Source organism: Argiope bruennichi, chromosome 10, assembly GCF_947563725.1.
Source record: "Argiope bruennichi chromosome 10, qqArgBrue1.1, whole genome shotgun sequence".
Classification (NCBI taxonomy): Eukaryota; Metazoa; Arthropoda; class Arachnida; order Araneae; family Araneidae; genus Argiope; species Argiope bruennichi.
The window spans coordinates 68,477,176-68,694,378 of record NC_079160.1 but is presented as its reverse complement, the minus strand read 5'-3'; the positions used below and the strand labels follow the sequence as shown (position 1 = coordinate 68,694,378).

Sequence of the window (217,203 nt, the reverse complement as noted above, 5' to 3'; positions counted from 1 at the left end):
AATTTAATTTTTTTTTGTAAAATGCACTGTATACATAGCATATCTCTGACGAACTGATGGTTGATATTCGATCTCAAAAGCCGAGGGTATTTTCTGACTGCGAAAAAAGCATATATCAAAGAATGAGCAGCAGAGAAATAGTAGGAATAGAATAAATAAGGTTGTTTTGAACTGGATACATTTCACCCTACTTATTTATTTCAATTGTATTAATGAAAAAGAGAAATGAAGCCAGTTTAGTAGACCTTGATTGACATCTTTCTTCTATCAAAATAGACTCGTCTGATACTTCGCACTCTTTACGTCAAGCCAGCTCTTTCGTCAGAGATAGGTTATAATAAACAGAAGTATTTACTAATGCATATGCTCCATAAAGTGGAAAAGCTTTAAAAAGGTCCATTTCTTAATTAGTTTATCTTCTTCATAAGCGTTTCACGTTTACGGTAAAAAGAAATATCAGCTGTATCTTAGTTTTTCTAATCGTCTTAAGAAAATCGAGTAAATAACGTCCTTCAGCTGTTCAATATTTCGTGATGTTTATCGACAGAATAAATAACTCAGACCGTCTTCTCTTGGATTTGCAAAGGCAAACCAGTAAGATTAAGGCTCCTGTTCCGATTGGATTAGTCAATTAATTAATTCTCTTAATGGATCTTCCTAGAGAATACCTGTACAATTTCCCCAACCTCTGAATCGTTTTATGAGGGAGAACTGGAATTCTCACATGCAACTGTTGACTATGGAAAATGACAATGTGTTTTTTAAAAAAAAAAGACAGAGAGAAAGATTTATTTTGAATTTTATCTATGAGAAAGAAATTTATTTTTACTTTTTCGTATATGAAAAAAGAAAAGATTTTTTTCAATCCAAATTACCGTCAAAAAATTCAAAATTAGAATGGCCGAACAAGAAGATTCTACTTTAAAATTTAAAATTATACGGTTTTTTTTTTGCAGTAAATATCAGATATTTTAAACCTGTCTTAGTACAGAAGAAGCAATTCTTGGAATAATATCTACCTATGAATAACTATGAAACTTTATATCAGGTATTAATTTATTCAAATTTGGAACAAAGTTAATTAAAGGAAAGTCTGTCCGTCCATCCACGAGCATGAAGACACAAAATTGTATCGATTTAGATAAATGAACAAGAATTATAAAAATGAATTTCCGTATATGATATTATTACAAGAATTGTAAGCTATGTCAAATTTTGGATGAAAATATTGTCTGACCGTCTATCTGTTCACACATACATGAACATTATAGCTCCAAAACATGTCAATGTGTGTGTGCGCGTGCGTGTGTGTAGACGGAGTAATTTAGTATATTATCTTAAAACACCAAAATTGCAGATCTATGCCTAATTTTCATCTGTGTCAAAAGATAAATGATCTATTTTTTTGCATGAGAACATCATAAATAAAATAACACAAGATAAATGAAATTTGGTATGCGATTTTGATTTAGAAATTGCAAATTTACAACAAAATTAGATTTCAGTAGTTCAAAGAGAGGAAGCGAAAAAGCCATTCTTTTCATTATACTTCTTCTCTTCATTATATGTAAATATAAGAGAAATACGAGTAAAGACCGCGTATAAAGTCTTAAAAAATAATTAACTAGATCTTTTAGGCTGTAATGCATCATGTTCTGCGCCAATTGCATTTAAAATTCCATTGGCATCTGCTGGTAAAAAAAGGGCGTAACACCACATTGCTGAATAAGGCAATGTTTTGTTATATTTTAGATGACATGCACGATTTGTTTGCCATGTGACTATGACGTTGTATAATTCTACTATGCAATAACGACATAGGATTTAAATACCTCAAACGTATGCAAAATAAAAAGAAAAAGATTTTTCTATGAATAAATAATAAGTATTTTCTATTTTGTACGCAATTTATAAATAATGCACCAGTCTATAAACATTATCGTATTAAAATTGCTATTTAATAGACTTAGATGAGATGATATCTAGTTGGACTATTCTGAGAGTAGGAGTTTCTATACCCGTTATTCTCTCACAAATGAAATGTACACAAAGAACGCATTGTAGTAATTGTCAAAAAATTCGACCTCTATACTTTATGAATCTCTTCTTGTCAGTTCTTTCTGGGTCAGCAAAAAAATAAGGTCTGTTTGTTTGCTAGTTCATCTTTCTGTGAAAATGAATTTTCGATAATCTTTAGAGAGCTAAAAAAATGAAATAGGATATAGTCTCATTTGGCATCTATCTTGTAAATGATCATATGGTGCCTTTCAATATCCAACTTTTTATTTCGGAAAATATTAACTGTCCGCATGAATATGTATATATGTATTCTTTTTAAAGGAAAAAAAATAAAAAAGAGAAAGGATTAATTTCTATCATATCAATTAAGCAAAAACATTTTTTGTTTTATAACTTCATCACTATTGGTTTTCTTAAGTAGCCATTTCAGAAGAAAGTCTTTTTATCCATTAACCCAACTTTAATTTTACTTTGCCTACGTGACATGATTTTCCTTATAAAAGTTTCAAAACATGGGATTAGAATATTAAGGGGCCATAGAATCTTTAACAGCTAAAACAGACCTCGAAAGTTAGTCAAATGCGACTCTTCCTAACGTAATAAAAAATTCTTCAATTTAATAGATTTTTTACCACAGTTTAGTAAGACATTTAATCCTATAATTATGAATTTTTAAGTCAGTGAAATAATTTTCATTAATTAAAATAATTGTGTAAAAACACATTCTGTATAATTATAGAAAACAGAATTTGCTTGTGCACAAAGTTTTCTTAGAAAATAATCAACTTATATTAACAAATTTTGCACCAATTTACTCTCAAAGAACATAATTTGATAATTATGCAAAGTGATAAATATTTTAATAGATTTATTGGAGTTAGTTTAACTTTTATGTTGTTAAAACATAATAAGGATTTAAAAAAATACTTTTTTAGCATAATAACAAGCACTGAAGAGAAAGTATACATAATAATACTTTGGTTTTTGCAGGATTTTTTAACTTATTTGAGTATAAGTATATTTGGAACATTCCATATTGATACGATCAACCATTTTAGTTTAATCCTGCGTGCAAGCTCAGAAAATGTAGTATTGTGAAAAATGACTTTAAAGTAAACATTTCTGAGTAAAAAGTCAATATTAACCTTCACGTTTTTGACTATATCTTTTAAACTAATTAACGTACACCTATGTGCGATACTAAAAATTGGTCAGAAGGTTTTCGTTTATCAAATGAAAACATAAAAAAGTTTCAAGAACTTAAAGACTTAAAGGTCCTGTAGTCACTTAAAAAAATTATAAAACGGATGAATAAACGATGAAAACAGAAGATCAGCTATTTATAATATGAATAATAAATTATCCTTTAAAAATTCATCATCTTTTATAACTCTTAGTAAGTCATTTTTTGAAATCTCTATACTAACTGAGATGTATAATCACTTATTAGAAGTGAAATTTGTAATTACTAAAAGTTGTCGAATATAATGGTATTAAAAAAACAGACACTGATAGAACAATGGTTATCCTTCATTTCTCAAAGGAACATGAAAACTCATTCATTAAATCTGTTAGTTACTCCGATTCTACTGAATGGAGACTCGTGTAAGAACGGAAGACGTTTCTTGTTGAGAGACGTACCAAGGATAGATCTGTTATCGTTTCTCATCCTACAGATTTTCTTTGTCATTTTCCATCGACGCGAAAAGCTAAATAATGGCGGACAAGTTGTATTTTGCCTTTTTTAGCTCGGAAATTCAAAAGTGATATCCCATTTCGAGGACTTTAGTTCCTGTCGCAGACCTTGATGCAGCTGCTTCTGAGTACATGTGATCACAGACTGATCATTTAAGCCAATGAAAAATGGCACTTTTGTCTTAAGAATTTTTCTTAGTAAAAGTTTTTTTCCATTGAACTTAATACTTACACATTAATTTGGCAAGTTAGGCAATAACTGATTCTTCGTGGAATTCTAAAACGTCTGTCTGGCTGTAAAACTGTAAGAAACTAGTGGCAAATGTGTAATGTATATTAAGCCGAATGATTTATATCTCTGTATAATGCTTCAAATATTATTAAATCTTATTCTCGAAGTTAATTCAGTACTGGCATCAAAATAACTACGAGTCAGTAAATACTTTTTTATATTTAATCTAAAAATTTTATTTCACTTATTTGTCATTCTCAGTTGTTTATTGTACTTTCAATTTAGAATAATTAGTTAGGCAATTCCATATGATTACCAGAAAAAAAAAGCATTAAAGAAACTCAATTAAAAAAAAAAGGCTAAGCAATTAAATTAAATTTATCAGTAAAACTTTCCTTTTTTACTAATCTGCGATTTTTATTTATTAGCTAGTATATATAGTATATACTAAGCTATTCTATTTATATTTTATAAATGCTATTTATTCAGTAGCATATTATTCGTAAATTGCCATATACAAGATGAAAAAAATATTTTAAAACGCTGTTCAAGACAGACAACTGGATTTGTAGTTGTGAAATTTGATAAATATTTACTTATTGGGAAGTAAATTAAAATTATAAATTGGTAATTCCCATATGATTTCCAGAAAAAAAAAGCATTAAAGAAACTCAATTAAAAAAAAGGCTAGCAATTAAATTAAATTCATCAGTAAAACTTTCCTTTTTTACTAATCTGCAATTTTTATTTATTAGCTAGTATATATAGTATATACTAAGCTATTCTATTTATATTTTATAGATGCTATTTATTCAGTAGCATATTATTCGTAAATTGCCATACACAAGATGAAAAAAATATTTTAAAACGCTGTTCAAGACAGATAATTGGATTTGTAGTTGTGAAATTTGATAAATATTTACTTATAGGGAAGTAAATTAAAATTATAAATTGGTAATTCCCATATGATTTCCAGAAAAAAAAAGCATTAAAGAAACTCAATTAAAAAAAAAAGGCTAAGCAATTAAATTAAATTCATCAGTAAAACTTTCCTTTTTTACTAATCTGCGATTTTTATTTATTAGCTAGTATATATAGTATATACTAAGCTATTCTATTTATATTTTATAGATGCTATTTATTCAGTAGCATATTATTCGTAAATTGCCATATACAAGATGAAAAAATATTTTAAAATGCTGTTCAAGACAGACAATTGGATTTGTAGTTGTGAAATTTGATAAATATTTACTTATTGATCAAAAGAAAAGGGGTTTCAAAGTTTTTATTATAATTTTAAATTAAAAAAATTTAAAATTTAAATTAAAATATAATTTTAAATTATTTCGAAGCATGTTATCCACGTAATCAATTTTATACCATTTAAAAAAATAAGACAAAATATATTTCTACCTCTAATGTTAATTTGTTTAAAATATTTGAAAAGATATTCTACAACAATTCATGCAATAGTATTAAGAGCAGTTTTTTGTGCTGATGTTATTACTGCTTTATAATTAAAAATTAATTTAAATAACTAAAGATTCTGAAGCATTATCATGCTACAATGCTTCGGACATGAGATTCATTTTTTATTACGTGAGAACATGATATTGTTTTGGTTTGAGGTTTTTGAAGCCACAAAGTACACGGGGAGAAAACTGACGATTTATCGCTTTTGAGGCACCAATTTTATGCTTTTAGGGTTATTAGAAAATGATAAAGACATTGTCATATTTGGAGACTTATCACCAACAAAAAGTTACATTTTGGAATATCCGCCATATACCCGATTCTCCTGTCTGACCAATAAAGGGCAGGGTCGTAAGAAGTTATCGCCAGAAGAAGCCCAGAGAAAAAAATGGGAATGAACGCAAAACAGCGAGGGGAGGGAGAGAAAAAAAAAAACCACTCGTTTTTTAAATATCGACGTATGCGTAATCTATTAGTCACATATCTGTTTAAAACTGGTTTAAACTGGTTCTCCACGAAAATAAACTCTGGTCTCGAGGGAAAAAAATTAGAACTCGATTGATTTTGAAGTGGTTAAAAACCCTCGCCTTTCTAAATGTTGCTGATTGCGAAATATCAGTCATGTGAGAACATGATGTTTTTCTGTCGAATTCATACCATGTGACTTAAAAACAATAATGTTTTAACATGATAACTTGAAATTTGAGCGGATTTCATTTTTTTAAAAGAAAGGATGAAACGAATAATACCTTTTAATTTATCAATTATTTTGAAATGCTGCAATCTAGAACTAGAATAACAGTTTTATATTTTTAATTCCACCTAGAAATGATATTCAGCCTCTAAACCAAAATAGGATGTCCGAATTCGACTTCAAATTAAGGAAAAACAGTCAAGATCTTTTAAATTACCAGCGTGGTGTTACTTTATTCCATTTTTTCACAAGAAAAGCATTTTTTCGTTCCATAAAATAAAAGTCTGGAAAAATTCTGTATTTGTTCCAGTTTTCTATTTAGTTTAATTCGATTAACATCCCATTTTGAAGAAATTTTATGGCTGTCTTGTGACTGACCTCTTAATTATAAATTATGGTTAGATAACCAGGACATGATGAGGTAGCATATTTTCTAAACTTTTTTTGTCTCTATAGAATAAGAAAAACAATTTGTGATCATAACAATGAGAAATAGGCCCAAAAGTAGCAAATAAAATAAATATGCGATATAATAGAGGCTATCAAATTTTATTAAAAAGGAAAAGGTATAAAATTACATTGATAGAGTTACTCAAATTTAATAGCGAAACATCTCTTTTTTATTAACCTCATTAAAAGAAAATATTCGCACATTTGTTAGTTAATTTTCTTTAGTTTTGGCTCAAAATTTTTTATATTATTTTGCAAATATTTCCACAGGTGTAATCATTTCAAAGTAAACAGCTTTAACAAAGTAAGAAAAGAATTAAAATCAGCAGGAATGTACTCTCCTCGATATTCTTTCATGAGCTGTCTGCAGAGGAGTAATAGAACGATTCGCATTCCAAATTAAAATTGTAATAGTTGCATTATTATTGAAAAGACGAAAATCAAATAGTTATTAGTGTTATTAGGATTTTAAAAATTGTAGCGGTTTCATAACTATACTACCTTCTCTTTTGATACAACAGATGGCTTTACCTTAAAAACATCAAGGTATATTTCCTATGATCCTTCTTGGGGGTCATTATTAGACTGCACCTCAGTGAATATCGTGTATTTTCGTCTTCATGTTTGTTTTGTCCTGTAAAATGTGGAACTTAGAAGATAATTATACAACTGTTCCTGAAACTCGTCTATTATTTTCATCTATCTCATAATGAAGTGACAGAGAATCTCATCGCGCTACAAAATGAATTTTTCCCTTTTATTTTGATTTTCGCTTTTAAATATAAAATTTCGCAAAACATATTTTATTGAAATTCTTATGTCAAAGATATCCACCTTTTGTCTATTGGTAATATTGCCAGCCAGGTAATTTTACCATTTTGTTATTTTATTTCCTTGTTTATTTCAATTAAGCAATAATAAATTCAAAATTTTATTACATTTCTATAAAAACAATTCCTTTATTTCAATTTGAAATGCTTCGAATTGTCAAATATAATTCCAAAAATGTCAAAAATTTTTTTCAAAAAGGTATAATAAATTCAGATTATCAATAAGTTTAAAGTCATCGAAAAACAAATGAGATAGAGGCGAAAAAATTATATATAAAAACGTACTTGAACTTCAAAGAATAAGAGTATGAGGGTTTTACAAACTGTAAGGTGCTTATTTCTTAGCACCTAGATCTTATTGTTGCAAGAAACACAAATATTTTTGGAAAATTCATCACATTTTCTGAAAAGCATTAAAAATTCTTTGAAATTCAATAGCACGTCATATTTCTTCAATTTAATAACTACACAATAAATGAGCACGAAATAAGAACGCTCTGAGGCAAAGAAACACTTTTTTATTCATCCACAAAATGCTATTAAACTAATTCTGCTTGGCTACATGTTATGACGTTTCTTTATTTTCTTTTGGTTTGATGAAATATTAAAATAAAGCTCAACCTGAGAAGAAACAGTATTAGCAGCACTTTTCGTATTACTTTCAGATGCCTTACTTCTACAGATCAGTTATATCAATGTCCCTTTTTAAAGCAACACTAAAATTACTTTCAGACTGACCTCGTAGCATTGAGCGTTGGCCAGATGACGAGGGCGACACCTGAACGGGCATGCCCCTCGTCAAGCTTACGCACCATTGACCAGGCATTACGAACATTTAGTTCCGACGGATTTGGAGTGCGCCAGGTCCGCTTACACGACAGCTTTCCGTGGAATCGGGTCTCGAGCCTTAAGTCCTTCGGTTCCGAAGCTGAGACCTTACCAGCAAGCCACAACGATCCCTTAATTTTGCATTAACGTTAGCTTTGTGCTATCTCTTAAGTGTATGATGAGAAAAACGTCTGCATTTTGAATCTTTTCTAAATGACTAATTGGTCCCAAAATTTTCATGCAGGTGTGGAATTTTAATACTCAAGAAATAAATCAAAATTCATTTATATAGCTTGTTACATTTTAGACTGATCGTCTTCCTAAGCTTGCTGGTAGTCAGACGGACAGATTTTCTTATTTTTATTTCATCCAAAATTTGATGAATGACTATTATTTGAAGCAAAAGACGCATATCAAATTTCCTTCCTCAAGATTTTTCCATTTTTGAGTTACAATTTTTACAAACAAAAATAATTTAAAATTTTGTTTTCATAGAAATCTAAAATCAGTATATTCATTAGAATATCTGAATCTAAATGCTTGAGTATGAGTACAATGGTTTTTTTAAAAATATATTTTTTGCATACTTTAGTACTCGACAAATTAGATTAAAATAGCTAATTGTTTGTGAAAAATTTCAACTTCTCTCTATTTTTTGAATCGGGAGGGGGGGGGATACTCTGGAAACTTTGTAATGCTGCTGAAATTTTGTGATCAATTTTTGTAAATTTTGTGAATTATCTTCAAATTAAATATTCATTGAGAATTCACTTTATATCGACGTAAATTATTTACATGTTAACAGTTAGCATTTTATTTAAAATACCCTTTAGCCCTAAAACGGAAAATTAATGTTATAAATATGATGAGCAATTTCAAGAAAAGTACTATAACTTATTAACTAAGTACTATATTTTAAATCAACCAAATAAACTTAAATCAACTTTTAAATTCAAAGTCAATGAAAATAAGTATTTACCAAACTTTAAAAAAATTGAATTCTTTTTGAACATAAGCAAGATTTAAATTACATGAAATTGAAGAAATTATCGAAATCTTCTTGGCGATTATAGGAAAATCTACACAAACATAATATACGTAATAATCCCTTATCCTTAAAGTTAAAGTCAGGGTGGCATTTAAGCTTATTGCTGTACCGCCAAGCACGTCCTTTATTCATAAATCTTCAGGCCTGCGTCAATTAATTTTTATCTTAGCATAATCTTCCGAATGTACATCTACCAAGTATTAACTTCAACAGAATCTTCCGATTTACCTATCAAGTTTCTTGTAAAACCTTTTTTTTTTTCTTTCAAATTTTTCTTTTTTTTTTCTAATTTTCAGTATCAAATTAGAACCTTTTTTTACCAAAGGTTCTAATTTGATACTGAACCCAAACAAGTTTGAAATTCCGATTTGATTTCGTTTTGAAAATTCAGTCAGTTTTCTTGATATGTTATTGCCAGTTGATAAGCCGGAATTGCAAAATCTTAATCTTATGCCTCTTTGTTTATTTCTACAAATACTGTGTGAAGACGTATGCATTTAATAACATTTGGCCGTGCAGGAAAAGATGACTGGATAATAAAATAATGAAAATAATTTATTCTTTTAATGATAAATTCTTTAAATTGAACAAAATGTTGCAGAAAATTTACATTTCAATATTAAACATTTTAAAATAAACCATCAAAAAATAAATCAGAGTCAAATTTTTAACAAATTAAAACAGGGAATTATAATATATCATCTGCATGAACATACACTTCATAATAATAAAATTTTCTCTTCTTCCGACATGAACATAATAATAATGAATAAAATGTTGTTATGATTCGACAAACTAAAATTAAAAAAAAAATCAGAAAAGTCATTCAGTTACTTCAAATCCATTTAATTAGAACAAGAATATTCTGGATTTTAGAGAAAAAAAAATATAAGTTCTCTGATGAGGATATTTACGGAAAATTATGAAAATATGCTTGAATTTACCTTTTAACCTATTTTCTTACTTATGGTTGAATTCACCCTTAAATAAATAAAAAGAAATTCGAATTTTAAATTAATTTACAGTGAGTTTATAAATGGAAAATTTCTCTCTAAATTCTCAGGCTCGCGTTTTCCTGGTAGATAAAGTAATATTGTGGAAACTAGTTGCCTTCACTTCAATGAACGGAGATACCTCCTAATGGAAGAGTTATATCATGACTAGGGATTGCAATACCGAACCAAAATTTCAATACCGGTATTCGGTATTTTTTAGATCTTAATACCGGGATACCGGTTTTAATACCGGTATTAGAAATTTTAGAAAAAGAAAGAAAACAAGGTGTTTCTTTGTTTTATTTGCCAGTTTTATAAGAGAGTGTAAATATCACAAAAAATAATATGGAACTTATAAATTATAACAGTATATAAAGAATCACAAAAAAGTAAAGGAATAACTTATTTATTTAAATCACAAAAAAAGTGTAAATATCACTATTCAGTCTTATCACTATATATATCACTATACAGTCAATTACAAGTTTTTGAAATGTGATCTTAAAAAACATGAGGCATCAATTGTACTGTCATTAAAGCTGAAAAGTAATTTTATGCAGAAATTACCAGCTGTCGAAAACGCGCTTTCGGCATCTACGCTAGTTGGTGATACTGTTAGCAATACGCGATATACTTTTTCCATGCATTTACCTCTAAATCCCTCATCTTCAAATGAATAGATTTCTCGTCGGATGGTTTTGGATATAGCTGATTTCTGTATTGTATTTTAGTTCGTTGAAATTTTTTTATTTAATGCTAATTCTAATTTTTGTTCAAGAGACAATTACTTTTCACTATCGACATTAGTGTCATCATAATCTTCGATAACTGAACCGAATTCTTCTGAATGTGGATAGGTTGGTGAGTAAAAAATTGTAAGAAAATTACTTATAAACTAAATCATATTTGAATTGATTATTTTCTTTTCTTCTTTTTCATTTTCATTTTTAAAATCCTTATAATTATGTAAATACCATAAGACATTTTCTATTTCGGTATGCCTTTCTTCTGTGCGATTTTTCAATGTAATATATAATTCTTCAGATAGTGATGTGTGCTGTTCTTTCATGATTGCAACATGAAATTTATTGTTGCATTAGCTGTTAATAAATTAAAATCTCTCCGACATAATGCCTCTATAGTCAGTTTTATTGGAAGTAGAGCTGATATAGTTCTGGATATTAAGTCGAATTCACTGTCTGAAAAATTAATTTGCAGGTTTATTGCTTTTTGGATTGGATTTCTAAATTTCAAAAACCGTTCCATCATTAGGAGTAAACTGTTCCAACGTATTTTAGAATCTATTATTAACATATATTCTGTTTTATTTTCAGTTAGTATATATTTTTGTAATATGGCATTTTTTGTAGAAGAAAGTTTAAATATCTTAACAATTTTTCGAACTTTATAAATTATAGGAAGCCATTCTTGATGGCTTAATATTTCATCCTCATTAACAATATCAACTTCCACAATTACATTGTCATTATCTTCATTGTCAATATCACTCTCACTTTTACTCTCTTCAATGTCGGAATCCGAAGTTTCTATATCCACAATATTTTAATTCTTCTGTTCTTTTTTCTTTTTTTTTGGTATAATACATCTATTACTCCTAATTGAATTCCATGAGCATAGCACAATTGCTGATTTGCATCAATCAACTTTCCAAATTTTTTCATAACTGTTGCTCCATCAGTCGTTATGGATACAATATCTTCTTTCAGGGATAATCCATGTTTCGCTAATTTAGATTTAAGCAATTAATTAAGCCATTAATGAGCTAATCAATTTCGCCAGTTAGGGAGACAAAAACAAAAACGTATACTATTTTGCTATGTTGGCGATCCCTGAACATATAGTGGAGACAATTTAAAAAATTTCTAATAAATACCGAAAAACCGGTATTTAAACTTGTGAATACCGGTATTACGAAATTGTAAAATGGCTCAAAATACCGGTATTCGGTATACCGGTATTGCAATCCCTAATCATGACTGGTGAATACAGTGATGTCTAAGCAGTCACATGTATGTCTCCAACTTCAATTCCCTCGTTCCGTTGTTGGATTACTTTTATTTACACTCATGTCCAAAATTAAGGTCTCAAAAATGTTTTTCAAAGTAATTCTAAATGGCTACCAGTAAAATTTAAATAAATTATATTTTATATATTGTGAAGGACTGGTAACACGATATTAACCTTTGTTGTGGGAAAAAAAATGTTGTTTAGCATTAGTTTTTGCGGAACTACTGAAATTAGAACGTTTAGGCATCAGGGAGTTTAGTCTGTAATTTTGTGAATATTGCATTAAAACAAAAAAATTAACCTGTTTCCAGTGAGAATGACTTCCCATAATCGTTTAGACGATTCCTTGAGATGGAGAGCCGTTGGCAGGCTTGAAGCTGAGCAGTCTCAAGCGGAGGTGGCTCGATGGTTACAAGTGGCACCGAAAGTGGTATCCAGGTTGTGGAATCATTTCCAAACAAGTGGTACTGTAACCAAGAAGGCCGGCCAATGCCGTCACAGAGAAACGATGCCTGCACAGGATCCCTATTTGGCATTAAGCGTACGACTGCATAAATTGACAACGGCTCCTCAACTTGCTTGTGACCTTGCTGCTGCGTGTGGAATAAGAATTTCCAGACAAACAGTATACAGACGTCTAGCAGAGAGGGCCCTTTATGCCCGGCGACCAGTTTAATGCGTTCCTTTGACTGCATCCAACAGAGAAACCCGGTTGTTGTGGTGCCAAACACATCAGTCATGGGCAAAGCAAGAATGGGGGCGTGTTCTTTCCAGTGATAAGTCGAGATTTACCATACAGAGTGACACTCGTTGAATCTTCATCTGGAGAGAGCGAGGAGCTCGCTATCATCCCTCCTATGTTAAAGAAATCGACAGATTTGGTGGCAGAGAAATCCTTGTCTGGGGTGGCATAATGTTGGGCAGTCGTACACCACTGCACCTCTTCGATGCGGGTACTGTCAATGCACATCGTTATAGGGATGAGATCCTTGAAGCCTATGTGAGGTTGTTCCGGAGTGCTTTCGGCCCAGAATTCATGTTTATGGGCGATAACGCGCGTCCACACAGAGCCCAGATCGTTGATGATTTTCTTGAGAAAGAGGATATTCGACGTATGGACTGGCCATCGACGTCTCCAGATCTTAATCCTATTGAACATGTTTGGGATGGTCTCGGAAGAGCCATTGCACAGCGTAACCCCCCCTCCTAATACCCTCCAAGAGTTAAAAGCCGCGCTTTTGGAAGAATGTGTTTTGTTGCCCCAAGAATTTATTTACACCCTCATAAACAGTATGAAAGCTCGTTGTGAAGCCTGTATAGCAGTGCATGGTGGTCACACTACATTTTAGACAGGCGTTTCCCGAGATAAATGCTTTGTTTCTGATTCTTAATGTAACACTTTTTGATATACTCTGTTTCTTAATTCCCAATTAAAATCTTTTCCATGTTGTTATGAGTCTATGTTTTTTCTTAAATTGTAGTGTACCTCTGTGCCAAATTCCGTGGCAACACAGTGAATAGTTTTTCATTTTTCGCAATATTAAAGTCTCATTTTGAAGTAACGTAAAGGCTATTTTGGGACGGAACTAGTCATTTTTAACTGCGGTAAGATTAATTGTTACGGTAACAATTATTCAGATCACTTCATATGTCAAAGCAAGATGGGGATAGTTCAAATCCATTTCCAAATATCATACGTTTTGTAAAACTTTTCATTCCATTACTTTATGATTTTGCACCAGGAGAATTACGATCGTAATAACACTTAAGCTCCATTAAAGAGAAATCGTTGATTTTGTTTCCCCAAACCCATAAAACTCATCCATCTGTTCTCACCACCATTTTTACTTTCCCGTGTACGTAAAGCATACTAACCATCAAAAAATTCGAACTCGAGATTTTGAGAATCTCCGCGTTTTAGATCTCTCTGTGTTCGAAAAACCTATTTTTGGAAAATGTCCATTTGTCTGTCTGTGACAACAATAACTCAAAAACACTTTGAGCTAGATGTTTGAAGTTCGTATACGTCCTTTACACCAAATTTGCAGATTTCTAATAAATAACACGATAATTACAAAACGAAAAGAGCTAAACAGTTAAGATTCGGAACACAGCTGTAACATCTGTAGATTAGACACTTATCAAATTTTGAGCCAGTTCTAATAACTGATTGACGGTCTGTCGGTCTGTGCTTTCAGAAACATGTAAACGCTATAATTCAAAAACGTAATGACTTAAATATATCAAATTTGGTATGGGATTTTGTGAAAACAAATGCAGTTTTGTGTCAAATCTTTGTTCCAATCGAAAAAATGGGATTTCCGGATACTATTAACGGCCTGGCAAGGATTAATCGGCCAAAAACTTTCATAATAGATTCAGTACAAATGCTAAATTCACACCAAAAGTTGATATCTCGTTACTTTTGTACGTCATTGCCATGCAAGGCGTTCTCTGGCATGACAAGTTTATTGGAGAGTATGCGAGAAAGTTTTGGTGAGACCACTTCCGTCGGTTTGTTTTATTGTTCGTTTACGTGCTTTACATCATATACTCAAAGATTAAAAAAATAACCTCAAGAGCAGGGAGTGTGCAATATTTGACATTTTACATTATTGCCTTCAAAAGTTATTTCGGGCTAATTTCTTGCAATTTAGGGATAAAAAGTTTTACACTCATTCTATGTACATTTATTTTAAAGTATATCATTAAAATGTAGATGAAAAATGGAGGCAGTCTTTTTAATTCAACAAATGTGTGATTGACTAAAATGGTCTGTAAATAATAGAATTTTCATGTCATTGAATTGTCATTAGCATTCATTTAAATTACTGAGCTACATAAAATACAAGGACAATGTCTCTGAAGTTATTAATAATTTCCTAATTAAAGATAATGAAACTAATTACAGCATATTACTTCGCCTATTTGTTCTATAGATGGTGCTTTCATCTTTACTTCAGTATTTTTATACAACATTTTAAATCAATTTAAGACTAATCTAAAAGCAATTATTTATTGCAACAAACATATATTATACGAATTAGGATCTTGAAAACAGAAGGAAGCGATTTATCCATGGAATAAAATAAAAATATTAGTTAAATAATGAGCTTTTTAACTTCAGAAAAAGAATACGTAATTATTCACTGTGAAAATATATTCACATTTTTTCTATTCATTCTTACAATGCGTTTCACCTTCGTATTCCCATGAATATACTTAGAGCATAATGATTTATAGCAGTATTCGTGAATGACTATTCTTGGAAGCCCTGAAAGATAATCGGTAATTTGTCATGTCATTTAGAGTAATCAGAGCCCAACATCAAATCTCAGAATTTCAAAGAGAGAAAATTACAGTTAATAAAATGATTTGATAATTTACGAAGATTCATAATTAAATAAATGGAGTCCATTTATCTGACGTGATGTACTTCAAAATATCATGCCAATTTAATTTTCTAGTCGCCGCTTATTGTTGCTGAGAAGCTCTGTCTAAGGCAAGAGTAATTAGATGCAAGTGTTTATTTTTGACTTTTTTTGTGACTTCGTATGAGTTGGTTTAATTCAAGGAAATAATTTTTTACGATGACTTACAGTGAGTGCAACACTGTAAATAAATGAAAAGAAACAAGATTCGTCAAGCAAAAGACAGAAATTCTAAGACTAACATCTGTTCTTTTGAATTCATTTATCATGATACTAATTGTTTGTGACAGAAGATGATTGCGTATGATTATAATTGACTATAAATAATTTAATTTGAACGACATATCTGAATAACAATAATTAAATTTACATTTATGAAAATGGTTATAACTAATTGAGGAAGTATTTGTATTTCAGTAACTCTATACTGCGCAGTGATATTTATATTTGCTTTTTCCCTATTTCTAACTAATTTTAATACATTTTAAATAATTTAATAAATGACTAATAAAATAAATTTCTTGATTTGAACAATGTAAGTTTTTCAATGAAGAAATTTAATTTTGATCAAACATTAATATTTTTATTTGATCAATTCAATTAAATCTTGAATTACGTCTCTGTTATTACTTACTTTTTATCTATACAAATTTACATAAATGTAAGACAATATGTTTCAAACATTTACACAAAAATAAGATTTATTTAAAATAAAATGTCGTAGATTTTAAGGATATGCAAGTTTAGTCATGACTATTTCTCCGAAAATTCCTGGTTTTTTTTCCCATAAACGTATTAATCTCATCTTTTTATTATACTGAAACGGGCAGTCATAGAAAAATAAAAAGTATAAATACATACTTTTTATTTCACATTTTAAAAATTTAAATTATTATTTATTTTTGAAATACCTTTGATTAAAATGTATTCGCCATTAAAATGTTTCTCTAAAGAGTGTAGAGTTAATGATAGAAGGTGTGATTGTTTCGATGATAGGATTGGTTAACTCGAGATCCTGAAAATAAGAGATTTCAAAAATATTTTGATTTATTTAAAATAAAAATCCTTAAAGACAATTCTCTTGGAAATGGAATTTTAAATAATTGTAAATTTGAACCTCGATCAGGTGACGAAAACGATGCGAGTTATCACCATTTTAATTACGGAACATGCCTCATACGGGAGATATTGAATAGTGACTGGTGATGGACATTAGACTAAACCAACCAGCATTCCGGCTTTTAATCTGTTTAGATGATTGTCATTCAATTTATTAGCGATGCTTCGGCAGGGCGAAAGTAACTTTTTTGCGGTCTCAAACAAATTAAATCCCCATTAAATTTTAAAATGCTTTATATATACTTTAAAACTTTATTAATTCTTTTGAATGTTAAACTTTTACTCAGCATATCTCAGCTTGTTTCTTCTTATGGAAGATCAAGTCACATTTTGAATTTTAATTCTAGTCAATAGTCAAATCGAAGGCAATTAAATCCGCTCATATACTGTTAAAAAATATCAAAATGCAATAGTTCCCTTATCGAAAACTAGTGACTAATTTTTAATCCATTGGAGATCAACGAATAATTTTAGTACGAAATTTTTTTTAAATCACACAAAAAATAAGATTTTATATTGTTTGTATCAATAAATATAATAATAAAAAATTTAGGAACTCAAATCAAATATGGTTATATCAGTCATGTTTAGGAAAAAAAAAATATTTATACTCTAACTATACTGAAAAAACAACAACAACCATTATTTTATGATTAAAACTGATCAAGTTATAGCTGTTTAATTTAAATGAGAACGATATGTAAAGTTTTTTTAAAGAATCATTGGAAAAAGTAACCACAAAAATTCATACTTTCAACTTATAAACGATCGCATAAGATCGTTAATAATAATTTTCAATGATCAGTTTTAATAATAATTTTATATGATCAGTTTTAGTCGAAAAATAATGATTTTTTCGTTTGAAATATTATAGTATCAAGAATATTTTATTAAATATAATTGATAGTGCCGGAGGACTGTATAAAAAACAAGATTCCGTAACATTTTAAAAAATATATTTATTCAAAAAATAATTTTTCCTATCATTAAAAGAATTTTTCCATTCGGAGCTATTTGTCTATTTTTTTTTTTTTTTAAGTTTAGAAATTAGCTACAGGGTTACTAAAAGAAGGAATATCCCTATATACATAGAAGAGCAAATGCTTATTGAAAATTTTGAATATCTAAGCGAATACATTAAAATCTTTTCAGTGAGAAGTATTAATTTCATTAATTATTATCGTAACTTTAATTCCATTTATTGTTGAATTTCTTTCTACAAATTGTTATAATAGCATCTAATTGTTCTAACTCTTACCATGGTTTTAATTCTGTTTTCTATTGATTTTGTCATATCTTCTTTACTTTCTATCAGACTCTGTGATGATGATGATGTCGTGTCCGTGTTACAACGGAAAAAGGAGAGCAGCAGCTTCTGAGAGTGAAGATCCCTGGATACCCGAATGCAGAAGTCTGACTTCTAGTAGCTCAAATGAAGATGACACTCGCTAGCACAACCCCTTTTTACAGGGGGTATAATCATGCACCTCACAGATAGAACATAGGGTGAAGAGCAATCATGTCCAACCAGAGATCGAACTCGTAACGGCCAGACCTCCGGGGAAGATACTCAACCCCCTGGCCAGAATACCGGCCTTAGATTCTATGAGATTTAAAGATATAATAAAACATTTTATAAATGCCAAAAAAAAAAGATAATGTTATTAGTGAAAACTTTCTAAAGGGAATAATTTTTTGGTAAAAAATAAGCCTTTCCTATAAAAACCCAGGTCATATATGCGCTATAAATTTATTCGGAATTCCAGATTTGTGAAAATGTAAATTCATTTTCAAATTCAAATTTTAATTATATAGACGATATTATGATAGAGAATGTTTAGATTTTTTAAAATTTTTATTAGTTAATTTTTAATTGCTAAATTTTAGCAACTTTAGTTTGAATTACTAAATTTTTAGGTTTAAGGATTTTAGATTTATATAATAGAAAATTTTCACTAACAACATTGCTTTCTCTTCATTTATAAAATTAAATTAATTTATTAATTAAATTTTGAAATTGTTATATTTTTAAATCTTATGTTAACGGAAGGTAAAGAGAATATGAAAAACAAAAAGACTGAAGGGCCTCGTAATTTAGGTGTTCTGTGGGAAATTATTGAATAAAAGTGCATGTTAGATTTTAAATTGGAAAATCTTTCATCAAATTCTATTGCTAAATATTTTAAGAATAACTTATTCAAAAACTGCGAAGCTAATCAAAATTTTTTACATTCTTCAAATTTCTGTCCGCATTCTAATATCAATTCATATGTACTCTCTCGGTTTGTTTCGAGCACTTAAAGGCTTATTTGAAAATGCAACGTTGTGAAAATATGTAGCAAAACATAAATCAATTTCTAATCTCCATATGCGCAAAGCGTAAAACAGACATGTGTCTGTCTGTTTGAAGTCTTCCGAAACGGTGAACAGCAATAACATTTAGACATGCCATTCTTGTATCTATTTCTAGGTTAACTATTATTTTCAGCTTACACGCTGAATTGATTAAAGATATTTTATTTAATAAAAAATTAAGTCGAACTACGACAGTTTTGTTCAATTTTATGACAGTAATTTCTGAAATTATTACTGCAGGAAAATGATTTATAGACAGTCTTAAAGAGAAAGTAATTATGACTCGATTCATTCTTATCATTGGTATTGTATTATGATGATACGATAATAATAATTCAAATATATTTGCTGCATTTTTTATTTAATTTTAATTAATTTTCTGAAAATTCATTTTAAACACAGCTTTTACCCATGTTTTCATTTAATGTAATAAATTTTCTGAAAATTATTGCAGAAAATTTACTATATATAATTAGTTTGATTTTTTCATCACTCAATCTTACAATTGTTAAGGTTACAATCCGAAATATTAGCTTCTCTGAACATTAACTGAAGGGAAGAATTTTTTTTCTTTCACTTTTCTTTTCATAACAATTGAGCAAATTTGTGCATATAAATTGAAAAAACTTTCTATTTGGAGACACAGTTGCACAATGACGTTAATTTCATTACACTCTCTATAAGATGTTCCATATCATTTTTAAATGATTTCAGTGATATCTAAGGGTACTTAAGGATATCATGTGTCCGTTCCTACTCATGGGAGAGAATTAGCCAGAAAATAAAAGAATAAAATTTGATGTTTTTCTGATAAGGCGAGCAAGCACGAAAAAAAGAGAGCGGGAACGATAATTTGGATATAAGTATTATGGATGAAAGAATTATTGATGTTCAACAGAAACTCAAAGGCTGCGAAATCAATGGCAGATGGTTCAAAGCAAATAAACAGAAAGAAGAGAGGGATTTAGTAATTGGATGATGGGTCAGAAGATCCAAGATAATCTGCATTGTTAATTTGCATTAATTTATGAGTGCAACACTAATTTGTATCAAAATCTGTATTATTAATTTATATCACAATTAGCCTCAGAATATTTTCCATCAGAATCAAAATTGAGTATATCATCTAGTGATTTATAAAAAATATATATGCATTTTTTTTTTATTTCGCCAGCGTATCTGTTTAAACATGAATGCATCTATCCCATTCATATTCATATATGAATCAAGAACATAATTACCGTAAACAGAGAAAAGTTTCCACAGTAATGCTCTGCAAATGGCTGTTAAAAATTTCAATACGATATATTTGGCACTGCGATGTTATCTGCAATTGCGTATAAATATTTTTATTGCATTTTAGAGTTTTTATCAAAATATAGTATGTTCTTTAATTAATTTAAAATTTTAATCAGATATAATTTTTAAATCGTTGCAGATAGAGCCGAAAACTTTTTTATTGAAAAGAACGTGAAGAAATATTTACGTGGATAATGTTATCAAAAATAGGAATTACTGCAACTTATTCGAGAAGTCGTGTGAAATAGAGTCAATGATTTTCCCTTTAAGCTAGAAAATGAGCTAATTATAGAAGTTTTGAGGCTAATAAGGTTTTTATGTAAACTGGCTTGTTTTATGTTTTTATGTATTCACGTAAACAAAATCCTACATATGACCCCAACGTAATTATAAAATCTTTAGAATAAGAAAAGAAACATTTGAACATATATCTGGAAAGTTTTTGCCATTGCCCTATGAAGGATCGCATTTTTAAAATATTATCTTTTAAATACTTTCAGATATTTTGTTCAGTGCAAAAAAATTGAAGACATTTATCTGCATCAACACAAGGAATTTGAGTTCGAAATTTTTAATTAATTAAGATTCGCAATGAACTTATACAAGTAGTTTAGTTAAAATTCAACATAATTCACTGTCTGATGTTAATCATTATTTCGTAGTCGTTATAGAGCCTTATGAGAATTTTTTTCATGTTGCGAGATATGTTTAAGAGTAAAAACAAACAGATCAACAACATATAGTGATTGCAATTTTTAAGAAATTCATAAATTACATCACACCATATAAATTAAAATAGCTATTTTATATAATTAATACACTGAAACACAGTATTAGTGTACTAAATGCACGAAGCGATGCTATAATTTTGTATATTATATCAGCATTTTTTTATGTTGAATATTTGACACCTTTTGTCGCTGTTCATGATGAATTCCTTTTTTTTTATGGCTCACAACTCTGGCATTTTCTTTCTCAATAAATCAAAAGTGACCACGATCGGCAAAGTATATGTAGAATTTTTTCCCTGTATGCATAAAACAATTAACAAAAGCTGTTACAGAATAACTTATTTTTCACTATACATCTGTTACAATACATAGCAATAGAGACGAAATGTGACAAGAATAGCAGAAGCAACGTGAACAAGGCATAACCAAAATTATTAATAAAAATAATATATTAATTAATTTCCTATTATAAAATAAAATGAACATTTAATTGAATAGAATTAAAATTATTTATTCAATTCTGCCATAAATAAGTAGATATTTTTTGATTAGTAAGAAAAACCTAAAACGAATGCTTCATTCTATGGAATTATAAGAGTTTTTAAAAAAATTTACTGTAGAAAATTAAAGAAAAGTGTGTGTTTTTTTACTATTTATATACAAAATCTACTTTATGCTAATAATAAACTCGCATTCTTTAAGCAATGTTCTTTTTTTGAATACTTTCAGGTCTAATATTTTTCCCTTAAAGCAACTACTCTTGATACACGCGCCCAGAACTTCATTCAACTTTCCTTCGACTGACAGTTTATTGCTTATCATCTTCATCATTGTTTGTCAACATTTTGATGTTTTTCAAACAGTCAGCATAATTATTATAATTATACGATAAGTAGTTTCTCCTCGTTGAACGGACAGAAAGTACCTTCTGCGTCGCCTCTAGGCGGAGAGTGAGATGTGAAACAACCTCGGCGGCGATGAAATGATCGTAAGAGGAAAGTGTGAAATCCGACGTCACGGGAAGAAAAAAGTTTTTATTCGTTGATCGGTTTCCGAGAGATTAAGGGTTGCAAAGGATCTTTGGCGAATGCCAAATATCGCCAAACATACTCTGGCAACTATTTTGGCATTTTCCGTTTCCCTTCCGGTTTAGTAGTTAGTTCTGTAGTATGAATGTGAACTGCTGACGATAATCTAGAATTGCTACGTTTGGTGTAGCTAGCTCTTATGTATATTTAAGAGCATTTTGGTTGGAGAGAAATACGTATGCCGTTTTAGATTATCTTGATAGATCCTCTTGAGGCTATAAATTTTAATTTTTATTGTAGAGTTTGTAAAATTGTAAATCGTAATTCAAATTGGAGTTAGTTAAGTAAAATAATTAATGATGGCACGTAAATTTTAACATCTCTTTTTTCCTCTGCTCCATTCTATTTGAAGGAAATTTTGAAAAGGATAAAAAAAGTACTTTGTATAAAAAATAGCATTCGATGAAAATTTGTTGAATTACGATTTTATATTTCTTTCTTCTAATTTATCATGAATTGATTTTTTTCGTATGTATATAATCAAATTTTTTAATACCAAAAAGTTTTTTTCGAATGAAGAAACTATTAAAACTTAGAAGAAAATAATGAATTGATTATTTTATACAGTAAACTGGAATTCTACAGCTACAAATTATTAATTAAAACTATAGTATTTTAAATACCAGGTATATAAATAAATTTATGTAAAATGAATATTTTTCAGCCTAATCGATGCCATTACAAATTTATGAGATTATTACACGCACAACAAGGCCAAATAAACACTTAAACCCTAAAGTGCTAAAGAAAATCATTACAAAATATGAAAGTGAAAAAATATATATATTTCTCTTGCATATCAAGATGCCCCTTTGTCTTGCTTTTGGAGACAAACAAGAAAGAGAAGAAAAAAATTGATCGAGATAAATTAATTCGACTTGTTTGTATTTCCAGTAAAATGGATTTTGAAATTCAATTCAGGCAAATTCAAATTTTGTTATTAAAGATGCAATTCTATGTACTTATATTTAAAAACCAGTCTGTAATCCCTGTCGATACCGTTATTTTATGAACTGGAAATCGTTACTATAGTATATTAAGATAAATCTGTCAATTTAAAACTTCATTACTAGAATAATAGAAGGAAAGTAATTTTTGTAATTTACTGTAGTGAATATAAATTACTTCTAAATAAAAGTAATTTTTTTTACTGTGCGTCTTTTCGATTGTCATCTCTTATAAAATGACTTGAAAAAATGGCGATGAGTCCAAATTGGATATTCCATTCTTAAATTGGAATTTAAGATTCATGTATATGTATTAATAGTATTTGATAGATTTGTGAAATCGATAAAATAATTAGCCGAGGAATATGATAATACTTTCAAAATTCAATCAACCAAAGATGTTCTTGAGATAACTTAGTTGAATCAAAGAGATAAAAAGAATTTTATTGATACTTCCATTCTAGGTAAAAATGTTTGAAATTGAGGCGAAGTTGTTTTCATTTTAATAGATTAGCTTAAAAGGTGGCACTATCAGGTAGTTGCCCATTAGTTGAAATAAAGTTGTTCTTAACTATCATGCTTTAACTATTCATTCTAAAAATTCGCTTTACTATTTTTGTGATACATTTTTAAAATTAATAATTATTGAGTTATTAATATTTAAAAGAAACCCTTTAAAAACTTGATAATAATTTCCGCATCTAAATTCCTTTTTCTTATTTCTAATTGAGATTAAAATAATCTTCATATTATCAATACTCAAATTATTGTTACGAGCAGACAATATGAAATTGCTTTTGTGAATTAGAATAGAAATCACTAGTTTTAGATTTCTTAATACAAATTTGGAAAACAGAAGTGCTGCGTCAACATTGCGATATATTTTGGATTACACGCAATCAATTCATATACTTGATTTTTGATCTTCTCTAACATCTTGTATTTTTGGTTTATGGTTCTACTAACTTTTTTTTCATGAAGGGTAGTAGCTCAATTTTCTAGAAACTTAAATTTTTTTATCATGCATTAGCAACATATAATATGGAATCAATGCTCATTACATCACTATCATATGATAAATGTAACTGTCTAATGTCTAAATATACTATATCATACGCAATTCTCTTTCAAGATATTCAATGGATGTCAGACTTAATAAATGAGACCAATTTAAATTGTTTCACTCGAGCTAGGAGAACCTCTGTTACTCATATACAGGTGGTTATCAAAATAATGGAAAGACCTATGAATAAAAGTGACATTTTTGAATGCGCTTCGTAAGCATTAAAATATAGTAATAACCACTAGTTTTTTTTATAAATAGCAATGTATATATTTTCGTAGTATATGTTAGCTTTATTGAAGTTCTGTAATTCTTGGATTTTTTTCAAGATGTCGGACCTCTATGATTTTCAAAGAGGCCAAATTGTAGGAGCTCATCTAGCTGGAGCAAGTGTGACTGAAACAACCCAACTTTTAGGCGTTTCCAGAGGTACGGTGTCTAAAGTCATGACAGCTACACACAGCGTGGCAAGACAAGCTCGGCAAAGCAAAATAGTGGGCGGAAAGAGAAGCTCAGTGAAAGAGACAGACGGTAGAAGCGGATTGTAATGTCTGAAAAACGAACAACTGCAGGTAAAAGTGATCGCAGACCTCAATACCCATCTGGATTCTCCAATATCAGTGATTACAGTTAGAAGGCACCTTCATAAACAGAACATTTATCGTAGAGCAGCTATTCTCAAGCCACTTGTCACAGATGTTAATGGTAAACGTCGTCTACAGTCGTGTCACACTCACAAAACCTGGTCGATTAATAAGTGAAGAAAATAATATGGTATGACGAATCGTGTTTCACACTTTTCTCTGCAACAGGACTAGTGCAAGTTTGGAGGACACCTGCACAAGCGTATGATCGCGATTGTCTTCTTCCAACTGTCAAGCATGGAGGTGGATCTGTCATGATATGGGCAGCCATGTCGTGGTTTTCTCCTGGACCAATCGTAACCCTGAAAGGAAGTACAGAGAAATGTTAGTTGACAAGGTCCATCTTTTGATGTAAACTTTGTTTCCTGCAAGACATGGAATTTTCCGGGATGATAATGTACCGACCCTTGCAGCGATACTTGTCTAATCATGGTTTGATGAACATGAGGATGAAGTTAAATACCCGCCTTGGCCCGCACAGTCACCTGAAATCAATATAATTGAACCATTATGATCTATTTTAGAGCCTTCAATACGGAATCGATACCCTCCACTGGCATCTCTCCCAAAACCTTCACAATATCTCCAGGAAGAATGATACAATATTCCTATAAACATTATTCAACATTTGTATGAATCTCAACCTAAGCAAATCCAAGCTGTATTACATGCCAAAGGTGGTCCTACACCATACTAATAAAGGATTCTTTACAAATCGAAGGTGTTTCCATTATTTTGATAACCACTTGTATATGCACAACCTTAGGAAAAGAAATCAAAAGCTGAAAATATTTTAAAACTCACCTACTTGAAATCTCCTTTATTCATAATTTAGAAAAGCATCGTATCATAAGTCCTTAAAACCGAGCATGAAATAAAGGCAATTCAATCCTTTGATGGATTTTTTGACAATGATTATTGTTTTGTTATTGAGAATTCTACATAATACAAATCCAGAAGGCAGAATTAATCATTCATCAATTATGAGGCATTCAGATTCATATAAAGACAATAAATAAATAAAATATCAGACGATTGTTTTAAATTGTCTCATTTTTCAAAATTAAAGCGTTTTGATTTGTTGATGTGACCAATGATTATTGTATTTTTATTAAGAATTCTGCATGGTAAAAACCCAGGTGGCAGAATCAATCATTCATCAGTTTTGAGGCATTCAAATTGATATGAAGACGAAAAAAATTAGACGGTTGTTTTGAATCGTTTCATTTTTCGTATTGAAACTGTTTTGATTTGTTGATGTGACACATGAAAATTCGATAATATTAATTCAAAGGGTAAATTTTGTCGAAAGTGTCGATATTACCCACATGTGACAATTTAATAATGCATAATTTGAAAAAAAAATAATGAAAAAAATCTAAAATGAATTTTAAAAATAATATGTGGATCTAAACAAACAAATAAAGAAATATTTTGAAAAGATATGATTAAATCAATAAAACATTAAATTTTTTTGATGATAACAATGTAATTATGAATGAAAATAATGAATGCTTATTGAAAAATGCATCATTAATTCAGCCATCGGGCATAACCTCGAAAAACATTTCTGTAAAGCAGTTGTAAGATATTTAGTGTTATTACTACAGTATTGCACTAATTAGAGTGCAAACGGAAATAGTGCCGAAAGCGATGCATAAATTAAAGCGTTTATTTCAAGAAAACTACTTTGCAGATCGTAACGATAAAGTTTATTGATTGTAATTGGAATTTTATGCTAAACAAATTCAATTATAACGGCAACAGTGCTTAAGAAGACATATTTAATTATATATTTTTTGAAAATTATTATATTTAGAAATTAATCAAATTTGATTGATAGAAAATACCAGCAATTTGGGTTCTTCTTTTTATCGACGAGATTTAAGTGATAGATTTATGCTTATTATATTAATAATGACAGCCAATCGTGTATTTCAAATCAAATTGAGATACTTTCAATCTTTAGAGTATGAAAGCGATTAAACAGCTCAACCACACTACGTCCTCATATGCTTTTACATAACGATTTCATAAATATATCATTTCAGAAATATTTTAATTTATGATTAGATGCCATGTAAACAATGTTTTACATTGTCTTCGATAAATATTGATAATTTTATATTCAATGAGACCAATTAAAAAGATAACATTGACAGGTAATTTGTCATAATTTAGCCGTAGTGAAGTATCCAAAATTTCAGTTCCCTTTAGTGGATTGTTAACACTGTTCGTTTGTTCGTTTATTATTTTTTTTTTTTTTGGAATTTTGAAGCGTGTGGAAAATAAATGTTACGACAATAACTTTGGGAACTAATACTTGATGTAAATGGAAAGTAAATAAATACAATAATTTAAAAAAAAATCATAATATTTTATTCTACTTGAATGACAACAAGTATAACGAAATAATATTTATAAATAATTTTTTTATAGCACAGTGAAGATAATTTAGAGAAACGTACTTCTTTTTGTCAATCGACCTGCATCGTGCAACATATATGATGAAAAATTCGTTCATACTGCTTTGCAAGATATGTTATTAAATTTAGAACTAATAAATTGGTCCTATAATTACATTTTGATAAACAAAGGATTATTAAGAAAGCAATTTTCAAAATTTTAAATCGATATTTAAAAAAAATCAATCGAAAATTCTAAATTTTTACTCGATACCTTGAATATGTTATCGGACAAAAACCTTATTTTTACACCTTTTAAAATTCAAAAATTAACTTTTCTATTATACAAACTATATGTTAATTGTATGTTATATAAATATGTAATAATATGCTCTCTAGTTTTTATAAATTTTCCAAATTTTTTTTCAGAAATAATACTTTTTATGGTTTTAATTGCTAGATTTATGCTCATGCACGGTACGCGTAAAAAGAAAAAATTAAAAATCATGATGAAAATAGTAATGAACAGATCCAGCCTAAAACATCATCATGCAGTGATGTGTCGGGCCAGAAATTTTAATCTCTTTCAATTTTTAATCATAAGCTGTAATTAACCTCCACTTGTTTATTTAATATAAGAAGATTGGAAGAAGGTTCAACATTCCCGAATTTCTGATTTGGGACTTTTTGAAGGATTTTCTCTAAAATAAGGCCTAAATCTGTGAATAAGTAAAATTCCATAATGCCAAACTTCCTAATTCGAATGACGAAATAATGCACGTACAACACTGCGAATATGCATGTATACGAACAGGAATGCAGACAACCTTTTCATTAAAAGATTTGTTTTAATTTTAATACAGATGTATTGGTGTAAAGGCTATATTCTAAATTTCGCCATCCCCCCCAAACTGTTTGAGTTAATGTTTTCACAACTGCACAGAAAAAAGGCTAAAGTCCCTTAGCCTATCTTAACCTGAATCATTTTTTGGATTTTTATTAAGTAAAAAAAGGATAGTATTCCTGAACTTAGGGAAGTCTAAAATGAAGAATTAATAAAAAAATGGTAGAATTTTTGAATATTTGCATTACTTTGTAAGAATTTGGCATTACAAGAAAGAAAAAAAGTGTTTTTATTATAATGAATGCTAAACTGATATACAAGAGCAGTTTATACTTGTCGTTTTATATTTAGGATTATTGGTAATTTTTAAAATAGTTTCATATAGTCCTTTTCACTTGTTATCTTAAATGTGGTTTTTCCATATACTATGAAAATAATTCGACTTGAAATTAAAGCTTCTATATCTCCATAAAAGTTACGATAATTTTGTAATCGCAAGCAATTAATCTAAAATTTTACCACATTTACATTAGTGCAGGTAATGTATTTTGAGCAAATATATTTTCTAATTTTTAAACTTAATGCACATTTAAAAACAATCAATTTTCCAAAACTTCTTCAAAAATAAATTTCTAAATCTTACAGATCCTAGATTTTTTTTTTAATACTAGTTCTTTCCTGTATAAGGCGCATTTTTCTGTGCACTTGGGTAAATCAAAATTTTTAATTTAGTATTCATATTTTGAATACTAAAATACTTTAAAAAAAATTTTGGAAGTAAATGATTTTTTACGTCTTTTATGAACGTACTTATATTGAAGGATTTTACAAAAGTTTTAAACAATGAACGATCAGCCTTTGTAAATTATTTTTGATTTAAGAGTACTTTGAAAGTTTTTATTTAGTTTTCCATTTTGAAAAGTGTAGCATAAAACTAGAAAAACTATCATCCGGCAATTATGGGATGTATAGAAATATTGATAAATGAAATTATTAAACTTTATAATAATTAATAGTAGATTGAGAAACAAAATAGTATGTCAGAGCATTTGAACTTGAACTATCAAATTTGGCACATTTATAATTTGGGGAGAGGAAATATACACATTGGAAAGAAGTTTTTAAAATTTTTATTAATTAAAAATTAAGCGTTTTTTTTTGTGATAATTTCTGAAATATTACAGCACAAAAAGGATTATTCCATTACTTCAAATCCAAAAAATATTTTTACAATTATATCAATTATTTACCATATAATTTGTAGTGATTGGATTTTGAAGCGTTAAGAAAATAAACGTTCATAGATGGCGCTAGGCAATTAGCGCGAGTGTAATTCAAAGAGTGAGGTCATTCGAGTGTTGGCTCTTGGAGGAGAAGGAGTTACTGAGCAGAGTAACTCGAAAGAATCTGAAATAAATCTGTTAAGTTTTCTATTTGCCTATTTATTGAAAGCACTCACGAACCAGCCACGACATAATTTATTTCTATTTTTAATCAACCTTCAAAAATATTTTTAGCGCATTTTGCAATATATTTCATTGTTGAAATAAAACTGAAATTGTTATCGTACTAATGTTTCTTCCTGTTTTTATCATCATTGATGGTGCATACGAAATTAAACTTACTTTTCCATTTTGAATAGGCATTTATTTAAAATATGTGTTTGATATACTCTTTGAAACTAAGGATTAGATAACTTTGAATATAAGCTTCATAACTAAGGAGTGATGAAATTTTTTAAAGTGGTCTATTTTCCACATTAAAGTGCAAAGTGCAATGAATCTAAAAAAGATATAGAGAGCAAATTAGGGAAATAAAGAGGTCAAAGAACAGAGTCGTGTATGGCTTCTAAAATACTACGAGTTATATATGTAAAAAATGTGAGGTTACAAATATAAAAAAATAATAGAAAATTATATATAATAGAAAATAGAAATAGAAATAAAAGAAAATTATAAATAAGTGAAAAAAAATCTTTTTTAATACATACATAGATGCACAAAATATTTAATTGATATTTTTAGCAATTAGTTAGCTCCGCGAATCAATTAATCGCTAAAGATAGCTAATAAAAATAAATATAGAGAAAGATAATAAACAAAAAAATATCAAAAATGAATAGCGAACAGACTTTTTTGTTGCATAAATTGCATATATATTCCTTAAAATGAATAAACCTAAACTCACTGCGCCCTAATGATAGCCCCATTCATTTTTAATAATTAAGAAGTTTTTTTTAAAGTTAGTATTAATTATAAATTATTTTTATAGTTATTTTATAGACAATTATCGGGAAGAGATCGAATTTGCCGGTTAGAAAAACTATGAAAAGTGATTCATGTCACATACTAATCAAACTGGCACTGGTTTTTATTTCTTCTCAAAATTTTATTCTTTTAGGAATTAAATTAATTATTCTAAAAATCATATTTGTTATATTCCAGTATTTTAATATTTAGTCATATCCAGATAAGAATTCTTAAGTCCTTATCAAGTCCTATAAAATAAATAACATACAACCGCCAAACAGAAAGCGATTACTTGCCAATTCTTGCAACCGTGAACTTTCTCCTCCCTTATCGTTCCACTCGACGTCCCTGAGTGTAATTTCTAGAGTAAGCGCTGTATTTAAAAATAAATAAGAAAAATCTAACACCTCTTTTCCCACTCGCAGGCTGAGCGTTTCCCCCATACTTGACGTCACTTCCGTTTTTTCACATGCTGCTGATTTCAAACGCAAACACAGACTCTTAACTTCAGTCGCAATCTCAGCCTTTCCTCAAGTCACATCAACCTAATCATGCCCCGGTCCAAGAAGTATTTTCTGTTGTTTTGGGGGCTTCTGGAAACATGGGTTTTCAGCGGGAGCATTTTGGGGTGGTCGGCACTGCACTATATGCTGAAGCAAGAAGGTGTGTACGGACACTTGTGCAGACCTATAGAGGTACCCTCATTAAATGTTTCGTCGGCATCTTTGACAGCCCCTGCTCTGACCCCTGTTGAAGAGATGGAAGAGGCTGTTTTACCCTCTGTGCAGGTAAGTGTGTTATTTATTATATGTACATATATAACAATGTGTTTGTTGTAATTTCGTAATTATAGAATTAAGGTACAAATTCATAAAAAAATAATAATAGTATTTATGTACTATATGTGGAAGTATTTTTACTATTTTTAAAAGTTATCGTCTTTCTTAGCTTTTTCAAAGGGATTTAATTTCTGCCGTTTTTAATTTATATTTTTCAATACGATAGAGGTAGCAAATTAAAAATCGCTTACCAACACTTCCGTGTAATGAGATTACAGAGTTGTAGATGTATATATTAATTTGTTTCCTGATATTTCAGAAAAAAATATTACATTCATTGGTACCTCTGAATATAATATTAAGAAGAACTTTTAAAAGATCTTATCAGATAGATCTTATATAAAAGATTTTATACTTATAGCAAAGTTGCTAGTGAATGCTCATTTTTAGTACTATAAACTAGGCGCATGATTTTATTTTTGCATGTATTTTAATTTCAGTAAGATCTAACTGTCGTATTAATTTAAACATGACAAAATAGCACATTAAATCTTTTTTTCTTAAATTCCTAAAGAATGTTATGAAAACACTTCAAAATAAATTTATTTTGGTTAAGGTTTCTTTTTTAATTTACTTAATTTAAGCTTTTCGTATCGTTTAATTAAAAATATGAGGCACAATTTTTTTAAGTAATAAAATGTTAAACTTATTTCATACTATACTGAGAGATTATTAAGTTTCCTTTTATAAATCTTATTATAAAGCTCCAGACAGCTTTTACTCTGACTTTTTCTAATATAATTTGTATTTTACCTGAATTTAAGCAGTTCGATATGAGTAATATTAAACAATTATGATTAACATTTCGAAATATGCATTTTTATGCATTTATTAACGTGGATATTTCGGAAAACATCATCTTTTAATCATTCTCATGAATAATCATTTTCTCTCACAATTTTAAAGAACATATCAAAATTCAATTTGATAATGATTTATTAATTAAAAAATAATAAGGAAAAGTTTCGTACATCTCCAAAAATAAATAAAATTTTATCTCCAAAAATAAAAAATAAAAAAAATTAGCCAGTTTAAAATTTTTTAAAAATAATATTTATACATTGTGGGACTTGCAGATAGTTTGAAAAAAATAGTTAATATTTAATGAAATGAAATTATAAAAGGAAAGAAATGACAAATTCATTATATTTTAGAAAGATGATCACTTCGTGTCTCAATAAGATTAAGTATTTTGAATTTATATTTTAAATATTTTATTTGATATTTATGGGTTGATTATTTTAAAGAGTTACAATTATTTTACCAGATATTAAAAAAGTTTCATGATTGCAGTGGGTTTTTTTTATCTCAGAGTGACGTAATTCAAAAAATTATGATTTAAAATTAATTTTCTCTAAGAATTTACAAGGTTAAATAAAGGTCTCACAAATCATTAAAAATATAAACAATGCCTATTTCCAAAATATTAAAAATTTCTGATATATAACGATTTTTTTTTTTTACAAATGTCGATTAAAATTTTTTTTATTTTAGACACCTAGGAAGACGTTTTTACTTTCAATTAAAAATATTTGATCATTTAACTACATTTACAAAATTAATTCCAAGAGGACAGGATTTATAATATTTTGATTTGTTAAATTATTTATCGATCCTAATCGAGTCCAATTGCTTTTGCCAGGTATCGAGTATTTACTCTCACTTACATATTCAGGGGAAATATTCTAGAGTAAGAAATAAGTCAAAATTTTAATTTCTATATTAATAGCTGATAAAATACTTATAGTGCATAACATGCAACTCTATAATATTTTATAAGTAAGAACAGTGTCATTTTTCATTTTTCCACTCCATATTTCCTATTTAATGTTAACTGAAAATTTATTATGAAGATTAATTTATTATGAAGTCATAACGTAAATAAAAAAACTGAAATTATCTTTGAAAGAATACACATGAAGTTTATACTTTTTTTTTCGTATTTCAAATAACTTATCTTCATTTTCTAATTATTAGACGCCTTTACCAGGAATATTGATTATATTTAATTTCAATTAAATCACTTAGATATATTTTCATGTCTTTCATTTCGCCGATTGTACATAAACTTTTCTGATGGAAACTAGTCCCATGATATCATACCGCTATTAAGACCGTAAATATGCGGAGTAATCATTGAAAAAAACCTCATATAATTTCTAAATTTCACGGGTTTTTTTTATTGCCTTGTACATTACACATATATAAAATAGAATCATTCTTCTTTAGCTTTCAACAACGGAAGAGAAAATCAAGCGATTAAATATTTGATGAAACAATGAAAACTGTTTGAAGTTCAGGGCAACAATCTATTGTTGGAAATTAGATAAAAAATATTTTTTATTACTTATATAAAAAAGACAATTTTTTAGATTTTGAAGTGGTAAAAAAATTTATTTGGATGAAATAATATTTTCGGAAGTTATTGCCGAAAAATTAGAAAATTCAGCTTAATTTTTAATCAATTAAACTTGTAATTAAATTTTTTTTAAAAAAATCGTTTTTATTTCAAATAGTATGGCTTGTAGAGTGCTATCCTACATCCTTATTACTAATAGAGATTGCAATTAAAAATTATTAAGCTTGAATTAAAAAATAAAAATGGACTGAATCATTAAATATCCTGAATACATTAGTATCTGAATACATTAAAATCCTCAAATAAAATTTCTGTATACTTTATGTATCCTCAATTGTAATTATAAGTTTGATATCTATATAAAGTGCATTAAAATTTCTAACAACAGTGTTTCTTCGTTTTGCGTTTATTTACTCAATGAATTGTTAAAGTAAAGTTATTCTATCTGTCGAAATCTTAAAGAACGCTTAGCTTATGAAAACGATTCATTAGTTTTCTTGCATGAAAAAAAATTATATAAACGGTATTGACAAATGGAGATTAATTTTCCACACACAATAATTTGCTTCTAATTTTCACAATCACCATCTGCAATTATTTGTTCACAAATACAGACCATGTTTGTTTACGTTATATAAGCAGTAATGAAATAAAGTCAGACTTGCAAACTCTAAGGTCAGAGTAATTAATGCTTCAATTATGACATTCTAGTAAGAAATACACTCAAGCCGTTTATTTAGATATGTTTTTTATGAACGAATAACTTCTCTAAATACATTATTGTTGTTTAAAGATATTAGACCATTTTTATTTTTTAATAGCTTTGTAATTGCTATGAGGGAACGTGATGGTCATTTCTGAAGGAAAACACGATAGACTGCTAATGCTATTCCCACCAAGACGCGTCGACAGGAAATATCTTTGTGAAGGATTTGTTAATAGCTGCTTTTGTGTGCTTCAAACAAATAAACCACAGGAAACCTTTTCATAATTAACTTTATAATAACTTAAAGTCGTTAGAACATTGAAATAAATAGTGAATAGATAGAAAACATTGAAATAAACAAATTTCATAATAAATGACGGATACAACATTATTAATATAAGTTAAAACGTATCGAGCTGATAGTTTTAAGTTCAAAGATATAACCGGTTGGTAGTGGTTTAGTATTTAAATATACTGGTAATCTAGTTTTGGTGGGAAAAAGGCGCAATATTTCTGCAGCGAACACTTAGATATTGATGATATTTTATCATTTGATTGTCTTTCACGTTTATGCTGACTGATCTAATTAAAGTAGTCTCTTTTTTCTGTGCATTTCATACTTAAAAGAGTTCTTTCCTACAAAGCTACATATTTTCATATATTTTATAATGCTGGTGTTGATATTTGTTGAAGGTTATTGTCACAATAATAGTCTTTATCATTGATTTGGCATCATTTGTAAAGGTCACTAATACTTGATTAATTTCTTTTTTACGATTTTAGCTATATCCAGTCCAGGAAGTCGCATGTATCAATTAATATCAAATAAAAGAAACCATTCATGAAGTAAATAGTAGGACTTCTTATAATTTCGAAATGAATACTGCCTTTAATATGGATGCAATAGACAATAAACTGCTAGTTTAGTACTTCAATGGAGTTCGCGAATCTTATTTGGAAATCGCTGATTGAATTAGACATTAAAAGTTATGTATAATTGTTTTAAGTTAAAAGAATATGTTGCTTTCACTCCTTTTCACTTGTTAATGATTTTTTTTTTTTGCTACTCCTTTTTGTAGTAGAAGGAACTGTACCTGAAATGAATTTTTGAGAAAGCTGGTAATTTGTCACACTTAGCAGGCATGGATAAGTGCAGGCCATGTCACTAAGGCCATGCACTTAGATGACATGGATATCCAAAACGTTTTGTCGCTGTTTTTATGGAAACTGGATAATCGTTAATCATTTTTGCTAGGTCTTATGCCGCCTTCATAAAAAATTAATAATTGCAATTTCTTTCCGATGATTTAGATATAACATAGTTTTTTTTCTGAGAATCAGCAAGATTATGGAAAACGATATTCTCATCAAAGAGCTATTGATTTGTCACTGGAACAATTAGCGGTTTTTAATACTTATTTAGACACCTAAATAAGAATTATAATTATCTTTAGATGCAGTTAAAATTTAAAACAAATGAATAGATTTCTCAGAAGCGTACATCTAAATTGGTTTATTAATTTTTTTTTTTATCTATTTTCATATTTATTTTGTGTTTCGCCCTTTCATTTATTTGTTGAGACTATAAAATTGTATCTGGTGGATTTGTGGAAAGGCATATTAGAGAACTTTGAAAGACCACTGAATTTAGAAGGAAACGAAGAAAGCCAAGTTTATTAAAAAAAATATACAATTAGCCTAGCTGTGAAATAAACCAGTCTTTTAAAAAATAAAATTTCTATGAATTATAAAATATTGCTGTAATATTTACTAGAATAATGTGTTTTAGATAAAACATTTCTATCGATTTCATTACATTTACCTATTATAATTTTTATCAATACGTAGTGTCTGCTTAAATAATAATTTTTATTAATGTAAATGTAGTGCAGTAATAGGCAGTAATAAATAAATAAAACATATTAATTTTCAAATTTCAAACTAAGTTACTAAAATAAAAAAATAACCCAAAATAAATCATTAACATAATTTTAAGAAAAAAAAACTGCTTTGAAATTTCAAACTAAATCGACCAATTTACTGAAAGAAATTTTATATTGTGCATCATTTTGAACGCATAACGATTTAAACATTTCTATGGGTTTCCTGGAATAAGGTTCCCTATTTAAGTATTTTGTTTTATCGATGAGAAATTTCTAAACCATGGTTTCGGTTTCATCTGATTACTATAATGTCTATTCTTAATATTCTACATTGCATAAAACTCGATAAATTTTAAAAACTTTGCAACTTTCTCAATTTTGATTGCGTTGTCGTTTCATTTATTTCAAAATACGTGTCAAACTTATCAAGGAATATCAATTTAAAAAATCTAAAATAAGTCATTTTGCATAATTTGACAAGTATCATTAAAAGATATATGGATTTTATAAAAGTTTGTGAAATATAATGTTCTTAAACATTGCACTTATATAATTTTTTTAGTGAAGTTGTTGATAAAATTATTTAAAAACCACATTTTTGTTTTAAAATTTATTGATTATATTTATACTTTTTGCAACATTGATATTCAATATGCGCTTAATTTTCGCGACAAACAGTATCAAAAAATTATTTTCCTAAGTTACAATCGAATTTTAGTTTCACTTTGCTATTTAATGTAAATTTGCAAAATATATCCATATTTCATTATTTTATATTATAAATTCATTTTATTTTATAAAATTCTTACACTCTAAAATAAATAAAACGGAATTAAAAAAGTCATTAAAAATGTTCGAAAATTTGTTTATACTATCATCAAAATCAAATAAATATCTAGCATCATAAAAATAAAAAAGTATATAATTTTTCCTCAATGAATCGTATGCAAGCGATTTTTATTTCAAGTCTTCTTTTCTTCAACAAAAATAATTATTCAAATATCTGCGGTATGAATTACGTATTTATTCCTTCCATTAATATAGAAATTCGTACGAATAAAAAAAAATCCCATTAAGTAAGAAGTTTGTTGAAATTAGATCAACCGTTTAAATTTAAAAGAAATAAAACAAAAAGAATGAAAGAAGTAGCATTGCTGAATAGCTTTTGAAACGGAAAGAATATGAAATATTGCTCACTTCCGCAATTACAACCGCAAGCGATGACTTCGAAATGAATAATATATATTTGGAAATAACGGCGTAATTCTGGAGGAAAAGTGATATGTTAACAGGTTCGACCTTGAGCTCTGTCTAGTAAGAAAAAGAGTAAATGTGTTCAATTTAGGAACGAATCAAATTCTGCATAGAATCTATTCAATTATATGCGGATTTAAAACTGCTGATTATTGCTTAATTTGTAAAGAATTGTTTGGTTTGTATCAGGTGGAGCAGTATTTGGATATAAAGTTTATTTTAATGTTAATTTACGATTGTCCTTATTTTCATTGTTATGTATTTTTCTATGAAATGTAAGAATGGTTTAAGTATTTTTGTGAGCTGGAATAAATTGAAATGTTTGCTAATAATTATACATTATGTAAATCAAAGCGATTTTTTTCTTTCATTGTACCTTCTAATCACTAGTAATTAAAAATGAAACAAGATTTCTAGTTTAAACGAAATGATAGTTTAGAGTTTCATTAAAATAACACGTTAGATTAATTTTCGATAAGTGTTTAATTCATAAATTCAATTTTTTTTATTAATTCGTTCGTGATTTGGATTGAGTTTCTGGAATTAATAATAATTTTTCTATCTCTTTTTTAAAATTAAGCTTGCAATTATCTTTTTTTCTGGAATGAATGCATTTCTTTTTCTAGTCTAGATATAAATATCACGTATTTTACTGCTTCGCAAAAATAAAAAAGGCCAGAGTGCAGTTCGCTAAAGGAAGAATGACCTATGAGTTATATATAGTATTTGTACACGATTTACATGTATATTCAAAAAATAATATATTATTTTTTTAAATGGAGGTCTACAAGCATCCGCTGAAAATTACTTTAATATATAGGCAATAAATATGATTTTTTTTTTTTGTAAATTGGAATAATTTACTTATTTCTTCAAAATTTCCATGCGAAATAAAAAATAAAATAAATAAATAAAAAACGAACTGCTAAAAATAACATTATCCAATTATTATTTTTGATGGAGTATGAGAATTTATGAAAACTGGTCATAAATTAGTCATAAAACTTACTAGTCATAAATAACTGTAATTATTCAACCAGAAATGTTTTCTTTATATTGGTTATGTACTTTTCAAAAACGCGTGGTGTTTATGATGTGGTATTATTCATAGGTGTGGTGTTCATTTAAAATTTACAAAATAAAATCAGGATTTTTCTTTTTAAAAAAATGAGAAACATGATTTTTTGTCGATGCACAGTTATTTAAATTCTTTTTTCATAGTACAATGAAAACCTAAAACTTTCTGGTTTAAAGAAAAAAAATATAAAGGAAAAATATGATATAAATTTGACAGATATAAAAAAAGGTATCAGCAAATTAATAAAAAAAAATCAAAGGTGCAAAAATCTAAAACGAATAATTTACATAAACAGTATTTCTAGTTTCTCTGATGTGTTAATTTTTAAACATGTAAAAGAATTAATTGTCATTGTAGTTATCGGAAAAGTAAACAAAACACTTTAGCATTGAAGATCATGTTCTTTCTGTTAATTTTTTAGGCATGGTTTCTCACCATGTTCTATGCAATTTGTTCAAGGAGCTCAAGCATTGTATTTCAGAATTGTTTAAGGGTTTTATTTTTTGGGCTTAATTCTTGTTATTAGAAAGATAATGTTGCAGAATACCCTCTCTAAAAATCGTAAAAGCAGCTTTATCTGTTTACATGATTCGAATCAGTGACAATGCATAGAGAGGTAAAATTTATGGTATAGGATTTTAAATATAACCCCCCCCCCCCAAAAAAAAAAATTAGTTTTTATTTGAACAGTTCGAAGTTTGACTAAAGTATTTAAAATATTATATCGAAGAAAACGCAAACTTAGAAAAATTCCTTTCGACCAGCTGAAAGGCAAAAGTAGATTCCTTTACATCTAAGTTACTGTCTGGTAACATAAATTGTTGAAGTTAGAAACAGTCAATATTAGCTCTTGAAAATCACTTTTCAGCTCCTAATTTCTAAGATATTTAAGTTATCGAAATACTTTAAATACAAAAGTTGTTCATCTTGATGAGACGCTAATTTGGCTATCAGAATTTATTTTTCTATCTTCAATATTAAGAAAGTTATAGCGAAAGGAAAATTTCTACCCCTGACCATCATTATAACACTCTGTGAGTTAGATGGGCCATTTACGAACTCGTCCCAGATTTTTAATGAAGGATGGTTTTACTTTTGAGCGAAGGGTGGTTTAAGGCTTTAGGGACCATGATCGGTGAAGAACGGGTGAAATTCTCGCGAAGTCTTGTCATGAGAACCATTGTGTAGATAATCTTCTTATATGAATCTACCAAAAAAATAATTTGGAATTTTTTTTTTCTAAAAAGCAGACAAAAAAAAATTGCGCTCACATTCTCGTTTTAAAGATAACGATTATAATGAAATACATTCAAATGAATTCAGACGCGGAGTAATACTTCTGGAGTTTTCTAATGTTGATCGTTTTTGCATGATGTTTTAAATATAATTTTCTGCTCCATAATTTCTGTTTAATTAGTTCTCTTCAAGATATTAATCTTTGATCTATTTGCAATTAATCAATTTCGAAATAAGGTAAGGTAATAAGCTCAGAAAGCATCTCCTTCATTTTTAAATATAGAAAAAAATGAAGGAAAAAGGACAATATTTTTGAAATAAGTGATAAAAGATCTTTATGCCTAAAAGTTTCAAATAGATATAAAAATTTATATGATTGGTCATTCTGGTTACATGGCAGTATAATTTGGTGTGCCGGCGTCCTGGCCTAAGGTTAGCGCGTCTCTGATCTGGGTGCCCCGGATTCGAGTTCGGGCATGGTTGTTTTCTACCCTGTGTTCTATCTGTGAGGTATGAGAAAGAGCCCTTCTGTAGAAGGGGTTGTGCAAGTGAGTATGTGAGTGTCATCTTCATATGAGATAAAGTCAGACTTCTGCCCTCGGTGCTCAGCGTCTATACCCTCAGAAGCTAATGCACCCCTCTTTCTCCGGTCTCTTCTCTTGGTTTGAATTGGTGTTCAGTCCAAGGGAGATAAGCAACAACAGCAACATAATTTTGAGTAATGCAATCTTACATCTTTATTGCTATAAATGCACCCTTATCATATTGATAGTTATTGCAGTATATAGTCTTTATCAAAGTGTAAACCAGTATTTAATTATAGCTTTGCAAAATTAGTCTTTCATTTTATTAAAATATTTTTGATTTGATACTTTATTCTATATACTGACTGAAAGATATGCAACAGATATGTTTGTTTCATTACACTTTTTCGAAATAGATTCGGTTCATTCGCAAAAATGGCCAATTGGTAAGAATAGTTTGTTACATGATTTCTAAGATTTTTTTGTTCAAGTTTTGTATTCCCGCATGTGGTTTGAAGTCATTGGCGGCTCATCCATTGAAGATACACAGCTCTAATATTTCTGTTGAAATTATTATTGTTTTTTAATATTGAATCTTCGTCCTTTATTAATCTTCGTCTCTAAATTACTTACTTTTTCACTCCGAGAGTCGATGTTCAAAAGAATTTGAAAACATACAAACAATAAGAACGTTAAGGGAAGACAGAAAATGAATAAAAGAAACGGTGGGGAAATTATTTCGGGGCTAGTCGCTGGCTGCCCAGGAAATTTCACTGCATGCATAATTCATTATTAATTTGAAGACCAAAAGGGATATTTTTGCCCTTTGAATTTAGAGGTATCAGAGCTGTAGTCTGAGCAAACCCGGCTTAAAGTGAAAGCAATGTTTTTTTTTTTTTTTTCACTCCGATGCTGAGTTCGCTTTTTTCTCTTCATTGCTTCGTCTTCTCTTTTTCCCCTGCTTTCTCTCAATGTATGCCTATGAATTTCTGTTTTTCTTCTGTCTGCCTCGACCTAAAACGTATTTGGTTTATTGAATAATTCTTTGGAAATAAAGATACTCTAAAATGTTATTCAGATGAAACTTTTTATATTGATTTCAACCACTACATGTGGAAAACAACGGATGTTGGAGGTTCAACCAAAAATTATATTTTCACAGCTTTTACTGAATGCACAATTCAGTATAAATATATAGGTCATTACATGCCAAATATTGTCCAAAAGTCTTTAAGAGGATAACTCAGTACGAGCGAAAACTTTGCTGCCAAATTTATTTTAAACATAATTGGCTATGAGGCTGTAATGCAAGAAAAAAGAATTATTTTATTTTACTTGTCTATTTTATAATGAGAATAATGCATGGAATGTTGATTTGAACCATATTACTGAAAAATTTTCTAAAAAATGAAAATTCTGAAGAATATTTTATAAATTTAATAGATATAGCGAAGTTCGGTAACAACACATTTTATACCTGGCTTCAAAATTTAAACAACTAATACTATTTATGCATAAAATATAGCAATTCTTAAAAATGCGATTTCTTGAAGAATATACACAGGGTGTCTCAAAAATCTTGACCGAGGCTTTTATTCGTTAAATATTGATCATGGACATATAATGTAAATTACAAAGTTGTGTGAAAAAAGGTGCAAAATGTTATGAAATCGATTAAAATTTTCAGGGGATTAAATTTTTAAAAATGCAAAATTTAAATTTTTATACGGACCCCATAGAAAAAAATTCCCAGTAAGTAAAATGTGCCTCATCCTCTAAAAAGGTCAATAGTGTCAACTTGTTCAAAATATTTTCCATCTATGCCAATACAGAGCTGCATTCGCCTGATGACACTTCTGTCCACTCTATCAAGTTCTTGTTCGGTGATGTCACGACAACCCTCTAAAGTGCGTTGTTACAATTCTGCTTTATTTAAGGGAGGTGAAAAATAAACCGCTGTACGTAAACGACCCAACAAAAAAATCCATAGATGTTGAATCAGGTGATCTAGGGGGAAATTCGACTGGACCATGCAAGCCGATCCACTTATCTGGAAACTTGCTATTTAACCAGTGTTTCACAACTGTAGTATGGTGAGCTGGAGATCTATTCTTTTGGAACCAAACATGTGGAAGTACTGTTAGAAGAAGATCCCCCATAAAATAAGGAATAACCACATTCAGAATCTCATTAACATATCTGTCTCCCGTCAACGTACCATCACATAGTATGGGTCCAAGCAAGCAGTTTTTGAAAATATCACACCATGCATTCACAGAAAATTGCCTCTGATGATGAATAGCCTGTACCACGAATGGTTTTGCTTCTGACCAAAAGTGCTCATTTTGAGGATTTATACATCCATCTTTTTAAAACAGCATTCGTCTGTCCAAATTATGTTTTTCAGGAAAGAGGGATTAGCATCTTCCTGATTAAAAGTCCAATTACAAAAGTCTAGACGACGTTGATAATCTGTTGGCTCCTGCCCTGCACACCATGATTGCTAAAAGGATGCCACCTCTTCCTTCTCAGTATTCTCCACACTACTGTGCGTGATAGATTTCATTTCTGAAGCAGCAATACGAACAATGCTATGTGGATGACTGCAAAAGTAAGCCAAAATATAAATTTCTTCATCAGTTGAGTGAACTAGGGGCCTACTTCGTCCATCTACAGGATATACGTTTCCTCTTTCATGCATTCGTTGCACTAATCGGGAAATAAATCTCTCAGAGCGATGTCAGGAATTGAGATATTTACACCGAAATTCAGTGCAGTTTCGCTAGCATTGTGATTGCATAACTGAAAAGCATTAGGATTTTAAAAAGTCCTTCATTGCTGTATTGTGACATACTGTTTGTACAGGCTAATTGCACTCTTAAAATATAGCAGAAGTGTGAAATATTTATGTTTAAAAATCCTTTTTAAAAAGTCCTTCATTGCTGTATTGTGACATACTGTTTACAGGCTAATTGCACTCTTAAAATATAGCAGAAGTGTGAAATATTTATGTGCAAGTTATTCTTACGTAAGCTATGCTATTGATCAACGACAGTGCACAAATAACAAAATATAATGAAGCGTCTGTTGAGATTATGGGACGCACCAATCAGAGGCATATATTTGCATATGCAAACATTTCTAAATTTATTACAAGTTCATTGACTGTGCTATTTTTCTCTAATTCATGATATAAAATTTTATAGTATTTTTCAGGAAGCATAAATTTTAAAATTTGTATTTAAAACTAAAGATATAAAGCATATTTTATTTCCTTATGATGCATTCCAGCGTCGCGTCATCTGCACTGAAGCTGTAAACATTTTCATTTTCATTTGCGATTAATCCTTCACCAACTTTGTTTTAACATATCTTTGAGAGTTTTCATGATAAAATTCTGAAATTTTCCTTATGAAATGACCTTATTAGAGAATGGGGCACATTTTACTCATTGGGAATTTTTTTTGTACGGGGTCTGTATAAAAATTTAAATTTTATATTTTTTAAAGTTTAATCCCCTGAAAATTTTAATTTATTTTATAACATTTTGCCCTTTTTTTACGCAACTTTGTAATTTACAGTATATGTCTATATTTAAGGAATAAAAGCCACGGTCAAGATTTTTGAGACAGCCTGTATATATTTTTTTGGCATTCGTTATTACTGAGACGATGAGACATCACTGCTTGATGCTTTTACTTTGAAAGAAGAGTCAACAAGAAATACACGGGAAAAATTCATTATTAAAAGTGCCTAATTGACAATTATGCGTATGTTAACAGACAGAGTTTTTTTAATTCCCCCCACACACACCATGGTCATTTTTCTTTGCAAAAATTTAGATCGCATTAAAAACGATAGCCAGTGTAGGCAGTAACATGCAATGTCTAGACTTTTAGTTTTGATGGAATTAATGAAATTGGTTAAACAATGGAACCTCGTTTAACGCCTGCAAGTAAACGAAAGTTTCTTTCTCATAGGAATCCATATGAAATAGTACAATGCATTCCATTTCGAAAAAATTGGCAAGTAAATTTATAATAATGTAAGTTATTATTTATATAATGCATGCTTCTTTGGAAGAAAATTGTCATACGCTATTTGTTTTTGACTACGCTTCAACATTTGACGAAAATGCGATGCAGTATTTTAACCAAATGAATTTGTTTCGCGCTTATCTATTTGCCTTATTAGGGTGCTGTTTCTCAATATATGATGTAATTCTATGCTTTCAGCATGTTCTTTACTTTTCTGGACGATTGTTATTTTGTTGAGTTATTATCGCCTTCCGACTAAATCTCTCCTGGGGCTTTTTGCTGTGGCACAGAATGCTCCTTCGTAAGTTCTACTGATGTTATGGGCTCATCGAAGTTGCTTCTACCCATCTTTAATCATGTAATCTTGGCCAGAGACCCCATCTCGTCAATTATGGGTCGACAGGCACTTATTGAAACATTCCAGAGTCGTGTTTGACAAAGCTATCTGGCCAAAACTTCTTCTATGTAGGTACAAAGGTTCTCTTCAAACAAATGCTCAATACAAATTTATGCTCAATACAGTTTTAATGAACAGAAATTAATAATTTTTACACAGATAGTAACTTCTGAGTTTTTATTCTTTTACTCTTTACTCTGATCATCAAAGGAAGCTTAATGTTTGCTTAATGTTGTTAAGCTCTTTTGGTTATTACTAAAATGAAAATGCATTAAAAGGAATTCTGAAAGGGTTTAAGTTCGTAGGATTAATAATTTTGCATTTAGAACTGTTATGAAGAGACTTACACTCTCGATTTTCGAAATTTATATATTCTTATAACGTTATCCTGAAATGAAACATAAATCTGCTATGCACGCATTTTCATGAGACACGTAGTGCAATAAAAACTTGGAAAATTGAAATAAAAATCTAAACATCAATTTATTCTTCAACCACGTAGCATTATGGCCTTGGTTCTTTTATAGGTCATTTTTATGCATTTTAGTATTGGAAAATGGCATTAGCCCACAAATTAATTATGTATATTTATTAAAGAAAAGCCACCAAATACCAAAATAACAAAACCAAATAGTTAAATTTTTTTGTTATATAACTTTGAATTTTAAAAATCTATTTGCATTTTAAGTCGAATTATGAATCAGCCAATTTGGCATTTCTAAATGATAATTTAAGAAACCAAGAGTTTCCACAAATTAGTATGCAAAGAATTTTTATTGAGTTTAAATTGGTTAATTTAGATGTGAACGGAAGCCTTATAAATGTAGATTTATTTAAAATTCTATTTTCATTATTATTTTCTCAAGGTTATTCCAGCTTGCCAATAAGTTCATTTCCATTCCAAATTCTCATTTCTAATTTGCTTGAAAAAATAAATTAAAAATGATTTCATTAAACTAAGAATGCTGGATTGGACATGAAATTGAATACCAGATCAGAATCTGATTATTTACGAGATCGTTTAATTGACATCGATTCCGAATAAGTTAAAAAAATCAGAAATAAAGAAATATATTCTGTAGTTCTCAATAGGTGATGTTTGTTTCGATCATACAGACACTTGACTTTCAGTAAGCCGTACGAACAGTAGCTTACTGAATGCAAATTATTCAACTCCAAATCGAGTAGTTGATGAATTTGATTGGTAACATATCTATGCTTTTGCAATTTCATAGTCTAAGTTCAATTTGTTTTTTCTGTAGACGGTTAATGAAAAAATAATTATTTTAAGGGAGAACAAATTCAATCAAGGCGAAAAAAAAAAACCACATCTTTAAGTCAAGAAAAGGGAAAGTCTGTTTAATTTTCGAATTCTATGAAATTCCAATGCACTCTTAAACAAGCTATTTTTAGTTTATTTGCATTGAAATGATTATTTTATGTACAGAATAATAATTCAAAAAATGTTTTTATCGTCTTCTACTTTATTTTTTAAATTAAAAATGAGAAAATTCTGTTGCATCCGAAAATATGTTTTTTTATCATCTTGTAACTTCTTGAAAAATTATAGATTATTCGATTATTAAAAACTGCAAATTTTTTTTCCAATAAGTTATTATCGGTTTTTATTAAAAATTTAATTAAATATTTTGAATTGCAATTTAAATCTAAAGCTAGGCTTCAGGCATGAAATATGAAAATAACTATTTGCAGGTGTGAATTTAAATCTCCATTGGCCATTGAAATCAAATTTTGATTCTATTTTTAAATAAGACATTTAAAAGCATTTTTCAAGTTAAAGAAACCTTTTTTTTATCATCATTAATTTTATAAGCTCTCTTAGTGGGAAAATTCTAATGCCTCATACTCGAGGATAATTTTTCGTGCTCGGAAACAGAATGGAATTGTCCCTTGTATTTGAAAGTCTAGTCACAAATTACCTTTCAACCCTAGATTTCAACTATGGGCCTGGAACCACTCAAGTGAGGGCTTTGTTGAAAGATTTCAACCCCTTTGGAAAATTTGAGTCAAGTCCGAGCTCAGAGGATTAATGAACTAACAAGTCTGGAATTGGAAAGTAGCTTTAATAATGACATAATTATTTTGTACAAAAATTATATCACAATTGAAAGAGCAAAGTTTTGAATATATATATTTCTTAAGTGCATTATTTTTAAAACATAATATCTTAAAAATCATGTGTTTATTTATATACTTTATGATTGTTTTAATTGCGGAAGAATATTCACATGACAGTATTATTTAGAATTTCTTATAAATTAAAATTTCAAATTAAATTTCTTATAAATTAAAAATTAATTAAATTTCTTATAAATTAAAATTTTAAATTAAATTTCTTATAAAAAATTAATTAAATTTCTTATACATTAAAATTCATATTTTCTATATTTAGAATAAAATTTATTTTCATATATTTTCATTATGGTATGCAAGAATTAAATAAAATGTCTCATTATGAATTTTTCAGTATTGTGTTTAAAGAATTTCCAAATATTTCCCGGTATCCGGTATTTACAATTATTTGAAAGCAGTCCATTCATGATTTTGTCGGAGGGGCGAATTTGGGCGGGATCGGATTCATAAGGTTAAAATATCATAAATCTTATTTAAATCTTGTTCTCATGTCTTAGCTATTTTAAATTCGGTTTTCTAAATAAATCTTTGAAAGATCATACTTAATAGGATCAATTCTATAGTATAATTAGAGATTCACTCACCGAACTTCGCAGAAATAATTCTTTGACGGCGTCAATATTATTTGCTGGCGGAACACTGCAGATGTACAAAATCAATAATTTTTTAATTAATAGAAAATTAAATATTTGTTTAGTTGTTACAAAACCGTTGTTAAAACTTTCCTTGTGCTTCACAGTATTTATAAGAAAAATTGGAGAAAAAGCATTCAATAATTTTTATTTCTATTGGGAACCAAACAATTAGGTTTCCAGTTTTATTCACAGAGATAGATACATATATGAAACAATCGTAAACATGTAAAGCTGTAAAATTGTTTTACATTAAAAATTTCGTTTCATGCTTTAGATATGGCGAAAACAAATGCTGAAAAAATTTCTGATGCCACTATTATGAGATTTATATGTTAAAACGTCTTTAGAATTAAAAAAATGAGCAGAATTTGTTAAAAGATTTTTTTTTATCGTTAACTCAAAGTTCGAAAACGTAGCTATAAAACTGCAACAAATATATCCTTAACAATATTAACATAACAGGCAGAGAGACAGAAAAAATATTAATTATCCTTAAAGCAAGTTATTTGTTCCTTGCTTTTTAAAGTTTAAATATTTCTAATTAGAATGGCAAATTTTAACGTTACATAAATAATTATGAATGGAAATAAATATATAAAACTTAAGAAAAAAAGACATTAATTATCTAATCCGAAAAACATTTAGTTAATATCATCGAAAACAACATGATTTTCGACGACGGAAAGAGTTGTTATTTGCATTTTAAATGTTTCTAATTAGAATGGCAAATTTCATAAAATAATTATGAATGGAAATAAAAATTTGTAACTTACCAAAAAAAGACTTTTATTATTTAATCTAAAAAACATTTATTTAATGCCGTCGAAAACAACATGATTTTCGACGACAGAAAGAGTTGTCGTTCTTTGCATATTTAAATATTTTTAATTAGAACGGCAAATTTCGCGTTACAGAAATAATTATGAATAGAAATAAAAATATATAACTTACGAAAAAAATATTTTTATTATTTAATCCGAATAACTTTTATTTAATATCGTCGAAAAGAAAGAGTTGTTGTTCTTTGTATTTTAAATATTTTTAATTAGGATGGCAAATTTCATGTTACATAAATAATTATGAATAGAAATAAAAATATGTAACTTACGAAAAAAAAAAGACTTTTATAATCTAATTCGAAAAACATTTATTTAATGGCATCGAAAACAACATGATTTTCGACGATATAAAGAGATAGGCGACAATCCTTTTTAAGATGGAAATTAATGATACCTAAACAGTACGCTAAGAAGTTAACTAAGAGAAATAAGATAAAATTTTAAAACAGTATTGTAAATGGAAACATTGCTTTTAATTTTAAACACTACTATATTATTATGTATTAAACTCTACTTTTATTACTACTTTATTACGAACTCTTGGCCTGTGATATGAATTAAATAAAGTCTCACAATGCAATATGTAATAAATTAGAAGAAAAAAATTCATATTCTTAGAAATCATCAATGAACGGGAAAAAGTGATTCCGTCACGCTAAGTTTAATAACATTGCTGCTATTCCTTATTATTTTTTCATGTGGAAGAAGACTGGCTTCCGCTTTCTTAGACAATGCATCATTAAAAACAACAAATAGATTTTTCTTCTGTAGGGGAGAAAGAGAGATGAACGTGCAGCTAAAGCGCCCGGCAATAATTTATAAGGTCAAACAGCTATGAGGTATTCTTATGCTTCATAGTTGTTTGACCGTGTTCTCGAGTAGAGAATCTTAAGAACTCTCTCAGCTCTTGTTGGAAGTTGCTGTGAATAAATACAACTGTCATAAATTTCAATAACCTATAAGGAAGTTTAAAGACCAGGACGATAAAGATATGGAACTGAATGATGCATGTACTTGAAATGATTATGCCATCAATGGTTTAAATACTCGATGGGGATATGTGAATTTGTTGTTCACTAAAAAGAAAGAAAAGAACATATCTAAAGTGCTTGAAAATACGGTATTGCATCTGATTTTTTTAATATACAGTGTAAGCGTATTCTCCCATTTTTCAAAACATCAATTTTGCCTTTTTCTTGTAGAACTAGAGTTTGTAATGTCGGTAGTTTTAACATTAATCCTGTTCGTAATTAGTATAAACCTTTTTATTGATGTGCACGAGTCCATGAACAACCATTGAACAATTTGATAATTCACCTTTGATGCAGAAAAAAAAATTAAAACAAGAGATGGAATGCTTAGAGTAGAAAATTAAAAGAGGGGTGGGGCTATATTTAAATAACGAACTTTAGCAATTAACTATATGACTCCGGCTAATGTAAGAAATCCAGCACCTCAAAAGCTAAGATAATTTTTCGTACACGATAACAAAATGGAATCGTTCCTTCCGTATGAACTGGTCATGAATTACCTTTCAACTAAGATTTCAAGTATGCTCCCGTAAACATCCGAAGCAGTTCTTAACACTTTCAACACTACCGACGAGATATCTCATCTTTCAGATACTTTCAATTACAGGTTTCTGTGGGCTAAAATTTGTTTCTTATGCCAGTTTAGATAGGTTGAACTTTCTTCTTCAAATGTGTATTAGAAAGTTCAACCTATCTAAACTTGCAAAAGAGACAAATTTTAGCCCACAGAAATCTGTAATTGAAAGTATCTGAAAGATGAGATATCTCGTCGGTAGCGTTGAAAGTGTTAATTGAACGGGATGATTTCGGGCGAATCTGCTCTCATGGGATTAATGAATCAACAAGTCTGGAATTTGAAAGCTGCCTTAATATGGCATGATTATTTTGTCCAAAAATTAGATCGTAATATGAAAGATCAAAGTTTTGAATAGATATATTGTTTACTTGCTTTATTAAAAAATATAATGGCATATAAATCGTGTGTTTAATTATACATTTCATAATAGTTTTAATTAAGAAAAAAAATCCCATAAAATATTATTTGGAATTCTTATAAAATGGATGAATTTTTATTATATATTTTATAATCAGAATAAAATTTATTTTCATATACTTTTATCAAGGTAACCAAGCATCAAATGAAATGTTCTTAATACGAGTTTTTTTATATTATATTTAAAGAATACCGAAAGATTTATGAGTACTTCAATTACGTTTGAAAATTTTATTGAATGACCAGTAACAGGAAAAGTCGATAAAATTGCAATTACTATGCACGACGACGAAGTATATGGTGAGAATGTATTATAAACAGCAAAATGTTTGAATTACCGTTCTGCGGTAACTCAGCATATTGCACGTCATGGACAATATTGTTCAACATTATATAATATTATACGATATTGTATAATACTTTACAATACTGAACTTATTCAACATAATATTATATTGTGATATATTCTTAGCTTCACTATTCTAATGAATATGAATGTTTTATACAGGGTGTTCATTAATTATTGTCGGAGTTTCCGTATCTCATAATTTTCGAATAAAAAATATTACGCAATAACCGATTACGTATTCGTCAATTAAACTCAAAGAATTTTACGTGGCAACAATGCGATCTTAGCGCATTTGCAGTCTGTGTAATTATGACGTTATAAATAAAAATGGAGACCGTGCAAGAAAAAGCAATGTGTATATTGTGGTTTTTCGAAACTAAATCAGTCATAACTACTCAACGTCGCTTCAGGACCACGTACAAGATAGATTCTCCTTCGGATAATTCTATCAGGCGCTAGTTAACACAATTTCAGGAAACTGGTAGCGTTCTACACCGAAAGGGAGCGGGAAGATCGAGCACTTCGCAGGAAAATGTTGATCGCATTCAAGAAGCGTTTACTCGCAGTCCACGAAAATCAACGAGACAAGCAGCTGTGCAATTACATATGCCGCATACGACGATATGGAACGTTCTCCATAACCGCCTTCATTTGAATGCCTACAAAGTGCAAATTGTGCAAGCTTTTCACCCGAATGATATGCCGCGTCGTTTTGAGTTCGCTGAACAAATTTTGACTCGATTTGAGGATGATGAAAATGACCTTCGCAAATGGTTCTTCAGTGACCCATCCACTTTTCATGTGTCAGAAAAAGTGAATAAACATAACTGTAGAATATGGAATTCGGAGAATCCGCACGATTATCGAGAATTGGAAAGAGATAGCCCAATGTTTGGTGCACTTTGTCACATACTGAAGTTACTGGACCTTTCTTCTTTGCTGAAACAACAATAAACTCCGTGACATACCTTGACATGCTGGAGATGTATGCGGTTCCTCAGATGCAGCAACATCAGCCAGATGTGATATTTCAACAGGATGGTGCACCCCCACATTGGGGCATGATTGTACGTGACTTTTTAGACGAGAACTTTCCCGACAGGTTGTGTGGAAGAGGTGGACCAATCCCATGGCCTCCGAGATCACCAGATATAACACCGCTGGACTTCTTTCTATGGGGGTTTGTCAAGAACATTGTATACATGACCCCTGTGCCCTCCCTTGATGAACTGAAGCGCAGAATTGTTACTGCGATCCAAAATGTTATCCCACAAATGCTGGAGAACACTTGGAGGGAAATCGAATTTCGTCTCGATGTGTTACGAGCCACAAAGGGCAGCCATGTTCAAATTCATTAATCTTTTTAATATCATTAATAAAATTCTTTGAGTTGTAATTTACGAATACATAATCGCCTTCAGCTGAATGCCTACAAAGTGCAAATTGTGCGAGCTTTACACTTTAATATCATTAATAAAATTCTTTAAGTTGTAATTTACGAATACGTAATCGGTTTTTGAGTAATATTTTTTATTCGAAATTTATGAGGTACGGAAACCCCGACAATAATTAATGAACACCCTGTATTTTTCTGAGAGTGAAAAAAGTGTTTTTGGAACTGCGTCTATTTCTCTGTGAAAACAGCACAGTAACGGAATAGACATAAAATTTGATATTCGATCTTTACATAATAATTGCAGAATTTTTTTAGAATCAAATTTTGGATGAAATTCTTTTTAACGAAGGATTTTTACTTGTCCTTACTCATCTGAGTAAGTCAGAAATGAGGATATTTAGAAGAGTGAATATCATTATAAATGGAATTAAGTATTTATGTCTAATTTTCTTCTAAATTCATCAAAGATTAACGAACTGGTTATCAGACTTCCTTAAGAATCATCACAAATAAATAAAATCTGGTATATATTCTTGGCACTAAAATTGTAGACCTGTTTCAAAATTGGATCCATTTGGCTAAGCTCTTTATATACTAACAGTATTTACTGCTTAAATCTTGCCGAATCTTCGTAATACGACTATTTTTTCTTTCAGCCAACAATAAATATCAACTAAAAGTAAAAATTAAAAATCTTTAGTTATTAATTAAATTAAGTTATTTTAATTAATTTCAAAAAGTTTTTTCTTCTTTTCTGAGTTTGTTCTGCACCAAAATTTATCTAATGATGCAAAAATAAGACTGGAAATCTGTTGAAAAAATAATTTGGAAATAAAAGATTAATCGAAGTCTAAAACGTACATTGGATTCTCATGAATGCATTAGGAAGTTAAACGCAAAATCCTTTGCATTTTATTAGCAAAAGAGAAAATTCACTGAAGAAAACTCGTATTGTTTTTTTTTCTTATAATTTATTTTAGAATAATTCGAATTACGATAAGACTCTTTGTTTAATCCGCTTAGACTGACTTCGTAGTTATTTTTAAAAAAATCCCCCGTCTGCTTTGAATCGGCAGTTTTTGATTGAATTTTCCCAAATTCTTTTTCAAAAGAAATAAGTGATCAAGTTTTATTTCATGTCATCGTGAAGATTGGATTTTGAAACAGACCATTTTAAGCATTATCGCAAGAAAGATACGAATTTAATCGCAGTAAATTCTGGAAATGCCAAAATATTTAGCAATATTTATTGTAAGATACAGTTTCTTCACGTCATTATCGCAATGTCTGATTAAATACTTATTTATATTTATCTGATAAAAATATTGTAAGAAAGAAATTGCTTTTAAATATTATATTATGATTATTTAATATAGTAAATGCAGAAATATCACTATTAGTTTCAAACTACTTTATCTGTGGCTGTTAAATTTGAATAAATATTTCATTATAAATGGAAGTAAAATGTAAATTTTTTCACACCTTGAGTACTATTAATACATATAAAAGCCGTCCCAAAATAAACGCAAGACTTGAATTTGCCACCATTCGCGCAGTAAAGTGTTGGAAACCCTATTAAAAAAACCATTTTAACCATAAGGTTAGTAAAAATGGTTCCTTACACGACAACGACGTATTAAAAAATTATGAAAATCTGGCTGCCATGGTACGAAAATTTGAGAATTGGTCCCTACATCATGTGATTTAACACCCTTGAATTTCCTTTTATGGAGTTATTTGAAATCAAAGGCCTATGACAAGAAGCCCACAAGCACGCGTGCATTGAAACAGGAAATTCAACGCTACATCGTCGAAATTCAGTCACATTTATGCAAAATAGTCATGGAAAATTTCGACAAAAGAGTACATACGTGCCAGCAAAGCCGTGGAAGCCTTATATGTTATTCTATACATAACCCTATCCTGTGTACTTTAAGATTCAATACAAAAATAATAATTTAAACAAAAAAAACCTGTGTTTTTTATTTAATTCAAATCTTGCGTTAACACAAATTATATTAACAAATCTTGCGTTGCTTCGCGTCTATCGTGTAACACTCCATTTTTACTAACTCTAAATTATCAACTGTAAAATGGTTTTTTTAATAGGGTTGCCAAAACTTTACTGCGCGATTGGGGGAAAATTTAAATCTTACGTTAATTTTGGGACACCCTTTAGTATCTATTTATATTATAGATTCTATTTATCTAAAGTACTGAATACATATATTTTTATTTAATCTTAGAAACACTTTAAGGAAGGAATACTTTAGAAATACTGAGTTATAAGGAAGGTGAATCAATGAAGATTTCATAACAATTATTTAAATGTTCAGTTTCTTATACATATTGTTTGAAAAAGGAACATTATAACAGGCATTAATACTGGTTTACTAATTTGAATCCAAAATAGTTGAAAACATGAAAAGAGAGATATTTAAATAGGATTTATTTTAACTTAATGCGATTGAAAAATATTTTTATCACGGAAACTGTTTTGAGGTTTTCTATCATTCGAAAAAAATTTCGAAGCGAGACAACTTGCTTTTAGCCTTTGATGGATACTGAAATTCATCTTTGAATATAGTTGATTCCTATTAGACGATGAGAATATATAATTAAATTACCTCTCACAATGTTTAGCTAAATTTGTATAGAAAAAAATGTTTAAGATAATTTTAAAAAAGGATTTAAGACTTGCTGAAAAAAATTAACTTACTACAATATTTATAAAAATTTTGAACAACCCTCAATTTTTCGAGAAATTGGGAGATATTAAAATTGTTTGATGCAGCAAGTTTTCTCATTTTAAACAAAAGGAAGTTGCAGACTGTAAAATGAGTTAGCGTATTAAAGTATTTTATACAAAATAATATTTTTTAATTAAAAATAATATAATATTTAAAAAGTGTTTCCTTACAGGCACATTGGAATTTTAAACAACACTTTCCCTCATTTTTTTTATTAGCAATATAAAATTTTTATAGGACAATAAATTTTACAATATCTTTTTGAAGTTTGAGATGTCAATTATTTTGCTAATATTTTTATAGTTTATATTTATTATAAAAATAATAATATCAACAATTATTTTTAAATAATTTATTTTGAATGCACTATTTTTATTACACAGATATTCTTACTAATAAAATATATATTTAGTTTATTTTAATTAGCTTTTTAATCTGTGGTTTCATTAATTTCTGGTCCTAAAAATGATGCATATTCTTCATTCTACGAGCTTGTTTTATAGAATTTACTTTTCTTTAATTGTAGAGTTGCATTTGAAACTAGTTATCCTTGATTCGTTAATTTCGGATTTTATATTTGCAGGATTTTGAAGCGGAAAATTATTGAGGAATGATTGAAGTAGAAAAAATATGTTATGAATATTCAATAGTTCGTGAAATCGCATTCGAACACAACATCAAACTAAAAAGAAAAATTGAAGCTATATGCGATATTGATTTCTAAGTATTTATTATTAAGCAACTATGAATCATAAAAAAAAAAATTCTATTCAGAGATACAAATATGAAATCATTATTCAGTTTCGAATATAAATGCATAATTTTCTATTAAATTTCTGAGATTTTCAAAAAATAGTAATAAAATCTAATATTCTTTTAAGCCTAAAGCTTATTAAAACATTTAAAAAGTAAATAATAATAATAGAAATAATTGGTATTTTTAGAAAAGAGCAACTTAATATTTTCTTCTAGCTCTACGAAAATATATGCATGAGCATTCGATAGATAACAATATGTTCAATCTTAACATATTATTAATTGAGATATAAATATTGTTTAAATTTAGATCGCGTAAATTTTTTATATTTATATTACCGAAATATTGTTTATACTAAATACTGATCGTTTCAGTATTCTGAGACGGCCACTTTTCGATGATTCTATCTCATTAAGGGGAGAGACGAGGAAGGATGAGCGCATTTCCGGAATTCTTTGACTTTGATTTTCGCCCTAATAGATACTTTCTTGTTCAATTTTTTTTTCACGTATATGTGAATATCGTGTCGTTTCTGACCGTTTTATTTTAATTCAGTCTGCGAGTAATCCGAGTTTATTTTATTGTTAAATGCAAACATCCTTTCCTTTCATCTTTTATCTCAGCCCTATTTTGACGCATTAAACCCATCCTAACGCATTTGCAAAACCTCGGAGGGTTTTAGAATCCGATGTCAAACAATATTATATTGAAATCGATTTTAAATTATAAAACAAACGGATTTTTTTTCTAATAAAATCAAGTTTTAGCTACAGTTTTAAAAATAATTTAGAAATATTTAATATTTTCCACCAGTTCTACGAAAATATATACAGGATCATTTGATAGATAATAATATGCTCTATCAAAATGCATTATTAATTGGGGATATAAATCTTGTTTAAATTTACATCGCGTAAATCTTTTTTATATCGCATAAATCTGGTTAGTATTTATGTTGAAATTTATTTTTAATTATAGAACAAATTGACTTTTTTCTGAAAAAAAAATCAAGTTTTAAGTTACAGTTTAAACATTATAAATAAGTTTTCGGATTTTTGCAATGTGTTTCAATGCACTCTTATTGATTGGATTTATGCAGAAACGTAGTCTTTATATTGAAATTTAAAATTCAACAAAGTAAAAGCTGGTTGTTATATAATAAAATAATCAATAAAAATCTTTCATAAGCGCCCTTTGAAAAAATATTTGCACAGACGGGTATGTGCAATTTTGTATATAAACAATAGTTATCTCGATATCTTGATAAAATAGTGAATGGGTTAGGCTGTATACGAAAGATCTGTTGATAAAACTAAGTTTTGGGAAATGAATACAGTGCTTCAATTGTATGACGGAAGTCTAAAAAAAATCACAACTCTGTAGTATTTATAGATAAAGAGAAAGAAAAACAGGCTGAAATCGTACCTCTGAACTGCTGTAACGAGTCTGCCTTTTCACAGAAAAGTGCTTTTTTTAGTTGTTTTTTACACGTCCTTTAATCGTCTATTGATTCTAAAATAAAAACCTTCAATCGCTTTTTCTAGTAATTTTTACCATGGTTTTCAAATTAATATCAATGCGCTGTTTCCAAGAAAAGAATAAAATTTTTAGGTAAATATCATATTTTAAGCAAAAGGGAATTTACATTTGTATATATTATTATAATGTTCAGTCTTAGAAATAAATGCGGATAGATATGGAAATTTTAAACTATAGTCAGATGAAGGCAATAATATGTAAATTAGTTGTCTACTTTACAAATTTTTGCAAGTGATAAGCTTGATCTACCAGGAAAATGGTGGGAAAGGTTTCTAGCCATTTACCAGCAATTTGAAGATTATTTAAACTTTTGTTGGCATTGTCCTCTTAAGAACAAATTGGCTGATTAATGAGTATAACAACCAGTCACAATAATCCTTGTTTATACGGCTTAGTTCTGTGGCAATGGGTGACTATCTGTAATTAAAATAATATTCTTATATATCCCTTTAATTCCTAGGATCATTCGGGTTCATGCACCTCAGAGCATCAGAACAGACTCACCTAAGTTTCTTGATCTCTTGAAAATTCAACTTCTTCAAAAAAAGCAAATATACAAAAGTAGACCACTTAGCTGTCATTATTAAGCAAATGTTATGACATCCTTTGATATTTCTGAGAAAACCTCTCTGATTCCCAAACCCTTCTAGGCGAGCAACACTAACGAACAAAGCACACATATGTGGTATTCGTGGTATTCAATCAACCACACAGTACGAAAGAAAGAGAAATTTCACAGTAATATTCAGGTATATTGGGAACCAGCCGACGTTTAGGTATTTTCAGTTGTGATAGAGATATACAAGATATTTCCGAAGAATCAGCCTTCTCGAAATTGAAAATTTCACTACTGCGTGATCGCAGTACCAAAAGATAATAAAAATATTTTGAAGCTAGTCAAGTGAGAAAAGACGATTTGATCAATCACCTTTGTAAGAGTTTGGAAGTCTTTTTCAACGAGAGCATTTAACTTAGAGCTTAAAAGAGAGCTTATTTTAATAGAAATGTATTAATACTTTAATTATAACTAATTAAATTTTAACGAAGTATTATATGTGAAAATTGTGAACGTAACTACAGACAATATTTCGAAAATTTAATTCGAGTTTCAATGGATGCATTTTTCTTGAATACTCATAGTTTATATGTTCTTTTTGTGCTACAGTTTGCAAAACTTGCTGCATGTCAAGCAATGTTGCGGAACTCAAATGCCAGCATAGATCAAATAAATAAAATCCAGATTTAAGTGAATTGTAATTTTTTTAAAAACAAACGTTTTTTTTTTTTTTTTCAAAAACACAATGTACAAAAAGAACAAGGACAACTGTAAAATTTGAATTTTCTAAGTCCTGTTGTTATGATAATGCCGGTAAATTATGTTCGTGCTAATTATTTTGCTCATATCGAATTATTCAACTTTCGATGAAGAAAATTTGATTAATCGAAATAATTACATGGAATCGGATCAGAACATGTAATCAAAGATAAACATAATCAAATATTTTCGCCAACAACAAACTGGATAAGTATTAGTATTTTTTTAAAGAGTAATTTGGAATTTCGAGTTAAAATTCTGAAATTTCAAAATCCCGAAATTATGTAATATTTTTTAATTTTATGTTTATGGTAATTGTTTGGGAGATGGAAAATTATTTTATTTTTTATTAATGTTAATGTTAATGGCCATCCAAAACCCGACAATTGATTCACAATAATTTGACACAGAACAGCTTTGTCTAAAACAAAATTGATAGTTAAATAATTATAATTTCCATTTCGTATCAGCTTTGAAAATGGTGTCAATATAAGATGACTGATAGTTTTTCATAATCCTAATGAAAATATGCCTGAACATCAGGTGGAAAGTAATATTTATATAATCGTTTATGTAATAATTGCAAGAAGGAAATAAGAAAGAAATCTTTCGGGAATGAGGATGTGTTATTCAATTAAATCATATCCTCAAAATAATGTAAATAATGTTTAACTATTCACATTCAAAATATTGATAAAAAAAGCTATAGATGGTATATTTTTGAAAAATATTAAATGTATTGTAGCCACGAAATAACTTTTTCTATTTTTTTCATGAATGAATTCAAATATTTTGAACAAACGATTTTTTAATTAATTAAATATAATATTTTCATTTTTTTTACTTTGATATTTATTTACTATAAGCACACCATGCATGTATATAGCAATGCAATTCTTTAAAAATCACTGAATCAAATTTTTTCAAATTTCGCATAATGCAGAATTTAGGACCATTTTTAAGCTCCAACCTCAGCTTAAACGTAAACATAAAAAAATAGGTCAAAATGGGATTGTTTCGTTTTTATTCATTTTGAAAAAAAGCATTGTTCTTTGATTAGTAGCTGTGAAAAACGATGGAAAATGTGATTTCAAATTTCCATTCTTCGACTGCAGATTTTGCGAGTTACCGGAAAGAATTACTTTTTCCTATCAAAGAGTCAACCAATAATAATAATAATGAAAAATAAAAATTAATTAATTAATTAACTAAACGAATGACCAGTTTATTGCGTCCAATAATATGGGTATTTATTGTGATATGTGCAAAATATTCTTTATTACAAGAAGTCCATGCACACACACCTCCTTAAGATGGTGCATTCTATCATTGCTGCCTCTCCATCTTTACCTTTAGGAGAAGCGCGAATCTGCATACTAAATCGAGCTGCTCCTTATTCCTTGAAGTATTCCATTCCCCTATCCTGAATTTAGATTACATGGGTGAGAAATATTGAAAACTAGCCGCTTTTCACGACTGTTTCGATCACTGGGAATTTTGGTTATGTTTAGTAAGCATCTTATGTATAATTTAATATTAACAATTCTCTCAATAGAGAATTTTTAAGTAGTAAATTGTGACAGCCATTAAAATCATATTAAGGCGTGTTATTTTAAAAGCCATACACTTATTCTGTTTAATATGTAAATGAACCTTAATAATGGTGCCATTAAAAGGTAATTGATTAGGTAATCAGGATTCTAATTCCGATTTGTCATTTTTGCTATGCCAACTTCCATTATCGATTCCGTATGTAAAAATTTGAGATAATAAAAAAAAATTATTTCTTCTTTTAATTTATACCGCACTGAGATCTATTAAATATAAATTTTTGTTCCCTATATATTAGGATGCATTAGTATTAATTTATTTCGGAAAGATAACAAAAAATCTATTAACACAAAATTCAAAGAACATAACACAAAAACTGAAAAATGTTACTCCAGTTTAACAACAAAAACGAAGGATCCCAGTATAATTAAAAATAATTTATACGATGTTCCACAGCAAATGAAAAATAAAATTTAAAAAATTCTAATATAAGAACTAAATTATATTTTTAAGAAAATATGAAAAAAAAGCAATTATTTTAATTTCTTGCTTTTATTTCATTATGTTCGTATTGCTTTTATTCCATAAAACTGTTCTTAACATAATAAATAGAATTATCATTTAACATTGTAATAAAGTAAACCACTTCATTTTTGTCGGTGAAAAGGAACTGACGAATTGATTTCATTGATTCAGTTTCAATGAAATAGCAAGCATTAGTCATAACTATTGTCAATATGATATACCAAAACAAATACTTTCCAAGGGGGAAAAACCACAAAATAAAATGCATCTCATTTTTATTTATTAGATTCGTAATATCTCTCCTACTTTCCGATATCTGATGTTGATCACTGGCTCGTGTCAAATAAAATAGAATTCGAAATAGAGATATTTTATTTGAAGTTTTCTGAAAAGTGGTGAATTTTTGTGTCTATTCATTATCAACATTACATTAACTGTAGACTAATATTATTGTTAACATGAAGGAACAAAAAGAGTACATCATTTAATTCTTTTCTTTCATTCAAGTACAAGTACACTGTTCGATGCATGCATTTTTGTATGATCTGATATGCATCTATTTAACATTTCCGTAAATGACTTCTATTCAGTCACAATAATTGTATTCGCATAAGAGAATAATTTTATTGTAGACTAGCCGCCTTTGGCGACCAGCCGGTTCGCCAATCTTAATGTTCGTTAAAATTTTAATAATTAACTATTTTATGCAATTTCTACTTTAATAGCTTCTTCATCAAAATATTTTAAAACTTCAAATTTTGATTATCATATAATTCATTCATAATATTATAAAGGCCTTCAGTCATAACGTAATGTGTATCTCTCTCATTTTCTGTTAGCACCCGTAGAATTTATGCTTTAAATTAAAGTGGAAAGAATTTATCTTCAATTAATATAATAATATTTTTTACTGAAACAAAGCATTTTTTTATAATCTGATTACTGAAAATAGAGTCACTCAGCGTTTAAACTTTATGGGCACTAAAGAATATTTTTTTAAATTTATGTAATATCTCAAGAGTTGGTCAACAAAATTTTCTTAGATTCATTATGAGCAGATCGATTCATTAACAATGTTTAAATTTAAATGCATCAAACACTAAGAAAATAAAACGAATCGTTTAAAATAAACGGTTGAAAACAGGTTTTAAAAAAACTACTTAAAAAACGTTGTACTTAAAACTATAAGCATATACATGTTGTCATGGCAACAATCAGAACAGAATGCGCATGCGTGAATTTTCTTCGCCGGTTACGTAACGCAAATACGTGATTTTTTCTACGCCAGTTGGGGTAACGCTATGCGGATTAGAAATTTTTAATTTCCTTTATTCTGTTTTATTTTAATTCAAAAGTACTTCAGAATGAATCTGAAAGATTGATTCATTAACAATGTTTAATTTTAAATGCATCAAACATTAAGAAAATAAGCAGAACCGATTGAAATAATCCGACGAAAAATTTTAACCCTAGCCTCATTACTGTTGGGAGAAAAAAACAACGGAAGCCTTTCTCGTTTGGCGCTGGGGATAATGGAAGATTTTTTTGGCGGAAAAGTTGGCGGTGGGGAAAATGGAAGATTCTTTTGGCGGGAAAGTTAGTTTTTAATTAATAATTAAAATTCTAATTAAAATTTCAAAAAAAGGGACCCCAGGTGCACATTCCCGACCTCTAAGGTATACATGTACCAAATTTGATAGCTGTATGTCAAATGACCTGGCCTGTAGAGAGCCAACACACACACACACACACACACACACATTGAGCTTTATTATAAGTATAGATAAGCTTCTTCCGACTAGGTAATTGGATCTGAGTTTGTGGTAGGAAAGTTCTATGTTTCATTAATTTTCTGCTCAAAAATAGTTGACATTGACATTGTCAAAAAAGTCTTAGATTGTTTTTCTATTGGTACAAATTAATGCAAAGTGAATTGTAAATTGTCCTTGGATAGATAAATATACAGTTAATAAAAAAATTCTAATAAAAATGCATTAAATAGTATTCTCTATACTAGAAATTAAATTCAACAATTATGTGTTTCTCTATATTTTAAATGGAATATCAATATAAAGGCTTATAAGGTACAGAAAATATTGAATAAAGATAGCTATATGATTTATTTCATTTAAATTAGTTTAAGGGATATTAAAGAATAATAAGCGATAATAAAGAAAAATATTTTAGTTTAATTTTTTCATAAACCATTTTTAATAGCATAAAATAATATTAAAATTTAACTCTCAGGAAGAATGAAAAAGAAATTTTACAAGTTCTTATGCCTGCTTATCCGTATTAAATCCATTTGAAAACAAAGTTTTAAAGCTATTTCTTATATTATGACTTCGTAGTTTTGAATCATGTTCAGATAATGAGGGTTACATAAGGGCTTTCACTTTCACCTCCAAATTTCCACACCACACTTATGACGCACGGCGTCGGATGTAGCTTACACATTCATATATATCTATGTTAGATCATTAATGGAATCAGGTTTCGAACCTTGAGCCGGCTGCCAGAATATAACCACTAGGCCTTCACGAACTCAAGAATTTATGAAATGCAATCTTCAGATAACTCCTACAGTTTAAATAATGACATTTTGAAAACTAATCAAAGTCACAATAGACCCCACTATAATGAATAAATTATCATAAAGAATAAGGAGAGCAACCTTCAGAGTAAGTACATTGAACAACTAAATTGACTTGCCGTTACAATACGGGCACACCCATCAATTACTCACTACTAATTCTGTTTTAAGTGTTTTATTCTGAACTGGATATTAATTTTACTGTAACAATCGTCATCTCAAAAATGTTTAGGCATTTTGATATTCTTTTGATTGAGGGGAAAAGATTTCCACAACATTCTGGTATGCTTTCCTTCAAGGTCAAATTGCGTAGAATAGTGTCACATTTTTAATTGATCAGTTGCTTGTTACTTGAGCCTTTCACCTCATTATTTATTTACGATTGATAGTTTTGATGGAAAAAAAATCTAAGAAAACTGTCTTAATCAACTCTGTTATTGACAGAGGTTTGGTCTTTTTTATTCACTTCAGGATACATCATATGGGCTATGACATGTGAACACTGATGGATATCGTAGATGTAATGTAATTTCGTTGATGTGTGACTTCATGCTTGAATGCGTTGGTTTTGTTACCTTAATAAAGTTTCCGTTTAGTTCTTTGTTATAGAAACATTTTGATAGTTTTTATTTGTTTTGAATTTTTTGTGGTATTTCTTTTCATTAGAAAATAGAATTAAATAAAAAAATGTTGGAAAAAGTTTGTCTGTAAAAGCTTATTACACAGGATGATTAACTGGTAGTGGAATTTTCCAGGCTTGAAACTACTTAAAATATATTAATTCAAACATGCCTTTTATATTCGAATTTATAGTAATAATTAATATAACATAGAGACAAAAAAGATGCAACAGAATTAAAACATACATTTATAATGAATGTTATAATACCAATAAATAATTAGCAACAATAATGGGTAGCTTATCCTTTAATTTCTTAAAATTGCTCTTAACGAATTATACGATCAGGCACTGAAAATAAATTAACTTTAATATATTCTTAAAAGACAATATTGAACCTTAAGAAATAAAAAAAGCAAAAAAGAGGACATAATAATTACATTGTTATACCGATTGTTTATTAAAACATATTTGAATAAATTTAAGGACAATTTAAAACATCTTTGATAAGAAATTTATTTCAAAGGTCCTACAAATGCGTAATGTTCTAAAAAAACTGTATATAATAAGAAATTTAAGAAATTCATGTAGTTTTTAAGATTTATGATTCAGAAACGAATATATTTGATATTCATTTTGTAGTTTAGAGCATATAAAAGATTAAAACATTATATCTGAAACGAGTGAAGGTTTAGAAAAGAAATTCCTACAAAAGTTTTAGGAAAACTTCGCATAGATTTGTCCGACTGATATACTAGACAAATCTATGACTAAGGATATTGCCCTAAAACCATTTTTTCACCAATTTAAAATAAAAAAAAATCTCTCTTCAGCGATATCAATTTTATCAAAATTAAATGTTTTCAAATTTTAATAAATTTTTCAAAATATTTTTAAAGATATTTTACAACAACACTTTTCATTGATTATTAGTGAATTTATACTCACCCACGCTGTGAAAGTATTGAATACATTTTTTATGTGGATGTTATTCCTGTTATATGATTAAAAATCATTTATTTTTAAAATAAAGCAAAGATATATGAATTAAATCTTTATTATTAACCTAGAAGATTATGATAAGATGTTTGAATTTGCTTAATTTTTTAAGTCTCTTATTTGTTCCTTATTTAGTATTAAAAAGTATATAATCCAAGTTCATGAAAGAAAATCATTCACTCATATTCATTATAGCCAAATAAAAAACAATTTTTGACTGCTTAACACTTTTTATAGTATAGATTGTTTGAATAATAATTTGCATTAATTGTTTTGTGAAAACATATTTTAACAATATTATTTAAGTTTTCTTTTTGCAATTTTACTGTGCACTCGTATTTCATTCTGAAGATAGAGACGATCTTCTTATGAAATAGAATTTTTAAATAATCAAACAAGATTGGCGATTTCAGAAAAAATATTTTTCTAAAAAGAAAAAAAAAATCAAATATTCCTCATTATTCAGAGATTTCTCCCTCTCAAAATTCCATTCCAAACTAATTTTAATCGCTTCAACTCACCAAAATTAGAAATTTTAAACTATTTGCTAAACTGGACTATTACCAGTCTTATAATTAAAAACTGTATAAGTGATTATTTTCCTGAAATATTATCTTACCGAAATTTTTAGACGAAATGCAATTAAAAAAATTTTTGAATTCATTTTGACTAAAAATAAACAGAAAAGACATTTTGTAAAATTGCATTTTAAATCAGTCTATCTGCTTGTGAATACTATTATTCAAAAACTTAACAAGATTGACAAATGAAAGACTGAACAAGATGCAAGTGATACATGATCCTTATGACTACATTTTATATCTGTTATCTTGGACAAAATCTGAGCATGATTGACGAATGAAAGTTGAACAAGATAGACATGGTACATGATCCTTATGACTGCATTTTATATCTCAATGTTGTTTTGAACAAAATCTGAGCATGATTGACGAATGAAAGATGAACAAGATAGACATGGTACATGATCCTTAGGTTTAAGTTTTATATCTGCATATAATTTTGGACAGAATCTGTCAAATAATAAATTCTCTGTCCGATGTAAATAAATGCTATTAGCTTCAACGAGCGATGAGCTAGACTGATGAAATTCGATATTTGATCATGCCAGGTAAACTGTAGATCTGCATCAGATTTTAGTGCCAATCAAGTTTGGTAAAATTCTAAAATGCATACTCAATTCTCTACGAATTTCAGCATAAAACGTGCCAGACTTTGTTAAGTGCATCATAAAGTTGAAGAGAAACAATCCTCTCAGATTTGTTATGTATTGTGTGATTACTGCTTGACGATAATTTCGTATAAGTAATATTCTGTTAAGGGAGCTATTTAAATTTAAAATCTTTCTGTATTATTTTAATCTGCTATTTTGATTAATGTGCGATCAAAATAACATTAAAACAATGCATAAATGTTTCTAAAAAAGAAGAATTCTCTTTGAGGAAATGGCTATTTCTCGCTGTTTAAGATTATCATTTGACCTGAATTACACGGTAAATAACATCGGCAACCATGACAATATCATTTTGATCTGATACTGATTCAAAGTTTTTGCTGTCATCATGCTTTCCATTTATACATTCAACCTCTAATACCAAGCCAAAAGTGTGTTGAAATGGATACGGTGCATTGGCTTCTAAAATTTTTCGATGCGAGTACATCTTTAATATTTGAAATAATATATTATATAACAAATAGTTTACGAAGGATGTTTTTAAAGCTAAGTGGTGTAAATTATTATTTGGAATCAATTTGTAAAGGTGTTAACTTGTCAATGTTCCGCGAATCCGCAGTTCAGGAGCGGCTTTCTTCACGCGCGCTTCGCAATTGAGCTCTTACGAAAACTTAGCGGCAATTTGACCCAGTGGTGCAAAGCTGTGACTGCTTTTATTTTAAGTCGTTGTGGTGTTGCTCTTGACATGGGATTTCATACTCCAATTATTGTTCAGCAGGTTCAGCTATTGCGGTGAATGTCAACTAAATAAGGAAACTTCTCATTTTGTTTACAAATTGACAGGTTGTTGTCAAAACTGTGAATCAGTAGAGGATCGATTTTTGCTTGAAAAGAAAATGTTTAGACAAGTAAAAGTTTTCTTTATGTTTTCTAATGCTGGTTGCATAAAATAGTTTCGTAGCATGTCACGGAGTTTTTTATTCTTTTATCTGGGAATTTTTATCAGGCTTAGAGTTATTTTTGTTAGAAAACCTTAAGAAATTCGAACATAATATTGGCGAAATCGAAGGAATTTCCATGTGTCCATGAATATTGTTACTTCGGATTTTCCCTTCCTAGTTATTAATCAACGAAGGAAATATTACGTGGATAAAACATTGACGTCCTTCATTATAAATGATACACTATGAAGCTATTATGTATCACCAGAAGAAAAATATTTGTTTTTCTGTATCAAAAGTTTTGTATATTTAGCCAATAGTCGCATCAAGCGTCCAGCTAATTAAACGGAAGTATTGATTATATTTGATTTTAGATTAACCGCTTAGATATAATTTCAAGTCTATGATTTCCTCAAACTAACCGATATTAAAAAGTTTTGTTTTGATTATTTTATTTAAATTCTCTTTATTTTGTAAACAAACCTTTTTAGTGGAGAACAGTTCCATGACATCATAGCGCTGTTAAAAAGTAAATATTGGATTAATCTATTTTCCAAATTTCAGGATATTGTTAATTCACTTTTCTTTCTCTCTCACTTTTTTTTTCTTCTTCTCTTGTAAACTACACAGATATTAAACAGAATTCTTTTTTATTAGCTTTCCACAATAGAATAAAATCACATGTTAAATATTTGATGAAATAATGAAAATGGTTTGAATTTCACAGCAATAATATAATGTATTGTTGGATATTTAGAAAAATAATATATTTCAAAACTTATCATAATTCAGTAAAAAGTCGCGCTACTGTTATTGATATCACTAAAAAGGACATTTTTTAAACTTTGAAATGATGTAAAATTTAATTTTTATGAGATTATATTTTTTTTTGCGTTATAGCAGAAAACAGCAAATTTAGCTTAATTTTTAATTAATTAAAATTCTGTTTAAAATTTAATCTCCCAAATGAACATTTCTATCTTCGAAGGTATAACTCTAGTTCAAATGGCCTGACTTGCAAAGCGCCAATACACACACACACACACGCACGCACACACGCACACGCACGCACACACACACACACACACACACACACACACACACACACACACACACACACACACACACACACACACACACACTTATCTTTATTATTAACTTAGATAAAACAAATTATCGCTTAAGATGAAAGTATCTAATTTTATGAGTTTGATTAGAAATTCAAAAAAAATGTTGATTATATTTAAATGAATTAATAATTTTATTAATAATAATATTAATTATTTCGAATTCTTATATTAAAATTTCTCTCGAATTCCCTTTTATTGTGTACAAATAAATATTAACATTCAAATCATTACTCTTTTTAACATTTAAAAACTAATTGTTATTAAAAGTTGTCAAACAGCATTAAAATAGTCCCAAAATGTTTGTTAAATTAGCATTTGCAAAAAAATAGCTCACTCATTATGAACATATTAATACATTTTTGGTCATTTGAAAGAAACTAGTCTAGAAATGTAAAGTTAATTATATTCAAGGTCTGTACAATTTACTGTCTCATGTCATTCTTTTCAAGTGAGTTTTCTTAAAATCTCAACGTGAATCCCTATGAACTAGAGATATATGTTTTGAAAAAGTAACTATACCCTGGGAAGTTTAACTGCGGAACAAATGAAAAAAATCGACGTGAAAAGTGTTTAAGCTTTTTAATGAATTCATGTCAATGTAGGTGTTTTTAACGTGCGTCTTTATAAATATTTGAAAATGAATTAGAGATATACAGGATGATTCAAAACTTATCGTTCAAATTTCGTGGGGAAGTTGGGAATATGTCATTAAACTGATTTCATATAGAAAATTATGTCCGCAAACCTCATCTGCCTGGACAGATTGAACAAGTGAAGTGAACACAGGGAAATAGTACAGTAAAGTAGTAACGAACGTGACCTTTATTCCAACAAGATAAAGTACATTCGTTACCAGTAGGTGCTCAAAATAGCGACCATTTACACGAACACAGGATTCACAGCGCTGTTGCATTGACCGCCGGTTTTTGAACATTTTCAAAAAGGTCTGGCATATCACGAACAATGCCTGCGGCGGTCACTATTTGTGCAACAAGGTACATTTTACTGTCGACGGGGGTCTCGTACATATGGTCTTTAATGTCCTGGCACAAAAAGAAATCCATGGGCGATAAATCAAGTGACCTGGTTGGCCAAGTGATCGGTCCATCTCTGCCACTGAGCTCAAAATACTAGGTAATTCTATTCAGGTCACTTCAGGTAATCACGTGCAGCATTTGTGCTAACGTCTGGAGTTCTGTCATGTTGATACCACATATTGTAGGTATAGTCCGTGATATGCCAGGTGTTTTTGAAAACGTTCGGTGGTCGATGCAAGGGGTGCTGTGAATCCAGTGTTCGCGTAAATGGTCGCAATTTTCTGAACCTACTGTGAAGCACCTAATGATAATGAAAGTACTTTTCTTTGTTGGAATAAAGATCACATTCGCTACCACTTAACTTTACTGTTTCCTTGTGTTCATTTATCCATTTTGTCCATGCAAATGAAGTTTGCGGACATACTTTTCTATGTGAAATAGATTTCCTTAGATATTCCCTACTTGCCCATGAAATTTAAACGATAAGTTTTGAATCACCCTGTATATTTTGAAAAATTACTTTAGATATTGTAAAACTTCTTTATAGGGTAAATTATGGTAAATAATAAATCATAAGTGTATTTAGACTTATTTTTTAAGTAAAATTCTCAGCGCATGCATTATTTACAAAATGTTTCTCTCTGGTTCATATAGATGCAATTTTAGAATTTTAAAAGACTCATAGAAAATAACACGTAGTGATACAATATAAATTCATCGACATGATTTCTTGAGATATGTCAACACAGACCAGATTTCTCGAATTTTATCAACACAGACCAGATTTTTCGAATTTTATAAACACAGACCAATTCTGAACAGCTGATCTTTCAAATGCATCTTTGAGGATTTGTTTATGTTTGACGGAGTTGGAAAAAAAGTGTTTTGTTAAAGTAAAGTTCACGGACTTTCTTAGGATTTTATGACCATGCAGGTGAAAAAAGGATTTACTAATTGAAACAAATTTCCGTTTTTTCTCGTAATGTCTTTCATGCACTGAAGCCTTCTTAGGATTATACAACCATATAATCTTGTTATCTAATTACTCTAAAACTAAGTCTCTGAAACGTTCTATTTTTTTTAACAAAACCCAATTATTTATCATAACGATAATATAAATAAACAGACGAGATAAATTTGAAAAAATTCATCTACAATGATTCTTTATTAACTATCCAAATTTAAAAAACAGATCTTAAATAAATTTTTTTCCAAACATTTTGAAAGCTTATTTTTGCTTTATGATGTAATCTCGCTTGCATTTTAGAACAACAACAACAAAAAAAAATGTTACATCATCAAAAATTGCAAAAAGAGCTCTTAAGTAATTAAATGTAATGACGCATCAAATAAAATCTAGTCTGTCTTGCATGTCAAAAAAATTATTTGTTTCTAGGATACTGTCATTTTTTATTGAAATAAATATACTGAAAAGAAAGTAGGGCCCGCAAATAATATCTCTTAAAAGATTGTATTGTAATCAAAATAATTTGAATATTTTAAAATGAGGCTGCTTATGCAAGTTTTATTCGTTAATGTTCAAAGTTAAGAAATCTGCATATTTTTTGAGTTTCTTTTAAAGCACTGAACTATAAGCAAATGATATACTTTTAAACAATGATGCTAATCTTTAGTGTTACATATGCAGGTGTATATACGTGTGGCAGGTCTTCATATGAATATACCTCATAATAGGATATGACAATTTCCGCGTTTTTTCTTACACAAAACTAGGCGAATTATAATTACTTTTTGAGTTTTCGTAACAGTAAAAAAAAAACAAAAAAAAAAAAACCCGAATAATTACTAACGATTGGAAAATGGTATGAGGTATAAAATCGTCGAGATATCGAAAGCTGACTTAATTGCAGATCCTTGGTCAATGTCATATCTAACTTAAGGAAAAGCTAAGGATAAAAGAGACTTAGAAAAACTAGCTGTAAGAGGGATGATTTAGATAAAGATGCTACAAGGATCATTAAAGATTGCTATTTGTATATTACAGTGAAATTTGACAATTTTAGTTATTATTTTACGTCCAACATGAAGCAACATTAGACTATTTTAGAACTGACTTCACACGTTTGAGCAGTGACGAAACGACAAAGGCGACATCTAAACCACGTTCCGTTTCCCGAAATTCCACTCGTCATAAGAATATTGATATCAGATTTTGAGGAATTTGAACGCACTAAGCCTGATAATATGGTGCAATTAAGTGAATCTCGGAAGCATATGTCCCGAAGTCAAAGCCTTACCATCAGAACACCATAGTCCTGAAACATGGCAGGAATTCTTCTGATTCCATCCTTTATTGATCAGAATAAGGCATGTCAAGAGCTATTATTTCTAGAAGGCGACATGAGAGAAATCTGCTTAAAGACTTGCGAATCGTTCACTTATGCGTACAATTATTTTACACGGAATTTGGTAAGGTTTAGATGAAACCAACTTTGGAGCTGAGATTAATGGAGGGCAGTTATATTCACAAATGTGTCTCTTTTTAGCCTAACTGCTAATTTCCAATATATATTCTTGTAAGGAGAATCAGTATCCTGCAACATGTTTTCGAAAATAAGAGATAGAAACCAATGTAGCATTGTCAGTTTAAAGATCTAGAAGGTGTCATGTTGAATGGATTCTCCTTTTCATAAGTATTTTACTCACGCCGCCTATTTGAACTATTTTTTTGTTTAATTATTATTAATAGCTATACTTTATTATTAAATTAACAAAATTTATAATTCTGTCATGTTTCTTCTCCCCCTTTTTTTTTTGTCATTTTATGCTCCTTTTAAAATGGTGTGCCATCACATACTACGAATTACTGCTGTAAGACAAAAAATTATGAAATAATTTTAAATAAGACAAAATAAGTGCCATTCATTTTAAATAATTATATAACGTGGAAGATTGTACATCATTAAAACTAAAATAAATGGTCCATTAATTGTAATTCAACGCAGTTCTCAACGAGAAGCCATCTGGACATTTTTTTACTCATAAATCATATCAAGTCATTTAAAAATGATGGAATAAATTAATTTATTATAATTCTCAACTCAGATGAAGTTAATGTTTCTATCTATTTAGAGATAGATGTATTTAGCAAAGTTATTTTATTTAAAGAAAAGTTTCCATTGCCTGATTTATATCTTGATGACAGCTTATTTTCGTGTCTTTAAAGAGTGACGATTTATGTCCTTATATTTTGATGTCTTAATACCCTTAAACCATTTCGAAAATAAATTATTAATCATGATATCACTGCATAGTAATTCCCCGTAAAATGTAAACTTTTTGGAGCAAAACTCGTCATGAAATAATTGTTCTTTAAAAATTGCTATTTATTCTTCTAAATAACCACGTCTAATATTGGCAGTTGACCATGTTTAGGATTGTTTATTTCTCTGCATTTCAAGAACATGATTATGGTACCGTTTGAATATTCCGTAACTTTATCATTAAGAAACAAAGTAAAAAGCGTTTACACCCACTGCATGAAAAATATACATTTTCAATGATAAATCCTTGTAATAAATTTAAATAATTCAACATTAAATTCACGATTTGCCCTTCGATTTTTTTCTCTATTTATATCTTTGTTGTGATCTATCATTTTTATTTTCTTTGATTACTTGTTAAATCATTTTACGAATTATAAAGAAACGGCACCGATGACTTTTTCACCTATTATGTTTTACTTTTGTGTTGCCCTTTCATTTTAGCAACTAATAGGTCTAAGGTTTCGTTTTTCTTAATTTTCTTAGATTAAAAGATAATTCATATGGTCGAATTACCGGTAGAAAATGTCTGTGCATTGTTGAAATGTCCTTCGCCATTGTTCAAAACATTAATAAAAACGTTGTAGGTTTTTTTATAGTCATTGTAAATTGCTACCAAAGGATCAAAGGAAGTTAGTTCATAAAAAAAAGCTACCGCCTTGAGTTTAAAATCTTACGTGCTTAGTATATATTATAATCATTGTTTATTCTGCAGGTTCATAACCATACTTGCATAAATAAACAGTTACCTCACAATAAAATAAAAGAAATATTTCTAATGTCATTTAGAATAAAATTACAATCCATCTTCATGAGTCATTTATGTAAACAAAACCTTGTTCTTAAATAATGTATTAAGTAATATGTAACGTATTTTAAAGAGAGAATGCATAGACATTTAAAGTATATCCAAACTTATTTCAATTTTGAATTGAAATGTTTCAAATTATTTTTTTACAACTTTAATTCTGCAAGAATAGGACAAAAATTCATTCAGATTTATTTATTACGAAATTCTCTATTTACATAAAAGAACTGTAAAGTTTTACGAAAATTCATCATATATCAAAATTTTTTGAAATAATGTCCAATGTTTTTCAAACATAGGATTACGTTTTTTCATAGAAAAAAACACGAAGTTCTCATTTTTAACATGATTATTACATTATAAAGAAATACGAATAAAATTTTATTGTTTCAAAATGCATAGTAAACAAATAAATGCTAGCAGGAATCTATTAAAATAAGAGTTTCATAATCGCTTTTATCGCATCATAAAAAATAATAACAATATCGATGATTAACTGGAATAGAACTTTATAAAATCTAATATTTAATATAAAATATTTTAATTTAAAAATTATATGTTTATTATTAGAAAAGCGCATTTATTTGTGTTGTTAATTAATTTTAAACAGATTTTTATTTTTTTCCCCATGACGTTTACAATACATAGTCAAAACAACCGATTTGATAAAAGATATTTGCAATTTTTCTTATATTGTAAGCATTTGATATGATTTAAATATTTTAATTTCCGCTTTCAAATATTAAAACAGAAATTTTTTTAGTGGGAAATAGTTAATTTTCTGTTCACGAAATGTGTGCAAATATTTTCATCTGAACAGTGCCAGGTATGTGAGCACTAATGATAAAAAAATTGTGTTACTAGCAATTTTAATGGTAAAATATTCAGATGAAACAACACAGATTTTGTCTCAAATAACGTTTATACTCATTGTTCATAAATTTTTGAATTAGTTACCATTTCTGAAGCTAATATAGGATTGCAAAGTTTTAGAAAAAAATAAAAAATTTAAAAAAATTCTTAAATATAAAATTATAATATTTTGATTAAGACATTTTGCATCTTTAGTTAATAACGCAGCAATAAAACTATATAAACTATATATATCTATATTTTATTGTTTTATTTCATGCAGAAATTAAAATTCTATATTTTTTAATATTTTTAAATTTATCAACAAGTCGTTTTCTTCTTATTAAATTGTAATAATGAGTAAATGGCTATATTATAATTTTGCTGAGCGAAATTTAAGAATTCTAATATGAAAAACTGAGTTAAAATTTGTTTAAAATAAATTATAATACTTAAAAGAATATTGTCCTGAATTTTCTTTGAAATTATTTTGATTTTTATCTAATCATTTTAAAAAACAATAATATTATATATTAGTTTTTTATGTTCGAAAAACTTTAGGAGACAAAAAATAAATAAATAAATAAAGGGGTATAATAAATTAAATCACTGGATTTTTAATTTTTAAAAAGATTAATCCGTCACTCCGATTCTCAATAAAAGCATTTTCCAATACTTGAATACATGCAATTTATATATCTTTCCAGATTATGCAAATATAATATGAATTACATCATCTAATATAATTATCTACAGTTACTTATCAAGATAGATGCACGTGATGCTTATTCTTAAAGAGCACAGCATTCAAAGAGCCATTAAGTAGATTTAAATTTCAGTAAAAAAAGCCAAAATCGGGATAAGATTGTAGAATATTAATGCCGCACACTGACCTTCAAAAAAGCATTTTAAGTTCATTACAGTTCTGTTGTAGCCAACTAACGTGTTCCACTTCTTCTCTGGTCGATTCGCTTGAATACCTACATAACTACCGCTAAATGGTGGTCAGGGTCAGTGAATGAAATCAGCTACTTCTATGAACCGTCTGATGATCATTATTTTATGACAGATTCCGATATTTGGTATTTCTGTGTGGTAAATGGTTTTAACTGTTATCAGGTCTGGGTATAAGTATATATTTTCTGAGGTCCACACTTTAGGCCTATAACAATTTGAAAATAATTACTGCTAATAATGTGTAGCCCGACATTGTTTGAACAATGTTCTTTGGAAGGCCACGTGTTACGAAGTCATGTAATCCGTTCAGGACTCTAAGGTCAAGGATCATCCTTTGATGTTATCACTCGGTATTTGATTACGTGTTGAAAGGGCCGCGTGTGTTAATGGATTCTTAAAAGATAATGTCTTTCAACCAGAGCTATCGGTCAAGAATGGAGCCGTAATCTTTCCGCCCAGAAGTTGGTTGAATTAAACCTTTATGGGAATGAATTCCTGTATTTGACTTTCTAAATTTCTCTGTTTATGTTTCTTTTTAAAGATAAAGGAAGGAAATCTGGAGCGTTTCATTTCAGTTGGGAAGACTGAAAGGTCAAATTTAAGACAAAATTGTCTTTAATTTAAAAACAGGAAAAAAGATGTGTGATTAAACTGTTGAGAGATGTACAAGAAAGAGGGAAAACAAGCAACAATGTTCAAATTTTAATTTGGCAATAAATGAAAAATATGCAAATTTCGCATCATGATTTCTGTTTATTTTTCTAATATTCCAAGTGTTATCCTTCCCAAAGAATTAATGTAAACATTTTTGATATCGTGATTTTTCCCAAAAAACAAAGGTTTTGTTGTAATTTCAAGTTTTAGCTCTAAATTCATAAAGGTAATATTATCGCAGTCGTGCCGTTCATTAGAAAGCACTTCAAAGAAAAAGGTAGAGATAGATTTCTACATACAAAAATTAGATATAAATAGAGTCTTTAGAGCGATTAAAATAATCTGAGAATATTTAGTCTTTATATTTTGAGAAACGAATTTATACAGTAATGAGAATCTGATCCTAATAATATTTTTTGCTTTTTTATTTTACGCTTAGTTAAAAGAAAACAATCAAACTACGAATAATTTGGTAAAAGTTACATATAAAATGGCCATAGAGATTCAAACCATAAACAAGAGCATGAAATCATTTAATTACAATTGATAAAGACATATACTTATTAAAATTTATAAAAATACAAAAAAAATTATCGATCTATTAGTAATCGATTGTGATATATTGATACAATGTTTAAGCTGTATTACTTAAAATTATGTGAAAATTTCTAATCACAGTTAGTTCATTTTCACAAATTGTAAATCTGTAATTAAAGACTTTACATAGATATTATATTATAACTCAAAAAACGGTTGTTAACGATTGATTTCTGATGAAAGCTTAGTTTATAATAGCGTTACATAAAATTCAAAAATCAATCAGTTGGAACAAATATCCAATTTATAGGCTTACTGTATCTATCGTCATCCGTAGAATTCAGAATTTTTCGTAAGATGTTGGACGATCTTAATGAACCATGTCACTTTTTCCCTCCGTGCAGGAAGCTTAAGAGTTTTTATTCATTGCTCTGGTGATCGCGATAACACGTGTTCCGCAAATTTGATGAGTTGTTTGTGTAGTGCCAGTAGATAGTAATTGAATGAACTGTAGATGTTGATCCTTTAAGTCACGGCGAATTAAGTGTACAACAAATCAACCGCATATTTCTCCCTAATTATTTGAATGCATCATAATAAGACGTAGTTGAAAATCTTATGTGATTAAAATCCTCAAATTTTCTCTACCAACGGAATTATTAATCTATATTTAGTAATAATTTTTCAAAATTAATATTACTCTTATAAAATATTACCTTTAATTTCAATGGACTGATATCTGATTTTAATCAAAAGAAAGCAGAAAGATGAATAAATGCATTCTTCTCATTTTTTCACGTATGTTTTTGATGGCGATAATACCCCCTACTATTTTCGCAAATGTCAGCATTAATAGCAATTTTTAAAAATATTATGAATATTTCTTTAAAAATATTAAAAATATTATGAAAATTTTTATGGATGAAAACTAAAGAACACCATAGTGAGAAATCCATCCGAGTAGATATTCAATTTGCACTTGCTCACCCGCAATAAAATTCAAGGTATTCTGTTATTTCCCCCCGTAAAAGGGAAATTTGGTGCACGGAACTTCGGAGTATAAGCATATGGAGATAAATTAATTGTCGGCAAGACTATTCTGTAAAGAATTTTGCAATAAAATTGCGTAATTGTTTTGCAATAAAATCATGTACACAAATAATTTCGTTTTGCCAAAATGTCTTTCTTCTTGATTAAGTTCAAACCTTTGTCTCCAACTCTCTTCATACTTTCATTCCTGGTTGCAACTTTGAAACTGGAGGGTTTAAGGCTCAAGAACCGATTTCTCAGAAGGTTTGGTACATGAAGGATATGTGGAAATGAAAAATTCCGTCTATTGATTTGTGTTTGGATTTTGGCACGATCACCTAAAATATACCTAATGATTAAAAGTTACGATTAAAATTCCATAACAAAAGTGTAATTCTTCGTTATATTGAGTTACTCTCAACTGTTAAGGGTACAGTCCACATTGTCAAATCTCTATACTAGTACTTAGTCACTGATGAATTGACATACATGGCATTCTCCATTCTGGATGGCAAATAAACAGGCTGTTTTTTTTTAAATCTTTAGGTCCATAAGCAAAATGCCCATTCTCGATGTCTACACAGGCTTGACCAAACAACGTTCTCCATTGATCGATAGTGATTTTTTATTTGTAAAATGACAAAACAATTATTTGTCGGTATTGTTTTTCTCATTCATTCTCCTGCGAACTTTCTCATCCCTTAATTAGTGATTAGAAAAATTCTTAATGTCCCAGAAAGAATACCATTTGAACAATACCAAACTCTTTTCATACACTTATCAGACTATTTGCTTTCTTTGACTTACGAACTAATCTTCCTCGCGTTAAGTTTGGTCGGTTTCTTCGAGATAGTTAAGGATACCATTAGTTACAGAATTTTATCTTTATGATGTCGCAACCTGTTTCAAATCTGTTTATCATTTCAGATTCTATGTATTAAAAATAATTTATCTTTAGTTTCTAAGGCTGGTATCATAAGGGACTTTCTTAGTCGTCTAAGGACAAGAAGACAAATATTTACCAAATAGTAACTAGTAATATGCAATTTAAGAAGTAATAATAATTAATGTAAATGTTTAAATCCAAATTTAATTGAAAATTGTCTTTTAATTAAATTACTTTTACTGACAATGGCCAAGGAGCTATTATTATACACAAACTAAATCGATTAAGAAATTCGGACATTTTACAAAAACAGCATAATCGAATTTGCGTAATGAATACAAAAGGTTGAATAATTTTTTTAAAGATAAAATACTGAGGGTATAAAAAAAACCTTTTTGAACATAAAAAAAAGGATTATTAGCATCTTTCAGAGTTTCAAAAATTGTTCTAATCGATAATTTACAGTTTCAACGATTGCTTGCTGAGATTACTTAGTTTTAATGATCTCTCATTACAAAGTTGTTTGGAAATTTATGCCCTTCAGATTTAAAAAAAATATGTGTTTATAGTCATAACAAGAATCATTAGCCTCTTTATTCCGCATTGGCAAGTTTGAACTTGTTAAAAAAATGTTTCTAATGTGAAAGTTTTCTGAATAAGAAATAGACTCAAATGTAGTGTTTGTTAGTTAAACGTCTTCAAAAATTCAAATTTCTCTCCGAAATATATTCGGATGTTAAAAGTGCACACAATAAAGTGGTTTTTAAAAATTTTAATTATAGTTAATTAAATATTGATATTTTTCTGCGTTAATTCTCGAATATATTACAGCAAAAAAAAAAAACCCACCTGTGATTTTAAATTTAAGATATTACTTTTTTAAAGATATCAATTTTTAGCCACTGATTTTTTTCTATTTTTTTTATTTACTTCAGAAAAATAAGCATATTTCATATAAAAAATGAAATTTAACCTGCACATATATAAGGCGTGTTACCATCAAATCTCAAATCAATCGATTAAGTTAATTGTATTTACACAATAGATAATTCTTTTTAATTGCAATAAATATCGTTTCAGTTGAGAACTTATCAAATTCCATTTGTCCTTACAAAGTAAAAACAAACAAACCAAAAAAAAAAAAAAAACAGCACCTTTTAAGGGTATGGTTATTTTTTCTGGCGAAAGTTTTCGCTTATGATAATGAAATTTTCCTGCTGACCTCTAGGAAAAAAAGGTTGTATATTTTTTTCAAAGGCTTTAACTATCCTTTTTTCCGCGGCGTCTAGAGTTTATTTATTTATTTCCAAGCTGAAAATTATCATTTGTAAAGGTGTTCGTTCTAAGGAGACTTCTTTTCCACTACCAAATAATATTCAACCAAAGAACTTTCTAAATAATCCTGAAAGATTATTTAGAAATGGCTTCAAGATCGGTTTTGAAAGTAGTAGCTTTTTTTATACTTAACATTATTTGAATAAGGTTGCTGCTCCTGACGCATCAAAGTGTTTTGATGAACGTAAGTAACCCCATTTTTTTCATTTTTCATTCATTCCACAAATGTTTGAAGAATCTTTCAAAAATTTGAAATATTACTCCATATTTGACACTCTGCAAATATTCCATATTTATCACCTATTGGCCATTTGTTAATAAAAATGGTCCAGGGAATGAAATTTGGGTTGTTTATAAATGAAAATAAAGCTCAAAACTTATCCTATTAGTTCATATAAATATCATAAAAAATAAAAATGGCACCATTGAAGAGATGATGTTTCACCGAAGGTGACGGTTTCGAAAAGCGCAAATAAATAGCGCAATCGCACAAATAAATAGTGACTATATCTAGATTCGCTTTTCTGTTTGTAAAGCATATGCATTTTAAAATTTAAATTAATTTATAATTATTTTTATATTTTAAATTTTTATCAAATTGAATAGCACAATCGCTCGCACATGTATCATTTTATTACCATGTATCATTTTATTACTTTTTCCCATAAAAGTATGGCCCAGAAAATTTCACATATTAGACTTTTTGAAATGTATTTACTTACTTTTTTTAAACATATTAACTTATTATACGTCTTAATTTTGAAAGGAAAACAACCTGAAATTCCTTTTGAAGGCTATCGTGCATTTTAGAGGAAATAATAACTATCAGTATATAGCTTTTGCTTTTATGTATGTTTAGTCCATTACATTAAAAGTTTAATTAATTTTTCAAAATTATTTTATGTATGAAATTAAACTTTCCATATCAGGTATTATGATGAAACAAAGATCAGCAAGATTCGTGCTTGTTTCAAAATCATTACCGTTTCTTTTAAGAACAATAAAATATATCTGCAAGAAAAAATACCTTAAAGAAATTCCCTTCAAGAAATTCATCTTTGAGAAAATCGGTTGGATGATACTGAAGTGAAAGAAATTATGAATATGTATATAATGATAGAGTGACTCAAGATTCATTAAAATCATTAACTCACATTTAAATACATCCTCAAGAAACTTATCCTCCAGATCGCATGTTAGAATGCCACACAAATAAGTGTGAAAATGATAAATGAGACGAAATGCTAGCGTGACTTCTGATTGATTGGAGCATGGCATACCACCCAAGGGAGGATTTCAGCACCTACGATTATAGTTTTATATTTCTTATCTGATTTGCCTTGAAGATCTATTACTTTTACCAATAGAACTTTTAAGAAATAGCCATTTATTTATTATCAAATAACCTTACAATACAATGTGGCCTGGGGCTTTGTAATATGAGTGCTACCTTTGATATCCTGACAATTGGCTTATCTGGTAGATAGACGTTATCAAGTAAGCGTGAAATTTATTCGAGATGCGTTATTTATTCTTAGATCTAAGAGGCTGATAATAAGAAAAATAGTAATTTTTGCAAATAGGGAACGTTGATTTTGTATATTAAGTAATTGTATAAGTATGCAACATTAGAAATAAACATTCGTAGAGTTAAGATTATAAATAAGATTCAAAATTGTGCACGTTAAAATTAAGACCAATTATTATATCTCGATATTTCAGCTATTATAAAGGCAAAAAATAAGTTTAAATTTCTTTCTTATGATGAAATTTTGTTTGTTGCAAATACTTATTAATCTTTATATTGGATATTCACTCTAAAATTATGCAATAAATGACTTCTAAACCTTTAAAGGCAGGCTTGCCCCTCCAACTGGAAAAATGTTTTAAAAGTTGAGAAAAAGTTTTAAGTTATGCTATTTGGATTATTTTGAAAGAATATAAATTTTTAAAAGCACAAGGCTCTCTTAACTATAATTGATAGAATATTCTCAACAAAGTAAAATTTTAAATAAAAAATTTTCCGCAATAGTGAGACAAAAACTGATAAAGTTTTGAAACTTTAAATACTATTATTTTAGATGATTTTAGATAATTTCATTTACCTATTCGATTAAGATACAACAGTCAAAGGAAGACGGCTTTTAGGCGGCTGTGTTTCAGAAAAAGGAGTAAATGAAAGTTTCATAACTTAGAAACATTTTTGTTTAAAATGTCAATATATCACAAATATGTAACTAAAAGTACTAATTGTACAAAAATTTAGACTTCATAATTTTTTAGTAGTACATTTATTGACTCAAACAACAATGTAATTCTTTATGTCAGCTAGTCTCTAATTTTTAAGAAATTAACTATTGGACAATGAAAAATGGATAAACTATATAAAGCTTTAAATTATATCACGTAAGACTGAGAGAAATCTACTGACCTAAAGTCACATATAACGTAATTTTAGAAAATTTGAAAAAATGAGCCCATTGGATTTTCTCAGAGCTAAAAAATAGATATTTGCATAAATTGTGCGGAAATGTATGCAATAAACATTTATCATTCTTTAAATTAAAGAATTACAAACATTCTTTAAGCAACATTCAGAAAAGGGGCAAGCATTTTACATCAGAATAGGGGAGAAGTCCTGAGTTATTAAAAAGTTGCCATTTAGGTTAGGAAACGATCCAATATCATGCAATAGTTTAGTTTGATTTATTTATATTTTAATTTTAAAGTTTACTCTTAAGTATATAGTGTGATAGTGTATATGCAAAATATGCATTAAGGATTTTCGTAACGCACTTGTAAATAAAAGTGGTAACAAAAATAATGTAAAATATTTTTTATAATATATGATTGAAAATATTTATTAAATTTTACGAATATTAAGAAAGAATTGTATTGAAATAAAATTGGTATCGCTGTAAATATTATGTTTTCGATTTAAAAAAAGCACGAAATTAATTTTGTGCGATAATATACTTTGAAGTTTTGAAAGGAAAAGATTATTTAATAATTCACATTAGCTCAAAAGTCCTACACAATTCTGTTCATTGTGCTTTGCATTTCCCATCAACATCTTTATACATTTTAACGATGACCAGAAACGGCCCATGCGACAGTGACTGCTCTCACAACCGATGGTATTTTGTTAGAATTGGATTTTCAAACTGATCCATCATTGGAATAAGTGCTTAAACGTGAATAGCAGTTATCTCGAAAAGTAGTAAATTGAAAATATTTTCATTTCCGTTTCATATTGTCAATAACTGCATTTTTTATTACTGTATTCAAAATTACTTATTGATTATTCTGTATTACTGTATTCAAAATTAATTATTACTTACTTATTGATTCACCCACGTATCTAAATTTGGACGAAAACCATCAACGAGGTGAACATTTATCGCTCTCAGTAAAATTAAAAATATAACGACATTGATAAACAAAATTTAGTATACTGTCTTATTACTAAAATTGTAGAGCTGTATCATGATTTCAATTCATCAAATATAAACAAGTTAAATGCGTGAAAATGCGAAATTCAATAAGGAAAGTGGAGATACTATATCTTTTCTTATCCACCTTGCCCCGGTTCCAATTTCGGGAGAATAAAGCAATTCTGGCCTTGCCCAATGACGAAATTTTTATTTTGGCTGGAGTTGATACCATTATTAGAGACCATATGAAAAAGCATAAGGAAAAACCAATTTTGCTGGTTAACAAAGAAGTAATAATTAAATTAAAGAGAGCGGGAAATAGCCGGCAACTAATTTTTTTAACAATTTGTCATCAGTTAAAGTTGTTAAAGATATTTCTGAATAATTTTGTTAAAAATTATATAAAAATTTCTTAAAATGTTTTTCTAGAATTTTTCTTATAAAATTGATAATGGCAGAAACATAGACAATATTCCAGAAGCAAAGATATTTAATTTTTTATTTGAGGAAATTTTTCACCTTTGAATGATGGATTATTTATCAATTGCGCCTGCCTAACCATAATTGCTTAAAATTCCTTAAATATATTTAGAAATGCAATAATCGAATAAATGCTTGAGAAAATAAACATTTGAAATAAAGTACATTTTCAATTATCACAAAAAAATTAAATGTATTTTTTTACATTAAATAAGTCTTGAAGTTCATAGGAAAAAATACAATTCCTCCCGCAACAAATAACAAGCGGAACTGTAATATCATTTTCTCTCTAGAATATGAAGGAACATGCAAAACAGGTCAAGGAAGAGAATAAATGGAATTCAGATGTTTCTGTGCTTTATTCTTTAGAAATAGATATTAAAAGAAAAACAAATTTTTATGTTGTTTTTTTTTCATATATAGTCTATATAATGAAACGAGATCATGGTAACCATTTCATAAATGAACAAAAATTTACTTTTATTAACTTATGTCTTGTTGTAGAAAACTGTAGATAGTTTCTCAGTATTTAATAATGCAAGTAAAAGTTTCACAATGGAGCATTTTGCATTTCATTAAAATTAAATTTACATATGCAACAGTGAGTAACTTCCTGCTACTAATATGTAAATAACTGACGCATAATTTCTGATTTCATGTTGTTCTACTTTACTGAATGACAGTGAATGTATTCTGAAAAATGATGTTTTACGAAATGTTTAAAACAATAGCATTAAAATATAGTTTTTTTTGCCTAAACTTAATGTTAGTTGAAACAAAACTCAAATGATATTTGTATCATTCAGAAGAGTATTCATGAATTTTTTTTTATCCTTTTTTTTACATTTATATAATTAACAATAAAATTTTTATGTGTATTTTATTACTTAAATTGTTTTGCATCAAAATTTTTTAAAATATAAATATTGGCTAGAATTTTATTTCTAAGATATTTTTATACAATATAAATTTTTAAAAACATCAAATTAATTTTTATGTTAATAGTATCAAATATTCATTTATCAAATAATCATCAATCACTAAATACTAAAAATATTTTTGCCGAGTTTTGTAGTGAAACCATGTTAAACCAAGATTAAATATTGTATTTATTATACTTACTATTGTTTGAGTTCATTTTTGAAAGTATATATTTTTTAAAATCTGAATTATAAAAAACCATTAGGAAAATCCTATTGGATATCCGTTCTATAAAAAAAACAAAAACAATTATATCTATTTTTAGTTCCAACAGCTTTTTTTTAATTATCTTCATTTTTCTAAAGTTGTGTTGCTTGCAAATAAAGTTAATGTTTGTAAGCCTCCTTGTTCATAAGAATACAATTTTTATATTAATAACATTTTTTATCATTGAAAATAAAAGTCATTCCGAAAGCGTTATTGTTAAATTTACTTACTGGCAAAAATTTTCTTGACACATTATAATCCTGTTCTTAATATTTTTAAAATATATATTTTGTGGAGGAAGATCATCTAATTAATCATGAATAATCAAATTTTATCTTAAGGTGCCTAAAAGGAACTTTTGGTATGGATGGATCTTCCTTTCTTTGTATTTATATTTTGAAATTCTACTAAAAACCGAAAATAAATAATAATAATAAAAAAAATAACAATAATCTCTCACAACATGCATACAAATTTTTCATGAATAATTGGAAATATTTTAAAGTTGCTAGTTATGCCCAAAATTGGCTTTAGTATATACCTAAAGGTAAAATTGAAACATATAAATAAATAATATTCTAAGAATATGCATGCGAAGTTTTTAAAACGCATTCTATCAAGTAAATTATTAAGCTTCATAGCAAGTGCTATATTTAATTCTAAATGGAGTTGTAAGAAGAATACTGAAATACTGATGTATTACCCATAATATGAGTATCCAACTTAATTTAAATCTTCCTACCGAAAAATATCAGTTTTAATTAAAGCGGTGAAAATTATTTGTATTCATCCTATGAGTCACAGATTGCGATTATAACTTCCTAGAGTTTTTCCAAACTAAAACCTTTATCCATATCTTACATTCTTCTGAAATGCCAGTTGCCGAAAATTACAATCCTAGAAGTAATATTTTTATGACAAAAAGAAAAGACTTTATATTCGTTCATTACCAATAACAATCTTTCACCGCAAAAACTATGAATGAATGAAATTCCCTGAAATATCCCGCATGACCTCTCATAAATAATAATTTGTGATACATCGCGTGAGCAAGGTTTTCGATTGTAATCAAGATCTAACTTTCTTCCGTTCGCTAACGGTTTCAGCAGTCCAATTAAACTAATTATTCACGTTCACGTTTCATTCCAAGGATCACCTTCAAAAATATTATTTTCCCAAGGTCAAAGTGGAGTGTGAAAACATTGTTTAGATTAAACATGGTCTGAAAACAAAATCAAAACGTTTCCCTCTTTACTACTGTTTTTTTTTTTTATTATTATTATTTTTATATGTCGATAGTTTAAGGTTGGTACCCGTTTTTTCACCCATTTTTATTGATCACTACCTCTGTTTAATGATGAAGGAGTGGACGGTTTATATAAGACAATAAGGAATTTCCTTCAGAAATTGCCTTGAGATATTATGCGTAGGAGATTAATGCGATAAAGTAAACTCTTGCTGGTTTTGACTTCAATATTACACATTTTTCTATTTAAAAATGAGTAAGAAACAGATTGAAGATATATCTCAAGGATTCATGAATCATAACTAAAAGTCTTTTAGATGAATGATAAAAAGAGAGATTCGAAGATAGAGATAAAAGATAATTCATCGATTTTAATGCTGATCTGTATTAATTTATATATAAGGCAAAAATATTTCATTAATTAAATATCAGAATGAAACAAAGTTTTTGATAATAGTGGTAATTTTCATATTTTAAATGAACCAATTTCATTAAATGCTTTTTAATTAACATGGCAAAAGTTATCACATAGATCGTTTTAAAAATTTCTTTTTTAGCAGCATAAAGCAAGTTTTGTACAAGAATATCACAGATTGTATTAAAAATCTTTGCAGATGATAATATTTTAGAAATAATTTTTGTGTTTCCTTTAATTCCATGGTTTATCTTCCAAAGTATTATTTTTCCAAAAGTCAGACTGAGGGATAGAAAGTTTTTCTCAAAAGATAAAGAGTAATAAAGAGAAGAAAAATAACCGTGTAGAATAACCGTGATAAATGATATTATGCGTGCTTCAATTGCTATTCGTGTTTGGCGTCAAAAATTTCGCTGCTTGATATTATCATCTGATTGTATGATTTCATTCAATGTGTTTTCATAACACGCGAAAGCTAATTATTATTCTTGAGTTTATCCTTTGATATATCTGATTGATGTGTCTTCTAGAATGGCCAAAATCCGATCTTTGCCCGAGGTTCGAGTTATCAGCATGTACTAATGATTATAATAAATATATCTAAGTGAAAATTTCATCAGCTTTATTCTTATCTATACTCAGTACTCACTTGTTCTACAATATCTGCCCTGTGTATGTTTTAAACAGCATGTTGTTTTATTTTAATATTATCTATGTACAGTTTGCATTCCAATCACATTTAGAAGTAGCTTTTGTTGATAGCATAGCGTCTGTATATTATTATAGAAAAAGTGAGTCAAAGCACTAAAGATATTTTTTATTAAATAATTTTTTGTAAGGCATCTTCGTGTTATTTTGCAGAAGACTGATGATTGACAGATATTTGTTTTGAAACTTTATATCAAAAATTATTCATAAGCAGAATTACTTTACATATTTTTGAACGTTTAAATGTCTTATTATAGTATGAACAAAAATATGACTTTTTAGGATATGTTTCTTCGAAACGCCACCTTAAGCCATTGTCTTGACTTTCTTGATTATTAAAATCAAAAACAAAATAAAAAAGAGATATATCTTGTGTAACGTTTAGAAATATACTACAACGAAAATAAAGAAACCATTATGTTATGCGATGAAAAAATTAGGAGAGTCTAACTATTTTGAAAATAGTTCTCAAGGGATTCGCTCGGGCATTTTCATTTTTGAGTAAAAATTCTTTAGGTTTTGCTATTATTTGTCTTCCATCAAGAAAACATTAATTAATTTTTAGACAGTTATGTAATCAATACTTTTTCAGTGTTTTCCGGAGGGGATAGAAAGAGTACGTAAATGATCGATTCGCCGACTCAAAAACAGGTTCTTGCTTTTCCGAAGGATATAGCAATGGTGGTATGGCAGTTTTTCGTCTTTATCTCCATGACGGACCAAAAAATCTTAAAATATGGGTTGGCATATAGGTCGATAATCTCTGTTTTCTAACTGAATTTACAATTGGTTTATTATTCACGGCAACCAATTATTTGGATCCAGTAGAAGGTTTTATGCCGAAATGCATAATTTTTTATAAATGAATGCTTTTTTAGAATTATAGTACTTTTATAAGGAAGGTTTAAATGAAAAGTACGTTTTTGAATAAGGAAAAAAAATGTTAAGGAGAATCTTGGAAAGTATTTAGACAGTCTTAAATATCGTATACATTACGTTAAAATAATTAAGCGGATTATTATGTGTAATAGTCACTTACTGAGGAATATTATAAGTAACTTTTTGTGATTTCATAAATACCATACCTAATGTTGCTTATGATATCAGCATAGTAAATTACTTACTTTTTAATTCCAAGTATAAAAAATATCTACTATACTTTTAATATAGGTTAAAACTATGTTAGTTGTTGAAAACATATTTCAAATAATAATGTTTAATATCGGCTGGGAAATGTTAATTCATTTTTATGATCATGCCATTAACAGTTCTTGAACTCATTATAAAATATGTTTAATATTGAAAAAAAATCTCAAATGCTATTAGGAGCAGAATATCCGATTAATTTGTTTACTTACATTGACTTTTTTGCTTTGTTTTGGATATATATTTCGTGATAAATGATTTATGTGATGACAGTACACTAATACTAAGGATTTCGGTAGATGTTATCAGGGATAATACGTATTCATTGGTTTGTTGTGATACTAAAAATAAAATTCAAATAAACCAGTTTTTCAAAAATGTGATGCATAATGAATCTTAAGTGATTAAATGTCCAAATAATTAATTTCCGTTTAAATAAGATTTCTTTGTAGAACAATAATTTATTTTTGAAAGTAATAATTATTAGCATATTGCGCTTTATTTTGAAATTGTTTGATAATTTTGTACATATAAGTAGTTGTTTGATAATTCTATAAAAATATTAAGAAACTGATTTCTTTTCATTTCTTTATATTTAAATAATTCTTTTAATGTTTCTAAAATAAAAATTAATTCTTGACCCAGTTTATTAAAATTTCTTCAAATTACTAATTCCTTAAATTAAACACGGAAAATTTTTGCAATATTAAAAGAAAACATGAAATCTACTCGATAAATAATTTATGAATTACTTTGAAGAAATAGTGACTTTTCCCTTCCCGCCACTGGTTGGATGCATTTTTATATATATTTCTCTCAACTAAGGAGAGACAGTAGAGAATCAGATTCTCTCACAAGTAGATAAGGTAGGTATCAAATTAACATATTTATTCTCTTGCTGAATTGCACCAGCAGGGATATTCATCAACGTACCATATATAATTTCTGATTATTTATAATAGCCTTAAAAGGGAACACTTCTGATAATTTGGAAACAATAGAAATGCTCACATCTGTCAGAGAGATCAGTCATTTGCATGACTGACAACGTGAGATAATTCAAAGTTATTTATTAACTGCTTCTACCTTTTCACAAATAATCATTTAAATTATTTAGAATATAAAACGCAGATTTTCCGAATCATGAACACAAATCCTAGTGGCCTAATTTATGTCAACACTAATCTTATAAGGAGTCAATGAATTTGTGCATTATAATTGTATTTTATTGCAAAATACTTTCACAAAAAATTATTATTCACGTTATATAAGAAATTTATATTTTCTAAATTAGGAGATGTTATTAAGTGTTCTACTATAAACAAATTGACGAAAGGTTTATTTATTTATGTATTCTACTATAAAAAAATAAATAGTCACATGAATAGCATGTCATTGTCGTTATTTTGTCATAATACTTGGAACTTCAAATTTAAATAAATTAAAAAAAGAAAGAAATATTATTAAAAAAATGGAAGTATTTTTAATTACTTTCGTAAAAGTTTTAGTTGTATTCATGATGTGAAATTTTAATAAATATTTGCTTAGCTCTCTTTTGCTTCAAATCTTAGAGATTATAAGAGTAAGAGAAATAAGAGTCAATGGAGATGTTTTTGCATGTTTTTGTTATTTTTTTTTGTCACAAAAACCACCCAGCTTACAATTTCAAAGGCGCATATAAAGAATTTTTTTCGTATTTTTGAGCCAAATTTAAACAAAAACATTTTTGAATTCTAAGTTTTCATTATTAAGCATTCAAAAAAAATGTTTGTTAGTTTTATCTCTCTTTTTTATTAAATTGGGAAGAAGTGTGAAATTAAGTATTGAATATTTTATAAAAGCATTTAGTAAACCACTATTGTTGTTTTAAATTTTAGAAGTATTGTTTCCTTGAAACATTTCAAATTAAGATGGCCTTTAATAGTATTATGACATGCAATAAATAAAATACAAGTAGGCATATTCTCATTCGGCTGTATTCTATTTCTGCGACGCAGAAATTCTCATTTGTGATTTCACATTTGATCTACTAATTTTTTAAAATAATACTAATTAAAAATACGTTAAAACTCGATATTTTATTCTTTTACTTTAAGAATTTTGGATGATAATCTCACTGAATTTGAGCATAGACATAATTTTGAAGATAAAACATGAAGATGTTTTCATTATATTTCTAATTTTGCTATTAGCTTTATTTTCCAACTTTCATTAGTCATATTTATAATTTTCCTTGTTTGCTTATTTACACTGTGGTTAATTTAGTAATTACTGTAAAAAATATTTGATTTTAACAGATTCTTTTCTTCTCCATTTTTCAGATCCGTCTGGCACACGAAGTGGGCTGCGTTGCTCAGGACAAAGTTTTAAACCTGGCTTATACGATAGGCATCTTCTGCGTGGGTTTTAGTGCCTTTATCTGGGGATTCCTTATCGACAGACTAGGACTACGAATTATTAGACTGTTACTCAAGTACTTCTACTTTTTCTATTAGGCGCATATTTTTTTAACGTTTAAGACTTTTAATATTATTGCAATTTGTTTACAAAATATTTATCAAACTTTTATTTTAAAAGAGTGCAAATAAATTTTCAATAAAGTTTTTAAACATCTAAGAAAAATCTACTGGAAAATAATACTCTTTAATCACGATGATCATCTTAAAACATTTTTAAGATATCCTTAGATCACACATATTATTCAAATGCGCCATTTTCTTAAACTTGGTAACAATTTTTCAAACTCTTATAAGTTTATAGACGTACTAGCCGCCTTTGGCGACCAGCCGGTTCGCCAATTTTAATGCTCGTTAAAATTTTAATAATTAACTATTTTATGTAATTCCTACTTTAATAGCTTCTTCATCAAATATTTTAAAGCTTCAAATTTTGATAGTCATGTAATTCACTCATAATAATATAACGTCCTTCAGCCATAACATAATATGTATCTCTCTAATTTTCTGTAAGTTCCGGTAGAATTTATGCTTAAAATTAAAATGGAAATGACTAAACTGCAATTAATATAATAATATTTTTTACTGAAACAAAGCATTTTTTTTAATAATATGATTACTGATAATAGAGTCACTGAGCGTTTAAACTTTATGGGCACTAAAGAATATCTTTCTTAAGTTATGTAATATCTCAAGAATTTGCCAACAAAATTTTCTCAGATTCATCATGAACAGATCGATTCATTAACAATGTTTAATTTTAAATGCATCAAACTTTAAGAAAGTAAAATGAATCGTTTAAAATAATCGGTCGAAAACAGGTTTAAAAAACTACTTAAAAAACGATGTACTTAAAACTATAAGCATATACAAAAAATATATATAACTAACATAAATACAATTTAATTACAAAAGCATGCAACTAACCTAAAAATAATTTAAATCATTGAGAACAGGTTAAAAAAATCTACTTAAAAAACGATGTACTTAAAACTATAAGCATATACAAAAAATATATAACTAACATAAATACAATTTACTTACAAAAGCATACAACTAACCTAAAAATAATTTAAATCATCCGTTGGTAACGGTTGTCATGGCAACAATCAGAATGCGCATGCGTGAATTTTCTTCGCCAGCTCCGGTAACGCAAATGCGTGAATTTTTCTACGCCAGTTGCGGTAACGCTATGCAGATTATACATTTTTAATTTCCTTTATTCTGTGTTATTTTAATTCAACACTACTTCAGAAGGAATCTGAAACATGGATTAATTAACAATGTTTAATTTTAAATGCATAAAACATTAAGAAAATAAACAGAATCGTTTGAAATAATCCGCCGAAAAATCTTAACCCTAGCCTCATTACTGTTGGGAGAAAAAAACATTGAATCCTTACTCATTTGGCGGTGGGGAAAATGGAAGATTTTTTTGGCGGGAAAGTTAGTTTTTAATTAATAATTAAAATTCTAATTAAAATTTCAAAAAAGGGACCCCAGGTGCACATTCCCGATCTCTAAGGTATACATGTACCAAATTTGATAGCTGTATGTCAAATGACCTGGCCTGTAGAGCACCAACACACACACACACACACACACACACACACACACACACACACACACACACACACACACACACACACACACACACACACACACACATTGAGCTTTATTATAAGTATAGATAAGTAACTGTAAACCTATTTAATCGGAAATTTATTATAATCACATTTATAAGTTAACTACTAATTAGTTTATTCAAATACATTTTACGCATTAATTCTTTTAATAGCGATTTCAAGTAGCTGCTAAATGCAGTTATCAAATATTGCAAAAACTATTGAGTTCAAAAGTTCTCTCACAATTAACAGCGGGAGTGTTCTCTCAAAAGTTTCTTGCTTAATCTATCTAATAAAGATTTTATCTCCCTCATCCCGAATACATTTTGAAACTCGGATAAGGCCGCGAATGCTTTGCATGGTAATGGCGAATAGCTACAAAATATTGATCTTTGCAGTGAATTTACAGAATCTGTCGTGTAAACCCCTGGGGAGATTTTTTTTTTCGATTAATTACTGGCAAGCAGTTAATAAAGCTGAAAATAAAATTTGTGTTTTAGACGAGTTTTTTTCATCCGATTGAAAGCAAAATTTTACGCAGAATATTATTTATAGCTACGCAGAATATTATTTATAGCTATGAAAGCGACAAAAAGTCAATCCCTTGTTTGATTGGTTTCCGAATTTGACAGGTACTTTCTATACTTTACAGGTATACTATACAGGCATCTATACTTCGATGTTAAATATGTATTCCAAGTTTCATCGATTTAGCTCCCTTCATAGTTTGTAATTTTCGTGTTAACTTGTATTTGGACAACTAGATAGGCACATTTAGTATGAATGGAGTACGCCTAAAATTTTACACAAATGTACAAATTGGGTGTAAAGGCAATATATTAATTTTATCCGTCTAGCTCAAAAAGCCTTTGGAGTTATCTTTGTCACAAATGGATAGACATAGTGTCAAAATTGTGTTTTTCGAACAGAGGGAGATAATGCATGGAAATAATATTAAGTTCGAATAGTTTAATGATTACAATACTTTCTCAATACTTCGTATTGTTAACTAAAAAAACTGTCATTATTACGTGTTTTATTTTTAATATGCTTTTCATAAAATAAATTACATCCAATTCCAATAACATACACGTTAATAAAATTAGTAAAATTTGTAGTGGTAAAAATGTAAATGATAGCAAAGTACTAATATAATATCCTAAATGTTGTCCATTAAAATTAAATAATGAGTCATAATTTATTCTGTTGAATGTTATATCATAGAAAATATATAGATTCATTTGGTAAATATAATTAATTAGCAACTTATGAAGATATCTTACATTTAAAGAATTCTTTTATGATTATTTATTAGTTGTAGCTAAACGTTATCACCGTATTAATAGCTTTTGCGGCAGTCTAATTTTCAGCCGCGTAAAAAGAAAATGCTCATGAATAAATATCTAATAAATTAAGTGTTAATTAACAGGTAGCTTATGAGAAACCGATTATCCAATTATGGATCACAAATCATGATAATTTTGTGTGTTACTAATATTTCTTCAATTGATTTAGAGGTTAAAATGACATTCTAGCTAAATTTATGCTCCGTAAAACAAAAATAATGATTCTTCTTAATTAAGATTCATCATATTTTGTAGTCCACGTTAAATTAATTTTTCTTGCTTAATCAGAATGTCCATTTAACTTATTTTTATTGAGTAATTATTCAAGGAATGGAGACGTTAAGCTAACAACGCTCAATGTACTAGGGAATATATGCTTCAATTTTGCTTAAGGAGCGAAAAGCAAATTCTTATATTTTACTTTATTTCTAAAGCATATTCCAACCCGATTCTGACAATGAATAATTTATTCAGGTTTTAAAATATAAAAAAATTTCAAATCAATAGTATTCTTTCGCGTATTTTAATGTTTATACACTACTTTTAAAGCTTTTTTATGCAATAAAATGCTTGTGAAATTATATGGGATTAAAATAAACCATCAATCAGTTTTTGTGATGATATTCTTTCCGTTCACTCACCCTGAATATATTTGAGTTACATGAATGTGATTATTATTATTTAAAATGAAATCTTGATTAAAAGTCAGACATTCATTCGAAGTTATTATATTAACTTCCATGAGAAAAAACTTCAAATTTACCGGTTAGTGGAATTGACAGTTCGCGAAACAAGATATAAATTTGTTCAAGGTCAATTTCTCTAAACACTATGCATGGGTGTGATGTTGATTTAAATAAAACATACTCTTAAGATAATCAAATATTTTTTTATCACATTTGATATTTGCAATGTATTTATTTTTTTGTTTGTGTTCGAACAACATACCGAAGAACTTCACTGACAAATCCAGATTGCCGGATGATAAATTTCAGTGAAACTTTTTACTATTGCTTTAAATATTGTTCTGTTTATGAAATTCATGCACAATTAAATAATAATGCAGAATACGTAGGTGGTGCTGTAAATTATTACTCGACAACTTTTAAAGACTCGTGAATAAACGCACTTTTTTCCCTAATTTAATATTTTAGTTATTATACGTTTTTTTTTTCTGTTAGATCTCAAATTGATTTTGTATGAAAATTTAATTGTTGACTTCGCACTATAAGCATTTTTTAAAGATTTAAATGTTTCTTTATTTCCAATTTTTACAAAATAATTTTTAAAATATTTATACTTCTTTTCTTTTTTTAATATTTTTACATTTCGCATAACATAAAAGACTTTAAATATCAGATCTCATCAATTTGAGTAAATATTTATGTTGACAATTATAAAATAAAACTGATACTGTTTCGATTTGTTATGGATTATAGGTATTAAATTTATGACAATAAAGACGACAAAAAATGGAACTGACAATGAAGGATGAAAAGTTAAAAGATTTAAAATTTTAATGGCAGATGGTAGTAATTAAAATAAGAAGAACAGACATAGTAAATAAATGAAATGTATCGAGCTGAAAATATTTCCAGTGAAATTAAACAAAGTTAGTTGAAATTAAACAAATATTAAAATATTTCAATTTAAAAATCACAAATGAGATCAAATGATCAGCCTTTAAGAAAACTGAAAAAAAAAACTGATTAAATATATTTCTTTTGAGATTTTAAAATGAGGGTCATTGAGTAAGCATTAAAATAATAATTAAATGATAAAGAAAATTTTGGTTTCTGCCTATCTTTCTGCTGCTTCCTTCTAATTGATTCCTTTCTCAAGAAAGCTTCACTTAAATTTATTTTCCAAGTCCTTCTGAACTAAAGCATAGTCATATTTTAATCAGAAATATTTGCATGACAAAAAATAATATACTGAGAAAGAAATTCAGAAAATTTATTTATTCTAACAAGGATATAAATGCTATTTCATAAATGATTTGCGCCTAAGTAAATTCCTTTTTCATAAAATTTAGATGTGATCAAAAGATTGCTAACTGACTTTAAGAAAGTGAGTAAAAGAACTTAATACAAAATTTTTAACTATTCTACTGGAAAGGAATAGTTCTATCCTACGCATATATTTTTAAAAATTGAAGCATTATAAAGGAAATCTTGCAAATTTTGAAATAACAATATCGCAAGGCTATGTGAAAAAAACCCCCAAAAGCATTAACTATCTTTTTGAGAACTGTATTTAATTTATTTTATGCATTTTAAGAAATAGTTAAGTTGGGAAACTCCTCCATGCCTAGAAAGTATTTAATGTCATTTACAAGGATAATGTTCACTAAATCTGGCACAAATTCTTACATATCCCTTCATTCCCTTCATTCTTACATTTGAACAGAGTGACAACGATGTAAAATAAAAATTGCGTTTATAAGAAATTTACATTTGCGTTCGCGAACTGCAACAGCAAATGTAGAAATTTCATCTGTTTTCGCAATTTTTCGTTTCGCATCAAATCGTAAACACTTCAAATCCTTAACGTGTAACGGTTTTAGCGATCAGCTTTGAATTTATGGCTCATTTATTTCGATTAAGGGGCCAGTAAAGACACGTGTCAATTGCATACGTTTAAAAAGTCAAGAATACTTATATAACATCTCCACGTGTAGAATTTTGTACATAGTCCTTCTTATTTCTTAATTACCAATAGCAATAAAATGGAATAAAAATATACTTTAAGGTTATTAGCAAAGTATTTCAGCTAACAAGTTAATCTGATTTTCTTTGAACTGCACTTAACACAATTCTCGAAATACCCTTCTTGCTTCTGCCCACTAAATTTGAAATATTTCCAACTTGATTACATTTATCTGAATGCGACCTTAGCTCTTCTTTAAGCAGCAAAATATTTGGAAACAAAAACTTATTCAAATATTTAAAAGATATTAGAGCTTTTGAGGTTTCTTTTTATAAATACCTCATAAAACTTTTTTTTTAATTTATTTATTTGGAAACTATTCTCAAAACATTTTTTAAATTGATATGTTTGCGACCTTTGAAAACTGTTTAATTCTGCATAAATCCATGAACGTAAAATTTGTAGAGCATTCAAAAATCCGTCAACGCAGGAAAAACTTGTACCAGTTTGAGAATTAAGACTTCAGAAATGCACATATTTGCTGACCGACAATTCGACATTGAATATACTTAATTTGGATAAAGATGAAATTAAAAAAAATATTTAAAACCAAAAGTTTAAATGTTTAATATTCTGAATCAAAACAAACTAACTTTTTTTTAAGTTATTATCCTTAGGAAATGAATATTAATGAAAATGTGTAAATCAATGATTTTCTCAAACTGAACTGAAAATGGTTGCTTAAATAGTTATTAAATGTCTATAGATATAAAGGAATAAGGATTCTGTGATGAAACTTTGATTGCATGACTTTTAATCTTATATTTATGATTTTCTGAAGAAAGATCTTTGTTGTAAAGAAGGTTTTCGAATAATTGTACAATTAGGCAATACAGAGAAATAAATAAGATTTGTTAATGTACGGATTAATATTTAAAAGCTTTGAGGACTTTTAAAAAAGATAAATATTTATCATTTCATAATGATTGATATTTTTTATCTTTCCTTTCGTTTTATTAATCTTTTAATTCCTTTTCCAGCTGTCTAATTACAACGGGAACTATTCTTCTTTCTGTAACAACCAAAGGTAAGTAAACTTTGTATTACAGCTTTTCTTTACTGTATGTTTAAAGATATACGTGAAATTTTAAATAAAATTATTTTAGTTTCGCTTAGGGGTTTAACTTAAATAACTAATAAATTTTTATGCGAGAAAATTTGATCTCTAATTTTATCCTAAACGATCCTGCTTTTTTCTAAAAAAAATAGCCAGTTATTTTAAATTTGAAATGATAAAAAAAATGTATAACATTGATACTAGTTTCTTTGAATACTATTCGTGTCCAAATGTTCTGTTTCCAGAAAAATAAATTCCAGAAATTTAAAGTAAAACAGACTATATTAAAATAATAGCGTAGCCTTTTTCTATTTTGGTATGCTATTAATTTTGAAATAGTAGTTAGTAATTATTTACTAACAATTGAATTTTTAACCATTGAGCTTTTTAAACATACCTGAGATAAAAAGTACAATAAAAAATCTAGTGAAATGTATTGTTTTACATAAATGTTCAATTTTTTTCGCGATTTCGCCTTTTCTATTGATAGTATATATCACATCATGCAACTTAAATTTTCTGAGTTTGCATTGGTTAATTATTGTCAAAGTCGTCTTTTACGATTAAATTATTTACTGCATTCGATGACACACAAGAAAAATTTGATCGTGCTAACACAGACCAATTTATTTGAATCTAAAGCAAAGCAAAATAATTAAATCAATCAAAACAAAATTTTTAAAAATCCGAAAATTATATTCTGAATCACGTAGAATATATTTATAACAAAATATCAAATTATGCACTAATAAACATTATAGGAGGATATTTATAATTTTTATAGATATTCATTTTCGTATGAACTTTAAATCAATATCTAGAATTATCAATGCTACTATTTTTTCTTTAGGGCAACATTAATTGATAATTGCATTGCGTTATACTGCTTTGTAAATATGTTCAATATATAACCACTAATTGTTGTCAGAAAAAAACTTTTTATCATAAACATTCGCCGCCTATTATAAGATAGTTTTAGAAAGCCATTTTCATTTTTCTTTTGATACTGAATTTTAAGTCTTACTTAGAATAACCTTGTTTTTATCGTTTCTATAAAATAGAAAAAATATGTGAATGTCAAAAAAAGCTACATAGTAGCACGAATGTTATTAATGCGCTATATGCATTGGTTCTAAATTGAAAGATTGTCTGTATGTCTAAATTGAAAGATTTAAACTCTGTTGCTGTAAAAAAAAAGAAATTTCTAAGCCATTACTAATATGCAAATAAAATAACGCAAACAAACTATTCAAATTTAGTTGGTTAATATTACTTGTAAAGTTTAAGTTTCATTTTGTTCGAATAAATTTTCAAATATTTCAGTATGTTGATTTAAGACTGCATTTGCAAATTATAACAGATGAAATGGAAATTAAAGAAATTATGGAAAAAAAGCACTTTTTTCTTTGTTTTTGAAATCATTGAAAACATTTCTCAACATTTTTTTTTAAATTTGTGTTCTATATTATAATTTTATTCTAATTATTACTTTATTTCATTTTAATTTAAATTTTAAATTGATTTTAATAAATAAATTATTTTTCTGATTTTTTTTAAATAAGTTGCTTTATTATATAGAAAAAATGTTTTTTTTTTGTTACGGAACCTTTGAAGAAATAATCAATATCTCTGAATTGAAGGAAGAAAGCGAAATAAAAAAAAATATTGATATAGAAATTGCACTACATTGGAACCAAAACAAGAATAACGGATTTACTAAAAATTTAAATATTTATAAAATAGATTATATTATTATAGATTATATAATCAATTAAATTTATATATTTCCGAATTATATTATTATAAATCAATATTTATGCTTTCATTTATTTATTTTTTACACTTTGTAAAAGCCTTTTAATTCTTAAATGGGAGATTACGAAAAACCAACAGTTATGGAAATTCAGAATCAGTTATAAATTTCACGAATAAGCGCGAAAAGTTTGAGTGGACGGTAATGCAATCATATTATTCTTTTATTTGGATAAAGTGATTGTATTTTCATTTACTGAGCTTCTATAACCATAATGTGAAAATATTCTGCATGAGTAAGACTCAAGCACCGTTTCTTTAGGTGAATAATTTGATGTTTATCTTTTTCTCTAAATTGAAATACTATTAGTATGAAAATGTAAGCAGCAGCATGACTTTCAAAATAACACAAAAAGCCAAAAAATGTGGGGAAAAAACCCGTGTAAAACATCTTTGAAAATGTGAAAAGAACTTTTTCTTATTTAAGGAAAATAAATGTAAACATTTATAATGTGCGATTATTTCTACATCATTTTATACTGAATTGTACAAAATTATAAAATTTTTTAACTGTTATCAACTATTTTATGTACCGATTAAATAAACGTTTTCTATAGCTTTATAATACTAATTTTTAACTAAACTAAATTTAGCAACAATATGGTCCTTTTAATTGCTTAATAAATTTAGTTAATCTATAATCGTTTTAATTATTCAATGAATTTAGCTATTCTGTTATCTTTTAACAATTAAATAAATTTAGTTGTCCTTTATTTTTGCTTTGTTAATATTGTGATAAATTAACAGAAACAGAATTTCAATCATTAGAAAAATATTTTAATACACATATCTATTTATATTTTATACAATTCAATTTCTTTTTTATTCCATTTAAATGCTGCTTTTTAGAATTTATTGTTTTGAATATTTAAAACAGAATCTGAAAATGGTTTTTATTTTGAAACAGATTAATTCCTATGATCCTGAATTAACATTAATATATTTTTAGACATGATATATATTCGTATTCCGTGTGAAATTTATTTGAAATAATCATTACTTTTCTTATCCAAGAATATTTAAAATGTAAAATAAATTTCTCTTGTTTTGTACCGGAAGAAATGTAAACAGAGTATAACGGAAATTCGACAGGAAGAGATTCCTTCTTCCGGAAACTATTTCTGTGTAGCAAAGTTAGAGATAGTCGAGGTGTCCATATCTTATTAAACGGAGGTTAAAAAAAGCAACACTTTCGTAAATATCCTGAAAACAAGGAAGAAAAAATAAGTTATTAAGTTTTTTTATGTTAATTTTTATGATTCTAATTATATGTTATCATCCATGCGGTATATTCTTGGATTTAAATATTGAAACATTAAAATTCACAGAAATGAAGGACAAATCTTTGAAATAAAAATATAAAATACCTCAAGTTGATATCATTGACAAAATAAAATGCACCTTACTCCTAATTGAGGACTTATTATTAGCATTAAATTTTATACAGTTGCTTTTACTTATAATTTTAAGTCATATCGTGAGGTATTTGAAGTTCAACCTGTAAGAACAATAAAACTCTGTCATGAATATTTCAATTCATTTGTTTTAATGTTAAAAATTAATTATTGATTAATTTCTAACTTATCAGTATTAAATTACATATTGATCAGTTAAAAAATAAATTTTGTCAGTTGGATATTTTAATTTATGGCTGCCTTTGCTAGTGCACAACTAAAATTAATACGAAAGTTGTCACAATATTTATAAATTTAACTGTAAAAATCAATAAAGCTTACATTTAGTTGTTTAGTTTTTCGACATATAGGTGGCATTGAATATTGTCACAAGAATAAAATACTGAAAATTTGCTTGCAGTTTTTCTGTTGTATTTTGATCATATTATTTTTTAAATTGCTAACAGTTTATAAAATTGATTTTAAGCTAAAAATGCTCTATACTGTATGCAAGATTTCCGTCAAAATTTATACCAGAATTATTAATCCATAGAAAGTAAAATATTTGTATCCGCTTGTCCAATAAAATCTAATTCAAGATACTGCAATTCCTTAAACGAACAAGACAGCTAAACTAAAACTTAGCTAAGGGATTAACGAATTTTGACTACTATAATTATTACAGAATTTTTATATAAGACACATAATAACAGTTATTATTGATGACATAGAGTTTGAAAGAAATAGTAATAGTGCAAACAATTATTGAAATGAATTAGTGTATAGCCAACGTAGCTTCTAAAACTGAAGAAAATGAAGAATTTTTTTCTAAAATAAGGGATATTTTGGAATTTATTTAATAGATATATTAGAAAATAACTCATAATTATTTTAAATCATAGACATTTAAGAAATTTCATTTATGAAATTTCTTAACAAACAAAATGTTGTGTATTTAAAATAAAAATACATTTTATAGGCATGTGCTTAAACCTTCCTTGAAAATTTTCAGAAGTTATTACAAATTGTTTCCTTCTTTATTTATTATAAAATTTCGATGAAATAATAAGGATTATAAATAATTAAATAATTAAAATGTAACATTTTAAAATATTGATTTACATATTTATAAATTTTGTTATTCTTTCATTTTTAATTAATATTAAAGATATCTTTCTTAATATTTTCGTAAAGTAGCAAAAATAAAGTAAAATATATCGGAGAATTTGAAACAAATAATTGAATCTTTCAAAAAATATCCGAATAAATCCATATAATATTTATATTGCTCAGAGAAAAAAAAGTTTTCTTTGCTTATTTATTTTGTCCATTGATTCATTCCTTTTTATCAAACTCTTAAAAGTAAAAACAAATGCTTTATTATTTATTTATCTTGGAATTTTTTTCAAGTAATTCCAGCTGTATTGCGAAATATGTGTTGCATCTTTGTTCTTCAGACCTACTTGTGGTAAACATAGCACAAGATCTCATGGTATTGAAACAGCTTTAAACCAAACATTTCAGTCTCTTTTTTAATTCGATTTTTCCTATTCTTTTTTATTCCCATTTGGTGTTATAATAAAATAATTTTAAAAAGTATTAAAAAAACGTCGTGTAGTATATCGAAATGACACTATTTTCTGAAATGTTCTTTTAAAATTTTAAAGTCCTAATGGTAACAAATGTTGTTTTTTCTTCTTCTTAGAAAAAGAACCTATTCACCTATTCTTGTTTCTAAATATGTTATCGTGACACTGTAGAGTGCAATATGTATGTATCTCACGAGGAGGCTAGAGACGCAGGATTAAAATGTTATACTTGTGAATACATGAAATTTGGTTTACTGATACAACAAAAACCAAATATGTTTAATATTTCTACCAAATTCATCAGAAGATATGAAAAAATCGAGATTGATTTATTGCTGTACATTTGCGAATCTGACTATTATAAGGTATATTAAATTAGGGCAATGTGACTTACTCTATTATGCCTTGATGTAGCCAAATATTATCACAATTTTAAATGAAAAGAATGTATTTTTTTAATTGCACTCGATTTGCTAAATTTTCCTCACAGTTTGACATTGTAAAATGACTATAGTTATAAAATTGATGCATTAAATTCGATTTAATTTTAAATCATTTTTGCTCAAATGTCATATATTCCACCTGAAAAATAATGCTCTTTCGGATCCGTTTGATTTAAAAATGAGTATCTCTTTCGGTGTTATTAGACCTATTCTCTGTAAATGTTATCCGCAAATATTTTACAGATAATATTGCTCCGAATGTAAGATTTCCGATGGCAGAAGGAAATAGGCAATTTTTTTATAGTATAACACAAGCTGCACATATTATTCTTTCCATTTTTGTTTTGAATGTAATGTAAATACATTTACAGGCTAAATGCTTGATTAAGAAATATAATTTTTGTTTCGTAGATTAAAAATAATTTTTTTCAAGGATTTGATATGCATATTATTCATTCTTTGCATTTCGTTATGAATAAGCCTTCGAGTTTCAGGACGAGTTTGTGGTTTATCTTAACTTACAAAATTATTTTGCTTTATAGACTGAAAGAATTTTTATCTTTTGATTTAACATTCTATTTATATTTTATTGTAATTTGGCTTTATAGACTGAAAGAATTTTTATCTTTTGATTTAACATTCTATTTATATTTTATTGTAATTTGGCTTTATAGAAAATGCATTTTTAATTAATCGATACGATTGTCGCGTAGTTCCATGCAAAATTCAAGGACAATTGAAAGTCAAATTTCAAGGATTCCATCTTAGAAAGGAAAACTAGACTGCCCAGATTTGAATATGTATTTTATTTAATAAATTTTTTTTATTAACATTGCTCATTCTAATCGAATTTAGAATATTATTTCTTTTAAACCCAGCGATATTTCCATATAGAGAAAAGGAATTAGACCTTGGGCCCAATATTATTTAAACAAGGTCATTTTTTTCTGTATAAGAAATTAATACATTTACTGGAGTTTAATTAATAATATGATGCGATAAATAGAAACTTTTATTTTTTCAAAAACTGTGATACTTAAAATGCCTTTTAGTAATGGAATTTTTTTATAAACAGAGCTGATTCTAATCGAGGATATTTTTAGAATATAAACTGCTTTTGAAAAAAGTATACTCTTCACGTTTAATAAAGAAAATTAGGCCTTGAGAATATTATTTAAGTGAGGTCATTGTTTCTGTTTAATACTTCCCGAAGGACAAATGATGATACGATATTGAAGATTTGATGTTGAAGTTTTTATATTTTTCCGGAAACGTAATGCATTAAAATGTATTTTAATGAAACAAGTCTTTATCAGCAATACTGAGAATATTTTGAGAATACTAATTCGTTTAACTTTCTCGTTCAGACAAAAAGAATCAAACCTTGGGAATAATATCATTTAAATGAGGCCATTGTTTTCTGTATAAGAAATATATCTGCGTATTGAAAGTTAATTAATGAGGCGGTACCGGAAAAAGAAAAGTTTTATTTTTTTTCAACTTCGTACTGTTATTATTTATTAATTTTTAATTTTGCTGTTCATTATTAAGACTTATTAACTAGTGCTTATTGGAAGATGATTTAGCATGATAATGTCTTTAAGCTTGCATTAAAGTCTGTTAATTATCGAAATTGTAATTGTAATCTGTTAACTGTAGCTGTTGTAATCTGTTAATTACCGAACGCATGATACATGACACAGAAATCATCCAAATACTCTAATTGGTAGTTTATTAGCGTTAAAACTGCCAAATTTGGCTGTCACTTAGTTTTTGGGTAATAAATCATACTTTCCACAATTTTTATTTCATGAAAATTAAATGAATTTTTTCCTCGTCTACTGTAAGGTACACTATTGCATAAAAACCATTTTTACATGAATTTAAAATTTTAAAAAATGTTTACAGGGAAATTAATTTTAATTACACAATATTTTATCGTTACATATTTTTCAATATTCACTGTACAATGGCTAATGCAAAAATGATCTCTTATTCATTCGATTCTGAAATGCTCAATAATATGATTAACTTTGACGTCGTCTTCAAAGTACAATTTTTAATGAAGAAATTGATAATTTTGAATATTTCTATATCAAATTTAATGTAAGTGTATCAAACTTTAAATTATTTTGTAATAATTTTGGAATTTAGAAATCTTATTGTATATTGCTGTTTCTAAAATTAGTTACATATAGAATTTCAATAGCTGTCGTAATTAGATGAAGACATGACAAATGACTCAAGCCAATAATATCTTTTTGCTACAAATATTTCTGGCTAGAAGCTTATTATTATTATAAATATTCTGGAAGAACTAAAATACAAAGGACACCTTACATCACATAATTCGAAATTCTGAGTAATAACTCATTTCCCTGAAATCTTTTGACAGCATTCTTCTATATTCTTCCCAAATCTTATTTTTCTATTCTTCTTGCAACTGACAGAATTATTGGAAATGTATATTGATTGAGTAGATGTTTATTAGTTACGAGGTTTCAATGTCAGCATCAACGTTTTAATTGTTTGACTAGTTTTTATGCGATAACAATAATATTTAAAATAACCATAAATAGATGTGTAAAAGCTACTTTGTTCTTTTCTTACATTTATTGAAGGTCAAAGCTTATTTCGAAGAAGATAATTTTATGTGAGGCTAGAGTGATTACATAAATGTCACGGTTTGGTAAGAGCACATCCGTGGTCTTTTAGCCAAGGAAAGTTAAATTAATGATTTGTCCTTTTCAAAATCTTCTGACCTTTTCTCTTTAAACAAAAGTTCCGGACGTTGGGAAAAGCCAACGATTTTCCTTTCAAAGAAATCGTTACCGTATGCAGAAAGATATGACATTTAAATTTTTATCGATTGCTGATCTAGAAATTTATGTGTAAGATTCTAAAAGTCCATAATTGATTATCTCATGCAAACATTAAAGAGATAGTTGATTTAACAGACGGTTTCTATTAGTTATTATGCTTTATTTTGTACATTTTAGAATAATTTTTTTAGCAAAAAAGCAATGTAAAAATATCTGAGAAGGATATATATAATAAAGTTAAATGCTACATATAATGTGGTTAAATTTTCCTTATAAAAATGAATTAAAATATATTGCATAAAGGAAGAGAATAACTGAAATATTTTTATAATTCAATCCATTAATTGCACATTTTTGAGACAATGATTCAATAAATATGTTTTTCCACCTGCAATTTTGCATATGAGATATAATTTCCATACTCTACGACTTAATTTAAGATTAGGAGGTATATTTACTTAAAGTTATTGCTATTAAAAATTACTAAAGATTATTACTTATTAAGAAATTATTTAAAATCATTTAAATTTAATTATGCATATTTTAAATTTTCTTTTTTCAAGATGTATAGATTTTTTCCAGGTCGTTCAGAAACGAGGAGTTTGAAATTGTTTTAAAATATGAATATGTCTGTTTTTTAAAATATATTCTTCGTCATTGATATATATTTCATAGTAATCGATTTTGGCACCCAGCTGGTTTACCGGTAATTTAGGCTGCACTTATTTCCAATTAAATATATATTATTATGCAGAATAATTCGTAATTCAATCAAGAAAATATTTTTAAACATCATATTGAGACAGTAATTAAAGAAGCATTAAATTTAATAGACTAACATTAGCATGTTCATTTTAACATTATCTTGTTAATTAATATGTTCATTTTGTAAACGAATGATTCTTACAGTCAAATTTCATGATATTATAGCACATTAAGTAACTGCCCAGAGCATTTATTTTTTAAATTTCAGATTACTGTAACTTCGCGTTCTTCATCATCATGTAAACTACACAGATGTTAAACATTTTTTCATTTTTGCTAGATTACAAAGTAGAAGATTGAATGAAACAATGGAAATGATTTGAATTTACGAGCAATAATGTAATGTTTTTTTTAAAAAAATACCAAAATTCAGGGAACATTTGCTAGATTATTTAATTAATATTAGTTAAAAGAAATTTGTTTAAAATTTTGTAATGTGTAAAATTTATTTTTTGTAATAATATTTTCAGTGGTGATAGGAGGAAAACGCCAAAATTAGGTTTAATTTTTAATTAATCAATAGTTTGATTGAATTTTTTAAAAAATTCGTTTCAGTGTGTACAATCCTACTTCACATATTCAGATCGAATTTGGTAGGTATGTGTTTAACGGTCTAACCTGTATAGTACCAGGATACATATACACACACAGACACACAATCTCTTTTATAAATAACAATACTCTCTTTAGACTAAAACAATGTAGATTTTTTTTTTTTTACATCCATAGAGAGATTTATTAAAAGAAAAGCTTATATGCTCTAGCTATGTTTCAAAATGTCAAATGAGATGTAAAATGTGTTTTTGTTTTGAAAATGCATATTAAATTTTTATAAAGAAAAGATAAATAACCATACTTTGCATAAGTATAGGGCTAACATGCATACTACACAAATTTTGTATTTATTAAAAAGAGATCTTTCTAATAGAAATTTTTGCTTTATTTATAATTAAAATATAAATTTGTGTTTACAAATTTCCTTATTTGTCGCGTGTCATAAATTTAAAATAAAGTACTACCTCATAACAGCATATATGGAAAAAAATAACAGAATAAATGAACTATAATAGTTACCACTTTTCTGCGTTTGCAATAAATTTAACTATAAAGTGGTGGGAAAAAAGATAGGGTCAGCAAGAAAAAAAAAATTGTAAATTTTAAACTACTTGTTGTCATATATTATAATTTTTAAAAGAATAAAAGTATAAATAAATGCAATATTTAAAGTTATTTTGGATAACATTTGATTTTAATTCATTGCATTTTCACTCATGTTTAACTTTTACTCAGAAGGAAAATAAAATAGGATCAGTTACAAATTTGGTTCACAAAACAGTTAATTATTCAGAAATTTGACTTTTTTGTGTGTGATATCTATCAATCGAGATAACAAGTCTTTCTAAAAGTTGTTTCGGTATTTTTTGACACAAAGCTTCGATCGCATACTGTAACTCATATATATTGGAGTAACAACGCACGCCTGTATAATTATCACGAGTCATTACGCCCCACCAATTTTCTGTAAGTTTCAAGACGGGGCTTTTTGTTGGCCAGTCTAATAATCATTCTACTTCATTTGCTTGAAACCAAACTTAGTAGATGATGACACTTAGATAGGGGCATTATTTTGTCGAAAGATATAATGCCCACTTGTAATGAAAGGGGTTTCTGGAAATAATTTTTCAGCAAGCATGCTTTAATATACTTCAGAGTTAGTTTTTGATTCCAAAAAGGTTGTCGGAGTTGTTCCGTTACGAGCAAATCTTCCCCAAACCAAGACACTACCACCTCCGAATTGGCGTTTAGAAAACATAGTTGTTCACGACATACATCATGCCAATAATATCGGAAATCATTATGTCCGTACAAATTAAATTTCATTTCATCTGAGAAAATTACATCATTCCATTTATTTCCAAGGACAATATGCTGTTCTATTAGTGGAGGCTATTTTCTTATTTTGATATATTTTAAACTTGAAGATTTTAAAAGTAAATTATGTCCAGTTCTATCGAACAAAACAGGCACAATACCTTTTTAATTTGAGTAGAAGATTGGTATTGAGAAAGGGCTCGAATAATTATGGCTCTTTTTGATATACTGAAATGATTTTTCTACTAGATCATTTATATATAGCATAGTGGTCAGAATCCTTTAATAAGTTATTCATAACACTTTTGGGGATATTTAATCGTTTTGCAATATCTCTGGAATACAAACCATATTCTCTGAAAATAAGAATTTCACATCGTTCTTCTTATCAGAACATTTTTTTCATCTTCCCATAGATGAGAAAGTAATGATTTCATCAAAAATGCTTTTAGCCGAAAACAGGAATAACATTAATAAGTTAGTATTTCTTTTAAACATAAGAGAAATCAGATAACCCAATATAACAACGGAGAACAAAGAATAAATTTTATCAATAGAATAATTAAAATTTTACTGTCGGGACATATGATGAAAATAAACAACAAATAAAAATTAGCAATAAAAATATAAGTTACAAAATTTTTAATAATCTTATAACTTATTCAGAATAACACAAAAAAACTGAGCGATCCTATTTTTGTTTCTGAGTTTCACTCTGTAAAAATATTTTAAAAAAATGATCAAAATATAAAACATTAAAAAGGTCACTAACTTTTACTAAAAAATAACTTGTTTTTGCTATATATTTAACTTTTAAAAGATTTCGTATTATAAAATTTAGCAAAGATCGAAAAATTATAGCAGACCTATCGTTTTTTTCACCAATATAGTTATGCTTTTACACTTGTCAGCACAGATATAAGGATATTTTTTAAATTTCTGAAGAGAGAATGTAGAAATATGTGAGTAGTGGAGAGTTAAAGCAATAACCTAAAATGTTATATAAGAATTTTGTTTACCTTCTGAAAAATTCTTGAAACATTTTCTTTTATGCGATGCGTGCATGACATTTATTTCATTTATAATGATTACCTTCACTTCTGGCGTTTTAACACTGGCAAGTGTTCACCAAAGAGAAAACAGTAACAGGTTTTTAGAAATAACCCATTTCTTTTTATATGTTTTGTGATGCCTGATGCCAGTCTTAAATTGTATATTTTGTTGGTCATTAGACTGCTAATAGCCCTAATTTTGGTTCATAAATACTCATTTTGTATGCAGCGCAAGTATTATGTCACTTAACAACAGATGCTTCTTTTTTCTTTGGGGGGGGGGGGGCATTTGATCTTGCGTACTACTCAGAATTCTGCATGTGTGTGTGTGATTTATCTTTTTTTTATAAGGCATGTTAGTTGATGGGTAATTTATAAAAAAAAAATTCCTCTAATCGAGAGGAAGTAATCATTTAATAAAGTAAATGATATTAATATACAATTAATAAGAAAATGAAACCTTTCAATAACATTAAAAATTAACAAACCAAATGCATTCTGTTATTATAAAAAGGATGTTTTCTTTGAAATCTGTTTACATGTTTTATAACTTCTATGAAAAGATATTTTCTTTTCATTTGGATTTATTAAAAAACTTTTTTAGGTATTTCTAAGCCATATTACTCAGTCTTTGTTGAAAGTAAATCTTTTATGTCAAATTTCTTCTTTTAGAACCTACATTAAAAGGCAATTACTTAGATCTGTTTTCAAGCTTAAACTATGAAAAATAATAAATCACTGATTCTTGCTCCTGACATTTTAATAATCTTTTTAAATTTTCGGGAGAGAGCATTTTATGAAAATAAATGCTTCACAATATAAATTCTTATTTTCGATCAATTTTAGAAATAATGCAATTTTATTTTAAATACTAGGTCGAATTAAATTTAGAGTTTTATTTTAGAAAATTGTTCAAACGAGAATAATTTAAAATAAGATATGGTAATTTGTTAAAAAATATTTTCAAATAAAATACTAAAGGCATGAACAAATTTATGTTAATAAATTTAAAGAGTTATAAACATGATTTCAAAGTTTAAAATCATTCATTTTAAGAATAGTATCATATTTTTATGTTATAATACTGAAGAGAAATGTTATTTATTGAATTGTTCTGAAAACTTAGGAAGAGATTCCTAAATGAGAATTCATGTTCATTAATTAATGAACAACAAATTAATGAGTTAATATCCAATCAACATAAAAAATTGAAAACTGGATAAAATTTAAAAGAATGTATTTCACTTTATTTCCCATAACTTTTTTACTTAATTTTTAAAATAATTTTGAATTTAATAGCATACTAACTTGATTACATTACTTTGATCATTTTTAAATACAATTTGTTAGATTCTTTTCTTCTACCAGCGTATTAGTTAAAAATACACCACTTACGCTCTAAATTAACTGTGGAATTTTGTTTTAAAATTTAGTACACTTTCTTTTGTTGACTTTTCAATTATGTTTTCTAAAATTATCACTATTCATAACAATGAAATAATTAAATTTTTCAGAAACATCTTACCTTGTATTTCCTGCTTTAACTTTGATGTGTCTTGCTGGTGTTCCTCTTCGGTTGGCAAATATGCAGGTAAGAATTTTTTTAAATTTCAAAACACTGTTATAATAAATATACTCAGATATTCCAGTTCAATTTTTTTTCTTTCTCTTTACATGGACGCTTGTAATTCATATATTATTCTTTTCAGAGACCATACTTATTTTTGTTTTGTAAAACAACTACATTTCCCTTTTCAGGACTTTTCAGCATGTCATATTTATTTCAGTCATAAAAAAATTGAAAAGAAATTTTGTTGACGAGAATTTTTAAAAAGTTCTATCAAATTATTCTTCAATAGATTTGATAACAATAATTTTTGATGTATTTCTTTGGAACAGAGGCCACATAAAATAATAAACTGCAAAATTCCATTTCTATCAATAATGCCATTCGTAACTAAATAAACTTGCACGACACAAATAAGTAGATAAATCGTCTGAAGTAAACAAATTAATTTAAATGAAAAAGAAGAATAAATAAATACAAATATAAAAACATAAATATTATTTGAAATTACTTATAAGGTATTATAAAATAAAATAACTAAATAAATGGATAAGTAATGTAATAGTTAAATTCATATTATGTCTTCATTTGCAATATTAAAACATTAATTTCTTAATATAAGACTAAATAAAAAAAATTATCGTCTGCAATGCTATTGAACTATTAATTTATTTACATTCAAAACTCATACTTTTAATTAGAAGCACATTTACGTAAGTAATTATTATTCTGTTTTTACTTCGTTTAAGATAATTTATCGTCTGCTATGCAGCTTTTTAATATTTAAATTCTGGATGGATTCTAAATATTTTGTTTTGAGTTCATTGAATTCAAATTATTAACATTTTAATCGGAATTTTTATTAATTCAGATAATTTTATTCCATAAACAAATGAGTTTATTTGCAATTTCGTTTATTATTATTTGATAAATTATCATCAGCAATCGCATCTGTTTTCTAAATTGATATTTACTAGCATTTATATTCAGAAATGTATTTCCGTAAGTAATTAAAATTCTATTTTCATTACGATTAAGATAAAATCTTGTCTGTTGCACAACTTTGTTTTATATTTAAAATCTGAATGTATTTCAAATATTCTTTTTTGTGGTCATTATATTGGAAATTATTAATATTTTAATCATATAGGCAGTTTTTAGTTTAAATAATTTTATATCGCAGGCAAATATTTTTTTTTTTTTTTGCATCTTCATTATGTTCTAAAATATGAGATGATTTTTACTTTTGTTATCATTATTAAATACTCGTTTATTCTAATTTTTCAGATAAGTAATTTATTCTTTCATTCATTTTTTGCTCTTCCTTTAACTATGATTCTTATTTGTTTCGTCAAATATGATTCTTATTTTTTTTTATTACCTGCATTTTTTTTATGAATATGTGTTGTGTAATTTCTGAAATTGTAGGGCAAATTTAAAAATTAAAATTCCCCTAAAAGTTACTGAATCTATTCATTTAATTTTACTGTACTTTTTAAAATGCTGCAAATATGGTTTTAAAAAAAGTTTATCTTGCTTGTAACACACATTAAAATGGAATCTTTATATATTTGGTTTTTTTAAACGATACTTTACAGCTGTTTCAAAACAAAGTATAAAGGCTAGAAATTTTAAACGATGAAATCGCAATATATTCTGCATAATCTTGATGAATTCAAAAATAAAATATATTTTTCATATAAATTTTTTTCATAAAAAATGATTTTTGAGTGCCTTATACTATTTTATGATTGTAAATGTTAATTAAATATATATGCCCCCACCCCACAAAATAAACTGTACTCTGTTCAATCTATCTCAGAGCTTTATAAAAATTCATTTTGTTTCAAACAAATATTTTAACATGAATTTTTAGAAAATTATGCGCATTAATTTATATTTGAATCTATACATGTTTTAAATGCAATTCTTACAATTTAAGTTTAAAATTTTCACTTTTACCAGTGCTTCAAAATATGTCGCAAAATATACAGAAACGTATGGGAAACATATAGAAACAATATTTGAATATATATATATATATATATATATATATATATATATATATATATATATATATATATATATATATGTATATATTACATTTATCCAGCTATACTATGTTAACTAGTCATGAGATTTTCATTTTGAAACTCTGTCATTCCATGTTATGTTACAGTTATTTAAAATCAGTAACAGTCCATGATGCAATTTACTATTTAACAATACATTGTCTTACGTTTTTATATGATTTCGTTATCATGTGCAACGATGTGTGTTTCGTTATATTCTGCAAGACACACAATTAATTCCTAGCAAAATTGATATAGAACATCACATCATGATTGACGGGCATTATGTGATTGTGTATGGATTTTTAAATCAAAGGTAAATCCCTTTATGATCTGAAAATAATATAAACAGTGCTACAATAAAATGCCAATTTTAAACTAATTAAAAATAATGAAAAGAAATAAAATCTGAAATGTAGTACGTAAAATTCATTAATGTAAAATGACATGGCTTGTTGGCATTCTTATACTGTTAATTAGGTTTTCACAGAAAGTTTGTACCGTGGAATGTGAAGTAATACTTCATTTTTAATTTCTATCCTTCTATTTTAAATTAATAAACATCAGAGATAACTTTAATTTATCACAAAATTGTTTCTCATGGGGATGCTTATGTGTTGTCTTTTCCTTTTTAACTAGCAGGAAATATTACGTAAGAGAGGACAACAGAGAGATTCTATTTACATACCCTTTATATTAAAATAAAATTACGAAAAATTTCTGTTACAACACAGTAAAATAAAAAAAAAATGAAAAATCTTAAAACTTTGGGCGATTATTAGTGGGGGCTTTTTTCCTACTTTTATTTTAAAAAACCTGCCATTTTGGAAACTTTTTCAATTTTTACTATTAGTTCACACTCTCTCTATATATATTTATATATCTTGTTCAAATTTTCAATCGTTAATAAAATACTTTTTATTCATCCACTCAAGTTCAAATACATTTTTGTAAACTTGTAGTGGATGACACTTCATGTTAATACAGTTCTTCAAATATTAATTCATTAAATTTAATTCATTTTTAATACTTTAAATAGAATTTTAGCAGTTTTTAATGAGCGTTGAACTCAACAGGCAGTAGCTCAATCGGTAAAGTGCAAGGATTTCAGTATTTTTCGCGTGAAGGTGAAGAATGCGAGTTCAATTTTTGCAAAAGTAGGAATTGGCATAATTTTTTTTTATATTACTTATTATAATTTGTGATTGAAGTTCATTAATGAGCTAAATGACTGCATTTAAAGCATCTCATTTCCGCTTTTGTTATCCAGTTTCCCAGAAGTATTCCCACCAAAGCTCCGCAATATAGGCATTTGTCTCATCTTTCTTTATCAATTCTTAGCTAATAACATAAATTTCTGGTTATAAGCCGTATGTAACCTGAATTCGAGTGGCATTTACTACTTTGCTTTTCTTTATTAGAATACTAAGATAAATACAGTTCACTTATTACTTATCGGTCAAGACATGACATACCAACATATTAATGATCTTAAACAACTGCAGAAAACTCAAAAAACGACAAAGTAAGGACATTTATCATCAAACTGGTAGTTTCTAAAGGACCAAAATTAAGAAATATTTTATGTTTCTTCCTTTTATTTTTAGCCATAGACTATTTCAGTTGATGCTAAATGCGCCAAAATAAAATAAAATATATACATTTATTAATTTGTATTCAAGTTGAGATATTAACAACATTGTATAGCACTATGCAAACTTTTCCGAAATTCTAGACAGGTCATCCTTTTGAATTTTACTTTTTTTAAAAATATTAAAACTGAGTTTTAACACTGAATACAAAAAGATGCGTGTTAAGTAAATAAATTAAGTATATCTATTATTTTAATGTAAAAAAATATTAAAAAAGTTCTAACATTTTGAGAAAATTCCTGTAAATGTATAAAAGATAAATTTTTCTGACTGAGATACGTTAAAAAGGGAGTGAAATATGAAAAGTCTTGAGGCTGAAGTTTTCATATAAGAGATTATATCATATAAGAGAGCCGAAAAATGAATTTAAATTTTTTATGCTTAATAGATTTGTGAAAATTCTTACTTAAGGAATTTTTTTCTATCTTTGAGTCTATCTTTAACAAAAATATTCAAAAGAATCAAGCACTTGGCTCAAGAAAATTAGCTACTAGCGTCAGTAATTTTTTTTTACACACATAATTCTCAGAAACAGTTGATACGTACCAGCGATGATCTGGAACAGAGTGGACCAAACTACTGTTTACAAGCAAAAGCAAAATTTATTTAAAATCGGGTGAACTAAAATGAAGAAATTCAATGACATCAAGAGTCAAATATGTGATGAAGATCGTTTAGTTAAAAATAATACTGAAAAATTATTTTTAGATTATAGTTTTTAAAATTTATTGTTTATAAAATTTTTATTTCTGTATGATAAAAAAATTAAAAGAATTTATATAATTTTCATCATTATGTTAAATCAATTATTAGCATATCAAATGCAGTAGTATATTATTCCAGCCATCATTCCGAACACTAAACCTATTAGTATCTTAGGTAACCTTACAAATCATGAACACACATTAAATTCATTATCTCGCAACATTGTTTCGCTCATTGCCTAACACTCTTCCCCAAGTCCAAACCTAACGTGAACTTGGACTTCTCTACCCACATTTGCATCATCAGATCAAGTTGATGGAACCAAGGACGAAAAATTCCCCTCGAGACCCCTGAAGAGACTCGGTCATTTCTTAAGAGCTACGCACGAAGGAATGACCATGACATAGCTCTGCGCTGGACTGGAACAGTAAAAGCTTTCGAAACGCATCTCAGCTATTTTCCAATTAGTTTTGATCCCTTGGTGACAAAGGTTCTTTACAGAGTAAACTGGTATGGAAACGATCGATTAACATGGTTGGTGTTTTGTAAAAAAAGTTGTTATTACTTCTATTTATATTGAGAGATAGGGTGAGAGTTTGCTATGCACCAGTGGCGATGGGATTTCAACTAAGATTTATTTTATTTGTAAATGGTTTAGAGAGCATGATGATAAAGATGTATAAAACAGAGATTTATGGTCCTAATTTTAATCAGAAGTTTACACTACTGAAATTAAATGATGTGATTATTCATAAAGATATACAGAAGACGTGACAGAATGATATAAAAAAGAATATGTAATTATTTATGAAGATATACAGATTAGTAAATTTTATACACTATTTCATATGTGCATGGATCAAACTAGACAATGAGAAATTGATCCTTTAGATATTTAATTCAATGAATTGCGTTTCCAAAGATTTTTCACCTTTCGTTGCATAACTTTTTCTATTTTGAACATTGCTATTTTTTATCTCTTTAAAAAAAGTATTTATCGTCTTGAAGAAGGAAGATTTTTAGATAAGAAACCTTAACTAAATAATGCATGCTTTCTAACATGCCTTATTTTAAAAAAACCCATAAAAATTGAAATTAAATGTATAAATTATATTTCCCCTAATCTTCGCAGGTTTACTTAATTTTCAATGAACTATTTGTATTTTCAAATTGAACCCTTAATGTATTTATCTTATTTGTTTTACACATATTAGCATACTTTAATTAAAAAATTATGCATCGTTACATTTAAGAAATGCTTATCACCCAATTTTATTAACCAGTTAATTAATGAAATCTTTCTCATTAAATTTCAAAGTGTCTGCACTGATTTTTACAAATAATTATGACATTAAAATTTCAACTGCATTTCAACAAAAGTGATATTTTTAAAAGTCTTCTGTTAAAAAATGGATTCCTAGTATTCTTTTAACAATTTAAAATTGGAAAACGCACCAACTTTGTGCAACATAATAGAATGAATGAATGCAGTCGAAAACCATTTAGTTTCATAGGCATTTTAATTTTAAACTACTATACCTAATATTTAGTAAAGAGTATTAAATTCGCTTCGAAGTATACTGATACATATAAATGCTTAAATTATTCTATTGTATGCACTAATGCTTAAGAAACAGAATCATTTAATTGAATGATGCTATGCAAGTAACATATGCAGCACGCACACACATATGATCACATCAAAACAAGTGGACTAAAAGAAGGATTCTTTCAAACAATATTGGTCTTATTTTAGACACAAACGGAAATAAGTTTTTAGCTCCCAAGCTTCCCATCATCCTTGCGATTTGTTTTTTTCTTCTTGCGATCAATTTAAATATTTTGTCGTAAATCATTTCATATTCCAGACGAACGGAATGTTGATAAACATGTTTTAGATGATAACAGCAATAGTTAGCAATACAAACAATAGCCAAGCATTAGATAAAAAAGAGCACCGTAAAGTTTTAAAAATGTCAAAAATTGAAAGAAACAACTTCTAATTGAAAAATTTATTATGGAAGCATATCTTTAGATATTTAAGAATTTTATTTAGTGAATGTTTAATCAAAATAGGTTGAATTTGACTTTATAATGTCATATACTGGAAAACTAAATAATTTTGCCATAATGGTGAAATAATTCACTGGTATTTTTATTTATAAAAATAAAGTACAAAATATTTTATGCATTTTTTTTTAAACTTCATATTTGGTTTTTGATAACCAATAAAAATTCTTACCTAAACTTGCCTATATATTAAAACTTCGTAAATTTTACCCATACCAACCCGCATATATATCTGCTGCATATTCAACATGGTGACGATCACTTATGTTTATGCAGGTATTTAGTAGTGATTTAGGAAATTATGTATTTATCATTCTCTAGCAATTTTTAATAATTGCTACATGAGTTGCTTCATCTGCTGTTCAGAATTTTCAAAACGTTGTTTGAATCTAAAAATACCAACCATGAGATAAGCAAAATTAATAGTAACCATTTTAAAGACTTATTTAACAATAATTTTGTATCTTTCTAAAAAATGCTTTTGTTTCCTTTCAATAATTTTAAAGCTGTATTAGTAAAATAAACAGAAAAATCTTATACAGGAACCACTGACTTTCCTTTATACAATGATTACTAAGCAGTACCAACAATAATTTATGAAAATGTTGATGGCATTAAATATTTCAGTGACTAATATGTTTCCAAAGAAAAATTTAGAAATCTTTTTTCAATATAGGATTCTTAGTCTTCATTTTTTTCAGAAGTAATCAAACCATCCCTCAAAGATAAATTTTAAATACATCTCCGATATATCTGGTTCATTTATTTGATTTATAGGACATATATTACTATCCCTTTTTGATTTATTTATGAAGAGATAAAAGTTATTTGAAAGCCTCAAAATTTATGACTCGTTTTATGAATCAAAATAATTTCCCAATTGTCCACTGCTGCATATTTTGTTGCAATTATGTTCATAAAGTATAGAAGTATCCTCATTGCTCATTCTATTGTAAAATTGGGTTTTTTCAAATTTTTCTTTTTATCTGCTAAATAAAAATTTGTTCCGCATGAATCTGTATGCATAACGTATAAACTGCAATCAAGTAAGTCTTTTTCTTTCAACAAGTGGTCATTGAAACTTGATTTTTTTTCTCTTCCCCTTTTAGATAGCAAATCTGTTTCCTGCCCGAAGGTCAACAGTGATAACCCTATACAGTGGAGCATTTACTGCGTCAGCGTCTATATTTATATTCACAAAGGTAAGTTTTCCATTCATTTCATAAATGTATTGTTCTATAAAAATATGTAATTGATTTATACTTTTTAGACTAACGGTCTAATTTCGCAAATTAAAATTACAGTATTAAAAATAATGGTATTATCATTACAAGACTCCCTTGTAGTTTTATTAAAGTTTAATTTGACATAAAGCAAGAGTTTAAAATCATTTAATTCATTGAAGATGATAAGAAAAAAAAATTGAATAAAAATTTGAACCTCTAATCTGAAATATCGTGATAGCGTCTAAAGCTCGATTCGTCTGTTTTTAATTTTATTTTTAAATTTTTCTCTTAATTATATAGTAGCGATAATATGCATATAAAATGTGTTTAATATCATTGCAATGCTCATGAGTGATTATATATGAAATGGGATAGTTCTAGGATTAATAATCTGCTAATCGATCGCTTTGTATGGTTATTTTAATTGTGTATGCCCTGTCACACAGCTTAAATACACTATGCCAACCTAAAATATAATCATGCTAATAATTCAATAATGAAATTAAAAATTTCTTGAATCTAAGCACAGATTGGGTTTTCTTAAGACACAGAACAAAAACAAGTTACAAGCCTTCCTCAAGAAAATAACACAGGCAACGGAAGTATCATCTCTGTTAAAGAAGTCATTTTTCAGATTACTAAATTACGCAATATTACATGAATTATATTGTTACATAAATTTTTGTAACCTAGTTAACACGAACTCTTTAACTTTTACTTTTGATATATTCTCAAATCTGGAATTTTTCATTCTTCTCATTACCATTTTGGTAAGTATTCACTTCATGTTTTTGTAAATATCCGACTACGAATATTTCAAGAAAACAGTTTTAAGGTTTTGTAAGCAATGTCGAGTGAATAAACCGAGACGCATTTTAATTGTCAGTTATAGTAGCTAATGTTTTTTTCAAGTAGAAAATATTCAGGGCTATTTTATGTTATGATATTAAAAAAAGTTTTTTTCTGATATTTTTGGAGTATATATGAACCTTCAAGATTTTCAGTCCGTTTGCTGCCTGAGCTGCCTTGCACGAAAAATTGACCAGAATTAAAAAAAAAAAAAAGAACAGATGAAGCAGTGAACTCAACTCTATGAAAACCACCACTCACATAATAAGATATGCATTCACTTGAGTTATAAACATTTTTTACTTCTTTATCAAAAGAAAAAAAAAAGAAAAAAGAAATGTAATCTCAGTACTTAAATTCAATTTTTTAAAATAAACTTAATCAAATTCCTTAATAACTAAACTAATTTTGAATTACAGGATAACTAAAAAACAAACTAAAATAAAATTTTAATTGAAACTAAAATATGAGCCCTGCTACATATTTAGGAATATCATGTATTTTAGTAAGTACAACTGGCAACAACCAATTAAATACGTCGTTAATAGATAGATTAGTTCCTTTTGACGCCTCATCGTGATTATCTTGCCTTTAATAACCTAAAAGCTATTACACGGCGTCATAAATAAAAAAAATAATGAAGAGAATGTTTTTTTTTTTTCTTTTTGAGGATCTTTATTGTCTCAACTTGTTGTTAAAACCATTCATTTCTCAATACTTTTTCCTTTTATTATTTTATTTATCAATTATGTTTCATCTTTTCTATGTTTAGTAAAATTTAGAGGCTTATAAAAAAACAAATTATTCTTTATAATCAAAATTGTTGTCTGGTGGTCAAGCAAAATTTTAAATATTTGACTGTAATTTACGTAGTCAATGATTTTTAATTTTGAGTTAGTCACTTTTACAAATAATAGCATTTTCAATATGTAGTTCATATCATAAGTCGCATATTATACTGCTGAATTACATAATAATGATTAAAAATTATTTTATAAAATCATTTTTATTCTTATTAAGCTTTTAAAAGTTTGTAGAATGATAAGATTCAACTTCTAGACAACCCCTATCCATATATGATGCTAGTTCTGAAAATGAAAATTTCATTTGGTAATTTTGATATTTTTTTCATCGCAGCTACAAATTAATTTTGGTAGAAAAATAAAGACAAATAAACAAAATGCAGGATAAGTGACTGCATGCAGACAGCAGGATAAAAACAGATTTTTAAAAAAAAATGTCTACCTTTAAAAAAAAAGAAATTGTCTTATTTTTTAATTAATAAATTGAAAATGACTTATTATTAGATTAGTTCTAAAACATTTGAAAAGTTGTTTTTTATATGGGTTAAAATGATTCTTATAATAGTTATGAGAATACAAAATTATTTTATGAATTTCAATTTAAGCAGATTTCTATTTTTTATGAAGAAATCATTTAATTTAAGAAACAATAAAAAAAAGTGATTGAATTTTTTTCATAGGATATCATCTACAGATCGGCATACTCTCTCTATATGAAGTGTACGACGAAAACAATTAGTCAACACGCTAAAGATGACAAATTATTAAAATTAGATTAACGTAATTTGACATTATTTACTTCTATAGCAGCGAATTCTTCCTAAAAGAGTTTTCAAATGTTTAGTTAGAATTTTAATTAAAAATGAATTTAAAAAAATGTATCGTTTTTCTTCAGTAACTTAGTAACGTGTTATTACACAAAAAACCATTTTACAGCTCTTAAAAAATGTTTTCCATGAAATTGCTTTTTTTCGAGTAGTTTTTTCTCCTTTATTTCAATACACTTTCAAAAAATATTTTTTAAGTATATTTTATAAGATATTTTTTAATGTTTTACTTACTACGTATACAACAATATTAAATATAATTTTGTGTGCAGGTTTTCGTTGTATTATAATTAAGAATAATTTTTTAAAAATAACATAAAAACAGAAAAGACTTAAACATTATCGGGATGCGATAGTTTAGAATAGGGGTTTGAATCTATTAAAACTGATCCTTTCAACACACGATATATCTCTCTATTCTTATCTTATCCTATGTATAATGTCCTTCAAGAAATTCAATTTCTACTGTGTTGGTATTCTAGCAACAGAGCAAAGTTGTTAAATCCAAGGAATTATTTATGTATTCGTAATTATCAAGTAATTTATAGCATTATTGAGTATATAAAACTGCAAATAATATTTTGCGGTTTAATTTTTTTAAATTTATTTTTTTACTTTCTTATGTAATTTTCTTAAAACTGCTTAAAATAAATTCTCATCGTCCTTTGTCATTTTCATACGGGGTAATGTTTTAATTTTAGAGCCGAACACTTTTTCCTTGCAAAAATGACATAGTTGTTGAATTTGTTTTATAGAAAGGAATCAATATTTTCTCATTCATAACTGTTTCTGATATTTTACTTATAATCTGTTTACGAAACTATAAAAGTAAACAAGTATTGAAATATCATTGTCACAAAGCATTTGACCTTTCTTGTATATTTCATTAAGATTTTATTATACCTTAAACTGTTATTAGTCTCCATAAAAATATCATGAAAGTGCATCTGGACCAGCATATAAATTATCAAAACAGTTGGGAAAGAACCGCCGTGAACTCGTGTGAAAGAAGTAATAAAATTTAGCAACGTATCTCGAAAGGACACAAAATATGTGTCTTGAGTAAATGCAAACGGCACTTATGCACGTGGAAAGTATTGTTTTTCAATCACCTTATTTTAAGCTGAGTTTTATTTATCATACATATTTAACATTATTACATCATTATACGAAGAATATTATATTCTAATTAGAGTAATATCAGAGAAAATTTTTAATGCTTATTTCTGATTTCCTTATTATTGTTTTTGACTGATTTAATCAAACTATAAAAATGCATTAAACTATAAATATGCATTTTTCTTTTTTTGATTCGTACTTTCCCAAAACATATTTCTAATAGCTTACATTTTTGAATATCGATTATTTAAGAATCAGTATGGTAGCAAACAGTAATAAGAGTTGTTAGATAATATTTTTAATTATTTGACCCACATGCAAGACACATTTATTAAAACAATATATCATTTTATAAATCAATATGACATATATTAAAATGGCATGAAATTTAAAAAATTCACTTGGAATATATCTCACTTCTTGTTCAATGAAGAACAGTGATTCAGATATTATCCTCAACATTTTATGCTTTACAGAAATATTACAGAACGAATCTTCAGAAACATACAGAGTGACCTTTTCTAATCTTGACCAGACCTATAACATTATATCACTATTAAAAATATAAATGTATCTTCTAATCATTTATCATTTAATTTTCGTTTTATTTTAACTACTCTTTTTCATTCATCTTGTAAATCGGTAAATATTAAACAAAATCATTCTTCTTTAGCTCTCAACAATGGTAGAAAATTACTCAATTAATTATTTGATTAAATAATGAAAACGGTTTGAATGTCAAGTAACAATGTAACTTATTGTTGAAAATTAGGGAAAAAAAATATTTAAAAAAATTGCTAAAAGTCAGGAAATATCTGTACTACAATTAAATTGGTATCGTTGTAAAGATAATTTTTGAATTTTAATATGAGGTAAAAATTATTTTTGTGCTCTAATAATTTCGAGAATTATAGTGAAAAAGCACTATAATTCTGTTTAATTTTTAATTAAATAAAATACCATTTAAAATTTCAAAGATATGCACTCAAATAATGAAGGGCTTCGATATATACATTCCTTCTTACTATCCCAGTATATATATTCCAAATTTGATAAATGTTGGTCATACAGTCAGGTTTGTTGAGCAACCAACACACACACACACACACACACACACACACACACACACACACACACACACACACACACACACACACACACACACACACACACACACACACACTCTATAATATTAGTAGAGATGAATGGCATATTTAAATATTTTATTTCAGATTATGAAATGTGGAGTTTATGTTTGTGTATAGTTTTATAAAAGTTCTTTCTATTTTATCAATTACACCTACCATTATTGTTACTTAATGACTAAAGTTAATTTCTGTTATAGAAATTTCAAATATATTTATAAAGCTACATTTAGAATCACTTTCTAATGATTGTTTCTTCAGGAGTCAAAATAAATAATTGCCTTTTCTTATTAGTTATGAATAATTGATTTATTTTTAATTGATTTACGATCTGAATCATATCTTAAACGGTCAAAACTTCGACCATCGGCCTACTAGTTGTAAAAATGTGGCCGATATGTTAATGATCTTACATGTGTCCATGAGTCCGGCATTTCTAAAAATGATGTCTTTGTCAATACATCCGGAAATTAACATTGTAGCTATAAATGTGTTGGTATAAATTATAAGGCTGACCTTGTATAAAATGTATCGAGGTCATAAAATCTGAAATAATTATCAGAAATTGACCTCGTCCAAAGTGTACATTTGGAGGTAAAAACCGCATAATGCAATCAGGAATGAAGGACGACGACAGGTGTTGACAAATAAATAGTGATCAAACGAATACTTCATCGGATAAATTAAATAAAATAAACAAACATACCGTGTCTGGATTGAAAACGCTTTAATCACATTCTGAGATTAGGGAGTTGCATTGAACAGAAGCTGATTAATATTCTAGATTTGTCGTGAAAAAGAAATCTGGTTCCGCAAAGGAAAAGAAGGATTTAATATTTGCTGATCTTTTCTTCTAAGTCTACGTGAAGGCTTTTTCGACATATAATCGGATACAGTGATACTCATAAAATTGTAGAGTGAAGCAAATCTGGTTTATCAGTAGTGGAATGATAATTCTTGTAAATTGAAGTCTACAAGTCTAAGATTGCATACATGTCTTACGATGTCGATGTGTCGCTGTCAATCAGTGTGATCTTGTAGAAAAGCTGTTGTTAACATTTTAAATGTTAAAAAAAATTATCTTTATTATTTATTTTTAATTTCGTTTCCAGGACATTTTATAATAAATGAAAACATTTATATTTTTTGTAATTCTATTTTTTAATCTTCAAAAATATTAATTAAAATACCACTTTCTTTTATGACATAATGAGGTAGTGAATGCGAATGCTAGCAATTTCTAAGTCAAAACAGCTTATCTGAAATAATCAAAGTTAAAATATTTGGATTTTTGAATCCTATTTCACTCATTTTGAGCATAACACAATAAGTGCCTTGTACAAGTACAAAAATTAAATATAAGTATTTTTTGTTGTTGTTTTAACTCAGCCCATTTAATTTATCTCTTTCACCTAAAATTCTCAAAATTAACATACCCTAACAGAAAATATTCCAAATACTTTGAAAGGACACATTTAAATACTTATGTTCTTGAAAATATCTTATTAAGAAAACCTTATTAAATATAAAATATACTGACATCAAATTAATGTTGTTAAATTATATGAATTAATATTGCTTTCCAGATGCAAGTTATAAGTATGTCATCGGAATCTATGATAAATATAAACTTCCTTTTTAAAACTGTTTCAACGGAAAAATTTCTTCATATTCATTTCCAGAATTCATAAATTTTATCTGAGTCGGTAACAAGAAATATGATGGCATTCACAGCTATTTTGCTCGAAACTTTGTGAGAATCAAATTGTAATGAATTTACACATTCATATCTGTCCATTTCGTTATTATAATATGTGATGATTATTTTATTAATTTCTTCTTGTAAGTGAAAGCAAAGGACACTCATCGTGAGTTGCTTGGTGAGAGATTAAAATAAGTCTGAGAAATTAACTCGAAAAAGGATTCCAGTGGTTTCCCTTTTTTGTATATTTGAAATTTTCAATAATATCTGAAGAAATTGTTAATTTTTTGTTAGAAAAATTAATTTTAATTGCCAATATATCAATCTTTTTTTTATTCATTCTGATAATGCTTTAATGCTTGCATACAGCAAAGGCTTTAAAGTTCTGACTTATGGAAGGTAAACCACTTGAACTGGTACCTGGTGGAATTTTCACACATATTTATTATACTATGAATAATTGAGGCTGTCAAACGTAATAGAAGGAATGGAATGCGAAAGCAATATTTTTTTCTAATTTGCGAAAATCGAATTAGCCAAGAATGTGAAAATCTAATCAACTAAAATTCAAACTTTCCCAATTGCTTAGTAAACTGTTTTATTTATTTTCTTATCTTCTTATTATTACTGGGAATTGATGAATCATGGTAAATTTCAAACGATTGAACAGTTTAAAAATTCACTTTTTTATTATGATAATGTTTGTAGATTGGCATATAATTAATAAATTGTGGCATGCGTTTTGAAAATATCGTACAAGGCAGACTGTTGAGTTGATCTAGTGATGCCAAATTTGGCGCGTGATTACTTCTTAGGAAGAAGGCCCTCTATAGGAACGAGTTTCTCAAAATTTAATTTAATTTTTTAATTGAAAACTAATTAGAATTTTAGAGTAATTAATCTTATTAAATTGTTAATTTTAAGTTTAATATTATTCAAAAAATTGTTTTGTTTCCTCACTGAGTATATAAATGTACACAAACAATCTTTGTACAATTTTAAAATTCAAAAAAATTAGTTTTCCAGGGATATCAATTTTTCCCAAATTTTAATAAGGCTTTAAAAAGTTTTCAAATTTATTTCGCAACAATTTTTTTATTGTTTCAGATTTTGAATGTATATGCTTTGTGATTGTGATAAATACCTTTCTGAGTACATTCTGTGTACATTATGGCTATTAAGTAATTAATAATAAATTAAACCCGCAGGTGTACTCTCCCAGAAGCTTTTTCGAGTACTCTGCAATAAGGGTCTTATGCCCCTACTTTCGAATAAAACTGGGGACCATGAGGGAGGCCGCGAATAACTTGCATGGTTTTGGTGACGAAATATTGATCTTTGGCATGGATGTAGATTTTTTTTTTCAGAATCTATCGAGAGAATAAGTATTTTGTAAACACTTCTTGCCGGTTCATTGACACTAAAATTTGACACAAATTACAGTTACTGCCACCAGACAACATACCAAATTTTATTTATTTAAGTCATTGCGTTTATTATTTATACCTTTTGTATTCATGCCGAAGTACAAATCAAAAGATGGTCAACAGTTTGACAGAGTTGGTTTAAAATTTGATAAATATCGATATTTTAAATGCTTGATCTGTGTGCCAAATTTTACTTACCTAGCTTTTTTTTTGTTTTATAACTATTAAATTAACCTGCGCTTTAATAGCCAGCAAGACAGATTTCCTATAAATGGATTTCTTTCAAAATTTAATATAAATCTACATATGTGATCGTAATTCCATATACTAAATTTCATCCGTATAGCTCAAAACGGTTTTGAGTTATCGTATTTATAGACAGACAGACAGATATGATGCCAAAAAAAATTTCAGACTCAAGAAGATATGAACCGTGCGATTCATCAAAAAACCAAATTCAAATTTTTTGACATTTACAAATATTTCTTTTAGAGTTCGCACATGAGAAAGTAAAAAGAATGTATGAATTAATTATATTTTATTTTAATATTTCGAATCAAAAGTTTGAGTCTTTTTTAAAACTAAAATAATAATGTTTTATGTTGTCATTCTTTTAGGATGTATAAATCTTTATTAATAGAATGAAACGGCCAATACAACCAAGCTAAACGAATATTAAACTGGTCAACCAGCTGAAGATAAAATGAGAATCAAACCTAAAATTTTTTTTGATTCCATATTTCGCACTAGAAATTCCTATCTCCTCTAAGCGTTTCCAGATTATATATTTTTTAACAATGTCATTAATCAGTTAACAACATTTGTTAATCATATTATTAGGTCTGAATAAAATAATTTATTTTTCTTTGTTTCTTTAGTACGGTTATGATGCGGGTATGGACTGGGAATGGGTCTGCTACGTCTTGGTGGCTTTCAGTGTCAGCATGCTTCCTATCACCCTGTTCTGTCTCCCTGTGGATCGGATACGGGATGATAGTGAGAAAAGTCGAGAATCCATCTTCAAGAGGGTCGGAGATATCGCCGTCATAACGACGGGGCAAGTTGGAAAATTCAATGCCATTCCGGGTAAGCGGGGGTGCTGACTTACCTCCATTCTGCATTTCTATTCTATTCAATTTGAAAAACAAGCAGTTCAGTAAAATGCTGTCCGAAAATATTTTTAGAAAAAAAGAAAGGGGAAAAAAATGAAAGAATTTTTTTTTTCTAACAGAAGTATTTTTAGAATTATCGTGCGTCATACTGACACGGAATATAAAGATGAAAGCACGCCTTGTATCGTAAATAACTATCTTTGCGGACAAAGTAAATGATGAAAGAAAAGTTATTTCATTGAGTTTTGAAAATTGATATACGTCTTCAACTTTTATCAATACTGAATAGTTATAAAATCAATGAATAATTTGTAACAAAAATGATATATTTTGTTAAAAAGCTCTTTATAGACGTACAATGTTCTTTCAAAGTGAAAATACTGGCTTGCTGCCTTTAAAATAAAAAAAAAATTGGCCCACATATAGAAGAATCATTATTCATCTCCCTTTTGTATTTTATTATAATACTTATTAAGGTAACAACTTATGAATAAAATTTGAAGTAGAATCAAAGGCAGATTTGTCCTATTTATGTAGGATATATAATTTGGAATGTTATATATTTTATCTTAAAAAAGACTGTAATATTATTTTAAAACCGTCACAATCCACAAACTATCATTTTATTTTTCACAAAAATATTATCATTTTATTTTTGTTTTGCCATTTGAAAAAAGAATAGTGTAGAGCAATGGTTTTTTTATTGTCTCTGAAAACCACTTACCATAATTTGCAGCTTTTGAACTATTAATTTTACAAAGACGAGTACCATCTCTCTTTATTTAAAAAAATATATAATTTACATTTTTACAACTTTTTTTTTTAAAGTGAGGGAACATGTGATATTAGGAAAATAAAGTATTATTGAAATATAGCAAATTAAAAAAGCTTCTTGTTTTACTATTTAGAATTCTATATAATGTTTAACTCACAAAATTTCCCTTATTCTCTCAAAATTTCCCTTCTTTTCTTTATTAAAGATAAGGATATTCAAAAATCAGAAGGTGAACTTCTTTATAATGAAAATTGCTAACACACTTGAAAGAATTCCCCTTGAGATTTAACATACGATACTTTATATAACAACACCCTATGTAAAATTAACTTCCACATTACTTTTACCATTTAATAAATAAAAGGAAAGAAAACTGAAACACTTCGAGTGAAAAAAAAATTATAAACAGCTACTTTTGATTTTAAAGATACAAGTTTAACTTCCTGTGATATTATTGACCTTAATTTACTTTGCTGTGGTTTGGAAAATTTTCTTATCTCTTACTCGAACAAGATTTCCAAGGGAAAACAAGTCAAATTGCGTGAGTTATTGCGGATGTGAAAATGTTCCATTTAGTTTGAAACATTTTGTTTCTTCAAAATTCAGTTGTCTCGTGACGTAGATTACCTTGAATTAAATGTTTTACTTCTCAGATAAAAAACATTCAAGCAAAAGCTGAAGATAAAAACTTATTCGCAATCGAATGGTTAACTGTCTAACTGCATTTATTGCATCAAAATTATTTAAGGGCGCGTTTTATTACTTCTTTTATTTCTTTTGTATTCATCGAGTTATACAATCAAACTGAAAACCAAATCAAGCAGATAAAATTGCATTTTTTTGTTAATTTTTATATTTTATAAAAATTTAAGCATAAATTTTTTATTATAACAAACATTCAAATAAAACTGTAACAATAGAAAATATTTTAAACTGCATTAAATTTTTTTCATTTATTACAATTTATTATAAAAATCAGATTTACATGTATTCAAAAGTAACATTTTTTTAAAAAAATGAATAATTTCAAAGAATAATAAATCAATGCTACAGGAAGGTGCGTTGAATTGGATGTTTAAAGACAGTGCATGAATTTTATAATAAAAAATCTAAATCAATAGAATTTGTTGAACTTTTTAGGCTCCACACTTAATTGTGCATTAATAAGAAACATTTATCTAATTATGCTAATAGTTTACATTCATAATATTATTCAAAGAAATGAAAGGAATAACGAGGTTTGTAAGGGCAAAAATTTGAAATTAAGAACAATATATAAATAGTTAGATACGTTAAGTGCTAAATTCTGAATTTAACCTAAACAAATAGACTTTTTTTTTGTTTCTTAAGCAGATAGAAAAATATTAAAGCAGAATTCAGATACAGAAGATTTATTCTTTCAAACAAAATTAACATCAAAAGGATCCTATGCTTTAATTATTAAAACTATGAAGATGGTACCTTTAAAATTAATGTGAATAAATCATTTTTTTCAGTACTAAATACCTTTATTATGAATGGGATCATACATTTTGAAATGTGTTTTTGTGGTCAATCAGTTGTTTCATTCTCTTATATTTGTTTTAGTTTCGCCATTGAGTGTAAAGAAAACATTTGAAGGATTAGAACCAGTACCTCAAATGAAGGGTAATTATGATACATATAATTGTATCCTTGCTTAAGATGGCAATTTTTTCTTATATGAAAGTGCTAAAACTTTACTGATGTGTGTTTAAACGTTATTTTAATTGTTGTAAATTTTTTATATCATTTATAAAGTTTTTTAAAATTTTGTTATTAATTGTAGAAATAATAAAAAACTAATTTCCTTGTTTAGAAAATTAAGACCAAATTTTAAATCCGATACTTCTAAGTATAATATTAAAGAATTTATAATAATTTTAATGTAAATATACATATAGCAATATTCTAACGACTGCAGTAAGACAAATTACTTTATATACATACAAATAGATGGTGGACATTTTCTGCATTCTCCGTTTTTTATCCTCCTCCTCTATATTTTTCGAACTTATTCTAGAAAATATTGAAAATGTAAAACGGCAACAATCTAAAAAATTTTATATTTTTTTCTATAAAGTAAGCAAAGTCAGATTGATTTTGTTTTGAATACGTAGACTAATAACTTTTAATCAGATATATAGAGAATTTTTTTTCTGATTTTATAACTGATGACATAGTTCTTGGAAGTTTTATAAATAAATCATTGTTCCTAAGTAAAAGAAACATGTTAAAATAGTTTTAATTCAGAAATTTAGTTTTTCATCGAATTAAATGGAATAATTTTTTCTTTCGATATAAATATAATAGAAATTTTCTACTATTACATTGAGTTCCTGAATAAATTTTACATCATTTGCTTTGTTTAAGAACAAAACAAAATTTTAGAATATAAAAATTAGAATATGAAGTCTAAAAACATTAAAATTTCAAAACCTTGCTAGAATTTTTGTAGTAATTGCCTGTACCACAAAGTTTATAAATATTTTATATTTTTATAATTATTCAGTTCTTTAAATTTTCAAAAAAATAAACAAGAGAAATATTCAAAAATACTTGACATCAGACTCTAATCTTTGAGGGAATTAAAACTTTCGGAATAATGTGAAAAAATATTTCACGTAACATCTCATCATCGTGCTGCCATCTGCAATTGAAAGTGTAAACTAACTCAAAATTTTGAGTTGTGTCGCCATCTATCGGAAAGAATTGAACAAATTAATTGATTTGGATAAAAAATAAAATAAAAATGAATAATAATTGGAAATATTATTTAAAATTTAGAAATATTAACTGATGCCCTAAACTGAATAAAAACTATTTATATAAAAAAAGTATTGAACAATTAATGCTGTTTTTGTAATTAATTATTGATGCATAATTCGCTTTCTTAAATTTTTGTACAAATGTGCCAATATGCGCGATTAACATATTTAGAAAATGGAATACTACCCTTTTATTACTTCTATGGGATTCCGCTTTCTCTTTGTATTATTTTGAAAAGTTTCTATAACCTTTTTACTACGTTTAGTCATGCAGAACAATAACGAAAAAGACTTGTCGTCAGCATTGAGCGAGGAGCAGCTTCCCTTCAAAACAGCTCTTACGTCATTCTCCTTCTCTCTACATCAATATTGGTTTTCTTGGCTACTACTGGCAACTCTCAATTATTCTGGCTCCCTTCATCTTTGGATGGAAAGAATAAGTTCGGATGTACATATTGGTAAGCTTTCAAACGATTCAGTTGGTACTAACGGAGTATTTATGCCAGTTGCTCATAAAATGGAACGTTTTCCATATTTTACATTAAAAAATCAATTCATAATTTTACAAGTAATTGAAAAACAATTAATAATTTTTAATGGCATTCAATACAAGCAGTAATCACTTTTTAATTTGGAATTTCAGTTAGTAAAGGACAATTTTAACAGAATTGGTCAATTGAACAATTAATTCTTACGATTTTTACAGGTATTTTCTGTGAAAATTGCGAAGTCATAACATTTCATTAAAATAACCTTTATATTTTTTATTAGATATCTGAATTCAAAAAGTCTTGTGACATTAGTTATTCTTCAGTTTTATAATCATATTATGAATAAACTGGAATATAAGTGTCTATGGAAACTTCTGATTAAATAATAATTCTATAAACTTTCCTAAAATTATGTAAAACTCAGATATTATTTTAAGAAGAATCTTTAGAACTTTTAAGCATCTTTTAATTGTTATATCATTTGCAAAGACCTTTTTAAAGCTCCATATCAAATTAATGCGAATAGTTTTTCAAATAATATTTTGTAAGTACCAAATGTAATTTTTGAACCATAAAATCGCCATGATATTACGTTGAAAGATAATATTTGCTTTTAGATACTGAATATTTATTCTTATTTCTCAACTTCATCATTTTATATTTGCAATTTTTTTAAAGTGTCAATATATTTTTTTTCTTACAACTGACCTTTGATTTACATTTTTTTTCATTTCTCTTAGTGAGTTTATATACACAGATATATGGACTTTGCCAAGTTTCATCCCTTATTTTAGCACCCATAGCAGGCATTGTGATGGACAGAACGTTGAATTCGGCTTCACAAGGTATTTCTTGTAACAATGCAAAAAAAAAAAAAAAAAAAAAATATTTTACTTCCTAGAATTTTACAAATTTTATGTTTTTTATAATAATATATTTTTGCAGTTTAAAAATATGTTTTTAAATATTATAAGTACTCTATCCATGCAAGGTTTACATTTATATCTGCTTACTGGAAAATAAGTTTTGAACAAAGAAAGCTGGAATTGTGAAAGAAATGTCTATATATTTATGCCCCGTCATCTGAAATTTATCTCATCATGAATCCTGAATATAAGGGCGATAATTGGATGGCAGAGAATTGATTTCGAAAATTTGGATTACAGAGGAAAGATGTCAATAGCAAGAGCTTAGAGTGTTATCGCTTAAGTTTAAAATAAAGCTGTAAAACCATCAATGATACTAAAATTAGTTCAAAAAATTTGAAATGCACATCCAATCACCATCGACACTATATCATGAAAAGATGGCGTCCCGGTCTAGGGGTTGCGCGTCTTTCCTGTGATCTGGGCATCCCGATTCGGACATGATTGTTCTGCCCTGTGTTCAATATATGAGGTGTGTGAAAGAGCCCTCCTATAAAAAGGGTTTGTGCAAGTAAATGTTATACAAGGGGGATAAGCAACAACAACAACAACAACGAGTGATGATTTAAAACGACAGAAAATTTTTTAAACACCCAGCATATTAGCAAAAAATTTCGTTCAACAGAAGTGGATTCTGAAAAATAAAAATATTGTAAATAATTACCTGAAATAATATTCTTTTATTTCAAGTAATTATTTACAATAATAGCACTTGCAATCAATCGATCTGCTTGTATATATAGTTCCTATGATTGGTTGAATAATATATTTATTATTAGCTGGATTAAATAGCATTATTTTTAACCATACACACGCTATTGATTTTTAGTAATCGATTTAAATATTGTATTTGTCATTTCCAAACTTTTTCAAGGGAATATTTTTGTTAATGCAACATATAATACAGCGTTGCAAAAATCATATAACATTCATGTTAATGTCTTTTCTGGTGTCTTTGTTTATGAATGGTGGAAATTAACCATATTTGGTCTCTAATTATTTGTTTTAATACACAATAATATTCATATTTAAAAACATGACATGAAAAAATAATTTCTTTATAATTAATATTATCTTTTTATCTTCTTTCATAGCATGTAATTTTCTATATTAAAAAGACGTAATTTAAATTTGATGAATTTTTAGAATCTCAGAGTCTTAGGATGAATCAAGAGATGATTAATATTTAGAATTTATCGATAAAAATTCATTTCTCTTACATATTAGGAAAATTAAATGCTACTTAGAGAAAGAAAATTATCTCAAATATAATATTATTTGTTAATAATAAAAAATAAAAAAAAAGCTAGATGCAGTTGAAAAAATTTCTTTCAAATTTATTAAAACCACCACCCTATTATCTGAGGAGTTACTGGAAATTTTGGAAGAAAGAAAAAATAATTTTTAATAATTATCGACATCTCACTGAAGAGAAAAAATGAAGAGATAAAACATCTAGTCCTAAAAATCGTACAATCATTTGTGATATTATATTATTACTAATAATTTGGGATAATTTATTTAATAACTTTGCTATTCGCGTGCGCATAAACCAGATTTCTAAAATAAAGGTATTGTTCTAAGGTATACTTAAATATGCGTTGAAAAAGTTTTTAAATTTTGAATAGAATTTCAAAAGTGTTTTAAAAAAAGATTCCTTTGCAATAATATGTCTTGACTTTATTTAGGAAAGTTGTTAAAATTTCCATAGATTTAAAAATCTATAAATTATAATCGCTCATTAAAATTAGAAATATACTTAAAATTTCAGGAAACAAATATCATTTGCTTTTCAATAATTAACTATCCATTAAATGTTGTAGCTATAGGTCCAATATTCTGCCATATTGAACTTTTGGCATTATTTTTAAACATGCATGCCACAATACGTAAATCGCAACATGTGATTTTTAGGTAATACGCCAGTTAATAAACAATATCATTTTAAAACATTATTACAAATTGATAAAAAAATAACATAAGCTTTTTTCCTTTTTTTTTCAGAACCTGATTTTAATAAAAGAAAATTGATTAAACTTCGATCAGGATTCTGGCCAATGCTGTTTACAACTATAGCCCAAGCCATTGTGCAGTTTTGCAAATTCTTTGAGAATGATACATCTGTTTATATTTCTATAGCGTTCACTACCATTCTGAGATCTTTCCATGTAGCAGTAGCCACAGCATATTTGAGGATAAGGTCAGCATTTATTATTTATATATTATTTATTCAGTTTATATTATTATTTCATTTTATAAAATAAAATGTACTTCTATAGCAAATATATCATGATAAACAAATATATATGGGTTTCTTTTCCAGGGAATTATAAGTTTTTCAGACATTTTATTCCCATGAATTATATTTGGTTCCAGAAATCCTCGGAAACAATTGCGTGGATACGTAATTGTGTAAATGTCTTTAAAAATGTTATTTTTACTGGAACAAAAGTTGAACGAAAAAATATCAAATTTTTACATCTTTCATCATTTTTGAAGTATTTAAAATTAAAAATGAAAGAGAAAAATATTGATGAAAGTGAGGAGCTAACTGATGATTTAAGGATGTCGTTAGATTTAGAATTTTAAGGTAGTATGGCAACAAATATTATGTTTCATATTAATCACTCATAAAAAATTCTATGGTTAATATTGATGAACTTTATGAAAGATAAAGGATATTGTAAAGTTATTCAGAATATCATTTCTAAAAAATGACGTTTTGCAAAATTAAGTTCAAGCAGAATTTGAACTATAAAAAAATAATTTGTTCAGATACAAAACATGCCGGGATAATTTATTAGCAATACTTGAAAGATATTTAGATATTAAATTAGCAAATTCAAAAGAATCAATTTGATATTAAAGAGCAGCAAAATTTCCATAATGCAAGTTTGACTTTATTTGTATTAAGCTCGATGGCAATAAGAATTATCATTAAAAAACTATGCAATCGAAACAAGACTCTGCTAACTGTTTAAAAAGTGTTTGGTTTTATTATTCGAAAAATGAATTAACAATACTCAAAATCTGCTAAAAATATGAAATGTTCTCTGGTCCAAAGAAATAATGAGAAATGCAATATTAGTTAAGTTAAATTATTGCAGTTCCTAAATTTTGGACAATGTATGACACGGTTGTATACATTGTTGGGATTTTTAGTGTTTATCAAGTAAAAACTTTTTGACTCAATCAGCTAAAATAATTATGGCAAGGTAGTAGAAGAGAGCATGGGAACTTTGGAAGAGAAATCATTAAAGTTGAAAGAATAAGCTAAAGCAAAGGTTCAACCAGTAAGAATTCTAGTTTAAATAAGACGACAAAGCACAAATTACAATGATTTCGACCAAGAGAAAAATCAGCCTCAAATATTATAAAATTGAGTTGGGTTTTGAAAGTAATTCCTCAAACATCAGCAGAAGCGGAAAGCATTTTCTTTTGCAATTTTGTTCATAAAAAATTAAAAGCTAAATAAAAAATGATTTCTCCGTTTTCTTATATCATACTTAATAAAAGAATAATTAACATATTTCATTTGTACATTGTAACACTATATATACAGGAGTATAAATTTTGAGATTTATGAATATCTTTTTTTTTGTTTTTTTTTTTGCATAATTTCTAAAGATTTCAGTTAAAAATAATCTTTTTTTTTTCTTTTCAAATTTTGATATATTCTTGAAAAGGGTAAAAGGGCCGGAAATCAGAAAATCTTAATTTATTTAAGAAAGTTCTTTGTAACCATTTAACCACTAGATGACAGCACTACTGATTTTGGAAACGAATAATTTGATTATCAAATGCTCTACAGATATTGAAGTAACAATTAGTTTAATTAAATTTTATTTCTATGTTCTAAATAACTGTTAGGAATAAGAAAACAGTATTAAATTATCTCATTATGATAAAAAGGAGAGATCAGTTCATTCCTACCATTTGCTCACGGTAGTAACGTTCGCTGCCCATTAATGTTAATATAAACAGCAAGTAAACGATTTAATTTTAGAATTAGTCTTTATTTATTGTTTTGCATTCCCACTTCAGTATTTGTCATCTAGAATTTCAAGGTATTTAAAAATTGCTTAGCAGAATTTTCTTAATGGATTATTGTTATTTGTGAAATATTACACATTTATAGTTTTAAATTATACATACATACATACATACATACACACACACACACACACACACACACACACACACATATATATATATATATATATATATATATATATATATATATATTTATACCGTACAAAATCCAAGTGCACCAAACATCTACAGTTTGACAATTTACATTTATGCAGAGAGAAATTTACATTTTTTGACGTTTCATTGTACATATGAAGTAAAAATGTTAACAATATTGCTTATTTTTTTTAATGGGCAGATTTCCAGCTAGTCATTTTAACAGACTGCTAGGAATCATGAGTACAACAGCTGCAGTCGGCTCCCTACTGCAGTTCCCACTCTATGTTTGGGAGTCCAGGTCTACCGAGGATGTTTTCCAGGTGAGTAGATTAATGTTAACTACAGTTTCTTAAATTGAGCATCGATAACTCAAGAGAGGTCACAAAAATTTTCTGATGATATTTTTTTTTTTTTGATTATTTAACATTTTTAGGTAAATATGGTTTAAAAAAATTATTTGCTTCAAACTTGAAAAATAAATGTATTAAAATAAATATTATTATTGCTGAATACATAATTTTTTCAAACATCCTATCATAAAGTTTGCTCTTTGGCCCAATTGTACGGAAATGAGTCTCTAATTTTTTCCCTTTTGAAAAGAGATGTAAAATTTTTTAAAATTTTAATATATCCAAACTGTTACTACATAAATATTCCAGTAACTCATTTATCTTGCGATTAATATAACTAAAAGGATTTTATTTTAGAAATACAAATATAAAATTAAATAATTTTTCTTTCGAAGAATCCATTTTTAATGTACCAGTTTAAGAGAGAGATAAAGAAACAGAAATTTAAGTAACTGAGCAATAACTGAAAGAGGTTTTTCAGTTTTGTACTAAAGATTTTGAGAGGAACTAACTTTTATGAATAAATTCATTAAATAGAAGTTAATAATTTATTAAATTTCAAATTTGAGAGGAAACAGAAGTTACCATTACTTTTAAAAACTAGTTAAAAAAACTCTGCAAAACAAACTAATCCGATTTTATGTAGATTCCCTTAAAACCTCTCTGGCAGGGACAGTTTTTATTACATATTTAGTCTGCTTGTTCTTTCAATATAATACAGTAATCTGTTCAGGCTTGCAGCTATAGGGAGTCAGAATTTCGCTTGTAGCCGTTTAATGCTTCAAATCAATTTTTTGCTAAATTAAAGTTTCTCGAGAGTGGTAACTTCAATATCTAAAGATTTTTAACAGAGAAAAATGTATTAAGTTTCAAACAAAAAATGTTAAGACAGCATTCACATGAAAATTATTTTTTGCAAATAACAAATTTTAAGCATTATTATGATACTGTGTTTAAGCCTCGGTAATATTTTTGCAATATTCCGTTTTCTTAGAATTAACGATTTTCTAGATTTAATAAAAGTATAAATTTATAATGTTTCATTTTAAGAAAATATTATTATTATTAAAAATATCCTTTCGTGTATAATGTTACTCAAATACATTGATCTTTTAAGCAGTATATGAAAAATGATTATTTGTTTTACTTGACTTCTTGTTTTGTTTTTTAATAGGTGAACCTGTTTAATTGCATAGCACTGATGCTCTGCTTTGTTCATCCTTTGCATCTTCTCATCACACCCTTACAGAAGAAGTTTATAAGGAAGGAACGAGAAATAATCCTCGAGGCCAAAACCAACTCCTAGTCCCTGAAACAAAAGTTCCCGGAACAAAAAAACTATCCCACTGCCTGCACGCACCTTTTCTAATGTTTAGGTGTGTTGTTGCGGAGGTGCATGTACTAAGCGGTTCTATACTTCTGGTAGAATCTAAAGTAAAATGAATGAAGGTGCCAAAAGTGAACTGTTATTTCAAAACTCCCAGAAAAAGAATCCTTACTTATGAAGAAAATTCAACTGCATTTCATTGACGGTGACTTGTGGAAAGTTGAGATATGATTCCTATTCTACATCTCGAACTATTTATATAATCCTCTTTGAAAGATTGTAAAGAGAAAGGTTTTAGATGTCCTTTTGGCATTGCTATTATTCTGAAATATATGCTTTGAAGAAACAATACAATTGTTTGGAATCAGGAGAAATATGCATCAAACAGAGATAGGGTGAATAAGAGATTGCATAGTAAAATTATTATCTAATTTTAAAGTATGATATCAAGGAACCTGTTTAAATTCTTTTTTTTTTCGTCTAAGTTCCAAAAACTTGTATTGCTTTTCCTAGTTTTTGTTTACGCACTTATTTTAACGAATTCTAGTATCAAAACAATTGTATTGCATGCTGTTTAGTCGTGTTTAAAATAAATAAAATTCATCTAAAAATCATATCATGCAAATATTTTTTTTTGTTACTTTATAAATTATTCATATATGTTCATCCAGATAACAGTGCAATTACTTCTGAAAAAAAATTGTAACCCAAATTTATATATCCTAAAAATAATGGAATACTTTTGAAGTCCATTAGCAAAAGTGTTTATCATTATGTAAAATTGATATTGACAAGACAAAAAAAAAACCCCTCAGTATTATTATACATCGTTATTAAATTCAGGAATAATATCATTAAATATTAAAATAAAAATTGTATTTCCAATTAAATAAATCTGTTTAAAAATTTATTTTATTGAAATGACTTTTGCTCCAACGGTTTAAGAACAAGATTTTTCTAATGTCGGCAAAACTTTGGAAAACATTTTTATTTTTCGTTTCTTTTCTTTATTATTTATAATTCAAAATTTTAAAGAGAAGGAAATCTATCATAACTTTCACCAAATAATTCGTAGAATTAGGAGACTGCGGTTGTCTAATTGCATTATATTTTGGAAAATATTTTTAAAATATATTTGAAAATTCTAAATTCGCTGCAACAAAATGGTTAAAAATATAACAAATAAATCGTTTTAAATTAGTGAAAATCCTATTTTTCTCAGTTGCCAACATTTTACTCAAAAAAAGTAAACTTATTACAGCTCGAAATTGCCATTGTTTTATAATTTCTGAAGTAGTTGTTCACATTTGAAAGTGTTTAGCAATTAAAAAATCTTCAAATTTTCAAACATATTGAATTTATAAAGAAATATGCATCAAATAGAAGAAATTAAAGATAAAAATTAAAGAAAAAAATATACATTCATTTTAAATCTTCCCAAAATTCAAAAGTATAATTTCTATACCTGTATTATTAATGTTTTTAGTGTTATGAAATATGCCTATAGATTATATCATATTAGGACAGTAATATAAAAGTTTTTCACCTTTAGATTTCAGTCGTTTCCAATCAGATTATATTGTTGATATTTAAATCAAACAGAAAAAAATAATAAAATTTGAAAATAATAACACAAAATTCAAGAAATATTTACATTCCTATGATGGCAGCTATGTTAAACTATTTTCATTCACAATGTATAATATAAAAGACAGTAAGTTATTATTTCCTGAACAAGTAAAATTCGTTGAAATAAGTGCGTAAGTGTCAAAAAGTTTGTGTTGCTAAAAGCAAATTGTATATACATATATATATTTTAAAAAATGTATTTGTTTTGTTTTAGTTATTAAATCACAGCTTAATAATTTTTAGTAAGAATAATTATATTAATATAAATGATGCATTAAAGTATTCATATTTTCAAATTATAATTTCAAAAAAAATTTCGTAGAAGATTATCTATAAATATTTATTTGTGAATATTTTTTATATTACTTAGAATTTCTTATTTAAATTAAGATGTTTTACTGATACATATTTATAGTAAAAAGTATTGTTTGTTACTTTCATTCATATATTTAATAAAATATTCTTATATGTGACAGTCATAACGACAAAAATGTAAATTTCTACTTGAGATATTTTTGATAATCTTTTAAAGATGCCAATTCATAATTTCATTAATAAATAATTTATTAAATTTATGAATTAATATGAATGAACTAAGTGTTAAATTTATTATGAATTCCTCTTGTACTTTTTATATAATTATTTCCTTTCTTTTGTAAATATTCAATTGTTTTTCATATTAGTTAAATCTCTTTACAGCCAGTTAAACTTTTGACTTCCAGTTAATTTTTTTATTGAACTTTGCAAAGTATAAGTTTAGCCAAATTTTAAAATTCATTTATATTTTGTTTGAATTTTATACATTTATTTTAAGCAAGTATTCACTGATCGATTAATTTTAGTGAAGTTTTAAAGAACTGTTATCTATACAATTTCAAAAGTTTCCATTACACATAATTCGCACATAATTAATACATTTTTAAGCTTAAAGGAAGTAATAACATTCTACGTCAAAGCAAATCACATAAAAATAATAGATTTTATTCATACTTTGCTTCTTAATTAAAAGAAATTTGTTAATTTTTCTTTTCCTGATTTGAGGAAATTTTTTCTTGCAAAAATACCTGTACAAAACGGAGTAGGAAAAATTTCTAAGGAAGTTAGTTGATTAGAAGAAAAATATAAAAATGAGATTTTAGGTTTGACAACATTTTATTATCTAATTTTCAATAATTAAAAAAATATCTTTTATAGTAATTATATAATTCTGATTGTACTTTATAAATTTTGGGTTTTAATGCTAGTAATAATTTATTTATTATATATATAAAAGTTCGATTAAATAATTCCTTAAAATATATAAGGTTTACATGCAGATTTTTATAATATATTACTTATTTAAAAAATAAAAAATGATGCCTGTTGGCAAAATTATGAATTATAAAATTATAACTATTAAAAAGAAATTATAACTTTTAGATTAGAAGAGAATGCAAAATTTAAACATAAATTTTTTCTTCCTTGGATTTTTTTGTAAAGAAATTTTGTCTGGATGGAATTTATTCTTGTGTTTTAATTCATTTTTACAGTTTGAATTTCAAAGCAAATGTAAGTAAATAAATACATATAAATAAACATAAATCAAACATTTTCATATGAACTTTTCTAGTAATTTTCATTAACCTTTTTTGCATAAAATTTGAAAAGGAAAATCCTGAAATATTACATATTAGCCCAAGACATTAATGTTCTGTAATTTCATCAAATTTTAAGAAAAAGATTACCCAGGAAAAATTTACATAATTCTGATTTTTATTTTTTATATCCTAAATTTTTCTAACATGGGATTTTTTTTTTTATCTTTGGGTAAATATAAGTATAAATAATTAAAATGCGAATGATGAAAAAAAATTACTTTTAAGAAGAATCTTGCACGCTAATGAAATAAAATATTTTTCTTTTTCTTTACTACATTTTCTAAATAAATATTTACAATTTATTTTTGAAAATGAAATATAATAATTTTTAATCATATTTATTTTTGAGAAATAAATTAAATATTTTCTTAATTATAATTGTTTTACTGTGCCGACCTAATGAATATTAAGGTTTGGTCTGTATTGCATCCAGTGAATGCCTTTAATTATATACTATTTGTGATAATACAGAAGAATGTACAGATTTAGTCAAATATTAGAAATAAAGCTTTATAACTTGTAGCAGATGTCTTATTTCTTTTACGCACATCAACATTTCAAAATGAAAAATTATTTATTATCCAGAGGGGTTGATATGTCAGCGAACAAAATCCATTCAAAGAAATTATTTCTAAATTGATCCTCGACTGACCATTGATTTCTATAAAGATTAGAATATTCCGTTTAGGCGATTTTCCACGTAATAAATATAGTTGATTCTCAACTATCTGACTTTAATATGGGTAGGTCAAAGATAAAAGGACGACAGGCAAAAGAACCATAAACATTTGCCATTTCACTTTTTGCCCAATCCATACCATTAGAAGCAATTACTTTTATTCCCAAAATCCACTCTTATTCATATAAATGGATTATAACAGAGCGCTTTGAAAATATGTGAATCACTTTTTGCTTTTTTAAAAAAATTCATTGCAGACAAAAGTAGTACAAAAATAAAAATACTGAATGCCTTTTAAGTTAAATTTTATAATTTCTACTTGTAAAAACAAAAACTTTAAAGATTGTATCAGATCATGCTCAATGTATAGTTTGAATATATAAATCGTTGTATAAAATAATTAGACTTTAACTTAAAAATGACCTAACTCTTACTAAAATTATTTAAACTTTCTATTTGTTGATAAACGATTACTCTAACGTAAAGATGTAAGACTACAATGAAAGAAGCAATACTGATAAATTTTAACCTTAAAAAAATAAACGATTTAACAAAGGGAATTATTTCACATTTTATAATGTAAAATGATTAACATGATGATGTTTTACGGTAAATGATTAACGTGCTAATGTTAATCATTACATATTAATGTTTAATTTGTAAATTATGTGACGAGAAAACTGAAAAAGGTCTTTTATTAATTGTTTGTATTTTATAAATGTAATATTTTGAAATGATTTTTTTAAAAAAAATCTGTCATATCATGATTCTTAGGAAATGATCAAGATATTTTTAATTAAGTTATTAATTTTTTTAAAATTCAAATTTAATTAAAAAATTAAAATTAACAAATGGGTAACAATAGATGAATGACTAACTTTAGGTATCCTTAAAATATTTAGAATCGATTATCCACATAAATTAATTCGACTCTTGATAGAAAAGAAATGCTTATATAAAACTTATTAGAAAGCAAATATTCTGAAAAATGCTTCATCAAGCAAAGAAGATACGTTTCTGAAAATGTTACAAATACATTCAAAATTAAACTCTACCGTTTTAGATGTAATATGCCAAAAATGCATTTGCACTATTTTTGTGATAAACCGTAATAAACAGACTGTAATAATCTTGCATAATCCATAGCGAAATGACGAATTAAAGAAGATTATGCATAACAGAATTGAATCATAACCTTGAAGGAAATAGTAAAGTTTCCTCACCAAATCCAAAAGGGGTTCAAGTTTCCTGGATTCAAAACAGCTTATCTGTTTCTTTTTTATGCATTTTTTAAAGCATTTTTTTCAAGAAACCCCGCAAATGTTCGTCCATTATTGGATGGGAAAGTGATATCCAACAATCTGTAAGGAAACAGGAAATGTTAGAGAATTACAAAAAATTAAGAGGCTTACTTGGAAAGGGAAATGGCAAGCGAGGTGCTAATTTCTGGTTTTTATTATAAATAGGAAAAGTGATTATTTTGCTGTAAATAAATGTTTATTTTTGTAGCTGAAGGAAAATGCTTTGGTTTATTTCGCTTATTAATACTGTGCAATGATTATCGTAAATAATGTCTTCAAATGTCTTAAGAATTAAAGTATTTAATGATCTTAGTGTCACTTACCTTTGCTATTTTTTTACCAGAATTAGTAGCAACTAACAGAAATTTTATCTATTTTTAAGAGTTCGGGTTCATACGTTACTTTGTACACACATTTTTCCGTTATCAAATTATATCTGTAGATTCTGTATATTTTTTTTTATTTTTTATTTTTACAAGAATTTTTAATTCTTATATCATATCTTTTATGAAAGGTTCTAATTCCAGCTAAATATTTATCAACTTAAATTTCTATTACTCCTACACTTTATATGAGTTTTAAACACAAATTATTTATTCAATACTAATAAAAATGATACTTTTTGAAAAGACGCCATTGAACTATTCTATAATGAATTAATGCATATTTTTTTCATAAAATATAATTCCTCATATAATTCCTCCTATTAAACTTACTAAAACTCAGATGAACGACTTAATAAAATAATTAATAAGTGTTTTACCAAATGTACTAAAATGAATCAGAGAAAATGTTCAGCAAGTACACACTGAATTGATATTACATTGCGTAACAATTTATACAATGATTTTCAAGGAATATTTACCATTTTTTAGAAGATTTACTTACATTTTTATATAAAAAGTTATTAATGTATTTCAAAGAAAGCTAATCTATAAGAAATTTAAGTAAAATAAAATTTCTTTTGACGATACCAAATTACTCGCAGGTATATGTATTACCATTAAACCCTCTAATACAGAGATTAAAAAATATTTAATTGCACCTTGAATCATAACAAAAGTACACTGCAAATAACAAATGTAAAAATCCATTAAATTTCCCTCAAAAACCAAGATTCAACGAAATATCTAAAAATCATTATAAACTAGCTGCCTTTGGCGGCCACTTGCTTATCTGGAATATTAGTTTTCGCGATGTTAAAATATTTATATGTAATGAATTTATATAAAATTTCGCATTAATACTACATAAAACTGAAAAACATAAAATTAATGGAATCAATGCATTGCAAATTAACATGTTTATATATTTACAGAATAAAATCGAAAATGATAATTCTACTTCCAAGTTACTGTCAAAATAATTACATATTTTTAATAATTTTTCTAGTTTTTAAGACAGTTAAAAATATTTTTTTTAAATAATATTTTTGAAAGATGCAGTAGAATAGCTTCAAAAAGTATATTGATTTCTGGTGGCTTTTGGATTAATTTTTAATTTTGGTTTATTTTTATCTAAAATTTTAAAGAATTTTTGGATTTTGAATAATTAACAGTGATTTTCTTCTTGTCTTAACGAACATGTTTACTAAATTTCGTCAAGATCATTAGAAAACTGTAGATTTAAAAAAATACATGGAACATCCATTTTTAAATTTGTAGATGAAACTTCTTAAAATGATTTTGTTACAATAGATTAATCATTTTGTATCAAAGCTTGTTCTTGCCATGATGCAATGGCAATAAGCTTTTCTTGAATCCAATTATTGGATTAATTTATCATAATATCTGATTAATATTTATATTTGTCATTAATATTTCTATTATTGTAATTGATATAAAATAATTTGCTTTATTCAGCAATATTTCATAAGTGAATCTAATAATAGATTCATCTCTATGAATAATAAATGAGAAATATATGTATCTACAATGATGTTCTACAAGAAAACTATATAAAAATTTAGCATTAATAAACTTTGGACGGTATAAAATGTCCGTCTTAGAGCGATTTAAAAAATAATTATAATTTAATGAACAAAAAATTAAGCAAAATTTCTGTCCGCGATAACTTTTAAAAATCTCATAGTTCAGATTTTGTCTATAAATTTGTATTATATAAAATTTATTAAGAAAAGGCTCTTTTTTATAATTAAATTTAGATGTCATGCAAATTTCCCCAAAAATCTGGCAATTTATAAACAAAATTTTAGCATAATTTTCAACAATGCATATTATTATTGCTAAACAATTCAAACCATTTTTATTATTAATTAAATATCTGATAGCTTTATTTTCTTCCTTTGTTGAAAATTAAGGAAAGAAGATACAGAAAATTATCTGCGAAGTTTTCACTAGGAGTCAGAAAGTGAAATTGCATCACTCCAAATGACTACGTACAATTTGAAATAGATTAACCAGGCACTTAATGGCATTTTGATATCATGGGACATGACTTTTCAAAAGCAAACATCATTTGTTGAGAGAAGCATGAACAGAAGTTCTGCATATTATATTTATGTTAAATTAAAATCAACCAATATTCCTGAGAGACTGAAAGTGGCCAATAATAAATATATTAAATATATGAAGGTATATATATCATACATATATATAAATAATATAGGTATACATCTATATAGATTATAGAAGATATATATATATATATAGATATATCTATATACCTATATACATATATATAGGTTATATACATATATATGGATTATATAGGTATATAGATTACATATATCATATGCAATCCTTCCAATTTTAAATAAAAATTCCTATTATTTATAATTTTGTACATATTATCAATGTATTTTAGATTATGGGTTTTCTATTAAAATCACTGCCCCAATAGTGAGTGCATTAAGCAATAAATGTAATTAATTTTGCTCACTTTTTGGACATTTTCCTTATACAAAACCCTTCTTCCGTTGCCATACTCGACTCATTAATCTAAATTGCAAGAAATAGTGACCTATATTTTGCGTAAAGACCGGTCACTTCTATTTCCTTAAATACTGACAAAGTGCCTCGGGTCTATCTTGTTCTTCTGCTCTATTATTGCTATCACATCTGGCAGAAGCTTCCTTCTTTTCCAAGTTGCAACAGCTCTTGTGATAATCATTAATGTGACTGGTTTTATGCTAAATTTAAGTTCCTTGTTAAAGTATTAGATTGTTAACGATGATGACATGTAAAGGGAAAGTGGCACGTATGTGAGATATAGGAAGCAGAGAATAGTCATGTGTTTCTGATAGTGAATGATATTTGGCATAAAAAATATTAGAAATTATATAAGAAATCTGAAAAAAAAATTATAAAAATTGTGGACTATGTTCATATAATATGAATAAATTTTAATACTAATAGTTCATTAACGACCAGTTTTTCCACTAAAATATTGATTTACTTGATTTAATTTAATTTAAATTAAAGTTCTTAAGCATAGTTTGATGATTATCTCAGCAAAATATGAGTTAACCTGTTGAAGTTGAATATCAAGATATATCTGTGTCATGAAAAACTTAAATATATGGATAATATTTTTGAATTTGTGAGTTGTATTTTATGATAATGTAATCTCAATTTCTGATACTTCATGTAAATTGCTCAAATAATTATCAAAATCTTTCTTCGTTAGCTTCCAACAATAAAAGAAAATCCACATGATTAAATATCTTAGGAAACAATGAAAGCTATTTGAATCTCATTGCAATGTTGAAATCTATCGCTGAAAAACATGCAAAAAATATTTTTAACAAATCTCAAAATGCAGAAAAAAAATTGTATGGAAATTTGTGTCATTAAAACGATTTTTTTTATTTTAAAACAATACAAAAATCAAATTTTTACTATAATACTTCCAAAAGTATTTGGAAGTATCTCGCTTAATTTTTAATTACTCTGAGATGTACATTTTCAACTTCTTAAGTATATTTTCTTAAGTATATGAATTTTGTAGCTCCAGGCCTAATGCTGTTTACTGGCTCTTACTATAAACGTTTCCAATTATAAGTATAGATAAGAGAAAAAAAGTTAATTTTTTTATTAATGGATCCTTTTTAGAAATGGTAATATTTTATAATTTTCTTCATTAAATTTTCACTACTAAAGAGAAATGAAAAATAATATTTAAAAATACAATAATTTTTAAAAAAAGTTTTTAAAAATAAAGAATTAAAACGCATCTAGACTGAAAAAAAATGAAAATTTTCTTCATGTATATATATTTATGGAATTTTGTGGTGAAGTAATAATACAGCCGCAATTTCTCTGAATATAAATATATTAATTAATTAAAGTTTGGTATCATGGATTTGTCTAATTTTGTGAGATTTAAATTTTTACTTTCGAATCAATATTTTATCAACACTATCCTTTCTTACTAAATTTAAGTTATTTTAGATAATAAATGAAGAAAGGAATCCTTACTGTTTCAATTTCCTTCAGGAAGTCAGGTTCTCGTTGAGCTTTTTTTCCAACTTCTGTCTGCCAACAGTAATGGTAAGATTCTCCAAAAGTTCTTAATACCCTGCTGACAATATTAGAGAACACCTCAATCCATGTTTAAACATTTACATATTCCGAAATCGTAATATTGTTCGCATACTATCAGACAAAATTGTGCAGAACGAAAATCCTTACTCTGAGTGCGTAAAAGTTGTCCAAAGAATCATACTTTTGCAACTCATAATTTTTGAGAAAAATGAGAAATAAAAAATATAGCATGACGTTCGATGAAAGAAATATAATTTTTCGTATAATTAGAAAAACAGTGGTACTTAGATATAACATGACACTTATATAATTAGTTGTTCAAAATGATAAAAGCACATTTTAAGGCATTTGCGTTATGCCATGCAAAGGTTAACTTCATGCAATTAAATATCGTATGAGACAAAATGTAGAAGAGCAACTATTTCATTTTCTGAAATAACAGTGGTTTCATGAACCAATTAGATATCTTCATAACGACAGTCACGAATTTTGCGAAACATTTTACAACAATATAATCCTAGCATTACAACAAAACAATTCTAGCATTAGTGGATCATAGACTGGTTAACATATTCAAAAGTAATAGGTTTGTTACAAAACTAGATTCATCTTCAAAAATTCTTGCTAACAAGCCCTCATAAGGTGAATGAGACATTGTTCAACCAACTTCTGATCAAGTCTTTCAAGAAAAAAAATCCGATCGGAACAAATTGGGCAAAAACATGTATAGGTGAATGATTTAAAAATATAAGAACATCGAGACAAAGAATCTTGGCTCTGTTATTTTCAAACAAATAACCGGAAAATGGGGCCAATTGTGGCTGACATCACAAGAACTATCAAAGAAAAGCAGAGAGGCCATGCAAATAATAGGGTAAAAAATATTGTGAGAAAATCTGACATTGTGCGGCATGGCACAACTTCGAAATTTTTAACTATACAAACGAATCTATTATTATTAATTATCACATTCACTAATTACATTTCTACCATGGCAGAATGGCAGAAAACGTGTTTAGCTACACCAACTTACATTGAATACATCTTTAATTAAATAGATTGGATCGCAATGACCATCTACTTTAGGCCAAGCATCACACTGTAGCAAGTATAAATAACGATACATGTTTATAATATGAATATATAATTCAATGTAAAGTTGATTTATTTCAGCATGACTGCTTCTACTTTTGAAATTTGTTAAAACTCTTTTGAATCGTCCATAACTTCACACGACCAAAACAATGAAATGTCGCGTCATTGGTTCATAGAATATCTTCCAATATCCACCTTCCTATTGGACTTCAACAATCTACTTCATGCCAGCTTCATCAGATTAGATACTCCTCGGTAAACATTATAATTATATACAAATCACCTCTCGCACAGCTTTGAATTTAAGTCGATAACGAGTGACGATGCTCCGCGCCGTAGATGCCGCAAAATATTAATTTTAACATTTAACTAATCATCCTATATTTGTGAAGGAAGATTAATATTTTCTTTTAAAAAGTAGGCTTTCCGTCTGAAATAATATTTAAATGCAGATAACTTTCGCATCATAAACCATTTCCAAATTATGAATGAAATATTTATTGCCATGGAATTCCAATAAGAACTTACAAATCTTAAAAATAGACTTTAAAACGTTAAGATGATGATGAAAATAAAGAAAATGGACGAAGTTGCCTGTGTAATAATGGCATCTGTGATTTGTCAATTTATTTCAGATGAACAGCCTTTGGAAATCGCTTAGTCTGATGATAAAATTTTTCATGTTTAATTTCAATGAAATTCTTTTGCCTGGGCTCATGATTCCTTCAAAAAAGTTTTCACCAAATTGAGAAAAACATTAAATACTTGTTATTATAATGGCCTTATACTTTTTTCTTTATTGTGCATATGAGGTCAAATTAATGCCAACTTCTGAAGCCCATGGAGTCCATGGAGTTCTAATGGAGTTAAATTCTTCGTCATCACAAAGTCATTCACTATTTCATTGTTTAGATTGTTTATCCTCTGATTGCATATTGCATTTTTCGGTATTATAAGTTTAAATTTTCATTTCAGGGATAAATGAGAACATAATAAGCAGAATCTATCTTCCTAAGGTTTCAATAGTGGATGGAAATCATGTGATTAAATAGTTTAAAGAAATAATGACACCGGTTTGAATTTCGTTGTAACAATAAAAATATTATAAAAAATTTGCAATATATATATATTTTTAGGTTTGTTAAAATTCAGGTCAGAAACTGCATAACAGCTAAAATTGGTGTAAATAAAGAGACATTGTCTGAAATTTTAAAATTGCATTAAAATAGTTTTCATGTGTTTTCAGAAATTATTACGCTAAGTTCTGACATTTTTTTTATTTAAAATTAATTAAAGTTTCAAAAATGGGCTCTGAAGTGTACACTCTTGTCCTCTAAAATAAATTTGTGAAAAATTTCACACTTTTTCTTCCTAGTCGGAACTAGCAAATCTGAAGTACCATTAATTTGATGATGTTATTGTTCTTCATTTGCTTCCATGAAGTTTTAGGTTTAAGATATTATACAAATATTCTATTCTGCTGTTTTTTATGTTTTCGAATTTGGGTATTCACATAAGAAGTAACAGAAATATCAACAGAGAAGTCAGTCTGCTAATGGATTGAATTCAAAATCTTTTAATACAATATCTATAATTTTAGTGGTAAAATTATTTGCCAGATGTCGACTATCTTTTTTTTATTATTTTTTTTTTACTTATTTTGATTTTTTTTTTTGCACATGAAAGTACATATAATTACAGACATGAGGACAAATTAAGTTTTCTTAACACATTTTGTTCAAAATTTGATAGAAATATATAATTCGGATGTTTGGACTCCATATTAAATTTCATTTGTTGCATTTATGTGTTATCGTGTTTACAAGCAAACATACATATATTTTTTTTTTCGTTTCAGATCGGTTTAATACATGAAGACCCCCAAAATCTTAACCCTAATTTTTTTAAGTCTTTACAATACTTTCTTCTCGTACATTTCGAATGAGAGAAACTTTTAAAAAATTCGAGGATTTAAATTATTATTCCACTATTAACTACACATATTCTTCTATAATCTTGTCTAATAAATCTAATAAAATGTCTATAACTTGAGAGGAAGTAAATGAGAAAATGAGACATCATTACTTCTTTCTCCAAAATCTCAATAATTGCTTTTGCGACATCATCCTTTAGGGAACAACGAAAAACAAATTATATCACTAGTCCATTTCAAAATATGTCTTCTAAACATCTTTGCGTTTTCAAGTTACTTCCGTCATTTCAGCAATCCAAGAGGTTTGTAAAGCAGAGAATTTTCTAAAACAAAGACAATTGCATTTTTGTTACATTCTGCATCTTCACGAGAGACTGAAGTTGGCAAATCAAGCCAAGTTAGTCGCTGATAAGGTATACCAAATAGTAGATTGCTTCGACTACGATGAAATTCGACCTACTTCTTCAGAAGGAAGTATCTTCTGAATTTCGAGAACAAGTAATATAATGAATGATCTTTTACTGTTGTCAATAATTGTCAGGTTTAAGTTTTTTTCTTCTTCTCTATCCCCTGGGAGGGCTGAAGACAGGCACTGTTACAAAAGAGTCTCTGATTGTGTAAACCAAAGAAAATGCGCTATTAATTCCTAAGGCTTTTAAAGAATAACGAAAGTCTCACAGACTATTATTTTAATGGATTTTTAAACCAAAATCTGATTAAAAATGAAAATGTATACCGTACATCTGATCATATGTGTACATTTTATTATTCTTTATGTTATATATGACCATGAATGAGATTGAAAGGAGGCGTACATATAAAAAGGAGTTTTTTTTTAAACTATCGTCAGTCGAACTAGTTTTTTAAACTATAGCTTCTAAATCTTAAATGCCGCTGTGTTTTGCTGAAGAGTCTATTTCAGGTTAGATGGGTCTTAGATTTAAGATTTGATTCCTGAGAAGATCCATTATACGATTCCTTCCCTAAAAATTATCACCTTGAAAATTTTAGGCTATCCAATATTTACACCCTTTTTACATTTTGATCGCTGTAACATTTGAAATATTATTTATCATAAAATGCAGGAGGCTATGAAATAGCTTTCCTACTTGAAGATATGTTGCTTGTAGTTTATGCAAAAAATATGGAAACAAAAGTCACCAAAAAGTGATATTTTGACTCTTTCAGAATGCAAACTTCGCAATAAACGTACAGAAAATAGATTATGTAAAATTTCATTGATTTTTGAGTGTTAAAAGGCATATACATTATAGAAATAATATGACAGATAGCATGAAACTCATAGAAACTAATCTTTTATTAATCAACATTAAAATCTTCAGGGAACGTTTTCGTGCTGATCTCCTTTAGTAAAAGTCCAACCTTGTCATCCAATTCAAACATCAGTCCAATTTTTTTCGGTATTCAGAATTTACACAGTGTGAAATTTAGTTTCATTTTGTGCATTAGTTTTACCTGCAGATGTCTCAATCACAAGCTTTTACTAATAATCGTATAAATATAACTTTACAACTGTATTTGGAGATGATTCAAGATATTTTGATAGATTTTTTTTTTGCAATCTTTTGAATTGCGATTTCATTTCATTTGCCTTGTTAAGTTTTTGCCAATTACATTTTTGTCTTACTTTTGTCATTCATTTTAGATTAACAAATATCTATTTATATAATATGTATAAAGTCATTAACGATATTTTAAAACATTTTTATATCTACATGCTCAGGGCCGTGATTTCCTTTTAATATTTTATTTTTAGATGAGAACTTATCTCTAAAAAAGTTTCAATAGTCTACAATCTCGGATTCCTCTGAATCTAGTAATTTTAGATAGCAAAAAAGCTTACAACCATCGATTAACATTTTTTTTTTATTTACAATATCAAAAGAAACATCTGTATCTATTATTTTTCGTTCTCGTTAGTAAATTATTGGAATATTCAGATTCGAAAAAACTTCATCAAGCATTCAAATTCAAGATAAACTTTTAGTCCACGTTATCAAATGAAAAATTAAACATTCTTTTCATACAGTTCAGAATTATATGCGCATTAGACCCATTAGACCCATGATAGAAGAATCTCCATATATATGCTGAGTTAGCAGTTCTTCAATGTTTGTTTTACACACTTTTGTAGAATTCCAATTCGAACATTGTATTATTATTCCAATAATATCTCTTGCTAATTTATATGATTTGCTTTCACAAACTCTTCAGACTGTACTTTTAAATTTAAGAATATATGATTTTATATAAATTTAAATTAATTAAGAGATATCTGCGATCTGTGGCGTCTTTTTTCTACATGTGTCGAGCACTGCTTCATTTCTTCTTTCTTCAACCGCATTTATATTTTTGACATCTGAATTACGTGCATGTCATTGGATAAATTTTTGAAGATAGACCAGGAATACAGAAATAAGTCATTTTGACAATTCAACGTTAAAATCGAAATGAAAAGGCGGTGATTGCTACAGTGAGCTCATTGTCAATAAATTAAATGAAAAAAAGTATATTTCAAATCAAATATATAGAACAAAACTGGTTATATAGCAACATATTTACAACAGCCAAATAGCACAGCTGCACGAATAACAACAATTTTAAAGACAAGTTCATAGAACATTTAAACTAAACCTACAAAGGATTTTTGATATTTTGTCTTTTTTGCTATCATCAGGTTTATCAGGCTGCGTACGAATTGTTGCATTCATAAAACTATGTTATTTAACTATTTATCCTTTACTAAATTTACTAAATTAACTTTTTTATCCTTTTACTTGTTTTAATTCAAAAGATAAAAATTTACCGTAGACCTGACCTAGGCATAGCGCGTCTTCCCCGTGATCTCGGCGAGTTTCGGTTCGGGCATGGTTGTTCCCTATCCTGTGAGGTGTGTGAAAGAGCTCCCTTGTAAAAGTTGTTGCGCAAGCGAATGTGTGGCATTTTCATATGAGCTAGAAGTCAGACTTCTGTCCTCGGGTGCTCAGGGACCTTGGCCCTGAGAAAATACTGCTCATTCGGCTTAAATCGCTGACAGTTCGTCAGCGGGCTTGTAAAGTGACATAAGTAACAACAACAACAGATAACAATTTAATTGGGTTGACTGCATTTTGCGATTCCTGCTCCTTTTTTACTATAAAAATTACTTGTTTCTGTATATTTAATCAATTCTTAAAGTTTGTTCTAAGATGTAAAAAAACTATTTATATTTGGATTGCGCCTATTTTAAAGATAGTACTGACTTTTACATAATTAGGTTACAGTATAGCCATGCATGACTATTGCTCCAGAGGTTCTAACGGGATTTTAAAAAGAATTAAAAACCACACACAAGTTTATACTGAAAATGATAAAAGCGTTTTGCATTCTTATTTCAAAAATCCTTCACGTGTCATAAGCACAATGCAATAATGACACGTGAATCCTAGTACGATTTTTGCCTACTACGATTTACTAAGATTTTTGCCTTAAAAAATTGAGAAAATACCAATGAAATTTTTGTAATATCTCATACAAAAAAAGTGTCAATATTTAGTTGCATGTCTTTTGGCTTTTATAATTGCCTCTAAACGTCGTGGAACCGATTTGATCAACTTTTGGGAAAAAATCTGACATCTGAAGACAGTTTACCCCATTCTTTTTGCAATACTTGTTTTAAATGGGTTTTGTTTCTAATTTTGTATTTTTGGACTGCTGTTTAGAGTGTGACTCATAGATATTCAATGACATTGATGTCGGGGTACTGTGATTGTGTGTCTAATTGCTGTTTACAATGACACCACATTTGACGTTGCGTGCAGTTGTTTGGGATCGTTGTCCTGCTGGAAAATGAAATTTCCATCTAAACCCAAATTTTTAGCACTTTATATTGCTGCGAAACATATTCAAATAAACCATATGGTTTATCAAACTTGCTGCAGAAACTTCTCAAGTCATAGGCAGAATCTTAAATGATGATTAATTAGACAAGCTGGAAGTCGAGTTGTTAGAAAGAAACCGATCACCAGCTTACAAAATCAGAAAAAGCGTTTGGAATTTGAAAATCTAGTCAGTTGAATACCAATAACTTTTGAAAGAAAGTAATTTTCAGTGATGAAAGTAAATTCAAAATTTGTGGCAGTGACAGCCGGCACATTGTATGGAGAAAGCCCTTGGATCCAAAATATTTACGTCCTACAGTTAAACATAGTATTGACTCCGCAATGGTTTAAACTTCCAGTTTTCTAGGAAATCTAATTTTTATAGATGGCATTATGAACCATAAAGTTTACTTGGATGTACTTCGCAAGAATCTAAAGGAAAGTTCTAAAAATTTGTTTTTAGATGGAAATTTCATTTTCCAGCAGGACAACGATCCCAAACACACTGCACGCAACGTCAAAATTTGGTGCCTTTTTCATTGTAAGCAGCATTTACACACACTACCACAGTCCCCCGACGTCAATGTCATTGAATATCTGTGGGCCACACTCTAAACAGCAGTCCAAAAACACAAAATTAGAAACAGAACCCATTTAAAACAAGTGTTGCAAGAAGAATAAGGTAAAATGTCTTTAGATAACATCCAAAAATTGGTCAAATCGGTTCCACTACGTTTAGAGGCAATTATAGCCTCTAAAGACTTGCAAAAGACATGCAACTAAATATTGGCACTTTCTTTGTATGCGAGATATTACAAAAATTTCATTGGTGTACTCTCAATTTTTTGAGGCAAAAATCTGCGGATGCTTATTTAAAATGCTTCTGAAACTTTTCCATTAAAAAGTTTTTCGTTCATTTTTCTTTAATTTTACTTTAAATTGAACCATTTGTTATGTGTAACAATAAAAACATGTTTGCACTTCTCGGTACTTTGTTATTTATATTGAAAGTCGGATTCGTCAAGTAAAAATAAGGTGTAGTCTCAATTGTTTGAGCCACTATATTTCTTAAATTAATACAATTCCCCTTTTTATTTATTCTGTGCATTATAGCATCATAAAAAGAATTAATAATTAATTAATTAACGTTTTTTCTGCTACTATATTCTTAACAATTTTGTGAACAGAATACATAATAAATTAACTAATATATTTTCTGATACTATATTCTTATTATTAAAAGAATGCATCTTGAATGAATTTATTTTATCGAGGGAAAATTTCTTATAAGAATAGTTATAAATAGGATGAAAAAGAAGAAGAAATCGTCTGCAAAACATAAAGTTATTGATGCAGTAAAAGTATAACCGAAATAATTTATTTCCTTTATTGGATTGGCAACGTTGCTATTAACTTTTCATTTATTTTTTAAAAATCGTTTGTTCTTTTTTAATCTTATATTCGCAATAAATTAATGTTGAATTCTGATTTTTATTAGTGACAAAATCTTGTTTAGCAAGCAGACATTAATTGTTTAAGAAGTTTAATTAAAGTCCTAAATGGTTCTTTTTTGTATCTGAATTTATCATATTTATATTTCATTTATTTATATTTTATTTCATTATTTTATATTTATTCATTTATTTATATTCATTATATTTATATTTTATTTTTAAATTGTGAGTAATTGTAATTATTTCTTCTCATTTTTAATGTTTAGTATTGTAGAATATTTGATTTTCCTGTTCTTTGCTGCAATATGTAAATGAAAAGTTTTTGAATTTTTTTATTGAATTTCTTTTAGAAAATTAGAAATTTATGTGCAAAATTTGAGATCAAATATTTTTACTTAAAATTTTTTTTTTCATCAGCGGTTAGTTCCAGATTTCGGTTATTACTTAGTTAAATTTTCTGCTGAAAAAATTAAACACTTGAATGGATGTCAACAATAAAATTTTTATGACATTTTATAATTTAGATTGATTTTATTTACTTAATGTAATTCTTTTCATTTAAAAAAAAAATATGAAAGAAAACTAGGTTGTTGTTTTTTTAATTTTGAACTAGGAAATTTTTTTCTTGAACTTGATTTTTCCTAGATAGAACTTCATCTTTTCGATAAATAAGCACTCTAACTTACTTTTTTGGAATTATTCTGAATATAGTTTCTTTATAGACATCTTCTTTTGCTTTCAAAAGTTATCCATCAATTGAAATTAATATTAAGATATTTAAATAATAAATCATTTTTCATGATATTTAAACAAATTTTTTTTAGTTGCCAATTTTTCTTCAAATTTTTCAGAGTGTATTTACAAACCCATTTAGTTTGTTTTAAAGCTGTTTCTCTTTTTGAAATTCTAAGTAATTATTAGAAAATGTGGTCACAATTTGTTTCTTTTTGTTCTTGCTTTCCCAACTTTATATTCAAAATTTTTATCAATTAGTATATTATTGATTCTAGTAATATGACTCCATTCTAAAATGTTTAATAATTAAATTAAAAATCATGTACATTGATTGCTATTATTTTATGCATTGGCTTTTAACATATAGCCACAGCTTTAATTTACTATCTAGTATTCTTTCATTAATTAATTGGGATAAAATGACTCTACTTTCACAGCTATCTTTTCAGAGAGAAATAATACGAAAGAAGTTTATCTTTTGAAATAAAAGATTAATTTGTTTGTTAATAATTCATATGCTTATTTTGAACAAATTCATAATAAATTTACATTCTGATTTAAAGCACCAAATTATTTTTGCATTCATAATAAGATAAAGTTTTTACTTTTTGATTTAATTAAATTGAAGTTAAATTTGAAAGATTGATTAAGAATTCCTCCTCAAATTTGATATCTATAAAATAATAAAAATCTTGCAAATTTACGAGGCTTTATTTAAAGACGGTATTATCCTTCAAATAAGATTTAATTTACAGTTCCATGGTAAATTAAAAATATCAAGAAAATTTTTTTAAAAATCAAATTACAACTTGCACAGTAAAAACTACAGCTAATTAAATGAATAAATATTTTTGAAAAGTGAAAGGGATAAATAAATAATTTTTTTAGTTTATTTGGCCGTAGTTGGAAATATAAAAGATTCAGTTCAGTATTTTCACAAAATTTTGTATCATATCTCATAATATTTCATTTAAAAATAATATAAATAAAATAAAATGTAATCAGACTACTTATAATCATCTTCAAATTTGAATATAATCATTTAAAAAGAATTAATTTTCCTCTAAGACAGTTAAGAAGTCTAAGTTTCAGAGAGACTTGCCTGGTTTAAAAAGGCCTAATAGTTATAAAAAACCATTGCCATTTCTATCTTATCTGCTTTAACTTCAAGCATAGGTGAAAATGTAAATTAAAAATAAAAATCTGATTTTTTCCAAAATCCCCGAAAATAACTATTAAAATATATGTATATAAATAAATATTTATTTTAACTTATTCTTCAGTTGGTTAATAAATAAATTGGACGATAATATTTTATTTTAAAAACAATGTTTACTTCCAACTTAAATTAAATATTTTTATTTCTAAAATTCATTACTATTTATCACGAATGTTTCATTCAAAAAGTTTGTCTATTTGCTATTGTATTCAAATATCCAATTCAAACGAAATTTAAATGCTGTTAAGAAATATTTATCTCTTAAGAATAGAAACGGTAAGTGACACAAAAGTTGTAATCCGGATGTCATCTCAAGCATGTCCTGACATTTATTTTAACTCCTACATAAAAAAATAACCAATAGAATCACGAAACCAGTAAGCACCAGTAAAACGTAAAATGGAACGAAAATTAGCCTTAAATATTTTTGGTAAGTTGGTTTCATCTTCAGGCCTTACACGTTTTCAAACGATAAATAAAAGAAAACGCCCGTCAGTGTTTGGGAAGTGGAACTGTGGCCTAGAACTGCGGGCAATCATTCGGTAAGGAGGAAAACGAGGTAGCTAGCCTACGACGGAAACAGTGAAAGTCCTTTTTTTTTTCATAAGTGAAAGTGATAGAAAAGACCCTGAGGCTTTACGGAAGGCATCCATCTCGTTTTTTGTTTTTTTTATCGTCTATTTTCTCAGTTGCCTTTCTGTGTTTCTCTACGGTGCACGTGTTTCACTCAGTTGTCATTTCCTAGTTGGATCCGATCTCTTTTCTATCAGCTCATGAAGAAGATTCATTAGTATTATCACAACTAAGTATTCGTTAGGTTGGTATATTCAAGGACGTTACAAGTTTTCTCAAAAATATGGTGGATTATCTTTAAAAACCAATTTGATAATTTTATTACGATCACGTGATTTCAATACTGTTTTATTGTCACCGCCGTGGAACTTATCACATGATTTAATTACAAATATAGTGCACCTTATTTTATGTCAATATAAAAATGATTCATCATTGTCAAATTTATCTCAGTGTCATATCATGTTTTATATTGGCTCAAAGTGGTTAGATTGCAAATTTTGAGTTGAACTAAATGGTAACAATTAGGTGCCATAACAGATTCCCTTCACTAACTTATTTCTGTGTGAAATTAATTTGGCTATTGTTGATTTGAACAGACGATGATATTTGGTTTTGAACCTCATATGATGGTTGCCCACAAGAAGATAATCCTTCAATGGGGAGCAGTGTTTCTACTTGTGGCACTAAAAATTCACATTGCATCTTCAAAATCATTAACAGACAATGGACTTCATCCGCAAGAACTGAACAATATTTCATCAACTCCATCTCATAATAATTCATTTGCAGCTGAAACAGTGCCAACATTCAAACTTTCCGGTACATCAGAAATTCCTGTGGAGAATTATAATTTGAGTTATACAAGCAGAAGCTATTTGTCAAAGCTGGAGAGTGAAGTTTTGCCAAACGCCAATATCAATAATTCATTTTCTTTTATTCCTAAGAAGAAAGAATTCGAAGCTGAACATTTTCATTTTAACTCATCGGTTTCATTCAACAGGACCTTGAATGTTGAATCTATTGGTGACATTGATCAATATTTAGAAAGCCAAAATGATGTAAAACAAGCATCGAACTTTTCTACATTGTACCCCTTCTCTAATTCCACCACCGGTGTTCCTGCAGAACTCCTTGATGATGATATCTTAGATATTAAACCTCCAGTTGTGGACAAAATCGACAATTCTAATATCACGGTAGTGAAAGAAGAAATTGAACACTTTGGTGAAAATATAAAAAGACTCAAAGAAAATGTTCATAGTATCAAAGATAACCTCAGGAAGATTTTATTCGAAGCTGACTCATCTGCCAATCAAAACTCAGGAGAAAATCATACTGTGCCATATACTTTAAACAATCGAAGTTCTCTGATTCTCCAAAGTGATGAAGTTAATTCAAGAACAAGCAATGAACTTCATAATTCAACTTCTGCTGTGCCAAAAATGATCAACGGTAGTTCTCCAATTTTGAAACCTCACCGTAGCAGCAGCACAACTACTTTGGATTCAAAGTTACCCAATAATAGCAAAACTAGTCACATGGATTCTTATTCTGGACTTGCTAATCATAGGCGTGAAAGAATTTCCAGTAAACCTGGATCACTGGAATTCAGTAAAATATCTGCAGTGGCTTCGAATATAAGTGAAGTTAGCCGTAGAGTGGGCGCGTTCTTACAAGAACATTATTGGGATTCAAAATCTGGAAATAAAGATCAGCAGCAAGAAGAGATGATTTCTAGAGGTAAGAAAATATTTAATGATATTCTTTATATGATATTTAACATGATTTGAAACAAAATGTTTTTATTGTAAGCTAATTCAAGCAAAAAAGAAAATGATTTTTGGAATTTTTGTTGTAAATCTTTTTTCTAAAGATTTCAAATTTTTGTATACATTTTTAATCAACAAATTTTTTTTGCCAACTTTAAAAGATATTCTTATATAAAAATGCAATAATTTAAAAATGCAATATAATAGATTGAAATATATAAATAAATATGATGATTAATGAAATATTAAAATATAAATATATGCAAATGTAGAATTAAAATGTGACATTTAAAAAAATCAAATGCAGTTGTTGATAGACATAAAAACATAAAATATCATGAATGATATTTCGTTAAAATTATTATTTAATGAAACGTATTGTATCTCTCCATGCTTGATTTTCTCTCATTCTTCTTTTCTTTTGTATAAATGTGAATCAATTTTGTTTTGGAATACATGCATAAATTTTTTATTTTTTTCCAGAATATTATATAAAATCGTTTGCATTATTCTTGTAAAGAAAAATTTCTGAATAATTTAATATATCAAACAAAATTTCGAAGAGACTAATCTTGTTAAAAATGCATAAAGTAAATTTTTATTTGGTAAATTAAAACTGATTCGAATTTTTTAAAACCGCGTGCATAAGAATTATAAGATTGCGATAGAATGAATGCTAACAGATTAATGCAATTATCCGGACTTTGGATAGACCCTGAAATGTTTCTTGACATCTGACGTGGGAAGTTGTAATCCTTTTTTAAATTGCTTCAAAGAAGGCAAGATAATTTTTTAATCTAAAAGAAAAATGCGCTTCTTGTTTAGGCTAGCATTCTTACAATTATGTTATTGAAGTTGTGAGAACGATGTGTCATGTTCATGAGTTTGTTCACTATCAATTTTATTTTTTCAATTGAAATTTATCGATAAAAAGGTGAAAGACAACTCAAATCTTGCTTAAGTTAAATAAATGACAAACGGAATAAAAAATATTAATAATTATTTATTGATCCAAATTGAATTTATGATATATCTTCTTTCATTTTCAATTCTTTCATCACGATTTCAATAATTTTCTGCCAATAGTGGTTTAAAAAATACTTTTCTTTCTAATTTCGAAGTTAATTTTCATATGTTTCTGCCTTTCAAGTTTCTGTTTTTTATTGTTAGACCCGTTATTTGTATTTAGTTGTATCAGAAGCATGACTTATTACGAATATAAAACATCAATACAAATTTAGTTTTCATCTTCAACACCACTTAAAACTCTTTTGCTTTCGTGAGAAGTCTGATTTCTTATAAAGATTTACAAAATTATTAGGAGGTAATGAATGGTATAGTTTTTTTCATTCTTTAAACTATTAAATATATTCTTTCTTATCATTATCATCACGTGTACATGTAACGTAACCTGTTAGCATTCAAATTATTTTTTGCTATCATCTGTTTATTTTTTAATTTAAGGTTTGAGGAACTGTTGCATGCTCTTTAATTTTGATTGAAGTTTTCGAAATATAGGAGCTATTCCAATGTTCTTTGAAACGAAAGTCCTGTCATATTTAAATAAATATTAAATTTGGAATATTAATGTGAAAATATTATGTAAAATTCGTATAAAATTTAAAAATGTATTCTCGGGGAATTATTGTCCGAGTTAAACAACAGTAAAATGATAGTTAAGCAATGAAGAAAGTAAACAAAAAGTAATATTAATAAAATTTGGAAAGCAACTTCAGGGAGGAGAGGAATCTGAGGATTCGAAATCATAACCTTTGTACCACTAATATTAAAATACCTGATGTAAACTTCGCCACCATACAGGGTGAAACTTTTTTCACGTTAATTGAAAATTTAATTGAAAAATATAGTAACCTCCGTTTTACAGATAACTCCATGAAACATTTTTCTGTGTTTTCATTATGGCATGGTGTACTATTTTTTTAACTGTACTTTTCCCCTCTTCTCTTTTTCTTTTTGAGTTATTTCTTGTGACTTCCTTATTATGCCGCAAGAAGAGCCATAACTTGTCTTAATAAATTCAGCATAGCTACTTTACTAGTGCATCTTGATTCTCTGGCTAGGTGAGATAGCGATGTGAATTTAAAGGGTTTAAAAAGATTTTGCTGATCACTCTGTATATACATAATTGCGACCAAAATTGTGAGTAATCTTTTGGAAAAAGTGTATTTTGAAAATTTGAGGGTTATAGCTGATACAGTATTTGCAATAATATTTTAAAGTTTTATATCATTTTAAAGATAATTTAACCAAGAATGTAATGTATTAAATTATGTTGTGTTATCATTATTTTTTAAAATTATAGGTCAATAATTAGAAGAGAAAAGCATGCATTGATTTCGCTGATAATAGTTTTTCTTCACTTGAATTTACTAATGATTATGAGGGCGTAGAGCAATAAGATAGAATCTTGTTATGAATAAAGTTCAGGGATTCTTTCCATACTTTGGAGCTGAGAGAAGGCCGTTTTTTAACACTTTTTGTGATTGCGTTCTAGTTGGCCACTGTTTTGTATGAGTATGTTCTTTCATTTTGAGAATTATCAAATTATAAAAAAAAGACACAAATGGGTGATTGGTCACCCCAAAAAAATGTTTTAAAGCTGCTCTATTACATGAAAAAGTTTTGACTACAATGAAATTTAAAAGAAAATTGGTGGACATCTAAGTGGGAGGGGATATTTCTAAATCTTTGAAGAAATACAATGAAATTCATTCATCTGAAAACTAAACTGATGGTTGCAAGGTACAAAACAACAAGTCATTAAGAATAATTAAAAGACTGTATCTGCGTGATCAAAGAAAATTATCTAGGAATTTACAAAGTGAAATAGCTCAGCGCAATGTGAAGTTAAATCTCAGGACCATTTGATGCAAAATTGCAATAATATTGTTTAAATGTAAGAATTACGAAACAAGCCATTTTTAAATCCGAATCAAATTTTGTGTAGATTGCACCGGCAAACCCCCAAAGTTTACAAGCAGAAAATGGGATAGCATCATTGTGAATGAGTAGACCATAATCTCCCTATTTGGAAGATGGCATAAAATATATAAGGATAAGAATAGGAAAAGATTTTTCATCCTGATTTCATTACATTTACTGTTAGATAGAGCTGCCATAATATCAAAAGAATTTTTGTGATTAACGAATATAAATACCCAAAAATACATTAATGAAATACTCGTTAATAATTGCTGTCATCCGTATGTGAAGAAAGTTAATAATACCATGATAATGAATAATTTATATTTCAGAATGATTCAGCTCTATGTCATGTTGTCAATTATGTAAAAAAATTGTACAAGATAATAATATTTCACTTCTGGAATGTCTTTCGAATAGCCCAGAACTTGACATAGTCGAAAACATATGGATCCAGCTAAAGAAACTTGTTTCATATTAGCAACCCAGCAATAAAAACCAATTAATTAAAGAAATGATTCAATTGGAATATCATATTATAAGAGCTGACAAACTAAAAGCACTGATGAACTCCACGTGACGGCGTTGCAAGGCCGTAATAGATGCTAAAGGTTAACCAATTACTAATTGCCATAAATCCATATTTTTGTATTTGCCATCATTACTATGCTTCTTTTATCTATCTCCCTCTCTCTTTTTCTCTCTATATAAAACACTGACATATGTGATACAAAAATCATTCTTATTACTTATGATAGAATGGCAATAGTCAAATATAAACTACCCAACACACGAATTTACAGCTGTATTGAATTTAGAATTTCGCTTAGGCTAGTTAATGAAAGTACAAATATTCTGGAAAGGGTTCGCCATGCTATTAAAAAATTCATTTAGTCAAAGCAAAGAAAGGAAATATAAAGGAAATCAAGAAATTGACTTCAAACTGAAAATTAATTGAGAGAAAAAATTGACTTCCCAGATGGGTTCTAACTGTGAATTGCCATTGAAAATGAATGTCCATAGCTTACAAAACAATTATCTTACAAAAATGGTATTTGTATTAAGTCTCAAAGAATTACATTTTTAATGATATCAGTTTCATTCCGATACAATTTTCACCTTAATTTTAATAATATTTTGAATTCAATTTAATATATTATATGTGACATTGATTTTAAATGTTATGATATTCAAAGTCATCTATTTAAAACATTCAAACATGTGCCTTTTCCAAATATTAACTCCTTAGTAGGATTTTCATTTTCACTTTCATTTCTTTTTTACGCTTTTCTTTTCTTCTTATATACTTTTTAATTTTCTTTTTTATATACACTTTTTAATTTGTAGTGAACTATTCAGTTGAATTTATGCTTTTCATTCGTATCAGATAGCAAGGTGAATTTGAAAAATGCATTTCATATTAATCATTTAACAGTCTGAAAAATAAATAAACCAGACAAACAAACTAGTTACCAAATTCGGATAATACACACATATACACGTGTGCGCGCACACACACCTTTAATTATATTTATTCGAAGCGAAACACCAAAGGATCTATCTGGTTACCATAATACAAATATTGTCTTATTTACAGCTGCTTTTACGAATTCTTCTTTTTGTTGTTGTTGTTGACATTCCATAAAACCTTTGTGTCCTCAACACTCGAATATTTATGTTATTTGAATTCTTGTGTTCTTGTAGCTTCATGAAATTCAAACACAGCATGTGAACAATTCAACCATGAAGTAAGTGTTTGTTTTTCCTGTATTTTGGGAGAATATAACTTTTGAAGCTGTCACTTGGATGATTTCAAATGGAAGTTATTAAAGAAAACTTAGAATGTGAAAAAAAGATATGGACACTGAATGGTAAAATTATACTGTAAGCGACACTTGAGATTACCATGTTATACAGTAAAAGTTATGTTTGACAAGCAGAAGGAAAGGGTATCCAAGAAGGACAGATATATTAAAAGAAAAATGCCCTTCACTGTCGAGTCAAAAGTATGTTGGGAAATTGTATGACATAGAACGAAAGTCATAGTTTCTTATCTTTTTATTTATTTATAGAAAAATGCTTTATCGAAGGGAAAAATAAATATATAAATTATCTGAAAGAATGTTTGTTGTTCCATTGTTGTCGATGAAACATTTGGAAGTGAAAAGCCATTTAAGTGCAATCATTTAATTATTTCAAATTGATTTTGAAAACTGGAAGATTGATTAAATTGGAAATATCTGGATTATAGGTGAGAGAAATGGATACCGATAGTTAGGACTTTCTCTTCTTGCTTTGTCAGAAAATGCATTAATTATGACTTTTGACCAAAGACGAGTAATTTTTTCGAAGTGATTAACCATTATAAAAGTATGGCGAATGATAAAATATGCTATTATAAGTATGATTGCGTAAAATAATGGTTTACTGGTATTACTTTTTAAATAATAATTAACTACTTTCGAGAAATATTATTTTTTATTCTTTCGTGGACTTTCTTCTGAATTTTATCTAATTGTTATCGCATTTTTTGTATTTTTATACATTACATTTGAATATACCATCTACTTTTAATTTCTATCGATATCTATTCATTGTCTAATATAGCAATTAACTAAGGAAAAAAAATAAATTCTTTATCTTTTAATTTAAGACGAAAAAAGTATTGGAAAAAGTTTTGATTCAATTTAGAGGAAAAGTCAAATTGGTAGTTTCGTTTTTTTTGCCACATACCGATAATTAATGTTGCTGATTTTTGATAAAATTGAATATAACTGTTTTATTTTATAATTAAACTTTTCTTCAAAAGCCACACACGCATAGAGGTACGTTGGATGGGATTTTTCTCATTAATTTTGATATGAAATCCCATTAACTTTCGAAAATCATGAAAATTTGTGTTAAGTTTGTGTAATATTCTGACACGCTACGATTCCTTCATTGGTTTGAACAATGATTATCATACTCCTAATCGATTTGAATTTTAAAGTCACGTATAAAGCCGAGTATTCAATATTCTTATTGACATTTTGTTCAAAAATTGTAGCCATTCATTACTTTATTATCTATAATATAATATAAATTGCTTATACAAATGAATAGTAATATATGTTTTCATTTTATTATTTATAACTATATAAATAGAGTTCTTCTGATACTTTATCATTATTTTCAAAGTTCAAAATTAGTATATGAAATTCAGAAACACTAATTTAATAAGAAAACTTTCTTTTTGAAATGTTTCTTAAGTGGTTAAGAAATTTTTAATAGACCACGGAAACTGCCAGTACATGTTTGTACTTTAAAGCTTCGTTTCACTCTCTCGACAGCATGAATTCATTTTCGGAATTTATTGTGTATCTTTCTTAAGTAAAATTAAAATGGTATCACAACAGCATAATGCAACAAACTGTTAAATGTTAGATGATACTTGCAATTAAGTTTGTCGTTCGTATAGATTGATTCTTTTATAGTATTTTATTTTGAGCATCACCCTAAGATATCCAATGTGCAGTTGGTGTATCGAGAATTAATTTTATTAATTTCATTCGAATTATTTGACCTATAATTAATTTACTTACGTTTGGAGAATGGTTGCTGGATCAAGTGACTTCCCCGACATGTGACTGCGGTTCTAAGGTACGTGGTCCATTCCAAAATAGCCCTAGTGTTACTTCGAAATAAGAGATAATATAACTAAACTTACTCAATATGTCATTGTTGTATGACTTCAATCCCTCTATCCATCATCAGACGTTTTTTTTTTCTTGCATGATGCGCCATCTATTCTAGAATAGATTTGGCGTATTATGGGTATTTCATGTAAGCGTGAATTGATTCTGTTATGTTGGTATACTGTGAGTGTCATCTAATGTAATTTAGTGAGCAATGTAATTTAATTAGTAAGTTGCAGCGATAGTGATCAAACTTCTAATACTTAGATACTCAGAAGCTTTGGAAGACGGATTAAACCCACAAGACGAAATTTCAGAAATTAAAACTTACTTCTTTTCTTTATTTTTCAATCTGTAAGACCGATATTCAATGCCATTTTTAACAATGTTCACAAAATAGTCCCATTTTTTTAGGTTTCTTATTTTACTTCCTTTGACTAGATTTTCTTGGAAGACACAGCTCCACAGCTTGCGGACTCCACTGAGATTAATGATGCTTTGTTTTCTGTTTGGGGAGATGAGCAAAATTATATGCATATTCAGCAGAATTTAGATCCATTTTCTTCTGTTTTAAATGTATTCTTTCAGTTATGTTTATGAGTTGTCTTTCAACTTTTAAATGAGTAAATTTAGCATCCTTCAATTTGCTAACTACTTGAACCACATAACCATAGTCTAAAGACAGTTCTAATAAGCTTCAATGCTGTTAAGAATTCTGCAATTAGAAAACCAGTTCCTTTAACTTGAGTTTGCTTCTCTCTAACTCTTTTGCAAAATGTACCAATGTCTGTTTTGTAGGGTTAAAACTTAGTTTAAAAGTTAATCTATCAGAACTAAGATGGCTCAGGCAGTTGGTTCAAAACTCATCTTTTAATATATCTCATGCTTGCTTACCATTGTTGTGTGCCAAATTAAATGAAGAATTTTTTTTATCAAATCCTTCATAAATAAATTATAGTATATGCAAAAAGTTTTTTTCTATTTAATAAAAACAGCAAACATATAATGGATGCCGATTTTCACATTTTGAATGTCAGTATTGTGTCTGTTCAATATGCTTTTATTTTTTGCATGACATATATCAAATCTGTCGTTTCATTTCTTACTACAGTTTGTGATGAACTTTCAAATAGTTAACGAACATTGAGGATGGAGGAATTACCTTATTAACATACAACTATATTGCTCGATGAGTCGCTCAACTGACAGAGATTATCACCTTCGTAATAAAAATGCCTAAACCATTATCAGTGTCATTTCTTCGTGCGAAAAATTGCCTGAGTGCGTTTCTATCTCCACCGACAATCACTGATTTGAACCTCTTCATCACAGTTGCTGTTCACAACCTCGACAGAGACATGCAACAGAAATTTTGGCAAGAAATTTATTACAGATTTATGCATGTAATGCAATCAGATGTGTGTATATAGAACATGCAAGATATTTGTCTACAAAATTGTGAATAAATTACTGACTGGAGCATGCATTTTTTAAAATAAACAACATCAACTACTTATGAAGCAATGAAATCAGAGTATTCATTTAGACACACATTTTAAACTATCCTATTAGCACTAAATATTTTCCGATATCTGCACGACGTTCTTCGATACTCTGAAAGCCGGATAATATTATGAGGATATCGTAACAATGTTGTTGGTCATTTCGTGCTAATACATAAGTATATTATACTCTATATTACATCTAAATTAACTACTTTGCATAGTTTTTCACAAAATACTTAAAATAACTATTTCTTTCGATACTTTCTTTTGAAATTAAAGGAAAAAAAATCTAATGATTTCTAATTCTATTTGATTTTTTTTATTAAATTCATGAGTCAATAATTAATCATAAAAGAATCAATAGGCACCATCTGTTGATCAAATAAACTTTGCAGCACCAAGGTTAGTATCCAAAGCCTAATTTCTTAGTTTACTTCCGACAACTAACTTCAACCATCGACTTAATTCTAAAATTTAAGAGTAGATTACCATTTAGGAGAAATTTCTCTTCTTTTTGCTGAATTGAAAGTCTATTTTTTTCCCTTCCCAGGTTTAGAAAATCTTGTTGATGGCGTTGAAGAATCTGAGCTTCCATCCTCCCAAGTTCTTCAACAATGGGTGAACTTGGAGGAATCCTTCCGAGAATCTGTGGATGCAGTTGTGAGACAAGCTTTACCCTTGTTGGTGCGGGCCTCATCAGAAATGCAACTCAGTAACGGATGTTACACCAGCTTCTTCCAGTTGCTTCTAGGACTCAGAAGACTCAGGCCTTGGGCGTTCCAAAGTAAGCTAATTTTATTTTGAAATATCAATAGTGATAGTTTCGAAATGCTTTCAGGTACACATGCAACTTGATTTATGTGGTAGTTTTGCTTCGGGTGATGATTTATTTAAAATGTTATATCTAACCAAAATTTAAGGAAGTATTTCTTATTTAAAAGAAAAGCAAATAACTAATTTCAAAAACGATTAAAAATACATTGAATCGCCTTTTTTGGACATGAGAAAAAATGCTTATTGATTAAAAATTGGCCTATGTGCTTTAAAGACTTTTGTTTTTTAACTATTATTATCCCCTATCAGGAAATAGATCGAATTAAAAAAAAAAAGAAATTCATATGGATTTCGTTCTCTTAATTGAAAATATTTGAAAAAAAAAATGCTGAGAACGAATTTTGATTCATTATTTGATTTATTTCCCTAAGGATTGTATGATTAGATTATATTAAGAAATATTAATGCATGAAGATATAATTATTAATATCAATTATTCTGCCATTCTTTAATTAAAATCTACAAATATTTTCACTGTATTGTTAACATTATGGGTTGTAGCTCAATTTAATCACGCTATTTGCTGATATGTTAAAAGATCCTGTACTATTATCCACAATAAAGTTTGTTTGAATATTTCTGTCTAATATACTTTTTTCATGATGAAGCTGAACTGTCAGTAAAATAATTAAATAAGTAATGAAATAATTTATCATGTATTTAATTCCTTTTAGTAACAAAGGTCGGATTAAATAATTTAAACTTTTAACAAATATTTCGACCAGAAACATTTTTACAACATTTGTAAAAATGAGAACACCCTTATTATTTCTGGAATGTTCTCTACTCTCCTTGTTATTTCTACAAGTTACTTTCAGAGGTCAAATTCAAAATGAAATCTCTATGTGATCTCATTTTTTGAATAAACAACATCCGTTGAAACCTAGTATAGGATGAAGAACAGTGAGTCAATGAATAAGTATTTCAAAACATTCGCTGTTCCTATTCTACGTACGAAAAAAAATCGAGGAGTATCTGGAAATCAGATCACACGGTGATAGCTGACCTAAAATATGATAAAGCATCTATTAAATCAACTCGTAACCGCTGGGGGATATTAAGGCTGTAATTATGAAAATTTAGTGGTCTAAAGTGTTCCTGCTTTACATTGCAATGGTCATAATTCTTTTTTAAGTGTTTTTGGTTTTCTTTAAACATTTCAGGTAGACAATGTTTAATTGGATTTCCGATAACAATAAAGAAATCAAAATTATATTTTTCATTTATTTTTTTAAGACGACAAGAATTAAATTATTAAATTGTTTGAATAATAAATGATGTTAATCAGCATTAATTGTGTGTCAAATCAATTCTTTTAATCATTATGTTCTTTGATTAAATAGTACCGTACTTATATTTAGACCGTATTAAATTAATAATAATTAATTAACGTATCTTTAGACCTGTAATTCTTAAGAATACTATTGAGCAAATAATAATTTCATAATTGATGAAGCATAAATGACCAAGAAATAATGAAGTTAGACCAAAGAAGGTATTTTATAGTAGCTCAAAATTTTACCAAGTATAATTAATGAAAAATTCATAAATATTTCCTCTAAAAAATTGCTAAGATTTCATTTGAACTAATACATAGATAAAAACTTTTCAAAACATGCTATTATCTGTTAATAGATTTAATTCATAAATATTTCCTCTAAAAAATTGCTAAGATTTCATTTGAACTAATACATAGATAAAAACTTTTCAAAACATGCTATTATCCGTTAATAGATTTCTACAGCATTTTTCAGGCACTAAGACATTTTTTCGAAAATTGCTGAAAAGTTGTTTATTCATTTTTTTTCTGGACAAAGAAAGAAGATAAAATGAAAGAGCAAAGAAGAAATTATTTAAATTATATGTGTTCAAATTATTATGCTGAATAATGATAGAATATGCACCAGAGAAAATTCCAAGTGTATTTCTTACGGATGATTCATAAATAGCCATCAGTAGAAGCATATTGAGATAAATATTATAGTATTTAATTAATTTAGTACATTCCTTATTATCATGGCGAGTCCCTATATTTAATTACTTAAATATACATAAGATAGCAGAAGTTAAAATATAAAGTATTTAGAGGTGGAAATAAGACGACGCTAAAAATTTCTTTCTATGGTTTAGATCCCATTCGACAAAAAATTCGATTAGTTAGCAATTTATGATTAACCTTTTCAGAGGACTTAATTTCCTACAAAATCTTAAAAATCTATTTGTTTCAGGCAGGGATTGATCTTTTGATATTCGACGTACATAAAATTACATTTTTTATTATTCAATAAAGACAATACTGGATAGTAAAAAATTTTCCCTTTTTCAAAAAATTAATTTTACAAGAAATTACAATGTTTCTATGAAGAAGGCTAAATTATGTGGTCATGAAAAAATGCATAAATTAGTTACTGAGTTTAATTTCAACAGTCATTTATTTTTAAGTTATAAATGCGGCTTCCCATTTTTATCAGTGTTTTTTTCATGCCATCAGTCAACTAAAATTTTGCATGTCTGGGAAATCAGAAAAAAATATTGTTATTATTATAAAATTTCTTATGCCAAAACACTCGCACACAACATTATATAGGATATTTTGACTATAATAGTTTGGTATTATTAACGGCATATAGTCTCTTGTGATAACAGAAAATAATCCCATACCACATGCAATAAATTAAAAGCAGATAACTAAGCTAATACAGGTATAAAGAGAAAGCAGTACACGAAAGGAAGACATACAAAACAGAAAATAATATAAGAAATGAATTATTTCATGTTCTTATTATAAATAATATAAGAAGAAATAATAAAAATTTATTGTAGTGTAATGTAAAAACTAAAATTAAAGTAATAACACAAAAAGAATGCATACACAAAATACGAAAGAATGAAGAAACAACTCAAAATGAACACACAAAAATACTCAATATGAACATATGCACGAAACACTAAATAATGTCTAAAGCAACACAAAAATGACAAGTGAAATGTAATAAAATAAATAATTGCAGATAATTTGCTAATGGAATAACAATAATATTTTTTTAAAACTGAAATAGATGTGAATTGAATAGTTATCTAATCGCCTTTGAAGAGCTGCATGTTATCATGGATAAGGTGGATAACATAATATCTACTATGAAAAGGAATTGGGAGGTTTACCATTCACTTGAATCCTACCAATTTGGAACCCGGTGTTTATTTCCTCATATTCCAGAAAACGCATATATATATATACAAGAATAATATTGTATAATGAATAACTGTAAAAATATTTTACACAAACCTAACATAATTTTCAATTACTTTTCAGTGATAGATGCTTTCGGTAAGCCTCCTGCTGGAATGCTTCAAGGCACGGTTACATCCTTCGGTGCTTATGACGAATGCGTCAACATTGTGGCCATGTCCGATCCAAAGAAGAAGATTCCTTCTCAGCAATACTTTCGGGGAAAGTATTGTACAGTTGAGATCAAACCTCCTTTGCCTCCAAAGCCTCAGTATTATACCATGTACGAGCCTGTCAGCATTTTGGCTAATTTTTCTAACGGCGATGATAACGTAAGATTTTTATTATTATAACAAAAGTATACTGTGAATTTGATGAACAATTCCCGCTGTTCATTTTACACATAAACATAAAAGAAAAATGCTTTTTTGGTGTTTTTTTTTACTGTTTTTACTACTATTGAATTTAAAATTCAGAAAAAAAGTTCTACGAGATGTCCGAAATAAAAGCGATGAATTAAGCTTTTAACTATGGAGGGGGAGCGAATTAATTAACAGAAAAAAAGAACTAACTTGGTTGTTTTTAGCTACATAAAAATTTATTTAACATTATAACTAAAGAAAAAAATTCTGCTTTTATTTAAAACACAACGATGTCCCACAAAAATAAAATGATGGTTTTTGATTTTCATTATACTTATAAAATGATTGTAAAAAAGGATTCTTGAATTTTATACTAATGTCGCCGCTACTGATTTAGGAGTGTTTTAAAACTAATTGTTATAGAATCAATTTACAATATTAATCAGTCATTATATCTTGTTGTTTGACGTGTGAAGCTCTGTGAGCTAGAGGTAAAGCCTCAAAGACGTAACTGGGCTGTCTTAGGTCTCAACGCTGACCCTAAAAAGTCTCGAAGCAATGTTAGAGTGTTTAGTATAGTCATAAAAAAGCATCTTTGCAATTTTGTTATTTATTATAACATCTTTAAAAAAATTGGTGTTAACGGAAATTACTGGAGAGGACATATTTTTTCCAATCGACAAAGTAATTAACCGAATTAATTAACTATTATCTTGAGACTTTTCTTTATGGCAATTCTTATTTATTTTTCTGAGTCACTTTATGGTTAAAAAAATTAACCTCTCAATAAAATTTTATAGAATTTTGATGATAATTTTGACAGTTATAGAGTTTTAAAAATGACATTTTTATGTTAAATGACACTTTGACATCAGTATGTTAAACGAATCTATAGAACTTCTGGCGATATCTTGAAAACTACTATATATTTATTAAAATAAATTTCACTCACTAAAAGAACATTGTCTTATTTCATAAAAAGATACAAATTTAATATTTTTTTATGAATTTTTAAACATGAATATGGAAAAAAAATGAATTATAAGAAAAGTTTTACATGAAAGAAAAGCTGTCATGCCAAAATGTCGGAATTCAAAAAAGTTTGCGCATATTTCATATAGTTTTCGAGATTTTTACAAGATTTGTTAAATTCCCACAGTTGATTTGGACTCTTCACTTTTGGGGGGGACCACATCTTATTTTTATTGTATTTGTAGATACGTGAAATACGAACTTTATCGGCTCTTAGAAAATCGCAGTAGGCTAAATATTAAATTTATTTTCAGATAAAACGATTTTAATTTAATACTAATTTTACTTTCCTATCAAGAATGTTAATTTTTTATCACTCAGACGATATAAAATTTGACTGCAGGACAAATTGACAATGCTAATGTTTAAGAAATTTTTACCTTTTACCAGAGTTATCATTTACGAGTAAAAGAAATAGAAATCTCAGAAAAGCTGCATTATTTCTGTAGTTAATTAATCATAAGAAATTAATCAACCTCCGTTTTTTTGATATATTCAGTGGTTAAAGAGAAGCACTCATTCATAAATTTCTTTGATTGGAGAATATTTTCTGAATATCTATAAAACTATTTTTATAGAGTTATAAAATTTATGTAGAAATAAAATGTTGAACATCTAGTTCGAAGAATCGTATTATAACAATTTACCAGGCTCAATTGATCTGTATTTGTTTGTTTTGATTGCATCAGTCGATGTTTAACAAGGAACATTTTTATCATTCCTCCATTCTTACAGTATTTCTTTTTAGGACTAATTTCTTTCCCTTTTGTTTCAATGAATAGTTTTCGCTTTCATCATCACGCTGTTGATAGATAGCATATCAGTCACAAATATCAACTATTGAAAAAAGACTTAAAAGAATCATATATTCCAGCAAATCCACAATTTTCCTATATGCTTTTGTTAAGCCTCTTCAATTTCTGTATGCTTTTGTTAAGCCTTTTCAATTTTTAAAGACAATCCATTATACTTTTTGAGTTTAATCCCCCGGGGGGGGCACCTCGAAATGAGCATGAGATGCTTCCGGTATGGTGGTTGGATGTCGCCACCCAGGTGGGTACATAAAAGGTGGGGGATCTGGCTCCTCCCATCAATGACGGGACGTACCTCCTTCGGGAAGGGTTGTACCTTGGCTGGTGATGGTCCTTAGGACTCAACCACTGTTTCCGCCAATTTTGCTTTTGTGGGGGTTCGGTCATTCAGTTTTCTTTATACGTGTGCCTTCGGGAGGGTCGGAGAGTCAGTGATATGACTATACCTTTTAATCCACATCTCTTCAACTATTGGAATTCAATATTCGATAAAGAACAATTTTATTGCCAAAACTACAAACTGAATTTCTAATGTGTTGCATTTATGAGTAATTGTGTTTCAATATCTAGGAATAGAGAGATTATTAGAAGATAGAGCTAGAATTTCAAAATTCGATGAATATAGAGAAACTAAGAAGAATTGAACTTTATTTTTATTTTTTGTAGTTTTATTATTAACATCAAAAATGAATCACTTTTAAGAAGAAAAAATGTGTTTATATTAAATTTATATTTTATTTAAGTAAAAATAAATATGTCTCATATTTATTTTTATATGTGTATTTGCGTATAAGTATGTCTCATACTGAATTGATATTTCATATAAGTAAATATATCTTTTTATTATCTAAATTGTAGTTTCCCTAAGGTCAAATAGACCAGATCATATGTGAGGGAGCCTTAAGTGATTTGTTGAAATTATGTTTACAATTATTTGAAAAATAATTTTTCGTTAATCAATCTTACACAAAAATCTGCGATATTGGATACAAATTTCACTGTAACATTAAGTTGATTCCAGCCACACAATATATTTCCTTCGTTCACAAATACTGAAGATGTAGTAAATAATATAAATGTACCTAATGTATTATTATTACCTTTTGTCAGAAAAAAGTTTTAGTAGATTCTATTTTGATTTTAACATATAAAAGTTAATCAGATTTAAAATATTGTAGAGCATCTTATATCAAATAATAACTCGAAATATACTTATAAATATTTGAATTCATCATATCTCCAAGAATAAAGCTCCAAACCATAGAAAAATGGAAACTTCTTTTTAAGATCCTTCAAACGCGTTCACCAGTACATAATTGCAATGGTTTTTCACACACACACACACACACACACACACACACACACACACACACACACACACACACACACACACACACACACACACACACACACACACACACACACACACATATATATATATATATTCTGAACGAATAGAAAAAAAATATTAACAAATTTCCAGAAAGTGAGAAAATTACTTAAAATTGAGTTTCCCTTGCCATTGAATCTTGTTTCATAATACGATGAATTACCTTCTTTGGCCGCGCAATATAATGGTATAAATTTCATCTTTAATTAGATTTCAACTTCTTGAAAATATCTTTTTTTAAACAACTGGATACTGTGACTGTATATCCACTTAGTGATAATTATAATGTATTTATTGCAATAACCATTTCTAGGTAAAGATGCATGCACATTTCTCTTTTTCAGAATTTTTATTGTATTACATGCAATATTAAAATTTAACCATCATTATGAAAATTATAATATTTTAGATAATTCTGTGGCAGCAGAAAGAAATAAAAAGGTTTATATTCATTACAAGAATCTTTCAAGGTTTTCTTTTCTTTTCGAAAAACTTAGCAAGAAAATATTTAAATTTCAATTTCATTAAAAAAACTGCTGATAGTTCTGATTGTTCATATTTTCTATTCTAATAGAATCATTGTGAACTTATTTGCATTATAAAATTTTTATATGGTTTTCGGGTTACATTAACGAATACTTGTGAAGTTATGAAGGTTTTTTTAACATTAAAACAATAGGAATAAAACAGAATCAAGGAAAAATGACATACTTAAGATATTTTTCTCTGCTTTTTCAGAATTTTAGTGTTAAATCTTAGCACTAATAATCATTATTTTTTAAGCATCGATCGCCATTCGTTTTTATGAGCAGTCGAGTGAAGTCGAACATTACCTAGTATTGTTGCAAAAATATTTCGAACCATTTTATTCTTTTTTATTGAGATATGTGGATCATATTTCATTATTCTTTGTTAACGGAAAGGCATTTTTGCTTTCTAAAAGAATTTTCTCTATTTCAAACTACAATATTTGTTACGCACAGTGGTAAATAATAGATGGTGTCTGCAATGATAATAACGTTTCTCTTGTTTGATTTCAAGATAATTTGTTTCATCTCTACGAAGCAATTATAAATGATAAATTGTTTCAAAAAAGCCAGTTAGAAAGTTCCTTCAATTAAGAGCAAATCAGTAAGCATCCTAAACAAGTCTTCATAGGTTCGCCGTCTTCGTTCTAGTTCTAAGATTTAAAAAAACGAGTCCACGCTTAACTAATTTATCAAATGCGATACATTCTTCTCGATTCATTTCTTCTTTTAGGAAAGAAAAAAAAACTGCTTGTGTAAACCACCAGATTTTAACAGAATAAAAAAAAGGAATTGAGGACTTTTTATTTTCTGAAAAAAAAGAGGACATGTAGCGAATCAGTATTTTTTCTCATCATACGAAACATTTCAATTATCTGTTTAATGGTTTATTATATTGTTATTTAATCTGCAGTTTTGAATGACCTCACTTCCGGCTTTTCCATTCACGTTTTCAAACACGAGTGGGTGTTATTTTGTTTGTTTATTTTCTAGTTCACTCAAAATGCTTCGAGCAACATTCATTGCAACACATTTCTTGAATCCATTATCGTTTTATTTATTTTTTCTTTTAATCATTTTTCCCTAACAGAGAGAACAGTGCATTGAAACTGATACATGACGCGTGGAAACATTGCGCAAGTTGACACTGTTGAGAATGGACGCTATGTGTATAGCTCAACAATTACTGTTTCATCGACTCCCAAAGAGTGTGTCAATGAACTAACAACACTCTTGGATTCGTGGGATTGATTGGTTTATTTTCAAGCTCTCTGATGAAGTGTGACTCTACTGTGCGATTTATTTGTCAGTCATCTTGAATTTAAAATGTAAATGTAGTTTAAACTGACTGAAGGTGTTGATATTTAGAATGATTGGTCTCTCTAATTACTATAACAAAAGAAATCGAAATAATTTTGTAAAGCACATAATAAAAATTCTAGGGTTTTTTTGGTGCTGTTGCAATTTGATTAATTAAAACTTTCTTTGCATGATTTTTTTTTGTGAAATAAATCAGGGTGGTATACTTCATGCTCCAGATAAAAGAGAAATGTTTAAAAAAAGTCCTAGTATAAATATATATTATATAAACAATAAATTAGAAATATTCGTCATCATACATATTTACATGTTAAGTTCTCTACAAAATTTCCAATGTCTCTCTCTTCTAAACTTCTCCATTCATTAGCTCTTTTATTAGCAAAAAAAAAAAATCACAAATTAGTTATTAAAAAACATTTAAGAAATCGCACGTTTCATACAACCACAACAAACAGCTGAATGACAAGTTCAAATCCGCTATAATGATTGTGACATTTGAGTTTTTTTACAGCTAAGTTCATTATTATGCAATAGTCGTGTAAAAAGTTGCCAGCAAGAACCACTTTACAGTACACTTGTTTTGAGTACAATTTTTTTGTTCACTTAATGTTATGATGGAAATTTCTATCATCATACGAAGAAGGGATAATTTTAGTTGATGAAGTTTAAGCTTTGAAACTATATCTGGGCTACTCTGCGGATTTTTTTTTATTTTGGAAGTTTGTCTGTTAAAGAGCACAATAAATGAACCATTTGACACTACCTCCGTCTAAGCACCTGCCTATATAGATTGTAATTGGTGGAGTCAACTTTAGAAAAAAAAAAGCAGTGTCAATTTTGAAGTATGAAAAAAAAAGGAAATCACGATGTCCATTTAAAATTGAAACAATGACAGTAAAATTTTTTGTAACAAATAAACTTATTTCAGATAATGAAAGAGCGATAAGACTATGATAACTACTTTTCAGAAATATTCATTACTAATTTACAAAATAAAGGATTATATTTATTTCGTAAAATACGAATATACAAATTGTATTTTGAAAAATACTTACTAAAAATACTTCCTAAAATATTAAGAATGCTATTTTGCTTCGTTTTTTAAAAACTAAAAAAAATAGAGTTTGAATCTGTTATTTTTAAAATTTAGTAGTATGAATGTATGTTTAAGTATTTCAGAATTTTTATTTTTTATTTTAAGAGAATATTTTCATAATTATGTGTTTTGATATCTACAGAAGAAAAATTTAATATCCAATTAAAAATATTGTTTCAAAATACAGTAATCAAGCAAATGAACAATAATAGAAGAACGATAGCTATTTCGAACTGTGCATACACAAAATTAAAATAGAATGCTTTTTTTCTGTTCTCTGTTATGTCTGTTAGTTTCTCTTTTTCTTTTTTTATGTTAAAAATAAAAGAATCCAATTATAAATTTTTAATTTATCTTCATATGTTTAATAAAGACTTATGATCTTAAATTGTAAACACATAAATTATTCGGCTTTGTTTACTTTTTAATCAGAATTAAATGAATAATTTAATAATTTAACAACAATTATTTCTATTATTTCTAGGTCATTCGCCAAGCTGCTCGACAAGCTCACGCGTTTTATTTTCTGACTTACCGTATGGATATTTGTGTCCCTTCTACATGTACTCAGGATGACGTTAACAATATGGCACAATTTGGTAAGCTTTTCTATATATTCTTTTACGATTCTCAGCGTACCTAATTTTTTTTATCTATTTCCCCAAGTTATTAAAATTGATTACAAATAAAAGTTTGAACTATAATACAATTTGCAAAGCAATGTTCAATTTTTGTGAACTCTTCAAAAACTGAGAATTTCATTTTCATTTTATAAAAAGAGGGAAATTTAATTTTTTAAACTTTTGCTTACTTGTCAGTGAAACAGTTTTAAAATTAAAAGTTGAATAAGTTTTGAAATCAAATACCGGGGAGACTAAAACAAAAACTGTGAAAACATGATGGACTCAATGCTAGTGCAATAAGGAAATGATGCTACAATAATGGTCTAAGACAGAAAATTTCTGACCATTCATTAAAAAATTAAATGTTTTAGATATAAGGAAAGTTTATTCATAAATATTTTCATTACCACCTAACTCTTTTACTATTTATCGGTCGACGTATATATTTTGGACATATATTTTGGTAGAAAAATACTTTTTACTTTTTAGTACCCTAATACAAGCATGTTGAATTTTTATTTTCATTATTTCCCATGTAGAATGTATGAATAATTCTATACATAATTATTATTCCATAATAATTATAATTCATTATTATCATAGAATATTTCATTCAGTTTTTTAATATCATTGATTAAAAAATATATTTAAATTATTGAAAATTGAAATTCCAAGGAGAAATAATTTTTTTTGGTAATTTAATAAGACTCCCATAAGAAGTTATTACAAATTATTAGATTATAATTAATAATTAGATTTTACAAATGTACGTTTGCTTATTCAGTAAGCCAGCTAATTTATTCTGCTATCAGTCAGCTACGATATATATTTAAATTTTACAAACTGAATTTAAACTAAAAAATTAAAAAAATTATCAAAGATTTCATGATATCAGGCCTATGATCGCATGTATAATTATGAAATACATCTGTTCGAAACAATATACCATTTCTCCATATTCGGCACTGATTTCAATATAGTCAAAAATCTCATTTGAATTTAAAAATTGGCATAAACATTACTCTTCTACAATTTTCTATCTCATTCAACGATCATTTTAAAACATAGTAACATTTCTTTTTATTATGAGATTTTTATGCTTTCACTTCAAAGTTTGTGAATTTTTATAAATTCACTTTAAAATGTCACCCCTTGAATGTATTGAATCAACAACTAATTAAACTAAATAAATTACTTGATAATTAAGCTCGGAAAATGTTAAAATGTCACTTTTCCTAAATGTTTTAGAAGTACGAAACTGCATAATAATAATAATAATAATAATTTTGAACAATAAGACATTCAAAAGTAAGTATAAAATACTATCTTAACAAGAAAACAGCAGTTAAACCTGAAAAAATATTTTAAATATTTAAAAAATTATCCTGATCGTTCTATCAATTTTATTTGAGTGGAAAAACGATTTGTTCTATTTATGCCTCCTTTTTAACAAAGTTTTGTTTTTCTTAAATTATTTTTAACTTAAATGTTCCACAAGAGAAGTGATGAGTAAACGATAAAAGAAAGAAGAAATGTTTTCGCTAATATTTTTTTAATATACTATTGGAAAAAAATCAACAATACAACCGAAATTTATTCATTATCATAATCTTTTATTTTCAAATGCATTTTAGAAGTTAGTTATTCCTCATAAGCTTATTTTTTGAATTCATCAACAGTTAATTCGGCCCTCAATATTACCGAACTCTGAATTTTTATTTGCACATTTATATTATTTCATGATAAATCAAATTTTAGAAAAATTTCAAACCAGTTTATGACTTTGTAGACAAATGTATGGAAAAGTATTTATGGATTATTATTATTTCTAAATTGCTTAAAGTTTCGTACATTTTTTTCTATTGTAAACAAAAAAAATTCTGCTCTTACTTCTTTACTGGATATAGTTAAAATTTGGAGAAATTTTATAAGTGTGCTATTTTTGATGTGTAACACGAGGTCCGATTTTCTCCCTTATAAATTAAACCCCACAGATTTTTTTTATTGTACCATCGTCTTTCAATTTCACTATGCTAAAAATAATTCTGCATTTATCTTAATAATTATTAGAGAATCGTCTTGTACTTGTAAAGATTTTTAAAGAGTGTTTCTGCCTTTCATTTTGTTGAAACAGAAAAACTATCACATTCAATGTATTTAACCGAAAACTGTATTATACTAACTTTTTCTTTCTTAGCTGCAAAATATATTGATATCGAAGTCACAGTTCCTAGATGCAGTGTCAAAGAAAGTTTATATTTTGATAAGACACAGGTGGTAATAATGTAAGTAAATTATTTTTAGAGGTAATTGATATTTATTATTAAGTGACTCTATATAGTCCTGTGTTGCAATGCAATAATAATTATGTGTAGCGTTTTATATTATATCATAACACTCTTAATATCACATCATATATTATATTTATCGTTCTTAGATGTTAGAACAATGTATTAGAAGTCAATCTTTTTGAGAAGCTAATCGTATTACTTAAATCACTGATTTTTTGTAAGTAAATAAAAATCAGTGATTTGGTTTTAAAATTAAAACAAATTTTTAGTAAGGAAAAAAAACTAGTGATGAAATTATGTACATTTCGCAAATTTAGATTAATAACGAAAGAAAGCTTTTTTTTTTAAAAAAAATTCTTTTATTTTCTATAATTCAATTAAAATAATCTGTCAAATTTCATGTAAATTTATTTCACACGGTTTTCCATAATGGAATTTTTTACACAGTTTTATTTTATTCTCATTAAATGACCATACCAAGGAGATGAATATCAGAATTATACAATTCATCAACAGGATCGGGGGGAAATACCATCAAATTATTCAACTTTGAAGGAGATGTTTTCACATATACAAAAGTAAATTACGGTCGTTAGACCATCCGAAAACATTTGAATAATTATAAAAATGTATTCTTATATAATTTTTGTAAAAAAATTAGTATACAATCGAAGAATTAATGAGGCGAAGTTTGAGGGAGCGGTCATATACCGGAAGTGTTCATTATATCGCAAATATGATAAGACTATGAAACATGCATGGGAAATTTAGAAAAGGCAATTTTCAGATTCATTATATAAAGTCTTGTGGGGATCAAATTAGTTCATTAAAGAGGAGGAACGGGAAGTATGCAATGGCAAATAGGTCAGGAGTCACAGGTTAAACCATTAGGAAAAGGTTTCTGGATATGTGTTAAGAATAATGATGATACTACTGCAAATGCATAGCTAAATAGTTAATGGAAAAAAAAACGATTTTTGAAAGAAATTGTTTACTTCAGCATTTGTGCTAATGACTGTGTCCATATCTTTAAAGTGTTAATGGAATGTTGATAGAAGTATAGTCTGGCTATTTTACTTTTCTTTTATTATGAAATTTAAAAGACGTATTTTCTTCTCAATGATGTGCCATAAACATATCAGCACCTTATTGACATACTTTGACCGTACACGTAGTGTGTTCAAATTATGTTTGCCAAGAATTCCTTTTTTAAACCTACTTGCAGAGATTATACTGATAAACTTGATACCATCTGATTATTCATATATTAAAATTCTTAAAGAAAAGCGCAAATAATTCAAATAATCTAAAATTTTCTATATAAATGCTATTTGGAATATTAAATTTATTTATCAGTAAAATTATTCTCATGCTACATTTTGTAAATTATATTAAGTTGTTATTTGAAAAATTTGGGTAATACATAAATATTCCTGGTAATAAAGTTTGAAAAGTATATGAAGAATGATCGCTGCTTAGACAATATAAGGACCGTATGCTGTTTGCAAGTGACTGTTATAAGTAAAGTAGAAAAAGCCTTAGTATTTCATTGGTAATAGTTTTGAGCTCTTTAAAAAAACTCTTTCTTCCTCATGAATTTCCAGAACCTAAAATATGCAATTTTGATTCCATTATTTTAGCAGAGATGATCCTGAGTGATCGCTTTACATAAATATATGAATTTTAAACAAATACAATAATTGTGTTTTATAGAATTCAATTACACAATCAAATTATTTCGTTTTTAGAAATTGTCTTTATTATATATGATTGTTTTATTTGTTTACCATATAAATGTATATATTGGCATACGACTGTGAGGTCACTCTGACGAACTGACTTTATAGAAAGATAGATTAAAATGTAATTTATAAAGAAAGTGCCAATTCTTCTCTGATTTTATCTATAATTTAAGCCTTTTTCAGTTTTTTTTTCATAGTTTATTGTTGCTGAGTTTTTACCTTTTTTTTTCCTCTTCATCGTCGATAGCATTCTTTTACTTGATGCATTAAAAGGGTCATAAATAGGCTTAATATTTCCATATTAAATTTAATCTCTCTCTCTCCCTGTATATATATATATATATATATATATATATATATATATATATATATATATATAATTCATTATATTTTATAAAACTGCAGTCTTGTAAATGTTCTTCTGTCCTTATTTTTATCTTGCAAGCTTGTAACTTGTAAATGTACTCTATCGACTCAACTAATCAATAACATTTCTTCATTTTATAGGTGAAAGCGATATAAATAATCTGTTAATAATTTCAGATTTAAAATTCCTGTTTCATAAATGGAACAAAATATTAATAATGTTTTATTTTAATAGTATTATCTATTTTCAAATGATAATATGGAAATGTCCCTTTTAAGAAAATATGAATTACTTTCTTCGAATTTTCGCTATGAGAGATTTGCATGTCCAGAATTGAAAGATTATTTTTTTAATTATTATTATTCCCAACTTATCTATTATGTCATTTCAAATATTAAAAACAGTGTCCGATATTTGTTCCCAGAAAAGGAAATAATTTATTAAGTTAATGTTAAAGTAATTTTTCAATTAGAATTTATTATTTGTTTTCGAAATTTCGAAAAATAAAAAAAGAGTAAAGTTTACAACATAAAAAATGGTCTAATATCAAAATCACTTGACAATAAAAAATTATTTTGCCTTTTCATATAAATTTATCTACTTCAAAAAAATTTAAATTCAATTAATTATTATTTACGAGAGAAATTATTTTTTAATAGAATCTTAAATTTATTGTCTCATCAGTTGTTTAATTTAACTGGATTCTTAAAACAGTAACCTGAGAAGAAATTTCGTACTAATCTTATTTTAATATTCCAATCGAAAATTTTGATTACATTTTCTAGATTTAATGGAACCTACAGTATTTAAATATTCATTGTTCTATAAAGATTTAATTGTTACATTTAATAAGTTACTAAAGTGAATTTTGGAGTTAAAATTAAAATTTGGAATAAAAACCTCAATTTTGTTTGAAAAATATTAGTTTTAAAATTCGAGATCGACGAAAAAGTGACTATTATTCCATAGATCAATAAAACATTTTCTAAAATGTAGAATTAATGGATCGACATGATATGGAAATTTATTTTAAAAATATTCTTTCTATACTGAATAGTGTCAAATTCATATTGAATATTATAATGAGATTTTATTACCTATTACTTCTAAATTATTCTTGACAAAGAACATTTTCTTTTGATATTTTATCATTTTATTATCACTTATTATCATTCATACAGTATTACGTGTTTCTAAAGAATTACTGACCAGCTAATTATTTTACATTTTCCAGATGCATTGTAGGAGTACTTTTATCCTTTGTTCTCTTCGGTACCATCTTAGACATAATACGGGAAATATTTTACAAAACGAAACTAATAACCAAATGTTTTACGAGTATGTATAAAAATTTTTAATCTATTTTTATTTCTTTAATATTTGCTTGTTTTATATAACAAAATACATTCATGAGTTTCAATAATTGCCACCAAACTAAATTTTAAAATAATGGTCTAATATTTTTATTTGTATTTTAGAAGTACCTGATTTATGTGAAATATTTATCAACTGATTCATTTGAGTTTTTGGAATGCATCACACACTTTCAAGATGGAAGGAACTCATTTATTTATTCAGTTTCAGTTTCTTAAAAATACTCAAACCATTTGTTTTACTCTAAGCGAATCTTCAATTGAGACAAATCACAGTTTCAGAGTATGAACTAGCATGATTTGTTATGAAGAATCATGCTAAGCTAAGACTGATAAATAACTTGAATGCTTTTTTATAAAATTTAATACATATTAAATTTGTTTAAATTATTCTCTTCCAGGTGCTTTAGTAAAATTGTTGCTCTCATTTTCATTGAACACAAATGCTGATCAACTTTTGAACACTGATTCAGCTCAAAATGGACTCGACTCAGTCCACGGAATGCGATTTTTTGGTATGGGATGGTTAATTCTTGGACACACATACTTCAACAGTAACGTTCAGATGTACGGTATGTCCTTTTATAAAATATATTTTTTGATAAAGAGTTTTGATTTTACATGGTAATTCGTCTTTCTTGGATGTTTATTTTCTATTTATTCTAAAAGATCATTACATATGCTACTATACAACATAAAAAAGACAACCATAAAAAAGAAAGAAAAATATCTATTGCAATTAAAACTGACATCTATAAAAATTTCTGTTATAGGTCATTTCATAATTTTCATAGAATGAAAAATGTGTTTAAATCGATCCCACAGCTAACCCGTGACATTTCTGACTCTCCCTGATTCTTAAAAGCAATGAAATAGTCTGATTTAAATTTCAACAATGAAGACAGCAATTGAAATTTACCTCTAAAAATATTTTTAAAAATCATTAAAATTTGATAATAATTGCACAGCAAAAGATAATAATTGCAATAATTGGATAATAAAATTGGATAAAATGGATATATACAAATCACTGAAAAGACGTTTTTTTTAATTATAAGATGGTGTAAAACCAGTATTTCTGAAAAATAATATTTTCAGAAATTATCACTAAGACAAATTTCGCTTAATTCTCGATTACTTAAAATTAATTAAAATTTCGAAAACTTGCTTTGAAATGCAAATTACCACCATCTAAAGCATATTTGAGTAAAATTTTGATAGAATTAAGACAAACTGTTTGGGATCATGTAATGCGCCACCGGATAGACCGATCACAAATGTATAAATTTCTGCTCTTAGTGTTAGTAAAGATAATAGAATAGTTATATTAAATGGATAGATTTTTCCATTTACCAAAAAGTTTATTGAAATTTTGTTAAATTTTCTCAAGAAATATTTAATATATTAATTCTTTAAACCACTTAAAAAAGGCTTGACTGAAATTCAAAGATTTATATCTGTTAAAATTTTGAATTATGCTGATTCTTGAAAGACTTAAAGAACCAAGAATGATATACATATCAATTTATCTGTCATTATATTTTAAAACATCACTTCAAATGGTTTTCAGCAATTTTATCAGTCATTTTTCAATACTTTTGAGCATTTATATTTGTTAATAATGTCGCTTATAATAACTATATTAATTTACTCTTAAAAATAGTTTAATTAAATGAATTGGATATATTTACCAGATGTTAGGATATATTATTCCAAAATATTTTTTACATCATTATTTAGATTTAATTTCCACTGCTCACCCTTAGCCCATCATAACGTTTTTTGCTAGAGTGCAGGAGAGGGCAGAATATGAGGATTGCTGTTTAAAAAAAATGGGGGGGGGGGGAGGTGCATTACTTTGTTATTTGCAATGAGCGCCATTTTATGTGGATTGTCTCACCAGCACTCAAACAAAATGCAGCAAAGGGTAGATTATTCAATGGTTGTGTGCTTTCAATCGTTTTTCTAGAATTAATTATTAAAAAAAGATTATATGTATCTAAATATTTCCCACCATAGTTCTTAATCTGAATAAAACGAAGGGAAGTTCTATCAGCTTGATTACCTTTTTAAATTAAACAATATTTATCCGAAGAAATATCTTAATCTATATATGACCGATTGGTGTTACTCCACTGAAAACTATAATCAAATTAAAAGAACAAAAATAGAAATCACATTATTCATTGAAAATAATACATCTAAATGGTCAATAAGGATGTAAAATTAATCATCTTCAAAATATTAAGAAATGTATGAGGAAATTTATAAACAAGAACGTATTTCTTTTAGTTCTTAATATTTCAAATGTTTCTTACTAATTACATAAATATAAGTCAATAATTAAGCAAATTCATAATATACACTGCAATAGCAATTTGCATAGATCATAATTTTTAAAATAATATTCAATATTAAGAAGACTACATTTAATAAATACAATTTAATAATGTATAGTGTGGTTATAATTAAAATGCAAGTGTTTGAAGGACTGTAAAAGAAAAACTACTTAGAGTCTGTTGAAGAAGTTTGGTATATGTTATATTTAAACATGGGGAAATGAATTACACAATTAAAAAATTTAGTTCATTTTTTTGAAATAGATGGCGCTGTAGATTATTAAAACGTTGTTTTTGCTCTGTACTATGTCAAAATGAATACAATTTCATTATTACGCATTTCATATTTTAACAAAGAAAATTTTATAATTACATTGTATAAAATATTGTCATTAAAAAGTCACCTATAACAAAAAGTTGAACTAAAAAATTTTTTTATTGTTTATTCCCCATGTTGTAAATATAACATATACCAAATTTCTTCAACATACTCCAAGCAGTTTTTTTTACAGTCCTTCAAAAACTTGCATTTGAATTACAACCAGGCTGTACTTTAATAAATAATATAATGCAAAATTTAAGCGAAATAAAACAAATGTTGAACATCTGTAATTTATATTAGCTAATCTGATAAAATTCTATTGAGGCTTGAATTTCGCATAAGATCGGGTTAAATATGTTTTCTCTCAAGTTCTAGGGTAAAAAATGGATAGTAACAGCTCTTTAATAAGAAAATTCCAAAAATGTTATGAAAAATTATCTTTTTTTTTTTTTGTTACTTTTATAGTAGAACTAAAGTGAAAAACAGAAATGCTTAGATGCAATTAAAAAACCTGCTTTTTAAACTTCGATTTTCAAACTATGAAATTTCAATTAGATATTATTCTTGAATAGAACACATTCATTATTTTAAAATCACAGTTCATACAGACCTAAATAATATATTAAATTTTGCCTCATCGCAGGAAACCTGTCGGAAGCCAGTGCTTTTGCTGAAGGGTTCTTGTTCCAGATCATCGTCAATTCAACCGTATCTATTGATACATTCTTCTTCATAAGGTAATACTTACATTTTGGCTAATATCTCTCCAGAATTTAAACTGAAATATTTCATTATTAATTTATGATAATTGAAATATCATTCTAGTGCTGTTCTGTTGTCTTATCTCACGCTTCAGGGCGCCAGCAAGCACGGTTATTACAGTATACCACGTCTTTTCTTCAGAAGACTCATAAGGTATGATTTTAATATCTTTTCTATTATGTTATAAACTATCCATCCCCCTCTCAGCCCTGATAAAGTCTCTGGCTTAATATGAAGTTCGAGCCATCGCGGCGGCATAATTAGGCATTGAAGTGAAAGCAATGTGGTCGCAAAGTGAACGCAATTACAATGCAGTGCATACATCCACCTCCGATCAGGAATACAATTTGAGTCACACAATCCTGAGAGAAATAGTTGTAACTAAAAAGACGTTTTGTGTTTAAAGCAGTTTATTGTTCAGCGATTGTGTTCATTGCCGATAAGAAATAATAAAAACCATAATGGCAGATTTCCGTTCAATTTATGCAATGCATTGATATTCTATTGCTTGTCTCTTTTTTATAATAAAAATAGTAATTGTTTATTCACAATTTATTTATAACCCTGCTTACATAATATAAAAGCTAAAATTACAGAAAAAAACTGGTGGTAACAATTTTAATATTTAATATTTCGCTTTATATAAATTTTATTATAATTGTAAAAATCCTGAAAAATTCGTTTTGAAACTGTGTCTGTTTTATATCTCTAAGTTCCAGTAATGTACAAAAAAGCACATCAGTACTAAATTTACTTTTTATTTATTATTTTATAAACAACTTATCATTGAGAAAACTAAGTTTTGAGTTATACAAATTTATGAATTCCATGTATACTAAAGCAATGCAATTTGAATTTTTTATGGTCCATTTATTCTCGAAGAGTTCATTTCTTTCATTTATTATCTTTAAGTTGTCGGACTTATTGAGTGAGTAATATCACCAAAATATTAAAAAAAATTTAAAAAACTATTCACTTTTTGACAATTATGAAATATTTTCAATTTTTTTTTCCAGTTGTACTTTCTTTTAATTTACTTTAAACTATTCTATACATTCATTCGCTTCTTTTATTACATTTTAAATTTCGATTGAATCTTAAAATATTAATATATCATCAAGGAATTTGCTTTCTATTATATGCACAGCACAATTTAACCAAGAAAACGCACCAAAACAAAACAAAAAAAAATTTGACTTTGTGAAACACTATTTACGAAATACTTCTACGTATATTCTGATTGGGTCCTATTTGCTTTATTCAGTTTTCCTCATTATTAAAATATGAATTGGACAATCTTTCTTTTTTTTCTTTATTCGAAAATGGGGAAATAAGTAATTTTTTAATAAATAAAATTAAATAATTACGATATTTTATTTCCTTTTTTAGTTTCTAATTACTAGGAGTGTACATATTTTGGAGCTGAGTCGATTAGAATTCTTTAAATTTCAGAATTGGAAGGCTATAGTTACAAAATAATCAGAATTATAGATATTAAAAGGTAGGATAAGTGAGAGCATCATTCCCCCTCAACATCATTTATTCCTTAAATTGAATAAGATTTATGTTCTCTTGAAGGAGCTTTAGTCTAATGAATGCCTTAGCTCTCTTTCTTATTAATTAAGGAAACTTTGGAAATGTGTGTCTGTTTCGACGGTAAAACAGTTTAATAAATATACTTACGAAACTATTTATCTGAAAATTCTTTTCTTTGTTCTCAAAATATAAAAGATAGATGTAAGGCTATGTATGGTAAGAGATATTTGGGAGAAAGGGTTGGAAACTTTAACAATAACTTAAGCTACAGTTATTTCGCTTAAAATGATTGTAAAGACTACTTTCTAGCAACTAGCTTTCTATACTTTTATTTTTAATAATATATCCATTTGTTATATTTTATTATTTAAAAAAAATTTAAGAAAGTTTATCTCATCCAGATTCTAGATTGAGCTTAAATTTTTCAATTACCTTATCACAACACAACATACGCATAACTTAACTTCCATTCAATATAAGTGCTTGCTGATTAATACAACAATAGCAAAAGAGGAAACTTATTCTTAAACAATTTTTTTGGAAAATATTAGCCGATTAAAATGTTTTTCTTCTAGGATCCTTCCTACATACATGATGGTCATTAGTGCCACTTTTATTCTTCCCCATTTGGGCTCTGGACCTTTCTGGAACGAGACTGTGGATCCAGTGGTAGATTCGTGTAAGCAAAATTGGTGGACAAATCTTCTCTTCATCAACAACTTCGTCACAACACCAGGACAAAGAGTAAGGAATATTTTATAATTTATAATAATTTTTTTCTTTCATACTTTTATAACACATATTTAGAAATAGCATTAATAATAATATCTTTTATTAATATTTAAATACCGTTTTTGTAAATTTCAGTTATAAAGACAATGGGAGTTTTTTGTTTAAAGATGAGTGTCAACTTTTATTGCTACTGATTATCTCTTATAAATTGTGTGCATATGGATAAACACATTTATTGAAATATCTTTTCCAAACATGTTTTTTATATTTAATATACGAAATAATATTGAATAATACATAGATTAATGATACAACTCTCAGTTGGCTCTAGAATTGTGTAATCTCGCAACGTGTAATCAGGCGATCCGACAAAGATGCAGGACCGCCATTCAATTTATTAGTTGAAGACATAGCCGGCTGCGAGATAACTTCGTTAAAAATGATTTATAAAAGATAAAATAATTCATTAAAAAAGAAAAGTTCGAAAAAAAAATCAGAAATGTTGCCGTCTAAAGTTAACTTAAGATTGTTTTAAAAAATTAGTTGCCTTAGTTTTTAATATCATTAAATTTATGTTTCTTCTTGAAGAACAATCCTGTATGGAAACCCATACTGGATAGATGGCAAGAACGCTTATACATCTAAGTGATTACATCTTTTTAATACTTAAACAATATTTTAAATTTATTTGTATTATTGTATAGCTATATAATAAGTAAGTGATTTTTTAAAAAAAAAATAATAAATAACATCATTTTCTTCTTTTCTTACTTAATTTTTGAAGTTTCTTTATAAATCTTCGATTTAATGAATTTTAACCACAAATATATCATTTAGCTTAGATATAAATATTTCTTTTTCTGAATAATATATGAACTAAACAGATTGCTTAGGGATATCTATATACTGAATAAACTTTTTAAATGCAATTAATGAACTTAATTTAATTTTTTTCGTTTTGTTATAGTGTCTGGAACATTCGTGGTACATTTCATGCGATTTCCAACTTTTTATAATAGCTCTATTCATTTTATTGGCTCTAATCAAGTAAGAATTTACAATTCTTCTAATAAAGTTATATTGTATATGAAATATAATAAATAAAACTAAATGCATTACATAGTATATTCAAATACCATTGACTTTAACAAAATCTTTAATTGATAGCAGATTATTTATATCAGGCTTTTAGAGTTTGAGTTCGGATTCCGCAAAAGATCTCCTGTTAAGTCTGATGCTTGTTAATTCATCAAGATTAACATCTACTGATCAGATGTGGAAATTTGGATGTTAAAGGAGAGCTACAAATCATTCTTTTCATCAGAACTCTATCAAGATGTTGAATTCCCGAAATACTCTACATTTTCTTCTAAATTTATAATTATACATGTTTATCCGTAGTCAAAGTATTGTTACCAAAACTTAATTTGAAATAAATATTGACTAAAATACGAGGATAATTAATTAATTTTTCTACTGTTATTTCTACTACTACTACAGAAATCTACTGTTTATTAGATTATGATTTCATGTTTTTATATCTACTTAAAAATTATTCAAAATCCTTTTTGAATTGGTTTATGTAGATTTCGGTTTACTTATTTCACTCATTCCACAGTTTCTGCAATACACAAGTTCTCAGATAACTAAAAGTGTACTTATTTTTAAAGTTTTTTTTTATCATGTTACAAATGAAGTATTTGTTTCTTAGACGCTTTTATAATGCTTCAAAAAATTTTTTTTTATATAAATCATTTAATGAATAACTTTTCAAGTGGATTCAATACATTAATTGCACAGTTAAAAAAATATTATCGTAGTAATTTTACAAGGAACCAAAATAAGAAAAGTAAATTGTTTTAATTCCACATGCTTTAAGGTTTAAAGATAGATATTTTACAGGAGTTTCCTCATGTTTAGCTCCCATTTCGTTATTATAATGGTGATGATTAGGTTTTTCTTACTCAGTTTTTGTTGCCATGCACTCTTTCCAAGATACACCTACATTTGTGATTGCAAATCCTTTTATTATCAAGGAAAAAATCGATCATTCGTATCTTTCCATGATAGGATTGTAGCCAATACCATATGTGGAATGCCGTTGCTACAAAATAATGAATACACTCTCATGTTTGCGGTTTATTGAAGACAATGACTTGTGTGAACTTTCTGCAGATGTCAGCAGAACCTCCTTCGAATGTAATAACAGCAAGTAACAGACAGAATCATTACGTGAATTTCGATGGTATTCAAGGAACTCAATTTATTTTTGCTTGTACTTGTATTGATAAGTCAATTCCTATTTCTAGGCGGCCGATGTTTGGTATGGCCCTCAACGTTATTATGATTATGGTATCCATGGTGATGACCGGACTCCTCACGTATTACTACAAGGTACCACCAACGTTGCTAGCCAGTTTTCCGGACCCAGAGTAAGTTCATAACATTTATCTTGAGGGACTAAGGAATGTCTCTCACGATATCTTCAATTAAGACTAAACAAAATGTGGTATCGATCTGTATATAATTGCATGACATGTAGAGCTTTTGGCGTCCATCTGCTTAGCGCAAGGAATTTTCTCTTTTTGAATTATGAATGAAATAAAGATGTCATACTTTCCTTTTTCTTACTTGTCCAGAGTTTTATAAGTGCATTTAAAAAATCAACGGAAAAAATCTGTTATTACTCAAAATTAGTTCTGGAAGTTATATTGTGTTTCTGCGTCCTTATGAACAGAACTTTTTCATACAGATATTGCACTTTTTGTCAGCGACAAGTCTCGTTTCAGTTTGTCCTGAATTCAGTTTCCAGTTTCTTTCTAAATACAATAAAATGCATAAATTTTTTTATAATTTTTGAAGAAGATCTTCGTTTTTCATCTTTCTTTCTTTGAAGATCTTTAGATTTCTTCAACTCATATTTTTTTCATATAAATTGTGCTTTTGTCCTGAAATTCTCGCCTTTTTTTAAATACTATCAATTCAATAAATTTTATTCTGTCAATTTTGTAAATCTCCACCTTTTCTCAAAGAATATTTTTTCACATAAATTGTGTTTTATATATCAATTAAAAGAATGGAAACAAGATACATAAATTTTCATATATTTTCATGATAGCGTATAAAATCACCCCAAATACATGTAATGGCAACAAAAAAAAAAAAAAAAGGAAATGGAATTATTTTTCAAAGGAAAAACATATTGGAATAGTCACAATAAAGATACCATTTATATGTTATTTTGATTTTATCAGTGTTTTATACGTAAGTTTAATAAATATATAGAGGCAGAATGATTGATGGCAGTTATCAGCACTTTATCCACTTAATATTTGCTTTAGCAATATCGTGATGGAATTTGTATAGATCTTTTTTCACTATCTGTCTCAAATGATACACATATGCGCGTTTTAGTAAGTAGAATTTTAAATTTTACACCATACTCCAGTGACAAAGGCAACGCCCGAATCGTCCTTTAATTATATTTAAAAAAATTAGTTTAAAAATTTAAAAATTAAATTTAAATTAAAAAAAATTACGACTTTCAAACATTTATTAATAAAGAAATGAAACAGCAGATAGATGATCCAATTATTTAAAATGAAATCAATTCTTCATAACAGTTTTTATGCATATAAATAAGAAAAGAGAATATTCTAAAAATTGCTTGGAGTTCTTATCCAAGTTATCAATTATTGAAAAATTTGAAAAGTAATTCATTGATATGGAATTCAGATTAAAGTCTTATAATTACATTTTTTCTATAGAGAACGCAAATTCTTGAATCATGTGATCATCAGCAAACCATTCTGCCATCTTGGTCCCTATTGCGTTGGCTTGGCGACAGGATACTTTTTTTACAAATGCAAGGAAATCAAATTGAAGCCAGTAAGTATGGATTTTGAAAGTGATAAAAAGTTTCCGAAATGCATCGAAAACTGTTTACAGTTACATTAAACAAATACTCTGAATATTTTAAGACTTTTAAATTATATTTACAACGAAAGTTTTCCCTTTTCGCTAAGAAAAATTTCCTTTTTTTCTATTAATAATAAGAACTTTAAATTTCAAAAGTTTTGAGATAAAAATGCATTGTTTTAATTCAATTACTTATTCTCAATTAAATCATTAAGCTTTTGCAACTACAAAGTTATTATCATGAAGTTATCTACCACCTTTTTATTTTCAAAAGAGAAATGCACTTATTCTATTTCAAGTATGATATTTACTGTATCATTATGCTTACACATAAACAATTGCTTTCAACCCTATTTGTACATGATATTGTATAATATATCCAAGCTGCTGTTTGGCACTTTGAAGATGCCGTAACAATATTGTCGAATATCTTGCGCTATTAGTGATAAATAAAAATCTTCAAATATAAACGCACACCAATATTTCAACAGTAAATATTTATTAAAAATATATAATTAATAAGTTACTACATCGAGCTGTAAATTAAAGGAAAATGAATTCTTTCTCTTTTACATCCAATTAGTTTAACCTAAAACTAAACAAATTACTGTGATCCGAAAATCATATAGTTTTGTTAAATAATCAGAGCATTATTTGAAAATTTCACCGCACACAGCTTTATAAACGTATACACATTCATGTCACTTTTTTAACATGAAAAAGAAACAAATTTCTCGATCTAATATTTGAATTTAAATATAATAATTCTTAAACGTACAGCAAAAATTTCAAATCCGTAGCCAACAATAAAAATTTTATTAAAAAATGTCGTTGCCTCTATTTTCAAAATTCCTAACTAAATATGTTTTATTAACTCCTTGACCTACGAATTTACTTAACATCCTAATTACATTCTAATTAGATGGCCCATTCTATTTGTGACATTTATTATTTTTTTAATTTTTATAATAACATAAGGGTATTTGATACTTTGTATCGTTTTGAAGTGATTTTTTAATTTCATATTACTTAATACTTTAACTTAATTGCGAATTTAAAATTAAAAATTCGGTAATTTCATGCGCGAACCAGTCTCATCACTGTATACGAAGAGGTTAGTAAAAAATTAACCCCTTTCCTACTGACTTCTCCGCTACTAACCACTTCGCCCTAAATATACACCAATGACTACTTACTAGGGAAATTACTCCGACGTATTATCCCCTCCATGAATAATAGCAAATATTTTAAGAGCCTAAAATAAAAAATATACATTTTTACCATTTCATAAATATTCTACTGTTGTTGCTAAATGTAAAGAATTATTACAGAAATAAATATGGAACTGGAACTTAATCATATGTGAATGGAGGTAATCGATTGAATACTGTTCAGATTATCAGTTTTTCAAATATTTATGTATTAGGTTTCAAAACACTAGCAAATCGCATATTACATTATTTCCTTTCTTAAAAATAATTAAGATGTAAGTAGAAATTTTCATTCAGATCCAGAATTACTGACACTTAGATCAAATTTTAAAATAATCATTACTATCTACCTGTTACTCGAAATAGGAATGAAGATAACTTAAAAGAGATGCCAAATGTCACAGTGGAAACATGTTTATCGTTGTCTTAGTTCTTTTTGAATATTGCGTTCTCAGATTGTTTTATATCTGTACTCTATCTGTATTTCCATAAATTTTTTCAGTTCGCACAAACTTATACCTTGTTAATTTTGTTCCGACGTTATAAATATTACAATTCAACTCTTCTGGTTTACAATATACTTTAAATAACAAAGTTTTAAAAATGAGAATAAATATTTCTGCATACCAAAGTATTTAAAATGAACTTTTTATTAATTTACAGTACCATCACATTATCGGTTGGGGCAGTGCAATATCAGTGACAGCAGCTGTGGTGTATGGAGTATTGGAATGGAACAAGGGTAATTTGCCTAGCACGCCAGCTGCTTTAGCATATGCTGCAACGCATCGGACAGCTTGGGCCCTTGGATTGTCCTGGATTACAATCATATGTGTTGCCGGTTATGGAGGTTGATCTATTTGAGTATTCTGATTTTGCAGTTTGTCATACTTTCATGTGAATTTACAAAAATTTCTCAGGAAAATTGCAGTTAATCTTTAAAAATAAAAAATCACCTGTTAAAAAGTAAAACTATATAATTTTTATTATTATTGGTGTTTTATAAATGTATTGAGAAGAAATTCTTTTATTTTGATTCGCAACATATATAAAGTAAAATTTTATATTTTTATTTTTGAAATGTTTAAATTATGTGTTCGGAAGGCAAAAGTTATTACATGTGTAATGTTTTAGAATTATTTTTAAAAAACATAAAACTCTAACAATTAAAAATATTTAATCTCTATAAACTCTAACATTCTAATCTCTAATTAAAAATGTGATAACATGACAATACTTTCAGCTTGATTAATTAATTAATCAAGCTGAAAGCTTATTTTATTTATTAAATTTACTTCAAGTAAGTAAGACGCAAGCATTAATAAAGTGCACTAAAAATGCATTCAAAATCATGGCAATGAGATGGTGTACACATTTAGTAACTTAAAGAATCTATTACTGTAAAATATACTTAAACATATTTTAAAAATTTCATTAGAATAAAAGAAAAAATTGTCCAAAAATGTATGTCACAAAAAAATTCACTTTTTGAATTGTAAAGTGGTGCAAAAATGATTTCTAAGCTTCAAAGTTTTAAGATAAAAACTTCAAAAGTTTAATTGATTTTTAATTTATTATCTAATTAGATTTTGCAAAGCATTTCCAAAATGATCACTTATTACTAAAATGTAACAGCGTATACTAAGATGCTAGATGTAGGCATAACTGCTTCCCTGTAAAATGTTTTAAATGACATGTTCTATTATTCATGTCACAAAAATTAGAGATAATGTCCCAATCTATAATTATTATCATGTTAGAAGTATCATTAGTTAATAAAAACATTTTTGTAATTTACCAATAATTTCTTTACTTTTTGTGCATAATTTGATATAAATGTATGACATTTTCTTCTTTATTTTAAATTAGAGTTAAAATATTTGTAGAATCTGAAAGTTTTTCCTTCAATACACTTTTTAATTTAAATTTTTCAGTGAACACATTATATTATAAAATATTTTTCAAGTTAATCTTTTAAATTAATATATTTTATAGGTAAAATACAGAACTAACTTGAAATCTAAGTTAAAGGTTTTGTATGAAAGATTAGGATCGTGAATATTTTGTATTTATCATTTGGGATTTTAAATCTTAAAAAAGTATTTTCCTTTAGCTTTTCTACATTATCTCTGAATTTTTCACATCACGCTGTTATCATATAAATATAAAAATTACTTAGATATACTACAAAATGTTTTAAATTAAGGGGAAAGTGTTAAAATAAGGATAATTGCGTTATTTTCTTTACTAAAATAAATATAATTGTGTATTTTATAACATAATTGATATGTTGCATGAAACAATGCATTATCTTCAATAAAACCTGATAGATTCAACTATAATTGTTTACACGGATTTAATAGTTCTGTTTTTCATAATTTTTAGGTTTAATCAACAGCATATTGTCGTGGAAAGTATTTATTCCTTTGAGTCGACTGACTTGCATGGTTTACCTGATACATCCCCTCATTCAATACATTCTGACTGGATACATTCGAGAACGTTTACAGACAAATCATATCATATTGGTAAGTTTAAGGAAATAAAATTGTAAAACAAAGTTAGACAATGGCAGAAGCGATTGAAAAAAATGTAAATAAAAAAGTTTAAAGCTTTGAGAATATTTAATGATAAGGAAAACAATGTCAAATTAATGATGAAACATATGTTACAAGATAAAGAGATAAAATTAGAAATCCATAGACTTTCGTTTATAAAGACCGCATAATATCGAATAGATTTTCAATTTTTATGTAGATTCATTTCATATTATTATGTAAATTATTATTCAGTAGTTTTCCTAAGGTGCAATATCCTTATAAAAGATATTATCTTATATTGGATTTGTAACAAAAGAGTAAGCCGTTTAATTTGCGAAACCTGTTTGAAATAGAATTCATATCAAAATCAGGTACTGAAATTTAAATATTTCACATTCCTATTTAAAAACATATACAAAAAAAACCTACATCTTGCGTAGGTTGAAAAGACAAATTTAAGAATTAATATATATAAATTGAATATATATGTATTAGAATTAATTAATATTTTTATATCTTAATTATTAATAGAAAGAATTAATATATAAAATATATAAATTGAATGAAACTAAATACATACACAGATTAATTCCGTAATTAAGAGTTATGTTAAAGATAAACAAATGAAGAAAATAATGAAACAAATTATTTACGTTATGCAAACATCAACTGTCCACTTTCATATTCGGAAATGTTCTACTCTTTATGAATTCGCCAGTCGCATTTGATTTCACAAAATATTACCGAGATAATTGATGTATACTGACAAACAATACATAGATAATACGTAGAAACATTACACAAGTTAAGAATTAAAAAAAAATATGGATCAAAATGATACTGAATGCCAACATAATAGACAAAATCTTTTAAAAAAACTTCTTTAAAATATTGTTCTTCACACTAATTATCATTTTGCGGAATAAGATTATTGTCCGAAGAGGTGAGGCTTTATAAAACTAATAACAGATTTTTAAAAGTATTCATCTTGATTTACTTTTAATAATCTATCGTGTGTTTCTATTTTTGCATTATATATTTCCCTTAAATTTCTTTGTTAACAGTCTAATGGAAAATCGATAAACTTATTTCAATTATTACTCTATATGAGCATGCGTTTTTAAGAACTTATATGTTTAAGTATTTCAAAAATATTTCTGATTTCACATTTTTTGCTATAGAAGAGTAATATTTTAATATATGGATTCTGGTTTCAGGCCTACTTTTTCTTTGGACATATCATGACATCGTATGCCTTAGCTGCAGCTTGCTTCTTTCTCTTCGATGGTCCTGTTGAAGCTCTTATGCGTCTTATATTGGGAGATTATACAGCTCCTATTCCAGAACTGGCGAAAACTTCAGCTATTAAGAAAGTGCTCAACAACAATATATATGTCAACAATCAAAATAGCTTAAAACCCTTACCATAAATTCCATCCGTCTTAAACTGCAGGCCATGAATTTAACAGAGACAACTAGAAAACCACTTGTCTGCAAGCGACACAATTAAAATGTTTCAATACATTATTGATTCTATATGCTCATTTCAAACTTTAAATGGAAAAGAAATACAAATTTCCATAAATATTTAGAAAAATGACAATCATGAACTGAAGGGGTGTTTAAAAAGGTTTTCTCGTGTCAACAGGTGATGTATGGATTAGAAAATTATGAATGATGTATGGACAATCATGCAATTGAATTCAATCTAAATGATCCATCTGGAATGATAACGATAGAAGTATCAACCACCGCAAAATACGAAGAAATGCTAGCACACAAATACATTTCGCAAGTATTAAACTTGTCTAAATGAAACTTTGATAAATGCTTATTTAGAGACATTTTAGAAATGTAGTTTGAATATCTGTTTTTCTTTCCAAAATAACGAATGTGCTCAATTCTTTTCAAGAATGTCATGGTTTTAGATTTCGTACCGTTATTTTTTATGTGTGTCTTTGGAGTTTTCTTGAAGATTCATATGAAGCCTTATAAAGGTATTCTCATGTGCCAGAAACTATATAATGTGCTATGTTTTTACGATGGAGTAATACATGTTTGTTCTTGCTGTTATGTTCACAAATAGACGCAGATGAGAAAGAAGTACTATATATTCATAAATAAAAAAAGCATATCAAATAGTCGTATTCTAATCAGAATATGGGTGTTCAGTTTAATACGTGTACCAAAATAGCTGAAGAACATCTGTTATTTTAAAAATGATTCTTCATTTTTAAAACAGCATTAAAATTTATTCGTGCTTTAACAAAATATAAATATTTAATTTTGTTACGCCAACAGTTATGCAGTTTAATTAAGTATATACAAAATGGATTCATGCCCAATTATTTGCAACTCTTCCAACTGCGTAGGAAGAGCATCAAATCCGAAAAAGTATGAAGTTATTTCTCTTTATATTAGCAGTGTTTTATCTGTGTGAATCTGTACTCATTGAAAAGTTTTTATGGATGAATAAGATATACGCCATTTAACTATCGGTGAAAATTTCAGAGAAATGATTTTCACCTTGTTTTAATTAATCCTGCAGTATTTTGATCCTTAGGTTAATATTTTAATTTATAAGGAATTTTGAACTACTTTGAGAATGGATAAAATCATGGAAATCGCCAATCTTGAATAGAATACCGATTACTGTTATGAATTTTCTATAATCCAATCAAAAATATTTCAACTAAGATATTTTTGAACTTCTCTAAACTTTGCTGTACATTCTGAATTTTTCAACAGCTTACCTTTGTATCTATATATATTTATTACCATTCTTTTATCGGTATTATATTTTCCTCATTTTGATTTTTAAGCCCTAATTTACATTCACTTCTTCCAATGACATGCAATGCAAATAAATATTTTGAAAACTTCTTAAATTCTCTTAATGAAATATATAATTTTTCACAGAAAAAAATATTATTAATCCAACATAAATGAAAGAAAACTGACAATCATTGAACTGTAATTTTTAAATGAATTCCAATTTTCAATCATTACTGTTGCAATAATTTTTATGCTCTAGAAGATTCTGAATATTTTCTATAATTATTTGTATTATAGGTCTTAAATGTCATGCAGCTAGTAAAATGGATTTATCGACTATGTCGAAAGAAAAAATTCTCTAAAATTCAAGACAAGCCATTTGAAAGGGAAATAAATAGATATTTTTAATTTTGAGGTGAATCATTTATTTTGTGTTAGGGATTCTGCCATTGACAGCTCATTTTGAATTCATTTTGTAATAAACAGCTATTTTAAACTTACCATTCGTTATTAACTGTTAGCTATAACTTTCAGATTCATCATGAATTCACCATGAATTCTCATGCTTAAAACATACTGACTTGTGGTTTTCCTAAGTCAGTATGTTTGTCATGTCAGTATAAGTCTTTAATGAGCAAATTAATATATGAACGAATCAAGCTTTGAAACAATCGATTTATAGTTTGTTCATGCATAACGTCAAAAAGCTTCTACTGATAATTCATAAATTATTTGATATCATTCCAGCATATTAATTTGCTTAATTTATTTTGAGGTTTTTATTTCATATTATTTTCCTTCTCTCTGTTTCTCTTTAAGCTAATTTATTTTTCGAAGGTGTCAAAATGATCATTTATGATTAAATGTTATTATTTTTTTACTATTTTAATAATTTATTTGTATTTAAAATTAACTTTTATAATGTTGAAAAATCTTATAAATAGCATTATGCTTGCTTCCTAATATTTATTTTAAGGATTGTAAGTTGAAAATAGCACATAACTTTACCTTTTTTTAAATTGATAATCATTTATTTATTAACTCATAAAAAACGGTTGAATAGTTATATTATAATTTATATATTTCTTTCTCAATTATAAAAAGTGTTCAGAATGTTCTGAAAATGCGATCGCGTGGAATTGTATGAACGAATATCAGGTTTGATAATCAAGTTGAAAATCCGTGTATCGGACTGCATTTATTTATTTTGGCACATTTCTGTTACGTTTGAGGAATGCTTTTGAATTCTAATAAAATAACTTACTTTAAAACTGGTGTCATGATTTATTTTGCAATCAGTTTTATAAGATACTAGTTGATATACTCAGCGTTATTCGAGATTATTTTTTTAAATGTAGAGTAGTTCAAAGTTAACATTAATTTTAATATGTTTACGTTTTCAAAAATTAATTAATATTAAAAGAAATATTGCGCAAAAGTGAAATTGAATGATTGAAATGGTAAAATGTAGATTTTAAGATGGTTTAAAAATATTTCTTCTGGAATAATTTTGTCTGAAATTTCTACTGAAAAAGATGCCATTTTGGTTAATTTATTATTAATTGAAATTTGGTAAATTTCTTATTATTTGTTTAAATTCTTAATTCATTTTTGGATTTTCGAAGTTGACAGTTTTCTTATTCTTATTTTATATAATGTGTTATAAAATGTGGTTGAATTTGAGCTAGTTGTTCAGGAGAAAATGTAGAATAAATGTACATACATAGCCACAATGAACTTTATAATTATTAAGATGGAAATGTTATTGGTATAATATATCTCACAGTTACCTTAAATTTCTTAAAATCAGTTAGCAAATACTAAAGTATTAAGAATAAGATTCTGAGTTTAAAGCTCAATTAATATCATATATTTTTATTTTTCGCATCTTTTCAATTTTGTATTTAATTTTTTTTCTTTCTGACTCTGTAAATCAAAATAAATAATAATTAAATAATGAAATTCTACGAACACTAAGGAAACAATAAGCGTTTCTTTACAGAGCGGAACATCACGCATTATTGATTTTAGAGAAAGATATTTCGTGTTCCAATCGCTAGAGGACAGCACGATATATTTGGGTAACAATAAAATAAAGAAATTTTTTTTGGTAGTATCTACCAGGTGGTATGTAAAATATTACAAAGATATATTACGGATTATAATAAAAAAGAAGATTTTTCATTAATGCAGGAGAATACTTCAATTGGATTCATAACAATTTAAATCAATGAGATATCGAATATTTAATACGTAAATGTTAGTTTATACTAAAAATTTCAGAAAAATTATTTTAACATTCTTAAATTATTAACAAATTTTATAGACCTCAACAAATGATGATGACAATACGGAGAAAAGTTTAGCGGTTCATCGTTATGTCCATTTTCGTAGTCCTGCATAAGTTCTTAGAATACATAAAAAATAATTTATATATTTGAACAAGAACTAATTTTAAACATTATTAGTCAATATTTCATTAAATAAATATCTTTATATTTAAAACGAAAATGGTTTGATTTCATGAAACATTTGGTATAGCCATAGAATATACATATTCGTATGTAATACAATGTTCCGTGGCTTTCATGTACGGTCAAATCGAACTTTTATCAATTACTGATGTCATCAATAAACTGATTATTAATTACTAAAACAATAATTAATAAATTTATTCTATATCACAGCCACTTAGTCTGTTCTGCTTTTTTTAAATCTTACACTAACTAAAGTATAATTTTCTGCCTACTCTTGTGTTATGATGGTTATAAGTTGCAAAGCAATATAAATGCTGAATTCCACCATTAAATTGGCGCGTGCCTCTGATAAATATCTGAATGAAATGATTTCAATAGAACCTTAGAACATCTATTGTTCTTTATTGCTTGTGTATTAAGGCTCAGAAATTTGAGAAGTTTAATCATAATGCAAATTGAATTTAATTAATTATTGCGGTAATCACAGAACTCATGGCATCCATTACTCTGTTATATCCTTTTGAAATATTATTATGTGCATTGTTGAAAGATATAATTCCAAAGCCACAGATAATAGATGCATTCTTGAAAGATATAATTCTAAAAAGAAAGTAAATATAAATTGTAGCAGTTGCATTACTCTATCTTCTCTTTTGGATAATAGATGGCGAGGCCTAATTAGGCACGCATCCCATAGTGCTCTGCGATTGTAATTATAATGAAATGAGATGCTGTTCTGTTAAGGTGCGCGTTATTGTCTTGTCTTAGTGTTTTGTGTTTGTTTTGAGTGAAATGTGACTATTAAAGAAATGTTCCCGAAAACATACGTCCTCTTGCATCCATTTCAAGGATCATAATAACCATTCCACCACAAAATAATATTATAAGCAATGTAGCCGTAATTCGTTGTTAGCGTTCAGCTGAGTTTTACAACTGGACAAGATGTCAATTTTTAATTATTTTTTTTGTTTCAGATTCCGTGCACTTAATAAGATAAAATGTAAGTAAAATAAAATGAATATTAAATATAGTACTAATAACTTATTGAAGAGCATTATCAAATTAAATAAAATCTGCAGAGAATTGATATTCGTTAATCTAAAAAAATAATTCATTTATTGAAAATGAATTTTAACAAAACGATAAACTTTTTTTGTTCGGCCAATCTAAAGGCAAGATTTAAAATAAAATTTCATTATTTTAACCTAAATGTCAATTTATAAATTAAAAAGCTTGAAGCGAACATATAATGTATTGTAGATAATCTATTTAAATAATCTATTTATAACACTGATGCATCGTTGGCCATGCGTATTCACACAAACAAAGCGTTCAGTCTTGTTAAAGTAAAGAGTAAAAAATATTTTTGTCTAGATTTTTCATTTATTAACATTTGTAAAAACATGAAAAAATATTTAAAAATATTTATAGAGATTTATGAATATATTGGAATATATTAAAAAGTATATGAAGGAAATTAATTAAAAAATACATGTTAACTCATTCATGATAACTAACTAAAACTTTGTACCAAAAATTTCTTTCCAAATGAAAATAATTTTTTAATTAATTTCTATTATTAAGTGCAATAACTTGTACTGCTATTTTAATGCAAATATGGCTGAAATGTTTTTTAAAGTTAAATCTCGACAAAGACTTATTGATAATTCATAATAATAATATAAAAGCTTTGGCTGCACTATCTTAACCTGAACTTACGTGTATTCACAGGATTTCGAATAATTTAGATCTCTTTTATACAAGAGAGGTTTATAGTTCAAATGTTTTATGGCATAAAAATAGTTTTATAATACAAAAGTATAAATAAAACCTATAAAGTTTTGTTTGAACTTTAAATAACTGAGACTTCATTTTATGAAACATATGGGTTATTCCAATATGTGAACCAATTTCGAAAAAAATATTGAATTGGCTTCTAATAAAGAGTTATTTTCAAAGCAAAATGAATTTTTAAAACTTATATGAAAGCAATTCCTTTTAGAGGAAGTGCAAAAACTTCAGACACTTCTGAAAATGCTTAAATATTTCTTGAAAGTCACATTATGTTACATAGTATGATAGTATTTATAGGCTGTATTACAATCCGTAAATTCCATAATGCATGATATAAAAAACCTTCAACCCTTTATAAAAGTGATAATGGATATAGAGCTACAAAATTTGACCTGTAGTTTCTTCTAAGGTAATAACAGCATTGGAATTTTAGTTTTCATCCGTAAAACTAATGATATTATGATTAAAGGGGGAAGAACTTCAGGTTATAATTAACTATTTCCATTTTTTTATGCCTCCATTTTATTTCAATGTTTTAATGTCTACATTTTCTTGTTAAGGTGAATCTAAATTTCATGCTCTAATAAATTACAAGGCGAATGAAAAAGTATGTGTTAGGTAAGTCTGAAAATAAAATGATTCAAATTACTAAAGTGGATCTCGTTTGTTTGAAACACAATTATCATTCATATAGCAGATGATTGTCATGTAATTGACAAGTTTTGCATTGTTCAAGTTTCTTATTGAAACATCAAGTATTTTTGTTTAAATTATCAGATATATAAAAAAACACATATAATATGTTCTCCTTGATAACATCCGTAATGATGTTAATTAGGTAATTAAATGTAATTTTGTTTATGATGTTATTCAGCGAATTGTTCCCGACTAACAATTATCAATCCTTATTTTTAAAGGAAGTATATGTGTGTATGCTTGTGTTCTACAGCACCATTATTGCTTTAGCACCCAAATATGGCAAACAAAACCTTTTAAAAATGCAAATGTATTAAATATTACATTCCAGCACTTTCTTTTAAAATTGGAAATGTGCACTTCAAGTTTTTAAAATTTAAATTAAAAATTGTTTTAGTAAAAAATGAAATAACATTTTTGTATTTTCCCATGATAATTTCAGAAAATAGTGCAAAAGTTTCATTTTTAAATTATTTTAAAATTTAAAAAATTATATTTTTGATGATACAAATTTAATTGCGCCGCAATACCTTTATGATTTTTAAAAATTTTTAAAAATTATTCAATAATAGATTTCATTATTGCAAACAATTTTTAACCTGTTTTCAAAGTCAAATATTAAATTCCAGCACTTTCTTTTATAATTTTATAATTGCAAGCTGAAAAAGCCTGCTTGTTATCTATGATGTTTACATGAAGAATCCGAGAAAATAAATTACGTTGTCGCAAAAAAAGGTTATTTGAGTTTAAGTTTCTAATACCACTATGATGCCACAGGACGTCACATAATCTCAAAGCTTTTCCTTTGTTAAAATAATCTTGAGTATTAAGTTATGCACACGCAATTTAATTTAAATTAAATATAATCACCGACGAGCTAGCTGGTGGGCGAAAACTGTTAGTTTCTAATACAGTATTCAAAATTAATTTTTTTATGGATTATGGTTTAAATCCTCCCCCCCCCCCCTTGCCCAAGAAAATTATCAAATGATAATACTGGAAAATTTTGTCAAAATGAAATTATTTTTAAATCGACTTAAAATTTAAAAATTATCCAATGCTGAAATACTTTTTCTGACCTTTGAGAATTAAAAAAATGGTTTTTAATCGTAACTTCAGGAACTCGTATAGAAACAACTGTATTCGATATTTTTCTAAATGAAACCTGAATATGCATGTAAATAAGAAAAATAATTGAAAAAGAAACAATACACAAATAAAAACCATAAAAAAAGAAGAAGAATGAAGAAGAACAGATAAGCGAAAACAGGATACAAGTTTGTAAAAAGCTCTTATAAATTCAGTATTTTATTGTATAGCTTCATCTTGTAGTGCAAAAAAAAAAAAAAAAACGCATTTGCGTTTCAGAAATTTTATAGAGATTTACAATTTTGATGTAAAAATCATTCATTCAATATGACATTTTCAACAACGTGGTTTGCAGTTGCAATATTCGAGTAGTAAAGGTAAACTAATCGAATATTGCAAAGATTTACCTAAAAAACTTTTAATTCCAAAAAAAAAAATCTTTTTGTTACCGAAATCTATTTTTTATGAATTTCTGTATTCTTTCTTTGAATTTTTAATCTATGAAAAAGCAGTAAATTAATATAAATTAAATAATAAATATAACTTAAGAAATTAAATTAAGAAAGTGTTAAAATAACAGGATAACCACTACATCCGTTCTAAATTCTCGCTCGTTAAAACTTCAACCTTCTCTTCTCCACAAATTATGATATTTGCCATAAAATTAGAATGTTAGGTTGGAAATCAATAAAAAGTATTGGTCTAAAATACCTCTTTATTATTATATTATTTAGCCTTTTATTATATGCCTTTACATTAATTAGTATCTAAAGACCACGAATAATAATAAACACCACGACTAAAAATGTTAGGACACTTCCGAATTTAAAATTTGTTTCGAATTTCTCCAGAAAGGCTACATGAACTGCCCTTGAACTTCGACCATGTAAAAATTCTTTATATGGTCGAAGTTCAAGGGCATTGCTTCAACTTACATTTTTTGCAGTTCGGTCAGGAGGCCATTTAAGGGATTAGTTAGAAATTGATTCGAAAAGAAAATAAGTATAGTTCATCGGTCTTCATAGAAGCGTAACATCGACTTGCAACTTAATCATTTTTCTTGGTATTTAATGCTTAAATGTATTTTAATAAGAAATGCATTTATATTCGATATGGTATTAAAGATTTTTTTCAAAAAAATGAGTCTCGAATTTTTTGTTTATTTTATTTATAATGTTTCTATGTTTCAACTAAATGATATAGAACGCAAGATAATAAGCCATCACAACTTTATATCAAAATTTAAATTAAATATTTTTCAAGTTCGAAATGATATGAGTGTTTGTAACCAATAATTTTTAACTGACTAATTAATTTGAATTAATTAATATAATAAATATTCTGATATATATAATATATTTTGAAGCTTTGAAATGTTCAAAATATTGCTCGAGATTCAAAGGCAAAAATATCAATCCATAGAAAATCCCTCTTCTTCTAGTTTTGCGTAGAGAGTAAATGAAAATAGACTTGTTGCTTTGCCAATATACTTCTGAATTTTAATGCCGTCAAAATAAAATTTCCTTATAATAAACTTACTATGACTTATATTTCAGACTTGGAAATTATAAAAAATAAGTATGTTGTGTCATATATGTACAATTAATTATTTAGAAAATATTGATATTACCTAGAATAATCAAAGTATTCTCTCGACATTTTAATAAATTACTATTTGACATATTCTTTATGCTTTGTATAATTTGATTAAACACTCTACAAGTATAAGCAATTTTGAATAAGCAAAATCAAAAGACCCTTTACGTAATGTATATCTGAATAATAAATGAAATATTAACATAGCTGAAAAAGAACTACCTATTTATGTTTCATTTTAAACATGAATTTTTTTTATTTCTTTTGTTTATGTTTTCATTTCCTTTATCACCTCTTCATTTCTTTTTAAATTTCAATAATTGTAAAGTAGGCTAATTCTCCGATTAGAGAAACGCTCTTCTGAATAGATTGACGAATAGGTTAGAAAATCTTGCATATTCAAGGCAATGGGTTCACCGTAAAAATAAGAAAGAAAAAAAAACTACTTATCTAAATATTAAAAAAGTTTATTTTTCTTCTTTTTTTTCATAAAGCTGTCATTACAAGACATCTTAAACGAAGAATGCTACTATATTTATGCATTTTGAACAGAAAAATAAACGGTAATGAAGTTTTAACAAAATCAAATATTATTATTTAATATCAGTAGTTTTTATTACGAATATCTTTCATATGCATAAAAAATAGCGTTACATTAACCAGATACTCATTTTCTTCATCAGCGAAACTATGTATTTGATTTCAAAATTATACGCACTAATGAATTCGAAAAAATTCAGGTAGTATTTTTGTTTATTCCAAGAAAGAATTTTAAAATATTAAAATTCCATATTAATATGTCAACGGAAGTTGTTTTCTTTGTATCTAATAAATAAAAAAAGTTATTTCATTTATCGGGGATTTTTCTATGATTTAACTATACTAATAAAAAAAATGAGGAAAATAATCTGATGGTATTTATCAAAAAGGGAAACATTTGAAAATTTAATGTATTTAATAGAGATTATAAGCGGAAGTAAACAAATTGCTTTGTGTCATGCGATAATATCTAAAAAAGTCGAAGATTTCCTCCAAAACATTGATTTCTTCACTCTTGAGTAATGGCATATTACAAAGAATTCGTCAAAACAGTTTGGTGAAAGAACTGCATTGTATTTTTTAAAAAATGACAAGAAAGATAGCAAACAGTAATACCTTTATTTATGCGATAATTTTCACGCCTTATCTCTTTTAAAAACTCTTTTAGCTTGTTCAAATAAAAGCCGTTATTCTTAAGTGATAGTGCGAGTATCGGAATCTACAACTGTTAAAAATTAAGAAGACCTTTTGAAATATTTTGAACACATTTAGCAATGATAAACTCATGTTATGAATACCTTCATTTTTGATTTAATTTTATTTCAATATTAATTGTATGAAAAAATTATTAATTCCACAAAAAATGGGCCCAAAGACTTTTATTATAATTTAAGAAAAAAGAAGACTGTAAACATTGTTTGCCATTTTGTTATTTGATTTTTGCATATTAAAATATATTAAAAATAATTTATAAAATACAAAAAAATTATATTGCCTTCGAGAAAAAAATTTGTAGAATAATATTCTTTCAAAAATCACTGAAATTTTTGTTTATTTTAGCTTTTTTAATTTAAGTAGAAAATAAAGCAAATTCATTAAATGTATTAAAATTTAAAAACGCATCAAACGATGTTTAGAATTTAAATAAAATTTCAATAAGTTACTCAAAATTATCTGTCTTCTAAAATTCTATTTTTCAAAACGATATTGTTAAGTTTTAACTTTAAGCTTTGAATTATAATGATTGATTACACAGAGGCCAAATCGATATTAAAATTTTTATAACGTATTTCACAATTAATTTTTTTTCATTCATAAATATTTGATTATTATGTAAATGATTAATTACGTCAATTTTTTTAAATAATTCTGATCACTTTTATAAATTGAAATAATGAGGAAAAAGTTATTTGGAAACCAAAAAAGCAACGGATAATTCTGCTAAATATTAAAAATTGGCATACATTGATATACAAATAATAATAAAATTGTCTTTGCTTCCAGAATTTTACAATTTGTGATAACATACTACTCATCAGAACTGTCAATGCAACTTCTTTTTGAAATTGATAACTAATTTCGCAGGAGAGGAAAAGGTCATAGTTCAGCTTATAACAGTATTCGATTAAATAAACAAAATGGCATAGAATTATGTTTATCATGTGATTCTGGTGTCATATGAATTGTATCTATTAAGAAAAGATATTAACACTTTAAGTACGCTTTGAAAAAATCTTAGCTTTCACCCATTCACAGGGCATGCAGACTAGTATTCCTTAAACATTCTACGATTATTTATCTTTAATTTGCTTATTATTTAAATACTTACCGAAAACTTTCTCTACAGTCTCAATTATATCTTACAAGTAAAAATTAAATCATGAAATAAAATATTAACTGATGATAAATAACAATAAATTTCTTTTAACACAATTATATCAAGAAATTTATAGAATGTTTTAAATTAGAATGGTTATTTGTATAAACTAAAGTACAATTATAAATGTTTTAAATTAGAATGTTATTTGTATAAACTAAGGTACAATTATAAATGTTTTAAATTAGAATGTTATTTGTATAAACTAAAGTACAATACACAACTAGTATTTGAAGTATTAAGATTAAAAGCACTCACCAGATTTTTTTTCAAACTTTCCTCGCAAATATTATGCTGTATAAAGATGTTAATGAAAATGCTTTGGCAACTGATTAAACAATTTTTTTTCTAGTAAAGAAATTATGCGTCCATTTATAGAAAGACTGACTTTGTCTTTAATGTTGCCATTTCTGTTAAATGAAAATATTATACAAATTTTAAGTCTTTTTATTTATTTTCCTGCGAATATCTAATTATTTATAATTTAAAAAGTCAATAATTATGGAGACAACAAACTTGAGTGATTTTTAAAAATCGTTTGGCTTAATCTGTAGCTTTTTGGAAACTACGAAATTTAAAAATGGTGATGAAAGTGTCATTTTCATTTAAATTAAAAATAAAGTTGCAGACGATAAGATTTTGTGTATTATAATATTTTAGATTTAGATTTTTTACGTTAGAAATATTATGCATATTTTTAAAAAAAGCATTTATTAGCGTGAACGTTAGCAATCAATCGAATATTAAGATTAAAAAATTCCAGTTTATCTTTATGACATATCTGTCAAACAGTTAATTAGATACGTAATATTTGTATTTGTTTGTTGTGAGTATGTCAGATTTTAATCTCAAATACTGAAGCATAAGAAACATTTTAGAGAATAAACGAGGAAATGCATGGAAATTCGGTAAGTATTTTTTGTTTGTATTGATAAAAAAATTTGGGATATAAATAATATAAATTTTTAGTATCATCAAAACTTTTAAAACTCTATGTTGCAAAATATGTTTATCAAAGATATTTTTTAAATAAATAATGTAAATGTTCGAAGAAAAAGATCTTTTTAAAGTTTTTTTTTAGATAGAAAATAATAGTTACTTGAATCTAAAGTTCCACAGTTCCACCAAAATGATTCGACTGTATTAAAAAAAAAGTTTAAAGACGATTCGAATCACTCGTTCGAAATATCAAAGCTCGAGAATGTTTGAGTATCGATTGTTTTATCAGTATTTTATTTCGAAATTTACTTTGAATAACAAAACAGCTATAATGTGTAAACAAAAAAATGTACCTAATATCTTTGTATAAACACAGCCGTTAAAAGAATGAAAAGTATTGCTGTAAAATACAATTATTTTTTTAAATATAGAAAAAATATTTTCTGAAATAAAATTAATACCATTGAAAAGATTGTTTTCGAATTTTAAAATGTTAATAAAGTATATTTAAGTAATAATATATTATAAAGTTGCTGAAGAAATCCCTTCCAAAAATTCACATTTAATTTCGTTTGTGTTTAAAAACTTAATTAATAATATGTCAGCTTATAAGCATTATAATTCTAAAAAGAAACCATACGACATCCTAGTTGTCGGTTTTTAAAATATTATTAAGAAGTCTCGTTTTATCTTAATATTGTCTATTACATCGAAATCTTAGAGATAATTTATTTTAAGAGGTAGGTGACAGCGTTGAAAAGTTGAATTTTTTGAAGCTATTAATTTTTTTAATATTCTTAACGTTTGAACATGTTTCTTTATAAACCCTCCAGTTCTGTTTGGGGGTGGGGGAGAAGTTACATTGATTTTTATATTTACATTTGTATGCGTTTTAATGCTATTTTACATCCTTAGATGTTATTTTCTCTAATATAGAATATGACCATAGTTACTTGCGAAATACTTCATAAATTAAAACTTAACGCATATTGTTTTTTGTTTAAATTTGGTGTAATACTTTCTAAATATGTTTTGCATTTCCTGAACTAGAGAATAAATAATCCATTTATTTAGAAAAATTTTATGGCTTTTTTAATGCTTCAGAATGCGAAAAAAAAAAAATTTGAAAATTTCGTGTTATTTATCAGTCGAACGCCAATATTTAAAGAATGGAAGAATAAGTATAAAGAAATCTTATTTAAGTCTTATAATAAATAAGACTAAGAATTAAATAAGTTTTATTTTTTAGTTCAGGAACTAGATAATATATTCCCTAAGCTATTTGCAAAATTTTAATGAAATCATTTGAAAAACTCCTAAATTAGAAGATGTTTTGCTTTATATTTTTTTTGTAGAGAAAAAAAATAAAGGGCTTTTATTTAATTTTTTTTTAAATTTGTCACTTAACTGGCGCATTTTGGTTTCATAAATGTTTTTTCACACTTTTATAAGCAAATATTAAAAAAAAATTGCAGTTTTTAAAAAAAAAATATAACAGTTTTCGGAAGTTTTTGAAAAAAATTCATCCCTAACGTAGTCACATACCGCGTGTTTACTACAGGTCAGACTCTAAAATGATCAAACGAGCATTGAAGTAGGACAAACATTCTGTCTGGCAAAAGTTGACCGGTAAATGACCTTGTCTTGTTTAAAATTCCTTTTCATTAAATGTGTCAGACACAAATACTTTAAATAAGCATATGATTTCATTTCAGTCAAAATCGAATGTAGAAACTGTCCCACGTTTGTATAAATTGAATTTAAGCGTAATGATATTACGAATCTTGTTTAGAAACTTACGTGGATAGCAAATCAAGTTTATCGTCGTTTATTATCAATTGTTGTCTATACACAGAAGAGGAAAACTTTTGAGGAGAGAGGAAGGGGAGGAATTATATACTGCCATGTACAGCTTGAAGTGTTTGTATCTCTATCCGGTCAAATGCTCTTGCTCAGCAAGTTAGTTTGTCAAAGCTCAAAATTTAAAAATATTAAAAGAATTTATTGAGAAAATGAGTCCATTGCACCTTTTCAGACATGTCGTGTTTAATTATGCCATAGTTGTAAAAATGACTTTTCCATTTCAAGGAAGTCTAAACTTTAGAGAGTCTTTCTATAAAGAATCTTTTTAGTGGCCAATTTTCCTTTTGTGTTTTATGTTTAAGACAATAAGTAGAGTGAATTATTTTAAAATACTTAAGTATTGCTTTCAGATTGATCACTGCATTTTTATATTCCCTTCTAGCATATTATAGAATCGAAAATTTAATTATGATAATTAAAGGGAATTAAAATAATGCTGATATTCTTTAAATTTAAAGTAATTTTTTTTCACTAAGCGAATGTCATTTATTTTGGTATATTTTAAATAAAACGTTTTGGAATCACTTGAGGCAATTTTTAAAGTAAAACTGCTCATATATTTATTCTCTGCACATTCATTTGTTTAAAATGTTCTTTTTGAATAAAAGTTTATAGCTTTTGCTATATTTATTTCATCTGGAAATTGCATTGAATGCTAAATAATAAATCATGTTAACCAAAAAGTCAACAAAACAACATCATAAAGTTCGTACATATTTTTCACCAGAAATGTCCAGGTTCATCGAAGTATACAAGTATCAAATCATCCAAAGAAACCAGGAAATAAGAAAGATATCATTACAAAAGAACTAGGTCCTACTTGAAAAAACTAATTATGTTTATAGTCGCTAATTAGAATAGAATAACTTTCTTGCAACTTGCTACTATCCGCCATTACACTTTCCTACAGGCAAAGATGAGATTTATTCCAATGGAAGATATCCTCCTTTTTTCTTCATAGATTCAAAATACGCCGTCGACATCTGTCACATTAGACGGTCACGCGAAATCTACAACAAAGGACAATTGGTTTAGGATAACTGTTTATAAATTTCCTTTGGTACTTCTGGTGGATGGAAACCTCCGGAACTGAGGAGGACTGGTGCCTCGGGCAGGAGGAAGTAATGGAATGGAGAAGTTTTTCACTACTGGTAAAAAAGAAAGGAAAAAAGAAGCAGGGCAGCAGGTTATTAGCCCTCGGAGACAATTGCATCTTTTTGTGGCAGGTAAAAGAGAGGTTGGGTTGCCATCTTTGGCAAATAATCTCCTTTTATAAGATTATAGTTAAGATTCGTTGAATAAGATCAAGTTATGTAATGAGGATCCCCTTCGAAGTTGTAATTTGAGAAGCGGCTATTTCATTAAAATTTAAAAGGAGGTATTTTTCTCAAATTAATTATTGCACCATGAGTAAACTGTTGAGCAGTGGATCACAGATGGTTCCGTTTCGCAATGCAAACTATATAGGCAGGAGGTACAATTTGTAATAGTAAATCAAAAGTTAATAAATTGGTTAACTTTATGAGGTTTCATTTTATTGTTTTTAAGGCATTGTGCCTATTGTTTGTATATGCGGATTCTTCGTTCTTTTAATAATCACAAGCAATTCGAAAGTATTGAACGAAGTTAAATATTCTGAATTAAGCAAATTTAAAGTAATAATAGAACTTTTAAGCAAAAATACTACTATTTTTATTAAATATAACTAAACAACCATATTTAGATTATATAAAAAATAGATCTCTTTTTCAATTCGAAGAGCAATACCACAATGAAATCCATCAGGCAATATTTATATTATTTCCTTAACATATTGCACATTTTGCAGAAAATACTAACCGCAAGTAGGAAAATACTGCAAAAATTTAGAAATAAATAATAATATATACGAAGGAATATAATACATATGTTATCATTCATTTGGACAATTAAAAAACAAAGTTTTAACTCCATCCAGGAATATTCGAAAATTGATATAATTTAATATATGCCCTTTAAACCTGTTATTGAAATAAGCTGCAATAGATTTCAAGCTAACCCTCGTTAAAAAATTAAAACTAATCATGATTTAAATATATATAATTGTCAAAAGCATAAATTTTAGTTTAAAAAAATCTCTAAAGCCAAATTAATGTGTATATTTAATTTAAAATTTCATTTTCCATGCATTAAAATCAGGATCATATGGAGATGAAATTATAAGTTATTAATCTTGGAACAGAATTTTTCAAATTATTCAAGATCATGAATATAAAATTTATAGGTGAATAAGCAAATTAAATTCATCCTTTGTTCCCTAATTATTTTGAGCGAAGTGATCCGCTCTGTATGTGGGTCTACTCGCTAGCACATGGAGCATCAAAATTAAGAAGACCATATATTTACTCTAATATGTTTAACAATTTGTCTTATAGGAAAATATAGTAAATGATATTTTAAGTTCCTATTTCGTTTTAGTACCCTTACTTTAATATAGATTATTACGTTTCCTTAAATTTCATTAAATAACTAAGTTG

General features: G+C 27.4%; 2 protein-coding genes across 2 annotated transcripts; both read left to right on the top strand.

Annotated features, from left to right (window-relative positions):
- Positions 1-30,863: 30,863 nt before the first annotated feature.
- On the top strand, positions 30,864-141,894 carry LOC129988185 (equilibrative nucleobase transporter 1-like). The gene is made up of 12 exons (XM_056096340.1): positions 30,864-31,255; positions 90,407-90,558; positions 97,202-97,248; positions 110,542-110,618; positions 118,203-118,295; positions 127,070-127,277; positions 129,666-129,725; positions 131,131-131,322; positions 132,096-132,200; positions 134,286-134,481; positions 136,672-136,792; positions 137,997-141,894. The coding sequence occupies exons 1-12, from the start codon at positions 31,019-31,021 to the stop codon at positions 138,126-138,128; spliced, it is 1,620 nt and encodes a 539-aa protein (XP_055952315.1). The 5' UTR covers positions 30,864-31,018; the 3' UTR covers positions 138,129-141,894.
- A 17,034-nt stretch (positions 141,895-158,928) lies between these two features.
- On the top strand, positions 158,929-201,861 carry LOC129988543 (nose resistant to fluoxetine protein 6-like). The gene is made up of 16 exons (XM_056096791.1): positions 158,929-160,533; positions 169,235-169,468; positions 172,832-173,079; positions 179,771-179,885; positions 182,107-182,194; positions 185,544-185,647; positions 186,084-186,254; positions 188,987-189,080; positions 189,169-189,258; positions 191,217-191,385; positions 192,341-192,420; positions 193,683-193,805; positions 195,141-195,261; positions 197,166-197,352; positions 198,888-199,030; positions 200,260-201,861. The coding sequence occupies exons 1-16, from the start codon at positions 159,393-159,395 to the stop codon at positions 200,470-200,472; spliced, it is 3,321 nt and encodes a 1,106-aa protein (XP_055952766.1). The 5' UTR covers positions 158,929-159,392; the 3' UTR covers positions 200,473-201,861.
- The last annotated feature ends 15,342 nt before the right edge of the window (positions 201,862-217,203 follow it).

What these genes read in the sequence shown, in the direction of transcription:
- LOC129988543 (XM_056096791.1), top strand. Translation starts at nt 159,393, where the DNA reads ATGATATTTGGTTTTGAACCTCATATGATGGTTGCCCACAAGAAGATA. An exon ending in CAGGCCTTGGGCGTTCCAAA is followed by an intron (nt 169,469 to 172,831) that starts GTAAGCTAATTT and finishes ATTACTTTTCAG; the next exon opens with TGATAGATGCTTTCGGTAAG. An exon ending in AATAACCAAATGTTTTACGA is followed by an intron (nt 185,648 to 186,083) that starts GTATGTATAAAA and finishes ATTCTCTTCCAG; the next exon opens with GTGCTTTAGTAAAATTGTTG.
- LOC129988185 (XM_056096340.1), top strand. Translation starts at nt 31,019, where the DNA reads ATGCCCCGGTCCAAGAAGTATTTTCTGTTGTTTTGGGGGCTTCTGGAA. An exon ending in TTCGGTTGGCAAATATGCAG is followed by an intron (nt 110,619 to 118,202) that starts GTAAGAATTTTT and finishes TTCCCCTTTTAG; the next exon opens with ATAGCAAATCTGTTTCCTGC. An exon ending in ACCAGTACCTCAAATGAAGG is followed by an intron (nt 129,726 to 131,130) that starts GTAATTATGATA and finishes TACTACGTTTAG; the next exon opens with TCATGCAGAACAATAACGAA.